The 242,219-nt window shown below is 38.9% G+C and overlaps 3 protein-coding genes across 7 annotated transcripts in view; 1 reads left to right on the plus strand and 2 right to left on the minus strand.

Moving 5' to 3' along the window:
• Positions 1–715: 715 nt before the first annotated feature.
• nbeab (neurobeachin b) lies at positions 716–209,434 on the minus strand. Of its 3 annotated transcripts, XM_079481818.1 has the most exons (56): positions 208,952–209,434; positions 160,744–160,975; positions 159,086–159,186; positions 158,222–158,317; positions 157,890–158,011; positions 156,281–156,407; positions 154,395–154,514; positions 153,446–153,592; positions 145,607–145,804; positions 144,296–144,429; positions 142,585–142,693; positions 139,351–139,503; positions 137,427–137,595; positions 126,755–126,834; positions 125,366–125,428; positions 125,134–125,231; positions 124,562–124,654; positions 123,600–123,708; positions 123,401–123,482; positions 122,871–122,994; positions 121,655–121,847; positions 119,848–120,807; positions 119,020–119,237; positions 118,739–118,892; positions 117,546–117,726; positions 116,806–116,930; positions 116,086–116,193; positions 115,564–115,732; positions 114,305–114,722; positions 109,054–109,205; positions 106,995–107,115; positions 104,572–104,699; positions 100,328–100,389; positions 94,490–94,554; positions 92,383–92,491; positions 89,964–90,130; positions 76,501–76,652; positions 69,788–69,934; positions 65,691–65,827; positions 43,247–43,364; positions 42,710–42,812; positions 41,764–41,879; positions 34,796–34,908; positions 26,215–26,352; positions 24,112–24,231; positions 21,014–21,166; positions 16,878–17,048; positions 11,718–11,807; positions 10,979–11,171; positions 10,077–10,148; positions 9,803–9,958; positions 8,504–8,674; positions 3,542–3,643; positions 2,699–2,895; positions 2,257–2,408; positions 716–2,175 (listed from the first exon to the last, which is right to left on the minus strand). In XM_079481818.1, the coding sequence occupies exons 1-56, from the start codon at positions 209,222–209,224 to the stop codon at positions 2,085–2,087; spliced, it is 8,652 nt and encodes a 2,883-aa protein (XP_079337944.1). In that variant the 5' UTR covers positions 209,225–209,434; the 3' UTR covers positions 716–2,084. The 3 variants fall into 3 exon arrangements, with proteins under 3 accessions (XP_079337944.1, XP_079337946.1, XP_079337945.1); XM_079481820.1 differs by lacking the exons at positions 100,328–100,389; positions 106,995–107,115; positions 109,054–109,205; ... (27 more) ...; positions 160,744–160,975; positions 208,952–209,434 and having other exon boundaries at positions 104,572–104,612; XM_079481819.1 differs by lacking the exons at positions 100,328–100,389; positions 104,572–104,699; positions 106,995–107,115; ... (28 more) ...; positions 160,744–160,975; positions 208,952–209,434 and adding an exon at positions 97,036–97,074.
• mab21l1 (mab-21-like 1) lies at positions 61,886–65,236 on the plus strand. Its single transcript, XM_079481822.1, has one exon. The coding sequence runs from the start codon at positions 63,178–63,180 to the stop codon at positions 64,255–64,257; it is 1,080 nt and encodes a 359-aa protein (XP_079337948.1). The 5' UTR covers positions 61,886–63,177; the 3' UTR covers positions 64,258–65,236.
• Positions 209,435–210,792: 1,358 nt separating the features above from the next.
• The window catches only part of stard13b (StAR related lipid transfer domain containing 13b), a 34,486-nt gene continuing 3,059 nt past the window's right edge, over positions 210,793–242,219 (minus strand). Inside the window, exons 1-14 of one of the 3 annotated variants that reach the window (XM_079481241.1) lie at positions 238,556–238,832; positions 222,305–222,376; positions 219,827–219,908; positions 217,469–217,532; positions 215,544–216,922; positions 214,722–214,892; positions 214,362–214,521; positions 213,910–214,108; positions 213,613–213,826; positions 213,415–213,535; positions 213,092–213,325; positions 212,770–212,987; positions 212,248–212,424; positions 210,793–211,721 (exon numbers count right to left, since the gene is read on the minus strand). In XM_079481241.1, coding sequence (XP_079337367.1) covers positions 211,604–211,721; positions 212,248–212,424; positions 212,770–212,987; positions 213,092–213,325; positions 213,415–213,535; positions 213,613–213,826; positions 213,910–214,108; positions 214,362–214,521; positions 214,722–214,892; positions 215,544–216,922; positions 217,469–217,532; positions 219,827–219,908; positions 222,305–222,376; positions 238,556–238,718 — 3,372 coding nt within the window. In that variant the 5' untranslated portion in view covers positions 238,719–238,832 and the 3' untranslated portion in view covers positions 210,793–211,603. Of the gene's footprint in view, positions 211,722–212,247; positions 212,425–212,769; positions 212,988–213,091; positions 213,326–213,414; positions 213,536–213,612; positions 213,827–213,909; positions 214,109–214,361; positions 214,522–214,721; positions 214,893–215,543; positions 216,923–217,468; positions 217,533–219,826; positions 219,909–222,304; positions 222,377–225,643; positions 225,774–238,555; positions 238,833–242,219 lie in introns of those variants that run through there. The other 2 variants (XM_079481243.1, XM_079481242.1) reach the window with 2 other exon arrangements.

Raw genomic sequence — 242,219 nt, forward strand, 5'->3', positions numbered from 1 at the left:
CGTTTTTTTCTTGGTCTAATAATGTCTATGTTGCATGTGGTCCAATATAAATGTTAAGTATTTAAATCCCAGTTCTGTTTAATATCCGAACTGTCAGTATCTCATCAAGCAGCTAGTTTCGTAAAGCCCTCTCTTTGTTTTATGCGCGTTGCTTTATCTGCATTGAACATTTTAAGGTTATACAGCACACTGAGGCCTACAGCATGCGTGAAGGCTTCAGGTACGATCATAAATGAAAAGCACAAAAGGCTTAAAAATGTAGTTACGGAATAGCATGAAATTGCTTTTTGATTCAACATAAAAAAATGTATCGCTTGATTCGTCTAGAACAATTCATAAGTAAAACATGTTCTGTGATCAAGCTCCTCATTTTTTGGGTAGGATGCAGATCAAGTCAGTCTTTGAGAACATTCCAGGTCATGCAAAATCCAATCACCAAACGTTAAGGAAAAGTTGTATATTTGTAAAATGTATATCCACAGTTTGTCAATTTTCATTAAATGTCATACAGGCTCAATCCACATGAAGTCTTTGCTTTCAAGTAGCAGTTTACAATGAAGCATTCAGCAACAAGCCAAACCTTTGAATAAATGATTTCTCAAGCAGAAACTTGTCTCACTTTCTTCTCATACATTTCTACTACACCGGTCAACAAAGCGCCATCGTGTAGAGTCTCAGAATGTTGATATTGAATAATGTATTGCACACACTCCATACATTCAATAGTCTTTTATTATAACAAAGACGTTTCTCTTATTTCACGAGGATTCACGTGGACATACATGTTGACTAAACACATTTCAACCAATAAAATTAAATTGTAACATTTGCTAAATTAGCAAGCACCATCAAATGTTAAACAACGTAGTATAGTTTGATCAGAGGCATTTCAACATAAGATCAAGATACGTTAAGTTAAATTAAGGTAAACACCACCATGATCTTCATTGCTCAATCTGTATGCTTATCAAATCTAAATTGCTTTTCTTATAACTGAAACCAAACACGGCACCATCTTTCATATGTAAAAATCAATGTCCTGGGAAATAAAAGAAACTGAAATACAGCCTCAATGTTTAAGAGAATATTTGATATATTTGCACTCAAACAAAAAAATAGTTTCGCTTGATCCATAAACAACATATACGTCTGATTTGAAGATCATACACTACACAATGTATTGCTTACGACAGGGATTTTCATTTCTTTTTTTACTGTTTACAAGTGCAGTTATGAAGTGCCTGTAGGCAACCTAAGGGCATCAAATAAATAAAAACAAAAGATCAAAGAGATGTAAAAACAAAAACCACACAATTTTAGTTTTTTGTATTTTCCCATTTGGACTATTCCAGCACCATCAGCGTTTACCCTCATTTAGTGCTTTACATTTATAGACATGAAGCCAACAAAAACTACAAATTTCATTAAAGGTTTTTAATGCAAAATCCTTTATCTCCACACGGGCAGACTGACTCAAACATTCACATCACGTCACAGTAAACAAAAGTGCTTTTTCCCCCTAAAATTGTTTTGAGGTCAAACGCGTGACACTAGACAGACAGAGTTTAGAAAGCAACCTTACACGGTTTTGAACATTTGACAGGTCTCATAAGCTTTGTAGTTTGGCACGTTTCCCCCCTAAGGGCCCTTAAAAAACCCTAAAGAAAGCAATATACGCTTCAAGCCGGTAGAAAATGAAACCCAATAAAAATATTGTTATTGGCACTATGCAAAGTCTTGTTTTCACAGTTGAAATGACAGGACCGGAAGTTAAAGGCTGTTTGAAACCTTAACTTGCTCAGATACTTTAATAAAATATGAAAAAGTGAAGATATGCTTGCCTCCATCTGTGCTCTCTCTATTACTTTTAAATTGGCCATCGCGGAAAATATGCGCTGGGATCCCATTGTGGGCTACCACATTTTTAAAAGAAATGCTGCTCTGACTTCTCAAAGTAGTCCTTTGTTATTTCTCCATCTCTCCATTTTTTCTTTATCTTCCACGTGGCTCCGCCCCGCTAACGTGAGCTCCTGTGATGTCACGCATTTTGTGAGCCTGCAGCCGTCTGTCATTCCTGATTCCTCTCAGTACCTGTTCTGATGCTCAAAGTGCCAGCGGTTAAAATCAATGTTGAAAGCCACGATGCTGCCAGATGCCATGCCGGTGATCAGAGTCCTGAAAGACAGAAGATTGTGAGCTATAAGCTTCGATTTGGTTTAATGTTTTATATTTCATGTAGTGAAACGGAAGTTAAACCTCTGATCGTGGGACAGGTCCATGGCTCGTATGCCTGCGTCACAGCCTGGATAGACGTAGAGCTGTTTGAAGTCACAGGCTTGCCACACCTCCACCACCCCGCTGTCTCCTCCGGTCACCAGATTCTGCCCATCACTGCTCAAGAGAAGAGCCTGAGAAATACAGCATGTAAATATAAAGTGACCGGTTAGAATGTTACTTCCTGTTTCCAAACAGACAAACTGAAACTATTATTTCTATTATTCTTATGAAAATGCACACCTAAATAAGTGATGAATTCCTTATTAGGACCAACTCCAAAATAGTTGTTTAGAAAATTCTATATTATTTCAGCAATAAATAGTGTTGAGAACATACTAAAATATAAATGTACAACTTCAATGCACTGTAATTCACTTTCGATGAGAGCGTCTGCCAAATGCACAAATGAAATGTAACATACACGTGTGGAGTCATTCATCTCCATCTGGGCCAGCAGCTTGCCATTGATGCTGAAGTTGCAGAACTGACCCCTGTCGTAATAGATGATGCAGTGGCCCTCACTGGACACTGAGATCAGACGGGGGAGCACACAGTTGTCTGGACCCTCGAGAGCCCTCAGAAGATCACCAGTGATGGTGTGGACCAGACACGGGCCCTCTGTTCAAAAGCGCGACAGGTTCAAGATACAAACATGTCAGGTATTTTAAAGCTTGTAGAGCGATGTCCGTCTCAAAAAAAGATTTAATAAAAAGCAGGAATACTTCATGAGATCAACTCTAAATCTGTACTTTTGGTTACCAGACTTTGCGAACTCAAACACGTATAGTACTGCTTACCAGAATAGTGCACCAAACATTTTTAAATGTTATTATTAATTCACCCAAATCTGTATGATATTTTTTGTTCTGATGAACAGAGAAAAATATTTGGACGAATGCTTGGAACCAAACAGTTCTGGGGCACCATGGTATATTTACAATGTTAGTCATTAGTGCCCCAGAGCTGTTTGCTTTCCAAAATGTCTTTTTTTTGTATTCAACAGAACAAATAAGTTAAGAAAGCAAACTTTCCTACTACTGTAGTCAATAGTGACACAGAACTATTAAATGACGACAGTAGTTGTCATTTTTGGGTGAATTATCCCTTTAACTACATCTATAATACAAACAAAAAGTAGTTGAAAAAGTAGTTTATTTCACTTGACATAAATGAAAGTGAACAAAAATACAAATTCTCAAAAGCATCCCTTAATTCAATAATAGAAACACTTTATATTCCACAATGGCCTTCATACTGTCCTCACCTTTTGCTCCACTGATAACAATTCCCAATTCTGCACACACAGAAACACACACCACTTCATAGTCGTGGCCGGTCAGAACTGCACGGGGTGCTGGGTAATCACCTGACGGAAACAAAAAATAGAAATACATGAGACCGAAAAAATCCAGCATCAGAAAACATTTTTTGAGTGGTGAGTTCAATGCAAATCCACTGCATTTATATGAACCATTCGATTCCAGAAATATTTATAACGTGATCATTTCTGGACAAAATCTTAGCATTAGGTCTTTTATTTTATAAGTAATTCTTGTCTATGAAAGACTTGCTTTTTTTGCCATAAGCAGCACATATACTCAATGTACTTCGTTTAGAACTATAGACTTCACAGCGCTAGAGCCAGAACACCCCTAACAGAACATCTGCTTAAGCGGGCGTCCCCCTCTGAATGATCACTTGACAGTGGTCCACCACACCCTGAACCCCACACACAGTCACATGATGGATGATGGGGAGGGAAGAGGTGATCTGCGGTCACTTAAAGACAACCGTGGTACCTCGGCACCAGCTGGCCAGGTCGATAAACTACCATGAAAGAACTGATTTGAAATTTTTGTTGCTATTTCCTATGAATGCAAACTTTAAAATCCGTGCACATAACAGCTGAGATGTTAAATTAGTTCCTAAGTAATACAATCACACCCTGTCACATGTAAATCTGCCACGGCTGTAATTTCAAGAGCTGTTTATTCGAGAAGTAACATGCGACATCAATACACCGCTGATGGGCCTCCTGTGGCTCTACCCATCACGCTCGAGGAAACTCTGGATTTGTAGACACTCAGTAAGGTAGAGAAGCAATTCAAGCATACGGAAGAGAGAGGCTGGTGTGATTAGCTTGATTTGTGCACTGAGGAAGCAAAACAGTCATTATTAGCCGGAGGGATCAACACTATATTTCTGCATGGATTAAACAACAAGAACGCTTCGGTGGTTCAAGTGATGCTTAACCTTGATTATGGTTTGAACTAGGGCTCAGAGATTTATCGCATATTTGATATCACTGTGCTGAAGATATCAAACAATAGAATATTGTGAATATCAAATACTGTTGAAAATTAAGATTAATGCGCTTAAGACAATAGGAAAATTCAATGTACAGTAGTTCAAAGCTATAGTGGATGATACATGTTTTGATGGTTTGATGTTCAGGTAACAGATACTTAACAAAAGACCATCATCAAACAAAACAATTGTGATCAATCTCTTTCATCGTCTCAAGCAGCCTTTACATTTGGTTATTTAATAAAAACTAGAGGTGACTAATGTAGATCTAGTTTTTGCTTTTATCATCACTTTCGCATTAAACATTTTCAATGTTCTATCCAAATGAAAATGTTTTAATTGAACCAAAAGAAAACGCTTTTACGTATTCTGAAGCAAAACAAACCCCTGTAAAAAACTGTAGTTTTTTCTGGCATCCCAGCTGCTAAAATATTAATGTTTTTATAAAGTAATTGTACATGTTATTCATGATACTTTTGTTTTATTCTGTGAACTTCTAACAATGTTTCTTTCAAATTTCAAATATAAATATTTGCAGAAAATAAAAACTAGAGAAAAAGGTTAAAATAACAAAAGCTCTGTATTTTTTTCAGACCTCTACTAAAACAGAAGTAAATTAAACAAGTTCATATTCACGTAACAAATACTACGGTTATATTTGTAAATGTATTTACATTTACATTATTATTTAGGAAAAGTTAAAAAGATATAGATTTTTTATGTGATAACCTTGATTTTGATCACAGCTTTCATGTGTCTTGACATGTGCCTTTCATGTCACTCCTGAGGTTTGATTATGTTGAAATTCAACAGACACTGGACTGCCTCACTGGCCACAATACATGCTGATTTATTAAGAATCTCTTAATTCTTTTTCTACGGCTGAATATACAAATAAATAAATACGAGAAAAATCAAGAAAAAAGTCTAAACTCTTTTCTTTTAAAGAAATGCATCACATTAAACAAGGTGACATACATGTGTTCGGGCTTTTCAAAGGGATTTGAAAACAGCTGGCAAAAGGACTCCGTCCATAGTCTTGTACTCAGTTACGGGGTATCTATAGACACCGAGTACAAATAGCAAACAGTTTGGCACCGGAGACTGGGGTTCTGATCCATCTCTTGCTGAAAACGCAAAGATCGTAAAGGCATTTGTTTTCAATAAGGTTAATTTAAGAGTTGAAATTTATTTTTATTCAAAATATTTTGGGTTGGGGTTAGGTTATGGGTAAGGGTAGGTGTAGGGCTTTAATATCTCAATAAGTTGCCATCATTATTGTATAAATATAATAATTTACACTTGATGTTTAATGTAGCCTACAACAATACTGAGGTGCAAATAGTAATGTTATCTGCTATTATTTATAACTAAATAGCATCTAACTACGATTCCTATTTAATCTAAAGAAAACACAGTTATTTTCGGTTAGTGTAAATAGCATATCGCTAAGAAATGCTGCTATTTTCACTTACTGTACACAGAACCAACTGCTATTTAAACTTAGTGCAAATAGCCGCTGACTTTTCATTTACACTGACTTTGTGCCGTTTATTTACTCAGGCTCATGAAAACCACAGGCACGCACGTGAGCGGAAACACACCCCGCAATGTTTTTTTTATCTTCCACGATGGTTAAAATATTTATTTGATCGCTTCACTCCCGCGAAAATAGCAAACTTAAAAAGAGCAGGGAACGCGATTGTAGCCTACGCGTTGGTGTGAACCCAGCATTAAAAGTGACCAATCGACGGAGCGGATACATCTGTCCCATTTACATTTAGTCGTTTAGCAGACGCTTTTATCCAAAGCGACTTACAAAGAGTTCAGGGAGCCTTAAGCGATATGAGATAAAAGATCAATAGTACATTAGGTGCTAATACAAAGTTACTAGTTTCAACAAAAGCCAGACCACTACATGTTGAGAGAAGAGAGAGAGTTATTGTTTTTTTTTGTCCCGCCCCCAAAGTCTCAAGTCAACTTGTCGACCAAGCGAGAGGATACGCGTGGATTCTGTTCTGCACTCGAGTTTAAGTACTGAATAATTGCCATATAACGTTATTAACACCCACCTAACGAAGACACAGGTCATTTTATGCACAGCACTCTTAAATAAACCCAGGAATCAATAAAATGACCGCTCCAAATCCAGATGTTCTTGAAAGTCTGCAAGCAATCAAATGTTACTCAGGCCTTAATCAATACAATCCCTGTTCACTGAGACCTCCACAGGGGACCATCTGACAACCCTAAGCCCAGCTGTGAGTGATCCGGGTGGGATGTGTGTCAGCACAGGATCCCCTGGGATTGCCCAGATCACCTTCCCCACAAAAGATTTAATCAGTCCGCAAGCGGGCCCTTCCAGAACCTGGAAACCTCTTGGGACTCTGGTGGTACAGCGACACAATTAAGAGGTGTAAATTGGAGAACAGCCGCTGAAGTTGTGAAGCGCCGGGGTCTTGATTGAGCCGGACGGAATTTTAATCATTGCACATTTAAGAAACGCTCCGGCTTTCTCGAGGAACTGTGAAATCAATTTCTACACCGTGTCGGAGTGCCGCAGGGCCCGTACTCGGATATCTGATGAATATTCATAGAGGTCCCGACATTCTCCATTGAAAGACACATGACAAACATTGTGTGTGGAGAGGCACCAAGTGACACAAAACACACAATACTCAACGTTTCAACGCCACACCGATGCTGTTTTTACATAGTGAGAAAAAATTATTGCATAAATGTTTTTGTTCTGGAAGATATTTTGAAGAATGTTGGAAAGCAAACAGTTCTGCGACACTTTTGACTGCCATTGGCATCCGTCCGAATACCGTTCTCTGTGTTCATCAGAACAAAGAAATTCATACGGATTTGAAACAACCCGAGGGTGAGTACATGATGACAGAATATTTATTTTTGGATGAACTGTCCCTTTAAGGCCTGACTTAAACCTGGTCAAAATTTCAGTTTCAAATACCCTTGTGGCAAACATTTAAAGAAACCACTAGAGGGCACTGTTTGTTTCCCAGTATACCAGATTCAAACATATTCATCCCTATGATGAACCCTTTGAACTGCAGTATTTTGCACCGTTTAACAATTAAATATAACAATCATCACTTATTTGCATTATAACTAAACAGCTAAAGCAATACTATCATTAATTTAGATTTCTCTGTAGCGTTTTAATTAAATACATGGCTTTATGTTTTGTTAATATATGTGAAGCATTCAAAATAATCATAAAGTTAACAAAGTAAGGTATGAAGCTTATATCCTATTAATATATAAATAATGATTTGTGCAAAAGTCTCTTCTGTTTCAAGAGTACAGACGAAGTGCTTCGCGGGGGCACACAGTGAGCAGGTGGGTGTGAATATCATGGGAGTTTTGTTTTCGGCAGGGCTTTACATCTCTAATTGGAGGCAGCCAGGCTGAAATCCTTAATGAACTGTCTGAACATCACTGAAGTTAATGAGAGAACACATTCACCTCAAGCACAGCTTCTGACACGTACAAACAACACGCAATACATCTACACACACACACGACAAGCACAGACACAGCCCGTGTCTGTTTTCTTATTAACATGTTTTCAGCTGTTATTACAAAAAACAGCTTTAATCAGTATAAGGTCCTGCAATTATTCATAACTGGAATGCATTTAGTTGCTATGCAGTTCATATTTTTTTGCAATAAACGGTGAAGCTTAAGAATACATTTACACTTCTGTAAAAATAATTAAAATCATTATCATAAAATAAAGAATATTTGTATATTTTCTGGGACAAGCTTCATTAATCTCAATCTATCATTACTGTAATATTTACTTTGTTCATTGTTGTTGGCATGACTGTATAATCTAGAACGCAGCGATTCAGTTGATGTAGCTGAGGTTGTCGAATCTGTCAGATATACTCACTGTTGTTAGGGTTGTCTCCTATGATATGGTGTCGCCCGCTCCAGTACCACAGCAGCAGCGTGGCGTCCCTGGATCCGGATACGATGTAACAGTCGCCACCGATATAAGATTCTGACCGGGCCAGACATGTGACCACATCCCAGTGCCCGAACACTATCTGTGTGAGTTTACCTGCAAATCAAAACGTGTTAGTTAGGCCTAGAAACATGATACAGAAATGTAATACATATTGTTAAAGGTCCAGTGTGTAATTGTTTGGATGATCTATTGACAGAAATGCAATATCATATACAAAAAAATAAACCATAAAACTAAAATCTTAGCTTTGAAAAAAAACAAAGGAATCTTAGCTTTGTATACTGGGGCAGTTTTACTACACTTATGCATTAATTCTGTTGTTTTCCCCTACTTTGTAAGTCGCTTTGGATAAAAGCGTCTGCTAAATGACTTTTATCTACATTGCACAACGGGTCCCCTTACATGGAATTCACCATGTTGTTTCTACAGTAGCCCTAAATGGAAAAACTGCTCTACAGATCGTGTTTTGTAAATACGTCATCTTCTTCGGCAAAGAAGCGTGAAAGTGACGACAACTTTGTCCTGTGTCAGCCACCATAGTGCTTTGAAAGGGAGGGGTGGAGTGAGCCGTTGGTTGCAATTCGCAACTTCACCGCTATAGATGCCTCTAAACTTTATACACTGGACCTTTAAAGGGATAATTCACCCAAAATTGAAAGTTCTTCCAACATTTATGGCTTTCACTGCAAAACGCAAAAGAAGATATTTTGAAGAACACAGGTAACCAAAATACTTTGACACTCATTGACTTCCACTGTATGGAAACAAACCACTGAGACATTTCTCTGAATATCTTCTTTTGTGTTAGACAGAAGAAACAGTCATAAAGGTCTTGAATGACATTACAGTGAAAAATGGCATAAAGTGTCCCTTTAAATAAATATGGGTAGAAAATACATATAACAGTACTTTAGATTGTTGTATCATCAAATGTATCATCATTTGAAACAATGAGATAACTCATTTTTTTTATCGTGCATCCAAATGATTAAACTGCAGTTGGTTTGTTTTGATTTAAGCCATAAAAATACACCTAACTGACACAATAAAACCAGAAAAATAGAAGAAAACATAATAAAAAACAAGATTTTTGATTCATCTCATTTTGGAAACAAACTCTTCATTTGCTTTTACACCTATCAACATATTACGTAATAGAAAATGAGAGTATTCCATAAACTAAAGTTGTAAATAATCTCATGTCAGTAAATAAACTCTAACCTGTGTCTGAGGAGTAAACACGGAAACTTTTGTCCCAGAAACCGCACACTTGGATGAAACGGTTATCTGCTGTTACCACGAAACACTGAGTGTTGATCTGAATACTCTGGTCAACCAGGTCTGTGATCTGTCGCTTGTTTGTGCCAGAGTTATTCGCTAGAACAGATGCATTTACAATCGGAATTAAATGGAAGCATTTTACAACTCAGTTTTGCAAAAGTATATTATACAAAAGCTAATGTAATGAATTAAACTGTACGCTTCTCAAACCCACCAATCAGAGAGTCCATCTCAATTGGGAGGTGGTGGGCCTGATCCAGTGAGTAACCCGGAGCGCCACGAAGGCCTGCGACACACACACAGTAAAGAGATCAGAAACACAGAGTTCAAACCCTCCACTCCCATTATTCTTAAACACCACTAAATTTCGTCCCACAGACACCTGCCCTGCTTGTCAGAGACAAGTCCGCTTTCTGACCCCTTCCCTACGAATCAGGGGTCTTTTAGACGCCCACCAGACAGATTTCTTGCCGCTTATTGATTTCTTTCTGGTGTCAGGCAGGCCAGAGCTATGGCACCCTTGAGGCAGGCCTGCAGGGCAGAGACAGCCATTTTGCAATCTGGAAGCCACATTAGGAAAATGTGGTGGCCTTATTACGTTGGTTATGTTGTGAGAGCGAGACACATGCGGCTATAGAGGGCCGGTCATCCAGCTGCAGCCATTAGCAGTGTGAGAGAACCAGGTTGCCTCGTTTGGTTCTAACATCACTATGTGTTGCCGTGACAGCTGGGGAAGTGTGAGGCAAAAGGAGAGGCCGTGATAGGCTAATTTAGCCCGTCGCCATGGTGCCCGGCCTCTGACCTGCAGGTGAGGGGGGCTCCTGAAAAGCGACTTGTTGGGTAATGCCGTTCACACATGGTCAAGTGGTAACATGTGGACAGGATATTCGTTAGAGGGAGGGTGTTAAATTACATTTTGGGGAAAAAAGAAAGTGGTTTGGTGGTTGTCATTACATTTTTATATTCTAGTGTGTGGCATTTGTTGTACACGTGGGTCATACTGCATGTATTGTTGTATGCATACTCATAAACACTATAAAAAAAGCTATAGAAGAACATAAAAATAAATAAATCATATCCTTTCTGTTTAAAAATAAATAAATCATATCCTCTCACCCACGGTGTTGTGCCAGCGGTTGACGGCGAAGAGTCGGCTGCAGGTGATGGTGACGACAGCGGGGAGGGTCAGGTGGGGCAGCGTGTTGGCCGCCACGTGAGTGACCGGGGAGTTGGAGGGAAACTTTAACACCATGATGACATCCTGTTGCATCTGATCCTTAAACATGAGCGAATTCTGAGGAAGGAAACACTAAAGAGAAAAGAGAAAGGGAGAGATGGAGCCATTAGTGAATTGCTAGTGTAACATGCATTGATGTAGCCAATTCAAGTTCAGCAAATTCAGACTTCATGATTAAAAGGCTTGAAAATATAAACAAACAATTCATAATTGAAAAGCGTGTATGTATTGGCAGATGCTTGATCGACTTGGTCTGCAAGTCTTTATGTGGCCAGTAGGGAGCACTGTTCTCCCGACACAGCTTTCCATTCGAGTCGTTGAGCGGAGTTGTGTGCTCTACAAAGTATGCTAGGTCTGTATGCCATGTATTTGTAGGGCAACTGTGTGTTGCCTTGACCGGACACGTATGGCAGATCATTCAGAACTACGACACTGGCGTAGAAATTACAGAGCGTGTGGACGAAAAGCTCCTGTGCTATATGTTGGGGACCGATTCGAAGGTTGGGCGTGACTGCCCTTGTTTGATATAATAACTTCCCCATTGCCACCCACAATAAACAGACACGTATGCACCAGCACACTGATTTTAATACACACATACACACACGCTGTTCTCACCAGGTGCATGGCGGAGCTGCGAGGAGGATGTGGCTCGATGAGCAACTGAGATGGCGTCTGTCCAACGCTTTGGATCTGAGCCTCTGTGGCCTGCAGCAAGAGAGCGAAAAAGGTGGACATATAAGATGTATATACATATAGAATACTGTATATAGAAAAAAGGAGATGAGAAAAGAGAATAACAGTGCGAGAAAGAGAGAAAGTGTTTGAGAGAAATATAAAAAAGAACATGGTAGAGGAAGAGAGAGCGAGAAGGCTGTCACTATCGATAGGCATCAAAGTGATGGGTCAATGCGTTACTTGACAATGCAAGCAAACCCCCCCCACCCCCGGCTTTACCAAAGCCTGTAGAGTCATCCAAGTGTTAGTATGGAAGAGACAGGCCTTTCCCTATTAACATGCTTCAGTTAACTGTTCCCATTTCTAGGAGCACGGCCCACGAACACCACCTCCCCACCCCTCCCTCGGCAGGCAGACGTTAACCTGGACTGACGCGCAGGCAGGACTGCGGCAGAACCCTCCCTCTCAGATGTTATCGTGCCAGAGACAAAGGGCAGACAAAGTAAATACACTCTGCATCGCATTTGCACACACACAAATATACAACAGCATTATGTCTACCAATACTATTAATTGTAATGATACACTAAGATCACAAATATATTAAACAAGGCACAATATGTAAGATTCGTTGAGAGTTTACTTAAAGGTTCAGTGTTGGAAATTTAGCGGCATCTAGAGGTGAGGTTGGTTATTGCAACCAACGGCTCACTCCACCCCTCCCTTTCGAAGCACTATACCTAGGCTGACATGGAAGATGTGGTCATGTTTTCACTTCTTTGCCGAGGGAGATAACGTATTTTAAAAAAGCGCTCTGTAAAACAGTTCGTCCGTTTATGGCTATTGAAGAAACAACATGGAGAATTCAATGTTTGGGGCTCACTGGAGAGCAGGGTTTTAAAAAACGTTCAGAAGATCTCAGATTTAAAGTCTGTAGGTCGCATGAAAAGTTCAACATTCAGATACGAAGACTGTGGTGACACTGATAAAGTGGAGGTTTGATCTGACACACGGGTCCAGGCTTCAGAGCTCTGAGGGAGAGCTGTTCTGTCTGACTGTGGGAGGTTCTCCGCTCGGGAAGGAAAGATTGATGCGATCAGAGCTTCGGTACAGCCGAGGGGAGCTTGTAGGTGCCTGTCAATGCTACCGTGCACAGTGGCACACGTGCAAACTCTCCACATCTCCTGGGCTCTACACACACGTACACAAACAAACGCATACAAACGCCCTATCAATAACCAACACGGTGACATCCGTCTGTCAGCATTACAGGACTGTGAGGGGGCACGTGGGGTGAAAAACGAATAGAGCTTTGCCTCTGTCTTTATGGACGTTTGACGGACGTTTTGGCTCATACAAGTGTTAAAATAAAAAATCTTATTTGTTTATTTTGAGTTATATAATATATAGTTATATGTTTATTTAATGATTAACAAATAATGAAAATGTAGAACATTTTAAAAGTATTTTTATTTAAATACAGTACATTGACAGTTTTTTGTTGCAGTGGAAATAGTGGATATTAAGAATTTTATATCATAAAAAAGCTTTATATGTTTACTTTAAAGTTTGAGTTGTTCAACTTTAAAGACTCTTAAATATCGCTACTGTCCGTCTGAAACCCCGTGGCTCCATATATTTTGTGATTTTAATTTGTTTGCCATAAATCATTAATATTAGTTTATGTTTGTCACAGCGTTTTGCCAATATTTAACAAATAAAAAGTATTAAAAGTGCTTGTCAACTTTGACAACTTTGATTACAGTATGTAATCATTTGAAAAGTAAACAGTGTTTTTCAGTTTGTTAAAAAGAAGCGTATTTGGACATCCAAGGTTTTCAGAAGGAGATCAACAATACTTCCAGCTGCACAAATTTTGTATTCGATCATCCATTTTGCTAAATATTTTTACATAGCCTTACTTAGTACTAAAGATATTAAGGATGTATTATCCCAGAATGTTCTTTACATTATGTTGGATGATTTTATGTAACTGTAAATCACAAAAATGACTTAATCTAAGTTTTCACAGACTGGGTCAACCTTCATTTAACTTTTTGTACACCTAAAGTGGAGCTTTAAAGCACTTCACCAATACAAAAAAATAACAAATAACAGAAAACCAGAAAAATGGTCTCAGACGTGATCTAGGCCTAAACCTATTAGCAAAATTAGACCAAAAGCGAACTCTCATGACTCACTGCCATCACATTTGGCAACAATTAAATGTCAGTCTGTGCAGTTTTACAATGCTGTCTGTCAAACAATAATGTGCTGGTATTATAGCTATTTTAGGTTAGACTTGAGAACCGGGGTCACGATGTCTGCTCAAATAATGTAATCTGATCTCGAGATCTGAGAGAAAAACGCAGCCATGTGGAAAGTATCACTATATTTCTGCCATCTAACAAAGACAGCAGAAAAAAGAAGGAAAGAAAGAATTTCCTCAATTGGTGAATATAAGCAAACTGCATGGATTTTATATTTTTACAAAAGCAGCAAACAGTGACCACCAATGAAAAGCATGAACTTTTTTCATGGCCCAGATTGGTTAAGACACCGTGTAGAGACAATGGCAGATCAGAATCACAAGGGAAGCCGATAACGTAAACATAAAAAATAACTGAAAATCCATTACACCCCCTTTACATTACATATATGCACCTATTACAGGTTATAGCTGAGGTTATGTGTGGGGCATGTCTGTTGAACCACGGGGATGTGTCAACGCAGCCACAATGTCAATTGGTTGCTCATCCGAGCCCAGGAAAAAAAAAATCACATTTTATCACAAACAGAAATCTGTAGCCTCTAAAGGCAGTTCATTACTATAATCCAGGTTAAGACATTACTATAATCCAAGTTAAGCCCCTGCTCTTTGCAGTCGATAAGACACCTTCAGCACCTTCACCCACCACGCAATGGTAAAATGAACACAAGACATCCATCATAACCTGTGGGATGTCAATCACACGTTTATCTCTGGATGAAACTCTCAGCTGTGTGGAAGTACGTCAAAAGTCAGATCACAATGAAAACAGAAAAATAAATCTTTAAAATATTGTTGGGTCAAAAAATACTAGCAATGATTACTGATTTCTTTGGATATTAAACTTGGAAAGGCCAAAAACTTATCTAAAAAAAATCTAAATGAATGAAACTACATAAACTATATGGGGATTTTCTTTCTTCGTAAACAGATTTTCCTACAACACAATCTTCCCAACTCGAGTCCACAGACTCCGTCTTCAACTGCTGCCATTTTGATTCGACTCAGGAACGAGTTATGACCCTTAACTCGGGAGTTTGACATTTTAAGGCCGTAATTGCAGTGCTTAATGTCAGAGCTGTGGATGCACCTGTCACTTGGGAATGAATCAATAGCTTGAAGGTGACGGTCACATTTCTGAGAGAGATAGCAGACAGGCTTTTCTCCCTCCCTGTTTCACCTCTTCAACTCGACCGATGAATGAGACACAAACAGGCGCAAACTGAGAATTTGCTCAATTTTGAGGCATTTTTGACATTCAGCTCGAGGGGCGTTGAATAACTTGTTGGACAAATAGAGTAAAAGGAATTCGGTTTTGCCTTTAAAGAGTCAAGAAAGGGGTCAACGTTCCTAAGCATTTAAATGTCTAAAGGGGGCTTGCTCGGATGACATAAGCATTATATACTCTATTAATGAAGGCGGGTATACAACATGATGGCTTTTAAGAGCTCGGAAGTCAACAACTGCCAAATAAAAGCAGTTTCTCCGAGCCTAACAAAACTCACTGTCAGCCGCCAATGAACTCAAAGTGCCGGACTGTTTGCAAAGAATGTGACCACATGAAAGCGAGGTAATTGCCATTGTCTGGAATGTAGCGCTGAATGATGAACAGCAAAGCTTTCTCCATATTGTTTGATAATTAGCCCCCCTGTTCGGTGAATGATTTGCATAGTGGTCACTTGACAAATAAAGGCAGTCCTGGAAGTGACAGTATATAAATGACTTGTTTTGCAGACAGCAGATGGTGGGTATCACAGGGAGCGAACGAGATAGAGGAAATGAGAGTGAGAGAGAGAGAGAGAGAGAGAGAGAGAGAGAGAGAGAGGTGGATGGGAGGGATGGGGTAGACACTGGAAGAAATACACTGCCTACCAGCTGCTACTGTTGAACTGGTTTCATATCCACATAGACAATTAAGTCATTTTAAAAAACGTTGAAGGAGTCACTAGAGAGTATTGTTTGGAAAATCAATAATATTGATTTACAATTGCTTGATGAATTCAATTTTTCTGAATAACCAATATATAAATACTATCAATCATTTAATTTTTCCCCCCCACACACACACATATGTGTAATTATTATTTTATATATATATTTATTAATGTATTCCAGCGTTTTCTTATTTTTCAATAATTACAAATTCATTTACTGCATTCTTAAAAGCAAGACGATGCTGATTAAGGCAAGCATCACTTCTGCTTGTCCCTTTACTAATTTTGCCCTAGCAACACCCTAGTAACAGCATAGCAACACACTGGCATCGCAAAGAACATCCTAGTGTCGCGCCGTTGACCTCTGCCAGGCACGATTCAAATATTTTCAGAGAAGTACAAATTGTGTTCTTGGTGCTACAGAAATCACCCATTACACATTTGAATAAACCGTAGACTTTCTATTTTGAGTGTAACAGTTATCGCGCTTGAGCCTGTAAATGCAAAGTGTGTGAATCAGCAGTTTGAGTTTCGCTTTCCCACTAGATGCATCTGCATGGCAAGATCTGAATGACATTCATACAAGAGATTATATTGTTATGTGCTCGATCTGCTAGATGAAAGGCTTATTACACGATTATGACTAAAATACCCTAGTTTTGAGATACCGTATTGTCAAGGGGCGTGAAAACAATAATAGTTAACCTGTGATTGCAATAACTTATAAACATACTTTCACTAACAAACTTAGCGACAGCATTTACATAACACTCGCAGTATATAAGCGACAAACTCCAACAATAAAACAAAAAATGTCACTAAAACTATGATTTTCAAAAGCTGCATCTGCTTATGTGACGATGCTGTTGTCATGGTGATGTTGCCAGGACGACCCACCTCACGCAGCGGGGGATCACTGGCGAGGCTGTCGAGGTTGACGGAGCCCTCGTAGGTCAGGTGGTGAAAGACGTTGAGGGCTCGCACTGCCTCAGGCCCGCGTTGCTTGTAGCCAAAAATAAGGTCAATCCACTGGTGCAGCTGACACGATACAAACTCGCTTTCCAGGGCCTGTCAAAGAGAGCGGGGCAATTAGAGGTGAAAGGTACACATACACAACATGAAGACAAACACACGTGCGAAAAAAAACACACATATGCACGGACAAACACACTCTGGGAAATGTTTCCTGTTTTGGATAGGCTGCAACAGTCGGGAGACCAACACAAGAGGGGCTGAAATATAAATAAAAAAAACCAAGATGCTTATTTAAGGTTTTAAACAAGTGTCTCTTTGAACCGATAATGCAATGCAGGGAAATTTTCATTTTGGGTTTAGCTTAATCAACATATAAATATATACATACATAAAAATGGTACATTTATACACACACACACACAATATATCATCAAATAATTGGTTGTTTGGTTAATAGGGGTGTAGTTGAAACATTATGGTTCAAGGACCTGCTACAAAAGAAATGAACAAAGAAAAGCCCATATATAAACACTTCTTCACGTACACAAACCCACTCAAACCCCGCTGCTGGAATTTACACACTCGTTCTCACATCAGGAATAACAGCCATTACCAACAGAGCGAGCCGTAGAGCGCAAGGGCTGAGTTACCCGCAGGGCATGTCATTACAATCGAAAGTGACACATGCAAAGATGGGAACACTAAGTGAAGAGAGAGATAGAGAGAGAGAGAGACGGTGCACAAAGACAGGAAGAGGGGATTAAAAAAAGAGAGGAGAGAGACAGATATTTTGACTCGCCAAAATACTATAAAAAGCCAAATTCATTCTATTAAATTAGAAACTGGTAACACTTTACAAGTCGTAGTTAATGCATTAGCTTACATGAACTAACAATAAACATTGCTTCTACAGCATTTACAGTATACATTTTTACTAATATATATTTAAAATAAAAAAATTGACATTAGTTAAAGAGACAGTTCCTCCAAAAATGTTAACGATGTCAACATCTACTCGCCCTCAAGTAGTAAACCTGTATACCTTTCTTTGTTCTGTTGAACACAAAAGAAGACATTTTGAAGAATGTAGAAAACCAAACAGTTCTGGGGCACCATTGACTACTCTAGTAGTTTCATTTCCTACTATGGAAGTCCATAGTGACCCAGAAGAGTTTGGTTACAAACGCTCTTTCAAATATCTTTCTATTTGTTCAGCATAACTTAAAAAATGATATAGGTTTACTACTTGAGTTCGAGTAGAGGATGACATAGTTTTAATATTTGGGTGAACTATCCCTTTGATGCACCATGAACAAACATGAATAACTGTATATTGTATATTTGTTAGATATACAAAAAAGTATATTGCTCATTGTTAGATCATGTTAGTTTATGCATTTACTAATGTTAACGAATACAACCTTATTGTAAAGAAAAAGTAAGCATATGGGTAGTTGACAAATAAACCACACGTGTCCAGGTGTGACTCAGCAAAACAGTGCAGACAAATCTCACTTGTGCTATTTATATCATATTAATATGAATAATATATAATAATAAATAATCAAGAGTTTATTTTCTTAATGTTTGCTTTTGCACCATAGGACTTCATACGGTTTTTTGTCAACTACCCATATATCAAATACTACTAGATGTTTCGAGTTCCAGAAAGGATTTCTGTTCATACTCTTGCTTTAAAAGACAGCCAGGCGCAAGCATGTTTGTGTTTGTCTGAATAGCTGAATGTGTTAAAGCACAAAGAAACGAGTGAGACCGGAGGAAAGGTCACCTCCACAACACACACCACTGTCACTGCAACTGAAAAGGTCAAGTGTGTTTCCTTCACTACACACACATTCTCATCAGGCATCACGGTTTAATCCTTCAATAGGGCACAACTGTGACTTTACAATACAATACACGGTCCACAACATTCTCAATTTACACACCCTGAGGTATATACAATTCCCATTTCTCCCTTTGGGTCACTGTGTTTTTATGAGTACACACAGCCATTGTAAGAGGGCAGTACTAGATTTCTATCCCAAACTAGTCTACAGGGACCGGCGGGAAACGCACACACATCCGTAAGGTCCTGTCTGCTGAGAGCTAAATCAAGATTGATGAAGGCAGCATTAGGGTAACATTATAATGGACAGTGCATGGTCCGGTCCTCGGTGACATCATAGAGGTCAGAGGTATATTACATTAGTATCGAGCACTGCGCTATATTACAACCTTCACCATGAAATAGCACAACACAGAAGCCGGCAGAGGACAGGGATTCTTTATCAAATGAATGAATGAGTGTCATCTCCGTGGGGCAGGATGCAAGCGGGTGAGATATTAAATACTGGATTTTTCTCCCACTGGACTGGAAGAAATCGAGACTCTGTAAAATTGCTTCAGATATTGGATAGGTTAATGTACTATATTTGAATGGCACAAATAGAGTTAAAATATATTGTGGAATAAACATACAGAAATCTGTGGAATGGGTTTAAACGTGGTTGATGTATTTCATTAACATTGTTTGAATGCGTCTTTACATCCTACTAGCCAGATATTATACAGTGGTCTAAAATATATATATATATATATATATTTCTTCTGTGGGCGTCTCAGGACCATGAAACCGTCATTGTAAACTTGCATTCGGTCCAAAATACAATACAATATAATGTTTATATATATGGCACATTTTAAACAATCAAAGTCGACCAAAATGCTGTACAGGGTATGCAAGACAAATCAGGTCAATAAGATTCTAAGTAATAAAACACACACTTTAAAATAGATAAGGTTCATCATCGTACACCAGGTCAAAGAATATGAAATGCCAAAGAGACGAAATAAGTTTTAAGAGTAGACTTAAAAATAGATCAAGTTGAGGCAGTTCTGATATGGACTGGGAGACTATTCAACAACTAAAGATAGGATTCACTTGCATTTAAAGGGATAGTTCACCTCAAAATGGAAATTCTGTCATTATTTACTCACACTCATGTCATACTCATACCAAACCTGTATGACTTTCTTTCCTCTGCAGCCACACAAAAGACGATATTTTGAAGAATGTTGGTAACCAAACAATATTGGCCCTCCATTGACCTCCACTGTATGGACACAAAACCACTGAAACATTTCTTAAAATATATTTTGTGTCCCACAGACAAAAGAGTCATTCAAAGGCTTTAAATGACATGAGGGTAAATAAATTGATGGTTCACTACCGTCAAAAATGATTGACAATTAGAATACAGTTAAGATTTGTGGTATGGTGCTGTTCTGGGCAAAACTCCCTGCCCATCCCTGGAGCCAGCATGAATAAGAGCAGAGAGGGCAGTGATAACCCCCCTCAGGGTAAACAGAACCAAACAAGCAGATGTCATAAGTTCTTTAAAACATTTAAGTGTGACGCATAATTAAAATGTAGTTGAGAGTCATGAAAAGCAATAACAGACGTCGAGTACCGATGGTAAATGTGAGGTGGAGCTGGGGATGGAGGAGGGTAATTTGCTCTTGAGCAATGCGATAAGCTGCTATTTGCTGAACGAATTTAAAACGGAAACTGTGATTGCATCATATTCTATAGGTAGAGGAGGATCCGCTGATGCAAGCTTGACAAATGTGACCTGTCAGAACTAACACTATACACTTAATTTTTGGGTGAAGTATCACTTTAAGTTCTGACAATAACCATACATTTTGTTTATGCTTCTGTTTATAGTTTATGCTCATATGTGCTTGGTGAATAAAAGGTAAATGCCATTATTGACACAGCTCTGAATGGGGGTGGGATCTTTCCCCTTTAATGCTTTCAAAGCTAGCTTGCTTTTGCTAGCCTCAAATTTTGTTTAGCAGATTTTAGCAGAGCGAAGTATTTATTCAACAGCTAAAAACATTTTCAAGAATCCAGACAATTAAAAAACAAACACGTGAGAATTGAGGTATAGTGTTGGGTTGAATTTGTTCTTCTTTAGGCTTAGACATCATTGAAGCAGATGATTCGGTACAGAATGTTTTGTATAGAAAGTTCAGAGAGTGTGTTGACTTACCATTCTGTTAATCCTGACAAAGTCCTCTGGTTTCTTTGCCCAGGCTGGTAGTTCTACATCACAGACAGGAACACCATCATCTCTGTCACCCATACAGTAGCCATTACTGTTTATAAACATATCTGGCAGATAGTAGAACTCTGGAATTAACTCCTATGAGAAAAAAGATAAAGTTGACTGAGTAAATACAGAAGGTAACGTTTTGTTGTCCAATTAATCAAAATGTTGGCCATGTTTCAGACTGGGGAAAAGAACCCCAGGAGACGAGTGAAGGACCATCGGAGAACGTTTAAAAATGCTTCCCAGAGTATGGGAATGTGTGGCGAACGCACGATGATGGGGGAGGGTGAAAATACAATCTAACCACGAGATATGACACTAAACTTCGTTACGTCAGTTTGAAGTGAGCTTTACCGGCAGGTTTGGTTTTAGTGTGCCCCAGTTAAGAGACACAATAGGAATTGGAAACGTTCACCACAAACTTCAAGTAAAAAGCTTCGAACTTTCAAAAGAGATGAAGAGCCCCATCTTTCATGTTTTACTGCTCAAAACTCTCTACGAGTGTCACTCATTTCTGCTCAGTAATTCTTTACATGCTTCCCTGACCTCGACAGCCTCTTATCCAGCGAGGTTGCCGCATTCCTAATCCTTCTGCGTTCTCACTGCCATATCACAGCAAATTACCCATAATTCCCTGTGAGAGAAGCCTATGTACATTGGAGCATGTGCACACGAGGAATGTGACCTCCTCTCCGTTTAGTGTCACTCAAAAGCACTTGCCTTTGAAGAACCTTTAAAATAATTTAAGAACTCATTCTGGCCGTACACTCCAGAACCTGACAGACTGTTTTATTCCCACTGTAACAAAAAGAAAGTTTTGGTTAAAAGTTTTACATCCTTTTAGAATAAAGATCCATTTAACTAAATCAGTGTTTGTAGGAGAGAAAAAAATCAAATGAGTATGTCTGCAATAAATGTAGGCTAGACAGCTTTTAAGAGCTAACAGGCTTTTTTCAGCAACCTACACAAACAAAGTCAACATTTAGCGTCAAAGCTAAAATCCAGTCAGCAAATCTATTTTAAAGTCAACCCCAATATCTAAACTGGATGGCTCTCCGTCCTTCCTATCACAAGAGTCTCGGGTTTGAAACGTTGCAGGCAGTAGCTCAGTCGTTTGGACTGCTAACGTTGTGATGCACGTCTTCGTTCAAGAGCCAATAATTCCTCCGCAGCCTCATAATGGCCTGACAAGTCAATCACACTCAACTCTTCCACTTTACACTGTTCACCCTAATGACACCTTCCTGGAGAGCTGTCACTAGGCACGACTGCTCATCCGTGCCTTCAGACGGAGCTCCGCAAACAGATTATTGAGAAAGGGCTGAGGAATTGAGAGAAAGTTCCTCTCTGCAGGTGGTTGACTGCCGGGGACTATTTGTGAAGGACTATTTTGACAATGATAGGCAACATTTTGTGAGTTATTACAAATGTTTTTAGATTAGCATGGGATACCTAACTTATAGCAATGAAATAGGATTTTATGTAAAAAAAAAAAAGAGTAAATCACAAAAATATGACTTCACTGTAGCTGGGACAAGTAGAGCCATAAAAGGCCAAAATGAAAAGTTACAAACATCAAAAAGGAACACATTTGATCTTGTGTAGTCAGACTGGGCTTCACAGTAGCTTTCACTGGCCAAGGACAGTCAAATGGCCGTCTCACTTACTGTATATGAAACATCAACTCACTTTTTTTATTCAGCATCATGTTTAGGTGCCTGAAAATGTTGTTTCTACATCTCCGATGTAAATGTGGTGACGATTAATGTTTCTAGTTTTGCATGTTTTCTGCATCAGATGTTCATCCGACAGGTAATGGGTGTGATATCTGAGTCACACACTTGAATACATGTATGATTCATAATCTTAAAAACCTTTGTATCTAAGAATGCTTAGTGTAGGTAGTGGTATATTAATACTGTTTATTAAATGGGGATGCATGTAATACTGCATTATGATCTTTATAGGACAAAGCATGTGATCTAAGAACACCAAAGGGCCAGTAAACCTTGGATTTACTCGCCTGTTATGCTTTCAGAGGTAATACTTTTGTTATAAAAATCATGCCGCTCATACATAATGAAAACATCTCCCCGTTCAAACAGGCAAGAATTTAAAGTCCCAGTGAAATAAAAAATTACAATTCAAATTTTGTTCATGAAGTACTACAGTGTTTACTGTAAATAGCGTATCAATGTGGGTCATTCTCTTTTTAAAATTCATGTGCCCTGATAATCTTCAATTAAAATCTCAAAATGCAGGTAGGGTGGTAAATTAGACGGTTTGGGCGGAGCATCAACTAGCTCCTCCCCTTCAACTGTCAGTCTGCTCCCAGCTCTATTTCAAAATGAAATGGCCGTTTTTATATATCCACTTCAACTACAGTGGAAAAAATGCAAGCCACGCCCACTATTATTTCATTCGAAATTCCGTTTTACTCGGAAATGCGTCAATATAGGGAAGTAAAAACTATTGCAACTTCTGGTTCATGGGGAAATAACGTAATTTTTTGTCTTAGAGTGGTGACCATTGTTTAACATGATCCATGGAGACAGTAGAGTGCTTCAGAGAGAGGCTCATATTTGCTAACATATAATGTTTCTCTGTTCTGTAGGGCCGTTCACTTGCTAGCTGTGTATTGTCCGCACCTCATGTTGGTGAATGCTGTTCCCCAGCCTCGGGTAGTAAAAAGCCTTGCCTTTACATAAAAGACTACCTTTTAAATAGCTTTTGTCATTAATGCTTTATTAATTGCCCGGGGCGAAGCTAACCCGTCATGAAGTGTGCATGAAAAGCATGACACTTTTAGGTCAGCGCAAGTGAGCTTGCTGCGCTGCAGAAAGGGTCTCAAACGGAGCACAGGCAACGGGGAACAACCATTATAGTGATAAAGCGATGCTGCTTTGAAATATGCGCACGATATTTCACTTTAACTGTTTAAGAAGAAAAATGTTAATACATTAAAATAATAACCATTTACACTGTTTTTAAGCCACAGAAATGTCCTACTAGTGAGAAACAAAACAACAAAATCTCACCTTTACATCCGCAGTGTCGCGTTGGCAGTGTCGCCATGAGCGCGCGATACCAGAGAAAGTGCGGTTTGGGTGATCAAACTTGTTGCCGTTGGCATTAAGAAAAAACGTGGTGAAAGGCTCCTGCAATTGAAAAGACACAAAACAACACTGTCACATTTTAAAGAAACTTTTATTGACCCACATACTCTCCAAAACATCTTTTCTAATGTGTGAAAACAGTCGCAGAAATCTCTCTTGTTTTTTCTAAACTGCTAATTAGTCGCTATTTGCAACAAATCCGTGTCGTTTCGCAAAGTGCTAATGCTATTCAGCACCCGAAAACATCATACGAACAAAAAGTAAATTCATCTAGATTTATTTCTATGGTAATTGGATTCAGTCTCTTGACGGGGTGCTCTCCACCGCTCTGGGAAACGTTCCGTTTGCACAAACATCTCAATGTAGCGACTCGTCTGTCAGATTATGAAGAGTTTGTGGAAGGTTTTTTCTTCGCTCATTTTCTGTAACAGTGCCCGTGGCGAAGTTAATTATATGGCCTGTTGGCTGAGGAGCTCAGCTCTGGCTCTAATTGGCAGATTCAGGGTCATCAGTCTGGGTTGGCAGTACGAGGAGTTGACATGGAGATGCTGGATAAGCCAGGGGAAAAGATGATGGTGTCTACAGCCTCACTCAAGTCTGGAGAGAGAACTGCCAGGGGACCCTTCCAAATCATCATCATCAACGCAATAGGCCGCCTGGGAAGAGCCAATTATTCAGTTTTCATTATGTGTTTTAATTTTTTTCTCCCAGAGATGGATAGTTGAAAGACGTATTAACGCCAGTTATATAATAACTGTAACATTCTTGAAAACATTAAAGTAATAGAAAAATCACCGTCATGTCATTTAAAACCCGTAAAACTACTACGTTAGTCACTTTAATAAAATAATATAGTGCGTCTTTGTAATGTAATCAGCAGAAAAAGAAAAAAAGAAAACATTTATGTCACTATCAAAATCATCTTTAAGCAACAAATACCAAACGCATTTTTTTTGGAGAGGTTTGTTGGAATTACTCAATTTAATCATGTACATCGGTACCACATGATTTAACTGAGTTTTTAACATAACATTTTTTTGCCATTTAAAAAAGCTATGTTAAAATACGTAATTAAATCGTGTGGAACCGATGTACATTATTAAATTAGTAATCCCAACAAACCTTTTTCTCAATGCACAATAGTGTATTGTTTACTACAGTACATTGGTGAGACCTAGTGGTATGATGTAACCAATGTGAATTTGTTTTCCAGGAACCCGGACATCAAACCCAATCCGCTCCACTTCATTTTCTAGGCTGATCTGAGTTGTTGTAGCTTGCAGATCCTTGTGCGTTTCACTACGAGGGATCATCATGCACCGCTGGTCTCAAATCAGCCCGTACGAGACACTCTCAGGGTAAGCGAGAACGTTATCAGGAGACAATGATGGACATGTTTCCCCGCGCTCTGCGTGCTGTCTGAGGCGCATAAAGTTGTCACGTGCCAGAGCGTAAATCATTACACAGAGCTTTTTGACTTCCCTCTCACATATGCCTGTTTACCAGCCTGTGAAATCCACTCACTGGCCCTCTGTAGTGGAACATGATGCTTGTGAATTGAGATGTTGAGGTTGATTCGCCTCCGCCTCGAAAAGATGTACTAACGTGCATTTTGATTGACAATGATGTGATCCACTATCTGGGCTTGAGCTATTGTTGTGAATTGGAATGTTTCAAAACACACAGATCTGGCGGCATCATTTCAATGTCAAGATTAAAAAATATAAATACATATTGATTTTGCATGACATGATTCTAACAGTGTGAGTGACATTACCCTATTGAGTAAACACAAAAAAGATCACAGAAAGAATGTTTCCACTATAATCACTCACATATTCATAATGGTGAGATGGATGAATACTTCCTCATATTAAAGATGACCAGCACAATAAAACGTAACATTCCACAAAAGGCGTAATGAGATTCAGAGGCAGTCTGCCGCAGACGCAGCTGCCTAGTTAACTGCTTACCAGATGTTGAGGGCATCATATTCCTCTCATCCATCCAATCAAAAATACTTACGATTCTGACAAGCCAATGGAGAGTTGCGGCTGTGGTGGAATAGTGAGATGTATAGTGGCATGGTGGAGTTTCCTCGTTCCACGATTCATAGCGTTCCGCGTAGAACACGGCGCGCTTTGGATTCAACGCTCCGATTGGCTGAGGAAACACATGGGAAAAAATTAAGATAAACCTTTGACGCACATCATACTATTAGGCATGCATTTAAATAAAAAGAAAAATTATTTTCGTTTCCCAAAATCTTTTGGATTAAATATACATAATTTATATAAACCGAAAAAAAATTCATGCAAATTCAATTTGTCACGCCCCTATAAATTCAGGGTGTAGAGGCCTCGCCCCTAGATTTTGTGACATGGAGAAATGTAATCCGGCCAAAAAGCATGTAAAAATCATAACAATAACCTTGAAAAGCGGAATCAAAGGACGTAAAAAATCAGTTTAGAAAGAGGTTACTGTGGAAAGACCTCCAGCTGAGGTTTGTAAAATTGTTTTATTTATTATTAGCGTTTCACTATTATTTTCACACTGAAAGTATTGTTGTTGATTTAAATTGCTTTGGTTGTATAATGCATGTACATTTTAACTAAATTAATCCGATTAAAATTAGTCTTCGAAAAACATTGTTTAAGTTGTAATATATTTAGAAAAATCTGAAATCCCCAAAACAGTTGGTCCCCATTGACTTCTATTGTATGGACACAAAACCAGTGCAAGAGTAAATAATGACAGTGTACGGTGAACTATCCCTTTACCACAAATCTGTAATACTGTTTCTAAGGTTTCAAATCCAATGCTTCTAATCTTGCATTTCAGGCTGCTTGAATCAAGCACACACAGTTTTATGTTTGCTCTTTTAGATCTGTCAGAGGCAAGAACCAGCGGACTTCTCCCCCCACAAACTGGCTTGGAACCTGCCACACAAAGCCAGGCAACCTCGAGCTGTGACCCATCAACATCACAGATCGCACAAATAAAAAACCATCAACGCATGCTTGTTTTCTATTTTCATTAAAATGCATATTTGTCAAACAAAGAAGCTATCATCTTGCAAATACGTAAACGTACCCATTTCTTGATTATTGTAGGTTTTTTCATGTTTTACTTTTAATTGTGCATTTTAAATGGAGTAAATTATCTTAGAAGTAGTTTTTACACCAAAGCACCCGTTGACCTTGTACTTCAAACAATTTAAATGATCATATAATAACACTTTATTAATGTGACGAAGATAAGAAATCGCATAGGAATCAATTTTTACATTTGTTATACCAAACAAAACGAAATTAATCTTTCTATTTGTCATTATTCCTTTTCAGTTATCAAAAGGGTACAGCGTACACAGACCTTCATCCTATCTCAAAACTTGCGTACACGAACCGAGACCTGTCGTGAGATTTCATCGTAGTATCCACCACGTGGAAACGACCGTATGCCCAGTTTTCGGTGGTACGTTCGTTTCATAAATGAGGTCCAGTACATATGTGGAGCTATGAGGTTGTGCGTCTGTGTGTGTGCAGTGCAATCTTTATGAATGTTTGATGGCTAAAAGAAAAGCTAAGCAGAACTCTTTGAACGCCACTGAGGACAAGCGAGTGTATTATTCTTGATGTTTATCCGTCACATAATATTACTGTCCTCATATAAGTTTACTCGGTTCTCCCAGGATCCATCTGTGCACCGGATTTATACACGCAGGAAATACCGTATGGAGTAAACAAGCACAAAGAGGTATTGTAAATAATATAAACTTGCAAAATGTCGTGCCAATGTGTTTGTATTGTCGTAAAAGTAAACTTACCCTTTTTAATACTGTACACATTTCTGGTCTTATTGCAAACAATGTGGTATGTTATAGTCCACAAACATCCTCATCAAACTCGCACTGCACACACAACATTATGTATGTTTGGGTAGATGTCATCAATAATTTCCTTTCCTTACCATGCAACAACTGTCACTTAAAATCTGCTCTATACATTTTCTCCTATAGGACATCCTGTTTCCCTCTAGAATGTGTCACATTACGGAAGTAAAATGTATCACTGACGCCATTTCATGTCGACAAAGTGTTTTAGTGTTTGATCGAATGTATGTGTGTGTTTTCACAGACGTGAGCTGCATGTATATCTGAGTCTGTGTGTGTGTGTGTGTGTGTCTGTGTGTGTGAGTAAGGCACGTTCTGAAAGGCTTCAGCTAAAGACAGCAAGTAATACAGCCCAGCTTAACCCTGTCTGACCTGATTTACACCCTGTACGTCCACAGTGCTCAGTCTTGACCATCCACTGCAGTTAAACCACTCCACTGAAATCCTGGACAATGTCGAGAATAAACAGTTATTCTGGCATTCAATGAGCCCTGGAAATCTCTTCCTCTCTTTATCACTCGTTCTCTCTCACACACACATATGGATGTTGATAAACCTGTCTTCGTAGTTTATACTATTTATGTAACATAAACAATTCGTAATAGTTTCTCTTTTTTACTGCTGTTTAAATCCTGTAATGGTTAACAATCAAATGCAGATAGTGAAAGTATTTAACTACATCATAGATATTTCAGACAATAAATGTATGATGTTTAAATTATTGTTTATGGATTTATATAACATGAGGTTTCATTACTGATTAAATAATTCACCTTACTGACATTCTCTCAAATGTCAGAGTAGCAGACGAGGTCAATGCTTGGAAATGTTACAGGTTCGGCCTTTCGTGAGGCAGAGATCTGACAGATCTGTTTCACAAACAGATGAACACATGGACACTGAAAACCCATTTAAAAATAAACAAACATTTGAAAAATGTAAAAGTATTTTTTCTTAACTGAAGAAATACTCAAGAGGTCACAAATATTTTAGACCCCACTGTATAAATGCTCATCCTGTACAACTTATAGAAAACATTCATATTTTATAAAATTATAAAGATGAGCTTTATCAAACAAATTCATTTTACAATGCTTGTGTCTCGTGTCAGACATTCCTGCATATGTAACTCAAAAACTAAAATATTTATTTGGAACAGCTCGTGAAGTCGGGTGCAATTTATGTGGTTTCCAATAAGCAAAACCAACAGTCATCACTTCATTAAAGATCCCTTAAAAATAGATTGGCCTCCATGGCTTTTCAGTCAACAGTCAGGGCAGGTGACTTATGCAGTCAATATTAATATACTACGTGTTATTGACGAACAGGACAGCACAGGCCCTTGAGAAAGATCAATAAATCCCAAACAGTGTGAGCGTGGGAGAGCTGCTTGTTGAGCAGTGTGGTAAATTTGTCTATACTCAAAGCACGATATAAATAAATGAGCAATGTACTCGATATATTGAGGATCTATGACATACAGTGTGTGGCATTCTTGAGGAGAAACACACGGTTTGAAACACACGGTAAAAATGGAAAGCTCACTCTGGCGTTTTACAGAACTTTTGTCTTGTCTTCCTCGCTTCAACCTCTCCCAGTTCTTCTATTCCCTTTCTGTTTTTAAAGACCATCCGCGCTGTTAGCGTAGTTGAGGCGAATGAAAGAGAAGTTTATGGGGATCTGCTGAGATTGATGAGGTGATAATGACCCGCCATGTGACGTCCAGGGCTGACCATGATTGGGCGAGCAGCCACAGGAAGTCTAGCACGCTGTAAAAACCTCCTTAGTGGGACCAGTCAAGCCCTCGCTGCAAGATGAGTCCATCTCGTGGCAGCAAAAAGACCCACTTAACCGGGGAAATATTGCGCTTGGCATGACATGGAGCATTTGCCCGGCTCAACATTGCAGATGTGAAACGGAGAAGCAACACGAATGTTTTCCAGTGCAAGACAAAGATTGTTTGTAGTCATTTAAAGGTGTTTTGTGGGTGGACGTGTGGTCGTTTAAAGCAGCGGTATGACTTCAGGAGGGAGTTATGCTTTAAAAGAAAGTAATACTTTATGCACTTTAAGCATACAGAAAAAACGGGCTATACTGTTTTACAGATTTGTGTTAAAGGGATAGTTCACTTTAAAAATGAAAATTCTGTCATTATTCACACGATCTCTTGTTACAAAAATGACTAAGGCACATCTGTGCAGCTAATATTCCACCCATGACAATTTACCATTTGCTATTTAAAGTACAATGACATGCTCAATGCACTTAATAGGGCGAACAAAGAAGCATGTAATTGTCTTCCTCAAGACTCTGCAAGGGAATCGGTCTTAAATATAAAACAGGAGTTTGTGTAAATGTAAAGCTTTCCAGACTCCCGTTCCCAAAACTATTCAAAGGAAACACCACACGGTATGCCGATAAAACCAACGAGATGCACAATAAAGAACCCGACTTCAAAATAATAAGCCATGTCAAATATAAAAAGTCTGGGATCTGGACCGAGAAACCTGAATTTTGTTTTTGACATTGAGATCACCGTTCGATTTCTCGTCATACAATCGCCTTGTTATTAAAAAAACATATTAGTTTAGAATATAAGAAAGAGCGACATATTAGTGGTATGCTGTAAATTAGCGTAATGGTTCATTCTCAATTCATTCATCATGCTAAAGACAAGTATATCTGCCGACACAAAATAAAGGTCATGCGTGTATGATATCTCACCTCGTACTCGAGTCTCGTATCCCATGTGGCCTAATTAAACCAAGTCTGTTCAAGACACCCTCAGAAATACCCGTTCAGCCACAAAATCTGATAAAGAAGCTAATTATCTAAATTATAAAGCCATTTGCTTAATAAGGGAGGATAGGATTTTAAAAGCTAGATAAAAGCTTCCCTTTGTCCCGTTGAATTTGAAAACCAAAGGCGTTTGACTTGAGGTTATACGCTTATATGAAAACTGATCTTTTCTCACTTTCAAGATTTATTCCAAGATTTTACGATTTTCTTATCTAACAAACTCGGACATGTGAGCCTGCCTGTAATAAACCAAGGACTTGATATTACTGTTTGCCACATTAATTCATTGAAATTAAAGGGAATGTCAGTAACCGAACAACAGCAGTACCCCATTGACTTCCATTGGTTTTGTGTCTTTACAATAGAAGTGAATGTAGAATAGAGTAGACATATATTGTCCTGTCATTAGATACTCATAAATCAATAGAAAGTTTAAATATTCAGCTTTCAGATGATGTATAAATCTAAATTTAAAACAATTGACCCATAAGACTGGATTTGTTGTCCAGGGCTACAAATAATAAAAGGTGGACCCAATAAAATAATCAATTTCAGTATTATAGATTATAATGTGAATACTGTATCAATCATTTAAAGCGACACACAATGTAATATTCTAATAGTTAGATGATGAGACTTTAGCTTGGATTTCACAGAAAGGGTCACAAACATAAAAAATCATCTTTTACAATGAGCTGTAAATGACAGATAATCTCAGTAGATGCGTATGTCATGTAACTGTTTGGCCGTGTTCACGTAAATTAAAACAAGTACAGTATAAGACAACATATAAACACAGTGTCATTACAGTTTAGGTGCATTTTAATCATTTAACTGCATTGGTATGGGCAGCTAAAAAGAACTTTGTCAAAGTCGTCTTCTTTTATAAAATAGTCTCTGGCAGCTCTGCCCTGTAAAGCTCATAAAGTATAATGACGACTAACCACAAAACAACATTCAAACCCGGCCTTCCTCTAACACTGTTTACCTCATTTTGCTGCATACAAACCGCAACCTCAAGAGCAATTATGATTCCATGCGTAACTTTCTCATGTTCAAAAGACAAGCCCTGCGTTTTGCAGTCATTTATTGATGGCAGAGCAGGGGAGTGCCGTCATACGGCCCTATCTGCACGATCTCCTCCGGAGTCTCGCATTCTGCATTTCATATATCAGAGAAAATTATATTAAGGAACTGTGTCCCGGCAATGTGCTGTCGGGAGGAGCTGCACTTGTTTTCACTGCAACGGGCAGCTTTAGACTAATGCAATCAAGCTCCCGCAAATCAAAACAAAGCAGAAACGAGCGAAGTGAGATGGTGGAGGGGTAAAAAGGAAAGGCAATGCAAAGGGGTCTTGATCAGCAGGAGCTGGTCTGCATTACCCATAATGCATTTATCTTTGGTGTGCTGATGTATGGTGAAGAGCTGGTTATTTTAAGAAAAAGTAAGCACACATAGTAAGACAAAAATTCCCAAAAGAGATCTCTCTTTAATATCTCAATTATTTTTGCTAGGCATTAATGAAGATAAAGGGATAGAATTCTGAATTCTGTCTTCATTTACTCACCCTTTTATTCATTTCAAACCTGTATGACTTTCTTTCTTCGGCAGAAGGAAAAAGATGAAATTCTAAAGAGAGTTGGTAACCAGAAGAATGGCGATACCCATTGACTTGCATCGGCTTTGTGTCCATTCAATGGAAGCCAATGGATATCGACGTCGTTCGTCTGTTAACATTCTTCAAAATATATATTTTTGGTGTTCTGCGGAAGAAATTAAGTAATGAAGGTTTGGAATAACATGAGGGTGAGTAAATGAACAGATTTTTTGGGTGCACCCTCCCTTTAAAGTAAACGGAGGGTAAACAGATTTGCTTACGTCTCTGGCATATCAGACATTTCTCTTGAAAAAGGCCCAGAAATCTCCATAAGTGTTTCAGAAAAGATCTCAACAATGTCACATACTAACTAGGCTTAGATTTGTCAAGACCACAATCAAAAGATTGCATCTTTAACATTATTAAAGATTTTTATATGAACTCAAAAATGTTTTTGTTCAACATTAGCTGATACTTAAATGAAACCAAACTGAGAACTTCTACAAATTTCCTGACCTATGAAAAAAGCAGCCTTTGTGGAATAAAAGTAGTTAATCAAAAATGATATCACGCAAAGGCCTTAAGACCCAATTATAAGCGACATCAAAGAAAAATAATACAAACTTATGAGAAATTGTTGACTGATACGTGAAGATTTGTTTTGGGCGAAATAATTGTGTAACAGCAAGCCCAGTCAACTGGAATTATGTTCGCATGAACAATCAGACATTCGTAACAAGAGATTTGCACAACTCAGGTAATTATGTTTGCTGTCGCTTCTCCTCTGTACCTCACCAGCCGCTCAAAAAAGATCTGTTGGAGACACTTCATCTAATTTCCTGTCAAAGCTGCACAAAAGAAGTGGAGGAACGTGAAATCGTGGCAGAGAGTTGGTGCGGGTGCGCTCTGAACAAGCCTGGCGTATGATGGCTTCGCATTAGCACGCGCCAATTAATAGCTGCGAGCGAGACGGCTTCCCTTTTCTATCAGCCACCTGTCCCTCAAGATGGAAATAATCATTAGATTCTAATAAATCTGTCGGCCATGTCAATGTAGCTGCCATGCAAATATGTGCTAGTCTTAGCCCGAGGCGCCCAGAGACCGGTTTTCAGTTATTTGCCGTACAGTTGAATGCACACGCGATCGGTGCAATAACTTAAGGTGTGTATTGTAGGTGGGGTTGAGAGGGGAATTATGGTACATATCAAACAGGATATATCAGCAGTGGCGCACAATGCTGCCCATCAACGCGACGCTGGAGGGCATTCGCACCAATTTGACTGGCAGCTGTTTCCTGCAGGAGGGTCACGTGACGAGACGCCTTGCGTGTCTGGGGCTCTGGGAATTGCGCAGGTGAGAATTTGATGGAGGGTGATTTCATAAGAACCCATCAAACTGGTATGTTTTCCAAGCCACATATTTGCAAGATGCGTATGTTCGCTTTAGGTTGTATTTATTACATTTTCTAAATGCTTATTATTATATTTCTGATAATCTGTAGCATGGATGCGCGCACACTTTTTGGTGGAAAAAAGTATATTAACTGAGCACGTCGTATTTCCAAGAAAAGCCGCCTACTTCATTATCAACAATAACACAGACACGCTCCCTCCAATATGCACACTTGCCCCCGAGGCAACCCACCCCTTCATACATTATAGAACAAAGGCAGGGGTCTTCACAGCAAGGCACTAGGGAGGAAGGTTAAAGCCCTTGTTTTTGTATCACCACTGGTGAATCTTCAGAGGTTAGAGCCCCAGGCTGGCCAAGGACATGCATCAGGATGGCCGCGGGCCTGTGAACCCCTGCTAATGAAGGCAGCTCAAGCTGGTAAACAGCACGGAGTGGATGTCACAGGCATATATTACAATACATCACTGTCTTAGTCAGGCCAGGGGGCTTCCTTTGCCCACCTGGTCCCATACTGACATGTTCGGGGAGAGCAGTGCTGTATGTAAAGGAGATTTGCAGTGATATTACTGGTGCTGAATGCGGAATGGGTAACAATAGGTCTCACATGCCAGATCTTTGAGTAACAGCTGAGAAGGTCAGCTTATAAGTGTGTCGCACTACCGAGTATCCTTCAGAGATCTGATCAAAATTTGACATTCAAATTCAGTACACACTCCACAATCCTGTAAACACAACCGGGTGGACTGATAAAAGAGTCTATACATCTATAATTCGGAAAGGAGGATGTGAGTGGGTGAGAAAGGGAAAAAGAGAGATTCAGCAATGAGCTTATGATTGAGATAAACAAATGTGAAAGAAAGAATGAAAAAACAATATATATGTCTAGATAAATGTGTGTGTTGCACCTTTGAAAGATCCCTGAAGTTGCCCGGAATTGTGAGGTCCTGCTCTTCAGAATCATAATTGGTGAGGACCCATGGGAAAACAGGATACTGGTTCAAATCGTTGTATGTCCGTCCTAAAAACAAGGCATGGATTAAATTGTTAATGTGGTTTGGATCGTTTTTGCAAGGTTCCATCAGCATTATCAATGAAATGATGCAACCAGGCCTATCATGCAGTATTTTAAGTGTTAATGTTCTTGTCTTGTGTGAGCGGACCTGTGAATCTTATGCCATAAATTCATAATGTGACAGTATCATTGACCAAAGGAATGCAGGATTGATTCTGTCTACTACGAAGAAGGAAACAAGAGTGTTGCATGTAATAAGACATCAAATTTCATCATTAACAGTGACGAGAACAATACCTCAGGTTTTTCCTAACATTGCAGCATGTACAGTAATAGAGCTTTCAACAAGACGAACAGGCGGATGTTGATGTGCTTGGACTGTCTAATGACTTTATGACAGCACTAGAAGGTTATTTAAAAAACGTGTGCGCAAATAAAGAATATTCTTTTAGAGGTTGACATGGCGCCCTAAATGCCTTTCTGTAACATGGTCAGGCTTCTTCTCTGATTGGTCAGAGACTTGCCGTAACCATGGAGAGCTATATGAAGTACCTATGATGGAGCACACATGCACCAATGCGAGAGATGCCAGATGTGCCATTAGCTCCTTTCATTTTTCTCTCCCCCCTTTTTTTCTTTTGCTCTCGCTCTCTTTAGTTGTAAAAATATGGATCTCAGATGGTAGAAACTGTCGCTGGAGAACCAAGCACAAGAAAAGGGCTATAAAATGTCTCATCTCTAAATGCAGCTTTACTACGCGAGTAAGACACAGATAAAGTGGCTATTTCATCTTTACAGTGTATTTACTCCGACGAAGATAGCACAGATCTGGCATTTCTTACGAAATTGTGGGAAACAGCACAGAAGGCAGGACTCCCTGAGATTGAGCCTGATTCTTAACCTTAGGAATAAACACACAGTCCAAGAAATAGCCTGATGCATCTAACTGAGACTTACACAAGACCGTGTGGGGAGAGCGCTAGGAGTTGAGAAGATAATCTGTGGTTTGGTTTTCCAGGCCAGTAACGATGGCTGAAGATGAGAGCAGTTTAAAAAGTCTATGGGCTAATTACTAGACCCACATCTTCCTCCTAAACAACAACCCTTTAAAGAGTACAGATATAAACACAGCCCTCAAGTGCTTTAATACAATGAGCAGTGAGCTGTACCCACTTACTCTGTCCAAAACAAACAAACATAGACAATATATTGGAAGCTGAATCATATGTCAATTGCAATGCCATACTGAGGAGATAAAGACTACTCTATAAACACATACAACCAAACAGGGAAATGTGTTTTGTCTGTATCAACTAACTGCATAAACTAACTGTTCCCAATATATGTACTCAATAATTGCATCTAATAACTGTAACTACTAACTGTACTCACTTACTGCATCAAAGCACTGTATTCACTAACTGTATCATTTATATTGTTCATTTGGCAGATGCTTTTATCCAAAGTGTATACCTACTAACTGTACCAACTAACTGCACTCAATCAGTCGTGGCCTAATAGTTAGAGAGTTGGACTCCTGACCAGAAAGTTGCCAGTTCGATCCTCAGGGCCGGCAGGTAACGACTGAGGTGCCCTTGAGCAAGGCACCTTACCCCTACCTGCTCCCCAGGCGCTGCAGTGATAGCTGCCCACTGCTCCGGGTGTACGTGTGTTCACCACTTGCTGTGTGTGTGTTCACTACTCACTGGATGGGTTAAATGCAGAGGTCACATTTCAGGTATGGTTCACCATAACTGACAAATAGGTCACCTTCAATTACTGTATCAACAAAATGTCCTCAATAGATGTATCAACTAACTCTATATACTAACTGTACAGTATATACAAACTGTATTAACTACCTGTACTCACTAACTGTATCGACTTTCTGTACTCAATAACTGTATCCACTACCTGTACTCACTAACTGTATTGACTAACTATACTCACTAACTGTTATCACTAACTGTATCAACATATTGTGCTGACTTGCTACCCTCACTAATTGTATCAGCGTGTTGTACCCACTTACTGTACTTACTGACTGTACTTATGAACTGTATCAACTAACTTTCCCCAATAACTGTACTCACAAACTGTATCAACATGTTGTACCCACTTACTGTACTCACTGACTGTACTTATGAACTGTATCAAATAACTTTGCCCACTAACTGTACTCACAAACTATATCAACATGTTGTACCCACTTACTGTACTCACTAACTGTTCTGATGAACTGTATCAACTAACTTTGCCCACTAACTGTACTCACAAACTGTATCAACATGTTGTACCCACTTACTGTACTCACTGTCTGTTCTTATGAACTGTATCAACTAACTTTGCCCACTAACTGTACTCACAAACTGTATCAACATGTTGTACCCACTTACTGTACTCACTAACTGTACTTATGAACTGTATCAACTAACTTTCCCCAATAACTGTACTCACAAACTGTATCAACATGTTGTACCCACTTACTGTACTCACTAACTGTACTTATGAACTGTATCAACTAACTTTCCCCAATAACTGTACTCACAAACTGTATCAACATGTTGTACCCACTTACTGTACTCACTAACTGTACTTATGAACTGTATCAACTAACTTTCCCCAATAACTGTACTCACAAACTGTATCAACATGTTGTACCCACTTACTGTACTCACTGACTGTACTTATGAACTGTATCAACTAACTTTGCCCACTAACTGTACTCACAAACTGTATCAACATGTTGTACCCACTTACTGTACTCACTGTCTGTTCTTATGAACTGTATCAACTAACTTTGCCCACTAACTGTACTCACAAACTGTATCAACATGTTGTACCCACTTACTGTACTCACTGACTGTACTTATGAACTGTATCAACTAACTTTGCCCACTAACTGTACTCACAAACTGTATCAACATGTTGTACCCACTTATTGTACTCACTGACTGTAATTATGAACTGTATCAACTAACTTTGCCCACTAACTGTACTCACAAACTGTATCAACATGTTGTACCCACTTACTGTACTTACTGACTGTACTTATGAACTGTATCAACTAACTTTGCCCACTAACTGTACTCACAAACTGTATCAACATGTTGTACCCACTTACTGTACTCACTAACTGTACTTATGAACTGTATCAACTAACTTTCCCCAATAACTGTACTCACAAACTGTATCAACATGTTGTACCCACTTACTGTACTCACTAACTGTACTTATGAACTGTATCAACTAACTTTCCCCAATAACTGTACTCACAAACTGTATCAACATGTTGTACCCACTTACTGTACTCACTAACTGTACTTATGAACTGTATCAACTAACTTTCCCCAATAACTGTACTCACAAACTGTATCAACATGTTGTACCCACTTACTGTACTCACTGACTGTACTTATGAACTGTATCAACTAACTTTGCCCACTAACTGTACTCACAAACTGTATCAACATGTTGTACCCACTTACTGTACTCACTGTCTGTTCTTATGAACTGTATCAACTAACTTTGCCCACTAACTGTACTCACAAACTGTATCAACATGTTGTACCCACTTACTGTACTCACTGACTGTACTTATGAACTGTATCAACTAACTTTGCCCACTAACTGTACTCACAAACTGTATCAACATGTTGTACCCACTTATTGTACTCACTGACTGTAATTATGAACTGTATCAACTAACTTTGCCCACTAACTGTACTCACAAACTGTATCAACATGTTGTACCCACTTACTGTACTTACTGACTGTACTTATGAACTGTATCAACTAACTTTGCCCACTAACTGTACTCACAAACTGTATCAACATGTTGTACCCACTTATTGTACTCACTGACTGTACTTATGAACTGTATCAACTAACTTTGCCCACTAACTGTACTCACAAACTGTATCAACATGTTGTACCCACTTACTGTACTCACTGACTGTACTTATGAACTGTATCAACTAACTTTGCCCACTAACTGTACTCACAAACTGTATCAACATGTTGTACCCACTTACTGTACTCACTGACTGTACTTATGAACTGTATCAACTAACTTTGCCCACTAACTGTACTCACAAACTGTATCAACATGTTGTACCCACTTATTGTACTCACTGACTGTAATTATGAACTGTATCAACTAACTTTGCCCACTAACTGTACTCACAAACTGTATCAACATGTTGTACCCACTTACTGTACTTACTGACTGTACTTATGAACTGTATCAACTAACTTTGCCCACTAACTGTACTCACAAACTGTATCAACATGTTGTACCCACTTATTGTACTCACTGACTGTACTTATGAACTGTATCAACTAACTTTGCCCACTAACTGTACTCACAAACTGTATCAACATGTTGTACCCACTTACTGTACTCACTGACTGTACTTATGAACTGTATCAACTAACTTTGCCCACTAACTGTACTCACAAACTGTATCAACATGTTGTACCCACTTACTGTACTCACTGACTGTACTTATGAACTGTATCAACTAACTTTGCCCACTAACTGTACTCACAAACTGTATCAACATGTTGTACCCACTTACTGTACTCACTGACTGTACTTATGAACTGTATCAACTAACTTTGCCCACTAACTGTACTCACAAACTGTATCAACATGTTGTACCCACTTACTGTACTCACTGTCTGTTCTTATGAACTGTATCAACTAACTTTGCCCACTAACTGTACTCACAAACTGTATCAACATGTTGTACCCACTTACTGTACTCACTAACTGTTCTGATGAACTGTATCAACTAACTTTGCCCACTAACTGTACTCACAAACTGTATCAACATGTTGTACCCACTTACTGTACTCACTAACTGTTCTGATGAACTGTATCAACTAACTTTGCCCACTAACTGTACTCACAAACTGTATCAACATGTTGTACCCACTTACTGTACTCACTGACTGTTCTTATGAACTGTATCAACTAACTTTGCCCACTAACTGTACTCACAAACTGTATCAACATGTTGTACCCACTTACTGTACTCACTAACTGTTCTGATGAACTGTATCAACTAACTTTGCCCACTAACTGTACTCACAAACTGTATCAACATGTTGTACCCACTTACTGTACTCACTGACTGTTCTTATGAACTGTATCAACTAACTTTGCCCACTAACTGTACTCACAAACTGTATCAACATGTTGTACCCACTTACTGTACTCACTAACTGTTCTTATGAACTGTATCAACTAACTTTGCCCACTAACTGTACTCACAAACTGTATCAACATGTTGTACCCGCTTACTGTACTCACTGACTGTACTTATGAACTGTATCAACTAACTTTGCCCACTAACTGTACTCACAAACTGTATCAACATGTTGTACCCACTTACTGTACTCACTAACTGTTCTTATGAACTGTATCAACTAACTTTGCCCACTAACTGTACTCACAAACTGTATCAACATGTTGTACCCACTTACTGTACTCACTGACTGTACTTATGAACTGTATCAACTAACTTTGCCCACTAACTGTACTCACAAACTGTATCAACATGTTGTACCCACTTACTGTACTCACTAACTGTTCTGATGAACTGTATCAACTAACTTTGCCCACTAACTGTACTCACAAACTGCATCAACTAAGGGTACTACTCACTCACTGTATTACCTAAGTGTAACTCTTAGCATACAAGCTGTGACACATTGAGGGATGGGGCTCATGAGATTGTCTTTGAATTCGTCTTGTGGCCTTTCACAACTACCCGAACCGTTGTAATAAAAGCTAAACATAATATTAAGAAAGAATACGAGTCACACAGTTGATTAGTATTCAGATGCATACACTGACACTGAACAAATCCATCTCGAACCCTCAGCGATAGGCCGGGTCTACTACGAGGGAGACTTGATTAACCAGGTTAATGCCACATTGTGAAGTAGGGCCGAGAGGAAGAGAAAGGTTGAGATGAGGGGAGGTTGAGCTGACAGGAACCAAGACCCAAGTGGAAGATGTTAATATTACTGCAATAGTGTTTAATTAGGAGAGCACCGGCTCGGCATTAACACCCCTCTCTCTCTTGTCTGTAGGCCGGGCTTCACTGACACCTCTGTCAGCCCAGGTCATTACCACTCCAGCCTTTAATGAATTTTACCCCGTTCCAACTCTGCCTTACATCTAATTAGCTGACAATAATGTTTCGAAGTCACGGTGGAGCTAAATATAAATATGCATGAATATGCAGCGCGAGCAGAGATGACACATTTCAGTGTCAAGTGAAGGTGTGTGTGTGTGTGGCGAGTTCTCACTAGTTCAGATCAGAGACTTTGCTACAGAATATTTTAACTCTGAACACAGTTACGCTCCACCATACTAATTATCTCGAAGAGTCCAAAGCTCTTTGTGTGGCAATGTGTTTGAGCACTATGGGAAAATATAGCTCCTAAATAAATAATGAGCGGAAGTACAGTAATGTGTCAGAGACTTCTTGCAACAAAAGAAGAAGAATGCCAAAACCGAAAATGTTTGTACTGCACCAAATGATTGTTTCTATCTGGAGAAAGAAAAATTGCTGGTGAGAAACACGTCAAAACAAATGTGAATGTGCAGTTTGTATGTATTTGTGTATTTAAAGCCCATTTATGTTGAAAACGCTCTGATCAATGTACAAATCCATTAAATGCATCAAAGCCATATCAAGAATGTTCGACTTTAAAATCTTGAATAGAAAAATAACATTATATCAGACAAATAATAAGCGGCGGGTCACACATCAAAATATACTAAAGCACACGGCTGATATCTCACCGTCAAAATTTGCCACTGTTGTGAAATAAGGTATATCTGACCTGCAATGGTATTGAGAAACATCAAATACTCAAAGTTGGAGATCTCTCGTCTCTGCCAGCGCTGAGTCATGTTAGAGGACTTGAAGAGCTGTCGAGGGCTGGCCAGAGAGATCCGCCTGCAAACAAAAAAAAACCTCCACCAATAAGCAGGGCTCAGACCCAACCGTACATTTGCTTTCGTTTATTAGGATTATTGCGGCAGGCAGATGGCTTATAACTCAAAATATGACAATGTAACATTTCGCATCCAAAATAAGACAAAAGAGTACAAACAGATAGAGCCGTACACCCAGACACGCAAAGCTGCCACGGTCTTTACTGTGGTGTGTAATGAATGCATCGTTTCCAGCGAGAAAGATTCTTTGCAGATGACTACAATGCGAGGCTTTGCTATTGATGTATGTGCAACACACATGCTACAAATCTGAGAGCAAAAGAGAACTCTGGTACGGTCTAGGTTTTATTTTGTATGCAAAAGATTTCGTGATTGAATTCCTCGTACATGTGTTTTGGTTTAATTCGGTGCATTTTACCTGCACTTATTCATCTTTGATTAAATAAAAACAAAGCAAGACAAAAAATGTAATATTAGGGATGTATCAGTAATCTAAGGAACTACTGAAAAATGTAATGTGTTGGGGTCTCAAGAATTTATATCTAGCTGGTCAAGAAATAAGTTGAGAGTCTTGGTAGGTTGGTAGGGGATTGGTCAGGTTCATTCCAGGACAAACAAGCAAAAACGTCAATGCCGTAAGTCATTACCTACGCCGCAAACTATTCCAAACAATTACACAGCAACAGGAATACATTCATGGTTAAGCGTTTCTGACGGCTGATGTGATCATCTTTTAAAACAAAATAAAAAACCCTGTAAACATTGTTTTGAGCAATATTCTGAGAGGCAACCATGTGCAGGTGTTCTGAGAGGAACTAGAAACAGACTCGCCTGGCCTGTGGAAGACCGTAACTTGTACCGACGCCCACGCGTGGAAGACTGTAGACCACCTTCTTCACTGTGGCCTGGTCGGGGAAGTTAAACATGACTGATGCTGAGAAAGAAAATGACATCATATAGTAAACATTGGTTGTAGGCACAGTTGGCCTTTTTACACATAAAACTATGAACTACTGAAGGTCTTTTCTAGACTAGATAAAAGCAATGAGTATTTATGTTACATTGATTGCACTTTTATGAGGCCAAAAAACATTGATTTGTCAAATATTGCCATTATTTATTCACTCTCATGTCATTCAAAACGTGTATATGTATTTCAAGAAATGTCTCCGTGGTTTGTGTCAATACAATGGAAGTCAGTGGGGGCCGATGTTTTGTGTTTTCTGATGAAGAAAGTCATACTGGTTTGGAATGACATGAGGATCTGTAAATAATGAAAGAATATTTGTTTTTTTACATGCAAAACTTGATTTACAGCCGTGGTTGAATAAGCTGTGCATTCATGAAAGACACAGAAAGAGATTTTACTTCTGTTGGCCATGAAGATCTCTAGCGCCGTATTCTGAAGCAGAAACCGGCGGGCGAACACCGCTCGAATTTCGCTGAACATCCACTTCCCGTGAAGACCTTCGGAGTAAACCAGCACCTACACAGGCAGAGGAATAAGAAACGTGCATTAACTATACAACAACACTCATCTAACACATTTTCCAGACCATTTTTATTACACTGCTGTGTGTTATGACCGTTGCTTTGGAAGCATGTTCCACGGTTGCAGTTTTATTGTCACTCATATAATTTTGCAACGGAGCCACGAAACAGACGAAACACTGTGAAACACTCCAGTCCCGTCAAAAATGTTGGCCGCTATCCATCGCAGATGTAGAAAGATGACAGGGCGGGCTTTGATTACCTCAAAGGGGCCGCTTCCCATCGATGATGTAAAGTCTCTCCTCTCCACCTATTCTAAATTTTTGACGCGTCTCTCTTGTGGGCCAGCGCACGGTCCCTGCGGGGGTCAGGAGGTTGTAAATAATCAATACTAACACAGGGCTGGCGCATGAGGGGATCATTAGTGAGATTCTCTTGTGAGACCCCCGAGGCCGGATCAAGAACTTCATCCTGACAGGTGAGAATAAGCCAGACTCGCTTTTCCCCACCTACCGCTTTAACACGCACCCAAACAGAAGCGCACACACGGACGTACCCGCACACATCAAGAACAGAAGGAAGATGCCTTGTGGCACATAGATAAGGTCCCTTCCTGGGTGGATGCAGCGGATTTGTGGGAGAGGAAAGGTTTTAAGAAATAAAGGACATTGTGTACAGCACCTGTCTGTGAGAGTCTGGCAGGGTTGGCACCTGAAGCTAATTCTCGTTCAGCAACTGGAAGCCCCGACCAACCACACCAGCCTTGCTTAATTTCTCCTCGGAATAACGCTCGCCGCCAAAGTGTAAGGGCCTTCTGTCACGTGCGAGTCTCTGGGGTTCAATTAAAAATGGATTATATCGAAATGCTTACCATCCGTGACCACAGGTACCCCCAGTTCTATACACTGTAAACCATCAACAACCATCCTTAAGACAGACTCTCCTTAGGTTTGCACCCCACTTGACACCTCCACAGAGCTTAGCTGAAAGAGACAGGTTGTGTGGAAAACAGGGCTCTTCGGAGTTTAGTAGATGGGCAGTCAGAGGAATCTGGGAGCTTGTGGGGCTGGTTTTAAGGGTTCGGTGACAGCCCACGTGCTGAGAGAACAATAGAGCATTCGATAATAAGGGCAGCGTATAGAATGATGGAGGAGGAAACACCTCATGGTTTTTGTGGGGGGCATAGACTACATATAATTATAATCAATATGACTTATTCAGTATGACTATTAAGAGAATTTATTCACATTTAAGAATGAAACTTATTCCAAGGCCCTGTTCATTTAGTTGCCTATTTGCCTATGTGAATATATTTACATTGAAATGTAAGTGAACAACTTTCTTCTCCACGACAAGTCAAAGAATTTGAGGTCCCGTTTACATCGAAGTTTAATACTCAGATTGATGCCAATAATTTGTCAGGTCAAGTTTATTTATATGCCTTTTTTTACAGTGTTGTAAATAAAGAAACAAACAAAAAATTCATATAATATAGATATAAAAAGAATAAATAGGGAAAGAAAAAAAGTTTACAATTACAATTTACAAATTACAATTATTTATTCATATAAAATGATATGGTGTATCTTAATATTTATTAAATAAAATGTTAAGATGAAAATGTAAATATATATTACTAATATATAGAATGTATAATATAGAATAACATTTTGAATTAGTGGGTTTGTTTAAATCCCTTAAACGAGCACCACAATAAAACAGAAAAGTAAAAATGGTGTGTAAAAACCAAACAGACAAAAGCAATAGAACACTCGATGTTGCAGTTGATTTATTCACATTTATATGCATCTCCACATGCCCTTGCCTGTCTCTTCAAGTGACAAAGCACAGGCCAAAGGGTTACCCGACAACAAAAGCTACTGCTGGAGAAACAATGTCTGAAAATAGGTCACATCAGAAAAAAATTTGTCATAACAACGGAGCTGGCACATCAAACATCAACAAGCCAGTGGCCCTGTAGACACAGAGGTCTCTGACAAAGTGCAGTTGTTACTCTCTCGCTTCTTTGTGTATTCTTCCTAAGGAAACCGAAAGGAGGGAGCGAAACACAGGGAGAGAGAGAGAGGGGCCCAGCTGTAAAAAATGGGGCTTAATGAACCTGTCTGGCTGGGCTGTCCGCTGCCTGTCAGTAGTGTCACAATGGTGACGAGTGTCGGGGACAAGCGGCCCCGGGGTCTCAGACAGGCCTGCCAGCTGGAGGCTTCTGCCCCAATCTAATCACACCAGTAGCAGCAGCATTGCAAGAAACAAGGTCCAGGTTTTGCCTCGCTGCTGCTCACTGCCTGTCAACGCACGCAGGGGCCGGACGGCTACCCAATCGACCTTAGGCTGGTTATGTCTGTTGTATATGCAGTTGTTAAAGGTTGTTGAAGGTGTCCTAACAGATGCACAACATCGAGACAACTATTCTGATGACTGTTGTATTTCTGTCACGCCTACATTTACAAGCTTTTGACTTATGAACACACTTACTGTACATATTTGCATCAGCGAATGTAATAGCCATGATGGCTGTAACATTGTACAAAAACTAAAGAATACAATAATCATGATATTTTTTACATGACATGAAAATAGCATTAGCAATGCACCAACCGCATTAGTTTAACTACGCAATAACAACGCCGTGAAATATTTTCTTATGAATGCAATGAAAAATACATCTCCTAACAATTGACACAGCCCACCATTCTTATCGTTTGTTCCCGTTAACAGCCATTATTGAGAATGGCATCCAAGCCAAATCTTTTCTCTATCCTTTTTATGATGCCCCATGCCCTAAACTGCCCTCGCAAGTATTATGACGTGGCGAATACATCAAAAAGATCCGTCATTTTTAAACCGGACACAATTTTTCACACAGCCCCAAGAGAAACGAGTGCAATCCCTCTCCGTGTCAAATGTGTGCCGAGTCTGGCCGGGGATATTACAGCCAGCATGACTGATATGTTTATAAAGGGGGTCGTCTGTCGCACTGACAACCTGCCATCATAGCACCTCTGCTGGGCTCGCCTCAGATTTCTCTAATAGGCTTCCACTGCTGGGACTGAATACGTGTGTGTGTGTGTGTGTGTGTGTGTGTGTGTGTGTGTGTGTGTGTGTGTGTATGTGTGTGTGTAAATGTCTGTTTATTTGTGCATAGATCCAATTAAAGAAATATTTCAGAGAAATATCATAACGCTGTTTATAAAACCTTTTTTATATCATTGAATTGCTTCAAAGCAGCCTTACATGAAAAAAGAAATCACAGAAAAGGGAATTATTAAATGTATAGATTACATAAAGCGCTGATAGATGGAGATGGTGCTTTAACTAATGAGTGAATGGTAAAATAACTGAAATGCTAAGAGAATTTGCAATAAGACTATGAAATCTGTCTTTGCGGCACATACTGAAAAGAAATGAAATGGTAAAGTTGATAAGAATGCTAAGAATTGAAGTTCTTCTTCAATTGAACACAAAAGGAGATATTGTGAGGGATGTTCAAACAATAGAGACAGAAAATGAAATCTAAGGTGTAAGTCATGAGACGTAACCCGAATGAATTCTATTTGGACTTCAAATTAGAAAATGTCAATAATAAAATGCATGAAACATGCTAATTGCATTATAATTTAACCTCGAGTTGTACTATGGTATTTATTGTAAAACCAAAGTAATCCTTGTCTCAGGAGTCGGGACAACAAAACTATATTTAACAATTCTAAGCAATCTGCCACGAAATCAAACATTATTAAAACGCATTAAACACAATTGATGTTGTAAATGTCAATAGTAATGCGTCACATTTTGCCGCCCCAAGAAGTTGAAGACTACAGTTATTTAGGTGAACTAGCCCTTTAAAACCATTCTTCAAAAAATACACAGACCTTTAAAAACTTCACTACTGCTCAACGGCAGTAATGGATGCATTAAAATAACTTGGACTGCTTTTGGTTGCTTGTAAAAGATCTTTATTGCATGTAGGGTGAAGTGCGGCTGGTCTAAGGGGCAGTGGAGTTTGAATGCGCACATGCTGTGACACTGTACTTGTAGAGAGGAAAGATCAGCACAGTATGTGACAGTCTTTACCAAAGGGCCTGTTTTTGAACAGGTGGGGGTCTGGACTGTTACTGTCGGCTGTTGTTGGCTCCTGGTTTCACGAGGAATAGCAAAGGATGACAAGGTGTGACTATTGCAGTCTGCCCACTATGTGCATGAATGTGTTTGTCCGTCTGTTTGTGTCTGTGTGTGTGTGTGTGCCCTAGTACCTAGCCCTGTCGCTGCCAAACTCATTCTTACACGCTTCATCCGAGTTGCCGCTGCCCTGATTTACATCACGAGGAAACAAATTTAACCTTTTCTGCATAACCTTTTGTGCAAACCTGATGACTTTCTCAGTGATGTTTAGGTTTAGTCTCATGATTTCATTACTCATTTAGCACCAGGTGCTTTTTAAAAAAAAAGCAAGCAACAGTGCGCTCTGGCATATTAAACATCAAATTAACATTTTGTACTTTAAATACAATTATTTCTGCTTTGTGTGGCATATAGTACTCACAAGCATAATGAAAACACATAAGATGACTAAACTGTGTAGTCTTTAGATACATCGCGCATTCAAAATAACAGGTAAAATAAAAAGTATCTATTTATAAATAGTTTATAATAATATACATATTGAATATTAATTTAATATAATGATATACGTGTATATATATATATATATATATATATATATATATATATATACTGTATATATATATACTGTATATACTGTGTATATATATACATTTACACAAACATATACACACTATATTCAGATATGTAAAATATTATTTACATATATATACTATAAAAAAAATATTTTTATAAATAAGGTTTCTTTAGGTTTCAAAATGGATTATGCCTATCACCCAGTAAGTCTTAAATATAAAGCATTTGTCAAATGCATAAATATATTGTAAATGGGAAAAAAGTTTTTTTAATAAAAATGTAATAATTCTAAAATGCACATTTCATTAGACATTATAAAAAAGCCTTTACAGGCACAACATTTTAATAATTAATAATAAAAACCAATATAGATGTAAAAAGTATATGGATACAAACACCAAAACTAAAAAGTTATTTTTGAAGCTTCCTGATCCAAATCTCAAGCTGTTTACCAAGTTTCCGCAGATCCTTTTAAAAGATGAGAAACACTCATCTGTAAAACTCAAACGAAATCATCAAAGGGTATATTTCCCATCTGATGTCTCCTGTTTGTGACATCTGCTCTAAGGGGGGAAAATAAGCAACATTTAAAATTCCTTCAGATTATCACAAGCCTCTCATTGGACGCTCCTGAAGGAATCCATTTCTCAGCCCAGTAAATGGGAATGGCTTCCAGAGCAGGTATCTCGGGAAAGAGGATGTGGTTTTTGCATAATCACTGTCACCGCACATTTAGGGTGTGTGAGAGCGCGTGTCGGGGTGACACGGTTTCAGTTGCGAAGCGAGACCGCGGTGATAAACGGATGAATATGAGCTATGCTCTCTGCTCAGATCACTGCCTAATATGTCCAACCCAGTTTGTCAATAGCGGTTCTGCTGCAAGGGCCGCGTCTCGGGTACGCCTGCGTGATCGTGCGTGCAGAGAAAACAGATCTGTTGATGCTGTCTTTGTGAAATCTCGTTGCAGTTGAGCTAGTTTGTAAAAGTCGTAGTATGTCGAATAACGGACAGTTTTCTTAAATGCTCCCGTCTGCCATTGGTCATCCAACAGGAGATCCCCCCTCTGACGCTTACCATGAAAAGAGGAGAATCTAAAAGTCCCCTTGCGTCCACACACATGCGGCTAACACTAATCTAGATAAACAGCCTAAGACGGTCTGTGTTAAAGGCTTTTTAAAAAGACAGAGTGTCATTTTTTACAGAGTCCATTTGCAGGTCCCACACTAATGGCCTTTCTTAAGAGACTCATAACACTTACGATGACTAGGTCACACGGATCTGATGAAGAGCATCCACAGACTGACAATGAGAAATTGCAAACAAAGCATTGTGCTCTTTGTACAGTACATCAGGTTTAGAGACCTGAACAACATTATGAGGAAGCGAAAGAAACATACAGGTTGTGCCAATACAAAAAATACAAGTGTATGAGGAATGAAACAATCCTCGCAACCTAAATCCCCTGACAAACAAACTGTGATTGTCTATATTGTGGAGAAGCAAAGAAAAACAACTAGGAAATAATAAAATAATTATCTGCATCTTTTTAATTTGTTATATTTTAATGTTTTTTTAACAACTGAGCTCGACCAACCTTTCTGCTTTGAATCATGGTAATTACAATGAGAAATTCATAACAATGAACAGGGATGAATACAATGCTCAATATGGCTGCTCGAAAAAGGTCATTTTAGCCCAATTTAAGCTATGAAACCTAAGTTTTGGAACAGTTCGTGTCAGGTTTCATTATTGAATGTCAATATGCCATTTTCTGATTTCTTCCAGCGATTTTAGAAATATCTGCCTGTTGATATGACGTAAGCTGCCCGGATGCATTGCAGACAAGGCCAGCGAGTGGCATGACTTCCGTAAACAGACTTTGGTTATACACTATTAATCAAAGTGGTGATAAACGTGAACTATATCTATAAAATCAAGTAAACTATCTAATTACCTACAGTATATAGTTCTCTATAGAGTGAACTATATAGGGAATGAAACTGTAGCATTTTTAACACTTGAAAATAACACCAGGTTTTTTGCACTACATAGGTCATTAAAGAGGTAAATAGAGTACTTTTTAGAAAAAGTCTGCACTTAAAAGAATGACAAAGATAAAGAAAGATTACCTATTAAGATTACCTGACAATTTTACAGACATACCGCACTTTAACAAAGCAGTGCAAAATTCATAATACAGATGATCAATACAACAAAATATAGTATATACTGACCCATTTTACTGATTTTAAGTGTGTAACTTATCTATTACTGCCTAAGAACATCAAGAACAAAAATGGAGTGCAGCTCTCAAGACGTTAGCCGCTAGCGCTACAACGTCTATGCTAATATGAAGCCTCTTTTATGAGTGGGAGGGGTGTTTCTCTCATCCTCAGGGGTAAGTGAGAGGGAAACAGTAGAGGGTAATCTGGCTGTTGAGCACGGTAGATAATTTGCTCTTGATCCCCTTGTAATTATATAGTTTAAATCTTTTTACTCTCGCTAATCCAGCGCTGCGTGGAGACGTTTTCCGGGAGGCATTGATGGGCCTGTTAGACAACCCTCGTCTTCTTATGTCTAATGCTTTCTAGAGGAGTTAAGGAGTGGGAGGAGAAGGCCCGTGTTGCTATAATTATTTTGACTGTTTATTTCTTGCGTGCATGTATTTTGCATATCGCTCCACAACATGAGGTAGGGATGGAGGAAATCTTGAAGGAACACCACGGGAGGGGGAGTTTAAATTCAGTTGGAGGATGTAAACTGATGCAAGCCGCAATTTTTGCTGTAACGAATCTTATGACAGTTAAACTAAAACAATATCTTGGTCACAGATGTTGAATACTAAAACATACTAAAAACGTATCAAACAAACCTTTTCACACTGAATGTGAAACTAGTATTTTAAACTATTTTACAGCTTTAGTTTACCCCAAAATAATAATTCTGTCATCATGTATTTACCCTCATGTCATTCAAAACTTGTGACACTTTCTTCACAGTTTTACACAATAGGAGATGTTTTAAGAAATGTCTCAGTGGTTTTGTGTCCAATACAATGGAAGTCAATAGGGGCCAATGAGATTTGCCTTTTTTTATGTTATGCAGAAGAAATGAAGTCATCCAGATTTGGAATGACATGAGGGTAAGTAAACATTTTTATTTTGGGGTGTTTAAGTGTGTTGCGATGTTGCAGTTTAACAAAAATCTCCTGTGATGGCTGGAAGTTGATGTCTAAGCTAAAGCAGGTGTGTAATGCATGTGCGTGTGTGTTCGGTGGTATCCCTGCTGGCCAGCAGGACGGCGGACCATCTTGCAAGCCTGCCAAAGCTGACAGCCTGTGACAATCTGCCTGGCATGTGGCTATTTGACTAATTACACTGGATTACAGCATATTAATGCAAGCTGTTTACTCCAGGGCTAGTGACCTAGACTTGCTAGCTCCACTACACGGGAAACACAGGACAAGAGATTTAAAGAGATCTTGTGTTAAAATAAAAACAGAAATGGGTTTGTCTATTTTGTCTGTGGATCTCAATTAAAAGCCTCAATGAAGCAGTTTCTTGCAAATCCACATTAGGCTGTTCCCATACAATACAGATGGGAATTCTCCTTTAAAGTGATAGTTCACCCAAAAATGAAACTTCTTCTCTAACTTACTCTCCCCATGTCATTTGAAACCTTTCTTCTGCAGAACACCAAAAAATTATTTTGAAGAATGTTGCTAACAGAAAACCATTGGTACACATTGACTTGCATTGGTTTTGTGTTCATACAATAGAAGTCATTGGGTACCAGCGGTTTTTGGTTTCCAACATTTTTCAAAATATCTCATTTTGCCGCAGAAAGAAAACCATACAGGTTAGAAATGACATTTTTTGGATGAACTATCTCTTTAACATTTCTTCCTTGGTATCTTTGCTTCTTCATCTCTCTGTGGTTCACCCTTTGGAAAATGGAAATGGTTGTAATTGGAGTACACCAAAGACAGCGAGTTCGTGAAGTGATTTATTACACATAAGAGTTAATGTTCCCCAAAGCTGGATCATAGGCGTTTCCTCATTGATTGAGCTTTTGTGCTGAAATCAGATCTAGATGAATAGGCGATTGTCGCATGGGGGAAGACTGGACAAAATCTTTATTTTCCGGTCATTTCCATTAGGCTGAGAAACTCTGGGATTGTTCCAGATGTATCTCTAGCTGGAGTGTGTTCAAGACAAGCATCTTTTTAACATTTTCTACACCGATTCCGAGAGAAAAATGTCATTTCTAAATCTTTCAAAATATTTCATAAACAAAGTTACAAGGTATAAGGGATGTGAATAAAGGTTATCAAAGAGTTCTTGCTAGCTTCAAAGTTTCAAAGATGCAATCGCCCAACACAAGCACACACTGCATCTGGGCCTCCTATTAACAAAAACTGGAAGCCTAAACTCTAACAAAAGCAAAAGAGGAGAAATGAGGCGTACAATGAGTGTGTTTAAAACACAACGACTCTCTCGATTGTGCTAAATCAATCCCAGACTTGCAACAAAGACAGACCGAAGCTTTGCTATTTGTCTCCTCTCTCTCCTGGCCATAGAGCCGTCCTATAATAGTCTTAAAGTAGCCATTGAAGGAAAAGAGCCCTTGAGTGGCTTACACAGACCCTCCTATGAAACATTTAGGCAGCGGTTTCCAAGGGCCCAGAGAGGCTGGAAGAAAAGGTAAGACGGCAGAATGGGCTTCTAGCGTTCTGCCGGCCTTATTGTACAGAAGTCACATCACATTAACTCTGAGGGCCATTTGCAGGGGTCCTTTTCACTCGGCAGAGCTTTTCAGAACAGATTAAGCTATGAAAACTTTCAGAATTACTAAAGCACCTATTAGGCATTATGCTCCGTCCTTTCTTTGGCTTTCGCTTTGAATGGGATTGAATGCACTGGAGTGTTCAATAGATTCTCTACGGAGAGTTATTGGGGAGGAAACATGATGACAGAAATATTTAGAAGATAAAAAATGACTGCTAGCTGACTCAAGTGAAGGATTTGTCGACTGGCAAATAATGTGTGTTTACAAAAAGCGTCTGCACTGCTTGAACATTTACATTAAAACTATAGTTTGTGATCAAATATTGCATAGATTTCACAGAGCATCCTTTTAGGTTTATAACCATCTACACAAGCGAGTATTAACATTTATCTTGAAACTGCAAAGTTTTAACCATCAAAAATGTTTTAATCCTTTAGAAGAGGAGAAGTAAACATTTTAACTTAAACTTAAAATGTTAATTTTTTCCGTAGCAAAGAGCAGCAGTGGAAATGGGTCGGTGGTTCAAAGCGTGATGGAAGAGTATGAATGGTAATTGTTTTTAACAGGATTGGTTAAGGCCCTATCGGTAGCTCTTGAGAGGCAGGTCGTGTGGCATTAAATGGCTGACACACACTTTAAGATCCTCTGCCTGGGAAGACGGCAAACAAAAGCGCATGCTATTCTGGAGCTCATATGCAATGTCAATAACAGGATCCCTGCCATTCCAGGATATGCGTTTTACTTAAATGGTAGGTCCATTAAAACCTAAGATCTTGTTTTTAAACTATAAGACTTGTAGATTTAGTTTGTATTAGATGGTCTGCTCTGTGTCAATTTATAGTGCCATGTGTAGACTGAGAATACAGAATATAATGAGACCTCAAGGGGCATCAGCCTATTAAAACAACAGGTATCACCTGCCCAGAAAAAATGCTTTGACCAGATGCCTTTCAAAACATTTGAGACACACAGCCTCAATGTCAGAATTGTACTGTTTGGGCTGTCCAAAGCTTCATTCTTCAATGCAAGGTCAATGAAAGCTTCTTGTCTAACACACACACATATACTCACACACAAACCTCCAGCATGAAGCCCCCTTAATATGACCCCCTAATTGGATTGCCAATACTTGCCAGAAAAGATTGTGGGCCTGCCTGCATCTTCTTCTTTTGTACTCCCATCAACCACCAAACAGCAAAACAATTGGATTGGGATCAAACGGACTGAGAAGTTTTTGTTCCCCGAACACAACAGGTTGAATAAAATCAGACTGGGCAAAAGTCTTAGCCCTCTGAAAGAAGGAAGGGGGAATTTGATTTTCATATGAACAAAGCTCCACGCTAGTCATTGTTTGGCCTTTTAAAACACAACTTGCAATGGACTATTCAAACCAATTGCTGCTTGGTTCACATTCTCAAATCCAATATTTGGCACGATATCCACTACCAATTATAAACACAGCTTAAACCGCTTTGTATGAAAATGGTCTTGATGGTCATTTTGAGCTGAAATATTTCCGCAGCAAATTCTTTCCAGGTTTATTGGACCCACTGTGCACAACTAGAGGAATGAACCAGCCCACCTTGGTCATGTCCTGTGTGTAATGGAAACGTGTGCCCTCATCTTTACAGACGCCAAAATAAAGCCTCCCCTAGCACCAACATCAATCAACTTAATTACACCAAACACCATAATAACAATAATTATAATAATATCTCATTAAGAAAGAGAGAGTGAATGACGGGGGAGAATTAATAGCAGGCAGGTGTACAACACGCTGCAATTACGGAGCTTGAAATTAGTTCATCGCCAAAGGCAAGGCGAGAAGAAAGACTCATAGTTAGGGGTGTGCGAAATGGGGGGAGCTAAGAAAAAATGGGAGTAAAGTTTCTAAGGTAAAAAAGGGAATTGCAAATAAGCAAATAAAAATGTCTTAAATGTGCAAATTAGGGCGAATAAAAAAAATGTTGACGGCAAAGGGGGAAGAAAAGCAGCTTTTCCTGGCAGAGTTGTGGGCGCAGATGAAAGGGGGGCGGCCCATCGTGATCAAGGGATCCGCGGAGCTCTGCAGCAGCCATCAAGCCTGCACCTCTGCCGGCGACTGGCAGCTTCCCCTTCTCCTGTCAATCATTCATTACACCGAGCCGGAGTCGCAGAGAAAGCGTCTCCTTGCCTTGACCTATCATATTACAGCTTCTGTAAACGACTAATCCTCGTTCGTCAGATGGTGTCAACACCCCCGCCTGTTTTTGCAGGCGCTCAGCCCCGCCAAATTGACAATAATAAAATCATTTGAATTTCAACAAAGTGCAGCGCAAAAGTCATATAACCCAAGTATATCTGGGCACATTTGCGCACATTATTTATGCATGTTTGTACAGTATACACAGTATGTACACTATATAATTATTATACGTTTGTATTATTTATACGTTTTTAATGATCTATCTCTGTCTGTCCTTCTGTCTGTCCATAGTGTAGATTAATACATGTGTATACAAGCCATTATTATTAAAATAATAATAATAATAGTAAAAGAACCATTTTTTAGCAGTATTATTATTATTGTTATTGTTGGAATGACTTTTTATTTTGCAAAGCAAAATTTTATCAGTGTAACTGTTTTACTGTAGATTTTTTACAGTTAAAAAGGCTTATAAACAATTTAACATTGCACATGGAACTATTTGTATATATTGTATGTATATTTATTCAAATACATTTTCACATGAGGGTCCCACTTGCTGCCTAAAAATGGCGAGTACGAGAAGACTGGGCCGCTGAATGTTTTATTACGGGGGAACACGTGGTCATCCGAATGGCTCTTTTAGCCTAAGGGCTGTTCCAGCGTGCAGAGAGCCCGAAGGCAGGAAGCGGTATGTCAGCCCTTTCCACTGCCCTCTCCAGGAGTTTTAGCAGGAGCCGCACACCTACTGAATTTTGATTTTGGAAGCCGGCTAGAGCTAAACTACTACATTAATGAGGCCGGCCGGGAGCTTGGAAACCCTTAAAACACAACAATACAAAGCGTTTAAAACACAGTGAATCAAACACAAAAGAAATGATAAGATGCTAACATGTAAATCTACACAAAGTTGTTCTCTGAATTACGAAAAGTTACTTCTAAAATATGTGTGCTGTAAACTACCAAAACTATTATAGATTATAGAAGAATCTTTGGTTTCTTTAAAAGGAGACATAAAATAGAGATTGGTTATTACAATATTGGATATTGCTTTATTATTGCCTGTTCTTACAGGCACCACTGACCATAAAATGAGGTGCCTAATTCCTTTTGCCCCAAAATCAGACTTTCACATAAAGTAGAGCTAAGGATATCAATCATTTTAACCTTCACTGAGGGTCTGTGTCAGCAACACAAAACAACTCATGTGGTGTTAATGAGCGTGTAATATAAAACACCGGCCACTAGCTCCATATGTCACTGCATTATGGAATACATTATGGAGTCTTGCTTCTGTTATCAGTCAGCTTTATTTTATAACTTCAATCAGGCAATATACAGTATATGGACTGTGTTTATATAAACGATGAAAACGTATTAGTCAACCCTAATAATGATCAAAAAATTGAAACATTTCGTAATATTCAAAAATGGGAACTTGGGTGGGTAATACATTTCTATTAATTTATTTACATTATTATTATGACTATGCATTATTATTATTAATAACTATTTATTATTTTTATATATTTAAATGTGATTAACCACAATGTCTATGTAAAGATGAAAATGCTGTGTCGGTGCACACTATTCGTACCTGACCATAATCTAAACAGAATAATATAATAATATAAATGCGTAAAACACCTATGTTCAGTGCAGACCAAAGAGAAAATATATATAATACGCATATCACATAAGCGGATCCCTGCTCCCAGCCCAAATCTTAATAAAAGAACATCAAAATCAGCCTCCGCCGACACACCCCTCTCCATTTCACATTGTCAATTAAGTGTCATTGTGAAGGGATTCTCTGTATAAGTCAGCAGGCGGAAATGAGGCAGTCCGTGTTATTAATGGAAATGATATACGTCAATATGGACACGTCGCCTCCCACGTGTCAGCTTGTCGTCTTAAACAAAAGAACAGGCAACTTATGAACTGCCAGCTCCAGTACAGCGAGTCCATAAAACAACTGGCCCCGGTCACCAGGGAGCCCACCCCCCATAGCACCGCCCCCTCCCACGAACAGAAACCGCCCCTCACACACAGGGCCAACAGATGACACAGATGGGGAGAGGGCAAGCAGAAAAGGGGGCTCCCTTTGTAGCAAGTGGGAACCTTTTCAAAAAGCCATTCATGCAACAAATTGGCCAAAGCTGGACCGCACTATAGGTTTTTGCGTTCTCAATGGTATAACCTCTTTAGTCACAATGAGTGCGGACGAATTTATGGCTTTCTTTGTTTGTTTTAGAGGTATTTCACTGAGAGTTAAAAAAAAAAAATGTGTTTACACACTTCACATTATCCCATAGAGGTTTAGGTCACGTATGCATTTTTGAAAGATTAAAAACAGACTTTAAATGGCACGACATACTTAAAAAGTTTGGTTGTGATCTATGTCTTGAATTTGACTGTTCTTATCATTTCAAGCATTACAATGCAACTTCCGCTGGATCTTAAAATCTGTATCCATGACGGCATCTTTTCTTCATGTTTCGCAAGAAAGCACCTGTCTGACTTTGCACCTCTTTTCACTTTGCTCACTTTCTCTCTCACTGGTTTATTTTCACTCCCCCTCTTTCTTTCTCTATCTCCTCCCTCTTGCAATCTGCATAGAGAGACATTTGTCATCATTAGCCCAGCTCTGACAGTTGGCACCAAGCACCTCAGATCTCAAGGACTGGCAATTATGAAGCCTTCATCCCTTATTTGGGTTACATGGCCTAATTTCATCATGGGCTTCAACCACCAGCATTTCATTACCCGAGCCCCCAACCTGGGAGAAAAGGAGTCCTTTTCTCTCTTTTTCGTTCCCTTTGTTTTCACTCTCCAGAACCGTCTGTTGAGCGCACGTGCTTCTCAGAATGGGGCAGTATAATTAATTTGAAAAGCATCAAGGCATTGTTCTCACTGGGGCTGTTGTGAGGATGTTCTGGTTGAGTATCATCGGGTCAGTGAGCGAATGATTACGGATTCAACCTCTAAACATGGGATTTCTCCAAGACATTAAGATTAATCACAGAGAGCTGAAGAGGTTGGTGTCTTGTGACGGCTGCTTGTTAAAGGTGTTTTTGCAAGCCCGGGGTTTGTGGTTGACTATTTGAAGGGAAATAAAGGAAAACAACTAGATAACTTTAATGAAAAAATGAAATAAAAATGTGATGAGATCAATTTTAACGTGCATCTGAATATCTTTTGATGCATAAAAATTTGATTAAAGGGCATTTAAATCAAAAGGACATTATTTGAATAACCTAATGATATCAGTGTTAAATCTATGCAAATAAATGCATGTCATTAATCAGAGAAGCTGACAAGCATCACATTTCGCTGGGGGCTGACGGCAAACCTTCGGAATACATTTCTAATACTCTCTATGTTTTTAGGTTAGACTCGCTCTTTCAAGAATCCAAATTCCAGTTTCCTCTAATCCACGAAGCTACAAAAAATATCCAGATTTGCCCGTTTTGTTCCCCTCACAAACTCCCCCAGGACGGGACTTCTAATACAGCGTGGAAAATAAAACAAATGAAAGGAGAGAATTCAAAGCGCGAGGGGTAGGGGGCTGACAGCCGATAGGCACGAGAAAATTAACTGGGAGCCCTGCAGTGTGGCCATATTGCCTGGAATAACTGAATTCGCTTTGGAGGAAAACTCAATGACAATTTTGATATCCATTTGCAGGAAGCTGAAAGGGATATGTCATAATAAGTGTCCGTCTTCTATAATGCAATCTCCGCCGTCGCCGGGCTCCATGCTAATATTGCTTGTCTTAAATGGCAGGCCCTTTAATATGATTTATATTTGACTTCTCCACTCCATTAAGTGCACTTGATAATCTGCGCTTTGACCTGACGACGCCTTTTGGCTCGGATCCATTTCTGCAGTTCTTGTTTTCAGCTCAGAGAGCTGTCGCGAAATGATGATGGGATCAGTGGAAAGAAGCGTCCGTGAATGATGATGAAATACTGAGCTGACCTCCTTTTGTCACTGAATAATAGGATTATTAATATCAGTGTGGCGAAGTGACTATTAAGATCAATTAAATCGCTGCTTTGACTGTAAAGCTCTTGATATATTTAAATCTGGGAGTACAACTGGCTTGTTAATATTAATATTGGCATATGGTGTTGTTCTAGATTTATAAAAGTGCATATAAAATGTTGTCCCATGTTGTCGCATTGTTAGTTATGAATGTGGTATTATAAGTGTAAGCATTTAAACCCCTTTTTTTAATGTAGATCCTTTTCAGCTTCATGCTAAATAATGTACATTTTCTTTGCAATTTCTTTTTTAGCATGTTACCTGTCCTGTTCTTGATCACTTAATAGTTAATACTTAGTTTTATAAAATGTGAATGTGCATTACGCATCTGCCCGTGATCTGGAGGTGTGCTGTAAATAAATCATTCATTGCACAACGTCTATGCAAATGATAAAATGTACAAATATTTATAAATGAGAGGAGTAATAATTTACAACATAACAATTTAGCATTTTAGATGTATCACATTGTCATCAAACTGCTAATAATCTTACACCAAGATCTTAATTATTCTGCCACATAACAGATTCATAAATCTACACCTCAAGTCTAAACCTTGAACTAGAACATCCATTTGTCACAAAGGGTTAAAACATATGTTCCCTGATAGTTAAACATTGTATCATGTTTGACATGAGCCTTTAACAGCACGCCTGACCATTTTGACAGGAGAATCGCTCTTCAGAACGAGACGGGAGAGAGAGAGAGAGAGAGAGAGAGAGAGAGAGAGAGAGAGAAAAATGAAGAGATGATTGGTAAGGAAACTCCAGAACAAAGAGGCCTTCAACAAGCTAAACGTTTCCTGGGTCATACGCTTGTCCAAAAAGGGGCGGAAGCAACAGTCATTGTATTGATTTACACAATCCAACATCCCATTCTCTAGGTCAGAAATAGCGGCCGCACTGTTGTCACGTCCTCATATATCACACCAAAGCCTGTGGATGGTGCGTTGTAGTCACGAAGACACACAAATTGTAATGTTGTAAAGATTGTGTGTGTGTGTGTGTGTGTGTGTGTGTGTGTGTGTGTGTGTGTGTGTGTGTGTGTGTGTGTGTGTGTGTGTGTGTGTGCGCATGTGTGGGACAGGGGTCAAGAGGGATTTTAAGTGCCCTTAGGTTACACACAATAAGCCCACTTCAGCCACATACGTATATATTAAAATAAAACTAATTTTTATGTTGTGTCCTAACATTTTTAAATTCTAAAGTGTAAAACAGTCATGGGATGGCCTTCATGTACGCCGCGTATTAAAATTCTAAATACTTTTTGTATTATAAAATGCTGCATTGTAAATAAGAAATTACTTTTCTGATACAAACCATATTTATCAATTGTAAGGTATGCAAAAGTAATTGCTTCAATATTAAAAATATTTCTAATAAAAACAAAAAATCTGGCACATGTACCAGGTTAACATTGCAATCTGTATGTCTTTGTGACTACAACACCCTGTCCTGGATGAAATAGTGCTTAAGGCTGTATTACTGTGCTGTGATTTAGTGTAACCTTGGCAAACAATAGACAGCAAACCGATTCAGATATACAAAAGAAGTGCAGGATACATCACAGCATGAACCATTGAAGAGAGGGAGATCTGATATGGTTGGGTACCTGCCAGGTAATGTGTGTGTGTGTGTGTGTGTGTGTGTGCGTGTGTGTGTGCGTGTGCATACAAGAGAGAGGGAGGGAGAAAGAGTGTGTGTGAGAAAGAGATGGTTAGGGAGGAAGGCAAGGTTACTCTGCAGGCAAAAAGGTGTCAGTAAAAAAATACCGTGTCAAAATACCATTGACTTTCCCTCTGAAGGCATACAATACATTCTTATTTTTTTTTAACTTGGACACAGTACTGAAATGTATGAATTACATTGCAATACTTTTGATTTCTACATCAGACAGAAAGAACATTTTTGCTGTGCATACCAATGATTACTTGCAGATGCTTAATTTTTGGTTGAAATATTGCGTCATATCTTCCCTGTCAAAGGCCCTACCAGCTTTTACTCCCTGACTGAGGCGAAAGAAAATTCTGATAAGTGTGATCTCTGCCTGCAAACAGCAGAACACTATTAATTATGGTTGGCAAGATCGTCCAGGCAAAAAGAGCCAAGCAGACCACAGTGAGGGTTAGAAGCAGCCAACCATGAAGCCAAACCTTGGCACAGTACAGTGACCAATAAGAATCAGTATCATGTGATGAAACACAGATGTATTTAGATACACTCTTATGTACACACACCACTGTCACCTCTTAAACATCTTAAATATGTTTTACAACATATAGGCCTACAACAAATGTACTTCATAATATCTAAAGAGAAAATGTTTGGTTGTAAGCCTGAGCTGGTAGAATTAAAAGAAATGAATTCGATGAAGCACTAATATCACGACAAAAAATCGCATCTCTTGCGATTATAGCATATCATAACCAGAATAACACACATCAGAACGTTTTTTATCTAAAAAATGTGAATGGCGAAATACATTTTCTGAGTTTGGTTAATACATTTCTTTGACATTTAAAAATACTAAACAAATATCATATTTACATCATGTCCAATAACGCTCCAAATAAGCAAGGGTCTTTATTGTGGCTATTTATGAATTTCCAATGCCACATTTGGCCTAAACCCATTTTAAAGCAAATGTGGACGAATGCGACTATTAATTTAAAATAACCATTTACAAAACATTTCATTTAAAAATATTTCCATCGAGCAGGCTATAGTTTTAATCGCAAACAATTACAAACCGAGAAAAACGCACATCTCTCATTTCACATAACACAAGTTCTGAATGCTTTAATCGTTTTGTAAAATACAAGTTTTAGTAGTTTAATATGTTAAATGACTTTGAGTAAAATTACTTTGAACACGAAATGCGGCAGAATTTCAAATAAACTTTACTGCACAGTAAAGAACATAAAGAACTAAAAATAAATAGAAATTAACCATCAAAATTCTAAACATTTTCACAGAAATTAAAACACTAATCTTCAGTTAGGTAAAAACCCTTCAATGTGCTATAATAGGAAAAAACACGTAGTACTGTTTACAGTATTAAGAGAAAACATTCGTTATTTATTAGAATTAGCTGTAAAAATAGATTCCGTTCCAAATGCAAGAGCACACGAAGGCATGCAATATCGTCCACATTTTGGCAATATAAATGCTAAAAAACAGTCTCAAATTATTTTAAACTCTAAAGGAAAACTTCATTGATTAACGAAAAAACAGTATGCATGCCAAACTACGCGCCGCCTCAAAAATAGCACAAAAACGAATTTAAAACGATAATAAAATAGGTAAATCACAAAGTATTAAATGACATGCTCTACAATAATTCTGTTCGCAATTGTTGTATGATATACCATTCCTCTGAAATATTATTTCTGCTATTAACTAAATAAAAAAGCTGCCCGAATTTAACAAAAACAACCGGATTCTGAAAAGAGCGCATCGCAAATAAACCCGTATCTTCTCTCCTTCCAGAGTGTAGGTGTGTTTCCATCAGACGAGTCTTTCCTTAGATTTAGATGTGTATAAAAACTGAGGATTAATTTGTCGTCAATAAACTGAAGCCAGTGACGAGTCGACTCGTGATTGGACGAGCTCGTCTCAAACCCTCCCTTTATAATTTCACGGGAGTCAGTTCGGAGGTCTTAAACACACCTCGCCGGCAGCCGCCACAGCCAGGACGCACACACAAGAGCACCCTGCACTTTCCAAACCCGATTTCAAACAGAGAAAATAACACGCGGTTTAACTACTGAACGCTGTGCCCGTTTGCGTCTGCGCTCATGGACTTTTAATTGCATTACTTTGAAGCCGCGCAACACTAGGGCTTCAACTTTTTTCCTGTGCGCAACTGAAAACAGAAGCTGATGTTTTAGCTGTCAGATTGGCGCATGTGCTCCCCGCACAAATAAAAGGTTTGGTTATTTTTTACAGCAATCCCTTTTTTTCCTTTAAATAGTAAACCTTCTTCTCTAAAATTGGCTCCTGTACAAACAGCCGCGTTGGATCCCTCGGGTTACTGCGAGACTCCGGTGTACAACCCGGATCTCTGTCCAAATATGATCGCCGCCCAGGCCAAGCTGGTGTACCATCTGAATAAATACTACAACGAGAAATGCCAGTCTCGGAAGGCGGCCATCTCCAAGACCATCAGGGAGGTGTGCAAGGTGGTCTCGGATGTCCTGAAGGAGGTGGAGGTCCAGGAGCCCCGTTTCATCAGCTCCTTAAACGAAATGGATAACCGTTTCGAGGGGCTCGAGGTCATCTCCCCTACCGAATTCGAGGTGGTCCTGTATCTGAACCAGATGGGAGTCTTCAACTTTGTGGACGACGGTTCTCTGCCGGGCTGCGCCGTGCTGAAGCTCAGCGACGGCCGGAAGAGAAGCATGTCTCTCTGGGTCGAGTTCATCACCGCGTCGGGATACCTGTCAGCGCGCAAAATCCGCTCCAGGTTCCAGACGCTGGTGGCGCAGGCGGTGGATAAGTGCAGCTATAGGGACGTCGTTAAAATGGTCGCGGACACGAGCGAGGTTAAATTGCGCATCAGAGACAGATATGTGGTTCAGATCACCCCCGCTTTCAAATGCACTGGCATATGGCCGCGCAGCGCGGCGCACTGGCCACTGCCGCACATCCCGTGGCCTGGTCCGAACAGGGTGGCAGAAGTCAAGGCCGAGGGATTCAATCTGTTATCCAAGGAGTGTTACTCGTTAAACGGGAAGCAGAGCTCGGCGGAGAGCGACGCCTGGGTGTTGCAGTTCGCCGAAGCGGAGAACCGACTGCTGCTGGGAGGGTGCAGGAAGAAATGCCTTTCCTTGCTGAAGACGTTGCGGGACCGTCACCTTGAACTGCCGGGACAACCTCTCAACAACTACCACATGAAAACTCTAGTATCTTACGAGTGTGAAAAACACCCCCGAGAGTCGGACTGGGACGAAAACTGCCTCGGGGATCGACTGAACGGGATTTTATTGCAGCTCATATCTTGCTTGCAGTGCAGGCGATGCCCCCATTATTTTCTACCAACTCTAGACCTCTTCCAGGGGAAGCCTCATTCGGGTCTCGAAAACGCGGCCAAACAGACTTGGCGACTGGCGAGAGAAATTCTAACCAACCCTAAAAGCCTGGAGAAGCTCTGAGGTAAAAATCATAACGACATATTTGTGAGATGAAATCCGAGAATACGAGATCAGACTGTTCTGAAGTTCTGAGGCCTATTCAGAAACTGTTCCACAAAATGGTCACTGTTATCGAAACCAGTCCACGTTTGTGTTGCAAAATGTGCGATCATTGTTACAATGTGGATTATGAACAAAATAGTTTACACCGTTTGGTTTCATATAGTTTAGATGATGTGAATTTGACAGCTCCTTATTTTGGTAACCCAACGAGGGAGCGAACTGTATCAACAATCAAAATGAACGGTTACCTGTCAGTATTATTATTTCTTTCCTTTTTACGAGCCCTGCCCAACAACACATTTTACCTTTCAAAACGAAGCTACGAGAAGAGCCTTTGACAGAATATAACCTGTACATTTTATACTGTAAATAGACACATTTGTAGATTGTGAATCCGGTGATCTGCAGTTGTGAATGTTGTTCTGTGACACGTAAATAGTATAATTTCACCTGTTTTAATATTCGCCTGAATTATTTCCGATAGAAAACAGAGAAAGAAGAAAACATTAAGACCTGCACAAACGATAGTTTATCTATTGTCAATGGCAAGTTTCAGATTTCTAAGGTTTACATTTTGATGGTACTATTTGTTACGTTCCTAAACATTCCATACGCATACTTGAATTCTTATTTAAAGTATATTCGACCATTTTTGTTCGTACCTTGCTTACAAGAAAAAAGGCTGAAATTAAGAATATATATATGGGAAAAATATACCTGAAAAGAATGCACTTGAACTACACTGGAATATAACATTTTGTGATTTGATTTTTTATATCTGTCTGAGTTTATTTAAAGAGTTAATAAAAACAAATTAATATTTGTGTCCAAATAATGATTTACGATTCATAAATTTATTGTAAGATCAAGAAGCAAATTTGGGGGATTTAAAAATGATAGAAAAAAAACAGATATACATTTCAAAATGTAGGCTTGCATGCTTAAAAACACGAAGAAAAAAGTATACGGAAAAAAAGTATTCGTATTAAATATTACTGGAGACATATGGATGGGACAATCCAATACAAATTGACCAGATGTGTCAAAATAAAACTCTCTCATGACAATTCTACAATGCACCCTTTGATTTATATAATGTACATTTTCTCTTAAACGTGTCCAATGTCGTTCCAAGTTTTTGTGGATCGTTTTATGTATGCCCAGCATAAATATTATTTTTATAGTTATATGCAAGTCGTGTAAATACCAGTTATATGAAATAAGAAATTGCGTGTGCGTCCGTATTTAAGCACATCGGTTTAATAATAATTATAATATTTCTTACTAAATAATTAACGCATGGAAATTCTGCAAAGCTGCTTTGGGATTTGCATGTCATTACAAATGTACACAATAGCAAATGGACGATGGATAAAAAAATGTAACCCTACTTTGGCATCAATGCGTCTGAAGGTAGGGTCATCTTCGTCCACTTCGAAGTAAATTTCCGTGGTAGTGATCGAAAGAGTCCCACGAGCTACGATGACCGGGGCAATAATCTGGGCCGGGCAGCTCAAAACCACTGGGCCTACAACACAAGGAACATATTCTTTATTAATACGCTTATTATTTTTTCACACAGGGGATTAACCTCGAATGCCCATATGATTCAATAATGCTGGATTTATTTGATTTCTATAAAATTATATACAGGCTACAAATATGAATCAACATTTCTAACCGTTTAAATGTACATTCATATGTTTTATCGAGCATTAAATAATATCGGAAGGCACAATTTGTGCGTTTTTGCGGAGAAATAAAAATACACTACATTCCTCCAACACTCTTAATCCTCTCTTCTACCTTTTAGTGAGCGAGGTAACTCAATGAGGCCTATAAAACCCGTACTTTCCCTGTTTATTCTGCATCAAAATACGGGCAATATATGAAAGGAAAATCCTACAAGGACATGAAACTTGATCAAACCTCTTAAAATAATGTTTCTTTTAAAACACTATAACAACATAACAATAATTCTTGACATTTGGGCGCATAGCCTATAGGCTACTGTAACTGGGGCGTAATCCCAAACGCGCGCTCTCTCTCTCGGTCTCTCATTTTCCCTCAGTAGGCCTCGCAGTCTCGCTCTCTATTTGACCAGTCTTTTATTAGCTCACAGTAATAGTAGCAGCCCACGGGTCTGTCCTGGATGCGAGGAGAGGCTCTTGGAATTGGGATATTTATCGATCCCCTGAACTCCAAAGAGCCACTTTAACGTCTCATCAATCTTAATCTGCTCTCCTCGGCCAATTATGCCCGATACTGTTGCAAGATTACAAGTGGATTTGGGCTTCAATTCCCAGAGCACTCTTCACTGCTCTCTCCGTGACTGCTCTTTCACACAGCCCAAAGCCGCTCTGCCTCTCACGTCATGCAGCTGTATTATCCAAACAAAAAAATAAAGATACGAACTGAACTTTAAACCCAATGGAACACATAAATCGACTTAATTTCGCAATCTGTGTGACAGAAACAGATGAATCTTAATGCAATATCGTGTTAGTAAAATACAGCCATTCTTTTATTTTGGGATTTACTGTAAAATACGAATTTCCCCTTTTTTATAAAGTCGCACTTCGAATCCATAATGTTTTCTTATCCACGACATTACAAACTTATTATGTAAAAATACAAACTATGACATCACCTGCGAAAAGAAAGTAAAAATGCTATCCTTAAAATCAACTCCCTTTTCATGTTTACCCCAAAAGAGACGATTGTATACTGGCCTAGAGGGACACTTGTGAATCAAGAGACAATACAGCATTAATCCAGCTAGACAGGATTAGTCCTAAAGCCTCCAGGGACTATTTCAAAAACTGGGATGCAGCAAAAATACTTTCATATTGCAGAATCGGACATATCAAGTTTCACATAATACATGAAATCCCATCTGCAGCTGGAACGGTATCGTTTCATGGCTGTTGTAAGTACACGAGCAATCTATTCATACTTAAATATTAGCTGTAGACTATTAAAATGGAGTGTACCATACTACAATTACTAATTATTATTATTGTTAATAAAAAATTGTTTGCCAATGCCATGCCTATAATAATAAGCCCATGATTATGATTTGCAGTGCTTGTGTTCTTGTGATGCAGTGTTGATTTCAGAACACTAGCATGAGGATTAGACGATTATCTCGTTGGTGTGAAACAGGTGCAGTTGCATTCAGCGCATCACACCAGCATGCAGTGACGTCGGCTGCTAAACAGGCTCGCGATGTCCACTGTGATGTCACTGGAGTGTGGCGAGACAAAGGCATGATGGGAAAGCAGATCATTATGCTCTTCGCAGCTACAGTGGTTTGTGGATGTCGAAGACAATTTTGAGCAAAGAAAAATACTGGATAAATATTACTAGCACTGGGATAAATAGAGTCACTGAATGTAAAGCACTAGGCAGCGCTTAAAGTTTAAATATACAGACTTGTAAATGTCGGAAAAAGTTTTTAAAAATATGTCAAGTTAATAGTGTGAAGTGGCTTACTTTGCATATGTTAGTACCTTACACTCACAATTGAATAATCATGTTATTTTTTATGAAAATTATAATACTATATAATATGACTATATATTATATGACTAATTAGTAATACTCTTTAATAAATATTAAGTTCTGATATTACAGAAAAAAAGAAAAATGATTGCATGGCTGTAGACTAACACTGTTATGTGTCAGTGAAACAAGGATGAGAGGTCCTGCTCTTTGATTGGTCCGTGAAAAGGCTTTTGTTGATTGGTTTGTTGTTTACACTGCTCTCATACCTACCATCAAACTAAATTGCAACTCAGTGATCTCCTAAGATAACACAGCGCCCCTAACGGTGAAGTTACGCAATTGAGAAGAATATAAACACTACTGACAAACTAAATGGTGAGCAAAAAATGTACAGGTCAATTAAAAAGGTTATATAAATAATTTGTAATAAAATAAGCTTTTTATGCATGAAGTCGCAGCCTCTCCAAGAATAAACAATAAAAAGTGCTTCAAATTAAACTTAGTACATTTAATGCTTCCTGATCTGTGAGATTGATGCATATCTGACATTTAAGGAATTTAGAAGCTGCGGCAAGATTTATGATTAATTGCATTCCAGCAAAATAACATAGAAGGAAGGAAACAGCGGAGCGAGTTGCTATTCTGCATTCCTTTAAGGCAAACTGGCAAATATCGGTGGGAAGATTTTGAATGTAAAGAAGGACATGGTTTAGATCTAATGAATAAGTTAAGCAGATCATCTGCAAGGAGGTCGGGTCATTACATACCTTTACAAAATGGTGGATGGTACATAAAAAAACTCATAAATGAGGGCATTGGCTTTTTTACAGACTCATACATTTTATGTTAACCATTTATCTCACCGCACATTTTTAGCATTTGTTGTCTAATGAAGTTCTACAGACCGAGTAGGGGGGCATTGATTACAAGTGACGTTATTAATAACATGTCTGCTGTACCTTCACAATACATATATCATGTGTAGCATCTGCCGATGTAGAGTTGATGAAAATCTGCCATGTAAGCATAGCACTGCTGACATAAAGTGGACAGAATAAGATTTGTTTTCGTGCATGCAAGGTTAAAAACTGTGATTTAAACAGTTTTAGACATAGAAATGTGTTTTTTAATAATGCATGAAATGTAAGAAGAAACCACCAGACTGTGATAAATAATTGTGAGCAAGAGTAATATGACAAATGACTTTAAAAGCATAAACATTCATCAAATGAATCAGTTTGTTACTCTAAACAATGAGTTAATATTGATTTTAATGCGGCTTAACGGCTGGTTAGATTCAGAATTGATTTAAAGAATTCAAATCTAATGAGATTTGGACGGGTTAATCTCTCATAGGTAGACAAACTTGCCTCTTCCAATAAACCGGGGACACACATTTGCTGTGGGGGGGGGGATAAAAATACATATTTAAAAAATCTAAATTACAACATATAAATAACCATTGAAAAAAGGATAAATAAACATTCAACAGAACATCAGAGAAACATTATCCAGAGCCACACATAACCCTGCACACTGCCAGAAAAACATAAACAGTTGTGACACAGAGTAACCACACTAAAAACACTGCTCTGCATCCAGATTGACAAGTCTGATATTTATAAATCTGTTCTATATCAAAGTATGTCATTCTCCCAACACACTTCATTTAAATAAATAAATAAATACTACCAAATATGGATTAATGCAGTCAGCACTCACAACAGGACCTCTTTGAAACAAGCTCGAGAACTAAACCTTTCAAGTATGCGTAAATATAATTTTGCATTTTTGTGATAATAACAAATTGTGCTTCAATTACATTACATGCTAAACATAGATCTAAGCACCTAATATCTTTATAGGTTCTGTTCTTTATATGGTGGTGTAAAAAAAGGACATGATTTAAAACTCCATTTTAACCGAAAATAAATCTGCCATACAGATTGTGCTTTGTTAGGTCTACTGGCTGTTCTCTCACCTCCCAGGTTGTCCATTTCTTTCTCCTGCAATAGACTGGCAGCATCATCATCGCCCTCCAGCATCAGCTCTGTCTCTGCGATCTGGCTGACCACCGCTTGCCCACGGAAGCCTTTTCGTCCTCTCAGTGCTACATCTTCCTCTGGGCCTGCAGGAAGATACAACAGCAATTGTATGATATATGGCAACAAACTGCATTTTAACAATAATAATACATCATAACACCTACAGAAAACACAATGCACTCGAACATAAAGAGAATGTCACTGAAGTCCCTTTAAATCAACGTTGGGGAGATATTAATGCCACTTATGAAATACCTAAAGTGTTCTGTAGCTCAGTTGGAGAAGCGTATTTGAATGTACACATACAGGATATATATATATATATATATATATATAGGGACAGTTCAACGAAAAATTATAATTGTCTCATCATTTACTCACCCTCGAGTTGTTCCAAATCTGTATAAATGTCTTTGTTCTATTGAACACGGAGAAAGATATTTGGAACAATGCTTGTAACCACACAGTTCTTGGCCAACATTGACTACCATAGCAGAAAATGACAATGATGCCCCAGAACTGTTTTCTTTCATACATTCTTGATACAGTAATATCTTCTTTTGTGTTCAACAAATAAAAAGAAATTTATAAAGCCATTTTTCCTACTATCGTATAGGCAATGGTGGCCAATAACTGTTTGGTTACAAGCAGGATTCGGATCAACTTCAGGATTCGGATCAAAGGGAAATTAAATGAAAAAATTATTTCTATTTTTAGGTGAACTGTTCCTGTAAGTGACTTTGGATGAAAGTGTCTGCCAGAGGAATATATGTAAACTTTAACCTGCTGCTAGAAAACAAACCTGGGGCCGGATTCACAAAAAATTCTTAAGGAAATTGCCATATTCAATTCAAGAAAAAAGTTAGGAATGTTTTGTATACCCGAAACAACATCTTAAGGTAGGTCTCAAATATTTTTCTCAATATAACTTGACAAAGCATATATGTCTTTTTATTCTAAATAAAAAAATGAAGATGATCTTAAGAAAATATTTGAGAACTTTTTAGAAAAAACATTCTTAAGAACTTGTGTCAATGGGCATTTATATGGAGTTAGTCCTCACTGCTAAAACAGCTGCCTTTCTTCTGTTCAGGCTTTGCACTAGATGTTGTAACATGGCTACAGGGATTTGTTCCTATTCAGACAAAAGTGTATCAGTGAGGAACTACTCTTGCAGTGTACGTTCCAACATATTTCTAATACGGATAATTTGGGTTTAGGTTGAGAGTTGTTCCAAGGCAGACTGTGAATGGACCTCACATTGTGCCTGTCATGCAGAAATATCCAAAGATAGTTTAAAATGGTGATTTATGCTTGATCTTATACACCTGCTAGCAAAGCAAAAATGGGTGGCGCAGTATAACCAAACCCATTAATTAAAAGCATGTGTCCACATATTTTACCTATGCAGTGTGTACAATTACTAAAGACATCGCTGTGGGAACAAAATAAATGTGGCATGGGTATATGCAATGATGTCAAGTCGGATAATGTTCTTCATTTTAAAATCGTGACGGCAAACACATGCATTTCTCCTGCAGTCAAACCGTTACCTTTGCTCTTATTTGTTTATCAGATGACAAATTCGATATATTTTATCGTATTTTCCATTAAAGGGCCTCATTATAAAGAATGAGCAGATTCATTGACATCAGAAAGTCCATTAACCGTAATCGAATCTGCCCTCAATGTCCGGATGAGAAACAGCACAAAACAACACAAAAAATGTTCAATCATCAGCTTACAAGGTCTATGTGGATTTGTTCGTTTTTAAAGTCACATATGCTTGAGACGCTCAAATAGAAAGATTCTATGACAAAGAAAACAAGAAAAGCTTATCGGAAATACAAAGTGGCCGACTCTCCTGACACATTTCCGTCAATGGTGTGTTTTAAAAGCTCCCAAAAGTCCCGAAGGGTTCATGTGGGTCACATTCAAATGTTGTCAACACCAAGGAAAAAGAAAGAAAAATAAAATAACAGGCTTCCTGCTCTGTCTCATATCTCAAGAGGTTCCATCAGAGCCAAAGAAGGAGTGGGAGCGTTTTTCAGAAACGGGAAGCGTGTAACGTTTAGAGGCACAAAGCCAGCCAGTGGTCATGGATCAAAGCAGACTGAGGGAAACTTAAGACCGTAATTCTGTAAACCGTCATTACGCCTGCATTAAGGCACGGAGAGCTGATGGGGCTGGGCCTTGGTCTTGACTGGCAAGATGGAGCTTAGGACCCCAGTGCAACGCAGACAAAATAAACCAGGCGGATTTTGACAAGAAAATGATCCTGAGCAAATGGAGAGAGCTGAAACAAAACGACTTTGGCTAGAGGATGTTTTACACAAGCAAGCCGCAAAGAGGAAAGAAAACAGACACATACAGAATGTGTGTGCCAGGACACAGATAGTGTGCAGCAGTTTCTTTTTATAAAATATTTGTCCACGGAATGAGGCATAATGGTACAAATGAGCAATGATACAAAATATTCAATCCAATTGCTTGTATCTTCAATTGTGCATTTGCACCACAAAGCTTCTCACACGCTGGACTCCCATGAGCCATTTCTAAGCAACAGTACGGCTATTCAAGTCTAGCATGGCTTACCCGATCTCCCATCAGAGTGGCTTAATGTTACCCAGGGCACAGATTTGGCATGACACAGCAGGGTTGAGAAAGACCAGGTGATGCCTGGACCGCCGGTCTCTGGTGTACTGTGGGACTTGAGTGATGCTTTTACCCAAACGCTTGGATTTGATCCACGCAGCTGGGGGAATTGCCACTGACTGTCTGACGTATGTGTATAAATACAGTGACAAACAAATCAAAATGTGTTGAATCAGATGTCGATTTAAACCAATATACAAAAAAAGAAACAGCATTTCGGTAGCAGAAAAACTGTTACTTGATAAATGCAAGAACTGGGAGCTTGGCGTATAAATGCATCAAGAGAGAGCGATTCTGGTTTGCAATTCAATTCTGTCAATCCATCACCGGGCAACTTCTTCAACATACTGATTTCTTTATTTCATTTTTTTGCTCTCTTTCTTTCAAAAAGTCATTTTGAATAAAAGCACTTTTACGTGAGAGCTTGTGGCAGGGGGAATTTTACAGTTTGTGAAAGCTGCTCCCAAGGTGGAAATATTTAAGCGCTCAGTAGTTTTACTGTTCAATATGTTTCAGATGAATTGAAAGGCTTCAAATAGACCTTCATTTGGTCTGTTTGTGTTGCCAAGAGCCCATGTTTTATGTATTGCTGGAACTCTGGGGTATACAGAGACGCAGGCCCTGAGCTTTTATCGTCCCACTCAGGTCACGAGAAACAGTAAAAAATCTACATGTAAAAAACAACTACGTACAGTGAAATCCCAAACATGTTATGGTTTAATCAAAATTTGTGTGATTGCAAGAAATTATTTAATTGGAATTAAAGGTGCCGAGGAATTTTTTTGTAGGATCTTTTGACAAAAATGCAATATAATATACATAGCTTTGTGTTCAGAGGTGTATAAAGACCAGTGGCGGCGCTAGGGGTGGGCTAAGCGGGTTGAAGCCCCAAATGTTTCCAGTAAAGTCTCGAATGTTTTATTACCATGGCGTGTACGAATCACTTTGTGTACGGCCATTTACATTTAGCGTCTTTTGCGCGTCTACCCATGGGCAAATTCGAGTGGGTCCTTCTTGGAAAAAAAAACATTTACAGTGCAAAATTTCCTACAAGCTTCTGTGGCGTAGTGAGTAAGATGCGTGACAAGTAATACCGATGCTACAAATGAGTGCAAGATCGAATTCATCTTTTGACGAACTACATTCACCATCCATATCTAGTTTCAAGCGGCAAAAGCAGACTGTGCTGAAACAAAAAACGATGAGATCGTATTCATAAGAAATTTATAAGAAATATTCATAAAATAGTATATGCGACTACAAGATTTCAGTATTAAAGTGCAGAAAATGCAGAGTCAAGAGCTGTAAATTCATCTGTGTGTTTCTTCAAAGATATCATAAAGACAAGTTAATGTTGATTTAAGAACAACTTTATTGTGCACTCTCTCGTCCGTACCATCTCTCTTTCTCTTTTAACAAGCAGTAAAGATCTCTGTCCGAAAGGGTTCAATGGGTCAGGGCAGAACTGCTCACCTGAAATAGGACTGCAAGGACACCCTGAGGTAGAACAGGCTGTTAAAGAGCAGGATCAATATTAACCTGACTTCCATTTCATGCTTGCCCAATTCCAATCAGCTAACAATATACCCGGCTGCTCGTGAGTAAGGGGGAAGGTATCCGAGCCTGAGAAACGCATGAAACACACTTGTTATTTTGTCAGGACAGCTAATGGTCTAAGTCGAGCCTTTTGAAAGCAAAGTTTACCACAAACACTTGCAGAAGGTCGAATCTTTGCGCAAAGTTACCTAGAAACCAAGCGGAATGTTGTATCAAATTCATCTGCGATGTGGCCAGCCACCGAAAATACATCAAATTACCATAAATCAAATATAATGATGTTATTTCTAGGGTAGTTAGAACATTTTGCGAATGAACCTACAACATATTTCATGTCCAGCCTTGTCGTTCCGACGAGAAGGAACGTGAAATATGGCTTAAACGCAGCGTGTATTAGAACGCAGACAGGTTCTATGAAAATATGTCATTTTGAATAAAAACAAGCCCTTATGCAGTGACTGCTGTCAACCGTCGGTGCTCTGACATTTCAAAGTAGCCAATTTATCAATCTTTTTGGTTTCTGGCGATAATAATGGAAAGTTATATATACCCTTAACAGTCAATTCATCCAAATCACCTTCATTCATGCTGTGTGCCTGGACTGCTCCAGTCACAACGGCAACCGAAGGCCTCTGTTACTGCCGATTCAGCAAAGCGAAGAGGAACTTTCTCCAAACTATTGGACACGGCCTCACCAGACATGTGTAAGAGGAGCTACTGCTTTACAGAGGCATGATTTATATTTTTTATACTAGTTGTACATGCGTTATATATGGCCGTGGAAAAAATAAAAAAAACATTTCAAAATAATTTCAGTTCTTATAAATGTACTACTTATAGATATGTATTTAAGTCAAATCATTATGTTTCATTCTGTGAACTAGTGACAACAAAAAAATGCAATGTTTGCAGAACTTGAATACAAGTTCATATTTATTTCAATAGCCCAATACTAACGTTTTTATAGAAAAAGGATAAAAGCATGGTTTGTGTTTCACAGGTTTTGAATGGCATGCGGGTTAATAAATGTTGTCAGAATTGAATGCTTGCTCTGAGAAAAAATTTTTTTTTAAGGAAAAGTCGATCAGTGCCTTTTTAAAGATATAACAGTGTTGATTTAAAAAGCATCCATCCATCCATCTCTCTCTCTCTCTCTCTCTCTCTCTCTCATTGTGGGGCCAACATCTGACTGCAGGCAGTCCTTTTCACATGACAATCTTATGCATTATTCCACTCATTAAAAATGGGGAGAAGCCTGGGGACCTCAACAAGTTCTCAATCACAGCACCCCCAGACACTAGTCTGGGGTCCGCAGAAACGCACTGACAACTTACCAAGGACAGGCAGAAAACCAGTCACCGCTGCAGAACACTGCAGACATGTGAGGTTATGAACAAATGCATGAGATATTCTGAGTAATACGTTTAAAAGACAGTGGAAATGTAAATATGGAGAAAAACAAAATCTGTGCTCGTGACATGAGCGGAGGCCACCTGCAGGTCAGGGAACAGCTGGCATGTGTATGTACGAGTGTGTACGTGTGTGTTCTGGCTCTGACACACAGTCCATCTGACATGACTTCAGAACATTTGGATTGTGTACACAGACGCACTATTACTACACAAAATGCCAGAAAAAATCTTTCGAATAACACTTATAAAACTGTTTCATCTGTGTGGCTTTCAGGACAAGACTTGCATTCCCGCTCAAGGTATAACATTTTCATCACATCAAAAAGTGCACAATGCAATTGTGGCCAAAAGCACTCCCCTACCGCTGAGACATCCCAGCCTACTCAAAGCAATTGTGTTTTTGGAATAAATGAGCCTATTGCATGCACAAAGTAAGTCTTCCCACGTGTAAATGGAAATAGTTACTGTAACTACTTTGTGCAAGGCAGAGAAATCGGCCCATTGTACTTGACAATCAATAGATTCGCCCTTGTTCGGTTAATGCACTCCCCTCGTATCTTCTATTCAATTTGACGCCTGGAGGAGAAGCGCCTGCAGTGGTTAATAGTATTGAACCGCTTCTCTTTTAAAGCCTCTGTTGCGTGACAGCCGTGCGGTGGGCAGCACCGGGCGATCAAACGGGTCAATGAGAAAAAAATGTTTGGGAGCAAAATGGCAGAAATGTTCAAATCCACGGTGCAATTTTCCTCTCAACTATGTGTGCCGTAAGGATATAAAACCTGCCATAAAGCCCCCTTGCCATGTTCAATTCACAAGGCTCATAAATACGTAACCTATAAAAATGACAACGAACTGTTTCTAGGCTCCGTGTCCAACAGTTGATTTCAGCTTTACTAATTCGCACGTATGTATGCCATTTCGTGAACAATGTTGTCATTGTACAAAATGAAAGTAATTTTAAGGATAATGAGCTGGACTGACAGACTCCAGCAACGTTTTGATTGGCTGTTGGCAGAATTACTGACCGTAGTCCTCCAGCGATTTGCACGTGATGTCTAAGTGGGTGGAGCCAAAGGGGTTGCGTATGAATCTCCGCCTCCTTCTGAGGTCGTCCTCCCAGTAATCCAGACGCCAGAAGTCGTGCATCTGACTGGAAAGGGGGAAAAGACAGGAACTCCTGTTAGGAATCAGAGAAAAAAATGGAAAGATGTAATATGTGCATTTAACATGTAAAAATGAAGCAAAATCATGTTATATGGTCTTAAAGGTATAGTTCGCCCAAAAAAGAAAATTATTTTACTTGTATGACTATCTTGCTACTGCAAAACGCAGAAGAATATATTTTTATGAACATTGGTAATCAAATGGCGGGAGCCATTGCCTTCCTTTGGTTTGGTTTTTAGATGGGTGCCACCATTATTTGGTTACCAACACAAAATTTGTGTTCTGCAGAAGAAAGTCCTACAGGTTTGAAAATACAAATATTGTAAAAATTTGAAATGACAGTATTTTTGTTTTTGGGTGAACTAGCGCTTTAAAACTATCAAAGCAACTCATATTGTGTATCACGCTCATTCTTATGCTTTATTTCAAAACATGTAAACAGCCTGAACGTTTAACCCTCTTAAACAAAAACAAATCAAACACAAAGAAAACACTCTTGCGTTTTTATTATAGTGTTGTGCAGAATACAATGCAACAGAGAACTCCAGTTTGGTCGGCACCCAAACCAAAGGTTACACAACAAAAGCTGCTAAAATACAGCTAATTTCATGAAGTTCATTAAAGCTACTACTATTAAACCCAGACACGCTTCTACGTCAGGCCCCTCGGGGTACAAAACAGCAGGGCAAGTCTCCGGCACGCAAATAAATAACAGCAAGCCCCATTAACAAATATACTATCAAATTACAAATATAAATGGCGCAGCTTGCCTCCTTTTTTACGGTGTTTTTTAACAAGTCTTGTAAATCAGACTTAGGAACCTCTGTGCAGCCGTGGAGGGGTTTTAATGACGCTCGGGTCTCACCGTAGCCACACCCCGGGCCAGTAAAAGCCAGACCCCCTCCCACCGCATATGTGCAGATGTGATTAAAATAACGTGCTGAAATATTCATCGAAATGATTCCCAGGGCCCGGAGCGAGGCGAAGAAAATTGCGTTTTTATTCATTATTAATAACAGCGAATTAGAGACCGTATAAAAGGAAGAAAATGAGAGGCGAGTGCGAAGAAAACAGCTATAGCATGTGGTAACCATCTTTGTAAATGATTATTCCAACATTAGCAGGGACCTGGGCTAATTTTATTGCTCGCAGCTAATGCAAACCATTAAGGCAAGGGACCAGCATCAGGTTACTAAGTGCAGCTTGTGTCGAGAGCGCTCGGCCTGGAGATGTTTCAAAGGCTTTAACAGAAAGAGAGAGAGTGGGTGAGAGAAAGAGAAAAGGAAAAGGGGAAAAGCAGGCCGGCACAGAATAATACTACAGCTAATTTACTCCAAAGAGGATTTAGAGAGTGATGATTGGTGTAATTGGGGGATAGATGACAGCACGGTATGGGACATTCAACAAATTCCACATGTGGTTTGTCTTCATTACAGCTTCTCGTGGGGAAATACGCTGTGCTGTTTGAGCCATATACTAATTTCCATCATAAACAGAGACACGAGTCATTAGTCTTTGTTCATATCTTACAAAAAGAGGTTAAGGTTATACATAGCAAATTTGAACAGGAAATGCCAATTGTGCACAATGCAGAGATATTTCTACACAGATTGTGTGATATGGCTATTATAAGTGTTGTATATATTGTATTCTATATTCTAAAAAAGGTCACAGTCTGACGTATCAAACTTCTATTGGCAACAGAAATTCATACGTCAGAGTTTGCCAAACTTTTACTTTGGCAATATTTCTAATGAGCTTGTGGCAAGGAACCAAAACTCAAATAATGAATAGAGAAAAAAAACACCTTGGGAGAAACCAGTCTCAGCCGGGAGTGCCAGTTCTCCTCTGACACATTGCAGCTGCCGTAAGTGACTTTTAAGTAATAGCTACTAAGAAAATGTATACGATTAACAGGGAGTAAATACAAGTACACTTTTATGATAAACAGGAAGAGAATAATGCCGCACTGTCCTATCTGTTGAATTTGCATGTGTATGAATGAAAGAATTAGATAGCGTAAAAATGACAACGTAATATGTATGTATATGACAAAATTAACAAAAAAAATCTCCATTCACCTAATTTATTTTAGGTAAAATATCTCTTTCTATGTATATTTTAATAATGGCGATCACAAAATTTACACCAACCGTTGGAAGGGTGAAAACATCAACATTCTTTCAGTAAAATAAACATACGAACAGAAGGATAAGAATAGAAAGCAACCTTCTCACTTTAACACATGCGGCAACCATTATATCCGTTCTGAGGTGCTCACCCGGAGCTATGAATCGCATTGAATGGGCCTCTCTCCACTCTGCCATAATATTGAGTCAGTCTAAACAGATTAAAGTGTTACAGCAGGATCACATCACAAAAGCAGATCCGTGTTGCATGAATATTATATCTACAAATGTCAAAAAATCAGGAAGCTCAGGGGACTTAGCCGAGCTCTGACACCAACACGAGTGTTCAGTCTCAGTTTAACATCAATCAGGAATGTGTGTGTGTGTGTGTGTGTAGGAAACAAAGCCTGTTTCCATATATGAGCCACATGCCAAAAGTTCATCATTCGCTGGGGTATGATGAAATGCCAGCCTGGTATCTGGGGCTTGTCTGTTGTCGGTCTTATACCTCAAGGAACCGCTGACAGAGATGTCAAAAGACGGAGGGCCTGAAGACAACTAAACGACGTTGTAAATGCAAGATTACAGCGTGAAAAAAATGTAAATCCCACCAAGGCGACCAGGCCATTACCATTTAAGATTATAACCTGCAAAGCTGCCTGTGAGTGGGCGATGTGGATACGGAGCGGCGGGTCGGAGAAATCCACGTAGACTTTGAAGATTTGTTTTCCCTTCCCCCAGTAGGTGCAATGATTCTGATTTGGTTAGACAGCGGTATGCCATTTGTGTACGGTATTTCATACTAAAGCCCAAATATTTTCGTTTTCTTTTTAATAAGGGGCTTAGACGTGCAAACGGAGCGCGGCAGTGTTACAATGAATGATAAACCGGAGGGAACACTGTGGCACCGTTTACACGCCTTCGCCCTCTCTTTCCCCTGAAGCATATGCTTTCAGTTTGGCGGTGGTTTCCCCAGGACTGGATGGGGGTCCGGTGATACGTTAAACCCTGCGGTCAACGCAGAGTCAGATTTGGCCTGTGCCGAAAGTGCCATGACGTGAGTTTCCTCACAGAGGGTGGTCCGGCTCGGAGGGCCCCCAAGCAGGGGTCTTCCTCACATAACAGGAGCATTACACACTGGAATCTACTGTAGTGTACTATGAGAGCTGTAACAGAAAATCAAAGAATCAAATTTGACAGATTTGAAATATCTGTATTTTAAAGAAAATAATATATTACGTTATACAGTTTTCTGTACTGTTTCATAAACTAATAACAATGTTGTAAGAGTTGCATTATATAGCAAAGTGCCTACTTGGTTACATCTTAACAATAGAATAAAAGAGCATTTCTCACCGCTCTTCTAAGTAGTGGACACTGATAACGGTTTCATCTGAATGGTAATCACTCACCAGAATTAGCTTCCGACACGCTCGACTTTACCAATCGCACATTTCACCATGACAGGCATAAAGGATGGTGAAGGGCCGGCCCTCCTAGAAAGCAGCTCAAATTTATTAGTCACGTCGCCCATCAATCACCCAAATGGATTTCCAAGTGCATTTTAAAAGCTAATCTCCCCGCACTGATAACCAAAACTATCAAGCCACCAGCGTGCCACTCATTATTTACAACTGCTTTGGGTCTTATTTTTCTCTAAATGCATCACAAAAGACCGGTGCCAAGACGCGTGTATTCCCCCTTTCCTCCGCGCATTAAAAAAACACTCCGAGGAGCGAGAGAACAAGATTTAAAACTGGCGTGTGTCCGTGGGGCATATGTTGTTTGTGAAAGGCTGTAAAAATGTGACAGCCATGATTCAGCCTAAAACGGGAAATAAAGAAAAGGATAACAATTTAATCTTTTATGAAAATATGGCTACGTACAGAAGAGGGTAGAGGAGCCGGCTGCTGATATGATCTATTGGGCTTCGTGGAGGATTATGGCAGGCGGATTTCAGAGATGAATAAGCCTGTTACTGTGATGTTCCTCAGGGCTTGAGTGTTCAAAGCAAGTAGGGACACCTTTATTGTGTATATTCACAAAGATGCTTCATTTAGGTGTGAAGATACAGTGATCCTAAAGAAACTGATACAAGGGTTAAATCTGGGAGTCTGTTTTGTACCCTTCGTAGTCTTTTTTGTCTTACAGAGCTCAGGTGTGATAAGTTATTCCTGAAGTTTGTTAAAACAGTGTTTTTTAATAACTGTAGGCTAGTCAAACAAATTATTCACAACTAATCAATTCTGATAAAAGCGATATAATATATGTGTGTAGCGTGTATATTTATATTTATAAACTATACATGTGTATGTATATATAACAAATATTTACATAAATAAAGTAAATTATATTTAAATATACATTTATAATTAATATATATACTGTATATGAATTAAATAATACATATTTATATGTAGGTTTGTGTATTTATACACGTATAAATATACACGCCACACATATATTATATAAACACAAACATTTATTTTGGAATGCAAATAATTGTTTTGACAGCGTTATTGTTTCCTAATTAAATCTGAAATGGGGGCATTTTTAACAAATTAATTATACAAATTTGTTTTCAAAAATCTCAAATCTGAAAAAGCACAATAAAAACAAGAAATACAAATACAATGTATTTCTTGAAAGCCCGATTCAGTCCGCAAAGTCACAATTTCTGACTACAAACAGGTCTGTCAGGAAGTCAGATAATAAAAAAATGCAGTGTTAATAACATATAACAAATATGAAAAGGATAACCTGAGTCATGTTCAAAAGACCTTAAATGCAAATGCTAGCATAACAAAGATAATTCAATCAAATCTGTTTGCAAAATCAAATATAATATTGTCAAACTGTATGACTATGATCATGAGATACTGAGAACATTGATGCTCATCCAGATCACCACAGAGAGGCTGTTGTCGTGGCACATACTGGAAAAGGAAACGACAGGGAAATCCAATAAGGCACCATTATGTTCTCATTAAATGCAACTATTGGGGACATAAATGGAGTATAATTAGCAAAATGCCGGTAATCAGCGACCGGTCTATGTTTGGTGGGTCTGCTGGCTTTTCTCAGAATCACATAGGCTTTGTGATGTCATAGCTGCCATTCCAAATGTTCATGACACGAAACATATGCTCAACACTTACAATGAAGTAATCTCAAGACACATGCTCTCTGTTTAAAATTGGTGGGGATCAACACTAGTTAACACCAATTTTGTCTATTCGAGCGAAAGGCTTTTATTAGATGAAGATAATTTCACATGCATTAAAGGTGTTTCCTCTAAGATGGAAGGAAACTGCAAATTATTTCTGCCCGAGGTAGCTTCTTGCCTTTGAAAAAGCCTCATAAAAGAGGCCTCATGTAATATTTACAACAGCTTGTGATAAACCGAGCACTAGGATTGGAATAACGAAATAAAATGCTGAATGTGACAGTCCGAGGCCCTATCAAATCATTTAAAGCAATTCAATTTATTTGCTTGCCATTTTGTCACAATAGATATGGTTCCAAAGCAGCTCTGCAAACAAAGCACCTAACAAAAGTCCCAATAACCGCTCTGGAAAACTTTAAGATGTTTAAGCAGATAAACAAAAAAGGGTGGAGGGGTGAAGTGAGCCAATGGGTGCAATGCCGCTTAATTTCACATAATGGGCCTTTAAAGACGATGCAATTTAAAACTGCAAGGATCAGACCTTCACTTACAGTTTTGTTGGATGTGAAGGACAGTCCTCATTTTGTATCCTAATTCACAATTTCAAGCCGGAATAAACAAGCAGACACTTTGACTCAAGACTGGCGAGGCCTGCACCGCGGGTCATAGTGCTGGATGAAGACAGACGTGGCTGCCTGGGTGAGAGACAGAGTTCTAGTACAGGTCACACGTCCCTTCCCGACAGTTTTGGTGAACCGTCCATCTCTCGTCCAAGATGAAGCCATTGGAGTGAGAAAAATCGAATTCTGTTGATTTTCCTTTGAAATTCATGATTATTTCATGCCCTTCAGCCAGAGATAAATAGCACAGGCTTTGAAGTTAAAGCAAGCCTACGGGTAAAGGAATTGCACAATTTATAAATTCCTGAAGCAAATGATCACAATTCCAAGTCAAACAACTCACAACATTTTTGTAACAAATCGGGATTCAGGTTTGCATCATGAATCAGGAAGTATCAAAATAGGAAATGATCCAAAGTTGCATATTCAAATATTAGTTGAAAGCAGCTAGTAAAGTCGTCATGATCTTCAGTATTTTTTACAGGTATTTGACATGCATTGTCAAAAAAAGGTACAAAAGCTGTCACTGGGGCAGTCATAAAGCACATCATATATTTGTACCAAATGTCTGCATATCTGAACCTAAATAGTATATATATTGATCTTTGAAAATAGAAATGTCCAAGTGACATGTCTGAATATGAGCGAATTATTTACATCGATGCTGGAAACAATGTGGAAACATGTCATTTGAAGGGCACTCAGGAAAAGTTATCAGTCTTGAAATGTCAAGCATCATTTTAATCCACTGTTACTCTCTCCTTTTCCTAACCATCTTAAAACACTCCATCTATCCTGTAATCCAAACCAACAAAACAACCTGCAAAATTCTCAGAAAAGAATGACACCAAACAGTGACAGATGAATGCATCATTCATTAGATACCAAACAGAAATACGCTTTCTGTTAGACTTAAACCTCTTCGGTAGCAATAAACATTGCTTTATTTCTCGCTCTCCCTTGCTGCTATTAAAATGAAAATTGATAACCCTTTCAAAAACTCCCAATAAGACTGCTTAACCCAGCCATACGTATCGGGCTCCATTCTATCATAAAGTTATTATCCAGAAGCAGACTGTTGCCATTCATCACAAAACAGCCCAAGCTCACCGTTATTCAAGGAAAATGGCGCCTCCCTTTTTCTCCACCTTCCAGCAAATCAATACATGCCACTGCGTTCTCCCCCCCCCCCCCCCTCTCTCTCTCTCTCTCTCTCTCTTTTTTCTTCACCTACCTGTGTCTGTCGACACAAAAAAGTAATTATACAAGAGAAAGTGTTGACAATCAATATCACGTCAGGTTAAGATAAGGTCTGTTTGCTGGTGTTCTGTCACCATCAACCATAGTGCTGATGTTGACAAAGGGTACGAACATAACAGCGGGACGTTCGTCCACAGCGATTTTACATTTCTGTTCAGCGCAGCCGTGCCGAAGCAATCAGCACCTGAACCACGTTTTGTAGCAGCTACATTAAAGTCCAGGTAATGGACAGTAAAACCAAGCTTAAGTATAGTCAGCTGTGCACCATGGCGTGGCCAAAAAAATGCTGATTGAAAAGTGGACGTCAGCTTTATTAAGTGTGATGTGGGTTTGGAGTGCTTAGACGAAGTATGTTCGCTTTGCACTGCTAGCATGAACATTTAGTGATGGCCAATACAGACAGTAGTACCAAACTGCTCATACTATTTTCGTAGTACGCAAAGCATGCGTACTATTCGGTATGCAAATTAAAAGCATGCACTATATGAATCGAGAAGACTGTGTGGAATTGTGAATGCCACAATGCACTCAACTTGACATAATGCCCCTCTGAAAACAACAATAGAAACCATCACAGAAATTGTAATGGGTTCTATTTAAATACCATTACCCTTTTTTTACCATTCTTTAAAACCATTACAAAATCCCTTTTTGTGGTGCGTTTTAGGCATTATTCAAATAGGAATAATCTGCCAGATAACAATCCACCAATTGAATACATCATACCATTGGACACCATTATAGTTCCGATTAAAACCAAGACAATTCCCATTATAACCATTGAATTCATTAAAGTTTCTTTGGGGCAGGGTTCTATAGTTTTATTTTCATCAACTCATGATATGATCATGTGATACTGATAAAGAATACCACTGTTTGAAATAAGGGATGCACCGATATGTACATTTTGGCCGATAACGATTGGCGATTTTTCTTAAACACGGAAAGCAGATAACTGATATATTGGCCGATATACAGTATCTTAATAAAATAAATAATATAAAATTCCCTAAGACTGAAATAAAAAGCAAAAAGTTGACAACTGCACTTATATGAAAACATTCACTGCAGAAAACAAAGGTGACCATTAGTTCTCTTTTTCCCTGAAAGTCCAACCCTACTGTAAACTACATTGTTTAACATTCAAACTTTTCTGCTATATTTTTATTTAATAAACAAATTATACTCTAGATGTTGTTAAAAACCTTTTTCTGGGTTTCTCTGAAAGAACACGCCTAACAGGTCTCAAGACAGAAAGCATTCAGACAGCCATCTGATTCAAACAATATGCTTTTGTTCCTATAATTTACACATTCATAAATACTGTATCTTCATACTGTACCTACATCAACCATCTTTTGCTAATAGCAGTAAGTGAATGATCACGACAGAAAGACAGTACTGTGCTGTATTTTAACTGTGTGAAGGGTGCAGCTGAAGAATTTTAACCAGAGAAAATTTAGGATTTATCGGCTATAATATATCAGCCTAAATATTTATTATCGGCCGATACGATTACATTAAAAAACTAATTTATCGGCCGATACCGATATGGCATCCCTATTTGAAATATTTAGCAATGCAGTATGTACATTCGTAAACTTAATGTTTTAAATAATAGCACACAGTTTACAGTCCATTTTGCAACTTGCATTGCATTATAGCATCTCTCTAGATTCTGATCTCCACTAAAAACAATTGGATTCTAATCTCTATTTTTAAGAACGGATTCTAAACCGATATCTGTCATGATAATAATACATGTAAATGAGGACAGAGAAATAAAACGTATTAAAATCCAGATACTGTAAATAACACCGGAAAAACTGAGAAGAGAGCGCAGAGATTTACGAGCGACAATAATCCACCTTACATCTGCCTCCAAACATGAAGCTTCAGAGGACTAAACAGGTCGATGACATGCAAATAAATGGGTCCATGATTTTTCAATTTCATAGATTTCTTTTGCGTCATTAATTCCGTCTTCTCACTTTTGACACGGCTGAACTTTATAATTCACTGGCGGAGGTCGGAGGTCAACAGGAGAAGGAAAAGAAAATAACTCTGAGGAGAAGAAAATCTGACATCCAATTTTCGACTTGATTTATCAGTGCAAAGCCAAAATTGATAGCGTGTCATTACTGGGCTCAAAGCTGTCTGGGAACGTCCTATCAAAGCCTTCTCCTTCTGATTTAGCAGCCTAGATCAATACAACCCTATACTGTTTCAATTTGAGAAGTATTGATTTTCTGACGTCCACTCAATACGGAGGACATTCATCATCAGGCAAGCATAAAGTATGATCGAACCCGAGACTAGTGGGCTGGATTGGGTTATTTGGCTTTCAGCTCATGCGGCCGTTGAAGAATTGCTATGCAGCGATGCGTCCCTTTGTGCGTCGTCCCTGACGGATTATTCGATTTGATGTTACACAACAGAGAACTTTTATTTATTTATCTAATAAAATGCACATCTCTTTCTCTGGTAATGCTTGGTTTTAGTCATGAGACTAACAGACAAAACACCAACCGTTTTTAGCTATTCCACCAAAAAACAAACAAAGAATCAAAGCAACGTGCCAAAGCATCATGGGAACGTTTGTGTTTTCAGAAGCCTGAACGTGAGAACACGACATGCCGCGTTTTCATCCCGGATTTGATCGTTCTTCACATGTCTTTGGGCTGTAGCGCAAAGTAAAAGGAAAAAAACAATTGGCGTGCGTTCATGCTCAAAGACACACAAAAACACACTAATACAAATACATTGTCAAGCGACACACTAACACACACACAAACATAAGCATGCGCACACGTTTCAGAACGCCGCAGGCTTTCTATTTTACAGAAGCCGCATAAATGGGAAAGTTAATGTAGCATTGAATAAGACTAAGCTGCTGAGCTGTAACACCGCCTTGAGCTCATGAACATATTGCATCATTTTTCTTCTACAGCAGGTCACCATTAAATTTGAATTTGTTGGAAGTTTTGCGGTACCATTTACAATGCGCCCCAGCTCAATAACCTTTTGTCTCAATGCAAATGTTATGCCTTCCAGGTGGTTTTCATAAATATTTGAATAAGCCGGAATACTGACAGAGATTTAAAAACCTAACTAGCTTTTTATTACCATGTTCGTATTATTTTTCTGACTCCTAGGTGACAAATGATTTTTTTACTTTTTTTCCCTTACTGTATACCAATATGAAATAACTGCAAATGGACAGACGGATTTTATAATGTAGTAATAAAAGCTGCCTAAATATTACATCCATAATCCTTTAAAAAAACAGAATCTTTCAAGGAATAGTTCGCCCCAAAAATAAAAATTCTTTCAACATTTACCAACACTCTAATCACTTCAAACCGATATGACTTTCTTTCTTCTGCACGATACAGAAGAATATTTTGAAGAATGTTGGTAACCAAAGAACATCGGCCGCCATCGACTTCCACTGTATGAACACCAAACCACTGAGACATTTCTCAAAATATCTTATTTTGAGTTCCACAGAAGAAAGAGTCACAGGTTTGAATGACACGAGGGTAAATGTTTGGGTGAACTATCGCTTTAATGTCAATATAGAAGATAATCATTTTGCAAAACAACTCTAATGCTATAAACAACCAATATTTTTCAGTTCGAATGCCCTACAATGTGCTTATTGGGTTTTCTAGACTTGTACATGTATCGTGCATGAAACATGGGAATTAAGCAAAGACTCTAAATAAAAACAGGACAACCCACATGCATTCATGCTAGATTCCAATACAATGCACTCTGACTCTATGTCAAAAACGGAGCTCTAACAAATACAAATTACGAAAGGTCGACCATCTTTTGTTTTCATCTAATCTGATGACAGCCCTACAATCAGTGAAATGGGCCTGAGCTATTTTCTCAAGCAGGGCATGCTGGTGTATGTTTCTTATTGACCGGGGTAAACATGATGCCATAATGGACATTCAACCATCTGCAGTGGATTGCACAAATCTAATAAGAAACCCACAGCCACCGTTTCTGCAAATCGAGACAATTTGGAAGGCAAATCAGTAATTGTGCTTGGTGTGTGTGTTTGTGGGTGCACATGTTTGTAAGCGGGTTTTTTGGCCATCGCCCAACGATGGCAGAGATATTCTCCATCCAGTCATTGTGTGCTCCACCATTAGAGCAGAAGCAAAGGCTTTTCTTCATTAAATCTGCTGCAGGAAATACCACAAGAAATCTCAAACCAAAGTTTTCATGATACACAATTTGGGCATTTTTGTTAATAATATTGAAGTCGAATATACAGCGGCAAACAATGCCAAAATAAATGAAGATACAAAGTTTGTTTGTTACATAAAAATAGGTAAATATTTGGAACAGTCGATAAATGCTCTACCATTTTTTGTGGTTTCATCTTGATCAAAACACTTTTCTCTATATATGTTTTTAAGTGTTGGATTGTGTTTGGTCTGTTTTTGTGCGTTTGGTGGGAAAACGGAACTCAAGTCTGTTTTTTTTAACAGGCCCCCTGAGACCACTGTAACAACTGCCAGGTGTCCCGCTGTGTGACTGAGAGAGTGAGCGGGTGTGTCGAGAACACACACACACATACACACATACACAGACTGACCACCAGTGATCTGTCTCTGAGGATTTAGTGGCCTGGTGTGGTAATTGAGTTTGCTGACCTGCAGCCTGACCCTGGTGGAGAGCAAGAAAATGACATTAAATAGGAGTCAAATCAGAGCCCTGGGTGTGTGTGTGTGTTTGTGTCACGAAGGTAATAGTGTGAGACTCGGCCCTGGGCAGACCATACACAGCCTGTGGTGAAGACACAAACAATACAAACAAAAACGCACTCAGGTGTTCCTTCAGCTATGAGCACTTCTATAACCCAGGACTTTTTCCTTTTGTAACATAAAGGTCACATTAAAATACGTTTATGCTTTTTACTTTTTTCCATTATCTTTTAAGCACAGATTTTTTATTAAATTGAATAATTGTTAGTTGTTGTAATATAATGATTTGCCAAAATTGATAGGAAATGAAATTGAATTAATATCTATCTATCTATCTATCTATCTATCTATCTATCTATCTATCTATCTATCTATCTATCTATCTATCTATCTATCTATCTATCTATCTATCTATCTATCTATCTATCTATCTATCTATCTATCTATCTATCTATCTATCTATCTATCTATCTATCTATCTATCTATCTATCTATCTATCTATCTATCTATCTATCTATCTATCTATCTATCTATCTATCTATCTATCTATCTATCTATCTATCTATCTATCTATCTATCTATCTATCTATCTATCTATCTATCTATCTATCTCATCCCAAGGAGCCCCAAATATGATGAACATTTTGCGAGGGACAGACTGTTTAAAATATTTATTTTTTAATTGTATAAAGAAGCATTTCAACTGTTAGCAAATAGTTAGTGTTATAGACATGTATAAAGACAACATATTGTTTGTAGAAATTAAACCGTAATAACGTTCGGTAGAATTTTGCAACTTTTGCTGTTGATTTTCTGGGGATCCCTTAAAACATTCTGGAGCCCCCCTGGGGGTCCCTGTACCACTGGTTTAGTGGACCCTAAAAATCAATACAGTCACATTTAGGAAAACGGGTGCTATTCGTTTTTCGTATAAAAGGGGTTCTTTGGGGAAAAACTCATTTTTTTGTTTTTATTGATTTATTATTGTTTTGATTATTATTGTTACTTCATAAAACCACCCAACTGCAGTTTGATTGATATTATTTGGACAAACTATAAAAAACATAATTATTACAAATGTTTAACGGAGTTATCTGTTTTTACACAGGACGAATGTTAAGCTAACAGATCCAAACACCAGGACTAACCGTGTTAGCTATAAAATTAGCATAAGCAAGACATATCATTCAGAAATGTAATTTCCGGAATGCTAGGTAGACACGAAATAAGAGTAACACGTTTCATAAATATGCAAAAACCTGACAGAATCCTCCTGTGATGCCCGTATATAAACTATTGGACACATTAAACAAACCACTCCGAGTGCGGAGCGTGTGTTTTCTGAGGGTTTATTTTTTATGAGTCCACAGGGACAAAAGCGCACAGAGTTAAAGAAACACACACACAGACCCACACAGCCGTACCTCTGTGCTACTGCGCCCCAGGCTCCGTGCTTATTGGTCAGGATGTTGACAATCTTCTGTTTCAGCTGATTGGCTGTCACATGATCACGGTGCTTGGCGGCACTGATGAGGTGATCACACATCGTCTCCTCCTCTTTCCTGTCGGCTGCGTACTGTGCGCAGTTAGACTGAGCAAAAACATGAATGCACGGCAGAAAAAGAGAAAGAGAGGGAAAATATGAAAGATAAATCTATAGTAGATGTCAAAATTAATCAGTGTAATGAAAGGAAAACTGGTGTTACTCCATGAGACTGCAACTTATTTCCTTTGACTTTTTAAAGCATTGTGCTACATTGAACCAACCAAAATAGAGTCCATGGTTTTACCACAATAACTTGGTAAGATTGACCTATTTTTGAAAAGAGACAGACATTATAAAAAAGCGTCGAGTCCTCTTGAGATTATAAGGCCTCTCAGAATAAAGGTGACGCGCAGCATCCCGCCGACTTTATCCTCCTCGCTACAATAAGATTGTCTCTCCACGTGGACCCCGGGGGGGATCACTTGCTAATATTCAAAATCTAATTTGCTAACGCAAGCTGGCGGGGTGCAGGAGAAGCGGGGGGGTGGGGTAATTGAATTTCCTTCCTTATATTTGAATTCTGTCAGATATTATACCTCAACATATTCTTCAAACGGCCGTTAACTCAATCTCCCCGTGTCATCTCGCCTTACCGTGCGCCGCGCCGACAAATATCAAACGTTATTTATCAGTTCACACGGGGATACGAAGGTTGGAAGTGACACCGGCTTAATTGTAAAAATATCTTATCTGTTTACGGAAGCTACAAACCGCGGGCGACGGCAAAGTAGAAGAGAAACAAGAAGGCCCGCCATCTTTCCATGGGTGGAGGCGGGAGGGCGTTCTCCGTTAGCTGCCGAGGTTGTCTATCTAGGGCCTGCTGAGTTTTATCTAGTCGGTCAAGGATCCTCAAGAGCAGTTTATAAAACCGCTGTCTGAGACGGGCTGTGTGCTTCAGATAAGATGCTCGTAGCTCCATCACACACAGCATGTGTTTGGATGAAAGCCTGTGTGTACCACATACTGGTGCCATACTTGTGCCCCCATATTTTCGTTTATAGATACACGATGACAGATTTGATTTACATTTATAGTGCCCACTGCATCACTGTCAGAACCGTACCGATGGCCTGCCGCTGATATTCTAAGCAGTTAGCCTCAACATTTATCTTTACAGTTCTTGTTGTCTTCTATAACAAAGGTTTTCAAACTTTACACCCTCCAAATATGAAGAACTGTTTTTAAGGGCCTTTCTTGATAAAATACACACAGTATCCATCTTTGAAAAAAAGTAACATCTGAACTATGTTCAAAATTTGAGTCATGTTGGATGTATAAACCTGTTGAGAAAGTTTTTTCTGCAAATTTATTGGAAATGTTGCAACTTTTCAAATAAGACTCGTTTTATGACAGCTTTATAGAGTATACAGCCTTACAAACCCCAGCGAGTGGAAAGACTGAACCGTAGTGCAAAAGATAAAAAAACTGAAAGATAATAGACAAAAATAAGCTATTTTAAAAAGCATTCATGTAGCGAAGAAGAAGAGATAAATACTTGGAAACAACTGTATGAACACTTCATGCACTATGAAACAGAAATAACATTCACATTATATTGACTTTTACAATCTTTACTTTGTATTTATATTTCACTACAATTTTCTAGAGACGCCTTAGAACCTTCTGGTGGCCCGCTGGAGGTCTCCGGGCCCATGTTTAAAACCCCCTGCTGTACAATATATGATATATAATACATATTTATAAATGCAAAATCTGTATGAACCTCAAACGTTTATGAATGTTCTTGGATTAAATACAAAACATATTTTTTTAAAGACAGCACAAATGATTATATTCTGTATGAATACAGTGTGTTAATCTCTCTCCTTTGGGAGACATGAGCAAAGGATTATGGGTCACCCCCACTGCTGTCTTTGCTCTGGATTTTCCCACACGGCCATGTGTGCCTCTCATGTTACATCTGATTCACTGAATTCATTTGGGTTTAGAGCGGGATTACAGTTATGATCTGGGATCGATTATAATCTGGTTTGTGATGCTGTAGATGTGGGTCCTCGATAGGTTGGTAGTTCATTAGGAGCACTTTCACAGACAAGCATATCTAGATGTATCCAAACAGTATCGCATCCAAACTACCAGAGACATGGGCTTGGCTTTTTGACATCTGCCACTAAGAAATCCCCAGGCCTAGCAACCACGCAAAAAACCCTGGCAGCTGCCCACCCGAGAATCACACCGGTGAGTTCCGGCACTCACGTTTGCTATGACATCCAAAAACAGACTTTTAGAGGATCTACAGGTATGTGTATATAACGTTGTTGTCAGATGCTATATACCTCAAACTCGGCATGCTTGTGTACATCCTCAGCTCGCTGTCTGTTGAGAATAAACTCCGCTTCATTGGCCACTCTCACGATGTGGTCCTTCATGGCATGACAGAGGAGTCTAGAATGAAAGAAATCCCAGCTGATTAGTAATAAAACATCGACAGCCAATTCAATTTGAAACTACAGCGCACAAGCTTAAATTAAACAATGTTATATTGTTATATATGAACGCTTATATAGCGTCCATTGGTATAAAGGGACATTTCATTTTTAAAGGGTATTTGGGTTCACATCTGTCTCCAGACGCACGATGGGATTTACACGCAGCTCCACTTCACACACAATCAATCTTACTGTTCTCTTTTTTGAAAGCCTTACTTAATCATTCATCTTTATGGTGTCTACGTACTCAAAGTTAATTGTCATTTTACACATCATTAAGTCAGCTTTGTTTGAATTAAGCAGAACCTGTGAGTTTCTGTGGTGCGTGATATTAGCCATAATGAATAATAATTTCCCTTCACGTTTCCACAAAAGGCTTCAACCTGGAGTGGCATTCAAATGTGCTTGCTTATTTAAGTGTTGACAAGCATAATATATATATATATATAATATAAAAAGCCCTAAATAGAAAACAGACAGTTAATACGTGTTTATTATCTGAGCATTAGCACAGAACTTGAGAAATGCAGCAATTGTAATTCTTAAAATACAAACTTAACAAAACAACAAAACATCACTGTCGTGTACGTGTAAGGCGAAGTGCAAATATATAGCAAATATATCAAAATAGAGTGGATCATAAATCCCAGGTGCCCTACTAAAAACCTACCACCGTCACATAAGAACAAAGTGCATATACCAAATAGACTACAATAGACAGTTACAGCTAAAAAAACTTTAAGAATTTAAACATGTAACTTTAAGCATTCATGATCTAGAATTTACCTCAAAAACAACACACAGCCACACATTTATACACACTACTTTTTAGACTTTTGCCTGCGGCTAAACATACTAATAGCAACTGATATAACACAAATTAAGTAACTATTCAGTCACTATGTAGCCACTCATGTGCAGCTTGGAATGAAAGCCGCTCACAAAGACTGACAGACAGGTACACAGACAGGTAGACAGACAGGTAGACAGACAAACAGGCAGAAAGAGGGTCAATAACTGACGTGCCAGCACCCTGGACAGCGACTATCTCTGCTGACTCAGACACTGTGTCCAAGTGCGTGTGCACAGATGGGTCAGCAGATGGGTGTGCAGGCTGAGCCGGCCAAGATCGGCTTGACAACAATGAGCCGAAGCCTAAGCTCTGACAAACACATGTGAAAAACACACACATTCACACACCTTGTTGTGTTTCATGTTTTATACGATATAAAAACATTTATACTGCACAAGCAGTATATTCTATCCCCTAATGCTATACCTTTAAACCAACCCATCACACAACCTTTCTGCAATTTTACATAAACATAATTTGGTTTGATTTACAAGCTTTCATTTTCTGTAAATAATGACAAATAAAAACTATACTGTTATTTGAAATTTGGGAGAAGTATTGCTTGTAGTTCACAGAATGAAACAAAAATGATAATTTTGCCTAAACGCATATCTATGAACAGTAAATTCAGAAAACTGAAAATGTTCTTTAAAATGGTCTCAATGTTTTCCGCAGCTGCATGAGAGGAAATAAATAAGTGGTGCGCAAAGATAAAGCTAAAACTGTATATGCATATTTTTGTGATTTTAACAAAGTAAATAGAAGTAAAGGAGCATTATAAACACATACTTAGAGTATATGTATTTATATGTATACACACTGAGAAAGTATGTCAGGGTTGACATGCCCACTCTCTCTTAGCATGCCTGTCTCAGCATATTTTACACTCTGTTTACCACACACACACACACACACACACACAGCGCCCACGCTACTGTGACAAGAGGCTTAGGGGCAATCTGGTCTCCACCCTGTTCTCTAGTGAGCTGCCATGGTAACTAGACAGCCGAGCAGACCAGCAGATAACAGGCTTGAAGTGAAGTGTACACTGATGTGAGATACAGTAGTAATCTTGTATCTGAAAAGGATGTAAGACTGTACCTTCCCTCGTTGATGAGCTCAATGAAAGCCAGACCGGCATTCTTCTGTATGGAGTTCTGCCACTCCTGAAAAACAGAAATGTGTGTCATTTTTAGATTGTGGTGATTGCGACATCATCTTTGTTTCATCAATATTCCTATAATTTTATTAAAGGGGTTGTTCATCCAAAAACGAAAATTCCCCTGAAAAACCCTCATTTCGAACCTGTCTAGCTTTCTTTCTTCTGCAGAACACAAAAGAAGATATTTTGAAGAATGTTGGTAACCAAACATCACTCCCCCCCATTGACTTCCATTGTAGGGAAACAAAACCCCTGAGACATTTCTCAAAATATCTTCTTTTGTGTTCCATAGAAGAAAGAATCATTACAAAATAAAACAAATTTAGGTGAACGATCGAGCAATTGGTTTGCTGTGTCTAAGAAAGCAAAGAGGTCTCAAATCCACAATCACTGGCCTGGACCAGAAAAAGCCTGGATCTTGGCCCTGTACATCCCATCATCTTCTCTTCCTCTGCGAACAGATCCGTAAACACAGGAGAGACGTAATTGCTGAATGAAACTATATCATCCTGCCCCTTAAACACAGCTATTTCCTTCCTGTGAGTACCCAGTGACAGATCGGCGAAGACCCTTGTCTCAAGACCGGCCCTCTCGCCTCGCCCGGGGTCCTGCGGAGGCCTCAGGGAATGTCTCACGCCCTCCCTCTCAACATTTCCCAGACTCTTTCTTTTGGTGTCTTTCACACACAACACGGGTCTGGAGATGATTAAAAAGCCTTGCGTCTAACTATGGGAAATTTTTGTTCGGTCTTCCGTTTGCTCTCAAAGGTACGCGTTGGGGGGAAAGAGCAACAGCCGGCTAGGAGTTGAAAAGAATCGAGGGCAGAAAAAATTATCGGACCTGAAATATCATCCTGTCTGAGTCGTAGACACGAATGTGATTGATGCCATCACTGGGAATGCTGGGAATTTGCATAATAAAATTCAAATATCGGGTTTTAAAGAAATACTCAAAATGTACGATTCTGTATACATTTACTCGTACGAAACATTTGCTCTTTCAGAATGTTGATACTGCTTGTTTCAATGGAATTAAATGCATGTACAGTTCCAAACAACGACCAAAAACATGCCCCTTGACACATATTATTTTTCCTAAAGGCATAGAGTACAACAGTTGTGTGTGAATTTTGTTTTTAAAGTTTGATAAACTCTTGATCCCCATTCAGAAAATGAGGTGAGAAAATGTGACATGATATTCACTTTTGGTGACCTTTAAAATGTATCTTTCTACACGATAAAAGAAGTCCACGCATGCACACACACACACACACACACACACACACACAACTTGAGCATCTTCACTAGTCCTCATTGAACCAAAAAGAAACCACACGGAGACTCATCTGGTCTCCAAATGTTGTAGCTGCCCCCAAAATGCCTCTCTCTCTCTCTCTCTCTCTCTCTCTCTTTCTCTTCTCCGCAATTCATATCTACTCTGCAGTCAGGCAGTTCCTCGCCTAGGATTGGGCCGCCTCATCTCATCTCTCGTTCACTGGCCTCCGCTCAAGTAGAGAAGTGCCCACGTTCAAAAATAAATAAGGAAATACATGCAGATGTGGAGCTGCACTGGCCTGCCAAGAAAATGACATCAGCCTCTTCCACGACACCCGAGCCAATCCCGGTCCGCTGTCTCATCTCAAATAGCCTTTCGCACTCGAAACGGGCACTGAGAGGCATCTCTTCAGAGCTCTTTAACTTCCAGCGGGGGAATGAGGTCCCGCGGGGGGAGGCGGGTGTGATTGCGGGGGGATTTTGGGCGCTCAGGCGAGCATGCGGCCCATGTGATGTGCATTAGTGATGACAAGCACCTCTAGAAGGCCGTAACGCAATCTCTCATGTAAAAGAAGAGAGAGCTTCCGGCCTGCCATCACGAATGTGGAGAGGAAAAAGCTGACATGTTTGTATCTTCAGTTCCTAAGCAAAACCTGGTCAAAAACTAAACCGGCTTAAAACCAGCTTTGGAGACCATGTATCCCTTTAAACATGTGGTCATGATTTTTTAATAGACAAGGATGGGAACTTGTCCCATTGTATTCCGAGCTGAAGATTTTGTGAGAGATTCATTTTTTAAGCTATTTCAACTAAGGAAAATAATACATATTCAACACTCCTCTTCCATCCAGAAGACATAAATTTTCTTAACTCTCACATGAATTTGTTGGACTGTATAACAAATCACTTCTTTGCTTCAGTGAAACCTGCAATACACGCTTTCCTTAAATTCAAGAACTAAATTTCATTCAAACTCCAATAATCTTCATCTCCAACTTTCAGGCTCAGCTGTGATGCCCAGAACTGCTGCCAGAATGTATTTCTGAAAACACGGCCCTTCCCCAAAAATCTACACCACACAAAACAACCTACAAGAAAAAAGTGCTTGTAGCGTTTACGCTCCAGTTGTGTGCCTCAGCGAGGCAGTTTCTCCCCTCTCCCCGTTAGCAAACTTTAATGGCTTTCGAGAATCTCCAGTATCTCAATCTGACCTGTCAAGAGACAGAGAGAGCGCTTTGCTTTTATCTGCTCAGTGCTGCTCCCGACATCTGGAGGCTGTTCATCTGTAAATCTCTCCGGGTCCACGCTAGATCCTTATGTAAGTTTAAGCAGCTACACGAAACAGTCCTCTCTGACCTCCGCCACCACCTGAACGGATAGAAACACTGGCTGTCTGAGGCCTTAGATTAATTGCGTTGAATAGGAGGCATAACTAAAAAAAAGCACAAGATTATTATCGCTAATTTATTCATAAAAGTGACAGTCTGCAAAATAGAGGGGGGCGAGAGGTCACAGGCGGGGAACGTCCCGCTGTCTGAACGCATTAGCGTGGGGATGAGAGTAGGAAAGGCTGGAGGTTGTTGGAGTCACGGCGAGGATGTCTCCTAGAGGAATAAAGATGTGGACTGTGTTTAGATGTGCATCAAGCATATATTAATTCTAAAAGCGGTCACAGTGAAGAAAGAAAAGAAAAGAAAAAAACGAAAGGAAAGGGTGGACACGATTGTGTCAAAATCAATAGAAAAGAAGAACAAAGGATAAGAAAAATAAATTCAACTTTGTGATGCCATTTATAGCTGAATGTGAATTCCTAACTTGATGAAACACTTCTGGACCGTTGGTCTATTTGATATCCCCTGCAAAACTTATTTTCGTTAAAAATCTATAAAAATCACTTACGATCAATAATAAATTTATTACAAAGTTAATTAGACTTCAACTTACTGTACGTTATGTAATGTTTTAAAGAGTAACTATTACAATGTCCTTACAATGACTATTGTATCAAATTGTATATTTTCTGTTGCTGAGGTTTTTCCCTTAAAGGAACAATTAGGAGATTTTAGCGGCATCTAGTGGCGAGGTTGCAAGTTGCAACCAATGGTTCACTCCAGCCCTCCCTTTCGAAGCACTACAGCAACTGACCGAGGACAGTGCCCTAAGCAAATTTCACGCGCAAATGACGCGAGTAAACTCAAAAGCGTCCAACTACACGAGAACAGTGCGATTTACCGCGTTTGGTGTGAACACTCTATAAGGGTTAATACGCGACTGACTGAAGTTGTCACTGCAACAATATTTTTTTTATTTAATATTGAACTTCAATCGTTTAAGTTTTCATTATTTACTGATGTTTATTTAAATGTTTTATATGCTGTAGTGTGCCGTTTCACTGATGAATTTGCGCATTCTATGGACGGATGTTGCATCCTCATTTATATCATATTTCAAGTATGTTTTAAGTATTTAAATAGGGTCCATATTTCTCTCCCACTCGTCATGTGGTTGCTACAAGCAAATATAATAATATAAATATTATTTATAATTAATATATATTTCGCAAACCACCGCTACGGCGCTGTTGATTTGTCCATTAACACGCGGTGGTAAGAAAGTGCCACCATCACAGCGGTCTACATTACATGCATGAAATTGGGTTTTATAATGGCAGGTACAGAGACTAAGCTGAAGACACAGTGTCTTCGAATATTATGTGTTCTGAAATTTATTAAACAGTCCTTGGTGGGCCGTGAGTTGCAAAAGGTAAACCCCGTTTCTAAATCACATCCTTCAAAGACTTTGGCTCCAAACATACTTTACTGCGTCTGAGAGCCGTTTTGGGCCCGGGCTGTGGTTTCATTCCCTCTTTGTCAATCGATAAATCAGACTGTTTCTACCCTGGAAGATTCTAATGGCAAGAGCTTTTTGAGCTACAGTAACATTATATTTCTAACAGGGGCGGAGTAAGAGGCAACCGGGAACTTGAATCTCAAGTGATGCGTCAGTCTGCAATAAATCCAACAGGCAACAAAGCGAGCAGCCGTCATAAAAAAGATAACAAAAATTCCATACGCTCAATGCCAGGCGGAAAGGTCGGCTAAAATCTTCAAAAGGAGAAGGGAACAGCAGGATAGACCTGTGCGCCACACTGTCTGGAGGATGCTGGGTAAACTAAGAGCAAATGTACAGATCGACTCCCCTCTCGGGCCGGCATGAACTTCACAGAGTCAGAGGTGCCATTCAATGGCTAAAAGCTCCCACCCCGCCGAGCACTCCGACCGGCTGGATTCTGAGGAAGAGATGCTGAGGTAATGGTTTCCTTATGGGCTCTCAACACAAGAGTGATGGCTGACAGAAGGTATGTTAAATATCTCCCGCTCTGACTACAACATCGGGACCCTGACCCCTTTTGAAAGGGAAGGCTTAACATGGGACTACGGAGGTCAGAATCTGTAATATGTCAGCGGGGTTTGGATGGAAAACGATTGCGGTGTGTTTACATGAGGTGGGGTTACAGAAAAACGATTTTCAGTTGAGGAGGGAAAATGTGGGAGGAGCATCGTCTAGTTTAGTGTAGTTTGACATGCTTAGCATTTGAGGCAAGTTTCTTAATTGCGGATTTCAATGTTTTTCTGGATCGCTTTCTACAGAATCACTAAATATTTAAAACAGTAGTTGACCCAAAAATCTAAATTCGGTCATTTCAACTCACCCTTAAGTTGTTCCAAATGTAAATAAACCTTACCTAAACAAAAAGAACAAGTTTTTGTACGGCACTATTGACTACCATTGTAGAAATAATACTCAGTTATACTCAATGGTGACCCAGAACTGTTTCCCATTTTCTTTAAAATATTTTCTTTTTTGTTGAACAGAACAAAGAAAGTATATGTTTGGAACAGCCTCAGGGTGCCTAAAGGGTGACCGAATGATCTTTCTGGTCGAACTATCCCTTCTGGTTCCATGAACCCTTAAAGGAATAGTTCACCCAAAAAACGTACATAATTTTCATTTCTTTAATGGGACAGTTAACTGAAAATTACAATTTCGGTTTTTACTAACTTTCATGTTGTTTTATATCCATATGCTTGTTTTCTTCCATGAAAAAAAAACGACATTTCAAGGTGTACTGGTCATTCACAAAAAGGACATTGCATTAGAAGACTCCTATACAATGTATGCACTACTCCTATATAAAGCTGCATAGATATTTTAAGGAAAGATTTTCGGCATTGTTGCAACATTTCTCAAGATGTCAGTCGACGTTCATCACAGAAAAAAGCCCACCAGTACCTCAAATATTCCCCCTTTTATTTTCCATGGAATCAAAGTAAGTCACATCATGAGCATAAGGGAAACAAAAATAGAATTTGTACTTTTGGATAAACACCCAAATCATAAATTTGTTAAACATAATGTTCCACGCTGCAGGACAAAAACTGAATATTATGAAATACCACTGTGTTAAAAGAGAGAAACTGAGGAAAAAAAGCACCATCTCACCTGCGAGCATAACAACATAACTAGTTCCACCACTGACGTACTTGACTTCATGCACACCAGACCTAGAAGAGAACATATAAAAACACACAAATCAGTCCGTCCGCTTTTCCATAATCACAAACACACAGCACCAAAACAAACTCTCTGCGTTTGTTTGAAAGGTCGCTCGTTGTTTGTTTCTGCGTTTGTTTTTGCCTGCAATGTGGCAAACATAATTACGGAAGTTCTGCATCTGCAAGGTTCAGTGAAATCCATGTCGTCCACATGGTCTTCGGAAAAGTGCAGAGTGCCAATGTACACAACTAAACCGCGTTATAATTGGATGTCACAGAACCAGCAGGCAGGTTTTGATGAGTTATGTTTGAAGTTGAAATCGAATGTCTCTTGTGTTATGACTCAGATGGCTAACAGCTCTCGGGGTCACTGACAGAGTCTCTTGAGAGGTCAGAGGTCATCTGCTGCATGCCTGTGTGAGATCAAAAGCCAAGGCCATGGTCTCACTCACATCTGAACGACGGTTAACATAAAGACACCGATGATACAAACGGCATCATATATCCTTATAAGGAATTTGAGTTTAGAAGTCCTCCTTTTAAACAAAAAGCTTGTTATTCATCGAATATAACTGAAGTACAGTTGAAAAGCTCATTTATAAACGCTGGTAATTGTAAATGACATGAGTAATCAATGCCAGACATATATGCAAGGACGAACTTGCTTTGCCTCTCGAACACATGCACCTGCATTAACATAAAACACAGCACATTGCTGATGTGCATTGCTTGTTTGCGTGAGCCAGCAGAGTCATTGAGACAGGACTAATGAGAGTAAGATGAGCGAGCGAGCGAGCAAGAGAAAGAGATAGAGAGATATGTAACATGTCATGCACGTCCGCGCTACGGACATGAAATATTCTTTCAATCGTGCATGTTTTAGAAGAAAGGTGCGTGGACGGTGGCGGTTTTAGGCACGGGCGAACCGGGCAGTCGCCCGGGACGGCATTTTTTCATGTCACGTGGGGGGCGGCACCGGCACGAGCAGTAAAAAATATCTGGGCCGCCGCAAATCGTTTATCTATTATCTATCATTCATTGTGTGGGGAATTGGCAAATTGGCGCCCCTGCATGCTGAAAAGATAAAGGTATGCAACTATAATGTTCTCTCTGTGTTATGATTACTGTATCCATGTTGTCATCTGAAGGGCTAATTTTCGTTTATCGTAATTACAGTTTATTAGCCTTTTTGCAGTGTGAAAAGACACTGCGGTGTTTAGCCTAGTCGTTAGATTGCCCGACTCTCATTCGGACAGACGCCGGTTGCTTTGTTGACAACTTTACATTAACCAATACATCTTAACCTGTCATAATTGTCATAAAAACATGACATAGCAGATTAATAATTGAATGTAAGACACTACTTAGCTGGTGTTTCGGCATCTAACCATATTGTCTTAGAGACTGAGAAACGGGGACACTTCTGTACGCGTCACAGTTGTTTTATTTGACAGAACAAACATTTTACTTGTACGGTCAACAGAAAGTAGGCCATCCCATCGCTCACCCCCTACCAACCACGACAAACAATATAACACACCGGATATAAAGGAAACGGAAGTGAACACAACAAAACACGTGATTACAAATAACCAATGAGAAGATAAATGAATGAAGGCCACTACAGCTGGGTTAACTGTCATATTGGTTTTGACATTGGCTGTCATGAGGCCATTATAACTGTCATGAATCTTTTTATGACCACTTTTTTTCCAGTGGTACAAATTGAATGTCAGTAAAATATCATTAAGTGTTAATACTCTGTCAAATTGTTTTATAACAATGTCATGTATACTTTTCTTGAACTCAACCTCAGTGGTACAATTACATTTTAATGACAAATTCAATTTGTACCACTGTAGTTTAGGTCAAGAAAAATATGACATCATTTAGTTTTTTCGAGAAAAACACACATACAGGCTTGTTTTAGTATTTCCGTTGAGACATGCCATTGACTTGTTTTGTTTTTACATTGACCTGTTTCCTATCACCTATCCCTAAACAAACCTCCAAACCTAACCCTCACAGAAACCTTTTTGCATTATTGCATTTTCAAATAAGCATAAGTTTGTATCTTTATTCATTAATTTCCCTTATAATGTAAGTGATCTCAGGCTTTAAAAACAAAACAAGAGCACAGGTACAATAAACTTACATCGAAGGAGCCCAATGCAACACTCAGTACCAAAGTATCTACACATAATACATTTTTTGGTCTTGTCAGTTCAAATAATTCATCTTAAAAAAAAACGATTATTTAAAGAAATTGCAATGTTTAAGAAAATTACACAATAACAATATAAATATCCTCAGTTAAGCATTTTGTTTTATGCACAAACTTTGTCCATTTTGTTCAAGCTGCGCATACACAAGGAAAAACTACAGATGAGGTCATACAAAAATTGGTTTCAGAGAGATTTATCATTTAAGAGCTTTTTTACATTGAGCTAATTTACTTCTCAAATAGAAATAGTAACTATAACTGAAAAACAAGATAAAATGTTTAAATTTAAGACTTGAGTAAAGTCCTCTTTAAACCCACCTGCATGAAACCACTCCAAAAAAATCACCAAACAACCAAAAACAAGCTCTCAGAACATGATATCAATGCGATGCCAAACTTTGACTATCACATTTGATAGCCGGCAGGGGAAAAACTTCATCAAATCATAAAGCCCAATGATTAAACATGCACACACACTATCTATTGTGGAACCGAGATTTCCTCAGCTTATCTATTTAGCCATTTAAACATCCCCGTCCATGAATGATCTCCACTAAACCATAAAGTCCTTAAAGTTATGACCGTAATATTTCAGAGGCCAAGAGTTCAAGTCCCAACAATCTCTCTATCTCATTTATGAGGTTGAGATGGGGCCGATACACTCGCCTCTGACCCCGTTTTCGTGGCACCCCGCTGGGGTCCCTCCAAAGTCAGGTGGAGGAATGACCTCTGCCTCACGCTGCTGGACAAACTAAATGCATTCTATTTAAACAGTAAGTCATCCAACTTTCCGGTTAAGCTTCCCTGACGTGAATGTGACATTGTCGGAAGACTGTAGCATCTCTGACTTGGGCGGGCAGCTTTCACAAGGGCCGCAGTGTTCCGCCCAGAGGCCTCGTACTTACACTCACAAGTGCTGAGAGGCTGTCCGAGGGAGAACGGGGCATAATTGTCCCCTGTGAACGAACGTCTAGAGGGGGGCCGGGCAGGGTCGTGACCCCTGGTGCTGGACTGGGTGATGGATGAAGGGTAATTATGGGTAAATAGGGCGCCTTTGCACAGGCGAACAGTATTTTAGCTGTGAGAGGCTGAGGAAGAGAGGAGAGGAAGGAGGTTGGAAAGTCTTCTGGTCACAGCCTCAGGATGGGGTGATGATGTTAACATATTGGACAGATACATTTTTGAGGATGTTGGAATAATGGCTTCTGGGGCTTGTTTGGAGGATTGTCATGGTAACACAAAGCACAGCCAATGGCAGCGAGTCAGGGGACAGCGTGACAAACGTTGGGATGCTTTTAATTCTGCTATTACAGGAAAATGAAACCAAAACTATAAAGTCTCAAAGTTTGATTCCCTGCTGGTGACAAAAAAAACATATTTCTGCTTTGATAGCAATGTAGAAATATGTTCTCATAAAATGAAATTCTTTAGATAGATACATGTTTAGCCACTAAGGAATTTTGATGTATTATTTTGTGCTATTTAAAGCTGTTGACATTCAAAGTGATTATCCGCTTTATTCAGTAAAACAGACGTTTCTATTTAAGTAAAAAGGCCATGAAACGGACACCTCAAGTCAACCTAAACTGGGAAGCCTCCAAATGTGAAGAGGATCAAGTTATACCAAGACAGAAAACTGCAAAGAAAGGCATATCTAAGAATTTCTTTCATGAAATGGCCGTCTCAGTTACAGACACACATATTTGTACAGTGCTGTAATGTGGGGTTGCGTGAGTCTGAACAAACTGGCTTTGAGCGGAGGGAAGGACATTGAGATTTAAAACCGCAAGGTGAAACAACCACAAACAGAGTGTGAAGTGTGAGTTCCTGTGCAAAGAGAAACTGTTCTGTCATGTGAATTGCATGCGTGAAAAATGTGGTCAGAAGGGTAGAAGATTTCAAAAATAGGCCAAAACACACACAGAGAATGTGAGAGAAGGCGTGAGCGAGCGAGCGAGCACATGTACCTTCTATGAGCAGCTCCTGGCCGTGGCTGCCCAGCAGAGTGCGAGACAGGAAAGGAGCAAAGTCCACAAAGATCTCCCTCAATAAAGGCGCAACCTTCTCTAGAGCTCTCTCCAGTTTAGCGGTGATGCTGCAAAGACAGAGACACAACGTGTCAGAGCGGTCAGATAAAAACATGTTCAGTTGTATATCTAACCGGCAATAACTGTCGACATGCTCCGGGTGCACCATTACAGCAGCTACAGCAACACTGCAGACAAAGCCAAATCTGTATACTAATAACCAGCTCGAGAAACTACAGGGCTTTAGTTACAGGCTACCACTATAAATACAGAAAAACATTTATTTTACGTGGCTAGGGCCTGAGTTAGTGGTCCTGAAAGGTGTGTTGACAGTATGTTCATTTTCGTTTTTGTTTACTAAAAGCTTGTTGATTCAAATATTCTGATATAAAGATTAGACAAAGCTGCACGTACAGAAGCAGTAGCAGAACTACTGTGATCACAAACATATCATTTTTAAAAGTGGAAGCAAAGCCAATATTTTGCCGCTCGAGTACCATGGGATAACATCGGAAATGGGATTTTGTTCGAAAATACATGTAAGCATGCAAATATTTTTTTTGTCTTTGTTGCGAATCTGATACCAATTAGATCGTAAGTTAAATTTTCTATTTTCTTTCTTCTAGATTTGACTGCAAATGACTGAAATGACTGAATCCTCAAGGCGGAATTGGGTTATCATTAAAATGTTAGGTTATTTGTAAAAATATAAGAAAAATAAATACTGACTGAGCAAAAAACAGCTATGCATACTAAAGTAGTAACAGTTCTTCTGTAAATACGTACATTTACATTTAGTCATTTAGCAGACGCTTTTATCCAAAGCGACTTACAAAGAGTTCAGGGAGCAATAAGCGATATTGAGGCTAAGACACTATACTGTTAAAAATGAAACGTTTATTTCTATAGCACTTTTCACAAAAAGAAAAGTAGAGAAGTATTTTTATAACATTTTAAAAAATATGTAAATATTATACAGGTTGTATAAGTACCGTTGTAAAAGTATTTTTTGTAAGTTAAAGTAATCGGACTGTTCGATTTGCAGCGAGCAATGCATGTCAAATTTTCCATGGGATGAATATTAGTATTACTACCTGTAAAAGAAATAGTAAACTACGAACACTTTCAATGTAGAAAAATGACAGGATTTATGACAAATGCTTAAAATTGAATCCTTTTCAAGAGACGGAGAGAATTACACATTCATTTATGGAAAGGCTTGTACTTGCATCAGTTCTTCATGGAAAGGAAATGCATCCAAACCTGTGTGTTGTTTGATCATATATATATATATATATATATATAAAAATATCTTTTATTTTGCCAGCTTTTATTGCAGTTTAAGTGTGAATCATAAAACAGAGAGTGTGTATCTCTAGTGCAGGTTAGGCATCACAGTCTCAGCATCCAGACAGTTTCATCATTGACTTTAGACTCCCAGTAAGTGCTGTCGGTTACCGCTGCCATGGCAACTGATTTGCGATTCCTGGCGCGGCAGAGGATCCGCAAAGAGTGCGTACGTGTGTGTGAAGCATAGAGGACCCCGGAGAGCCACACACACACTTTCTTCTGTGTAGTCAGACAGCGGTGTGTCTGCGAGATGTCTGTCACAAAGCATTAGACGAGGTGAACTGACGGAGCCGAGGTCAGCGCGGTTTCCACACACTCTCCAAACATCAGCCTGCACTGATTTCTCTGCATTAGCACACTGGCAGCCAGTTCTGACAGCTAGCTCGCAAACACACACGATGGGCAGTGGAGAGAGGACAGACACACATTTGTAAGGTGAGGGGTGTCTCGTTTGTCGAAAACCACAACAGGAGAAAACAAAACGTTCCTTCCCTGTTGTTCTAAACAAAGGAAAGGCAAGATGTGTGTGAAAATGAAATAATAAGGATGAGTGCTGACTCCCTCTTGTGGCAAATATTAGAAAAACTGTACATTTCACACATTGGACAGTTCCCAGCACACTTAATTCAAGAGTTTGGCCTCTCCAGGCTGCATTTGTTGAAGGGATAGTTCATCCAGAACATTCAAAAGCTGTAGGCTATGACTTTTCTCTCTGCACAAAGAAGATATTTTGAGAAATGTCTCTGTGGTTTTGTTTTCATAGAATGGAAGTCAATTGGGACCAATGTTGATTGGTTAACAACGTTCTTCAACATTTTTTCTTTTGTGTTCTGCAGAAGACGTTCTTCAGATGTCAACGGCTCTTTATGGAACGATTTAGCTAAAAATGGCTCGTGTGACTTTGCAAAGCAGATTTTATACATCGATATGTTACATTATAGGCATTGAACCAAATGTTACTTCTAACAGAAATGCATTCACACACAAACGGGCATTACGGGTCTCAAGTTCACCTCATGTTCTCCATGGTGTCCTCAGGCATGGGCGCCACGGTCTGCACCGCGGGCAGGTTCTTACTGGTGGCTCCGTTCACATAGCAGGCAGAGGAGGAGGAGGCAGATGTTTCTGTGGCCCCTGTGAGACGATAGAGAGACTCCAGGTTAGAACACACAGTTCATTATGCCGGTATACTGGAATGAAAACTGGAATATAACAATAAAATGATTCAAACGGACCTACAGATCCTTGTGTGTGTGTGTGTACGTGAGTGACAAAAATATGTTTTTGGAGGTTTGCATATTAAACAAGACGTTTCGATTGCCGATTATTAAAGTACTATTTAATATTTTCAACATCTTAATTTTTTATACTCTTCACATTTGTATTTTGTAACGTCAACTAAAACACCAGATGCACTTCAAAATGTTATTTTCCTAGTTTTAGAAATCTGTATAATACAAGCTTTAAGACCCAAATCATCACCAAAAATCCCCTCCTCGACGCTAAAGTGAAGAATCTTCACATTCACACTGTCCCCGTGCAGCGGGGAGACTGTGATAGATACGTTACAGGAAGAGACAGTCATCCTGCAAAACCACAAGCTGTCACAGACATCTGAGGACGAGAAATCTATTACGCAGCCATCAATCGCCTTGTCAGAGATGAGGGTCCTTCCATAAGCAAATACACCGAGCTGAAGGGCAGCGTCGAGGGGCTTGTTCTGATGGATTTCAACCTCAATCTCAATCAACTTCCATTGTGCATTCTAAGCAGATGTCAATGAGGTATGAAAATGAAATCACATCGAGCAATATAGGCACTTTCCACAAAGAGCTGAATATTTGATATTACCCAAAACCATTAGAAGCGCAGATCCGATTTTGGATGAGAATTATTAAATCTGTTAGATGCGCTACTAGCATTCATTTAAATCAAGCAGCATGATACAGTAACTTGCTCACTTTAAACTATAAAATGTATAATACAATTTGAAGAATTAAAATTGTAAATGTAAAATCTTACGAGTACTGTATATTGTGGCCTACATGTCTTTTCTACAGCAATAATCCCACGCACGCACACACGCACACACACATGCATGCACGCACACCCACACACAGACTTACCTTAATGAGGACATTCCATAGACTTCCATTGTTTTTATACACAGCTAGTTATAAATACCTCAGTTTTTGCTCCCCTTTGGGTACAAATGTGTCCCCTAAATATAGTTAAGTGAATACACACACATGCAGCACAGAGCACACACTCACACATTGCAGTTGTACTTAACAGTTCCCGTCCTAATGTATGTGTTAAAAATCATAGTCTACACCCTAAGGGGGGCATTCAACATTTAAGGCCATTTTTGTTTTCGTTGCATTACCGAGTCTGGTGGTGTGGGTATAATCTTATGTGTATGTGGCCGCCTAACAGCCTTGAAATTTCCTACAGATCCTATCTTAATGTGAGTGTAGTCATTGTAATGGCTCCCCTGACATCTGGATCTATGATACTCACCACAGCGGTGCAAAACGCAACGCTGCTGCAATATATACTGTAGCAAGGAGGGCCCTCTAGTGGACAAAATGCTTGCAACCAAATGGAATTTCCTGACCGCTATCTACTTTATATTATTTCATGAAAAGAATCTTTGGTTATTCTAGAAATAGCCAAGCAGAATGAATTTAAGTGGTTAATGTAGTTAAGCTCTCATTCGATTTTATACTTGCACAGCAAAAGGACAGTTCACCTTGTCATCATTTACTGACCCTCAAGATGTTCCAAGTCTGTGTTTGTTTCGATAAAAACAGAGAAAGACTTGCTTGTAACCAAACAGTTCTTGGCCAGTATTGACTACCATAGTAGGAAAAATGACAATAGTAGTCAAACGTGCCGCAGAACTGTTGCTGCTTTCCCACATTCTTCGAAATATCTTCTCTGATGTTCAATAAAGCAATGTCTCCTACTAGTTTTCCTACACCGTGGATAAAAGTGTTCGCATAAAGCACCAACTCGCATGTGATGTAAATGAAAAGTTTGTTTCTACAAACAGGTGAGAGGGACACTTACCTGTGGTATTGATCATGCTCTTGGGTGTAGTCGACGCAGCAGCAAATATGTTAGGTGTGCTGCCTGAGCCAAGGGCACAAGTGGACCCAGAACTACCGACTGTGTTCACCGTCACACCCGACAGAGGCTTCTTGGCCTGTACCACCACACTCCTGTATGACAAAGACACGAGAGATCGTAGATAAACTCATAGTGAGCCATAGCACGGTATTGAAATGACCTCACAAGGAAATAAACAACCAATCAGTTAACATTTCACAGAACACCTCCTGTAAGGAATGCCGGACACAAAGCGTCCAGATTCAGCAAAAGCGAAAGGGACAGAGACAAATCTAAAACACTTCACCCGCAACAATAAATATGCGAGATTGCTTGCGAAATGAATTGATCGAGTCAGAAGGAGACCAATGTTTTCCAAAATCTGGTCAGGCAGAAAGCGACTAAGCCCAACGGTTGTGGTGGCAAGCGAAAGACCGGCACACAAAGTAAACATCCTGCGCTCCTGTTACACTGAGCTCACATCCACTTCTCAAATGTACAGGACAAACACACAATACAAATCAAAAGCAGCGGCTTGTGGTTATGTTTCTCTTTTCTGCCGTTTGTCCAGTGCCGTGCCTCGACATAATGTCAAACTTGGAACTTAGTTCATCAACAGATATTTTCCAGGTGTAGTGCCAAAATGTGCTGTTTTTATAGCGGAACTGTTTCGGAGGGGTTGTCTTGAACAAAAGCCTCAGGAAACAGACCCAAGTTATCAACTTTGGAATTTGCACCTTGGCCAATTTATGTAGTTTAAACACGTTAACTCAACACTTTTTTGAGCTGCCACAACATGATTTATTTATGTTTAATCATTAAACCTGATCCATTCAAGTTGGGGTTATATGAATGATTCGTCTCGTGTTCAAAATCCCAGGACTTCCAGTCCCCAGCATGCTTTGCACGAGATTGCGTGAGGAGAGTACTACAGTGCTATTTTATGTACTTTAAGGGTTATTTTAAACATTTAAATAATGCTACACTGCAAAAACGGTCATTTTCCATAATCCTTGAGTTTATCTGACAGAATTGTATGTATTATTACAGCTAAAAAGTCAAATTACAGAAATACTACAGAAATAAAGGTGCTTCTTTGAAGCCATAGAGGAACCTTTTTTCTGAATGGTTCGATAAAGAACTTTTAACATCTGAAGAACGTTTCGGTTTCACAAAAGGTTCTTTGTGGCAAATAAGATTTGTCAGATTTTGAAGACGTAGGAAAGAGTTAAAGAACCTTTGACTCAATGGTTCTTTTATGACAGAGCTTTTAAGCACCTTTATTTTAAAGACATGAAAAGCATGTAATTTTACTTTAAATGTAAAAAAAATTACAGTTTTATTTCTGGAAGATGTTTTAACGGTGTAGCATAACTATTATGTGCAAACGATGTACATATTATTTTATGTTTATCCAACATTTTTTACAGTAGTGTGTTCTAGCAGTGCCTTACCTTCTCGACACAGCCGCAAGCAAAGTCAATTAAAGAAAGACTCTCCAAATATACCTACTAAACACATGAAATGACTCGTAAACAGTCTATAAATACGAATCAACCCTGGCAGCCAGGAATGATGGTTTTGCAGTTTATTTATTTATAGTTGTAGCTGAAAATCACATGACTACCAGCCTGATCTGAGCTGAATATAGCACCAGAGACAAGCAGAATCACGAGTCTGCCTTAAACTCTTGACCCCTCCAATAACCTCTCGTATATCTTCAGACAATTTGGGTGTATATATATCCACAAAACCCCACCTAACCCTAATACTAAAGACCGCTGGAGGGTGAGCACAATATTATGACACACTGAAGTGCTTTGAATGATATTTAGTTTGTGTGCCTACCACGCAACTTCACGTGACTGGGGTCGGAGATGTTTGCCGATACTGAGATTTGCGCTTTGTGGTGATGTAGCACAGATCTGTTTATGTCACCTGTTAAGCGGCTCGAACCCTTTCAAACGCTCAGATGCTGTACAGAGAGGATAAAGCCATTAGAGCACTTGTCTGGGATACTGCGACTCGTCCCGGCGGCGCGCTCTCGCTTTAACGCGGTGGCGTGACAGAGACGCTTTCTCAGAGATCGCATGCAAGGAAACAAAAACATTCTGTGACACGTGCTTCCTCTTAGGGCTACAAACAGAGCATAACATCTTAAAATGGTACATGTGTTCCTCTATGACTTGTAAGTCATTGATATACAGTAAATAGACGGAGTTGGTTTGGTATATTGTTTCAAGTATTTTGCATGAAAATACATGAGTGTGTATACAGTACGGACAGGAATGCGGATAAAACTAGCAATGAAATAACAGCCCTACATTATACTTTTTATCCGGCTGAATGTGTTTAAAGTGTAATAATAGTATTGCGACACTGTAAGAAATAGTTCACCGAAAACAAAAGCTATCATAATTTATGTATCGTCGTGTGTTTTTACACTTCTTTTCTTTCATAAAACTCATTTTATGTTTATATTGTTCTTTAAATTCATCTTTAAAGGGATGGTTCACCTAAACATTTAATTTGTTCATCATTTACTCACCTTTATGCCATTTCAAACCTGTCTGGCTTTGAAAATGTTGGTGAGCGATCAGCATTGGCCTCCATTGACTTTCATGGACGCGAAACCACTGAGACATTTCTCAAAATATCTTCTTTTGAGTCATATACAGTCGACCTTTGAACCACATGAGGTTAAATAAATGGCGGAGTTTATTTATTTACGGTGAACTATCCCTTAGACTATCCTGAAAGGCTAAAATGTAAATATTTATATAAAATGACGGTGCTTTTCTGTCCTTTGATGTTTTAGATGAAATGAAAAATGTGAAAGTATCTAAAGCATCCTCAAGAAAGATATGTATTGACTTGGAGTGATGTTTCATCTCTACTCCGAGTCATTTTTATGCAACATGTGCAACATGGACGCTGTAATGTGTTAACATGTTGTCGTTCATTCTACTGAGAAATATGAACATATAAATTATTCATTGTGAGATTTCGCTTGGATCTGATCAGTCAGCACTTAGCAGGACATTTCAGAACAAGAAAAGATCTACCAAGTGCTTCGTTGTCTTTTCAGCGTCACCATTTATTGCTTGTAACATCTCGGCTTCTTGCAGGTATTTGACAGGTATTGTAAAGAGCCGATAGCATTAGACTATAAACAAGCATCCAATATAATATGAACGCTCTTCGTGAATTTTTCATGAACCGGGGCCTTGTGAATGATGTATGTAATATCCAGCACATATTTTGTAAATAGGATTGCTTAATTGACTACAGTATGGATACATCTAGGCTGGAATATAAATAATGCAAACCGGTTAACGTGTGTAATTTGAAATCTCTTACAGACAGTCTTAATGTAAAAACAATATCAATGAACATAATAGAATTGGTTATGTCCTATATACTGAGAAATTCAAGTTTATTGCAATATTATGTATAATAGCCTACCTTGAATTTACATTAACGTGTTTTTATAATGAATTGCTTTGAATTGACCTTCAAAGCAGATTAGAGTTAAGGTCTTTCTGATGTGGCACCATCTGCAAACACGGCTGCCTGGTTATTCAATACTAAATTCACAAAAATCACCTTTGAAAAGTTCCAGAAAGACAAGCTGAGGGTGTTGTCACTCTCAATCTACTGAGGATCTGACAGACCATCAAAGAAGGCCGTCCAGGCCTGGCAGCTCATTGGGTGGCAGGTGGCAAACAATTAGACACAGCAATTTCATGGCGGGCAGATGACATTAAAGCACGCGAGAGTGAGCGGCACGGTCCCGCGTCTGCCGACGGCCCGTGTGAAAGCATTTCAAAAATAATACACTCTGCCATGGCAACTCATTTCTGCCTGCCAGGCCCCATTAGAGTGTTGAGGGCTGAGGACGACAGGAAGGGAACGAGGGCCGCGGCGGGCCGCTTCTGTTTAATCTATCATCAACACCCCGGAGACCCTCCCCGACGCTTGCTTGCTCAAAACACCTTTACTATTCAGCAGCCCGCCTCATCTGTGACACAGCGGTCGCTGCATACATTACGGCCAGGGCAGCGGTTTTATTTCTCCTGTGATTCTCTTTCTTAGATGGGAGAGGAACAATATTAGTCTTGCAGGAGTCATACGCTGGAATATTGCTTTATCTTGTTCACATTTTATTTGTCTCGGCAAGGAACTAAACTCTTAGATAGTAACTGTTCATTTGATGTATGGACTAGGGTTGTTACAATATACCGGGCAATAACTGTGATTATGTATATCATGGTAATATTACACATCGGATAATATCGTGAATCGTAAATGTCTTTGTTCTGTTGAACGCATAGAAACGTATTTGGAATGAGGTTAACAACTGAGATTTCTGGGGCACCATTGACTTCCATTAAAATGGGTATCAAAGGTGCCCCAGAACTGTTTGTTTTCCTAAATTCTTTTGTGTTCAACAGAACAAAGAAATATGCAACAATTCTTATTCCTATAGTCAATGGTGTCCCCGAAATCTCCGTTGCTTACATTCTTCCAAATATCTTTCGTTGTGCTCAACCAAACAATGAAATGTATACAGGTTTGGAACAACTTGAGGATGAGCAATTCATGACAGAGTTTTCATTTTTCGGTGAACTAACCCTTCAAGAATCCTATAGTAGCACGTAAATGAATGAATGAGAAAGAATATGTTGATATATAAATATAAATAGCAAACCAAATAAAAAGGTTTCTTAAGAGCTGAGACAAATCACTCCAAGACTTTATCTGGCCTCTGAATGTAAACACGCCACGAAATGCTCAAACGCATCGCTGAGACATTTTTAAACACAGCGTTTCTCCGTGCTATGAAGTATAGGGAATTTAAAGTGAGTTATGGCTTGCTTATGACTAAGAAAATCATAATGGCCGTTCCTCAGGGAAAAGACTAATCCAGGTATTCATCATTGCTGACTGTGATGTATTGTCTTGTGTTTTAAGGCACGGAAGGGATAGCATAAGCACAGAAAAGGTCAGCATTTCTTTTCTGTGCTGTAAATGGGCTACTGTAGTGCTCTTGGTGGTGACACAAAACATCTGATCACGCTAAAGCCAAAAGACAAGTTTGTGTTAACCTTTGACACCCATGCTTATATATTGCTATTGCTGCCACCTAGTGGAGGTTCATATTAGTTACGGACATTCCCTAGTGTTCCCTGGAGTTTTGAGTAGACGGTACCTGTCGAATGAATGAAACTGCATGGGTAACATGGCCTGGGCTTCTCTCTTCATAGCCGGGTGATCCGTGTAGGGAAGGGGGTCCGGTCCGCTCTCTCCGGGTGCTGCAACCAAGCTCTTCAGGATCTCCTTAACATTGATGCCTTTGTTGGCCTGGCTAATGCTGGAGATGGAAGAGGCGGGTTTTAGATGCTCCACAGTCGACGGCTCACTCAGGTGGTCTTTAACCTCTGAGGACAGGGTGCACAGCAGCCCGCTCATGCCGTTCGGACCCCTGACGCAGAGTTCAAGGTCGGACCCGTTCATCGCGCCGGACACTCGATCGTCACCCAATCCTGAGTCGGAATGAGGAAAGGACGTCTCCGGGCGTGAATCGTCCATGGCCTCCTTATGGGGGTCAGAGAACGATGAAGGGTTTTCTGGGGGGACGCAAACAACAATGCAATGAATGAATACAACGGAATTCTAACTCTTTTGTTTTGTCCAGTTGTTCTTCAGATGTTGGGCTTCTCTTTTTAATATTCATTGCGTGGCCATAACAAGGTCAGCGGGGCCCGATTTAGTCACGGAGCACGTCTGGATGGCTATTTGGGTGCAGGCAATCATCTGCTACATGCTGTTAGGAAAAATTCCCACCCATTGCCTTTCTTCCCTGAAATTTATGAGAGCGATGCTGCCTAGTGTCTCGGACTCTATGATCCCATTCTCCTCTGGTGGATTGCCTTTCTAATGGGCTCTGACAGATGGGGCTGGAAATAGCGCCGCTGCCCCCTGTGTCCCCAGACGTCTTTCGTCTTTCTATTCTTTATTCTGTTTACCTCTCTCGCTGTTATTTGCTTTCCCCTTTCCTATAGTTTCACAACAAAAACTTTCTTAAGTAACAAGAACAATTTCCTCAACCCACCCACTCTCTTAAATTATTGGATGCTCGTCCTGTATGACTAGGGTGTGCATTACATGCACAGTTAACCGTGATAAAATTTCCTTCTAGAGTTTATTTCTTATTATTTCTAATTATAATTAGCACGGTTTATGAATTATTGATGCCTGTAAAGCTTGCGATGAGCCTTGCGGGGACCGTTTTGCAGGATAATGGAAGGTGCAAGAGAAAGGAGCAAAAACATAAAAGAAACAAAAATATTGACCTGGTAATTAACTAACGGTAATAGGGGTCATTTAATGCTAAATAAGCAACTAGATGAAGTGAAATTAAATTGTTTGTCAAAACGTGTATTAAGCCTATGCCCATAAATGTAACACCTGCGCATGTAGGAGAATTGATCTCCTGCCGAAAGCCTCGTCCCGATTGGCTGATAGACCTGAACGTCTCCCGCTGGGGTTCCAGGATGTCCCGGTACTTAGACACCATAAGGACGGAGATAAAATACACAACAGCAAGAGCCAGGAACTGGGCCTGCTTACTGTCGTCCTACACAACACAAAATGAGGATTATAAAGAGTCGATATGTAACCAGAACATAACATGTAACATAACTCTTTATTGAAATACAGCGGTCACAAAAGAGCAAATGAGTTCATGTTACTTCCGTAACATCTATTTGATGTATAGTTATGTATCGAAGTAAGCTTATCTATCATTACTTTTCACAATATAGTGAGTCTACAAAACATCTGCCAAATGCCTAAATGTAAATGTATGATTATAGGTTTGATAATATAAAATGATTATATATAATAATATGTGCGTTTCTCCAAAGGTCATTGTGCATATTCTTACACTTTAAATGCAGCATTTAAAAGAATCGTATGATATTCACTCACCACATCACGAAAGACAGCCGCCCGCAGGCGATTGATGTCCACGTCCTGCAGGAGTCGGTCCGGATCTTTGATTGGAGAAACATTGCTGGGAAAACTTTCTATGGTGGTCTTAAACAGAAAAAGCAGGAATTGAATTTTACCACTTCTCACACGCAGATCTCATTTGCACATTCACATCACGACCACACAACTAAATCACACAAAGTCGATGTTATATTGATTGAAAAAAAAATCAATCACTCTTCAAAAACATTAACACGGTATTCTCATTGCTGCATTTGTTAAAGCCAGATCTTAAACATACAATTGTAGTTCAAATAAAATGAATGTTTCTGTCCCTTCATGCCTGTAATACTTTCTTCTGTGGAACACAAAAGTTATTTCTGGTTTATTTTTGTCAAAAGTATCTATTGTGTGACTAGTTGGTTTGAAATTCAGCACATGAGTGTGGGGTTTTATTTTACAGCACCTGGTCACCATTGATTTTCAAGGTATGGATAAGTGGAGGATGAGCATTATTTTACAAAAGTCAGTCATACATAAAAATACTGATAAGCTGTAAGACAAAAATTATTAAATTATATTGCATTTGTTTAAAACACTTGAAATGTGATACTTTAATAACATATCAATAATGACATAATTTGTGTCGTGTTTGCAAGCAGATGAAGAATGTATGTGTGTGTGTGTGCTTGCGTGCGTGCGTAGTATACTGCATACCTTGTTGGTGCTGGACATGTTCTGCAGGCCGTCCTGAGATTTACTGCTGGACAAAAAGGACTTCAGATTTCTGTCTCTCTGACGCTTACGGCACTCTAAACAGTTTCTTACAGCCACACAACAAACTAAAAAGGGAAGACAAAGTGAAAAGCAAGATGAAAATACAGAAAATCTGTTTATTTTATTATAAATATAAAAAGTACACGATACACAACAAACAGCAATACGGACAGTTCTTGTACATACAATAATTTTAGCAAAATGTTTTATTTTGTTTTTTAAGGAGCCAAAATTATTTTATGCATAAATTTCCATATTTAGGCTAAAATTCTATTGTTGCTTTTTCTTGTTTTGACATACAAACTTTTTTCTCCCTCACACACACACTCATAATAGTGACCCATCTTTGACCTAATGCTGCTATGTTCCATTGAATTAATGGAAGTCCATTTGCCATGTTTAATAATCCATTTAAACACAAATCCTGTTAGGATGTCATCAAAATACAGCAAAAGTCAGATTTTCTTACGTTTTGTATCCCATATCACAGGTCAAACTAACACGCACGCACACACGACAACATCACTCTCATACTGTAGATACTTACATCCACAGAGCTTTTTTTAAATAGTGAAGAGCACTTCAAGTCTCACAGGTCAGCTTTCAACAAGTTTCACTGTGTTCGTGAGGTTATTAAAAAAAATGAGTGTATAACCACACACACACACACACACACACACCGAGCCTGAGGCACTGTCGCATGAGTCCTCCTGAGGACATGTTCTTCTCTGCCTCGATCTCACTGAAGTTCAGGGAACTCGCAAAGACCAGCACGTCCACCATCGCCATGAGCCGAGTGAGAAAGATCACGGCGGTTTCAGTCGACATGCCCTGCGTGGCCTCGATGCCTTCCATTTCAGCCTGAAACACGCACAAACACAGATCACCACAAAGATTCATTCATTTCAGAATCACAGGAAAGCTACTGCGTCATCCTGTTAACTTGATACAACCATGATCATTCGCTACATTGATGACACACAAAATGTGACCTTTCAGGCCAAGAACGAAACGTGAACTGGATCAGTTGCCATGCAAATATTTTGCAGATGCATCTATAAGTGGATTCCCTTTAGCAGGATTGAAATGTAACATTTAGGAGCATAACCACAAAAATATTAAGGGCAATCCTCCCAGACCATAGTGTGCACCGTTCTGTGAGGGATACCATTAGTTTACAAATATGAATCGCATTAAAACAGAAACTAATAATGTATCAATGGAACACCCAATTTGTCTAAAGACAATGTGAGCATCTGAACATTTTATGGACTTGAGTAACAGCAAAAGTTACTAAACAAGCTTGCAAAAATAATCACTGATGTTAAACAGCATTTCAAAGGCCACACCCCTTTACCATGGTTTTATTATAGTAAAAGTCTTGTAACCATGTTTTTTTGTGTACAGAGTATAATTGTGTATTGAAACCATGGTTTAGTGCAAATACTATGAAAAACTACGGTACACGGAAGCTAAATCGAGGTTCATTTTCATACAGTAAGAGATTTTGTTTATGTATTAACAAAAAAGATATAAGAAAATAATAACAAACAACTGCTTAGCATATAATGCTGTCCCTCGTTTGCATTTTCAAGGCAATTTCTATGGAAATGCGCCAAAAAAAAAGCACAAATGTTTAAGGATAATGTTTATGAGCTATGAAAATGATGACATCAATAAAAAAAGCAAACAACGGTGAATCACAGAAATATTCAAATATACTTGTACTTACCTTGGCATTCTTAGCATAAACAAAGAAATAAAGTAAATGAGAAAAATCCAACAGTAATCACCTCTTTTTTAAAAAGCTTAACTTGTAGTAGTCCGTAGTGACCACTGGGTGTCAGTATTGTCAAACGTCAGGTACACTTACAGAAGGCGAGGTGGCAGCAGATAGGAGGGGCAGTATCCCTCCACAGGCGATGATAATGTTATCCACCATCTGTGAGATCAGGTGAATGGTGTTGTGCACAAAGATGATATTCTCATTGCTGTTCACAAAATCCATGACAGACTTTGTTGAATGACTGAGAATGACACAAAATGAGAACAATTTAATGCACATATTTGAAAGCACTGAACTTACTATGGCTCATTGCCTTGTCGGCGTCACATTAAAACACTACTAATGTCTACAACCAAATAGCCACTGACCTTCTCCAGACGTGTAAGTCGGATTCCAGGGCAAAGAGCAGATCGGTGAGCAGGCGCTGGTGCATTGGGGACCACTTGAACTCTGGGATGCGGAACATGGTCGTCCGTGGACCCGGGCTGAACTGTCGTCGCTGCTCTTCGGTCATCGGCATGCCTCTGAAGCCCAGGTCCACCCGCAGATCTCTGTCCAAATGATTCCCAGACTGGCTGTGCAGACTCTGGAAGAGAAAGGCTATTTATGATGCCCAAAGGTTCTTTTTTGTAATTTTTTTTTGACATCATTTTTGACACCCTTGTGAAAATGTGACAGAGCTTTTAAAGATGTTTCCAGTGTCTAAAAGATTTTTATGTTCTAAAATGTCAGTCATAGGAAATTGCAGGCTACAGTTGGAGGCGTGACATTTCTTCAGGCTAGTTTTGTTTCAAGCTGCTTCTGGCAAAGCGCGGAATGCATCCGCCGTTCGATCTTGAAATATCAAAGAGCACCTCAGAAGCTTGGCAGGCATTTAGATGTCAAAGAATGAACAATAGAGTCAACATAAGACTTATTTCGGTTTACATTAATAGGACGGTTCCAAAAATGAAAATGCTGTCATCATTTATTCATTCTCATGTCGTTCCAAACCGGTATGACTTTCTTCAGCAGAACACAAAATAAGATATTTTGAAGAACGCTGGTCACCGAACTACATTGGCCCATATTGGCTTCCATAGTATGGACAACACCACAGAGACATTTCTCAAAATATCTTCTTTCGTGTTTCACAGAAGAAAAGGTACATTAAGTGCACGAGCTTTTTATAAACAGTCTTCCAAAGCAAAATATACCTGCGTGGTAGCAGTGGTCTGAATCTTCTTAATCTCTTTATCTTTGCCGTCATCTGACTTGTCCGTGTCTGATGTAATATCTGCACCGGTCTTTGCCACAGGAACCTCAGCCTCCAGCTCCACCGCCAACGGCTCTATCTGCCCCGGGAATTTTGACAGACTTTCCCTTTCAGAGATGCCCAATCCAGTCACAGCAGACTGTAGTTTAAAGCTATCTTCCTCCAAAGCCGTCTGGTTGGTGTCTAACACTGTCGACCTCTTTGCCATGAGAGCCAGAAGCCCGAGGTCAGTGGAGCTGGTGTGGACCTGAGGTTCCACTCGTGAGAGTGGAAAAGATTCAGACGGTCCAATTTCAGATAAGAGGTTTTCCCCCGAGCTGCTCGCCATTGTGCCAAAGAGGAAGGTGCTGTTGCTGGAAATGGGATCTTTTTCATCGGCCAGGTTTATGAGAGGACCTGTGGTTTTGTCCTCCAGGTTGCTTTGAGGTACCAGGACACTGCTGTTTATCTTCTCCACCGCCGCCGAATACACGTTGTCCAAGAGACAATCCACCTCAACCATGCTTCCATTTTGGGTGACCCTCAGCGTCTCCGGCAGGAGGTCCATGTCGTCCATCTTCACCTCCGTGGCTTCAACCTTCTCCGCCTTTATGTCCACCAGAAGATCGTGAACTTCCACGCGCACGCCTGAGGCGGAGTCCTCCCCATCCAAATTCTTAGCTTCGGATAAGAGGTTTCGTCCCGGATCTGTTGTCTCGGGCTCATCTGCTTCACTCTCAGGGGTTTGTGTCTGGGAATCTGGGTCGAGCTCCAGAGTGCCTTTGATGGCTGATGCCTGGGCAGAAAGACCCGAGATGGTGCTGACAAGCCCCTTCTTCCCCTTCTTTATGTTCTCCTCTTCCTGCCGCTGGTATTCCTCATACATTTTGGCTAAATATTCTTTGTGAGCTTCATATGTCACCTGCCAAATAGAGGGGTGACAGTTTCATTCTCAGATGTTCAGAACTAATATGCAAAGAAAAAGCAATGCAAGTCTGATCACGATGACACAAACATTGAATAATTTAATATTGGATCTCAAATCTAATTTTCAAGTTCCTCTTGGATGTCAAAGCACAAAGCTTAACATCTAAAAAGTATTTGATTACTTTTTAATTCATTATTAAAAGATACTTTATTATATGATTTTTGCTAGATGCCTACAACTATTTTTATTCTTGAACTATTTTTAAATTATAATAAAGCATTCTTATTATTATGAGTCAAATTAATCATTTATTGTTATTATCATTAATAATGAACACAAATACAATGTGTATTTGTTTTTTTCCAATATCTCTCCTAGGTGACCTAAAGAGGCAAACACACATATATACATGTATATATATTTTTTAAAGTCTTAAATTGTAAATATTCTTCGATACTTTCAATATTTTATCACATATATAATAATTGAGTTGTATTCACGCATATCAAATAAATGTCATACTTTTAAAACCCGTGCTCAAACAATCCTCTCCATTTTCCTTTTTCGACATCAACTTAAAAATAAAAATTCGAAAGAAAAATGTCCGTTTCTGTGGGTGCTCAGCTGCCAAAAGTGATATTCTGATAACGTAAAAAAATGTCCAATTTGAAAATCCATTGCCAATGTTTGAAATACAAGCGTACTAGTGCAGTGTACACATAATACGTACTAATATTTGCATCACATCATCTATTGGTCACCCCGCTCTCTAAATACCAGCATCAGCTATTACAAAACTCCACTACATCTTTTCTATAGCTGGTGAGAATCGGCTATTTACTTTGGAGTGGGCAATGGAGAGCGTATCCACCCACACACGCCAGCCGCCCCACTCATGCTTAATGGCGTGGTAGAGAAGAATCCGGAAGATGTTGTAAACCATTTCAGTAATCTTCTGCTCTTCTGAGTTCTTCGGGTTAATGTAGCCGAGAGAGAACATCCAGTCCTGCCACACAGAACATTGCAGCAGACACCTGTCACACACAAAAAAGCAGATGGATTAAGCCCACGGCAGTCGCTGGTGTTAAACCCCCCCCCCCTCTCTTTTTTAACATCGTCAAACAACGCTCAGAGGTGACACCTAATTCACAAACCGACAAGTAACACAAAGCAATTTCAGCCCGAACCTCCGCTACACCTTAGATCTACGAAGTAACGCAAAGAATGACTGACAGCTATTTGAATAACACCTGAAGCACTTCACTCTCTACCGTCATTTCTCTCCAAAGCATTGTGGGGAAATAAATTGATTTTTGGCCGAGCTGAGTCAGTTTAGCTCATTGCCTGTATGAAAATATTGTAATTTGCGACAGTAGCGATGATTTAATCCAAATCCATACCTGCTAAAATACGTCCATTATTAACAGCTATATTATTGCCAATGTCAGGTTTGGTTGAATTTGGGGATTTTTAAAACCAAGTAGTAACAACGAATCACACAAACCTTCTAAAGTTATGGTTTAAAATGATGGAAAAATATAATTTACTTGACCACCAATTTTAAAATGTTTAAAGAGTGGTAAAACATTATTTTTACTACTAATACTACAACTACTTATAATACATTAATAAAAAAAGTAAATTATGATTTTCTTTTTAAATTGCAACAAAAATGACCTAATCTATTAAAGACAGATCAAGACTGACATACAAAGAAGAATAAAGACAGATTTTTTTAAACAGACGGTTGAGATTTCAGCACTTGGGTGCTTGACAGAGGAGAGCGAGCTTGCATACAGCTCTCCAGAAAAAAACCCAGTAGACAGAAGTGAAAATTGGTGCGGGCTCACGTCTGTGTTTTGTTGAAACATCTGCTGTGAGATAAACATGCAGAGAACTGGAGGATTACTTAGAATCGTGGTTGCTGTCTATTAAACCCAACAACAAGAGAGAACAACGTCGGTCTGTATTCCGTTATCTTTTATGATTGGTTCAGCAGGCGGTTAATTGCTGTCGTGCGGACCACGGGGGGAAAGGAAGAGACAGAAGCCCCTCACCGTCTGTTCTCGCGGCTGTTGCTGAAGAGTTTGATCATGTCTGAAAGGAACAGCCGCCGCACCTCCATCAGGTCAGCGCTGGGTGTGGAGGTCTTCAACAGTGTGGCCACCACCTTAAGAATCACTGAGGGCGGGCAATAGAAACACTGGGGTTAAAGGGAAAGTTCACCCAAAAATGAAATTTCTGTCATCATTTACTTACCCTTGATTGTTCCGAACCTGTGTGGATGTCTTTGTTCTGCTTGTTCTGTCAGTAACCAAACCCATTGACTCCCATGGTATTTATTTTCCCCATATGGCAGTAAATGGGGTTACTGACATTCTTCCAAATATCTTCTTTTGTGTTCAGCAGAACAAAGACATTAATACAGGTTTGGTGGGGAAATTTGGGGTGAACTATCCCTTTCATAGTACAAACTGTGCTTTGACACTACACTGAAAATAATTCAGATAAAAAATCATTGAAAAAAAAACAGTGTCTTATCATAGGCCAGGTGCCTGTAAACAAATGATTTAAGAGAAGTTCATACTAGGGTTCTGGATCTTCACAGTAGAATCTGGTTCAGGATGAGGCTTATGGACGACCTGTGTGCACACCTGCTCTGTCAGAATCTAACCCGGAAACAAATGCCAGATGATGGGGTTTTGCATCATAAATGTTAATATATTGAGTGTAATGGCACTACTGTTACAATGCATCGACCCATTTAACATCCACATTTACATTACCTCATAGAGCGTGTTGTACGTAGTAATGGACAGCGTGTTGGATTGCAGCATGAGTCTCTCCCCGAGAAGTGTGAACAGACTGTTTGTGTGCATGATTTCCACCTTCCTCCTGGAAAAACACAGACACACATATAGCAAGACTGCTAACTTTCATACACCTCATACGGATAATGTCAAGCCTGCGGGATCAAGCCTTTGTAAGCTTGGCAACTTTCGGGAGGCATCAGCTACCTGAAGTACGAAGCAGTCACCACGACAGGCTCTGTTGCAAACAGGAACCAAAGTCCTGAAGCTTAAACCGTGCAAGAACGCATCACGCTGAGATGTGTCAGAGAGCTACGTTTCCCAACCGAAGAAAAATGAGGGTCACACAGCGAAGTGACAAGTCGTCCATACGTACGTTTTAAAACGCATCGGAGCCTGCAGAACAGTAGTCGCGGATGGAGGATACGCTAATGGTGACGAAAGCAAATGTGGATTTTATGCACGCTTCAGTCTAGCAGCGCAACTCTGCAAATGTCAATGAGCTTACACAGTTTTAAAGACAACTTTTATGGCCTTGAAGACATGACTTTGTGTTTCTTTAACTGTTTATGTAAGGGAGATGGCCGTATTTCATATTTTCATGTACTCATAGGCGTGCTCAGAAGTGCAAATCCATCACCGCTAGTGTATGTCTCTGTTTCTTATGCACATATTTAAATTTCAGCAGAGAGGTACAGTAAAGCTTTCGGGGTGGAGAACGTAGCTCAATATAGCTACTTCACTTTTCATATACACATGAGGCCCTGGAGTCAGCTCGGGAATACTTCAAACAGGCAGAAGAACTCATTTTCCTAAAATAAGGACTCTGTCCTTACATGAACACAAAGCTCACCTTGAAGGAGGATAACAAACCAACCCGTGAGTACTCTGTTGGAAAAAAAGATGTTTCTTGGAAGGCGAGGAGAAGATTTACTCACTTGTGGCCCAAGTGTTTGAGGAAATATGCCAAGACCTTCAGAGCTTGAACTCGGATACTTTCACTTTTGGAAGCCAACAGTTTGTATACAACTCTGGGAAGAAATGACATCAAGTACTTTTGTTTATTTATGAAATGAGGTTTTTACACTGTTAAAACCACAAAAACAGTTTTGGTTCATTTAGACGTACAAATAATATTGAAAGGATGGAACAAGAAACATGACATAATGCAGAATGCAGATAACAAATACTTTGGATTTGGCATTGCGGTAACCACCGTGAAGATGTTCTTCAAAGACATAAAGTATAAGTTATTTAGCCATGCCTGAAGCTTCAAAAAGGGAAATAACTCCATCAAAACCATCTATTTTTCATTAGCTTGACGCCTAGGGTGCAAGTTTGATCCCTCTCGTCAAAAAATAAATAAATATGGAAATATCAATGCGGTTCCTGTGTGGAGTCTTCTGAATAATTCATGATTGTATCCTGTCGGCAAACCCTATCGTGAAAGACAAGATGAAATATAATGAAATGTGAGTCGGGTGTAAAATAGATTGAGATCACATCTCACCGGATGCCGTTTCTCTGGTCAAAGGCAGGGATCATGGAGGCAGGGTGCTCGGACATGAGGGCCACGAGCAGCTGGAGAACATCATGGAGGTTCTCATCCTAAAAAGATATTTGCGTTGCATATTAAACCCTTTCACGTACAGTGAACTATTAACTATGGTAATACTGCAGACTCAAAATGAAATCATTCTGTCAGATGGAAAGGATTTACCATGGTAACACCGTAGACTTACCTCATGCATGGTCAGCAGATAGTTAAGAATACTCTGAAGCTCATCCTCCTTAACCCCTCGATCCTGACAAATAAAAAAGAGACAAAACTCTTCAGTATGACAAAATGAACCAAACACAGAGCTTTCGCAATAATCCGCTGCTATTTCCATCAGCATTCTGACAAATTATGAAACATGAAAAAAAGGAAAATAATACAAACAAGCAGTTCATATTCAGCCAGGCTGTTTATTTCGCTCAAATTACTGTTCACAGCGAATTTGGATCCTGACTTTTACAAGCTGCCTCTTCTTATTACGAAAGCAGCGTGAACTGTCTGCTTTGAGCGGGCCTGATAAACGCTCACATTTCCCATTATTGAGAGCACACACGCTTCCAGAGCTAATTGTAGTTTGCTTGCGCCTGGCCGGCTGACAGATTTCTCGATATGTTAGAGCTGGTGTAACAAGTGTACACCTCTTCGTAAATTTGTAAACAGCTGGTGGGCTGGTGACGGGAGGGAAGAGACCAGCCAAACGTAACATACACCAGCTAGGTTGTTTTTGTGTTCTTTGATGAATCAATATCTTTGTGAAAGACAGATAATACCACACTTCGACATTGTACTGATGGTATGGGAGATGAAATACTGGGTAGGTGACATTTTGGTATCAAGCATTACCCATTGGTCAAAGGGACACTTCATCCAAAAATGAAATTTATTTGGTCACTTACACGCTTAAAAATAAAGGTACTTAAAAGGTTCTTTATAGCGATGCCATTGAATAACCATTGTTGGGTCCACAGATAACCATTCAGTCAAATCCTAAATCTTTTTCTTACTTTTTTATAATCTAAAGAACCTTTCTTCGCAACAAAAAACCTTTTGGGAAACACAAACACAAAGTTAAAGGTTTCTTCGTGGAACCATCTAGACCGAAAAAAGGTTCTTCGACGGCATTATGAAGCACCTTAATTTTTAAGTGTACTTGCCCTCGTGTTATTCCAAACCTGTATGACATCCTTTCTTCTCCGGAACACAACAGAAGATAATTTGAAGAACGATGGTAACCAAACAACTCTGATCTCCATTGACTTCCATTGTATATTGACACAAAACCCCTGAGACATTTCTCGAAAGAGCTTCTTTTGTGTTTTCAAATAATCGGATGATAAAAGCAAATTTTCATATTATCGGGCAATAATATTTACCTTTTGCCACCACTAGCTCATTTTCATAGTCTCCTGGTGTGCCAAATTAATTTATTAATATTTATTAACGCCATTTTTCCTCATAACCACATTTACATCCATCTCATCAGATGGCCTGATCTAATCTCATCTTTCGTAAACAACAGTTTCTGTGCACGAACCAAACAAATTTAATGTCGAGTTGGTGTGATGCGTCTTACTTTGAGGATCAGTTGTTTGAGGAACAGCAGCATGAAGGCTCTGAGAGACGTGATCTCCTTCTGTGAGGGCCGGGGACCATCTGTAAAAAGAGGAAACCGTTACTATGCTACTATTGCCTCTATTCATTTCACAAATGTTGGCATTAAATTCACAGCGAGTTTCATGATTGAACCGTGGCACTGCTAGCCAAGATGAGCGCTACCCGGTCAACGTCCTCTTAAAAGAACACCCAAGACCTTATTAACTCCATTCTGCTGCTCCTGCTACAGAGATCAACTAGGCACCGTTCATTCCAGCAACATCTGTTTCTCTCCACATCATTCCAGAGCTCTTTCACTTTGTGTGTGTCCGTTTCACCCTTTCTGGTAATGGTTTATCCGAGAATTGATATAAAAAGATGCACAAATTGATTAACTCGTTCATTACGACGCCGTCAGAAACCATTAAATGTATCCGATTTAAGATGTCTTTCTTTCTGTACTTTTATGACAGATGCAACAAGCAATTTTCAAAAGTGATAAAAAAAAGGGAGTGTAAATTTATCAAGTGTCTGTTTCATTTATCATCGCCGCTGGAGCATGATTGTAAGCAACTGGTCTTGTTTATCCATTTATTTAAAAAGCAAAAAGCTTTCAGTATCTATTTCTCAAAAAATAGAGCGACACGTTCAACTGCTTATGATTGAATTTTGCTAAACATTCATTGTCAAAGTGGCACTGTAAAGAGTGGAATGCAGAATTTAGTATTTTGATAGATTTATATGTCAATTTTTATATACAATATATTTTTATTCAGTAAATTAAATTAAACAATACTGGCAGGTAAAAAGTTACAAATAGGATAATTTATAAGATTAAAATTTTAGGGAAAAGAAACATTCCTGAGCTTGAGGAATAAAGTGCATTTTCTGTAAAGCTCTGCTTTAAAGGTCCAGTGTGTCATTTTTGGGATGATCTATTAATAGAAATGCAATATAATATACATGGCTACGCCTTCAGAGATTTATTAAGAGCATACACAATTATATTTTTATTACCTCAGAATGAGCTTTTTCTATGTAAATACAACGTGGGTTCCCTCGCATAATTCGCCATGTTCTGTCAGCCGTCGTAGTGTTTCGAGAGGGAGGGAGGGAGTGAGCGTTTTTTTGCGATTCGCAACTTTGCTGCTAAATATTTCTGACTGGAGCTTTAAAATAATCATGAAAAACACTAGAAATTAAGCATGGGCCTGTTACCGGTTTCCCAAGGTAGCCTATAACACAGAGGTTTGTAAGAGTCAAGGTTTCAAAAACACTAAAAATGTCTGCGATACCGTTTCTAAGGTATGACCTGCGTGTACTAAAAATGTATTTAATCGTGTAATTCAATGCCTGACATTCAATATATATTTAATAAACATTTTTTAGAAAGAATATTATTTTTAACTGACATGCATGTTCTATATTTTGCCTAAAAATAAAATGTATAATATCCAGTCGAAAAGTTGTTTGTATGTGCACATTGTAGTACTGTTTTTTTGCTTAAGGTTGTCATACCGTCAAAATCTCATACTGCCTAATACAAATAATTGTGAATCTAAAAATATGAACTCAAATAATATTACATTATATCCACACCTCCTGGTTAACTCGATATTTGCTCATTCATCTCTCACAAACAATCTAAAAAGAATCTGAGAAAAATGGATTATCCCATCGCTCATCCCTCACATTCATCTGAACTGCCAATTACAGAATAACAATTCAAATTAAACAAGCAATTTAATTAGTAAACAGCCAAACTAAAATATTGGAGACTTTATGCAGCCGATCATAAATCAATGCCAAGTTTATCTCTAAATTAAGCGGAGCTGCAAAAAATTTATTTTTAATGAATTCTCCCGCCCACCCGATCTCATTAAAAGAACCCAGTCCCGATTAAAGAGAAACTTCACGGATCAATAGAACGACTGATATCTCTTTTACTTAACAACACTTCTTCCCGTGCCATTTAATTGAATCGTAATATAAACGCTCACTTCAAACGCTGTCTCTTATTTGCCAAGACAAATGAATCTGGCATTGTGTCAAACAGGTAATCGATACATATGTGCTCTCATAGCTCCCCTGCGTTCTGCTCCGTTTCGAACATCTGGCCAAACAATATACGTAAAAGCTTCTTATCAGAATAGATGTGTGGGACATACAAAGAAGTGAAATGAAAAACTTCTGAGGGAGTGTATACTAATGCGAGCCAGGGTAAATGCAATATGCTGAGATTGGGTAGGGAGTCCTGCTACGGCTTATCTTCTGAAAGCCAGAACAATGTGAAAAAGCAAAAAGAGTTCATTCATCACCTTGTACAAAGAAGACTGGTTATAGTTTTTATTAGGATGTCTTGTAAAAGTATGTGTTTGTGTTTTATTGCAGTATCTAATAATAATAATAACGATAATATTATAATAACACTAACATTACAATAAAAACAATAACAATAATAAATAGGGCTGCCATTCGATAATCGCATCCAAAATGTAGGTTTCTGTTTACGTTATATATGTCTGTGCACATTGATATATTTAAACACACACACACACACACACACACACACACACACACACACACATATTTAGGAAAACTGTATAAACAGGTACATTTTAAATTATTGGTAAATATAAGTATGTGTTTATACACACAAAATGAAAAATGCACAGTAAACAGACATGCGTTATGTAAACATTGGATGCAATTAATTGTGATTATTCGTTTGACAACTCTAAAATAAAATAAATAAAACATAAAATATAGCACATTTAATAGCATAGACATCTGAAGATAAAAAAGCGGTGGCGATAACAAACCTCATTTCTCAGGGGACTGAGAAATGAGGTTTGTTATCGCCCCCATGATGCAAAAAGGCACATTAAATATGTACAACCCGACCAGCGGTGGCATTGGCAAAGCATCTTTGCTTGCATGCAGTATGCATCTGCCCTGGGGGAGCTTTTCGGCGTTTCTCAGGGCACTGTTGAGTCTGTGCGTCTGAAAACAGCCCGCTACAGTGATGCATGACTTTAATTTGCACGGACCAGCTCGCTTTGAGAAAGAGGCGATGCGAGAGAGAGGTTCCGCTGCAATGGTCGGCGTGGATAGCTGACGTCGCTCTAATCTAAAGCAGCAGTCTTTGTTGCACTAATTGAACACTTGATTATGTTCCACCACAGCTTTCTTTGCTGCTCATCCATTTGTGAAGAAAGACACAATAAAGACCACAGCGTTTGACAAATGAAGAATAAATCAATGCAGACCTCCAAACACAGAGAATTACTTGGCAAGCGAGAGATGAATCCTTTAACATACTTCGGGGAAGCTCCCGTAAGACCTCTTCACCTGGTGTGACTGCGAGATGTGCTTGAGTGTGTCTTTGTGTCACAAAGGTTTTGAGATTCACGATGGTGCGTTAATCTCTGAGCCAGCTGCTGTTCAAGATAAGATAGTCTTTCATCTCGAACAATCTTTTAATAGACTGTGAAAGCGTGTTTGTGTGCGTGTTACATTCTTTAGATTCTGATCCATTGTGTTATCTCAATCTGAATCAGTTCTGTGGTGAATCTGAGGATTCATCAATCAAGTCACAGTAATGGTAAATCTCCCTTTTTCATATATTTTGCGTCTATCAAATGTGAGCTCCATAAGCAGCTTCTTTTAAACTTACTTTGTATAAATATACTTTGTCTACAAAATATGTCCGTGCCTCCTTTGCAAACTTTCAGATTTTAGCTTTTAAATCCCGTGGATTAGATTGACATACAACTTCTGTTGTACTATACATGCATTACTGCAAAGTAAAAGTCTCTTTTAAACAATTCATTTTACTCAGCTCCCGTAGTGTTAAAACCCTTGGGCAGCTTTTTATAATATATGCAATGCATTTGATCTGACAAGAGTATCAGAGACTGTGCTCCTTAAATTTTAAATAAAAACTGTACTTTTTTTTCAATGAATTATTAAATGCTTGTAAAAATACACCTCTTATAGTGAATGTTATATAAATATATAGAGGGTATGAAGAGTTTGGATCCAAAATGAGATAACTAAATTTTTTAATTAGTTCAAAATTCATATTTATTACATGTTTTTGTTGCGTTTTATTGTGTTAGTTAGCTGTATTGTTTTAGATATGTTGGCTTAAATCAAAACGAACCAAATCAAAACAACCACCGAAAATGTAAGAGACCATTTCAATTAAATCAGCATTTCTAGATGTATCTTGGCCATTTCAGATCAGTGTCAGTTGAATTTCAACAAAACCAAACCTCTGGAATGACGGAAAGTCATCTAAAAGCAATTTGAAAGACTGACAGCATGTCAAGACACAACAAAACTGTAATAAAATGGAGGTCATGACATAAAAAATAATTGTAAAACAGTTTCTAAATACAAGTACGACATTGTTGTATTGCTTAAAAGTGAATGTGAACTTATTTTCTTTGCGGTATTTAAGGTCTGAAAAACTACAGAGCATATTTTCTGTTATGTTGCCCTGTTTATATACGGTATATACACTCACCTAAAGGATTCAATTAATGCAATTATTTAATCAACCAATCACATGGCAGTTGCTTCAATGCATTTAGGGGTGTGGTCCTGGTCAAGACAATCTCCTGGACTCCAAACTGAATGTCAGAATGGGAAAGAAAGGTGATTTAAGCTATTTTGAGCGTGGCGTGGTTGTTGGTGCCAGACAGGCCGGTCTGAGTATTTCACAATCTGCTCAGTTACTGGGATTTCCTGTGGGCGAAAATGCCTTGTTGATGCTAGAGGTCAGAGGAGAATGGGCTGACTGATTCAAGCTGATAGAAGAGCAACTTTGACTGAAATATCCACTCGTTACAACCGAGGTATGCAGCAAAGTATTTGTGAAGCCACAACACGCACAACCTTGAGGCGGATGGGCTACAACAGCAGAAGACCCCACCGGGTACCACTCATCTCCACTACAAATAGGAAAAAGAGGCTACAATTTGCACGAGCTCATCAAAATTGGACAGTTGAAGACTGGAAAAATGTTGCCTCGATTTCTGTTGAGACATTCAGATGGTGGAGTCAGAATTTGGCGTAAACAGAATGAGAACATGGATCCATCATGCCTTGTTACCACTGTGCAGACTGGTGGTGGTGTAATGGTGTGGGGGATGTTTTCTTGGCACACTTTAGGCCCCTTGGTGCCAAGTGGGCATCGTTTAAATGCCACGGTCTACCTGAGCATTGTTTCTGACCATGTCCATCCCTTTATGACCACCATGTACCCATCCTCTGATGGCTACTTCCAGCAGGATAATGTACCATGTCACAAAGCTCGAATCATTTCAAATTGGTTTCTTGAACATGACAATGAGTTCACTGAACTAAAATGGCCCCCACAGTCACCAGATCTCAACCCAATAGAGAATCTTTGGGATGTGGTGGAACGGGAGCTTTGTGCCCTGGATGTGCATCCCACAAATCTCCATCAACTGCAAGATGCTATCCTATCAATATGGGCCAACATTTCTAAAGAATGCTTTCAAAACCTTGTTGAATCAATGCCACATAGAATTAAGGCAGTTCTGAATGCAAAAGGGGGTCAAACACAGTATAAGTATGGTGTTCCTAATAATCCTTTAGGTGAGTGTATATATACTGTATATCTACTAAGGGGTGAGTCAAACGTATTTCTGTAAGTCAACAGCATGCCCATTCCTCTCACACAGAGAAAATAATCACCTTACCCATAACATTTTGTCTTTCAAAAAACTCCTTGCCTGGCTTCTACATCTGGCTTCTACATCTCCAGCCAGGTTTTAATGAACTACTACTTTAACTCACTTTCCGGTGACCAGCTGTCTTAAAAAATATTACTACCACCATCCGGTGGGAATATATGAAACGATCAGCATTTTATTGACAAACAAAACACATCATGTCAGACACGGCCATCCTATTCACCGACCACTTCCACTTACGCTCCACCAAGCACCACCCAATCAAAGCAGTTTGAATACATGAACATCATTTGTCTTAACAGCATGAAGATGGCAGCATTCTGGCTGAATACGTCCAGCACTACGCAGTACACACGTCTGATCCGAGCATCTGCCGTGAAGACAAATGGGAACACTAGTGGAAAGCTCTTTCCAGGTATCCTGATGCTAACCACGGAGTTATGCTAATTGAGTTTTGGTTATTCTGTATTTGGGGAATAGAATGAAAAGAATTGATTTCTGAATCCCACAACGAGTGTGTTAACTCATTTTGTCTGTAAATCCCAACTATTATCTCCATTTTCTGTTCATTAAAGTATTTGGAAGTTTCCCATACAGTCAATTTTTTCCGTTTTCCGCTCGGCATTTAAAACAAACAACCAAATTGTTCTAAAACAGTACAAAGTGTAAAACATAGACTTCTGACCTTAAAAACAAGTGATTTATTCAGAGAATATTTGTGAATTATTCAGAGGACATGGAAGTCTAAAAGAATTCTGGCTGTGGGTGCTTTCAACCTAGCAGGAAGTCGTCTGTAAAAGCTGTGGCATGAGGAAAAAGTAGGAAATAAAGAAAAGAGGGGGAAAAATAGATTGTGCACCTGAAAGTGTTGCAAGACAAGAAAGGAAAGAGCGCGTGGTAGTGTTAAAAGACATTTTTTATGAAAAGGGGGCAGTAAAGGGGATGAGAAACAAAAGAAAGATATATTTCAGTCATGAAAGACCAGCTGTGATTTGCTCAAGGGTCCAAGGAAAGCCATATAAAATTCAGCCCACACTGCAGAGACTCTGACAGTGTGGAGCTTTCACTGGTTATTACTCTACTTAGCATTCTACCGCTATTTGTTTCAAAACTGCTTGAAAGAGTGAGAGACAAATTGCGACAAATTTCAGGCAGTCACGCGGCTAGGCTTTATTGAAAAGCGACATTTTTCAACAGCGGGTGACGGCGACAGGGTACAAATCGAAGTTGATGTCTTCACTCATAATGACTGCGGATGTGACGTCTGACAAAATCAACCCACGAGAGGCTTTTGTGCATGATGGAGCTCACAGAGAGTTTATACTTTGGACAAAGTGCCAGGTTTACTCTTTTTCTCTCAGAAGTTTAATGTGATTCAACTGTGCAATTCAGGGTTCCAGACAAAGAAATTAAGAGGAAAAACCAGGCGCCGAATATTTTTTCAAGAGACACATAACATGAACTTACATTTTTAAATGACGTACATAGTTATCCTGTTGTATGTACATCTTCCCTCTCATAGGTTGTTTTTCCTCATAAGCAAGTCCATATCGAATCTGCAGACTTTTCATATTAATTATGCACTAAAATTTGGGAACTATATGCAGAATTCTGTGAAATAATATCAAATGTGTTTACATTTGTCCACAAATAAAATTCAAATTGTCTTAAAATGCTGACTGTCTATACTGTATATTTGAATGCAGTTTTTAGCAGATTTGGTTTTGGTTATTTAAAAAGAGGCAGAGAAGCTTTTTTAATGATCGTTTGCGAAAACGACTGTTTAAACTCTGAATACAGCAGACCGAATTTGTACTCTGAACCAACAGAAAAGGTGCATGTCAATACATTATAATAATATATTATACATACTTTATGAAAGAGTAAACATTTTATTGCTTATAGAGTTTAAAGCTAAAAGAAAGGGTTTGTGTTAATACATTACTATGTTGATATTAGTTTGTATTAATGGCATTTTTCCGCATGTTCACAACATAATGTAAAGATAACTTCAAATAAAACTTAACAAGAGAATTTGCATATCGTTTGTTCTCGCTTTGAACGGATTTGAAATGATCCAGTGGTGTCTCAAGTAGACAGTTAAATGACGTCCCCTAAACGTCTCAAATATCACATTATTCGTAACATCTTAGTAATGCGCTAATGTTGTGTTTGTGTATTTGTCAATAACAAGCGTTTAAATCTGCAGAATTCCATGGAGATTCTGCGGAGATCTGCGGGCGCTTATTCCAATCTGCCTTATCGGGCTCTGATCTGGCAAAACGGTGAGCAGATCGCTGGCGCTCCTGCTACGAGGCATGGGAGTCGGGCACTCTTACGAGGAAAGACCGCAGCCTCTAGTCTGTCGCTAGAGCATCTCTTGGGGTCGGGAAGTGAGGTTAGGCCGAAGCCCCCTCTCTCCCTCTCTCTCTCCCGTTTGCATTCAGTACACTGGATGTTTTGTGCGGGGCTTTCGTTTGAAACCATTTTAAGACGAGTCAATTTGCCTGGTCGCCAGTTGCGATCTCTCCACAAATTTAACTTGCAAATTCATATTTTTAGTTGCAAATGCGACCATTTTAGTCACAGTCTAAAGTTCTACAATTACATTAACATTAGTTTAAAACTAGCTACAATCATAACTTTTTGCGGTGAAAATGTCTGGGGTGCAGACATTGCATTATTATTATTCAAGACAACCTTTGTCAGTTAACTCTGTTAAAGCCCCAGTGAAATTTAAATGAAAGTCTTTTTCCTTTTATTAAAAATAGTGGATGTCGATAAACTGATATGCTCCTACGTGCTGACAAAATTCCTATTAAGAAGATATAAGCATAATTCCATGACATCACGCTACACTAGTCTTAATTCCACGTTAGTGTCTGTCATGCGAGCGGTTGCCCGTGAGTGTCCTTCAGCTCAGAGGCACGATAGCACAGAGCTGATCGTATGTGTAGTAGATATACACGCAAATCCGCTGAGAAAACAAAATGTATCTGACTGGTTTCAAGTCTTCACAGAATGTTGAATTTTAAAGCTATATGGAAGAGATCAGACAATACAACCTTGATGAGTGAAGGAGAAGACAAACGCCAGTGTCACTCATCGACGTAAATGACACATCACTGGTATCAAAGATCTTCCTTCAATTTTCAATAGACTTTAACGCTGGTAAATGCAGCTTTGGCATGCTAACTGCGATGTAAATGAAAGGCTATTTGTTATTTTAAAAGGGGGCGGGGTCACTCGATATATCTCGCGCTCTCTGCATTTTTCAGTTGGAATTACTGCGCGTTCTTTTTTGGTTAAAAAATATTAAAAATATAAAATCTATGGTAAGGGTGAAAAAATATGTTTATCTTAAAAAATTTAAATGCCCAACACCAGTGATGTATAAAGTACTTAATACTTGAGTAAAAGTACAAATATCTTGCCAGTGAACTACTTTGGTAAAAGTAAAGTTACCTTTTTGAATAAGACTTGAGTCAAAGTAACAGCTTAATATTGTACTTAAATGCACTTCAAAGTAAAGTAGACACACTGTTAACAAAATATTTTTTTTACGTGAAGACCAAAAATTCTGATTAAATAATCATTTTCAACTATCTCAAAACTTTAAACACAGCGGATGGGAGAATGATTTATTAGTTTTCCTGCAACAACTGAAACATCATTTGAAGCATACTGTATGTTTTATACACAGTGAAAATAGCATGTATTTCAGCAATATTCCAGAATAGTCTGCAAGCTGACTAGATAGTAAAACCAAACAGGATGAACGGTTAAAGAATGTTACAATACGCTTGCATGAAACTGGTGTCTTCAATTCTTCCGAAAAAACAGCATCTGAACACAACCAGCTCGGAATCATGACTCCAGAAGTTCAAGTGTGAAGGCAGCATAAAGCAGAGCATCAACGATTGTTAACAAACTTCATACGGTTTTAAGAGTTTTTCATTCCAACGAGAGAAAACATTTCTTGCAAATACGGCCATGGGTGTTCGTCCTCTTTACAACCTTTGTTTACCTCGGGAGTAGGATGTGCTGCTGCGTTCTCTGCTTCTCCTCAAATTTGTGTCATTCATTATAGTCAAGTGAACTGCGCCAAATGATCTCTTGCTACTGGCATCCGACATGTTCGTGTTGAAGTTCTGCCCAACACAATCTCATAGCAATTTGTAACTGTTTTACGAGGTGGCTAATTCGTATTTGCTATCGGCGGCAATAATGGTCATGTCAACCTGATCTCGTGGGAATTCGTAAACATTTTACTAGGTGTATAATTCATATGGATTTGCACATTGTGAATCACACGAAAAAAAGAAAAGAAAAAACAACGCTGAAGCCCCACCCCTAACCCCTTAAAATGCACCCCAGAGACCCGAAACACCGCCCCAGGGTTGACACAAAGTAATACCGTATAGGTATGTTGATAACCTGTAATTTTATGTTTTAAACCGAGATGGCGAAATAAAGACGAAAGTTATGTATACAAAACTTCAGCCACCTTGCTAAAAAGATACGGGTCGGATAAGCAATTGGTTTCTATTTGATGCTATTGGACAAATAGCACACGCTTATCTACGGTACAGTATCTACAGGGTTCAAATTTGCCGTCTGACATTATTCTTATAAGATGATTATTTTTATCAGGCTCCAATGTTTACATTAAAGTTATTTAAAAAACTGTATCAGGTTACTATGTTTGGGTTCAGTGATTTCACTTTATTGACACATTCGTTGCCATTGAAGAACCTAAACATAGGACCTTATAGGACATAAACATTCACAGAACTTCAACATAGGAGCCTGACAAAAATGCTAATTTTAGAAGAAAATTGCAACGACGCATCGGAACTCTTTATATATTTATTTATTTATACATTTTGCATGCAACGCTATTTGTCTGTGTGTTTGTATACAGACCTAGGCCTTTTGGTGTGATGCCACTGGTATGGGTTGGATTGACGGCCCAGTAATAGTACTTTAAAATGTGCATGATCTGCAGGACGGTCCCCACACGACGGATGGTGTTATAGATGGTTGCCGTGCCAATGAACTCTGCTGAAAGATACGTGTACAGCGAGAGCTGAACCTAAACAACACAAACACACATACAGTTACAAAAGGTCGCAGTTGCCTCAGGTAAGAAAACAAAGTTATGATTATTATTTTCCATTTTCTTACATCTGTTTCTTAACTTTTTCCCACGGTTTCTCATAAAAATTATATCTGCTGCCGGTATCTAGCTTTCAAGGGGAGTTACATCTCTTGCATGGTCAAGACTTCTGCAAAACTGAAGCTGATGTAAAAACCGAACACATTTACTATAGTATAGTCTCGGTTGAAGCCACAATGCCAAAAAACGCTTTGATTTGTTTGGAAAACCTGAAGAAAAACCTTGAAGAAATGCTGATGAAGGTGCATAACGCATCCTATTAAGGTCCACTCATGCAGACAGAACGCGTTCTGTACTTTTACCAGGGATGATGGAGAAAAAGATAAGAACATGATAGAGATCCATGACCTCAGCTGGTCTGAGGAGAAAGCGTTCTTTCACTGAGGTCGTATAGCTCAGTTTATTTTCCTGAACTAGTGACATGCTTAATCCGTCCCTCCACTCATTTTTCTATTCTTAATTTCTCTGTTACTTCTTTTTTACTCTCTCATCTCCCCCTCTCTCTCTCTCTTAAAACCACTGCAAGCTTCCAGGAACCAAAGGTCTTTGTTTCAATCTTGTGTCTGTTTCACCCTTTGTTTTCTTATCTCTTTTATTTATTCATGGCAGTCACCAGCAGTGCAGAAACTGGAGGAAATATTTTAGTAGCACGGAGCCTTGCCTTCGTTCGAAACGCCTCATCTGAACCTTCATGGGTCATTACAGAGTAAAGCAGGGACAAATATAATAACACGCCTCCGAATTTACCAACCAACTGTGAAGGAACGTCACAATGATGTTGAGACTCACTGTGAAAAGTTTAAGAAAAACATCACTCTCTGTCAGGGCTGTGACATTACCTTTAAGAACTGCTGATGTATGTTAATGGCGGCTGTTAAAGGTTTTCTGACAGATTTCAGGTGACAAACTGTGAAGTTACTTTTTTGATAAAAAAAATAAACTGTATGGTTTAGGAACAAATGAAAAGAGTATTTCAAGACCCAAAAGAGAGATGTGTGCTTTTAAAGGACATAAAAAAGAAAGCTGGATGTTAAAGTCAATTTTAATAAAAATCCATTTGAAACGTTATATAAGGTGTCTTTTTCTCAAGTGTAATATGATATTAACAAGAAATAAAAGTGGGCTAAATATATCCCCCTATCGATTGGCAATGGATAATGAAAAGTTTTCTTTAGATGACAGGTGGTTTGATGGAAATGGTAAGAATTACAGGGATTGGTGAGATCAGACAAAAAAGGAAAGTCATTTCAGAAAGGGAACAAGTAATTACATTGTGATGATGGATTGGCCTACAGACAGACATTTTTTTTTTCTTTGGAGTGAATCATTCACAATGAGGAACAAGTATTAAGAAAATAATTAAACGATTTTAATTCTCAAGTAGATTTTAATTGGGACTTCTAATGTACACACTTATGGACTCTCTGCTTTGTCTTCACTCTTCTGACCATATCACCCAAAAGAAGATATTCTGAAGAAAAATGTTGGTCCCCATTGACTTCTATTGCATGGACACAAAACCAATTAAAGTCAACGGGGACCAAAGGTTTTCTGTTACCAACATTCTTCAAAATATCTTCTCTTGTGACACCCAAGAACAATCGTATTCGAAGATGTTCTTAACTGCCATCTCATCAATATCGTCCAGAAATATTGTATATCCATGCTTACCATGGCCGGTGTGTAGATCCAAATTGCAGCGTTGAACAGGATATGGTCGCAAAGCTGTTTGAGAAGAGGTGCACCGTGGGTAAGGCCATCCAGGTACTTGGCGAATGAGAGGAACTGCTCCAGAACAGCCCTGGTGATATGCACCCGCGATGACTGAGAAACAACAGAGAAGATATTTCATAAGTTAGAACTTTACATGTGCAATAAAACTTTGGTGGAGCAACCTCCAGATCTTTATACATATACATACAGACTATATTATACAGTATACTGTAATATACAATTTACATAGTACACTATACAATATATACATTAAACATTGATAACAATGCACAGAAGACACAAAGACAGCAGATGTGCATAGATGTAGATTTTATTGTGATAAACTTGTGTAGCAAAATTAATCACTTGTTGTATTCCTCAACTGTATGTCACTTTGGATAAAAGCAGCAGCTAAATGAATAAATGTTAATGTAAGGTAGTTATAATTGTTTTGAAGTTTGCTAGAAAGATGAGATTTTCTCAATCCACTATGCAAATAAAGCAATGAAAGACAACTTTGTTTGCAAATATAGTTTACATTTATGCATTTGGGAGACGCTTTTATCCAAAGCAACTTACATTGCATTATACTATACATTTGTTTCTAAGTATGTGCAATCCCCTGGGATCGAACCCATGACATTGGTGTTGTCAACGCCATGCTCTTACCACTGAGCTGCCAGTTATATTTTCAGCATCATGTAAATATAAAACGAATGTATATTCTTTGTCTTGGTGAACACAGGGAAAGATATTTGTAAGAATGCTTGTAACTAAACAGTTCCTGAACACCATTGACTACTATGGTAGGAGAAATGACAATGGTTGTCAAAAGTGCCTCTGAACTGTTTGCTTTCAAACATTCTTCAAAAGATTTTCTTTTGTGTTAAACAGAACAAAGAAATGTATAAAGCAATTTTTCCTATATGGTATGTGGTCAACGGTAGCATTCTTCCAAACATCTTTCTCTGTGTTCATCAGAACAAATACATTTATACAGATTTTGCTCGAAAGTGAGTAAATAAATACTAAATTTAAAATTTTGGGTGACATTTTCCTGTAGCATAGGTTTCTTGCTTAGAAAGTTATCTGACTAAATGTTTAATGACTACCGGTGCAGTATTATTTAGTACATAAATAGATCAACATCTTAGGTCTGAAGCTGTAGTTAGGGGCCAAGCCCCGAAGTATTGTATTTGTAAGTCATTTTCTTCCGCAGCCCATAATACCGTACAAAGGAAAGTTATGAGATTTGGCACACAGATAGAGGACAGTTTCATACTTTACTGAAGCTAATTTGGAGTCTCTAACTCAATCTTTCTAGTGCCACCAACAGTTCAAAGTTTCACATACATTTTTTGATCATAACGTAAAATTAATTTTTCATCTGGATCCTGAGCTCATGCCGATTCGCCCAACATATGACGTCATTTTCCATCATAAAAAAATTCTCTTCATTTTTTATTATTTGAAAAACGTACATTTCTTTCTTTAAAAGCTTTTTATACAGCCTCAAGGAAATCAAGGCGAGAATACCAAAGGGTCATGTGGCTTGATCTTCACAGCACTTTTGTGTATTGACACTAAACTCGGTATGCATCATCACTGGCACATCTTCTTCCCCTCACATCAGTTTGGTGACAGTGCCAGCTAGTGATCAAAAGTTATAAGCACTTATATTGTGCTCTTTATGCTTTTACATATCTGCTGTGCAGAAGACCTTGTAGGGCTTGACCCCGTAAATTGCTGCTTGTAGCTATATTTAGATTTTGTAGTTAGTTAATACTTTGCAAATAATTTTTCTTGGCTGACACTTGTGTTTCAGAAGGTGTTTGTGTGAGAGAGAAACTAAGCAGAAACAGATGGCCCGCTATGTGTGAAATTGACGGCAAACAGCAGGATTGCTTAGGTGACACCTACCTCAGAATTAAAGTTGCCATCGGCATAACAAAGTGTCATTTTTTCTTTACAATTTCAAACTTTAGATAGAGTCAAGGGACATTACTAATAAGAATCAACAACACCGGTGATGAATAAGTTAAAATAGAGACGAAAGAGCTGACAACGAGTTTATCTTTACGCCATCGGAATCAATGCACAGACAAGTGTATGAAATGTATCAACAGACACTCTCTGTGGAAATTCTCAAGTACGCGTTTGTCATTCATCGACCATAATGCGAGATTTCGTCTCATGTTGCAGCACAATAAGTGTACGTGCTCTTTATTCAACTCACGTTTTTAAGCGCTCGAGGTCGTGATAACTTCTTCTGAAAGAACAAATTGTAATACTCTTATAATTGTTTGAAAAACTGAGCAGGTCATTGTGAGCCTCAAGCACTGTGTTAAACCAAAATTTGGCAAATTACAGATGTAGACAGATAAAATGGCTTAGGATTGGGATTTAAAATGCAATTTAAAGGTATTGTGTGTATTTTTATGTTAAAATTCTTCCTCAATCCGTGGGAGGGAGGGATTCTCCTATTCAGTGTACAGCGACAACTATAAGCACGCCATCCGTAGGTTTAATTTCCCTAGAGTGGCACTTTCAACATTACTTTGTTTGTTTCATCTAAGGAGGTCTATAATACCTGGAGCATTGACTGATTGCATAAACGCACACAGTCCCTGAGCCATTTACAGCAGCTATCATGAGCTGTGATGGAAGAGGAAAGTATTGGAAAGTTGATTACATGGTCTTAAGTGCACTCCAAAAAATTGGGCACTGATAAAACACCCATAAAATATATTTTATATTATATTATTGGCAAAAAACTAATCTTTTCTCAGAATAAAGTGCACGGCTTCTGGGGTCAAGATCTTGGGTTGAGCGGCTGCACATATTAACAAAAGCTTTAAAGGCATACATTAGGCATACAGTACCCAAACATTTTGTCTTTTAGTCATCCTCGCGTAATTCCAAACCTGTATGATATCCTAAAACACTTTGGTAACCAGAGAACATTGCCCCCCATTGACGCCCATTGTATGGACACAAAACCACAGAGACATTTCTCAAAATATCTTCTTCTGTATTAAACAGAAGAACGAACGTCCTGAAGGTTAAGCAACATAAGGGTGAATAAACAATTACAAAATGTTTATAAAATTGTATTTAAGGTGAACTATCCCTTTAACTAATGAACTGAGTTGGTTAAAACACTGAAGTGACAAAGCAAAGTAAATGTTTTACCTTTTCCAAAAGGTACCCAATCACCAGGAAACCCTTCCCACCGAGCATCTGCTCCTGCATTGCCACAGAACTCTTAAGCAGCTCCATCAGAAAGGCCAGGAGAGTGGAACTGCAACACAGAGACCTTCTCATTATAGGGTATACTGTATATTGGATAACAGTCTTATATAATTCACACTGAAAACAGGTAAAACACTGCATCAGTTAAGTTCATCTACCGTCTATAATTCATGTGGGTTCATTTAGGACAGGGATTCCCAAAGTGTGGTACGCGCACCCCCAGGGGTACGCGAGCTGCCACCAGGGGGTGCGCGAGAGGAAAAATGTAATGGCGATCTGTTTTTTTAAGTGGGATTTTTCCATACAATAAAAAACATGAACAGTAAACATTTCCTTTGTAATCGCTTTTATTTTAAATAAAAAACTATAATTTATTAGTTTTTGATAGAAACGTAGAAGAAGACTGCAGCTGTCTTCTTCTACGTTTCTACACTGCTCTTCTTTCATGCACTGCAGCCGCTAGGCTATATGCTGCCAACTCGTTTCATTCATTCCATATTATAAATATGCTTAACTGGCTGAAATAAGGGAAACTGTCAAGTAGGACGTCTTATGATAAAGTTGTCAGTCACGAAGGAGGAGAGGGACCAAGAGAGAGTGAGGATTTGGAGGCAACAGAGACGGAGAGAATAGAGAAAGAAAATGAGCGGGAGTCAGAAGATGCGCCGCAGGAAACCGAAGAGGAGGGAAGGAGATGGCAAAAAAGAGGTGATGAGGGTGAACACCAGACAGGGAAAAAAAAGGAAATATGATGACAATTATCTGAGTCTGGGCTTCACTTGGATCGGCGATACAGATTGCCCGAAGCCTCAGTGCGTGTTGTGCAGTGAAGTTCTAGCAAACAGCTGTCTGAAGCCGTCTTATCTCCGTCGTCATCTGCACACGAAACATGGCAATTTAAGCCAAAAGCCCCTTACATTTTTTAAAGCAAAGTTGGAGGAGTTACAGAAAAGCCCAAAAAAAATGCAGTTTCATTCATGCGTTGGGTCTACGAAAGACGCATTACGGGCGTCATATCTACTCAGTTACAGAGTGGGGAGAAAGGGGCTGCCGCACACAATTGCCGAAGACGTGTGTTTGCCAGCGGCCAAAGAGATGGTGGAGTGTATGATTGGAGTGAAAGAGGCAAAAAAGTTGTTGTATTATATTGAAATTTTGTTGATGTTATTGTCATGCGTGTTTTGTTTTTTTGCGCATGATTAAACATGAGTCTTTATATGGCGATAAAACAAATCTTTGTTGCGTTTTTTTTTTAAGTGGGGATTGGGGGTGCGCCAACCCTGTTGGGACATAGAAGGGGGTGCGCAGGAAAAAAAGTTTGGGAACCGCTGATTTAGGACATCACAGATCTTTTTCCTCTTTACATCTCCGATTCTATGGCTATGTTCATGGTGAGAGGCGTGTATAATAATACAAAATATGATGCTAATGAAACCAAATATATGTTTTTATTTTCTAAAAACCGTAAGATTACATTTGAATTAACCTGAATAAAAGCTTTTTTTTAAGAATAAATTTCACGAGATGAACACTTTGGGGGCTTTCTCCTGATAATAAACATTTGGTGTGAGTTTTGAGGGACCTATCCGGGATGACAATGAATCTTTAAAAGAGACTTTTTGTTCAAGGGGCTAGACAGTAAGTTACTCACCACACTGTGCTTTCCACCTGACTCTCATTGTGCTGATGGAAATCCAGCTGTGCAAAAAGAGGAAACAGCACCTGGATTCCACCGATGGAGTGAATGGCACTGTGGATGGAGTGTGTTACAATGGCCTTCACATCCTGTATAAAAAACAAAGGACGAGCTAAAAAGATGTCACAATTTTAAATAAAGTGCTTAGTATATTTAAAAATATATTATATATATATTGATTTATATTGAGTAATACCGTGTATATTGTATGGCACAGATGAGATGCCAGTAACAAGTAATGCACAGGTAAAGTCATTGTTTCTATGACACTGTCAACTTATGTCTTGTAACAACATTAGAGACCTACAGCAAAAAATTAAGAGACCATTCCAAATTTCTATTTATTCAGCCTTTTTAGATGTAAACATTTTTAGGCCCATTCTAGTCTAAAGAAATTTAACCTCAGGAGTGACAAAGTCGTCCAACAGCAATTTGAAAGACAGACAGCATTAGAAGACACTTGGAAACTGTGATAAAAAGTATATTTTTTATCCGAAGAGTGAAGACAAAGCAGAGAGTCCATAAGTGTGTACATTAGAAGTCCCAAAATACATATTTTTTGGTTATATTGCTTGAAGGTGAAAATTAACTTTCCTTTGTATTTTTTCAGACCTAAAATACTGCAGAGCATCTTTTGACACGTTTCTACGGTTTTCATTTTCAGAAAATAAATCCAAATAGAAACAATATTTGATCTTGAAATTTGGGAGAAATATTGTTAGTATTTCACAGAATGAAACAAAAATAAAAATTTCTTCCTAAACCTACTGTATGAATCGTAAATTCAGAAACTGATTTTAAAATGGTCTCGTAAGATTTTTACCACAGCTGTACATTTGATTTAAGAGTAGACGATAAAAGATTACAAGTGAAATGACTTAAAATTTGTGTCTGTTCATTCTTCAAAGCTGTTGAATTTATTCATAAGACTTAGTGCATTAGTCACATATACTACCTTCCCCCACATAAAAGTCAAGTAAATATGGACAGAAATGTTATATTTGGTTGCATTTAACAACCTTTAACTAAATGTTAAGTTGTTTTGTTGTTTGTTCTTAAAGGTACTGACTCACATTAACCAGTCACCGCAGAAATGTCTCTCCAAACAATTACCATTAAATGGCAAACACTGACATTATCTCTCGGTCGTGGCAGAACAATGCAGAATCTGATTAACATTTAGTAACATTGTGAACCATTATGCTGTTTATTTAGGATGAATAGAGTACAGTCCAGTCTTGAGGCTTTTAGCAAACAGTTGTGTACCTGTAGCATTAGAGCGTGTGGAGAATGCACAAATATAGAAGAGTTTTCTCTGGGAGAGGACTCCAGACATAGCTGAGCGTCTGTGGCTTTGGCGTTGTAGGTGAATGAGATGCTGTTTGCTAGTTTTCCATCATATAAGACTTGCTTGTGATGGTCCGCCAGGTGGATGTCACTCTCGGATTTAAACTTGAAAGTGCTCTAGGGAGAAAGAGAGGATGATTGAGATTTGGTTATTACTACCATCGTAAAACCATGGCGAATTTAACAGACCTGATATTCACCAACAATGTGGTACAGCAATGTGAGAGACATCAGAAAAAGGTGAGAGAATTAACTAATTCGCAAATGATCACATAACATGTAGAATTATGACAACATAGAGTATATTCAACCCGTCCTAAAATAGACAATCTCTACAGATCTTTTCATCCTGTGTGCTTATAGGATTTACTATTCCTAGCATAAAGAGGAGAAGATTCCTTTTATGCACTGATTAAATGTTATCCAAAGTCGCGGGAGCGCATTGAATAATAAATGAGTTTAGTGACATGAAATAATCATGAAGATGAAGTAGGGCCGATGTGGGAATCCCCCGGCTCCTGAATTATAATTCATGAGGTTGTTTCTTGTGCTGTCAAACCAAAGACCAGCACCTGCAGCACAGCCGTGGCGATGACGTCTTTCGGCCATGACCTATTCTAGACCTAATGCTCAAAACGTTCTGTAAACGTCAATGTAATATATTTTACACGTACAGTAAGGTGCAATAGAATTAGACAACTTACTCTTTTTACCTCCAAATGTAGTTCTGGCCTGTTATTTATATATTTTGCTGTAGTGTGTCAATTTACATTTACAAAAAAATATTTTGTACACCCAAATTTGGTTTAAAATAAAACAAACCATAACCTTAATTTACCTAAAATGTAAACAACTTCTCTGGTAACACTACGGAGCATGTAAGTGTACTTCTTTGTATCCCAACATTAACTTCCTTGTCCATGGTATTCATTTACCATCCATTTGCTTAATATTACTGCAGTGTCCATTTAAAGGTGCAGGAAGGTGGACACAATTTATCTATTGAACGATGCCACATTTATGACATTTTCTATTTACAATCTGTGAGCGATTTAGATATTTCCAGCTCTTGGTTTGAATTATTGCTCGCAATATCTCCATCACTTCGAAACAAGATATGACCATTAAAAGTGATTTGCATGAATTCATTTATGTTTCAGGTTATTTGGCAAACTCCACAGAAAACAATTGTTGCTGAGCAGGTCGCAACTCAGTTATAAAAGTAATCCTAAAATCTAAGATTGACTGGAAAATAAATGTCACAGGATGCTTATAAACACCATCAGATTCAACAGCGTGATGAAACTGCAGCAGATAAATTGAATGTGGTCATGACATCTCAATCAGGATCTGGTGATGTAATGCTCACACAGCATTTCGGAGTGAGATTTGCCAATGGCAAAAGACTATTTGTCTTATGTGACAGAAGAAAGAAAGAAACCGTTCACCGAGACCACTGCGATGCAAAGAATACATTCTAAATGTTTTTACCAGGGAAAAAGCAACAAGTACAGATTCAAATAGCATGTGTTAGTATTGTTTACATAAATATTCAGACTATCTTACCTTATTACCACTTTTGCATAATATTTTTCCAGTAATTCGCAATTCATCGCATCCAGAAAAGAGGGTTTGTGTTTACATAAAAATGCATATTACTATGCATATCAATTTTGTATTTATAAAAACATGCACATACATACATGCATATATTTAAGAAAAATATAATAATGAATAAACATTTATATATATACTTAAAATTACTGATAAATATAAATCAATACATGAATTCATGTATGTACATGCATGTCTATGTGTATGTGTTAACAATGCAACACAAACTTTTATTCTGGATGTGATTGTTTGAAAGCCCTAGTTTACATAGAACAAATCAAGTGCTTTAGGTGTCATGATGCTTATGACATCATTAACCAACATTCATAAGGCAGAATTAAGCACACCACATTTCTAACATTGTTCTTCTTCATCAGACGGCATTGTTTTTACGATTACATCAATACCTGATATCATCACGGATGTCGTGTTGACTTATTTCCGGCACTACTGATGTGAAAGCAGACCTGCTCATTCATCTTGACAGTTCAAGGATGACATCACGTGAAGTAGGCTGATCGGAGGCCAGTGTTTGAAAGTCAGCGGTGAATCACAGCAGTAATCGGGTAATGCTCAGATCAGTCACATTTATCACATACGACAGTGAGAGTTTACTGGCTCGTGTGGCCCTCTTTCACAGGTACTCTGCTAAAGAGCTAAAAAGGCGAGGAGAACCTTTACATTACAGTCAAGAAACCCAATAATGCTATTGTTCGTTGAGGGCAAGACATAGCAGTGTAAAAGCGATTCCGAACAACTTTTTAAAGGAGCAATGAGCAACTCCACCCCTCCCTTGGAAGCACTACGATGGCTGCACCAAACTAAGATTTCATCTAAAACTTTTAGTGCTACCATAATAAGTCAGTGCATGCGTTTTATTGTTCAGCCTAGTTTAAAATGATTTAAAATGGTGACTAAATTGCTCTTTAACCTACAGTGAGTGCTTTCAAAAAAGCCCTGTTAAGGGCCAATGAGTAGCAAGGGGAAGTTGAACTCGCATTTACATTTAGTCGTTTAGCAGACGCTTTTATCCAAAGTGGCTTGCAAATGAGGTGAGCAATGGAAGCAATTGGAACAACTTTTTTTCTTTTGTTTTTAGGTCTACTTAAATTGAAGTACTATTTTTAATGAAGTTCTATTTTTTATGATAGGTAGCACAATTTTACTAGCACATTTACTTCAGCTTACTAAAGTAAACAATATGCTCTTTGATCAAATTATGAAAAATTCAAGGGGGGTGGTGTGGGGACTTTGACGGGACGGCACAAAGAGCGTTTGTTTAAGTTAACCAGACTTTTATTTTGACGGATCGCCACAAATGGTGTTTGTTTATGTGTTTGTACGTGGCTCGGAGGAAATCAGAGGGGATGGGATATAGCGGGCAGGTAGTCGGGTGGTTAAAAGACAAGACCTTGGAAACGTCATCTTCAGATAGGAGAGAGAAAGAAGGGTGCGCGCATGTGTTGGGGGTTTGGGCGTGTTCAAGATGCGGCGGCGCAGAGAACTGACTGCTGGTGGTGGTCGTTTTCTCTAAAAAGACGAAAAATCATCAGCTTTTAAGTCCGATGGAAGTGAGAGGGCAGGCGGGCGAAGAAGAGCAGAGAAGGTTTTAAAGAGGGTACGAGAGTAAGTCGAGGCCTGGTAGTACTGAGTTTTCGCAGAGGAGACATAGGCAGAAAAAGAAGAGAGACCGATAGAGACAGAGGTCAGTAGGTTCTTTATATTAGCGCCACTTTCTCTCTGCAGACCTGAGCGTAGCGGGATGCTTACGGAGAACATCAGATAACCAGGGGGCAGTAGGGGATGCAAGAGATGTTCTAGATGTAAGAGGGCATAAGCTGTCTAAGCATGAGGTAAGTGTGAGGCAAAGAGTGTCGGTGGTGCTGTTAGTATCCAAGAGAGAGCTGTTCAGAGGGAGGGAGCGTGGCAGAGACCGCAGACGATAAGCGGGAGGGAGAGAGTGTTCGTAGGTTGCGTCGGAATGTGACCAGTGGGGAAGCATGCGTAGTGTCTGGAGAAGTTAGGTCGAGATCAAGAGTGATGAGAAAATTGATCAGAGGTGTGCAGAGGGGTGACCTGGGAGCGATGAGTGAAGCAGTATCGTGTGTAGATAAGATCTAGTTGACTACTAGACTTATGGGTTGCTGAAGTGGGATCTCGCTTGATGTCAAACGACGCAGTCAGGTTGTTGAAGTCGGTAGCCTCTGGTTTTTCAAGGTGTATGTTGAAGTCTCCAATTACCACCAGAGGAGTCCAATCCTCGGGGAAGGATGTCAGAAGCATATCAAACTCCTCCAAGAAATGTCCAAGCTGACCTGGGGGACGAAAGATAACTGCAACATGAGTTTTAACAGGGTGGACGACAGTAACAGCGTGTGACTCGAAGGAGATGTTGTCACATAAGGGTGCTTTTTGTTTGAATCCCCTTTAGGGATAAGTAGACCGGTTCCTCTACCCCTGCCTGGCATGCGTGGGATGTGGGAGAAAGAGTAGTTATTGGAGAGGGCAGCCAGTGTGGCACTGTCCTTTTTGCTTGATTCAGGTTTCAGTAAGTGCTAAAAGAGAAAGATCATAATGTTTAGCAATAGCTGTGATGAAATCTGCTTTGTTTACAGCAGATTGGCAGTTCCATAAGCCAATGGGAAATGTAATTGAGGTAGTTGTGGATGATGAAAGAGTGCGGATATTATTAGCATTGCGTTGCCTTCTACATGATTCCGGAGATTTACGAGTTGTAGTTGACAGTAGGGATTTGAAAACGAATTGAATGTATTCTGAAAAGGTGGGGGAAACAGACTTGAACCGTTTTGAGGCATGGGAAACCAGGAGCTGGTTGGTTGTCTTGTTAAATATTTATCAAGCTAGGTTAATGCCGCTGATGAAGTGCTGGTTTGATTCGTTTTCTAACATTAAATTACAATTTAACGCCCTCCCAACTACTACTCGTACTTACTACGTAAAGAATACTGAAAATAGACTTAAACTTTGCTTGTATAATAGTATCGAAATTGTAGAAATACAAGCACAGTAGTATATTTACTACATGAAGTATACTTAAAACTCACTTTGTTTGTATACTTACTTATTTTTGTATGGCTAACAGCGCACGGGTCATGCCTTCGATTCATATGAGGAACATGCATAGTAAAATATATGCTGTATCAGAAATGCGCCTTCCTGTAAGTCACTTTGGATATAGTCTCAGCTCACGGGCCGATGGCTGAACGTCTGATGCATAAAGGCACACTTTTCTGGAAACACTTCTTTAACCTCTCGCCTGGAAACAACACGAGCCGTCTGATCGAAGAAGCCGACGTGTTTACATCGGTCGCAATAAGAATTCATCTCGACAAACTAAACGCTTAAATCTTAAAAGTATGCGAAGATCACGGCATGAACTCGTAAACATTGTAATTGCTGTTAACCTTTGACACCTTTATGAATGTACAGCGGCCTGTTACTGTGGGGACATTTCCAGGCCTCTAAACATAACGTGGCATAAAACGAAGAGTACCCAGACCTTCAGTATGAAGGCATGGCTAAGAGAGACTACTTTGAATAAACGCAGACTAGTAACCTACTAAAATGACTACATGAAGTATACTCAAAATACACTTGAACACACTTGATGCGTTCTAAAATATATGCTGCACTGTACTGTAAGCCACTTTGGGTAAAAGCATCTGCCAAAGGAATAATCACACTTCTCATCGAGTCAGATCCAAGCCCTGTGGACTACCACTGCAATGTGAACTTGAAAAGTTTCCACCCTGTTACTAGATCAGGTAGATTCAACTATCGGCCAGAAGAGTTGACAGACAGCCTGATGGCTGGAACTCCACAGACATATATAGCCCCTTTCAGCCTTTGAGAGACTCTATTCACAGGTTCATCTGTGGTGGATAATTGCTTTCCCCGCAGCAGACGGCTCATTATTCCTGTGAACCTGCCTGTCATGGCTGCATGCATCGCATTGGGAATCGGAGGTCTCACCACAATTAATAAGGGAAATGACCAGCCCAAACTCATTAGAGAAAAGCCAGTGGAGATGGTAGTTCAGGTAGTTCAAACGGACAAGGTGAGAAAGAAATTCGGATGTGAAATGGTTAGTGATGCTTTTAGGATCCGTTTGTCCTTGAAGACTAGACAGACCATCATTAAATCACAATCGTAACTGAGCTAAGACGACCGAAATGGTAATATCATTTGCAACTGAATTAGAAACAGCTCATCATTCATACATGAGATCTTTGAACAACCGCTGTAAATCTTTTTCACAACCTGGTAAGGCACACGTGTTATTCATTCAAGGCATTTGATTTGTTTGGTATATTAAGTTGCTGGTGAAAGCCTACATGGTGTTTCTCACAACAACAGACTTTTCACGACACGGACTCCTGTAAGCCCCAATTACTAATATGACAGAACTTCATATTTAATAAGGACACTCGCAGCAACCTGCCCCATTTACCCCATGCATGCTATCAAATGGTAAATCTTCAAAAGCACCTTGAGATTTAGTGACAAAAGGTCAGGGACATGAAAGGTAACTGAGGATATTAACTATCAGGAGACTTCATGAATTAAAGATTTCATTAAGAAGCATAACTGAGAATCTGTGCAGAATCAATAATGCATGACAACAAGGTTGCAAATAGTGCAGGTTCACCCGCAAGGCTCCGGTTATTAGATCATATTTAAAGGTCACCGGTTTTGCCGAGTAAGACATGTTTTGTTGGATATGGAACGACATTATGTCAAATAAACATATAGTTTAACCCCAAGCCTTAACAATAACCTATAGTATGTCATATCCTCACGTTCATCCTAAAACAAATATGATTCATTAGAATGTCTCCAGGACCGAGAAAAATGAAAAAAAAACATCCACCGATATTGTTTATACCAGAGTTTTATAACCTCTTTGTAAACAAGATCTACCTGAAGAAATGCTATAATCTAGAGAACAATTTATTAGATAGACACAATTTTCTTTTAAATATAAACACGTGAGGCTTTATTGTTTGCTTTATGTCATTTTAACAAAAAAAACTATTAATTGTGGTTTAAAGGTAAATTTTACTTTCATTTTAACACCATAGTCTCCAGTCTAGTAAGAAATCTATAAGAAAACATTACATTTAAATGTAAACTTTAAATATTTGATATATTTACGTAGATTTTTTTCGCATTAAACCATTCATTGACAGTAACATTTGCATATATCTTCTTTTCTTATTTCACATAAGTATTATTGAACGATTGAGATGAATTTATAAGATTAGGGACACATACTCACGTATACATTTATATTTTTGACGTATTAGAAAAATAGTAAACTCACAGAACCATGGGAAGTATGTTTTTACTAAAAACGCTGAGAATTTTTTCATTTCAAGTGTATTCATCCTTTCTCTAAGTGGTTAAAAACTGTAACCTTACAGAAAATTACTGTTATTTTTTACAGATTTTTCACATATGATGGCAAAAATGAATTTATAAATCATCAAATCAAAAAACATAAAATTACAGAAAAACAGAGACTTAAGAGAGAAGTACATATTTACAAGAAAACACAGTTTTTTTAATTTTACAGCATATTTCTTGTTAACAGGATTGTGTCTTCTTTTATGGACGGCTTTTCTTCATTATTCAGACAAAAGTCATCCATTTCAAAAACATTTTATTAAATCTAACTACGGCTTGTAATGAAAGAAACTAATATGCTTGAACAATTATACTCTTGTCTACAAAAATAACTGTTGACAACTAAAAAGGGAAAAATAAGTTTAGACATTTATCATAAGTGACCTAAAAAGTATTAAAAGTTTTTTCTCAGCTTTGTTTTTTAGCAGAGATGAATGTTTTTCTCTGTATGGTAAAACAAACATGTTCTGATCCACATGAATCAATATGTCACACACAAAGCAATAAACTTGCTTTTGTTGAAAGTAACTTTGTATTAGCACCTTTTGTACTATTGCTCTTGTATGACATACCGCTTATTGCTCCCTGAATTCTTTGTAAGTCGCTTCGGATAAAAGCGTCTGCTAAATGACTACATGTAAAAATGACTAAATGTCTTGCAGATCGAGGGTGCCAGAGCAATGGCGTGTAACATACTTTGGCAAACCTGATGCGTACCTTGTATCCAGGCCCTAGTTGATGGATGGCGAATATCTGAGCAGGGTTTAGCGCTTCGCTGAACACATAGATGGCTCCGAGCTGTCCGCAGAACACCCGGTTGGCGTCCGCCGTCTCAGATGAGCCCAGGAAACATTTGTCGTAGCTCTGTGCACATGAAGGGAATAGCTTGGAGTTCTTAGCTGAAATCTCACAGTAATGGATTATAAGGCAAGATGATAAGAGCACAGAATTTAGGTGAAATGCAACAAGTACAAGTAGGGACAGGGTAATAATAATAATAAGTCTAAGTGATGGTTACTAATCCTAAAGGAACAGAGGCTCACAGTGCACTATTATGGAGTTGTTACCTGCTTATAAGAGATGTGAGGTTAAACACTGCTGTCCAACCTTTTAATTATCATACATTTACATTGCTTTCAGTGAGATACTGAAAAATAGAGGCAACATTTGTTCATCTAATCAAATCATTGAATCCCTATTAATAAATAGTCCCTATTATTTTACTAAGAAATACATAATGCAAAAAAACTCGAAAGAAAACAAGGCCAGAATGAATGCCATTTATTTACTCCTGAACTAGATGTGTTTAACGGCTTAAAGAATAATAGTTCACCCAAATATGAAAATGATATGATCATTTTCTCGTCCTCATTTCATTCCACACTTGTATGGCACCTTTTTTTTGCAGAACACAAAATAAGACATTTTGAAGAACGTTGGTACCCAAACAACATTGGCCCCCGTTGACTTCCATTGCATGGGCACAAAACCGCTGAGACATTTCTCAAAATATCTTCCACAGAAGAAAGAATCATATACTGGTTGTGAACGACATGAGGTTAAATAAACGATCGATGAAAAGTTTCATTGCTCCCTTTAATTAAAAACATTTTCCAGTCAGAATTCACTTCTACAGACGGAGACAGCGACAGGAAAGTGGTCTTACGTCATTGGTGTTGACATGCCAAGCCATGTCGCCGTAGGAGACAAGCTGTCCGTTGACATAGCAGCGGATCTCACTGTTCCTCCAGCGGTTATAGATGTGGACGAGGCTGATCATGTACCACTGGAGGATAAAAACAAAAATGCTTAATGGAAATCAAGAAAAAAAGCCTTTTGTTGATGATATCAAAACCTGTCCAACACACTTGGTAGAAGCTAACCAAATTATACAAATCCTGACATGGATGGGTTTCGTACATACTGTGCACAGAAACAAAAATGGCCGTTGACATCACATTTATTACCCTATAATCATACCTTTTTAAAGCAGAAAAGTCTGAGAAATTAAAACTAACACAGAGAAATTCATTTCATATTTGCCATTATTATGCTTATTATCTGAGGCCTTGTGCCCTTGAATGAAAATAACACAAATGCAGAAGCTTTATTCATCTCAATCTTTCTCTCCCTTGAAGCAAAAGTCACCCAAAACCCTTTTCATGGGCAGCATGGCAGTAGGTCTAATGCAGCAGAATTTGCATTTAGATATAAATAATACATCTGATCTTGAGTGAAGAGAAAACCAACAGAGAGAGAGTGAGAGAGAGGGAGAGACGATAGGAAGTGAGGAACTAAGGCAGGTTTAGTTAGAGAGACGAGGGTCATTACAAATTTAATTTCTGTGAATGTACCACAACACAAAAGAGTCACGATATGATGTAGTGTTTCAGACTGGAGTAGCGCAGCTCTCTCATCATTTAGAAAGTCTGCTCAGTTTGTTGATTTGTCTTAAAGCAAAGAAACTGTAACATCCCAGAGAGCTGTTTTTACTGTATCTTTACCTCCTTACTTGCTTATTTCAACAAGTCGTTTCTCTTCAGTCAGATGGAAATTTAAGCTACAGTGTATGTTCAAACGGGTTGCTACATCTTAAAATACCTCGGGTCCAAACTGAGTTAGGGAAAAGTGATTTTGATATGCTTGGAATAATTTACAAAACATCTCAAAGCTGACTGTACTTCCGTCATCACTTTTAACAAATTATGTTTTCTCCCTTGATAATTTGTCGCTGTGAATTATTATTGTTCAATGTGTTTTGCTGTAAATTGTACATACGTTATATGTAGCTTCCGCCTTGGCCGTGTCACACATCTATTGACAGAGATGCAATATATATACATAACTAAGTCTTCAGAGGTGTATAAAGTTATTTTTTATCACCTTAGAATGAGCTATTTCTATCTACACACACAACAGGTCCCCTTACATGGAATTCGCCATGTTGTTTCTACAGTAGCCCTAAATCTTTGTCCTGTGTCAGCCACCATATTGCTTCGAAAGGGAGGGGTGAAGTGAGCCGTTGGTTGCAATTCGCAACCTCACCGCTAGTTGCCGCTAAATTTCATACACCGAACCTTTAAGATTATATTAGTACCAAATGTGTATATCACAACCATGTGGTCCATAGCAAGCCCTTTCATACAAGACTTAACGAAGAAAGTAAACCGTAACGTTTATAAAGACTTCCCTAGCCACGAGTAACACATATTGGGTAGAAACAGGAAAAGCACTTATGACACAGATGTTTCAAACTGCAGCAGCTGTGAAGTAAATTCCAAGAGATTTTCCCCTTTGATTTTTACAAAACAAATATGGAAAATGTCCCTGGTTATCTCATGCCCTGGGGTTTCGGAGCAGTTTGTAAACAAAACTTTTAAGACCAGTTAGCTGGCTCCTACCCCGGGGACAGCATCAACATTTTACTGAAGATCACAGCGAGAAATTCAGAAGTGCATCCACTCAACTTTTACTCTTCAAAATGCAATCAGCAGATTAACAGAGAAAGAGAGAGAGACGCAGAGAGAGAGAGAAGCTGAAATGACATTTTACCTTGCGGGGTTGGAAGTCGTACTTCACGCAGTGCTGGAAGCCCTTTCCTTTTGACTTCAGTGATGTCACTATCAAGCAGTTCCCCACAAAATGTGCCGAGTATCCGATGCCTTTGCTCGTGCGGAAACTGAAAATAAGCAGTAAATAAATCTGTACTGTAAACCGTAATACAAAACCTTAGTACTAGCAACATACGGTACATTTCTATTTGTGGCTAGCTGGTGTAACACGGACACCACGGTTTTATTGGTTTTTACACTATAAAAAACACTTCTTTGTTTGAAGATTAAAAGAAAATGGCACTAGCAACACTCTAAAATAATAAACTGTTTAGCTTCGATGTTCTAAGAAAAGTTTAAACAATACAAATGTAAATAAGAATCGATTGCCACCCAGCTAGCCAACAAATGTAATACAATAAAGTAAATCATTTTCAACATATTCATGAAACTATGCCGTAGAATTTCCTGTTCCAAAACAGCTGTGACAGGACGAAAGATGCGGTTTAGTTTTCTGCTCCCTGTTTCCCACAATATAAGCTGTTACGTGCCAGAAAATGAAGCTACAATACAACAGACAGCTCCTGTGTGTTGTATACAGTCAGTGCGAGTAATGATTCTCAGCGTGAATCAATACTGTTTTCCTTTTCTTCTGCCACACACAGACTGAACTCTGAGTTTATGAGAGCAATCCCGCACTTGGCAACTTCAGGCTAAAGATCTGGCATCCGCACACAAACCGGGACAGTGTTCACTCTCAAACCCCAAGTGCCGGAGTTAACAGAGCAGTTTACTTCAGAATGAGCAAATTTAGTTTTGCTGATCGACACAAAAGACGATATTTTCAAAAAGGATGTAGGAAAGCAAAGAGTTCTGGGGCACTTTTGACTACCATTCTCAATTTTCTGACTACGGTAGCTCTGTTTGGCTCTGATGCATTCTTTCAAATATCTTTCTCTGTGTTCATCAGAACAAAGACATTGATACCGATTTGGAACAAGTCGAGAATAGTAAGCGATGACAGTATTTTCATTTTTGTGTGAACTGTCCCTTAAAACATCCAGTTTAGAAGCTTAACATTATTACACTAATATCACAATCAGCAATTCTGGTCAGTTTTTAACGAGGCTGCTGTTGAAAAATGGATGTTGACTTTCCCTCTTTCAATCTCTCTCTCTCTTTCCCTTCCCTGAGAACCGTCTTCACTCACTCCTGGAACCACAGCCGATAAACACACTTCTCTGCTATTGATCTGAGCTCTAATTACCCACAAGTCTCTACGTACCGTGTTCTATTTGCCTGCCTCACAATAAAAGCCAGAATGAATGCCTGTTTCCACCCCAGTGTCCCTCTTGAGATGCGTTTGCGATTCAAGAACAGCTTCTACCATGGATTCAAACACCTATTGGTTCAATGAGGACCATCTGACCTAATTCCCTTTTTATGCGGCTTTAATCCACCACATCATCAGAAAACAAACCTTCTAAAAAAGCCCATTATACAAGTGGCCATCCAGCCAGAACATGAGTAAAAAAACGACATAAAATAATGATGAAGCTCATCCGTCTGACTAAATAAATACTGTACATGAAAGCATATGCTTTACTCACCAGTAAAGGTAGGGTTTGTCTTTGTCCACATTGATGTTGTTGAGAGGATCCATGCGGAACCAAGTGTTGAGGGTAAAGCCATTCTGATAAGGCCATTTGGCAATAGGAGGTAATGCAATCGCCTGCAACAAGGACGTTATACATGTATCTTCTTTTATTTAATGTAACATATGGCTCTCGATTTACTTTTCACAGAACACAATCAGCAGTCATGTAAATAAATGATCTCTATGTGTACAGAACGTGTTTATGCACGAAAAAGAATATTCAGATGCAGTTGTAGAAGGTCACCACCATCAAGCTTTTGACTTTCAACACAGTATAACACTCACAGCTGCACTTCGCCCAGGGAAGTTGAAGAAAGTGTCTGGTCCATGTCTCTGTGCCATCTGAGTGAGAACCGAGAGCAGCTTGACAGCATGTCTAGGCTGTGGATGACACGAAGTTACTCATTAAATCCATATGGATTCGTATGTATTAATAACTATAACTATTCAGAAACCAAGGGAAGGTTGATAAAGCTTCACTTTAAATGACAGGTTCTGCACCAGCTCTGATTTAAAGGGACAGTTTGCTCAAAAACGAAAATGTCTTAATCATCTACACATCCTTATGTCTTGCAAACCTTATGACTTTGTGTCGCTTAACGCAAAAGTTGGATATTTTGAAGAATGTTTGTGACCAAAAAACATTGGGCCTTATTGACTTCCGTTGCATGGAACCACGGAGACATTTATCAAAATATCTTCTTTTATGTTCCACAGTCACACACAAGTACGACAGGAGGGTGAATAAATGTCAATTTTATTTTGGGGTGAACTATCCCTTCAAGAAGCAAGATATGAGTCATATTCTAACATGTATTCTCAAATCAAATAATTGTACATTCTGATATATATTTTCTCATTGAAGTACGCGGGTCCTCCAGCAACTCCTTTACCTCCAGTGGGGTACTTCACTCTATCCAAAAACTTAAAGCTATTGTGACAACATCCTCGCTGTGGTGTCTGGCGTCAGTCGATATTCTGTCAATACCCTTCGCTCTGGAGAAGAGTCAGTCGATAGCCGGGCAGGCTGGGTTTGGTCTGCGGTTGATTGCTCGAGAGGTCTAAAAGGCTCCACGTTCTCCACAGAGGTGAGGCTAACAACCCCACAGAGGCCCCGCATTAGTTTTCACTTATTTTTTACGGACTTACCCACAATCCTCCTTCTCCTCTCAGCATGCTGAAGAGCAATTTGAGTTCTTTGACCGTGATGCTGTAGCTGGCCAGAACTCCCAGCATGTCCACCAGAAGGTCTGTTTATCAGGGTCATGGGGAACACAAAAGTGCAGAAAGAAAAGACAAGCGAGATCAGGTCTGGATTACGAAGTGGACAAGCAGCAACTTTGCTGAATGTGTGCAACGTCCAGCACAGAGATAGCACAGTGTATCATAACACGGTGAACAATAAGAATTTCACAGTGAAAAGGGAAGACATTTCAAAATTGACGAACAGACACTTTGCCTGTGGCGTCAGAAATCTGTAAAGGCTCAGATCTCAGATCTGGTGGTATATGTAATCTCTATTTAAACTGACCTACATAAAAATACATTATTGTATGTTGTATAATAATACTGAGAATCTATTGTCACCTTTGAGAATAAAAGGAATTAAAAAATAAATAAATAGATAAAAATAGTCACTATGTAACGTCTGGACTCATCATGGTAATGAGAATTCAGGCAAAATGTAAAATGCATATAAATATCATAATGCAAATGAAAACTTAATGGTTAAAATAAAGAAATACCCACTTTTAAACAAAGGTTATAGAAAGTATCTCATTGTTTAGCTTTGGAAAAATTTACATAGAATTTTTAAGGAAAAATGTATAGGTTTTCAAAATATGGGACTTGAAGAATGTTGATAAAACGGTCTGTTTTATGCAAAACATGGGTTACTTTTCTATTTAATGTATGTTGAAAACATCTTGAAAATGATATAATATGATTTAAGCAAAATGTGCAGTGGATAGGTTTTTTGTAAGGCTCACCTATGATTTATTGGCTATAATATATCGTTCTAAATTTGTATTATCGGCTGATACTGATAACATTAAAAACGACCATTTATTATGCATCCCTAGTTACAGTTATATGAAGTATTTTAATCAAATATCAGCCTTAAAATTTAATGTTGCATTAGAAATAAACAGAAATCATTTTAAGGCACTAACATTATAATCTGAACTACAATAAAAATAAATGTATCTTACATGTACAGTATATACTGTATCATCGTAAAAACTAAACTAAGGAATAATTGAATGACTAAAAGCGTTTAACTAATAACTAAAAATCAAAAAGAGAATAACTCTGATTATGACCTTAAACACCTACTTATAAAAACAGGACATAAGTAACGTAATGAAAAAACCATCAGTATTTTTGTATGTATTTTAATAAGGTGTTTAATATAGCTGCTGAAACTTCTAAGTGGCACTTCGCTGCCGCTGCCACTTAGAGAAAGAAGCACATTGCAAAACATTGAATTGAATGGATGCACACAAATTACAAACAGAAGGAATCAAAGCACATTCTTCTTCACTGTTAAACAGCAACTGAAATGTACTCAAGCTCTAAACTGACACATCTCATTAGAAAACTGTGGACCTAATGAGATCTGTCCCCTGGTTTCTCTTCTGTCTAAACCGTATGAATGGTCTTATTTTGCAATGGTGCACATTTCATCTGAGAGCTGCTCAAAAAGTAATATTGAACCGTTTATATAGCTTTAGAAAAACTGAAAGAAATGGATTTTACAAGAGGTCAATTGTAACAGCAGAATGAGATCAGATGGAGAACACTTGTACCTGCAATCATATCGTCCACGGAGCTCAACTTGAGCAGGAGCCTCTGAATGAGTCCGACCTCAGTGCACGTCTGCAGGTTGCGGACGCTCTTGCGCAATATAGCGGTGAACATGCTCCAGATTTCCGCCTGGCAGGTGATCTCGCAGTGTTCCAGAAGCTCCAGCATGCAGATGATGCCCTCAGAATCTTGAATGATGAAGTTTACTTCCAGGTCAAACTCTCCACCAACCAGCTAGAGCAGTTAAAGATAAAGATAAATATAAAAAACATTATAAATAACAATTAAAATGATTGGAAAGTTCCCCTTCTGGTTATAAACAACTACAATCATTTTAGGGCTAGCCGATAACTGTGTTTTCCGAAGCTTAAGTAAGCATGAAATTAAAGATTTCAGGACACGTCTCGGCTGCGTGAAAGAACTCAAGGCACCTTCTTGGAAAAGCGGCGATGCACACATGTGGAAAATAGAGCCATAAATCTCCGGGTGCTTTATATCAGAACATTATTCTGACTTTGCTGCTTCGCTCTTCTTGTTGGGATTTACAGCTACCACATGGAATGTGAATCAGCCACATATTTGATTCTTTAGATCAGTGGTTCTCAACCGGTGGGCGGCGACTCGGAAATGGGTCACTAGTGTTTAGATACAGTCCAGAATAGCGTAAATACCAGCAAATAAAAACTCATAGTTAGGAAAAGCTATCCCTATGATTCAACAGCTGACAAACCGGACAAGCACACTTTCCTTCCAGCCTTCATTTGAGAAGGGATTTGCATGTTTTTGACGGAGCTGTGATCTCTTACAGAGAGAAGACGCAAGACGGGAAGCAGCGGAAGAAGATTACCAACGTCTCTTCCTGGGAAAAATGACAAGCGTTTCATCTAAGAATACATTGTCGGACGGTTCTCTCAACTTTTTATAAACATCCTTACGTATGCATGACTGACAGAAGAGAATGCAGCAAATACAATAGAAATACATTTAAATAAACGAGTCTTCCACAGATGACAATTCCTGAGTATGAGTAAACGATGGGAATATTTTAGGTGAACTGTTCCTTTAAAAACGAATTCTTATTGTGAGGTATAAATCTATGATACATGGTTATTAACCAAATACAGCAGAGCAAGGTCCGGCTTTTGATGCTATAATGAATCATTATGACAGGAAGATATTCTGCATCAGTCCGTCTGCTCCAATTCATACATAAAACAAAAAACACATATTGAACCAAAGCTGAACCCAGAGGAACAGCAAATACCTCTTTGTACTTCTGTACTTGTACGTTTTATGTTGAGGGATTTAATGCATTGACAGGCCCTATAATAGATCATATGTTAGTAGATGCTGCGATTGTGATTTAGTGTAAAACATCCTTCAGTTGAGTCTCAGAAAACAGTTCAAATAAAAAGTTTAATTTTAAAAGATTGTGTGTACTGTAAATCTAAAATCAGTTCATCGGCATGAAGTCAGTAGCGTGTAAATCAATGTAGAGATTAGCATTGAATTTAACCCCGTCTACTTTAATGTCTTCTCCAATTGAACCGCAGTCATCCATTCAAAGGGTGGTTTTGTAGCTCTAATGGAACTTGTATGGATTTATTTCTGAATACTCAAAACACAAGTGTAACAGCGTATCTAATTTCATTCCCAAATTACATGGAATTGTATCTGTCACAAAATGGCTTGGACAGAACCCAGATGCAGGCAGACGAAGGGTTAACAAATTTTTTTTAATAAAAAAACCCCACAATGGGTTAAACAAACACTTACCACGAGGGGACCAAACAAAACAAGATTCCTGAAATTTAAATAATAATCTCACAAACTGAAGCAGGAACAAGGGAAATCCAACAAACACAAGGACAGGTATAAAAGGTGAGCAATACCTGTGAGCCGGTATCTAAACATGTTGTAGTAAACATACATTAGACAATGCAACAAACACTGAACAGAGGGCAACTGGGGCTATATAAAGGGAGACACTAACGAGGAGTGATTACATGGGGAGAGTGGCAACAGGTGATAAGAATGAAACCTACCGAGAGTGATTAACAGAGCAGGTGATGGGAATAAAACCCTAACGAGGGTGAAATACAGACCAGATGATGGGAATGAAACCCTTACAGGAGACAGGAGGGCAGGGCTGAGAGACATAACAGGAAGACACGTGTCTCCACACATAACACAACGGAAACCCGAAAGACGTGGCAATGTCATGACTAGAGAACTCGAGACAGGCAGGACAGAGTCCTGACAGTATCAAGTTCTGAACCATAAAACACTCATCCGTGACTAAAATCGATCTTCTGAATAAGAAAGCAAAACCCACAATTATATTTCTTCAGGAGAAGGAGAATTTGATTCTGAAGTTTAAAGGATTTTTGTAAACAAGCATCTTTGCACTGAATGTTGGATATTAAAGAGAAGGTTCACACAAAAATCACAATGTTGTTATATATCCACCCTCATGTTGTACAAAACATACGACTCTTTCTTCTGTGGAACCCATGAGAAATGTTTTTGTCAATGGGGGCCAATGTTGTTTGGTTACCTACGTTCTTGAAAATATCGTCTTTTGTGTTCTGCAGATGAAAGAAAGCCCTACAGTTTTGAAATGACATGAGGGTGAATAAAGGATCAAAACATTTTCATTTTTGAGTGAACTGTCCCTTTAAAAACCAACCATGGATTGCATGGCCATCTTTAATAATTTTTTTATTAAAATAAACAGTCAATAACTACTTCAATAAACAGAACAGTCATTGATTTCTGTTGTTATTATTAAAATATTTAACCCGACACGACAGAATATGGCAGGCTGGAAACCAGTGCAAACATGTAAGCATGTAACAACACAGCCTCTGCTTTAATTAAAGCTTTCACGAGCAGTGCTCCTAACACTGAAGTGATGTGTTTAATTGCGTGTTCACATCCCGGGAGAAATTTGCATCCATTTTCAGATGAGAGGTAAATAAAAGATCAAATCAGAGATAAGATACTCATTTCAAACATTGAGAATACTACATCAGCTGTTTTACATTATAATTAAGTCTTGTTGTTAATATTTATTGCAGTAACATTTTTGGTTTGGTCTTCTCAGAATGAAAGATGTTGCATGCTCGATCAGGTCAAAAGTTTTTTCTAAATAAACACATATTTAATCTAAATTATAACACTGTATATTAAACATTCTCGATATGTAAGTAACAGAAATATACCGTGGCATAACAATGAAAATGATGGTATTTTTATATATAGTCCAATTAAAATAAAAACAAAAGTTGTATATACACAAGTTCAAAGGTTATTGAAATTAATTTAGAAAATTCTAGTAAAAAAATAAAGATAATAAAAAATATTGAACAAGTACAGTACATGTACTCTCAATTCACTCCGAAAGACAACAGAATGCTTATAAAAACTGTCAGGTACTATTTCGCAGTTAACTTAATTCCACATTGTAGATACAGTGGGTACGGAAAGTATTCAGACCCCCTTAAATTTAAAAACTCTTTGTTATATTGCAGCCACTTGCTTAAATCATTTAAGTTCTCATTAATGTACACAAATGAATGAAAAAAGACAAACTGAAATATCACATGGTCCTAAGTATTCAGACCCTTTGCTGTGACACTCATATATTTAACTCTAGGGATGGGCATATTTGTCAATTTCTTATTTCGATCATTGATAGGTCTCAAAAAACAAGAACTGGAGTACTCGGTGGGCGAGGCGTGTTTGGGGCGGGGCTTATTCGGGGGAGATGGTGGGGCGTCCGTCATTTTTTTGGATTACATTAGCACTTTCTGATAAACCGTTATTTTACAAAATATTGAGAAAAACGAATGGGCAGCAAATCCTTCGCTATCATTTCGGTTATTAGTTGTGTCATCTTTTCACCTCTGGCTGCGCTGCATTTCTGTCTGACGGTAAAAGATGCGATGCTCGTCTGAGTTGCGTCTTTGGTGGACTCAGATCATCGTTTTATGATCAATGGTCGCTGTCACGTTCGAGTACAAGAGTGATCGAGTACTGCGCCCATCCCTATTTAACTCAGGTGCTGTCCATTTCTTCTGATCATCCTTGAGATGGTTCTACACCTTTATTTGAGTCCAGCTGTGTTTGATTATACTGATTGGACTTGATTAGGAAAGCCGCACACCTGTCTATATAAGACCTTACAGCTCACAGTGCATGTCAAAGCAAATTTGAATTGTGAGGTCAAAGGAACTGCCTGAAGAGCTCAGAGACAGAATTGTGGCAAGGCACAGATCTGGCCAAGGTTACAAAAACATTTCTGCTGCACTTAAGGTTCCTAAGAGCACAGTGGCCTCCATAATTCCTACTAAATGGAAGACGTTTGGGACCACCAGAACCCTTCCTAGAGCTGGCCGTCCGGCCAAACTGAGCTATCGGGCGAGAAGTGCCTTGGTGAGAGAGGTAAAGCAGAACCCAAAGATCACTGTGGCTGAGCTCCAGAGATGCAGTCGGGAGATGGGAGAAAGTTGTAGAAAGTCAACCATCACTGCAGCCCTCCACCAGTCGGGGCTTCATGGCAGATTGGCCCGACGGAAGCCTCTCCTAAGTGCAAGACACATGAAAGCCCGGATGGAGTTTGCTAAAAAACACCTGAAGGACTCCAAGATGGTGAGAAATAAGATTCTCTGGTCTGATGAGACCAAGATAGAACTTTTTGGCCTTAATTCTAAGCGGTATGTGTGGAGAACCAGGCACTGCTCATCACCTGTCCAATACAGTCCCAACAGGGAAGCATGGTGGTGGCAGTATCATGCTGTGGGGGTGTTTTTCAGCTGCAGGGACAGGACGACTGGTTGCAATCGAGGTCAAAGATGAATGCGGCCAAGTACAGTGATATCCTGGACGAAAGACTGGGCCGAAGGTTCACCTTCCAACGAGACAATGACCCTAAACACACAGCTAAAAAAACGAAGGAGTGGCTTCACAACTCTGTGACTGTTCTTGAATGGCCCAGCCAGAGCCCCGACTTAAACCCAATTGAGCATCTCTGGAGAGACTTGAAAATGGCTGTCCACCAACGTTTACCATCCCACCTGCCAGAACTGGAGATGATCTGCAAGGAGGAATGGCAGAGCAACCAAATCCAGGAGTGAAAAACTTGTTGCATCTTTCCCAAAAAGACTCATGGCTGTATTAGATCAAAAGGGTGCTTCATCTAAATACAAGCAAAGGGTACTAATCTGCAATTTTATATCTTAAACAAAGATGGTGATAGAGAAGCAACAATCATGAATTACAGTTTTAGTATGCATGAATAAAAAAAATCTTCAAAAAAAATCTATTTTACAATTCAACTTCAACGTCTTCCAAGGGACCCAATAGTTTTCGAAAGGTGCTCCACTAACACTCAGGGACCCATAAAAAGGTTCCTTAACCACACCAGCAAGTGTTGAGTCAAATCGATACAGTAAACACGACTGCTCGAGGATTTCTGATTTCTGACAAATGTTGATCCACTGAGAGAGGAAACTGACCAGGAGGGTTGGGTTTTTTGGCTCTAATTTCTATTAGAAAATGGCTAGGAATGTTGATACGGGAGGGGAGGTTGATATCAGCAGAATGTAGAATCAAGTGGATTTGGCACTCAAAACTGAAAAGAAGTGGGAGTCACAAAGATAATGAAACATTATGATCAGCCCATTTATGATTCAATATTAAATCTGCTTTGCATCTGCATAATCTTTGCATAAAATATTACATTATTATTTAACCTAAAAACTATATTCTGGTATTGGAAGTGGGATGCTTTATCACTTTCGTGCACGTTAGGTAAATGCAAAATGAATAACTGCCATAAACTGCAATGGCAGCTGTCAAAGTTAGATTTGAGGATAAAATACAGATCTGCCCATCTGAGTTTAATATGCAGAGAATTTTACCAAACGTGGGTATGTCGACTTATCCAAAAAGTAGAAAGTCTGTGGTCGTGTGCTGGCGATGCTAAAACTTTGCTATTTATAGAGCTTTCATCTGTTTGGGCAACCAATCTAAAGATTTTAAAATATAAACCGTTATTTTGCTCATTCCATTCAGTGATGCCAATTAAAAAGTCTTGACCATTGAAAACCACTGTGGTATTCAGTTTTTCAAAGGACTTTTTCATTCTACAATGTTTTCCACATAAATAAAAAATAACTCAAAAACGTGTTCAATTTAAGCCAATTATGAATACTTGAACCATACAGGTATTTGCAACGCTAATAAAAGCAGTTGCCGTGCCAACCAATAGTCACAATGAAAACATCTAAATATGTTATTCAGACAGATCGTCATCTAAAGTTACACAACTCTGCATATTTTTTAACTCTTTCAGTCGAGGAAATGTATAAAGTTTGATACCATCAGCAAGCATAAGCTTGATCTGAAGAGATCAACTTTTAATATAAAAAATATAAGAGGAACATGATGCGATAGAGTTTTTCGTAGTACAGCCCGACTGGAACCAGTGTTCATTTGCATGCAAAGTATATGAGAGATAAGTCCATGAAAGTTCATGACTGTGATCTCAACAGCTTGACCATGTGATCCGCTCAAGAGCTGATATTTAAAGAGTTAAAAGAAATGCCACATCACACGTGTCCACAGCGAAGAGGCTACGATTGCGGGAAATTCAATCAGGCCCGGCTATTGCATTCAGCCAGTTCCACGTATCCTTCCCCATCCACCACTCTCATCTACTCTAGTTGGGATTCAGAGATGCTCGGTTGCCATGGTTACGGGTAGAACAAATCAGACTTTACCCATAATTTTCGCTGTGAGCTTTGGTTGGCTGTAAACAGTGCTGAAATAAACAGAGCTGATGTCCTATTTACTGAGAGTGATGGTGAGCGGAGGACACAAGCGGCGATGAAGATCTCTCTGGGGAAGACCAGGTGCTCTGTCTTTTATATCATCTGTACATTTGTCGAGTAGGGTAGCGAGACGCCGTGCATTCGCCTGGTTTGAGGTGATAAAAGCGAAAGCACCAATGGTGCAGCCTGGTTGAATTTTCGCACGCCTGAAGTCCGCCGTTTGATCGAACCTCGCAGGTGTATCTGAAAGAGTGACACTGTAATATTTTTTCAGAGATGAAACAGATGTTTAGGGAAATGTATTCGGCAGAATCTGTTGTGGATGGAAATGCGGTGCTGCATTTGCAAGTTTTAAACCATTCGCAATATTTCAATAATTTCACTATATTGTAAAGACCCAGCATTGCTTTCAAAACATTGCTCTGTAATACAGTATAGACCATTTTGCAAGATGTAAACAACAACAACTAAGACTTAATTATTGTATCTGAAATAAAAAATTTTACTCTGTAACAGAAATAAAAAATTTAACTCTGTAACAGAGTCTACGGTCTTAAACATGTTGGGTTATTTTCAACCCGACATGTCCCAAAAAGGGACAGATCCAACCATTGGTTGAATTTTTGGTTAAACCCAAAATCATGTGTATCTGACCCAACAATGAGTTATAACAACCCAGCAATTTGGGTTGAAACGACCTAAAAGTTACTAAATCTAAAACCCAACGTTTGGGTTTATCCCCTTTTTGACCCGGCACTTTAAAATAACCCAGAGTTTTTAGAGTGTACACATATAAAAAGATAAATCAATATAGCTTGAAACCTTTTATTATGATTTCAAGAAATTCAGAAATCCTGTGCACATCCATATGAATCTGCCTATTTTGCTTGTTTTTTAGCCTTGGATATGGATAAGCATATCCACATGGATAAGCATCATTATTTGAACTTGTGCCAAATAGGCATGGGCCAGTATGAGATTTTGGCGGTATAATAACCTTTATCAATAAAATACCACGGTTCCACTGTATTGCCAATACAACACTAAAATGTGTTATTTCCAAATGTCTGCGTATACAAAAAACAACTTTTCAACGGGACACGATACATTTCATTTTGAAACCAACATATAGAACGTGTGTCGGGTAAAAATAAAGCCTTAGAATTACAATATTCTTTCAAAAAATATATTGTTGTCAAATATATAAGAAAAAATATATAACATCAAACCATGAACAACATGATTTAATTATTTATTTTTCTGTAAACACAGCTCATACAATTTTGGTGTTTTTGTAACCTTAACTTTTTTTAAACCTTGGTATACCTTGAAACCGGTATTCGGCCCAAGCCTAGTGCCAAAACTAGAAGCAAGCATACAGCACTCTCAAGCACTCTGTGACATGACCTCTCTGGAGGGAAAACCTCAGACAAGGGAATTCTGCCTGCAGCATTTCTCTCTCTTCTACCTTTGAACTGTCAAAATGTCACAAATATAAAGGTCAGGAGAAAAGACAGATGAGAGGGGAAGAGATCAGACACACAAATCAGCTTATTGTTCCGTCTGCCTCAATCGTTTTGGTTAATGTTAAATGTGTCATACATCAGGTCCTCTAAACTCTTGTTCACGGTTTATATCTTAGAACGGAAGACTTTCAATGGAGCTAGTGGTGGGAAGTCAATTAAAGTGCATTCAATGTACATCACAGACCTGAATGTGTGTGATGTCATACAGAGGTCACTTCCTGTGCAGACAGCAATGAAGATCCTATTCTTGCGAACATCGGAAAAAAGGTGCCCATTCCATCATGACCTACATTAACCGTGACATGCTACTTCCAAGTTGGTTGCAAATGCTTTTGGGATGAGGTTGAAAAAAAAACAGGAGTTAGATCAAGGTGAACGTTTACAAAAAAGTTCACAAAAGCCTTTGACGTGTCACCATTCAGCAAAATCGAGTTCACGATTTCAGACGCTTCAAGCGTCTCTCCGTTTGTCTTGCAGCTGACAGCACATACGTTTTAATTGAATGCCTTTCTGACTCATCGCTCATGGTTTGTGGCCAGTCTTTGGGTCCTGCCTATGAAAAAAAAAAAAACATGTTGCGCCTGCTGAGAACACATTAGCCTTAGCATTATTAGAGCTTGACTGCATTTCATAAAGAGACGCAGCATGATATGACCGCACGCTTTTATTGCGCTGTTTGTTGAACAAGATTAAACCCAATGCGTGGAGTCATTTCTACACTATGTGTGCTGTAATCACAGAGGAACACAGACACATCAGTCTGAAACCACAGGCAAGAAGAAAGAAAAAACAAATGTGAGTAGATCTAAAAAGAAAATATGTTGGTGGAAATTATTACCATGCACCGTGAAATAAAATCCTGGGATGCTATGTTTTTAAACTTGACAAGAACAAGAATGGTTATGATAAAATGGATTGCAGTGGAATGTATTGAAATAAGATAAGCAGTATTGTTAATATTATAAGAATTATCTAATATCTATTCAACTTTTTCCAAACCAATGTTGACACTATGATTAAGTGACACATTTATGGCCTTACTAGCCATAAAACGAAAAAGCCCCCAAAAATGTTAACAACACAATTCTACAATCCTAACCCGAAACAATCAATGCATCTATCCTAATCACATGATTTATTTACTTTTCTAAAACAATACTAGAGCCACATTCTATCATTCCTCGCCTCACTGGTGTGTCGAGCTTTCTTTTTTCCGTCCTATGAAGTGCTTCTCCGAGTCGATTCCAACAGCGCAATTATTTCTATCAAACAGCAAATTATCTCCAATGTGCCGAGCTCTTGGTGGCACCACGGGCTGTTTCTGTTTTATCTGAGAGGAAGAGAGCAGGTACGTCTCATGCTGTGAATGCTAATGCAGGGGGAAGGAAAGGAAGGAAGAAAAAGTACTTCCTGACAGAGCCGGTCAAAGCAGGTGCTCTTCGTGAGCCTCAGAGGCAGAAAATGGGGTGAAATGTCAAGGAGAATTTGTGGGGAGAGTAGAATGAAAGGGGTTAATAGACACCTTCTCAAAGGTCAAATACATTTTTTAGTGAGAGACAAACGTGGGACTGTGGCCGCGAGGAACCTTGAGCTGTCAGACATGCTGTATGTATTTTACAGCAAATCCTTTAAGAACTTTGGGAACAAAATTCAAGTCTGGAAATGAAAGGGAATGATCGGATTATGGATTGTGTCAGTGTTGATTCTAAACCAGTGGTTCTTAACCTTGTTGGAGGTACTGAACCCCACCAGTTTCATATGCGCATTCACCAAACCCTTCGTAAATGGAAAAATTAAATAAGATTTTTTTCAAATTCAAAACATAGGTATATATTTTACTGGTGCACAAAATGAACCGTGCATCAACATCACTGTGTTTTAAAGAACAAAACCATTAAAACATTTTTCCATCTCCATGCAGGTTAAGGAAGTGTTCTCTTAGTTTTGCCGGTGCTAGACTAGAATTGCAAATCATGCAGTTAGGACGCTGACTCCCACCACGTTCCGTTATACATGTGAATCCATATTGTACATATTCGTCCGACCAAATTCTTTTTTTGCTCGACATAGTTAGTATGAAGGGATTCAAATATTAAGAACGAAATCACACGACGTACCATCACGACAGTCATAAGTCGACTACTGAGCGCACCAAATTCCCTGCAGCACAGATAGGCCAAGCGATGTTGTGTGATCACCTGCAGCCAATGATGGCCAATCGGGGCGTGTCATCACGAATCATATGAGTCGGGTGTGTGTCTTGACCTCCACCGAACCCCTGAGACTGACTCACTCTTCATCTGTTCGTAAACAGATGAAGAGGGTCCCGCGTGTGGATGCTGCGAGTTCGCGTTATGGGAGTTTCAATGAGAAATAACGAAACGGGAAACTCTCGGCCAAAACGGCAGTGTTGGCAGGTATAGATATGACCCAGCACCCGAAATAATATCAAAACACTTCAACACAGCCTCCATTTGCGCTATTTGGGTCTGTTCATGTTCTTATTTGTTTCATGTTTATTATGCGCTACTGATGTACAGTGAAGATTCTCACATGCAACACGTGACTCAAAACATCAGACTCATCCGTGCAGTTGAGCAGTGCCGAATCACAACTCACCTAAAGAAAATACTTCCGCACATCACCTGCAGTAGCAATTACAAACTGAGATGGCGACAAAGAGGCCCTTCTTACGGAATGCCACTTTAAATAAAAGCAAAGTAACTGTGTCTGTTCTGTATTTATTTATTTGTAGTAAAAACAAACTAACCAAAAATCCATATATATATATATAAATATATACTGTATATATATATATATATATATATATATATATATTAATATTAAGGGTTTATTTGCAAAAACAGATAACTCTTACTATATAAACATTTTCATCTTCGACATCGCCTTAATCAGTCAATATTAAAGACATCAAGTTTATATTTTAACCTTGGTAACAATGTTCTTTACATTGTGTAGAATGAATTGTGTGGAAACAGCAAATGACAAAAAACGACTGGGATTTAACAGGCTCTCTCTGTGGTAATATAAATTGCATTCAATCTGCAAAAAGAACAAGTTTTCTACACTTCCAAATAATAAACACATGGTTGAGCATACACATTCAAACGAAATAACTATAAACAAAACACTTGTGTTTTTTCAAACACAAGGTAGAAACATCTGTGTCCGGCAGACCTGTCACAGTGCATTTCCAGAGAACTGGGAACTCCATTTGATATTGGTGAAAAAAGAGCAGGCAGACTGGTTTGTTGTTGAGCTGACAGACTTCAGCACTATGGACAGCTCCCAAAACCCAACACACTCCTCAAACTACACACCGATTCATCTCCAAACACAAGAAATCCCTCTGAAATCAATGCGCCACATGTACTCTATTTACTCCATCTGCTGTTTGCTGCTGAAATCTGTGGGTGTGATCTGTTAATAAAAAAAACGTGTGTAAAACATTCAGCAAATTATGATGAATGCTCATCTATTTAAATGTTAAAACCAAATTCACACTTTAGACTACTTCTGTTATTTGCAGTCTTGGTATGGAAGAATGATGAGCAAACAAAAACAAGATACTCTATGCTTTACCAAGAAACAATGTTTCCTAGACAAGAAGGTTGGGGATGTCTAACGTATATACACCTTTTTACAGCCAAGATGATCAACTACATTAAATATTACATATATATAAACCGGTGTCTGTTTCTTTCTTGTTGTTCATTTTTCCCTAGCCTCAGTCATTGTCCTACTTGTAAACATTTACATTTATGCATTTGGCAGACATGGCCTGTAAACTGCAATATTGTTTTTAACTATTACACTTTACAATAAAATGCTATTGGTTAACATTGATGAATGCATACTAGCGAACAATGAACCATGTCGTTTTTCAGCATTTAATCCTTGTCAATACAGTTATTCATGTTAATTCATGGCCGACTAACTAATGTTAACAGTGACAACGTTTGATTTGAATAATGTATTAGTAAATGCTGAAATGTACATGAAATAATATTCATAAATGCTGTAGAAGAATTGTTCATTGTTAGTTCGATGTTAGCTGATGCATTAAGTCATTGTAAACAAATAGCACCTTATTGTCAAGTGTTACCAATAAAGTTAAATGAACTGATTTCATAACAAACTTACCCTGAGAATTACACGCTGGGGTGAAAAGGTTTACAGGCCTGAATTTTTTTATTTTATCTAACTCTTTGGCAGCTTTTCACTTTCCCTTAATTTCACTTACATTATTTTTAATTACCGTAGATTTGATGGATTACATTTATTAAAAGTTTATGATATAACGGCGAAGCCAGGAAAGGTCAGCCCGAAGGCACCCAGCAATTGTGCACAGAATACTGTTGCACAAGGCAGAGATTTCAAACCTCCTCGAGCAAATCTAACAATTGTATAAAAAAGTTCCTGTATGTTTACCATCTGTATGTGTATTCTACTGTCATGTGTACATATGTACTGCTGTCTATGCAACAAATTAGTATTCAAGGACAAAGTTAACCGACAAGTTTCTTTTACTTTTCACAAAAACTGCTCACCACAAAGACCCTTTTAGCATGATTCCAGTTGTGCAACACTCTTAACAGAGAAACATATGTTTTTGTTAAATGTGTTTCAAATCCACCAGCTGTACATTAAGAAAATTGGTATAAACTGAACTGCCAAATGTAACAAGCAGCGCTGTCAGCAAGATGGAAAGCTGATGGATGTTTCCCTTACATTCGTGCAAAACGGTGGTTTTAGAAAACTCTGGCCTGAAAGCCAACAGACTTTAGGTTCAAAAGTGATCAATGGGTTCTAAGTGTGCAATGGCTGAACTATAGGGAAATTGTAAATGAGGTAAGCGTGTCATTTACGTGCCCCTATTGATGCTAAAGGAAATTGGAAAAGAATCATAAGTTTACTTGTACAGTGACCCTGTGAATTTTAGAGGCGGCCGTGACTCTGTCTATGCCATATCTATCCTCAGTAACCTCAAAACCGTGCCAAGCAGGCAACAGAGAGCTCCGGTGGCATGTAGGCATGCAAGAGAAAATTAAACGGCAACAGAGCAGGAAATAAATCTGCTGGGACAAAACAGAGAAGGGGTATAATTTATTAAAGAAGGCGAAGAGAGGGAGCGAGAGTGATCGGGGCAGTGTACTACACTCACAGCTGTGTTTCATGTCACTATGCAACAGGTCGATTTTTTACGATCTCCTTCATTCACATTCCATTCATTACCAGCATACATGTGTCCTGACATTACTGCCTGGACATAATATGCTTGACACTGTTCTCAACGGCATCATCATGTCCTCACTGCTAACTGAAGACACATCCAGAAAACAAATGGGCACTGCAAATCCACAACAAGTCATAGCGTATCGAAAAAAGAACATTTCCTGCCCTTAATTATTAAAGTCAAGTGCATGAAACGTTGAAATTGGACAATTATGTATCAGTACATGCTTTTATAGAGAAAATTACAAATATCTTTGACAACTGGAAATGCTTTGGACAGAATTTCATGTTTTGCTTTTTTCACTTTTTTACACTCAGTATAGTTTTATCTTCTAATGTAATCCTCCATCCATCTACAGTATCTATCCATCTATCCATCCATCCATCACCCACCCATCCCTCCACTGTTTCCATCCATCCATTTACTGTATCCATCCATCATCCATCCACTGTCTCCATCCATCCGTTACGCACCACCTACAGTATATGCATCTTAAAGAAACTTTTCTCATAATTTACTCATCTGTTCTGTATTCTAGATATACAGTACATGTCATGACCTCCTTTCTTCAGATAAACACAAATGAATGCTGTTACAGTATGTTAGAATTAGATATAAAGGGAACTTGTGCAAAACGAGTATAAGACATTAATCTAAATGACTCCAGTGGGTGAATTAGTTTTATAAAGGATGTACAGCATCTACAAAACCATATAAGAACATAACATGATTTTAATATTAAGACGTTTTGTACGCATTCACCACAAGGAAATACATCAGTGATTTTCACTTTTAGGTGAAGTATTCCTTCAGTATTCCAGGTAAACTTCACAGATCATATAACCAGCACCACCCGGTCCTGTGGATTCATCCTCTACAATAGTAGAAGAATTCGACCTTTCCTGTCTGAGCATGCTACGCAAGTTCTTGTCCAGCCCTGACCCATTAGTACTGTCTAATACTTCTTTTCTACTTTACCACCCCCCCAAAAAAGGAGATTCTTAGCTTTGTATACTGTGGTAGGCTAACCGTGACCAGTTTTACTGCACTTATGCATTGTTGTTCTTTTGTTGCACATATTGCTTCTAATGTTTTCCCCTGCTTTGGATAAAAGCATCTGCTAAATGACTAATGTTCACGTTAAGACTTCTTCATATAAACTCCATTAAACCTTTTCCCAAAATCAGTTTTATGAATTCCCTTTTAAGACAAAGAACAATTTCGTGATTGTATGGAAAGGTTAAAGAGCTCCGAAGCCATCTGTAGAGATCAGAACAGAAAAGCCCTCGTGTGGATAAGAGCGAAGTCTATGTGGCATGCGAGAGGGGAATCTGGCTGTGCCAGGAAACAAGCGACTGCTCCAAAATGACACAGCTCCAGACATTAGCATATGTTCAGCGAGAGGCAGTCAGTATGAGTTTGACAAGAGATACTGCGAGTGTGTGTGTGTGGAGAGTGTGTTGGAGTGAATTTCCTCGAGGCTGGGCCAGTCACATCCACTTTATCAGTCTAGGTGCTGACACAAAGATAGCAGCCATTGCATTGCGTTCCAGGACAGGTCTGAAGCTTCACCGAAGCTCCTGCGCCCGGATGCAAGAAACTCCTTAGGGTAGGAAAACCATTAGTAACAATATTGTTACAATTAGAATTAATGGGTTTCTTACACTGCGGGGTTTCTTGCAACCGGGCCCTGAGATACAAATAATAAATTACAAATAAATCAATGAAGGCGAAGAAAGTTTGACTGAAATAAGAGATACGGGACGCAAACTAAATATGCCAGATACATGTAATACATGTGCAGACACTCTCTTCCAAGGCAAACAAGTAAGCAGCTTGTTTGCTCCATGAGTCTCAAGCCATTGACCTTGGTGCTTCAGAAACTCTGATGAAAAGTGACGTGATGTAATGCAACTTAAAATCGTAGTCCCTTACATGCTTACAGTTTAACAGAGGGGCTGATCCAGGATCCGGTTACCAATTCATCTTCTTTCTTTATGGTAGATGTCAAACGCCGCTCACCTCCTAATGGCTAATTAAGTCCTTTCATGGTTGTCACAAGACATTAACCTTATTAACCTTAAGAGCTCGTGCCAATTAAATTAGTCACAGAAATACAGAACACGTGGACGACTGGCTTGTGGACAAACTTAATGGTTCTGGGGACAGCCGGGGGGCTGAGAAGACTGGACGTGAGGTCACCAGCAACATTAGTTAAAGTAATGTAAGGGAATATATTGTGCTGTGATAGCCGGGCTTAAACAGCTCCAGTAAAAAGCTTTGCAAGGCCTTTGGATCTATAAGAAATAGTTCCACCTAAAATCATTTACCCTGACGTTTGGTTAGAACCAACCAATGATGCTTGATGATGTCGTTGATGCCAGGTGGATGGATGCATCATGAGGAAACAAGATATACAAAACAACTAACAGTACAATCATTCCAGAGATATTCCCCGGGATAAAGGGAAAGTTTACCCATACATAAAAATACTGTTATAATTTACTCTTATTTATTCACACTCTTGTCATTTCAAACCTGTAAGACTTACTTTCTTCTGCAGAGCACAAAAGAGTTTATTTTGAAGAACTTTAAACAACAAATCCTCCCATTCAATTCAATACTATGGACACAAAACCCCTGAAACATTTCTTTTGGAAAGAAAAGAGTCATATACAGGTTTTTGAATGGCATAAGGGTCAATGACAACATATCATGACAACATTTTTATTTTTGGGGTGAACTATCCCTTTAATACTTTGCTCAATGTCATATCTGTCACTTATGAATTACCTTTGCTTGAATCCGAACCTGCAACCATTTAGTTACCAGCCCATCATTAACCACTAATCAAATGCATGTGCGGTCGCATACACACGCATTTAGAATGCAGCCTGCAACAAATAGATAAAGACCCAAATAAATGGGTCCTCCTGAGTTTAACAAAACCCCCACTGCAATGCAGAGAAATGCGTATATACTGTATATACATAGGTGTCTGTGTGTGGGAAGTAATAGAGAAAGTAGTCGAAAGAAGGAACAAACACAACAACAGTGACTGTAAATCGTTTCTCAGCAGACGACTGGCTGAAATCAGAGTCCCCGGGTACCGCTGCGACACACTATATCGCAGGTAGGAGACGGTGTTAGTATGCAGGTCACACATGCTGGTGAAGTGGAGAGTAGCCCTGCAGTACACACACACACACACACCATAGTTCTCTTTCAGCCCAGTCAGTACGGCCTTTACACACCAGTGTTTATGAACTGCAAAGCTGTAGTCTTGCCACATTCATTACCATATAACATTTCTACATATTCATTTCTTTAACTCGGTCGATAGAGCCATGCTAGCAACGCCTAGGTCATGGCTTTGATTCACTAGGAAAGCACATCCTAAAATGTATATGTTGAATGAAGTCGCTTTGGAAAAGGCAAACCCAGTAGCAATTGTGTAAATGTAGTCAAAACCAGTATTTATGACAGTAAATTTTATATATATATATATATATATATATATATATATATATATAAATAATAATGTTCCACAATACTGGGCAAAAATAGCTTCAAAACTCACTGGGATCATTTTCTCTACAGCTGCAGAGAACATTAGCACACTTTGTTTGTACATAAGATGCTCTATAACCATCAAACTGAAACTAAAACCACTGAAGAGCTACTTGGGTTTACCTACTTCAGGTAAACCCAAGTGTTCTGCATGACGCAAAAATAAATTAAAAGATCATTATATATATATATACTGTGTGTATATATACACATATACAAATAAAAAGAAAGTGAGATGGAAAGGAGTTAAAACTAAATTACGTTACTGAGAAAGTAGGTTTTGAACCTTTTTAAGTTTGGATAAAACATATCCTGGGAAAAGCTTTATTTATTTATTTACTTACTTATTTTAATTATTTGAAGATCTTGTAAAAATGGGTTTTGTCGCTTGCTTCATTTGCCTAATTAAAATAAGTGAATGAAGCACAATTCATTAACATTTTGTCACAACTTCATTGCGTGCAATCAATCTAAAAAGACTAGTTCCCAGCATGCTCTGGATGGGACTGGATGGGAAGAATGAATACTGAAATTAAGTGTTACTTTAAGTGTTTTAACCAGATTACAAAAAGAAAAACTTGTTTGTGTTAAATTTTCAATGATATTGTGGTTTTAAAGGGGCAGTCCGTAAGATTGGCGCCATCTCATTTTGACTAATTGTAAACATATAGAACCTTATTGTAAAGTGTAACCAGAAGTACATTTAGCATGCTAACATGCACTACTGCTAGCCGATAGACTGCAATACAAACTCAATTACTTCTGTCACCAAGCACTCAAGATAACAAAAATAAGAATAAGTATCAATTAGTCACATTTGCGCAGTGGGATGTAAAAAGGCTGACTGACAATGTATAAGACGTATCATTAGGTAGAGCTTTGTAATGGTCAAAGGTTTGATCTCATATGTACAGATGGGCATTCTGGACAATAACACAGGGTCTATACAGGAATCATGGAGCTAAAATTTAAAGACTCTATCAATACATTTAAAGACCTCATCGCCACTTTTCGCCACACACCAAGTTTTAATGGGTTACACTTTAACTATATAGTGATTGTAAGATAGTACAACTAAACAATCTCAGTTTGTGATAACTCCTTAATAATGCATCATAATATAGAAGGGTGGGAACGAAGCACAAAATAATTTGATATTACGATAATTGAGTGACTAAGCCAATGCAAGGTTTATTAGATTGAGATCGAGGCTCTGCTACCCGCCTTCTGAAACACAGAGCAGTACGCCTCACAGTTATTCCAGGAAACGCCCTCAGCAATGGTTCAAACTCCTTATCCTCCAACAATTTGCACAAAAACCGATGTTGTTTTTCAATCGGGTGTGGACCTCTCATTCGCCTACGCCATGAATAAATACAGGCAAACTTTAGCATATGACTAATTTGGACAAATATTATAAGATGTTACTAAATGTAATACTGTGGGAAATGATGTTAAAGACTTTTTAATACGTTTAAAGGACCTTCATTTCCTCTAAATGTATTAATCAACTTTTAATACTTTTTAAGACCCCGCGGACACCCTGATAAACATATACTGTGTTTAAGGATTGGTTGATTCATTCATTCACCAAATAAAACATTTATTGTTCAGCCATTAAATCCTTAAGCGACAAGAAATCTACATTTATATATGACTTTCTTACGTTACTTATACTGTCTGAAAATTAAACGGAGTGAAATGCCACTTCTGTGCAGTGGGAAAATGTATTAAAAACCACTGAACCTGCTGAAGGGCACCGACTCATTAGGATTCAAACCAGGAGTATTGCTACAACATCAAGTATCCAAAACTGCAGTTACTCACAGCATACCCAAGTGCTGCCGGTCCCCGCTGGGAGATCTGGCCGTCTCCTCCACGCTTCCACTTCATCCCTCGCAGATCCAAGCTGCCGTAAAGCTAATATAATCCCACTTATCTTTAGTGTCATCTCTACTTACGGGCCTCATCGAGAGCATTCCACTATACAAGCTTCACCAAAACAGGCTGAACAGATACACGCTACTTTCTAGCACAAACACATGGTGGGATAATAATTATCCTTCAAAGACATTTCTGAAAATAAAGCCTGTAAGGAATTTAGGGTTATGTTTTGGAAAACTCAAAGATGGACATCTGATTTGAAATGGTATAAAATGGTTTCATTTGGCAATATTGTGAAATCGATAATGTCTTTTGTTTCAGATTTGCCACCATGGGAGAGAAAAACGATTCCATAATAAAACAGGTACAAAGTAATGATAATATCTGAATCTTTCATTTTCGTTGCTGATGGTCGATCGACACTACACAAGCAGAGATGCAGTCAACACTTCAGGCCAAACAAATGCTTTTGCAATTGGATAAAAGCTGATTTTTTTAATTGATTACCTATTTGTTTTTTGTACCCCTAGTGATTTTTGTGGCAATGTTGTGTAACCAAAGATTGAAAATACACGTTTTTTCAACAATGTAGGCCTACTTTTCTCAACAATGCTTCCAGCATAAGTAAAGCAAAACGTAGTGATAGTTATGCTATAAAAATGTAAAATTCTTCAGATGTCCAAATTTGCTGTTTTTAAGGAAATGGAAAGAAACACTTGATGTGTCCCAATTCGCCTACTTATACTATGCCCTTAAAGTATGTACTGTTTTTGTTATGGAAAAGTATATACATTTTAGAGCGTTGCAAAACTGTATGCACGCACTGAGACATACTAATGCCAAAAGGAAGTGGCCGTTGATCCTCAACTATCACGGACATCAAAATCTAGTATCCATTCATTCATTATTTTGTATGTTATGTTTACTGTCTACTAACATTTATTAATTTAGCGAAGCATCTTTTATTAAATTTTATTAATGCAGTGTAGCGTCTCTAAACTCCGCCCTCTCGCGATGAGTTGTGGGTACTAGCCATTTAGTGTCCAAAGATTCACACTACGAATTTTCACTGGAAACAGTCCTGACCATCCGGTAGCCTACTTTGAGAATACTTATTTCAGCATACTATGATTTGGGACATACTAATTCTGTTTTCAAACACTTTTTAGGACAGATAGGACAGCTGACAAGCACTTTTCTATACTTTTAATTGGTAAGATATTTGCATAACCCGCTGACAAACATAAAGGATGACTAATAATAATGAATTATGGCAAAAAATTTAAATGATAAAATATGGAGATACTAGTATTTAGAAGAAAATGTGATAAGTAGTTAAGTCCAAAAAGTCATTTTGTCTTTGTTCCTGCACTTTTTCAAACACAAATAAACCTGGACGCACTCTTAATCATTTTTGTCCTTTGCTGTTCTTGGTTGAGTAAGAATGGTCACACTGGACTGGACACTGTCTGCTCATTCAGGAGTAGAGAGAGAGCGTCTCATATAATCAGCGAATGGAAAGAACTATCCAGTCCATTGAGCACAACAACCATTCCCTGATGACTACAGCAGAAAAAAGTACAACCGACTGACTCTGCAGGTTAAGTGTGACCGGCGTCTCCCCTCTAGATGACTCCTTATGAGCTCAAACTGAAGCTCTGAACATCCACAGGCTCCGGGATCTCAGCGGGCGAGGACGTTCCTCCGCACTTTCATCTCTCCATCCTGCCCGGCTGAGTCTCATTTAGAGTCTGTCATGCTCCTGTCAGTTGACTGAAAGAAATAATTATCTGCTTAAGCTCATTATAGCAGGAACAGCTTTAGCACTTATACCCCACCGAGCAGCTCGGAGCTGGCACGAGGTGCAGGAACTCTTCCGATTTATCCCTTTGGTAGTGTCAAAAATGTGTAAAAGATTAGAAACTTTCTTAATGCTCAATATGAACAATGGTGTTTGTTGTGTCGCAAAGCTTTATCATCTCAACGGGACTGGCAGGTTCTAAAGATTCAAAGCATTTTATTGTTGTAGGAAGCAAAATTGCATACGATATAATTTTTTTATCTGTTTCTCGAAATACTTATATACTGATAAATAAACATGAAAATGACTAAGTAAAGTTGGTTTTGTTATCCTTAAATTATCAAACAATTCACATTCTAACATTTCTTGGCCAAATCTGTTTGAAACTGTATTAGCAATGCAACCCAGTCTACTTTTTGTTGTTGTCATGTTTTGTCCAACTTGTTTTAAAAGGATATTTCACCCAAAAATAAAATGAGGTCCTCATTTATGTACCTTCTTGTTTGGAACACAAAAGAAGATGTTCTGAGAAATGTCTCAGTGATTTTGTCCATGGACTGGATGTCAATGGGGGACAATGTTGTTTAGTTACCAACAATCTTAAATATATATTTGTTTCAGAAGAAAGTCACTCATACAGGTTTGGAATGACATGAGGGTGATTGAGTGGACTATCCCTTAATGCAAAAACCTGACTTATTTACTCATTTCAGGACATTTTGCAGTGTGGCACTGTATCTTTCTTTCAAACACCTAGTATGGACACCATAGCTAATGTTTCTTCCAGGATACCAAGCACACCTCCTGCCTTCTGTCCATCATCTGATTTCTCTGTCCGCCCCGACCTTGGCTGGGTAATTACCTCTGGCCCCCCACCTGTTCCACCTGTCAGGCATGCACACATCACTCATATCACATGTACAAAAAATACCTGACACACACACACACACACACTTCCAAAACCTACAGAGCTGCCAACAGAGACCCTATTGTGGTTCTTCTTGATTTTCCCAAAATGATTTTTTGCTTGTTTGTTTTCAACAGATTCTCTGTGACTTTCTGAGAAGACCTCCAAAATCAGTTTATAGGATGCTGTTTGACGCTCATGCCTACAAGACGATATTCAAATCAAATTTAGCCATCCTTTGAAATGTCATCGTGCATCAATTGGGGGCAAAGCTCAATGCTAATGAAAATTAAATTAAATTTACAGATAGAGGTAATGGAAGCCTGCTCCACAAATTGTCCCCTCTCCTTCACAGTGGGTCGTCATGTCCTTACCAAAGGCTTATGAAAAATTCACATTCAGTCGAGGTCTTCTCAGGTGTACACACGCACACACACACACACACATATATATATATATACTGTATATATATAACTAAATGCCAAAATGAAGCGCTGACGTGTCCGCCATCTAGGAACGGCCCACTGACGTCACTCACAGTTGACAAGAATGCCCCAACACTGTGCTGCGCAGCCATGGCTGTGAAAACCACGGGGATTTAAAATCCCGAAAAATTGGATAACCTTTCATTGTTGTCATGTGTTACTAACGGAGCAATCGCACCAGAGTTCGTTTTAATCGAACCAAACATGGCATATAAGAACACACTCTTAGTGTAGCAGTTATGTTTGAGTTTACACAACAATAATAAAATGTTCATGATCATACACAGTCGATCAATTTTGAGTCTTAACGGACCGTCTCGCACCGTTCCAAGATGGCGTTTGACCTGCGGGCCATAGACACAGATCCTGTCTCTAGTTATATATATCTATGCACACACACACACACACACGTATGGTTTATTATAATTAATTTTATCCCCTACCCCTACAGATCCGGTGTATAAAACAAGGTCACACACACATATATATTTGTCCACTGAACTCAAAGACACTCAAGTCAAGATAGTCAAGCTATTATTTAGCTGTTTCACCAATTTGTGGCTTATTAAGAGTAAAAAACATTATTGAAGTGAATGATTTTTTTGTGTATAACATGTCATATATTTAGCTGTTTTTTTCCTCTTTAAGGGATACTGCACCCAAAAATGATTATTCAGTCATTAAGAAACCCTTTGTGACATTATAAAAGTAATTTCACTAGAAGATCGAAATTCAAGTTTGTACCCGAGTTTGTTCCAGATGAGCAAAAATCCTCATCTGTGACAGTATAGAGTCACAGACACAATTAATCAAAAGTGAGCTCTTTCATTAAAGAAATGGGTGGAAAACAGCTGAAGTATGGAAAAATGACACACTGCTTGAGACCACATGATTGATGCCCCTATTACTTGCTTGTTTGATCAACACTATAATTATTTGCATCAAAAGATCTGGTCAGACCCAATCTGGAAAAACCCATGATGGCTTCCCAGAAACACTGAACCCTTTTCTTGCTGTTTAGCTGAACACAGAGCAGAGAATGAACTCGCAATGGATGTTCTAAACGAGTACAATTTTGAACATTAATATCTGAGCGTAAAGCACAATGTAAGACTACAGAGATGGCTGAGTGCTTCCTAAAGTATAGCAAATTATACAAGCTGCTATTTACTGAAAATTGTATACGTGGTTGTATTTGAGGAACAGGTTTCCAGCATGTGCTACTAGCAGCCCAGAATAAGAAAAGATTGGTTCCATCTACAACTCATTTCAATTTCAAGAAATGGAAAACGCTCTTTTGAGACTTTCCTATTTAGATTTCACTTGAAACCTGGACTGAAATGGAACTAGGCCAAATGGTCTAGTTCCGAAAAAAGAAATCGAGTGCTGCATTTCAATCGCTCCGGTATCACGGCAAACCGTGTAAAGGCCCGGGCTTACTTGACTTTCCGCGTCCGTCTCGCGCACAAACGTGTCCGCACAGCTTCTTCCGTGTATTCATCAAGGATTAAACGCTGATGTCCGAGTTCAAAACATGCGCAATACAAATGAGTAAGCGATGTCTGCTCTACCAGGCCGTCAGAGGGCATTTACAGTCCCACTGCAAATTAATGATTGAGTGTTTTCGCCATTACCAACAATCCGAGCAAACAGCCAGGGGCGCCCCCAAGGGGTGACCAGGGGTGGCCTCGTCCACCACTGCATAAACTCTGGCCACCCCAGTGTGATTTTGCAGTGGCTACTATTAATTTGAATACAAAATGTAAATTCACAACAGTTCGTGAAGTGAAATAAAATGCAACACCCAACATTTATTAAATCATACCAAAAACAGTATAATAACATTACGAACATGTCGCGTGGCATTCCGAGTCTTAGGTTTTAATCACCACGTATTGGTTTAGCGTGCGTCGCAATCGGAGCAGGACAGCCAATGGCGTTTCATAACGCAAGTGAAAGTAATGACGCAACCGGTCACGAAACACTCGAGAGCCAATTCAGGTTCACAATCGAAGCTGGAGTTCCGGAGGCAATTTTTTTAATTGTACGCACTACGCTGCGCAACCAGTTTGAGTTTTACGGGGCACAGAGAAGTGCAAAAAAAATGCAAAACATGTGTCTGTCCTGAAGTGATATAAGCATCTTGAATACAGAGGTAGTTCTGTCCAAGCTGTACAATCTTTGGGCACGGAACGCTCGGAATAATAGCATTTAAAATAAATAGCACATGTGGCCATATCTGCCTGTTATGTGTTGTATTACTATAATATACAAACTGTTAGGTTTAGGTGTAGGGGTGGGGTCGGTGATGCTAAATAGTTCACTATATGGGGAAGAAGTGAATGAAAATGAGTGAACAATTTCAGACACTGACACAATATATCCTGCATCTCACAGTACTGTCGCGAACATTCGTCATAACGCTTATATTACACATGGTGGCTTTGTGGATTGTTTTGTAAAATGGTTAAGTTCATTTACATTATTTGTCACGTTTATTGTAGTAAAAACTATTGTTTGCCACGTTAATTTACGATTACATTTAATAAATTACTTAATATATTTAAAATAAAACAGTAATCTGTTTATTCTCAAAGTGGAATATAGCGGTCAACAAGAACAAACACAAGTGTATAAACGTGCATTAACGGTCACTCTTCACCAACCAATTCTAATCAGACGGTTGATTTGCATTGTATCGTGGGAAATATGAGTGAGTGAGGCTGCGTCCTACATACTATATAGTAGGTGGAAATGACTATGAGTCATTAATAGCATGTCCAAAACTTAAGTATGCAAAAAACAGTAGGCGAGAAATACCCGGATGGTCTACTACTTCCGCAGAGATTCACGAGTGTGGATAGACTGGACACTCCTATAATTCATGGCATTGATTCAATGCACCCGCTGGTAAAATGTCTGATGAAATGTCTGTGATTTTTCTGTATGGGTTGTCTTTTCACACAAAAACTACTGTATCAGACTTAAAGTATACAGAATAAATTGTATCAATACCATTGACAGCTATTGTACAATGCACACTGTCAACTTTCATATTGTACAATACAGAAAAGCTCTGACCTCTACTAAATGACATGAGGATATTAAGAGACATCTGAATTTTCATTTTCGGATGAACTCTTCAGATATCGTCTAAAAGTACAGACTGACAGTGTAACAAAAGCAACAGCACATTAAATATCAATTTTCAAAAGCTGTTGTCAGTTCCACACACGAAACAGCAAACCCTGACAGTCTTTAAAGAACATAATGAGGGTCAACTCATTGCTTTCGGAGACAAAAGAGGGCACGCCAGTGCTCGGAGAACCCCAATTATACAGAAGATTAGTATACAGCACCACAGAACATGATCCTACAAATGCTTTATCTGAGTGATTCAGTGTGGTTTTCATAAGAAAATCTCATTATGATGCAAAAAATACAATGTAGAATTAACTTTTTTGAGATTTTGACAATCACAGATATGGTTAATTTAAATAATAGTGCAAATGTTTCTTTACTTCTTTTTTTACTAATCTTTACTTTGCTCTGAAAAATACTGGTTTGATGGACATAAAAATGACTGTCCATTTACCAAAATTGAATCCGTAACTGCACTTTCCTGTTGTGTTCCACATAAAAACATAACAACTGTAAGGAAAGACAAGAGATTATTCATCTTTCTGTTAAATATTCCTTTATCAAAAGCAATATATGATTAGAGAGTCTAAAACATGTTCATTCTTTTGCTTTGGTCTTCCTGACTTTTTCTAAAAGGAAGTCCGAGAAAAACACTTCCAGACCTCTTCCTCTGTGACAAAGTCATGGTAACCGCTGGAAGCAGGTCACATTAAATCTAATCTAACGGCACTTGACCGCGGGTAAACAATAGCCGGCGGCGACGACATCTCGCCTCACATACAGAGATTATATGAGACCGCCAAAGCTCCCGGCACTGAAATGAGACAGGGATGGTGATAATGAGGGACAGAAGATGGAGCGGAGAAGAGCACATCTTGAGATCTGCATCCATGAAGACATGAGTGTATACAGATGGGGTTATACAAGAAGTTTATCTTGTACTATCACAGCCTGTAGATAGTAAATGGGATTGAAGTGTGAATGATGATGTACACTATGGATTCAGATGCCACTAAAAATGTCTGCCCCTCTGAAATAATGTACTATAGGGTTTTGGCTCAACACTTACAAGCCTAAACTAGCCTGTCCTGGAAATTGTCGAGAATCGAAGATCAATTCCAATTCTGCAATTGGAATCGAAAGGTTAGGAATCGGATACTTGTTATAAAATTAACATTTAATTCCTGTGTGCACATTTTCAGAAATGTCCACGTGTTGACTTGTGATCTGCCTAAAACAAGACCTACAAAAATGAACCACATTTTTACAATAGTAACCATAGTTTGACTAGCACAGTAACCACAAATTTACCAAAGTATTGTTACAAGTTAGTAGGCTATTGTAGTAAAAGTATTTATAATGTAGTATTGTATTTATCGATTAATTTCTTAAATTATCCTCATATGTTTTGGCCCGCCAGCTAGCAGTGAATTTGTTTTTCGGGCCCGATGCCCAAACTTACTTGCTGACCCCTGCCATACTGGTTGATATTTAAATGTTTGACTTCAACTTTGGAGTCGAAACTGGGAATGGATAAGAATCGAAATCGATAAGCAGAATCGAAATTCAATCCCTAGTCCAGGCATTACAGTTTGTGGTGGATTAACCGGTTTAATCCACCACAAACTCCGAGGGAAAGGACGACATAAACCTCCACGAAATAGAAATGAAAGCAAGTCAATTTCACACCCAATCGACACCTCAAGTGAGCAGCAAAATGTGCCATTTAAATAAACAAATCTTCCTACACAGTGAGCAGCGTGACATCAGACTCTGGCACCAAACAATCCTTTGTTCATTATGATGGGAGAGGAAGACTTTTGTTATGGCACAACACTTGCTTGAAGTGAATTGCTTCAATTGGATTTACATGTTTTACAGAGATATCTCACGTTCAAATTCACAACAGTTTCCTTTCAGAGATGTACTGTATGGCTCTTTCAAACAGGAATCAGATCAAATTCTGAAACAGGCATATCTGGTTTGTTCACGTGCAGAAAATCAAGAAACAAAACATTTTAGGACTCCGTCTCTCTCTAAACACTTGTTGAAAAAGTTCACATCGACATCTCCATTGAGAGAATCGAGGTGAACAGAAGGCGCAGTGGAACGTTCGTGGTGTCTGCTGATTCAGATCAACTCCACACACGCCGTCTCTTCTTTTCTCTGACTCTTCACAGCACATCTCTTTGTAAGAAGACCATCCGCTGGCAGCGTGCACAGAAAGAGCAAAACAAAGAAGAGCTTGTGAGCATCTGGCTATCCCTGACAACTGGCTACTGTGATAACCCAGCAGGCAAGCATCAGACAAGGAATAAAAAGGCAGGGACGGTGTGCTGACTACAAAGAGCACTCGGGAACCGCAGCGCTATGAGCGTTTAGACTGGCAAACCCCTGAGGATAAATACAGAGGAGGCGGCTTGAACAAATCTGCTAAAAAAGTCAATTTACGGTAATCACTTTTTAAACGCAAAGCCTCCGTGTGAGGCGGATATGGGTCATACGTGTTATATAATAATCTTTGAATTGTATTGCATATTTAAAGGTAAGTATAAAAGTTATTTATTGCTAATTTGAATTCCCTTCATCTGCTATTGGTCGGACAAACACCCCACACCAAAGCAAGACTGCAAATTTGTGGCTACATGTGATGGAGGTATATGCGTAAACGCGAAGACCTGTGGCTAAAAATCTTCACTCGTGTCAAATTGTGTTGATAAAACACATAAGACCCATAAGAATATGCACGCACCCTCCCAACATGTTCTCCCTCTCCTCATCGTTCATTGAGCCTGTTGGAACATAAGCACTCCGAATGCATTGCAAATTCAGCGGAGGCTATTTGAACATTCTGCTCACTCACTTCACTCGGCAGCCAGACCCATCTGTCAGGGCAGATAAATCTCCACCCGGTCCCTTGATACAAACACACAAACAGCTATCTTTTTACCCATCCTACACAGCAATTATCCCACATTCACCCAGGTGTTTAGAGGGGGACCCGGAAATTAAACAACCGTCTTTACTATGAACTGAATTAACTTGGCATCTCACCAGGACTGTGTCGATAACCGGTTTAGCTTCTCTAAAGAACGTTTTTATAGAACATTTAAAAGGGAGCGTAACACAGAAAACAAGATAAAAGATTTGGATCAATCCGAAGCCCCTTTCTCAATCCGCCCAGGTCATTTATGGAAAGCTGCAATAGTAAGAGATCCCACTATATTTATAATAGAAATTTGCAAATAGTTGGTATGGCGTGGATAAAAAGCTTAAACATATTAAATTGGAACTCCATATACAGTATTATTATTGAAATTCACTAAACTCTTAAAAATAAAGGTTTTTCATAGCGATGTCATAGAAGGACCATTTTTGATTCCACAAAGAACCATTCAGTCAAAGAGCCTTTAAAGAACCATCTCGTTCTTACCTTTTCATAATCTGAAGAACCCTTTTTCACCTTTTGTGAAAAAGAGGTTCTTGGGCTGTTAAAGGTTCTTTATGGAACCATATAGACCAGGGGTCTTCAACAAGGGGTCCACGGCCCCTATGGGGTCCTCGGTGGAACTGCAAGGGATCCGCTAATTACTTTTTTTGATAAAAATGTTGATATAACAACCAAACGTACATTCAGGCAGCAGAAGCAATCGAAGAAACCTAACATCTGCTTCATCATCTCCCTTCTGATAAGTTCAGAGAATGCATGAAAGGAGTTGCGTGAAAATAAAGTGTATTCTCATATATTTCTGAACTTAAAGCGCTAATTTGACAGGCAAAAGCCTGTAAACTCTGACGAAACTATCGTACGTGTTTAAAATCACAGAAACGCGCACCATGTACTGATGGTGCACGTCCAACAAGTTGCCCCAAAAGTACACGGACCAGTTGAACGTTGCTGTCTGATATGATGCTTTGGATAAAAGCGTCTGCCAAATGAATAAATGTAAATGAATATAACCGCCTGCTTTTACAACAGAATACATAACGATTGCACTGATTTCTTTTAGATCCAGAGACAACCTCTACCTCCACTAGCATAGGTCAGTCATCTCATTGAAGACTTAATAAAAACTAAGGTTCAGGACACCTGAAAACAAAAAAGAAGATATTTTGAAAGAAGTTGGTAAACGGACAGCACCGGCACCCATATTGTATGGATACAAAACTAAAACAAGTTAACCAACCGCTAACCAACATTCTTCAAAATGTCTTCTTTTGTCTTCTGCGGGGGAAAAAAGGCATACAGGTTTAATACGACAAGAGGGCGAGTAAATATTGACAGAATTTTTGGGCGAACTATCACTTTAACAAAGGTCATTTACATTGAGCTCTTGAAGATTCTGAAGCTTAGAGAGCGGATGGAGAAATAGAAGTAAAAAAACCTGAAACGACATTATACATGGGAAAAAGATAATAGCATCTGGCCCCTATAAGAGAATTTTCTCGACCATATATTCCTCCTCGGGCTAATACAGGCAACAAGAGACATCAGGATACGCAAATAAATAAATAAAAGTGAAGCATGGAAACCCAAGTGCAATACAGAAACATAACATTGAGATTCAAGAAGCAGGAGAAGGGCTTGTTAAAGCCTCTCATTTATTTAGAATTGGCTGGTGAGTGGCGCCAAGAAAGCATGTGTATAATAGATCCTGTCATCTGTCAAGCATCTCTCACCACTTAAACCGGAAGAACCGATGATGATAGAGGAGAACTCACAAAAACAGAGACATGTTTACATATAAAGGACACAAACCCGATGCTTTGACATCTTCTGCTTCCCTTATGCATGGTGGCAACCAGATTTTTTGTGTGTGATACTTTTGCAGACCAGTTCATTTACATCCATTTAAAAGTTCTAGTCAAAGTCATACGTAAGTGGAAATAAATTAATGTAATATAATCCAAAAATGCATGAACTTGGGGCTCAATGGTTTATGTATATAAAATAATACGTGTGATATTACTTATTTATTACTTCTTATAATGTGAAACTTTCACTAAACAGCACTACAAAAAACTTGGGTAGAACCCCCTGTGTTTGTAGCAGTCATTCTTCCGTTCCACATTAACAAGACTGGTCTTTAAACCAATTTGAGAATATTACAAATCTCACAGCTTCATTCACTGAGGTCAACAGGTGACACACATCTGGTTGCTTGGACACTACTGAAACTAAATGAAGGTGGAACACCAGGCAACTTCTATAATTCACATCCCGCTGCTGATGGTGCCTGAGACTACACTGGAGCACAGCTTTCTCCATTCATCAAAAACACAACGCGGCCACTTTCCCACGGAGAAAATGTGCCTTACAGCCCGTTTCAGTGACCATTCCTGTAAACACCACTATTTGTGTTGTACTCATGGTTTGTTAAAACCTGGTTAAAGACAGACATGTCTATATATCCAGAGCTGCGAAAAAAATCTTCGACCTCAACTCATCATAACAAAAGTACATTTCAACCAGATTTATAAATAGCAAAAAAACAAATGAGGATTCCAGTTCAGCTTGCTTCCCGTGCTAAATAATTGGTCTCTCATATCATTTTTCACTGTAATGCAAAAGGTCAGGGTTTTCTCGGCTGGTGGTCACAAAAGTAGACCCATCAGTCTGTCCTACTGCGGTCACAGACAGCTGAGCTGGGGAAAAACAATGCTTAATACAAAACATTACATTTAAAAACGTCAATCGAAAGTGCTAAAACATTTTGATCTGAACATCGCTTGTTGACCATGCTTGTTAAGCATGAGAGGCCAGCACCTTTAACATAGTCAAGTCAAATTTATATAGAGCTATTTACAGTTTTCATTGTTACAGAGCTTCTGTACATGAAACATATTGACTAAAAGCAAAACATTAAAGTTATTCAAGTCAAAACCAAAAAGTGAACGCACACAGAAAACAGACACGCACACAGGTTCATACACACTCCACGCGCACCGACCACAATATACACAATCCCTGACGCATGCACGCATGCACGCATGCACATACACATGCATGCACGCACGCACACAGCGTGGTTACCACACAGTAGCACAACATTTAAGATAAATGAGAGAGACACGCAGGTGAAATATTATACAGACTATACGTTCCTATATGTAATAATAAATAAATGAAGCAGAATGTTATATTTTAAAGTTGTATTAATAAATATGAAAACATTCAATTCTAAAGCTAATCTCAGCAGCATCCCCCCCCCGTCAGGCAACCAATGCCAAACCGTATGCAAACGGGGCGAGGAACCCAAAACTCCAAAGGCGAGAAAGAAACCTCAGGAGAACCCAGACCCAACCAGGGTAACCAGTTCCCCTCTGGCATAAACTGCTCTGATCTCTACAAGCTCGACAGTTCTTGCACAACCAGGCTAAATAAAAAAACGATAAACATAGTAAAAAATGTAGGCTAGATAGGAAAAGGATCTACCACCGGCACTTGATTTTAAAATTCTGGGTATTACCAACTGATACACGAGCAGCACACTCGGGTTCTGAGGAGCTAAACTGTGTAGGGCATTATGGGTAATCAGTAAGATTTTGGAAGTTAATGCGTTGCTTAATAGGTAACCAGTGCAATGTTGTTAGAAGCGGGCTTATATGCTCATACTTTTTTGTTTGTGTAAGAACTCGAACTGCTGCGTTTTCAACTAGAATGCATGAAACAGCGTTAAATCCCCCCTTTAAAGAGCAGACCGCAGACTGAACAAAATGTGTATACAGGTCTGAATAGATTCAACTGTATTTTACATTCAAATGGACCAAGGAAAAAGCAATAAAGTAGAATTTGGGGTTAAATGAATGTGGTTTAGCACTGAGCTGTCAGAGCATTACAAATGAAATTCGTCACCCAGCGTCTGATTCTGCTTTTACCTCCGTGTCAACCTTATGAGCGCTAAACATTAATGGCATCTTTAGTCACCTTTCTGATCTCAGAACAGTTGCTGAAATAAACCCCCCGCAGACGCATCAGACTGTGTTATGCGGCTTTCCTACAGCTTCCTTGAGTCCCTGTTAAATGTCTCCATGCCTCTGTATCTGCATGAAATTGATGCGTCTCGACTTTAATAGGGAATAAATATCATAAAAATGCACGGTGCAGGTTATATGAACTCATTTCAAAAGGTAACTAACAAAAACAGACTGTATAAAAGCCATACCCGCAATCTCATTTACCGCGCTATGTGCGGTGAACTCGGGGCTCATTTGCTATGCACGCCGCATATGGAATTTCAATGAGACAATGTGACAGGTAAATTGAGACGTGGCTTCCTACTGACAAGATAATCACTTTCAGAGTTTTAATACATTTGCACTGAAGTGAATTTCCCAAAGTGGAAAAAATATGCAACAATAAACAAATAAGACAAAAAAGCATCACACACATACTGTATAACCATAACACGCTCATCTCTCTATAGGTGTTTATACGAATTCAATTGTATATACTTCATATTTTCTTTTTGCTTGGTAGCATTAAAAGTGTCCTGACATAATAATAATACGTTTTTATTATGAATTGATTATTCATAACTTATTATTATTATATGTTCATTTATCAGTATCACTTATCAATGTATCTTGCTATGAATTCGAGAATCAACATAATCTGTCTTTCCCCCACAGAATGTGAAATTATATTTGTAGTGTAGAAAAATTACGGATCAGAAGACAACAACTTATTTCTCCCATGATAGGACTTCATATTTAATAGTGAAACTAGCAGGAACATGAAAAGTGTTTTAAGTCTGTTTATTCGGTAAAAGTTCACAAGTGACAGAAGAAACAGCCAAACAAAAGCTCCGACTGAAGACTCAGGCAAAGTGTTCAGACTTCACAACTTTCTAATTCCCCAGACACCATTGTTGATCCAGCAATGCATATAAACTCTTTCTTAACCAAGTTATAAATCTACAAAATAGAGTCATCATTTCAATCTGCTCACAATGTATTACAATTCTTCCATGAAAGAATGAGACAATAGCCTCATTCATCAGTGGAGGAGGTGTGACGGCTACTGAAACTGAGAAAATTTCCCTCCATGCCAAATCTACTTAACATTGCAAATAAAACTCTGCTTTTGACATAGAAGCGCTGGAACAGAATAACATCCAATGGGACTTGACTGAATACTTCAGCTCGTATTTCCAAGCAATTACAGCGATTTTAACAGAAAACTACTCATGCTAATGAAGCAGATGGCAAACTGGAATGATCAGAGTCCCTGTGGCATATATATAAGTGTGATTACATATTATTCTTGATAAGAAACTCAAGTCTGGGAGGATTGACTCACTGAATGTCATTTTGTTTGGTTTAATGTGTAACCAAATAAATTCTCATGTGCTTTGTTGCAGATTTTGTAAAGTTAATAATGCACATGTTGGTCTGACTAAACAGTGCCTCAACATTACTTTTTGCACTTATTTTTTATGTAGTCTCATATAAACAAGCTATGTAAAACAGGATCAAACAGTACAAAAGCTCGACCAATGACACTAGCAAGACGATTTATAAGCTGTGCAAAAGGTCCAATACCGTGCAACATCATCATCGTGTCATTGCAAACTTGCATGACTATTCTATCTGCAGAACACAAAAGATGATATTTGGAAGAATGTTGGTAACCAAACAACATTGGTCCCAAAACACTTCCAAAGTATGGACACAAAACCACTGAAACATTTCTCAAAATATCTTCTTTTGTGTTCCACAGAAGAAAGAGTAATGATTTTAAACCCCCTGAATAAATTATGACAACATTTTCACTTTGGCGTGAACTCGATCAAGAAAAAGGTTACATCTTTTTATTTATTATTACAAATTGCACTGTACATGTGATCAAATGAATGATGTCTTACAAAACCCGCCATTACACGCACATAGACACAGTCTTCAAGTGCCAAACGTGTCCTTTTCTAGACATACAAGTGTTTGGATTTCTGGTGGATGAAAATGTAGGTCTCCATGGCGATGGCCATCTGCACAGCTTCCAGGAGGCTGGTGGGTTGATAGATTTACGCTCAGACTGAGAAAGAGCTCATTGATTTCCAGTTCTAGTTAGTTGTGATGTCCTAAGAATGAGCTACTACTGACATCACCTCTGTGCCATCCATAAACAAACAAACACCATGTGCATGTTTCCAAGAGAGCTTCAAGGTGCCAATGATGACATGAAATGACCTTCAGAGACTTGTGATGTTGTGCAAGTGATGAGGTGGACGGTTACAAATATGATGTCATCGCAGGCGTCTGCATCCCTGACACCATGCGCTGTCAAAAATGTCACATTTTTAAATGTGGAATGTGACAAAAAACAGGCGATAAAATCGAATAGATTATTCTAATGCAAATCACGAGACATATGATGTATGAATCACACATGACTGAGAACCTTTTTTTGTCTCCCTTATTATTTTTTTAAGATTCCAAGGGGACCGTTTCTTTCGACTTAATCAGTAAAGACAGTTAAAGTCAAGATGAAGAACTGATCCATTTCTTCCTTCACACATTTCAATCAGCATTTCAGAGATTGAGTTTCTACTGTAAGATTTCAAAGGTTATTTTGATGCCGGGGCAAATGCAATCTAGAATAGATGTTAAGGACTGACGTGACATCACGTCCAGCAAGATCTTCTGTTATGATGCGGCAAGACAAAATCGAGCTAAAACATCTTCGGACCATGGATCAAAAACACACACAAGCATCATTTCTTTAGGCCCACATAGTTGAACAAGGGTGATGACTCACCAGCAATAAAGAGCTTCAAAGGGACAAAAATACAGCAGATATCAAATATAGCATTGCCGCTGTGGGCATGTGGATGTTTCCGAGCGGTCTAACAAGAGCGGCTGCTAGTCGTGCAGGTAGCATCAACATAACGCAGCCGGAGCTTTTTACATTAGCCTCTGACCTCATAAAGTCTCTGCGGAATACACAAAGCTCTTTTTTATGGCAGAAAGATAACGCACCATGAAAGCGAGAAAAATCTCACAATGACATGTTCATTAAAACCAGCAAAAAAAGTTTATATTCCAGAATGCGAAACTTGCAAATGTAAAACTCTTTCTCGGTGAGTGGAAGAGTTTAAAAGGAAATGGGAAGGTTTGAGGCGGTATGGTTTCTCTTGCCGTTCTAAGACAGTCCCGCATTTGAAATGTCAAATTTATTTCTGCCGAGAAGAAGCTAAACTCTAGCAGAAGATCCCACACAAACATCATACGTTTTATCTTAAAAACAGCACTGTAAATAAATCACCCAATGTATACGATTGGAGGCACCTTATCTATGATGTGCTGTTAGGCAGCAAGAGGCGAAACTGGGGCAACATGAATTTTAAATGCATTCTGGAACTACAAAAGCCGTGCGCTCCAATCACAAAGAACGAAATCTTTCTCTCAAGCCAAAAATAAGACACGCTTTTGGTAATAAATGGACATCTTTTCATGCAACTGATATGAGACAATCTTGCCCTTCGGGAAGAGACCAGGCTGACGAGGATGCTACCATCCCTGATTGTTCTAAATATGTCAGCTTTTCATCAGCACTAAATCCTTCGGCGTGCGGAGGGCACGGATCAGGCAGAGGGTGAGATAGGCTCGCCCCGGATCCTCCCGGAGGTCCGCAGCTTTACGCGAGCTGTTTTCTCTGCTGCTCGCACGCCGCTGCTTCACGCCTGCTGTTCGGAGATCAGAGTCGGTGAGGAAGGACATGAAAGGCACAGAGCATCAGCTTTACTTTAAACATCTTCTCAGGGCTGGGTTGTAATGTAACGACAGTTAGAGAATTATAAAGAGACATTTCATCATGTAGGCTAAATATATGTTTAAATATATATCAAGATCCATTTGAGGGGAAAATATTTTCGATTTGATTTTCAATAGAGATCAAAACAGGATGGAATGGTGCACACTCCTAAACACGCTGATGGAAGAGGACATTTCTGCAGGTGATTTACTAACAGTGCGCATATTAAAAAACACAGACGCAATATCTAATTCCCATGAAGACCAACACAAAAGAAATAAATTTGACATTTCCAATGCGGGACAGCACAAATAAGTGCAGGGTTTAAACGCCCCCTAATCCAGAAAATGCACTTTTAAATGTTGTTTGAACATATCTGTGTGTCAGGAGTGGGTGTACAGAACCCCCCTAGAATGATAAAAATCCACCTATACATTTTTTTATCCCCAATAAACCTTAACTGTCCTCTTGAACGAGCTGTTGGCATTCCCTCAGTAACCCGATGTCACATTGATTGAGCCCCGCCCATAACTGCTGATGCACTTCTGCCTCCGCCATCATCGAGTTGTACACTGTCCGCCAGTTTCTTTGCGCTGGACTACTTACAGTGAGCATGAATGTTATGTAAACAAACAAGGTTTATGTCGATGGATGCAAGACTGAACATAAGTCTTCATTTACTCCTGAACCTCGGAAGACGCTGTGGAATGTGCAGGAGACATGGGGAGAAGTCAATGTACACTGGGATGCTTCACAAACGAATGTTAGTAGAATGCTGGATTCATAATGGGTAGGGGTGTAACGGTATGTGTATTCGTACCGAAACGTCACAGGTAACATTCCGAATCTAGTCGTCATATTGAGGCCAATTAAGTTTTGCCATTAAAACAGCGACATCTGCTTAAGCACACCGTGCTGCGTTATCACGGGAACACAACAGCTAAGGATAATAGGGAAATTTATCCATTCATTGTTGGATTTGCCAAGTGCATTCCAAACGTCGCCATACTGGCACGCAAATGCCCCGTTCATTCCAAAGTCTAAACTCCAAGGGCTCTGCCCTTCAAATGGAGCAGGGCATAGGAATGATGACTGAATTTGGAATTTTCCCCGTGACAGCTTGTGACGGTTCGGTACGAATGCGTGAACCGTGACACCCCTAATAATGGGTCAAGTTTTCAATATGATGCGTTTGTCCCCTGTATTGTAACTTATAAAAACAATGTGCACGTTGTAAAGACATGACACGTTTGGGCATTCAATCATAGAGAGGATGTTTTCAGTTTTTATAGACATGAAGCGTTTATCATGTTTACTTTCACTTATAAGAGCAATGTGCAGGATTCAAAGCATCTGAAGACGAAACGCCTTGAGTGTCCCCACTTTTTCAGCACAAACTTTCACTGTGCATGTTCAGTAAATACGGACAGTAGCATGTGCTGTCGCAGGCTGTTAGTATATCTGGCCCTAAATGATTCATTTAGCTTCAATACTGCTGATAAATAATACTATATCAAATGCAAGCAAAGTTGCTGAAATCAAACAAACTCATATTTACACAACATGTAATAGAAATAAATTCACAAAAGCAGAAAATACGATCCATTATTAAAGCAGATAACTCAAAAAACTCGGGTTGATTAATCTGCCTTATGGATCACAAAGCATAAGAACTTTATTCTGAATCTGTGATATTTGTCTCCATCTCTGTTGAAATGCAAAACTGCAGGTTATTTTATGTACTTCTCTTCATATTTGAGGTCAAGACAAATAACATCAAATAGACATTTTCTGCTAAATCCTACCCAACAGCTTGAATTATAAATGATTATATAAGCTCTATTATAACAATTTGGAATAAGTTACTCACTTTTATGCGTTTGCTGAAGAACAGATTTTTGATTATTTTAACCCCAAAAAATATGGATTGCAGCATGAATAAAAAAAGAGACTCACAAAATATTGATGCATGTAATTTGCGGTGCAAGTAGCTTTTTTTCAGGGAATTATGTACCGAGGCCGTGGGTAAAGAAATAATGAAATGGCGCAATCACTGGTGAACAAATGGGGAACAATTTCAAATGTCACCAGTCATTACTTATCATCCAAGTAATTTTAATCCAAGAAGTTTTAAACACCCTCCATTTATGCATTTCTGAAAAACCCTTTATTAATTATTCATCTCTTAATTTTCAACGCACACCAGTTACATCATAAATGAATCGCACTTACAGTTCCCTTTCTTAAAGAGCACGACTTTAGAAACTGTATTCACATATTCAATTTATGACACACATGGTCAGTGTCCACTCGATCAGTACAGTAAGCCTGATCGCCCCTGAGATGAAACAGATAAGGTCTAAAGCCAACTACATGTAGGGACATCATTTCGTTGCACTGTACTTGTATGTGTGTAATGACAATAAATTGAATCAAATCAAATCAAATCAAAATCATACCGTGTTAAAAAAACAGGATTAGGTATGTCATTTCCCGATCAGATAAGGGGAAATATGTAATTGCTGTGTACCATCCCAAAAACAGCACCAGAAGATTGTGACTAATGATTTGGACACGTTACACTTTGTACTTGATGCCAACAGGACCCACCAGACACGCATAAAAACCACAACTCACAGACTAAACATCGAATTTCACCATGAAATCAGCAGATTTCATTTGGTTCAGCAGCTGTTACATATTCGAATCCCTTAATAGCCATTATTTCCTCTCCTGCCTTGTTAGTCTTGCGTATCTTTACATATCGACTCACCATAAGGTCACATTTGCATCACCCACAATCTGCAATCTTGGATGAACGGCATTCTTTGGAATAGACCTTTAGGCTGGAGTTTGCAGGTTCTCGAATTTTGGTTTTCAATTAACCTATTAATAACCTTCACGGAAAGACACGCGATTGTGCCAATGACTAGCTCAGGTAAATGTTAACTCTTCATACGGCTAATAGTTAAAAGAGGATCGTGAATGGTCTAGTCTTTGTTAGGAAAATCAATTATTAATGATAAGTCTCCTTTTTGCTTACTAAGGACGGACGCATTCCTTCAGAAAAAAAGTTTAGGGTTGCTTGACTGAAACGGTTCTTATGATTTTTAAAAACTTTTCGTAAAAATGTGTATGCGTGTAATGTGAATGTTTTTTACGTGTTTTTGAAATGGAAACTTTGACTGAATAATAAAGAGAAAGCAGCCAGTAAGATCCCAGAAATGACTTCAATATTGCTGAAAAAGCTTCCAAGGGTGAGACTTTAAGAAGGTGCTTGATACAAATTTTAGACAAAGAATGAGTACACTAAAAATGCTATTAATACAAAATACTTTCATTTCATTTCTTTAGTAAATAAAACAATAAGTAGACACAACGGTTATTGTGCAATATGGGAAATAACGTTAATAGAAAATATGCAAGTAATCCTTAACTTTTTATGTCAATAAAAAGAGGAAAAGACACTTTACAGGCAAATAGCAATGTTTTGACACTTTTCAAAGAAATCAACCATTACTTGTCTCTCCATATTAATCCGGGGAAGCACCTAAAATAGTTAAAACTCATGTCATCAGCAACCGAACAGAAATCCCATGACTGTTTTGACAGAGGTTTTCATGTTTCCATCAGATTTTCTCCGTTTATCAGCAGTCAGGGTAACTGTTAATCCATGCAAACACCAATCCCAATGGGGTGTCCGAAACAAGCATGAAACTCATTACCAATTTTCCTCCAGTAAGCATGTCTGACCTCCAAAAAATAGCTGCTCTAGCCGATTCCTCACAGCCCATTTATACATTCAGGTTTAAAACCTCTATTCCATCAAGGACAGTGAGAGGAACGCTGGGCAACGCTTCATTAGAATCTTACGGCTCTCAGCACAGCAGGCGGCATCAGCGCAGGCCAACGCAACTTTTTACACTAGCTACGAGTAAGATTTTGCCCCCCGAGCAAGTCACAGATTCACAGTGACAGAAATAAGGAATTGGATGGTTTGCCTAGTCAGCCACAGGGCCTGAAGCCAATGTATTTAGCCAAACCCATCCATCTTCTGAATTCAGCACATTAAACATTAAGAAATGCAAATTTTGGAAGAAAGTGTGAATGCAAGTGTATGTAAGGATCATGTACAGGCAGCCGTTTGTTACTATCATCATGCATGTACATCATTATTGCATTTGAATGTAAAATTGCACATTTAACAAGAAAACAAGACGAAAATGCTTAATACGATTTTTTTTGCAGAGTAGGTCCCGCCTTTATCGTAACGTGGAATTTTGTTTACATTTTATTGTCGATTATAAAAAGCTGATCTTTACAAGACTGCAATGTCGTATGAACTCAAATATATTAGATAAGTCCCACCCCTAAATGTCCCTCATTGGGTTGAAAGCAGATCCTCCGAATACATCTAGAGAGATTAGACACCTTGTAAAACAGTTGTGAATTGCCATGAGATAAGTCATCAATAGCACTGCAATGTGACATATTCCAAATGATTGTAGACGAGATACACTAGGGTTCATCCTAACAGGCAGCATTTCATTTCAGACATTTTATTGCATTCATAATTCAATCCACATGGATACGAGGCAGATATATTGTCAGAGACGGCACAATTACGCCACAAAACGGTTTCCATTCACATTAACCTTATTTAACATGATCCAAGCATTGAAACCTACCTAGAGGCTGAAACTCTTGTGCTTTTTTTGGCCTTATCTTGGTAACAGCTTTCACTTTAGACTCGGTGGCGGAGGAAGATTAATGACAGCGCACTTCTTAATTAGGCCAGATAAGACACACCGGCAAGACTCGGGCTTGTAGCACACGATTGAGAACATGCACAATGTCTCTCTGCCGCTGAACGTCGCTTGCGTGGATATGATAGAAATGTGTTACCGATTGCGTCTCTGAAAGACTCTATATTGGATTCGCACCGTTGAAAGGAATTAGGAGGCATCAACATTAACCTCAGAGGACATTATTTGTCATCACTGATAAAAAGACCTATCATGGAGATTCCACAATCACGGCACGGTGAATGCTGTGAAAAGAAAATTTAAAGGAACCGTCATTCAAATATTAAAATCATTTATGTTTTTATATATATATGCATATTATTACCTTTCTTTAGTGGTGACATTTGAATATAACTTCTTAGAAAAAATGGGAAACTCAAATAGGACAAAAAGCCCATAAATAAGATGATTTTCAAAGAATTGGTTGATTCAGTTCACTTAACCAATATGAGTCATTCACAAATCGGTCTGATCCGGTTCTCAGTGACTGTGTTTCGGTTTGCAGCTGCTCACTGGAGGAAAAAACAATGAATAATAGCTTAAATGTCACACTTCCTCACACAAAAACAATGTGGATAAGAAGACAATTTCTGTGATACTTTTTAGGACTGAACGATTCATTCTTGAAGGAAATACCCTTCAACCCAATGTTCATTTGATGATTATTGTAAGCTCTGAAGAACATTCCAAGAAACACTGGGAAGTCAGTGTTCTCCTAATAACCACGTTGCCTGTCAGGGGTAAAACCGCGTCCTCCTGTAAGCGGAGTGTATTAGCAGGAAAGGCTTGAGTGACCCCTGATCATAGTCCAATTCTGCAGAAACTGTGACTCTTGCCTAACAAAACCTCGGGATGTAACACAAGCCTGAAGTTGTTGGAAAAGAAAAAGGTAAATTATTAGGAATGAATGTGGTTCAAAGAAAAACTGAAGCTTACGCAGCAAAAAAAATAATCTTCATCGGAAATGTTCTTTAGTAGAAAACATCCTTAAAACAAGATCATTTCAATGGAGAAAACCCAATTTGCTATCGGGGTAACTGAACTGAATATAAACTAAACTGAAACGTAGATGGTTTTACTAGTAAAAACTTTTTGTCATTGTATGACTCCTTCCCTTCGGACGATTCCTTTCTTCCACGAAACAAAGGTAACAGTGACTTGCTCTGAAAGGACTAATGTTCTTATTTTTCATTTGCCATTCAAATTCATGTCTTTATCCTCCCTGTTCCCTTTCGCTTTAATTTTGTACAGTGCCATCCATGCACAAGCACGGCTCAATGACCAATGTAAAATATTTCTCTACAGTAAGCACACGAGGCCATTGTACTCGGATGATTTTAATGAACCTTTTAGAACGAGATCTTCGGATGAATTTCTACACGATCTCATCGTTTGCCGTGACAATCATTGGCGATGCTTGCTAATGCTAACTTCTGTTCCTGTGCAACATTACGTATCTAAGGGTTTTCACTTAACAGATGACAAATTAAACTAAAATAATCTAAAGTCCCCCCCCAAATGAGATCGTGCACATTTTTAAGAATAAGCAGTCTCGTAAAGACTGTGAGATTGTGTTGGAAACGGAGGACATTCTACACTAGAAAACTGCATATTCACTAGTCTACTTTCCACAAATTTATCAGTCTTTACTTTATTTTTTTAAGTTTCCGTGACTATAGAAACACTGTAACTTAGAACGGAACCGTACAAAAACCATACAGAAAGGACAACATCAGAGGAAACATTTTCCATAGCCGATATTTGATTAAAAGTTCTTCATAAAACATTTAATAACCGTTGGCTTGGATCACAGAGATGTGCGAAGTGTATTTTCAGCTTCATGTTTGAAAAGTCTCTCTATTGCAGTAAGTTCAAACCTGGGACTGATCGGTTTAATATTTAATGCCCTCTATATGTTTCTAGCTAGTCATTTTTACCACCCACAGGTCTGAGTTTAAACTAAAACGGTCCAAGTGTAACAAATAGGAAGATCCTGACTGAGTGAGAAACCCGGCAATGATACATTTAGGATCACTTTCAGCGCTAATAAATGCTAAAACGTCGTTAACCACTCAAAATCCATATGAATTTAAAGGGCTCACACATTTAAAATATTGACCTGCGGCCTAAGCTCAGAATAAACATAACGTTATCATGTGTTAATGTGGAAGCTTATATAGCTTTCATTATAAATATCTTCAAGGTTACTAGTCGTTTCTCAATATGCGTTCTTAAGGCTTGTAAAACTCTGTCCAGTATCAAATAAAGTTATCAAGAGTATAACGTAGATGCAACATGAAACGTTGGTTTTGTCCATTTATGAGAGTTAATCAGGATTCTTGACTTTCTGAACAAAATAACGCGAGACATCCGTATTTATTCATGTCTGTTCCTGTGAGTTTGTAATGACAGTGCTTCACTAATTTCAACTTTAATCCAAAAATGTGCACACTTGTGGAAATGTAGATATACTGACACACGTTTACTTCACATTTCTTTACACAGACCCATCATTTATATTAATTTTCCATGAAATTATGTCACATGATGGGTTTGAAACTCTGTTTCTTCTAGGAGACTTTTACCTCATACCCCAGATCATACCCCAACTGCATTTTAATTGAAGTAAACTTTGAGTGTGATATTTATGTTCAAGTATTCATGCTTGGAATTCCCTTTTTTTCAGAAATTGTTAACGTAAAGTAAGTAATGTGTTGAAAGCCCATTTCAACTGTTTTTTAAATGAATATAAATGATTATTTATTGACCGATTACTCCACTGCTTTATTCTTTTCTCAGGAGCTCAAGTTTTGAAGAGACATTTGTAAGGAAGACTTACTACAACCCATGGCGAGTCATTTCAATGAAGACTAGAATATCATATTATGCATACAAGTTAAGTTTAGTTAAGATAAATACATAAAGTCTGCCGAGTTGCTGTTTTTCCCAATAGCCAATAAACCAAAGATAAAAAAAATGTAATGATGTCTTAACATTATACGCCTGTTAACTAAACCTCTTGTGTCTCTTTTTCAGAATGGACCAAAACCTGTCAGACTAAAGTTGATTTTAGGAAAGACATCTGATAACTGAATTGTCTTGATATCAGATAAATGTTATTGAGCTGATCAGTAGTAGAACTGATCACTGAAAGAAGAAGAAGGAGGTGAATACCGTGACACACTGGTGCCAGGAGAACAATCTCAGCCTCACATCATGTCTACAACGGACGCGGCCGGTGCGACGCGACACAACACACGGTATGTTCTAATGGGTTCTTCTTCCTTGAGTCGCGTCGCATCGCACCGTGTCCGGTGTAGAAACGGTGTCAACGAGAAAATGACCCAAGAGCCAGAGTGGTGGGCTCCAGAAGACAGATGTGTGAGGAAAGCTCAGAGTAACTCCAGTCACCCCAGCAATGAACTGCTCTCGGTTACCATCAGACAGATCCCATAACCAGTACCACCAGCATTCACTCCAACACATAGCTCCAACCTGCCATAGCACACCTGCTTGAAGGTTCCAACTTTCTGGTCTGCCGAGTAAGATCTTGATTTGCCATTTCAGGTGTGTTTGATTAGGGATGGAGCTACATTCGGCAGGACTGTGGCCCTCTAGGACGGAGTTTGGACGCCCCTGGTGTACCATTATATGCTTTATGCTGTCAATAAAGTATATTTTCTTTTTTTTAAACAAGTTATAGTGGAGTCCGTTTTAACTGGGAAAAAAACGAATAAAACCTTTATTTGAGACAATAAATATTATTTACAGTGTATGCAGTTGAAATTATTTTAGTACCCTAATCCAGCTATAGCTTTTAAGAAGTATACTTAAAGTCGTTCCACTTTAGCACACTAAATACACTTTAAATGGTACTTTACTACAATTAAATTACAGCTCAAATATACTGTACTGTACAAAATAGCACGCTTTAAGTATACTGACCATTAGACCGACTGCAAGTATGCATTAATCTAATATACTTAGCATATCATTTTTTCACCAGGGAATCTGCGCAGCCCCGAATGTTCTTGAACACTTTGACTAGCTTGTTCAGGTGTGTTTTATCACAGTTGGGGCTAAACTTGGGAGGAAAACGCTAGTCAGATTTGAGAATTACTGCTTTATTGATACACGTTAAAACACCCCGGGGGCATTATAGGGACCTGTAATCTATACGTTTTGCTGTGTACATGTCTATGACTTTTGGATTTAAGTGCGCAGTGAACTTGTTGCTTTGAAACTTATTCTGGCACCATTCATTTCATATTCACTCCCAGCTGTCCTTGCCTGCCAGTATGGTCGTGTAAAGAGAATGGGTCAAGTGACCTCCGGAGTTCTATACCTAGTTATGTAGGACATAGTTATGTATATCATATTGCATTTGACTTTCCCGTTTGCCAAGTTTCCTTCTGTTAGATTGAGCCAACTCTGCCTATAGATGCCTTCCGCGTCTGACCGATGGGCCTAATTCTTGTTCCTGCTTTTCCATCATCCTGCCCAAAACAAGGGCTGTTTGTGACATATCGCACATACGGAGTGACCGAGTATCTTTTTCAAAGTCTCTCTGAAATTGGGTAGACAAGATTTAATGTGCGTTGAAAGCATACTGTGCATTCGTCTTGACAAGCGTAACTTCGCCGGTTTCGTTCCCGGCGATGAGGTTTAACAGTACGATAAAGTCACGCCAGGCGGCTATCTCAGTTAAAACCAGCAAATTAAATCTAGTGGGATCAATTTTGATTACACGACTCGGAGTCATTCCCCACCAGAGACTTGGGCGATCAATTCTTAACCGAGACATCAAACCCACCTCACAACTGTTCGTCTCATCCATCGCGTTTCAGAAACACTGACAAGAAAAACGGTGTGAACACCACGACAGGATGATCGTGAGCATGATAGATGAATGCTGAAGCGTGCATGAAGCTTCGGCATCCCATCTGGACCGTTTTATTCCCATTTTTGTGCTTCATCCAATTGTGTACACACACACACAGCACTATTTACGAGGGCGAAAATCCAATTCTGCAATTCTCAAGCAACATTTAGGCCCGTGTGGGTCTTTGTAAACTCTTCGATTCACAATTCAGATGGAAATCAATGTTTACAATTAATTCGGACAGAAATGTCTTCCTCGATGACATGGAGAATAACGTTGACATATCTAATTCAGACAGACTAGCACAAAATGACCTCACAAAATGGTGAGGTACTGACATAAGAGCCATATCATGAGTTATCATGACGTAAACTCGCCTTAGCTTGTCTGTATGAAGATGCTGTTCCCCTAGAGACGTCTGGGTTTTGTAGAGAACATTGCAGATCTCTCAGAGCCTCAGAATATCGCAGCAGTGCCTTTGCCCTGACATGCCGAGGGCCGTATCATGACCGCCTGGCGTAATGTGACAAAACAGGTGGTAATTCATATCTGGAGCAAGATCAAGGACTGCAAACTCACTCTTGCTCCCATGCAGGGTCATATATATGTACTGGTGAAGTTGAAACTCAGTGGAACTTCCTCTCTTCCTCTCTTTGAATTTGTTTCCAAGCGTGCATTAAACATCAACACCTGTGGGTTCAGACACTGGACCTGTTGTGTAAATGCCGTCCGACAGCATCATCTCATTGACTCGCGTGAAGCATTACACATGATAGGGAGTTGCTTAGCCTTCAGAAAAATACTTGGAAATATTGGAGATCTCAGGAGATTTTTCAATTTCAAATCGTTTTATATGAGGTGTAACATTTTCGTAACCATTTTACTTTTAATAATGGCAACATTATTCAACACAACTGTGGACTTCGGAAAACACAGTGGACCAAAGTCCTCTCAGATTAAGTAAATTTTGAAATCAAAGTCCCAGAGTCTGGAGGAAGAGCGGAGAATCCATGTTGCTTGAAGTCCAGTGTGAAGTTTCCACAGTCACTGATGATTTGGGCCGCCATGACATCTGCTGTTGTTGGTCCACTGTGTTATCTGAAGTCCACAATCGACGCAGCCATCTACCAGGACGTTTTAGAGCACTTCATGCTTCCTTCTGCTGACAAGCATTACGGAGATGCTGATTTCATTTTCCAGCAGGTACTTTGCACCTGCCCACACAGGTACCAAAAGCGGTTTCAATGACCGTGGTGTTACTGTGCTTGATTGGACAGCAAAGCCGCCTGACCTGAACCCCACAGAGAATCTATGTGGTACTGTCCAAAGGAAGATGAGAGACACCAGACCAAACAATGCAGGTGACCCGAAGGCCGCTATCGAAGCAACCTGGTCTTCCATTACACCCGAGCAGTGCCACAGACCGATGGCCTCCATGCCACGCCACGTTGATGCAGTAACTCATGCAAAGGAGGCCCAACCGAGCATCGAGTGCATAGAAATGAACATACTTTTCAGAAGCCTGACATTTCAGTTTAAAATATCATTTTTTGTAATATTCTACTTTTCCAAGACACTGAATTTGGGGTTTTCATGATCATTCAAATTTCAAGAAATAAAGGCTTGAAATATTTCACTCTATGTGTAATGAATCTATATAATATATTGGACTTACATTTACATTTAGTCGTTTAGCAGACGCTTTTATCCAAAGCGACTTCAGCGAGCAATAAGCGATATGTCATAAAAGAGCGATAGTACGATAGGTGCTGATACAAAGTTACTAAGAAAAGCCAGACCACTACATGTTGAGAGAAGAGAGAGGGTACATTTATTTCATCTGTCCATCAAGTATTACTTTCTGAAATGAGGGACCAAAAATATTGACGATATTCTAATGAATTGAGATGCACCTGTATAATTCTCACAACCAAAACTCGAGCTACTTATGCTGAAAGAAGATGAGTAACGTGTTGAAAGAAACCCAGTGTGACTACACAAGGTCCTCCACCACGTCCATAGGCATGATGGTTTTGACTGTGGATGGAGAACACCTAAACTCACAACAAAGTTGTTTTTTAAGAACGCAAATCTATACCACACCGACAGTTTTATAGAAATTGTGTATTCGACTGATAGGAAAAGTTCAAACATAGGCTGTCTGACGTCACAAACCAAAGGTACTGAGTCAAACTACCGATAACAAACATCCACACATCTGAAACCGTCCGAGCGCGCATTCGATATTACCGTAACAATGTTCCCGTAACGTAACCAAGTGTGTCGCCTTTCTCGACTCCGCATTAACACACTATATCCAGGCAGGAAGTTCACCGTGAACACACAGCCGAAGTCACACTCACCAGATTCAACACCGTCTCCACTATATCCCTGTTTCCCACCTCTCCGACTTGAATGAGACCGGCGAGCACTGCGAATTTCATCTTGATATTCCGTATCGGAACCGACGGGTTTATCACCCCAGCCGGCAGGACCACCGACCCGGAGCAAGACATCCTCATCGTGTCACCGGTACCCGAGCAGGACGCGGCGGCGGCGGCGGCGGATCCGTGCTGCCTGTGACCGGAGGCAGGCTCCCTGTCGAGCGGCGTGGCCACCGGCTGAACACTCGCCATGTATCTGCTTTAAACGGAGCGCTGTGTCATCGAGGACGGGGGTGTTTTAATAAAACCAAGTTCAATTGTATCTGCAAATCGGGTAAAGGGGGAGAAATGTCCACCGGCTGCAGCAGGATCAGTCCAAATGCGTGAGACAGGCTGCCAGTAGAGTCTACGGACTGTTCTGGGCTCCGGGCTGGTTTGTGTTTAGTGATGTAGTATGTGGGTTTGCATTACCCAGCTGGGTGTACTGATCAAGTGTTTGCCGTGCTGGGAAAACGCCCCCCACGCTCAGCAGTGTATTGCCTGCAGTTTGCATACTGTTTCTGCACCTATGGATCCCTACAGATCAGACGAGTAGTCGGATAGATAGAAACACGTAGATACATTGATTAAGTATAAATGCAATGTGTCCTCGCTTGTGTCACGTATTTTGTATACGATGATATACCTTGTTATAAATCTGAGACACGACTTTGCTCTTTTGAAAGAATCAAACCAGCAAACGTGCTGCAGGAAAACCGTATTACATCGCATACTTATGTTCATGTTGTTCAATGGATCGTGCAAAAGGTTCCGCATTTGATCCCTAGGAAACACACATGATGTGGACCTTAAAAGTGCTGTGTGTCAAATTTAGGAGGATTGACAGAAATGCAATATAATATACACATGTCATCGGGGGTTTAATGACCTCACACAATGAAGCATTATGTCTTTATAACTTTAGAATGAGCTATTTATATCTACATACACCGCGGGTCCCCTAACATGGAATCCGCCATGTTTTCTACAGTAGCCCTAAATGGATAAACTGCTCTACGGAGCGCGTTTCGTAAATACGTTATCTCCTTCGGCAAAGAAGTGAAAACATGACCACATCTTTGTTCTTGATAAGCCACCGTAGTGCGTTGATAGAGAGGGGTGAGAGGGTGGGTGATCCTTTGGTTGCAATTCACAACCTCACCACTAGATGTTTAATACACTGATTAATTATTCATTTTAATCACATTTTAATGTCGCCATCGTTGATAATCATTTCTTTTTTGGTTGGTTCCTTAGATGTTTTCCTAATGGTTAAATTAACACAACAACTGCTCTACTAAACCAAAATTGTAAATCTAAACTAAATACTGATTGTAAGATGTGGTTATTTGTTCGGACTAACATTATAACATTGTGTTTTAAATTACCATTAAATAGTGATATGAAGAATTCATAGACAAATACTGACATCTTGTGGACAGAAGAAGCCTCACTAACAAAACAGGTATAAATAAATTAAAGTTTCAGTAATGTGATCTGCATAAAAATAAATGTAACAAATGCCTCTTTTTTTCAACCCCACCTACCCCTTTGAGCACCTGTCGTAAAGAGACCACATTATAAATTCAAGTCACTAAGAACAAAATACAACAAACGCACACACATCAATTTGAAAGACTAAAATAGACTTAACGTTTCGAGCACACAGGCTCCAAATGTGATTAAATAAAATATATATATTTATATATACATATATATATATAGAGAGAGAGAGAGAGCGTTTTGGTGAGACGACTTTCATATATTTTTCTGATCTGTTTCAGTGAGTCATTTTATTTTTTATGTAAAGTTCTAGTAACAATTTATGACACTGACAGTGGAAATAAAACAGACACTAGTCAAATTAATATTAATTCATTTATACACACTTTAATTAAAAATCGTTGTCTCTTTTTAATCAAAGTTATCCAGTACTATAAGCAGGTCTGAGAAAATCAAACCCAAGTCATTTTGTTCATTCTTACAAGCGAACACAAATACCTGAATATTACACCCATTCTTGGACAAACATTACAACAAAAACACAAAGCAAAGTAAACCCAGCTTACAATTGAGTTACATTTTGTACCATATGAATTACACTGATATCTGTGCAAAAGATATCAACACATGTATGCAAAATGTCCGTACTACATGAGCATTTAAATATATACTGTATATATAGTCTATACAAGTCGCATGTATGTCCACACATACACACAAACAAACACATACATGGACATGTGGTGCATGCATGTGCAAATATAGCGTTCTTTATTTTAATTTAATAGAATTTATGCTTCCCAGAAGCACTTAAGAGCTTAGGCATCCTATACATTGTATAAAAAAATTTGCTTAAAAAAATACAATAATTATCATACAAATAATAATAATAATTAAAATAAGATATCAGAAATCAACAAAAGGAAGGTACACTGGTACGTTGATGATTTTCCCACTTGGGTTTATATACCCATGCTTGACCCACTGTGCAAAAGTCAAGTCAAGTTAGAGTCATAGAACTTGAGGGATCCGAGATCTCACATCTCCAGGCAGAGATCTGTCATGATTTAATCTGAGTATTAATGCGGCTCATATTTTGGTCTCTGGACCCTCTGCGTGGATCGGCTGGAAGGAGTTGCGGATACGGGCGGCTTGGGCAGCGCAAAGATGTCCAAAAGCTTTGTTATACCATTCTGGGGTTCTCCCTCTGAAAAGAAAACATGCAGAAAACTGATATTAGAGAGAAAAATATCAAAAATGTACTTTAGTATGTTATCATTGTACTGTTTACATTTAATGTAGCCTCAGAAATAAACTGAAATATGTTTAAGGCACTTAAACTATAATAATAAATTAATTAATTCAATATAGAAACATAAAAAATACATTTATCACAAAATGACAAAACCATATAACAAAATTGCCAAAAAAAAGCTAATAAAATCTATAAAAAGAAACCTACAATACCTCTGCTGTATACCATAGTACTCTGGTATTACCATGAGGTCTAATATATATATTTATTTTAAATACAATTTTTATTAATATACAATTTTTTTATATTTTATTTTATATTAATCGTACTAAATTAAAACTACTCAATAGTTATTCATTCTTTGGGGAGGTCTTTCGGAAGTTTAAGTTTGGGCCATATAACTTTTGTTGATATTGTTGCTGCTAAATCCATCTATATGGTACATATAAGTGTGTGCAAGCAAGCTATATATACTCACTTCAGATCAACTCTACAAATGTGGGTAAGTCTGGACTTGCCAGAGCCACAGGGCTCTAGTAAGTAGTTAGATTCCATCACTATAGCTCTGACGCCCCCTACAGGCGGACAGTCCTCATGTTCAATAGACACAGAAACAAGAGAGCATGTCCTCCGGGGCAGATCTGTCCTCCACGACCTAACCACAAACATATTGTTTACACACAACATGGACAACAAAGTAATCTGTGATCTATAAAATTCATTCATTTATCTGCTAATACATTCCGATTCAAAGACTTTTCGACCGAGGATGGTCAGACTATATACATTTTTATATCTATATGTATTTTATATTATATGGGCGGATTTTATTTGTATGAAAAATTCAAGGTTTTACTCTAAAAATCAGCTCAGAGCACATAAAATCATCCAGAAATCAACCATCTATGTCTCCTAAATGAATGCAAAACTAAAGTATCTTTATTATCATTTCTCAACATCAAATGCGGAATCACATCAGTCCCGGTGTAAACCAACTCACCTGAGCACCACAAAGTCTCTGCCGGGGTGAGGAGGCATGGAGTTGAGCACATACTGAAACACTTCCGTTTGCCTGTCCAGAACCTCACACACTTTCCAGTTCATCAGATCCACGTCCCACAGGTGGCGCTCCCGCAGAACCCGATTCAAAACCACCGATGGGGGGGCTTCCACCTCTACCGAGACCCGCCAACGTCGCAGCGGGTTCCCGTCGCCCACCTTCGGAAGCACGAGAGCTGTTACAAGTGTGGAAACTCACAGCCCACCGTGTGATATGAAGCATCACTGATGTAAAACTCATATCATGGGGTGTTCATTCTCACCTTCTTGTATGAGAGTTCAGTATTGCCTGTGCTCTGACAGGACACCCAGCCTTTGGCTTTCTCTCTGGCTTCTTTGAGGAGACCCTGAAGTCTGGCTTCCATGAAGGCGGAACAGGAGCCCTCATCTTCTCCGTCTTCGTCCTGCTGTTGTTTGCAGAGTTCCTCCATCGTCGGAGCCTGAAGCTCCGCCTCCACGTATGAGTTCCTCGATTGCGTCACCATTTCGTGTGGAATCTGAGGGTGAATGCATGAGAATTTTGGTGATTTGGTCTTAATGTGACAAATGTTTCATTTGGGAAGTCAAAGATTTCGTTGTGTTTCACCTCAAACAGGCGGTTGCACTCCGTGATCATGTGTGCCAGGCCTTGTGTGGCCGCCAGGTTTTCATTCAGGTCCTTCTGGTCTGGTCTTCCTGTGGCGATCTTCTTCTGCATCTGCATAGCTCTGTGTGCATTTCATTTTTATTTAATAACATTTTTATTACAGAAGAAATATAAAAACATTTCAGACTGTTTTTTTACCGTGGTGTCAGATTTTCCTTCTTTAAGATATTGAGATGAAAGAGCGACGGTGCCAAACACACTGCGATATTCATGGGTGTCATCTGGTTCTCCTGCACAGAGGAAGTGACATCACTCAGGAAGCAGAGGAGAGTTTGCAGGACCTCCCGGTTTTCATCTGACATCAGCATTATGGCCGCCTGCACGGCCTGCAAGCGCTGCTCTTTGGGCACATCTAAAGACAGAGTGAGTGATGAGAGGAAGTCCGTTTTTCTCTTCCTGAATGCACCCGATGCATGTAGAAGAAAAACTCCTTACATTGATAAATATGGAGGAAGGTTTCACCCAGTTTACTGGTCAACAGAGGCTCAGGCAGATCTCGGAAGAACTGTTTCACCATATCGGCCACGTCATACGCAGACTGGTCCTCGTAGTTAACATCGTCCGGAGAAATCTCATTCATCTGTCGGAGGGCCTGGATGCGAGACTTCACACCCGACTTGCGAAAAAGACCAACCTGGGTATCACAAAAGTTGACTATATTATACTATATATAGTCGACTAATAAAAGATTTACAATTTTCTATATAATGTGAACCAAATATGTCAAATAAATGCATATAAATCAAATATATAACATATAAAATGTAAACATTGTATTTAAAAACAAATATTATATATTAAAAACAACTTGCTTTGTTTAAAATCTAAGCATATTAAGCCATTTTAATGTTTTTATTCGCTGACATAAACAGATGGGGTTGGCGGACCTGGTCGAGGCACTGACTCCTGAGGTAGCGTAAGGCCTGCTGCACACCAAGAGGTAGAGGTTGACCGAACCGCTGTACATGCACAATTAGTGGAACACCAAACACATTCTTATCCTTATAGTCTGGAACCTTCATCCTCTTCATAAACTTTGGCACAGACCTGAGAGACAAAGCACAACGTCAGCTTCTACTTTCCACTGGTGCGTTTCCTTTTTTCTAAATAATAAAACTAGAGATTTACAACAGTGACCACTAGAGGGAGCGTGCATTTAGCTTTACTGTCACAACCTCAACGAGGTCATCACAATCTCATAGGGTCTGATGATGTGACACATTTTCCAGCCTTTATTGGCTACTTACCAGGTCCAGCCGTGTTTGTTGGACATGGAGTACTTCTCCATGATGGCAGTGAGGCGGAGTAAGGAAAATCTCTGCAGCAGGCTGAGCTGACCTGCAGACTGACTGGTGATCTGCAGACAGGCAACCGATCGGCTGAGGCGGTTGGAAATCTGAAAGCTGGGCCATCGCAAACTAAACACAGAGCAGGGAAATATATGAAGCACAGAGATAGAATTTAAACTCAATAAACTTAACTGATATTATAACGACACGGCTAAAAATGATGAGATTTCATGAATTGAATCCTTGAAGAAAAAAAAATTGTAACAGAGCATAACGTTGATGTAAGCAAAAAAGTGCATTGCAAATATATCTGCAATATTTTGTCATTTATGAAAATGTAGTCATTGAATAGGGCTGAAAGATATATAAAAATGAACTAAATAATGAAAATGGGCATATCACAATTGTTTGCAGCTACTAAATGATTTAAATACTTAAAAATGTAAGTATAGTCAAAAGTTTAAGATTCTTTTGTTTTTAAATAATAAACAATAATGTAAATAATACATTTATATTATATACATAAATATTATTTCATATACAGTCAGTCCATAACTATTTGGACAGAGGCACGTGTATTTAAAACGATTGCTTTATTTAAAGTGTATTCACATCCAGATTCGCTGAAGGCTTTAGGAATTACTGCTCTTTAATATGAAGCTTCCTCCTTTTTCAAGGACCCAAAATAATCGGACAGTCGAATCAAAAGCTGTTTTATTCACACGTGTGGGCTTTTCCTTAAATAATATTTAACACAATATTTTGTGAACACAAGCATACCGGTTTGGTCTGGTCAGTGAAGCTCCTACCCCCGAGTCTCTCCTCTCTCGCATGCCTGTGGATTCAGTTTCATTAAGCGATACCCCGTCTCTCTCTCCATCACTGGAGGTGGCCTGACCCTCCAGCACTGAATGTCCCTCAAAGTCCAGCGTGATCTGACTGGACGACTGCAGGTCTCCCTGTCTCCCGCCATCAAGATCGACTCGCTCCTGCCCTGCGCTTTCACTATTGGGCAGTACGTTCTTAGACCAGTGATCCACGATCTGCTGAAGCCCACTAACATGCTGTAAAATATCATCCAGATGTGGGAAAAGGTCTTCTTTTTCTAAGTCTATGAGGTCACCGGTGCTGGCATAGAGGTGTGAGCCGGGTACGTTGTCATAAATGCTGATCCGACTGCCTCTGGTGCAGCATTGGGTGATGGGGCGAGGTTCTTTGATGCTGGGTGGACGTCGGACCTCCGAGTCCACGCTTGCCGGGTGACAGTTGATGGAGGTTTCCATTGAGGGTGCTAGGCTTTCTATGGACAGAGCTTTAGGAAATGTTCCAGGTTTGTGGTCTTCAGGAATGTGAACCACCAGGTCCTCGTAAGAGCGGAACTCGTTGCGACGGTTCTGCTCAGCCACCCGTTTACCCTGAATGTCACTGGAGAACACATCCAGGTCCTCAAGGTACATCCCGCTGCGCTTGTGATCGGCCCGGTGGACGCTGCGTTCCTTCAGGTTCGGTGTACTGACAGTACTCCCGCTAGATTGACTCCCGCTCCCCTCGCTACTTGACTGTGTGGTCAGCCCCATACCGGACGTCATCTCGGTCGACTGTCCGTCTCCGTTGAAGATCTCTACACAGCGAAGAGTTTTCACGGTCTGGGGTTCTTGTTGGAGAACCGGGGCGCTTATAACAAGACTCCTGTTCCCCAGGCCACCCATCGCTCCACGTAACTGCAACACCTCCATGCGGCGTAAGAATTCTTTCGCTCGCGTACGTCCTCGCTTTGCATGCTTCTTGGGGAGAGAGCCATAGCCCGAGAGATCCGGAGAGAGGTGGGCCATGCCGAGTTGTGTACGGTCAGGCATGGCAGCGGATTCCGAGCACGTGCGGTGTGAGACGTCTGACTCGTCTGCGCTGTGAGTGCGGATTTCACCACTGCCGGCACTGCTCTCGCTGTGGAGCGAGGAGACCTCCGGCTCGCTCAGATCAGTCAGAACGCTCTCGCTGCTGGTGGTCGTCCGGAGGGCAGAGTTCTCCGCTGGGTTCCTGTTTTCCACACCCCTCAGGAGGCAGTCTATGTCCTGTAGCCTGGACCAGCGACGACTGCTCCATTCAAAGGTCCATTTGTCACTGATGGCAAAGAGGTCGTCTTCATCTGAGTCTTCACTCTAGAAAGATAATTTTGTTATATTGACTTACACTTTCTGTTAAGCAATGAACAAGAAGAGACTTACAATTTTCTACACTACTAAGTATTTTTGTGTTTAAAAAACCACACTTAAGCTTTAGGAAATCTTAGTCTAGTCTCTCTTTATTTTCCTTTTCCAAAAATCCAGAACCCCCACAGGTAACAGTTTAGATTCACACAAATGGCTTTTTCGTGTTTCAAAGGTCACATTCCTTCCTCTGTTGGATGATTACATAACCAGTGATATAACACAAAATATCGCTTTCCATCTAATATCCTTAGGTGGTGCAATAAGAGATACTTAGGAAGAAAAATATCAATTCACTCAGAACAATGGACTTTCAAATTATCATCTTTTTTAAAGGAGGAACGGATGGAATTTGACACAAATGGTTACATCGTGTGGCTTTTGTACAGTTATAATACATAATAAAAACTAATAATCATTCAGGTTAAAGCAGCAAAACCACATAACAAAAAAAACACTAAAAACATACAACTGGTCCAACAGAAATGATGCACTTACTTTTTTCTTGGGAAGGTTAACATCCAGTTTCATAGAGGCACACCTGTTCAACGTATTGAGTCGCCTGGATGGGATAGAAAATGTGAAAAATGTAAAAATTTAGAAAGTAATTCTGCCCTCACAGCCACGAACCTCTGGTGATGTGGACACCAGTCTCTAATATAATCAGATCTATTACAATAATTGACCAATGTCCTTCTCTCTCCGTTGCTTGTTTTTAATAGGCGGATGTCTGCAAATCGAAGTTGTCATGGTTTCAATGGTTCTCCAGAACAACACAATGTGGTGTTGATTCCAGGTGCCACTCTTTCAGATGTGAGAGGCCTTGTTTGTCTCAGTTCTTAGTCCTACAAAAACACGAGAGCTTGCTTTCCCATTAATGTATTTACCAAAACCTTCAGAAGAGAAAAGACATTCTGTGTTCAACTCTTTTTACATGGTCTGTCAAAGATGAAAAATGATGCTGGGCTAGTCTTTGAATCTCTGAGCCAGCTTCATATACAACATTCGACAAAAAGTTCGTAAAGAAATAGCTAAATATATATTTTGAATACATATTCAACTTTTATCAACATTTATAATCAGTATTAAATGTGAGAGGAGGTGTACGAAACTCATTACCACCAATTGGGTTGGTTGCTAGTGCATTCCTATGTGTCTTCTAAGGATTTTCCGATTGTCGTGTTTGCTTACTGTTCAAAGTCATAAAAGCTTCAATAGGTCTTATATTCTTGCCTCTGCTGCTTAAATCTGGAAGCTTATTAAAAGTCAATAAAAGCAATAACTGTACAATGAATGAGGAAATGACAGCACATTGCGTGCTTCAAGCATACATTAAAACCATTCCACTGTTTGTAACGTAATAATTGTGACTTTTTACGACTTGTTATATAGTTCAGTGGTCTGTCATTGTGCCATGACGGTGGAGCCGTCAGATATGGAGCAAATAAAAAGCCAGTCTGCTATTAAATGAAAATAACAAGACTAAGCAATTAACCAACAAAAACAAAACAATAAAACTGACTGTTTTAGAAAGATAATGTGTAAGGTCATTATCTTCATAAGAATGTTGATATTTCAGGCAATTGCCGTTCAAATATCTGCCTGTAAATTCAAGATCCCAGCTAACATTCTCCTAACCTTGAGAGAACGTTAGCCTAACGCCCGCTCAGACTGTCATCGATTCTCAGCGAAAAAGCTGACATCCATTAACAACTACTGTTGGCGACATGTGGTGGCCATGTCTATAGACTTGACAAAGTTAAGATTTGCTCAACTTTATACAAATGATGAGCGACTTTTGGGAGCGACTACCAAGTGGAGTACAGCGGGAGCGCTCACGTCATCCGTCTCTTGTCTGTTACTGCAGGGCTAGGAACGCCTTCTAACAACCTCGTAGGTAGAGACTGGCACCACACAAACGCACCTTAAGATATCAAAAAATGTATTGGAGTAATATTAAAGGTCATTTCTAATTATTCTACAACATCTTAAAAACATTGGTTCAACACATTCCAACATTCCAACTTGATGGGAATGTTAGAAATATTTTCTTGGGTTAACCTTTTTGAGTTAACAGTGCTACAGCAATTCCAAAAAAAACAAGTTGGCACGACCTCATCATCAGCAAAATGCATCAAGTGATAAATGCTAAAGACGTTTTTTCATTGGTTCTTGCCTTACATCCTCTACATACCGCCATGTCGTGCTAGAATTGTTTACGGAGCCGTTTTCCTCGCGGGGCTGAATGAAAGTGAGAAGTCAAGGGGTGAGGTGGGAATGTAGGACATTGTTTTCTATACAACAGCAAACAGGTTTGGAATTTCGATGAGTTGCTTAAGGGTTGTTTGGAGTCACAGTAGACCGAGCCCCCCCTCCGCCCCATGACCTCCTGCTAGGACAGTCTCCAAGCAACCCGAGTCACCGACGGCCTCCTTTCAAATTAATTCTTCAAATTCAGTGTCTATACAAGAGGGAAACTAACTCGGAGAACATTTTTATACTTCATTTCTGGGAAAGCTCGACGGCTGCGTAATTCACAAACTTTAATAAGTTGTTGCTTTAATCGTGACGTTATTTACTTTAGTGTTATGAAAAGATTGACATGAGAAAAACAAGCGAGGACGTGGAATTAAATGATGCAATACGCAATGACATCAATGAGAAGTGAATTGACTGCTGTGTGGTAATTTATTCAAAGAAAATCTGTCATGTTTCATGTCTACTATAATTCACGCAGTATCTCTTTTTAGTAAGGTGTTTCCATACCAGTTTGCGACATGACTTGTGTTTATCACCTTAAGTGGAAGTTTTACATTATTCATTAGATTCAAGGACAAAGACACCACAGTTTCTTACCGGAACAGAGGTTCAACGAGGTCTTTGTCCAAGAAGTCGTGATCTTTCTTCACAGGAGAGATGTCAATTGGAAATTGAGAATCTGCGAGGACAACAAACAAATCCATTATTGCAAACTCATAGAAAAAAATCTGAATTTCGTTTCGGGCACGTAATGATTCCACTCTGATTCATTAATAGGCCAATCTTTGCATGTTCACAGTGAAGACGGAGGAATCTAGGCGCCCACGTTCTGAAAAAATCCCTAACAACACATTCTTTCCAGAGCGAAAGCCACGGCAAAGAGAGAAGCAACTTGTTTTAGACTTCCAGATGCTAATAAAATAAGACAGGATTTGCCCCCCAAAAACTGAACTTGGCTTTGAAAGCCATTACATCTTCCGCTCAATATAGTTTCCAACTTATGTAATGGGGTGAAGCCTACATACCACTGCTACCATTAAATGTTTCATCATACTTTTTTTTCTCTGCAGAGATTTACAGAGGATGGCTGTGTTCTGGCTGTGAATCACTGAAAATACCAAAGCGACTCTTATGAAGAGATGCTTTATGGGATGATAATTCTGCTCTTTGATTCCGTATCGGTCAAATAGTGTCCTTGTTCACGAGGGCAAGACAGTATAACAGTAGTATTAAAGAGTAAAAAGAATGCATTGCATTACAGGATGTCATGTTTATTACATAATACACTGCATAATAAGTCAAATATGGATGTAAAATGTAAAAAAATGTAAACAGGGCAGTACAGTGCGACATGTACGTTGCCACAAAAATATCTGTCTGTGCTAAGAATAAATGTATCAGTGTAGCACGCGTGCGATACAGTTTTGCATGTGTTTTAGACAGAGATGCTTGTTTTGTAAGGTTTAGTGTTTTTGCATTTTAAAACTTGATTCATGAGTCTTTTTTAGAGCCCTGTGATTTCCGTGATGTGAAAACAGGGAAGGAATAGCGGCGTTTTTAAATATGTCACCTGCTTGTTTGCAAAGAATGAGCGGCACAGTTTAACGCATTACTACACACTTGTGCATTTGTCTAGATCTCTGTATGCTGACATGAACACATGAACCAACTCCAGTTAATTTCATAAGCATGTCACTGTTAGAGAAAAGATACAGTCAACCACACACTCTTTGCGACGACCCGTCAAAATAAAAGTCTGGTAAACTTGAACAAAAAAAACATCCAGATTATAAACACTGTATTGTATTATAATATGTACTATAGTAAATTGTAGTATTCTAGCGGTAAATTGATACACTACAAACAATAGAGTATCCTTAAAATTATTAAACTAATATTTTATATATATATAGTGTTAAGTTATATATCAAAACACACCAGTGCTACGTGCTACGTTACCGTACAGCCCTTGTAAATCATATTTATCTTTAAAAAAAGTAAGTAAAATAATAAAATATTTTTTCTGTTTGATCAAATATATGGGCTGTAATTGTCAAATTATACACCTGAGAAAATACACCAAAGTCTCAAATTATGAATAATAAAAATGAGGGCTGTTAAATGATTAATTGCATCCAGAATAAAAGTTTGTGTTTACATAATATACTGTATGTCTGTATATTGTGCATACGTTTTTTTTATAAACACATAATCTTTTTAAATATTTGTTATAAATGTTTATATATAATTTTAATTATAAAGAGAATATACAGTTTATATATATATATATATATATATATATATATATATATATATATATACACATGTATGTGTTTTTAAATACAAAATAAGTATGCACAGTGCACACTGCACAGACATCTATTATGTAAACACAAACATTTATTCTAATCTGGATGTGATTTTCAACGCTCCTGATAAAATAGAACAGAATTCTTGGGATACATACAGTAACATTCTAACAAATGAGAAAAACATCAGGATGGTAATTATGTTCACACATCCAAAGACTAAAACCCCAAAGCGCTCGCTGAAAAGATCAATAGCGTTCAGAAACAAGCCAAGGGCATGTGAAATGAAAGAAGCGTTTTTGAAGCCAAACGTATGAAGGTTATTCCCATGACCTTCGTCTCTCTGTGAGGACGTTGTACTTCTAGTTTGTTTAAGTGGTACCTCTAAACTTGAACCTCTCCGTGCCTCTCACGTTTCACATGAAAACGTTCCAGAGTTTATTTTAGGAACTACAAATGAGACGTTCTCTGACAAGAAACCGCAAGAGGAACCAATGAGATACAATCAGCTATAACATCATCAGTTCTGGCAGACATCAAAGTGCCTATTAACACCAAACTGACTCCGACGGAAACCAAATCCCACTTTCAATTCTCTGAAGTCGTGCACTTTCTGAGCCAAAAGTGACGTTGTATGATTGTTTTCAAATCTGAATGAGAGTACCAGCCTTTTTCTTTCCCTGAGACAGTTTAAACTGTGGCTTAACAGTTGGGTGTGAAGGGTTTTGTGAGGTTTTCGGAGCTTGTGTTTGCGGTGAAGCGTTACCTTCAAATAGCTGGGCGTACTGAGGGAATCCTGCTGCTCGCAGCCAGTCGCAAGCCTCCTTCGCCTCGATTTCTGCAAAAAACAAAACATTTGCTCCGGTTAGACTCATTAAACATGTATACGTATATTCAAATACAAAGGAATGAGATTTAAGGACCAGATTTCCTTGTTTGCGAACTGGGAGATTAATGACAAATGAAGGTTCTAAAGTTTCACAGATATGTACAGTATACACAGATCTTTAACATCAACAGCCTCATATTCACCACCTTTTAACGTTATATAGTTGTGATATTAACAGCAATGTCAATTTTCCCAATATTCTTATGAGATGACTCTCGGGAGTACTTAATGCTGATTGGTCGGTTATTATATTTTGTATAATGTTAAACCCTTGTCTTTTATTAAACTGTACAAACATATTTCTTCTGTTCAACAGATTTAATATTTAGCTGGATAATAAACAGTCAGACAGAGAGAGAGAGAGAGAGAGAGAGACATTACATAACAGTCAGTTTTGTGTTATTTAATTCCAGTGCTCTTCCTGTCTCTGCATGGAGAAGGTCAGGAACTCTCAGGGTTACAACATAATCTCACAGCCTGTAAATTCTGCTGGTAATCCTACATGACAAAAACATGAGAAGAGCTTAAAATCTTCAGGATACAGAGATCGGACGGACACATACTGGCATCGCAAGCTTTTTCCTATAAGTAAAGACTGTATTATGTGTAATATACACGTCCCAGCATACGTTAGCTGATGTACGGCCAGGCCTGTGGAAGGTTCCCTTATGAGAATGAACTATGGTTTAACAGAAATATAAATAAATAACATGGTATTTGTAATAAAACTGTATACAAATGGTAATCGATCGGTTACAGTCTTGAAAAGTTGATTTGCAGGGCAGCCGAACAAAACAACAGATTTAAAATGTCAAGGACCCCGCGGTTATTCAAGCGCGAATGTGTTTCCAGGAAACAACAGAAAAAATGCAATGCTATCTGAAAAAGTGTGACAAACTCGATGCATTCCACTGTTATCTAACCCAACATCCAAACAGAATTAAATACCGCCAGCCAGAGACGTTCATTCAAATCAATGTTTTGACTTGGAACAGCAAAATCCGATATTTACAAAACAAAAAAGGGACGTCAGCGCATGCATTCCATTGCTCAATAATGCGTCGCATTTCAAGCTGCTATCCAGTTACTCAAGTTCATTGCCGCTGATGGAAAATCCATCAGCATGTGTCCTCTATGTATATCAACACCATCTCAATACTGAGAAGTTCTTAAGTAACATTGAATTAGATTAAAATAGTTTGGAGTAACTTGTATTGTGTAAAACAACATTACAAAGCAGCCTTACAATGTATAGTTCCTTAAAATTCCAACAGGCAAGCCAAAGGCAACAGCTGTGAGTAAAGATTCCCAAACATGAAGGATGTTATGTAAATGTAAACTAATACATGTAGAAATTGGTCACAAAGTAATCTGTCAGTCAATAAATGTTTCTTCAATGTAACATCTCCAAAACATGTCATATAGAATTCCTGAATCCAAAACAAAACCAACATCGAATCTTACCCGTTCATCAATACAGGAGCATCCTTTGGGTCACCTTCAGCATACTGACTCTCTGCTGTTATTTTATTAAACAAGAACAGCTCGCCCGTGTAAACATCCAATGTAATACAATGATACAGCAACTCATCTTCAAATGACACTAAAGTTACAACAAGGCCCATTTGACAATCGTAGTGACGCCCAAAGGGCCTCCGGTGGGTGGGCCGTCCACACGCCCGACCCCAGAGCGTGCGGAGAGAAACTGTTAACCGCCTCATAGGTTTACTTCTTATGGTAAGGCCGGTAACATTGATAACCTCGATGAGAACTCTGTGCAGTCTCCACCCCACTAAAGTTACCTGTCCTTTGTGTCGCCTCCTTTACCGAACAATAAGCTTCGCTTCATTGTAGCATGGTATACAGCACTTGTGAGTAGGACAAAATTCTTCACCAAGCGTCAGCAGACGTGAGAAACTGTTGTTCTATAAGTCCGTGTCACGAAAGCCTGTTATTTAGCCTATAGCAACCCGGTACCACAGATAAGAGGGCTTAAGCAAACACAAGATGCTAAATCTGAAAGAATAAAAGACGCAATGATTTCTGACTTACGCTGGACATTTATCTTTGTAAATATTAACAGAGCAAATGTCCAAGAGCTCACAATATTTGACTTGTATGGCTTTGTTTTTCCTCCTTATGTTTAGCAGTCAAATTTTACCGGTTTGATGAAATATACATCAATACCAAAACCTTTCCAAGCAATACAATTTGGGTATTTTACAGTGCCCAATTTTTTACAAAAAAATGTGCATAATTACATATAACTAACCCTAACCAGTTAATTATCATTACTAAGTACTGTATGTATAATTATAAATAAATGTAAATATTAATAAAAAGTAACTATAAATGTATAGTACACACAATTGTAGACAAAGTGAACTCCAACTGAAATATTTTCCTTTGGAAAAAATCAATGTTGAAAACAATCTCTCTGAAGTCACGCGTAAAGAAAACAAGTCCCGCTTTTCTTGCAGTATTATACATCAAACAAAGATGGCGATAAAGTTGTGGATTGCATCTTAAATACTATATTTACATGCAAAACAGTTTAATAATGATTCATTTTAAATAATGTTATCTTAAATACAAACAAAACAGAACATCACTGCCACTGTTGTACAGTCACAATCTGTGACGGACATCATGCGTGTCCGTTGTGACAGAAAACAGATTCACCTGGTTCAGATGAAGGAGAGGGAAAGCTCAGGTTCTGGCCTGGTGCCGACCGGGGAACTCTCACTAAATGAGTTTAAACTCTCCCATCGATGTGATTCCCAACCTGCGTGCGGTGTACAATGACCGCCACAACAATCCCTTTGAAACACAGTATGGTGCCGATTCAACGCTTTACAATGCCACTAAATATGTGACTGGATGCCTGCCAGCACAATGACAGACGCCTTACCTTACTTCTGTTTTTTTAAAGACTACATACGTTTTCTTTACGGAGAGTCATGGCACATGCTGGCACTTAGGCGAGTTCTCACACGTCTGGCTAATAACTTGACGGGCTTCAAGACATTTGTCACAGTGTTTGGCTTTTACAGAATTTGTGGATTTTGAAGATGATCCAAACCTTACACGTTTACAAAGGTATGCAATGGTACTTCAAGTGTGCTCTATGAAAACGCTGACAAGTTCATCTCTCTTACCATAAAATTGGAGTAAAAAACAAGCAGATTAAATGTGATAAAAGTGGGATTTACTTACGAGAGACTTTCATTGTAAAGAGACCCCCTCCAGGAATGTTTAAACAAGAATCTTTACTTCCCCAAACATCTTTCATCTCTCAACGGAAGAGCTCTTAACTCGACGAGATCTCTCTTCTCTTCTGTCTCCCTCTTTCTCGTCTTTTGTCTTTCGTTCTCGCTTCCTATTTTCCCTCCCCTTCATTTTTTCACCCTCTCTATCTTTGATTTACTCCCACACCCCAGTGTCTCTCCTCTCATTGGTTCTCAATTCCAAGCCCGGTTTCAGAATCAACCCCCTTCATTCCTTCAGCTTTATTCTCTCTCTTCCACTTAAACCATTACAACTCTCACTACCTCAATTCTTGGCGCTGTCACCCTCCAAGTGGCAGAACACTGGCAACATGGGACTTTCTTTCTTTTTGCAACCTTATGATGTAATCGAGCGCCCCGATCGGTTTCCGAACTCAGAATGTTCCAACCCCCTCCGTCTCAAGTTTTAAAGTTAGTGTAACTACTTTGTTGCTGGTAAGATCTTTGCTTGCCTCCATCCAGTACAAACCTCTTTTGGGGAAAAGGGAGGAAGAACGGAATGGGAAAACCGAAATGAACCGAATTCCTACAACGCCCCCCCACCAGATGATGGAAAGATGTAGGCTATGGGGAAAATATGACATCACGAGCGGGCAACAATTGACAGTGATTTACTGGAGAAGATAAAGTATGGCATGCATTGTGGCACATGCAGACTGCTGTCAGCTGAGAGCTCGCTGACCGAGGCCAGAAAATACATCAGCAATGTGACCCAAAGCCTGATCTAAAGACCCATGTAGGCTGTAGCCTCTGCATTGGGACCAAACAATAAAGAAAGAACTCAAAAGGCTATTGCCAAAAAAAATGCCAAACAACATTCCTAAGGGATATCTTTGTTGTCTGAATAAGAGGTAATACAAGAACCAAGTTTTCACTTACATGCTTTATGGCCAATTAAAAAAATATATTTCAATTTTAATAAATATTTATTTACACACTACCAAAAACGTAAGTTCGTTATTCTTTATATTCTTATATTATTTTTGTATTTATAATTGTAAACTCATCAAAATGTTACAAATAATAATAAAAAGAGGAATCCAATAATTTAATTAAATAAGGGATGTAACTTTTGGCCGATAACGATTACCGATGATTCTTTATCGTTGGAAGCCGATAACCGATGCATATGCCGATATACAATATCTAAATATGATATAACTATCATATAAATATAACATTTCTTTAGACTGAAACAAACAAACAAAACTGCTTTTATCTGAACACATTCACTACAGAAAACAAGGTCCCCGTTAGTTTTCTTTTTCCCCCTGAAAACCATGTAAAATCAAGCCTGCTTTAAACCATAGTTAAAGGTTATTTAACCTTGAAACTTTTCTGGTATATTTTTTATTCAACAAACAAATAATAGATGTTCTTCTCGAGTAACCCAGAATAATGTTCTTAATAGCCACATGTCTAACAGGTCTCCAGACAGAAAGCATTCAGACAGCTGAATTGATTCAAACAATATGCTTTTGTTCCGATAATTTACACATTCATAAATACTATATGATCATACTGTACCTATATCAACAATGTTTTGGTGAATGATCACGACAGAAAGACAGTACTGTACTTTAACGGTGAGCAGGGTGCAGCTGAAGATATAATGCAGCTATAATTTATCAGCCTAAATTATATTATTGGCGAATGCCGATGACATTAAAAAAGACCATTTATCAGCCGATACCGATATGGCAGATAATTTATCCTGCATCCCTAATTTAAATCAATCAAATCTAAATAAATAAATAAATATTTTATTTTATATTTTAGCATATTGTATGTAGTCAAACTTGACAGTAAAATAACATTTTAAAAAGTTATTTTGCAAGTTAAGCAGCTTCTTGAAATCTAACCTTTGGATGCTTTTTAATCAGTACTGAAAGCTTTTGTGGGCTCTTATTGACTGCTTTGTTTTACATTATTCAACCTAAGAAGTCATTTTAAAAACCTTTTTTATAAAACGTTAGTTATGTAATGAAATAAATGAATGTTGGCACAACCATTTTAAGCTCATTTGCAAAATTGAAGCTTACGCCTCCAGATCCAAGGCTTTTAAAAATGACATATGTAATAGTTAGGTGTCACACGCAATATATGTGTAGTACAGTATCGTGCATGTTTTAATACAAAACCTCACATTATTTGCTTTGTTTAAGTATTTCAACCCATTTCTACATCTAAAACGAAAGACCAAGGGTCTAAAACAGTTCAGAGGAAAAAACACTCTTTACAGACCCCCCTAACAAAATCACTGCCTGCGCTATGAATCAGCCAGACGGGACTGTTAGATGACACTTTAAACAGCAGCGATACAAGCTTACAATCTATTACTGTAAACCGTGATGTTGATGATGGAAAACACCTGGAGATCGTTCACAACTCAACAACACCACTGGCTGAGTCACTCGCCCCTGAGGGGGACGCAGGTTTGACTGACACCTCTTGGAATGGCTTCTTTATTTTCTACTGTTGATTCTGCCGTGTTCCTGTAAGAGGAAACAGACAAGAGTATTGTACAAATGACAGACAAGCGTGAAGGTCAGTCTGTTGTCAGTGGAAACCGCTCCACTGAATGTGTCATTGTCTAATATCTGATCAGGCGATGGAAAAAACCCTGGTCAGGTGGTTGGCACACATGCTGTTGGCATTTACTCATGGTAGAAAGACATTTGGGATGATCTGACATGCGTACAGTGGCACATAGAAACAGATGCTAATAAGGCATCTATGTATATATTTCTATGCTTATCTTAGGCTATGCACATGCTGCAATCAAAATCAATATAAGCATGACCAGGATGGAAAACGTGCATGCATATCTTTTAGGTCAACATCAAAGTTTTCCAAAAACTAACTACACCATCTAATCTCAGCCTTGAGAATGAATTTAACTAGACACTTTCCTTTCTTTTTATTTTGGTTTGGTCCCAAATTGCATTGGTAACCACCTCAGCCCCTGACCTTGTGAACTGCACCACCACCCTTGGCCCAGCTACTCCTAACCCTATACCTTATGTACGACTACCTTATTTCAGACCTTAAGACAAATTGTTAGAAACTTCAAGCCTGCATTTGATTTAAGAAATGATTCTACCACATCCTGATCTAAATGTAATGCCCTTCAGACAGATGTAAATGTTTACCTGTGGTATAATGGCTCATGAAAGGGCATAGGCCCAGCGTCAGTGAGGGGACGTCACAGGGAGACAAGGTTAAAATCTGTGTATATTCTCTGTCTGGTAATGCGGTGTGTCACACCAAAACAGACATAAATCCAGCTCAGATTACCATCTGCCCATTGTTCACATTGGGGTTGCATTACGACCACACAATGCGTAGTTTAAAGGGCTGCAAAAGTCTAAAAACGTCTGCGGTCAGGCTGAACGTGATTGATTTCCATGTATGGCTATTCGTTTTTGGGGACAATGGGTTTTGGTGAAACACCAATCTGACTACGTCAGCCGGGGTATAGACGTCAAAGAAGTGGTTACGCATTAAAAAAAACACTGAGAGTTTTTACCCAACATGTATATGTGTAGGGTTGCATGTACTGTGTATACAAGCCTGTAGTACACACACTTCTGTGGTGACTGCATTAGATAGTTCACCCAAAAATGAAAATTCTGTCATGAATTAGCAAATGCGAAATGTTCAAAGAAAGATATTTGGAAGGATTTCTGGGGCACCGTTGACTAACACAAAAATAATTATTGTTATGTTGAATTTCCGAAAACAAACAGTTCTGTTGCCCCTTTGACAACCATTTTAATAGTAGTCAACGATGCCTCAGAAATCTCAGTTGCTAACATTCTTTCAAATATCTTTCTTTGTGTTTAACAGAACAAAGAAATGAATACGTGTTTGGAACAACTTGAGGTAGAGTAATTCATGACAGAATTTTTGTGGGCAAACTATTCCTTTAATACCTTCAACGACAGACATAGCCACAAACTTTTACCATTCCAAGTATCAAACAGTGTGGCTTTACTCACAATGGCCTGGGTCAAAACAGATTCCCAACTCTTTAATTAACATCATCGCCAGCGCTTCTGGAACCCCTAATGGGCCACATCCCAGATACAATAGCCAGGAGTTCAAGTGAGTTGCCATTTACTAATCTCAAGACATCAGGTCTATTATTCAGTGACGGGGGATTTTTAGGTAAAGAATCACAGCAGGGCTGTATGCCAGAGGAAATTACCACCGCTGGGAACTATGCACAAAAGCAGTCCATCGGATAAATGATAAAAAAAAGATTCTTCTGACAAAACATTTGGGAGGACAGCTGCCTTTATTCCCGACAAAAATAAACAGAGATTAGGTCAACTGGGAAGATATACAATTGGTAACTCATTTCCTGTTGGCCGTGTCATGGGTTTACCAGAACCTTTACGCATTAAATCCGATTTCATAAAAAATACATTTCGGGATCTTGGCTTTCTAAGGTTGCAGACAGAAGTATTGGCACTTTATAAACTACCTTTCATTGGCATGTTGACGTAGCACAGCTACTACGTATAAACCGAGGAGAGTTAATCCAGCCATTTCTGGATCTGATTTCAAGAGATTGACCTCTTCCCTTAAAAAACAGCACCTTCAAAAGTGCTCGGCAAGAGCTTATTGATTAGATGATAAAGATCAGATGGTCAGCAGTCGCTTTGTATGTTTTCGTCCCAAAACCCTAAAATGAAATCAAACAAGACCGGTGCAGCTGTGGTAACACACTCGCCTGTTCAAGTGAACACAAAACAGATGGAAACCATCAATATTAGGGATGCACGATAAGTTATCGGCCGATAATTGGTCATTTTTTTGTGTTTTCAAATCGGCATATAATTAAATTTAGGCTGATATATGATAGCCGATTATATGCTGTCTGAATGCTGTCTGTCTGGAGACCTGTTGTGTGGCTATTAAGACATTTTTTCTAGGTCTACAATTTGTTTGTTGAAAAAAAATATACCAGAAAAGTATAAAGGAAAAATAAACGTTAACTAGTGTAAAGTAGGCTTGGTACATGATTTTCAGGGGGAAAAAGAGAACTAAAAGTTTCCTTGTTTTGTGCAGTGAATGTTGTCATATAAAAGCAGTTTTCCTTTTGTTTCAGTCTAGGGAAATGTTATATTAATATCTAGATACTGTATATACTGTATACAATACCGTATACTGTATATCGGCCAATATATCGGTTATCGGCTGCCAATGCGCAAGAAGCATCGGTTATCGTTATCGGCCACAATTTACATATCGGTGCATCCATAATCAATATGCATCATCAGTGTCACATTTGGTTCATTTGTCAAAGTGATATTGTGATTTCTTGTGTATTACTGTGGTTTTACACAGTGAAAATCTCCTTAAATGACGACAGCCTGAAACAATACATTCACCTCAGGAGCTCTGCAGTAAATATTTGGAAAAGCTTTGAGGATGGAATATCACTTCGGGTTGTTTGTCGTACAGACGTGACTAGTGTAAAATATGATACACAACCTTTTCCCTCTGAAAAAAAAGGGATTATATGAGAGGATTACTGTTGAGTCTTACACCAAAAAAAGCCCATGACGTCTACAACATGCTCTTAACTTCACCGCACGGCTGTAAATCGATAGCGCATTTTCGACGCTTTTGTGGCTGGGGAAGCGAGCTTTAAAGCTTTAAGCTGTGACGAAACATGCCAGGGCTTTTACGGCAAACCATCTCCAGTTCTGTAGAAACGTTCGTAACCAAATAACTCAAGGATTTCTAATCACAGAACCGCCCCTCGTGGTCCCAGAGGCAAAAAAAAAGAGATTTTCAGAATATTCCACAAATCTGGAAATGTGGTTGTTCTCAGAAAAGCTTGAGCAAGAATTTCTCTCTAGGCTGTAGCAAAATGTGCTAAGAAGCAATAACCCAGTGCCATGGTGCTGGTGTTTGGGTCTTGACCTTTAAGGTCACCACAACATGTCTTCCGTTAAAGCAAAGAGAGCTGATATACATGGAAATCTACATCTCTGAACCAGACGCACCTTAAAACAATCTGATAAAGTCTCTGTGAAACGCATCTAGCAGGCACTCTTCCCCACACATGATGAACACTTCCAGACCCCCGATGAGAGCCACTTTCCCCACACATGCTTAAATGTTTTGACAGCTATCTCAGAATCCGGGATTGCCCTTGTTCAGATTTTCTGAGATTGAACAACATTAATCAGCAAATATTGTTTGTTGGTTTATCAAAGCGTGCTGCTGTCAATCTGTTTATGTGAGGTTACTCAAACCGGTATGACTTACCCCATTTTCCATTAAATTACAGGAGAAATTCTATTATTCTAAAAGATTTCTTGTAAAAATTCACTTCCTTTACTCGAGTATGAATACATTTACAGTGTGTCATATGCATTCAGCATGTATAAACTCATAATAATCACACGTTAAATCTTTGAAGCAAAGTCAATGCACAGAAATATTTTCCATGCGAAGAACACAAGAGTCTGTCCTGTAATTCACAACTCTCTGTGATATAAACACTCCCAAACACACAATTTGGTTTTTCATGCCGCTGTATCACAGCTGTAGGATGTTTGGTGTAGCAATTACAACAAGCACACGTCTCTGCTTAACCTTACTCGCTTATTGCAGTAGCTAAAGCTGTAATTTAACACAGAAATGTCAAGGGAGGTATTTATGAAGGTTCAATGTGCAAAAGCTGTATGAATGTGTCTGAATCTCAAACGTAAAGCATATCACCCAATAAAAAAGCCCATAGCCTTGTGGTTATGTTCCGACATATGGCGCGGTTGCGTTCCGGGCGACCCATATTCAAGTCCCGGCTCGTGGTCCTTTCCCGATTCCACCCCATCTCTCACCCTCTACGCTTCCTGTTCTCTCTCTCCTACTGCACTAATAAAGGCAAAAAGGCCAAAAATAAATCTTTAAAAATAGTTTGCACTACGTTAGTAACAAAGCAAAAAGGCCCAAACATCATTAAAGGGATACTTAACCCAAAAATCCAAATTCTCTCATCATTTACTTACCCTCAGATTGGTCCAAACCTGTATAAATGTCTTTGTTCTGCTGAACACACAGGAAGATATCTGGAAGATTGTCAAATCTCACCCCCCATTGACTCCCAAAGTTTATATTCTCCCTACTATGGCAGTAAATGGTGTGTGAGATCTGACATTCTTCCTTATTTTTTCCTATGTGTTTTGCAAAACAAATAAATGTATACAGGTTTGGAACAATCTAACACCGGGTTTACTCCGGACGCGGCGCGATGCGACAAAGAGACAATAGAACGCATTAGAGAGAACCCCTTATAATTTTACATTTTTTCCACACTGGATGTGGCGGTAGTAAGGGTGAGTAAATGATGACAGAATTTTCCTTTTTGGTTGAAGTATCCCTTTACTCATCCTGTCCATGTCTTGCGGTTTCAAGGCTGAAATTGCTTGTCTTTCTAACTTAAACTTGCACCAGCAGGGGGCGCTCACCAGCTAAAAACACTGCAGACCAAACTGCAACACTATGCAATAAAAAATAACCTTATTAAATTAAGAAAACAAGATTAAAGACAGATGGCAAACCCTCTTATACATCAATACCTTCTGGCCATTAAGCTTAAATACATCAAATATTTAAAGCATGCCCACAGAATATTCCAAAAGACCAAGTCAACACCATTTATCTGTTAGGCTAAATGAAATACTTTCTTCGGTCTAGAAATAGGCAGTGAAATATTTCTCACAGGTCATTATTTAGTCAAATCCTTGTGAGTTATATTAAGAAAGGCAGAGAAAGTCTTAGCCCACGGGTCTGTTAATGTCACATTATTCATGGCCGCTGCATTCAAACTCTGACACGCATTACTGAAGCCTGTCAATGATTCACCACCTGTGACACGGACAGGAATGTCTGCGCAGGTACACGTTCACTGCTCGGGTTAAACAAAGGCAATGGAAAGCTGTGATACATTTATGTTCTACAAATAATTTACCAATGCGCATCAGCTCTGTCTAGATACTTTGGAAAAGTGATGTCTTTGCTCTTTATTCGTATATATTATTACAGTAAAACAAATCCCACACTCACTCGTTTTGTCACATCAGATATCAAATATGTTGATTTTAAGGAATATCTATTAATGATTATGCATGAGACTGACCTCATTTACTTTGATAATAAATATTTATATCATATTTACAAGCTATTCGTAAGCTACAAGACAATGTGCAATAATTATGTCCAAGTTGAATCTTTCATTTTTATTTGTTATATTTACATGCCCTTTTGTGGACAATGTTGTTGTTTACATGTCCACTTGTCTATATCTGGTAGAAAAACATTTTAAATATATTTATGTTGTCTATATTTGTTGATTGTGTAAATGTGTAAAGGGAATCAAAAGGAATGACAATAAAGTTCTGTTCGGTTCAAATGTATCAGTCGCCTTTGGTTGTCATTGAAAACATTTAGGTATCCTCCAAACTACACACTTCGTCTACCGTCCGTCTGTAAACGTCTCTAAACCTCAACACATCTGAGTGACTCCGAGAAGACTAAATGTTGAGGAAAGCCAGCCACATTCTTTCCAAACTGGACCGAATCCACTTCTAAGAATAAAATCTGGGGGAGTTTACATCATAAGCTTTTTATTAAGTCCGCAGACTAGAAATCAACACTCATTTTCTCGTGGTTTTTGGAGACAACTTTTACTTTTGGAGGATATTACAAACTGGATGATGTCACAGATTAAATGTATAGGAATTCAGTCCTCTTCTGCCATAGAGGATGCTTATGGAATACACTGGGGTTCAGTTCCCTACTAAGAATAATTTATCAGACGCAGTTGCTGCTTCACATTGCTACACCATTGCTCCCCAGTCCCGAGCGCTCCTGGAAAAACGCCATTTCAAAGAACCACATATCTGCCACTTAAGCACGCCAGTCGCTCTCTGTGAATGGGACATCCATCCAGTGAAAAAAACGGATTGAAATGATGTATGCTTTCAGCTCAAGTGGCTCAAGTCTCTCCTCTACTTAAATTTCGAACACGTAAACAACTACCCTGGTGCTTCTCATAGCCTTCCCATCATGCCTTTGGTGGACTCAGTCTCAATGTCCTCAGTGCTTTGAAACCAAAGAACTTTTGAGCTAAAACCATAAATGTGGGTGGAAAATATTCATATTGAAATATGAATAGCAAAGGTGAAATAATTTTTGTGTGATCTTGAAAGTTATTCATGCATTTGTATTTACAAGGTTAGATTTCTGCAACTCTCTATATGGGGGCATGAACACAATTTTAAAATTGGTCCAAGAGGCTTTTGACAGATACTTGTAAATCAGACCACATTACTCCTGTTTTTGAGATTTCTACAATGGTTACCGACTGATCACAGAATAAACTGTAAAAATCAGTTTTTTGTTTACAAATCATTGCATAGTATTGTTCCATCGTATTTGGTGGATTTGATTGAGAAATATGAGCCAAAACGGTCTTTAAGGTCAGCTGACCAGCTGGCTTTGACGATTCCTAGGACTAAACGGAGAACTGGAGATCGGTAGCGATAGCTCCAAAACTTTGGAATGATTTACCTTTTTCTCTCAGATAGGTGCCTACGTTGAGTCTTTTTAAACACAAGTTAATGAAATACCTCATCGCATCACCATTTAATGGGATATAGAAATTGTCTGTGTATTAAAAACTGAGGGGTTTATTTAGCAGTTATTTTATCTTATTTGTGTGTTGTGATTGTCTCTATGTGTTTTATATATTGTTCATTACTCGGGTCAATGGTCAGTTGTGTAAAAGTGCTTTATAAATAAAATAAACAAAACAGTCAAATCGTTACGACTGTCTTTAAGTTTAAGGATCCAAGCGCTGTCACCCATAATTCAAAGCTGTAATCGGTGAGTTGTGTTGTCGCAGCAGGAAGGGAGGTGACAGCTATACAACAGTAATGATCTATACATGGAGGCTGTTGATAACATTGAACGAGGTCTGTAAGAGCTGTGTGGGAGAGGTCAGGTGTGACTCTGCCCTTCTGACCAAGTCCTGACCCCTCCACAGGAAATTATAAACAAGACATTAACTGATCCGTCTAACCGGCTTCATACTGTGAATCTCTATTCAGTTAAACATGTTTATTTGGAAGATTTAGACCAGATATGTACATTTTTTATGGTTTTAATGCTGCCAGCGTGAGTAATATTATTTAAGTTCTGTATCGCAGCAGTATATATAAACAGAAACGCAAGATGAACGTTTATTGTAAAAAAATTCTGCAGATAATTCATGTTCTATAATTCATTGATGTTATGCTTGGACAATGTGTTAATGTGAATATTTGTGTTTGTTTTCTCATATGAATGGATGGTCAAGAGGGGGATTTCTGGGATGTTGTGGTTGAGATGTGCAGGTTCTGTGTCTGGTTTCCAGATGGGCATCTACTGAACTGTGAGAGCAAACAACCCAATAGGAACCAAAGTCCATCGACTATCCTAAAGAGCATTTAATTCAATGTAGTTATACATGTTTGATCTTCATCCAAGTGTGAAAACCTAGCATTACTTCCTGAGGTTGCCACAACAGAACTCAACTAAAAATAGCCAAAGTGACATGGCACATCTACAGAAAAAAACAAACATAAAAAATTGTGGCGAAACCAATCTAAGAAGCCAAAAAAGTCTTTGATAATATTACATTAGATCTCTATACAACACAAATCATTATCGAATAATTTCTGACGCATTTTTATAGTATACAGTACTACCGGAAACGCTTCAATTTGCAACCTGACCGCTAGATGCCGCTAAATTTTGTACGCTGGACCTTTAAAGATGAATTTGCATTATTACTCAAAAATGCTCTTCATAAGGCAATTGTTATAATATGGTCAATATTTCACAGTATATAAATATATGACTGCATTTCATTCGTTTGAAACTGACAGCCTCAGTCATCATTCACTTTCATTGCATTTTTATCCATGCAATAAAAGTATTAAGTGACTGAGGCTGTCAACATCTTGTGTGTTATACCAAAAAAATAAAGTTAGACATGTTTAGAACAACAAGGGGTAAACTATTCCTTTTAAACAAAAATGTACTATACACTACAAGATGATTGTCTAAACATTATGGACCACAGATTTTCCCCCCAATTTATCCACAAACAGGCATCCTGCACCAAAAAGTGTCAAGTCCATTTGGATTTAAGACTGCCTGAAAGCATCAAAATAAGAACAGTTTTAAAAACAGCTACATGAGTTGACAAACATCAGAGATCTCTCTGCTCAAACCACATGAAGCAACACGTTCTGCGTTCCCACTCCACAACACCTTATCACAGCCCATCAAGATCTGAGGCCGAGCAGTCACCTACAGATCCTGACCAAATCCTCCTTCAAAGACGAACCAGAACATTCCTTGAAAGATAACATGAGAACACTGAGGCCCGTGGCAGATTTTTCATAGGGGTGGCCGGGTAGGGGCCAGCAGTTACTTTGCGGTGGAACAGGAAATATCATCATGCAAAATTATAAAATGATTGTCACCCTTATATTGTTCAAAGCTCATGACATTTACTTTGAAGCCAAAATTCATAGCTCCCATTTCTGGGGGAACCAAAAAATGATGTCAGTTATGTAGGCTACTGAACTGAATTTTATTTCAATTGGAAACAACAAAACTTCAGCAAACTTTCAAGCCATTTCCAAGTTCAAACTAGACCCGCGATCGCGAGCCGTACAAAACGGCACCGGACACGATAGTGGGTTTCAAATGTTATGGGAGTTTCCATGAGAAATAACAAAACGAGAGACTCCCGGCCAAAACGACAGTGTCGACAGGTATAGATATGACCCCTGACCCGAAATAATATCAAAATACTTTGCCGTAGTTTCTCCAAACGGAAACTGGATATAAGTCACTGATGTGCGACAAATACAGGGGAGACAAGGGGCCGGCCATTATTTTAAATAGGAATTTGGCTGGATTTGTACATTCTTGGGAACATCCGGGAGTCAGTACACAACTGCATGAAATATATCACAGTGTGCAAGTGATTTTTGACTATTTCACAACAAAATTCTTCCATATTGTGGCTTTAACTTTAATTGTCTATAAAAGTTAAATACAGCTTTCCTTGGATTAAAATGTACAATTACATGTAACGGGAAGGGCGTTATCTTTATAAATATGCAAAAGAAGGCCATCCCTATCTAGTGTAAACCTATGGGGTGTTTGTGTGTGTTAAAAACTATAAGGGTCCTAATCCCCTTGTAATGTGTGTACCCCCATCCGAACACACACACCCTCAGGTATGTTCTCACACCGATGGGCACAAAGCAAAGGGGCGGGGCTAAGATGTAAAATGCTGATTGGTTTTCTATTGTCTTTGTCTGAAAACAACAGCCAGAGGTGTGACCTCAACAAACAGAACTTACTCACCAAACGTCCTTTCTGTTCCATCTCACTATACTAGACATTGCATAGTTATGAGTCAAGCAAAGGTTCAACGGTCAAGTCTGAGTTATGCAGTTTTTTCCGTACTGGAGATGAGACAGTCACAGAAATCTCTTGCGCGCTAACAATTTATAATTCATAGTTTGGTGCTTTCGCTATAAATATAAGAGAGACTGGTTTCAGATTGGTTAACTGAAACTATAATACAGACATTGTAAGAACGTCAACTCTTATACACTTCAACATCAAACTTCGAAACTCGCTGTTCTCAGACACAATTTAAATACAGACTGTAGAAAGTTACGCCTACAAACAAAGTGACTTTTGACTCATAGAGTAAAAAACACTGATAAAACTAAATTGCTCCACCCGGTAATACCTGCCGCAATCCTCTTAAGCAACTGCTGGCGGGCGATGATCCTGCCCAGCCTGTACCCAGAGCGTCTTCGGTGGTGGTCCATCCTCAGGTAGATATCCTGTGTCTCTGGGGTCATGTTGCCCAAGCATTCGGTGCTCTCCGCTCGTGGCAGCTCTCTGTACATGGTCACACAATGCGAAACGTCCCGCACCCCCCCTCCCCGAAGGCAATTACCAAAAACAGTAGCGCAACTCTCCGTCCACCAACAACCCAACACGTGTGAGATGTGAGAACTCAGAGCTCCAGAACCTGGGAGGAGAGCCAGCTGTTGACCCCACCCCCTTCTGAGTCACATGACTACAGGTGAGCGAATGAGAAGGAAAGACAGAGTGGACGGCCTTGCGGTTGAGCTGAATTCAGGGTCTGTGCGAGGAGGGAAATATAAATACCAGAGGAATGCTTATGAAGTAAGCGAGTGGAGAAAGGGTGGAGAGCAGGGGGCCGTGGGAGGGAAAAGAAAAACAGCATGGCTAGGAAGGGACTATCCAAAAAGAACAAGCCCACTGCTGTGAAGCCCCACGCAGGAGCCGAGTTTGCTCAGGGGGTGTTTGTTATCTGAGAAAAGAGAGAAAGGGAATTTGTGTGACAGGTATTAGAGGTTTATAGACTTCTTGTCTATTAATGGGTTTCGCAAAAAATTATGACATCACAAGAAGATGAACGACCATTTCACACGTCACAACGTCTTTGCAGGAAACGTATTAACTCTAGGTCAAACACAACAACCTTATAAACTTTTTTCATTACAAACTAAAATTTATTTTAAAAAATCGGTAGACTTTAAACAAAGGAACAAGACCACAGAATAGACCTAAACTGAACTATTGAAGATGCTAAAATATAACAAGTCTTATTGTTTTTGTTTACATTTTTATCACAAGATTATTCTCATAGTTCCCTTTGTGTTATACCACAGTTTTGATGAGCTTCCTATGCAAATAATATGAACAGGTGAGTTCAAGTGAGTTTTCTAGTAGTGTTCATATAATCTTAAAAACAAAATATCTGAGGAAACAAATCACATCTCTTATTTTATTATATAATTCCTATAATATTTCAATTGTTTCTCCTTGGCAGCTACTGTTTACATTTAAAACACTTTGGCATCTGTTTACATTTAAAACTAAAGTGAATTGACTCTGAATTTGCGAAATGCCTCAAATGCACAAGCTCAGTACTTATGGTATAAATAAATAACCCAAAAATAAAATCGTCATTTGTGGTTTAAGCTTAGTGTTTCTCAACCTGGGCAGCCGACCTCAACAACATTTAAAGGAAAAGTAAGCCAAAAAAAGACTAATAACAAAATCAAGACATTTCTAATACCGTGTCTGCATGGCGCGATGACACGCTACAAAAGACAATTGATCGCATTGGAATCTATTACGATTTTACATTTTGACCACACTGGAGGCGGCGCAGAAAATAAGAACAGGCCGTATGTCGCGTTGTGCGACTCACCCTAGTCGCTAGTGGTGGATTATTGTTTTAAAAACAATACATGTGTCTAGTTATGCCAAGCGCTAGAACAGTCGTCCCCACACCTTTTTTGCTGTGTCCTCCTTTTGTACAGAAACACATTCGACCCCCACCGCATCTGGACTACCTATATAAACCCGCATATAGACACTCTCATGAAACATCCTTTACCTGCAAACTCATATACAATTTATTGAATTACATTTGTTTAATTTAATTAAAATATGATTTCATCAGTACATGCAGAGGAAGTACATGCGCATTGGTTATTATTAAAAAATAATGCCTCGTAACGCCCCCTTGTAAAAACGCACAGTCTGGGTGTCCCACCCCCAGTTTGGGAACCGCTGCGCTAGAATATTTTTTCGGGGAAGAAACTGTAAGTGGAGAATTTAAATATCGTTATTGACAACGAAGGACTCTTTGGATGAAAGCGTCTGCAAAATGACTAAATGAACATATAAATAAAGACAAATGAATACGAAAAATGTAGCTTCTTGCGGTATGTTTGAATGAACAAAATAGAAAAATGATAAGAAAATAATACACAAAAGAAAGTCACGATGGAACATGACGGAAGTGTGACTGTTCCAATGCTAAATGAAACGACCAACATTGTTGACTAAAGTCAGAACAGCATACAACAACTCTCTTCTCTCTCTTTCTATGAGCAAGCACTTAAACTAACAAACAGGATACGAAAGGGGACAGAACTTCCCTGACTGCCACCTACCAATCACGCTAGACGCCACACAAAGACCGCAATTCAACCAGCCCCTGCAAATCCTACTCCTATTTATACACAGACTACTCCATCCCTCACTCCAACAGTCCTCCAGTCATGTTTAATACACTGTAAGGGTTAGGACTGTCTGTGTGCTCTACGCTGAATATGATGTCATTTGTTAACTCAAAGCTTGAGAGCATAAACCAAGTACAGTACGTGCTCTGTCGACTACAGGTGTATTTTGAGGTCATTTATTTAGACACAGAGCTCTTACAGAGGCACCTTATGGCCTAGTTTTTATTTCAATCTAGTTCCATACTGTTACAGTGTTTATTTTAACAACACCTGCTGTATGTTTACAACCTGGAACACAAATCAGTTACTGAGCAAGAATCTACGCAAACGGTCTTGCAATTTAATCTTTAATGATTTATGAATCGAGCTGATTTCTTTGGTAAAGTCAGTTTAACATCATTTGATTTGAGCCTTTGTGAAAAAAAGTAAACAGATATTTTTAAACAAAGAATGCGATCAAGAGCTTTATTGCAGCTTTAAATCATCGAGATAACAATAAAACTACCACGGTCCATGTTCCATCTAGCTACAGCGAAAACAGTCATTTTTAGCGATTTGGTTATTATTGGTAGCTTATTATTCTTACATTGTTCATCATCTTTTTTGTCAGTAATGTAGTAACAACCTCCAGTTCTATTTCACTATTTAGTGAAAAGGAAAGAAAATCACCTTTCGTCAAAACGAATGGTCGATATAGACAAAATATCTGATATTGTATTTATTAAATATTTATTAAATATACGTGACCGTGCATATATCATTTCTATCACTCAAAATCAGATGAGGAATAGAGCACATACTGTCTATTATTACATAAATAGATATTTATAAACAGTAGAGAGATAATATTGCTATGCTCATGAAATTGACATGATGCTTTGATGCATAAATAGGCCTAAATGATTACCATAATCACATTTTACAATAGATAAACAAACGACAGGAAATGATAGTCATTTAAAATAAACCGCTGACCCACATTTTTCATAACACTTTGAGCTTGATTTAGAAAGAAGATGCGTTATTGAAAACAGATCAAGCATCTTTATCATGCAGAACGGAGTGCATTGCCAGTTTCAGTTCAATATTCAGCGCCAAACGGGCCTCTGCCAAGTTCCTCATCATCTCTATACTACAGCCAAAGACAAGTGTCTGACAGCTCTCAGAATAAATGTATGCAAAAGTGGAGGAGAGAACAGACCCTGCTCACTACTTGCCAAAGAATGCGCATTCCACATGCTCTCTCTCTCTCCAACACACACACACACAGTTACAGTGGGAGGACACCTTGGTAACTGTTGCACATCATATCACAAGTTTCCTATAAATGTTCAAATCGCATTG

The sequence above is a fragment of the Barbatula barbatula genome (assembly GCF_947034865.1).
Source record: "Barbatula barbatula genome assembly, chromosome: 19".
Taxonomy (NCBI): Eukaryota; Metazoa; Chordata; class Actinopteri; order Cypriniformes; family Nemacheilidae; genus Barbatula; species Barbatula barbatula.

What these genes read in the sequence shown, in the direction of transcription:
- mab21l1 (XM_079481822.1), top strand. Translation starts at nt 63,178, where the DNA reads ATGATCGCCGCCCAGGCCAAGCTGGTGTACCATCTGAATAAATACTAC.
- nbeab (XM_079481818.1), bottom strand. Translation starts at nt 209,224, where the DNA reads ATGGCGAGTGTTCAGCCGGTGGCCACGCCGCTCGACAGGGAGCCTGCC. An exon ending in AGACCACTGCTACCACGCAG is followed by an intron (nt 119,238 to 119,847) that starts GTATATTTTGCT and finishes TTTCTCTTCCAG; the next exon opens with AGTCTGCACAGCCAGTCTGG. An exon ending in GAGCATGATCAATACCACAG is followed by an intron (nt 107,116 to 109,053) that starts GTAAGTGTCCCT and finishes ATCGTCTCACAG; the next exon opens with GGGCCACAGAAACATCTGCC.